Source organism: Drosophila yakuba, chromosome 3R (genome assembly GCF_016746365.2).
Source record: "Drosophila yakuba strain Tai18E2 chromosome 3R, Prin_Dyak_Tai18E2_2.1, whole genome shotgun sequence".
Lineage (NCBI taxonomy): Eukaryota > Metazoa > Arthropoda > Insecta > Diptera > Drosophilidae > Drosophila > Drosophila yakuba.
Genome location: NC_052530.2, coordinates 13,839,086 through 14,090,720, shown reverse-complemented (window position 1 = coordinate 14,090,720; position 251,635 = coordinate 13,839,086). Strand labels below are relative to the sequence as shown.

At 43.8% G+C, this 251,635-nt stretch overlaps 35 protein-coding genes and 1 long non-coding RNA gene across 74 annotated transcripts; 23 read left to right on the top strand and 13 right to left on the bottom strand.

Annotated features, from left to right (window-relative positions):
* The first annotated feature begins 6,687 nt into the window (after positions 1 to 6,687).
* On the top strand, positions 6,688 to 10,840 carry LOC6536764 (calphotin). Its single transcript, XM_002097300.3, has 2 exons — positions 6,688 to 6,773; positions 7,915 to 10,840. Exon 2 carries the CDS (start codon positions 8,038 to 8,040, stop codon positions 10,759 to 10,761), a length of 2,724 nt encoding a protein of 907 aa, XP_002097336.2. The 5' UTR covers positions 6,688 to 6,773; positions 7,915 to 8,037; the 3' UTR covers positions 10,762 to 10,840.
* A 4,639-nt stretch (positions 10,841 to 15,479) lies between these two features.
* Positions 15,480 to 36,724, top strand: LOC6536762 (mucin-5AC). Of its 6 annotated transcripts, none has more exons than XM_002097298.4 (7): positions 15,480 to 15,695; positions 17,492 to 18,034; positions 24,252 to 24,826; positions 30,034 to 30,268; positions 30,742 to 31,454; positions 31,999 to 32,104; positions 35,434 to 36,724. In XM_002097298.4, exons 2-7 carry the CDS (start codon positions 17,974 to 17,976, stop codon positions 35,742 to 35,744), a joined length of 2,001 nt encoding a protein of 666 aa, XP_002097334.1. In that variant the 5' UTR covers positions 15,480 to 15,695; positions 17,492 to 17,973; the 3' UTR covers positions 35,745 to 36,724. The 6 variants fall into 6 exon arrangements, with proteins under 6 accessions (XP_002097334.1, XP_039231581.1, XP_039231582.1 ...); XM_039375647.2 differs by having other exon boundaries at positions 17,483 to 18,034; XM_039375648.2 differs by having other exon boundaries at positions 17,476 to 18,034.
* A 10,459-nt stretch (positions 36,725 to 47,183) lies between these two features.
* LOC6536761 lies at positions 47,184 to 54,089 on the top strand. 3 transcript variants are annotated; one of them, XM_015192456.3, is made up of 6 exons: positions 47,184 to 47,513; positions 51,638 to 52,042; positions 52,134 to 52,219; positions 52,489 to 52,572; positions 53,186 to 53,436; positions 53,783 to 54,089. In XM_015192456.3, the coding sequence occupies exons 2-6, from the start codon at positions 51,646 to 51,648 to the stop codon at positions 53,907 to 53,909; spliced, it is 945 nt and encodes a 314-aa protein (XP_015047942.1). In that variant the 5' UTR covers positions 47,184 to 47,513; positions 51,638 to 51,645; the 3' UTR covers positions 53,910 to 54,089. The 3 variants fall into 3 exon arrangements, with proteins under 3 accessions (XP_015047942.1, XP_002097333.2, XP_039231946.1); XM_002097297.4 differs by having other exon boundaries at positions 51,635 to 52,042; XM_039376012.2 differs by lacking the exon at positions 52,489 to 52,572 and having other exon boundaries at positions 51,635 to 52,042.
* Positions 54,090 to 64,417: 10,328 nt separating this feature from the next.
* On the bottom strand, positions 64,418 to 82,647 carry LOC6536759. Of its 5 annotated transcripts, none has more exons than XM_015192454.2 (8): positions 81,807 to 82,647; positions 80,474 to 81,481; positions 68,042 to 69,003; positions 65,673 to 65,910; positions 65,367 to 65,581; positions 65,178 to 65,283; positions 64,829 to 65,026; positions 64,418 to 64,774 (listed from the first exon to the last, which is right to left on the bottom strand). In XM_015192454.2, exons 2-7 carry the CDS (start codon positions 80,850 to 80,852, stop codon positions 64,875 to 64,877), a joined length of 2,052 nt encoding a protein of 683 aa, XP_015047940.2. In that variant the 5' UTR covers positions 80,853 to 81,481; positions 81,807 to 82,647; the 3' UTR covers positions 64,418 to 64,774; positions 64,829 to 64,874. The 5 variants fall into 5 exon arrangements, with proteins under 5 accessions (XP_015047940.2, XP_002097331.3, XP_039231491.1 ...); XM_002097295.3 differs by having other exon boundaries at positions 64,418 to 64,758; XM_039375557.1 differs by having other exon boundaries at positions 64,418 to 65,026.
* A 4,417-nt stretch (positions 82,648 to 87,064) lies between these two features.
* Positions 87,065 to 109,731, top strand: LOC6536757 (phospholipid-transporting ATPase ID). Of its 10 annotated transcripts, none has more exons than XM_015192451.3 (20): positions 87,065 to 87,445; positions 95,020 to 95,350; positions 101,215 to 101,273; positions 101,366 to 101,578; positions 101,636 to 102,172; positions 102,242 to 102,463; positions 102,528 to 102,776; positions 103,057 to 103,743; positions 104,356 to 104,646; positions 104,704 to 104,877; positions 104,936 to 105,212; positions 105,276 to 105,428; positions 105,542 to 105,728; positions 106,487 to 106,633; positions 106,699 to 106,850; positions 106,911 to 107,134; positions 107,191 to 107,520; positions 107,612 to 107,860; positions 107,921 to 108,037; positions 108,103 to 109,731. In XM_015192451.3, exons 2-20 carry the CDS (start codon positions 95,317 to 95,319, stop codon positions 108,439 to 108,441), a joined length of 4,641 nt encoding a protein of 1,546 aa, XP_015047937.1. In that variant the 5' UTR covers positions 87,065 to 87,445; positions 95,020 to 95,316; the 3' UTR covers positions 108,442 to 109,731. The 10 variants fall into 10 exon arrangements, with proteins under 10 accessions (XP_015047937.1, XP_039231288.1, XP_039231287.1 ...); XM_039375354.2 differs by having other exon boundaries at positions 87,066 to 87,445; positions 103,057 to 103,491; XM_039375353.2 differs by having other exon boundaries at positions 87,066 to 87,445; positions 105,542 to 105,686.
* A 5,414-nt stretch (positions 109,732 to 115,145) lies between these two features.
* LOC6536756 (probable citrate synthase, mitochondrial) lies at positions 115,146 to 116,891 on the top strand. The gene is made up of 4 exons (XM_002097292.3): positions 115,146 to 115,270; positions 115,317 to 115,525; positions 115,591 to 116,362; positions 116,440 to 116,891. The coding sequence occupies exons 1-4, from the start codon at positions 115,235 to 115,237 to the stop codon at positions 116,848 to 116,850; spliced, it is 1,428 nt and encodes a 475-aa protein (XP_002097328.1). The 5' UTR covers positions 115,146 to 115,234; the 3' UTR covers positions 116,851 to 116,891.
* An 11,979-nt stretch (positions 116,892 to 128,870) lies between these two features.
* LOC6536755 (ubiquitin-conjugating enzyme E2 H) lies at positions 128,871 to 129,843 on the top strand. The gene is made up of 2 exons (XM_002097291.3): positions 128,871 to 128,977; positions 129,037 to 129,843. The coding sequence occupies exon 2, from the start codon at positions 129,135 to 129,137 to the stop codon at positions 129,756 to 129,758; it is 624 nt and encodes a 207-aa protein (XP_002097327.2). The 5' UTR covers positions 128,871 to 128,977; positions 129,037 to 129,134; the 3' UTR covers positions 129,759 to 129,843.
* Positions 129,844 to 135,227: 5,384 nt separating this feature from the next.
* Positions 135,228 to 137,550, bottom strand: LOC6536754 (band 7 protein AGAP004871). Of its 5 annotated transcripts, XM_039375887.2 has the most exons (9): positions 137,522 to 137,538; positions 137,340 to 137,460; positions 137,130 to 137,280; positions 136,708 to 137,070; positions 136,487 to 136,652; positions 135,992 to 136,427; positions 135,889 to 135,930; positions 135,665 to 135,727; positions 135,228 to 135,584 (listed from the first exon to the last, which is right to left on the bottom strand). In XM_039375887.2, exons 2-9 carry the CDS (start codon positions 137,425 to 137,427, stop codon positions 135,526 to 135,528), a joined length of 1,368 nt encoding a protein of 455 aa, XP_039231821.1. In that variant the 5' UTR covers positions 137,428 to 137,460; positions 137,522 to 137,538; the 3' UTR covers positions 135,228 to 135,525. The 5 variants fall into 5 exon arrangements, 4 of the variants coding, with proteins under 4 accessions (XP_039231821.1, XP_002097326.3, XP_039231822.1 ...); XM_002097290.4 differs by having other exon boundaries at positions 137,340 to 137,550; XM_039375888.2 differs by lacking the exons at positions 137,340 to 137,460; positions 137,522 to 137,538 and having other exon boundaries at positions 136,708 to 137,065; positions 137,130 to 137,196.
* A 3,087-nt stretch (positions 137,551 to 140,637) lies between these two features.
* LOC120321821 lies at positions 140,638 to 142,409 on the top strand. Its single transcript, XR_005561544.1, has 2 exons — positions 140,638 to 142,000; positions 142,089 to 142,409. It is a non-coding gene; the product is annotated as an uncharacterized LOC120321821 (long non-coding RNA).
* Positions 142,410 to 142,585: 176 nt separating this feature from the next.
* LOC6536753 lies at positions 142,586 to 144,973 on the bottom strand. The gene has a single exon (XM_002097289.3). The coding sequence runs from the start codon at positions 144,842 to 144,844 to the stop codon at positions 142,709 to 142,711; it is 2,136 nt and encodes a 711-aa protein (XP_002097325.1). The 5' UTR covers positions 144,845 to 144,973; the 3' UTR covers positions 142,586 to 142,708.
* Positions 144,974 to 146,074: 1,101 nt separating this feature from the next.
* On the top strand, positions 146,075 to 148,120 carry LOC6536752 (band 7 protein AGAP004871). The gene is made up of 5 exons (XM_002097288.4): positions 146,075 to 146,486; positions 146,542 to 146,686; positions 146,748 to 147,107; positions 147,163 to 147,328; positions 147,392 to 148,120. The coding sequence occupies exons 1-5, from the start codon at positions 146,423 to 146,425 to the stop codon at positions 148,067 to 148,069; spliced, it is 1,413 nt and encodes a 470-aa protein (XP_002097324.1). The 5' UTR covers positions 146,075 to 146,422; the 3' UTR covers positions 148,070 to 148,120.
* Positions 148,121 to 148,253: 133 nt separating this feature from the next.
* Positions 148,254 to 149,021, top strand: LOC6536751. The gene has a single exon (XM_002097287.4). It carries the CDS (start codon positions 148,254 to 148,256, stop codon positions 148,890 to 148,892), a length of 639 nt encoding a protein of 212 aa, XP_002097323.1. The 3' UTR covers positions 148,893 to 149,021.
* Positions 149,022 to 150,105, top strand: LOC6536750. 2 transcript variants are annotated; one of them, XM_015192446.2, is made up of 2 exons: positions 149,022 to 149,330; positions 149,408 to 150,105. In XM_015192446.2, the coding sequence occupies exons 1-2, from the start codon at positions 149,089 to 149,091 to the stop codon at positions 149,898 to 149,900; spliced, it is 735 nt and encodes a 244-aa protein (XP_015047932.1). In that variant the 5' UTR covers positions 149,022 to 149,088; the 3' UTR covers positions 149,901 to 150,105. The 2 variants fall into 2 exon arrangements, with proteins under 2 accessions (XP_015047932.1, XP_002097322.1); XM_002097286.4 differs by having other exon boundaries at positions 149,022 to 149,786.
* A 7,534-nt stretch (positions 150,106 to 157,639) lies between these two features.
* On the bottom strand, positions 157,640 to 159,031 carry LOC6536749 (transcription initiation protein SPT3 homolog). Its single transcript, XM_002097285.4, has one exon. It carries the CDS (start codon positions 158,957 to 158,959, stop codon positions 157,802 to 157,804), a length of 1,158 nt encoding a protein of 385 aa, XP_002097321.1. The 5' UTR covers positions 158,960 to 159,031; the 3' UTR covers positions 157,640 to 157,801.
* Positions 159,032 to 159,198: 167 nt separating this feature from the next.
* LOC6536748 (DDB1- and CUL4-associated factor 12) lies at positions 159,199 to 161,265 on the top strand. The gene is made up of 4 exons (XM_002097284.4): positions 159,199 to 159,653; positions 159,723 to 160,277; positions 160,334 to 160,738; positions 160,807 to 161,265. Exons 1-4 carry the CDS (start codon positions 159,387 to 159,389, stop codon positions 160,957 to 160,959), a joined length of 1,380 nt encoding a protein of 459 aa, XP_002097320.1. The 5' UTR covers positions 159,199 to 159,386; the 3' UTR covers positions 160,960 to 161,265.
* LOC6536747 (GRIP and coiled-coil domain-containing protein 2) lies at positions 161,008 to 165,435 on the bottom strand. The gene is made up of 5 exons (XM_002097283.4): positions 165,230 to 165,435; positions 165,068 to 165,167; positions 161,940 to 165,007; positions 161,759 to 161,876; positions 161,008 to 161,697 (listed from the first exon to the last, which is right to left on the bottom strand). The coding sequence occupies exons 1-5, from the start codon at positions 165,257 to 165,259 to the stop codon at positions 161,615 to 161,617; spliced, it is 3,399 nt and encodes a 1,132-aa protein (XP_002097319.1). The 5' UTR covers positions 165,260 to 165,435; the 3' UTR covers positions 161,008 to 161,614.
* A 283-nt stretch (positions 165,436 to 165,718) lies between these two features.
* On the top strand, positions 165,719 to 168,065 carry LOC6536746 (kelch-like protein 18). The gene is made up of 4 exons (XM_002097282.3): positions 165,719 to 165,918; positions 166,014 to 166,867; positions 166,930 to 167,188; positions 167,262 to 168,065. Exons 1-4 carry the CDS (start codon positions 165,787 to 165,789, stop codon positions 167,742 to 167,744), a joined length of 1,728 nt encoding a protein of 575 aa, XP_002097318.1. The 5' UTR covers positions 165,719 to 165,786; the 3' UTR covers positions 167,745 to 168,065.
* A 2,679-nt stretch (positions 168,066 to 170,744) lies between these two features.
* LOC6536744 (tachykinins) lies at positions 170,745 to 182,507 on the top strand. Of its 2 annotated transcripts, none has more exons than XM_002097280.4 (4): positions 170,745 to 170,900; positions 180,737 to 181,435; positions 181,582 to 181,792; positions 181,979 to 182,507. In XM_002097280.4, the coding sequence occupies exons 2-4, from the start codon at positions 180,794 to 180,796 to the stop codon at positions 181,990 to 181,992; spliced, it is 867 nt and encodes a 288-aa protein (XP_002097316.1). In that variant the 5' UTR covers positions 170,745 to 170,900; positions 180,737 to 180,793; the 3' UTR covers positions 181,993 to 182,507. The 2 variants fall into 2 exon arrangements, with proteins under 2 accessions (XP_002097316.1, XP_015047931.1); XM_015192445.3 differs by having other exon boundaries at positions 181,558 to 181,792.
* On the bottom strand, positions 172,719 to 177,456 carry LOC6536745 (beta-galactosidase). Of its 2 annotated transcripts, none has more exons than XM_002097281.3 (5): positions 177,296 to 177,456; positions 174,803 to 175,024; positions 174,532 to 174,746; positions 174,040 to 174,457; positions 172,719 to 173,949 (listed from the first exon to the last, which is right to left on the bottom strand). In XM_002097281.3, the coding sequence occupies exons 2-5, from the start codon at positions 175,021 to 175,023 to the stop codon at positions 172,890 to 172,892; spliced, it is 1,914 nt and encodes a 637-aa protein (XP_002097317.1). In that variant the 5' UTR covers position 175,024; positions 177,296 to 177,456; the 3' UTR covers positions 172,719 to 172,889. The 2 variants fall into 2 exon arrangements, with proteins under 2 accessions (XP_002097317.1, XP_039231376.1); XM_039375442.2 differs by having other exon boundaries at positions 177,315 to 177,381.
* Positions 182,508 to 183,368: 861 nt separating the features above from the next.
* On the top strand, positions 183,369 to 192,138 carry LOC6536743 (transforming growth factor-beta-induced protein ig-h3). Of its 9 annotated transcripts, none has more exons than XM_015192438.2 (10): positions 183,369 to 183,449; positions 183,844 to 183,955; positions 184,615 to 184,686; positions 187,393 to 187,523; positions 188,225 to 188,366; positions 189,617 to 189,808; positions 189,884 to 190,169; positions 190,232 to 190,700; positions 190,769 to 191,451; positions 191,514 to 192,138. In XM_015192438.2, exons 2-10 carry the CDS (start codon positions 183,885 to 183,887, stop codon positions 191,997 to 191,999), a joined length of 2,532 nt encoding a protein of 843 aa, XP_015047924.1. In that variant the 5' UTR covers positions 183,369 to 183,449; positions 183,844 to 183,884; the 3' UTR covers positions 192,000 to 192,138. The 9 variants fall into 9 exon arrangements, with proteins under 9 accessions (XP_015047924.1, XP_015047930.1, XP_015047926.1 ...); XM_015192435.2 differs by having other exon boundaries at positions 183,373 to 183,449; positions 183,822 to 183,955; positions 187,396 to 187,523; XM_015192437.2 differs by having other exon boundaries at positions 183,373 to 183,449; positions 183,822 to 183,955.
* A 373-nt stretch (positions 192,139 to 192,511) lies between these two features.
* Positions 192,512 to 193,962, top strand: LOC6536742 (L-galactose dehydrogenase). The gene is made up of 3 exons (XM_002097278.4): positions 192,512 to 192,979; positions 193,035 to 193,573; positions 193,775 to 193,962. Exons 1-3 carry the CDS (start codon positions 192,551 to 192,553, stop codon positions 193,833 to 193,835), a joined length of 1,029 nt encoding a protein of 342 aa, XP_002097314.2. The 5' UTR covers positions 192,512 to 192,550; the 3' UTR covers positions 193,836 to 193,962.
* A 457-nt stretch (positions 193,963 to 194,419) lies between these two features.
* Positions 194,420 to 196,272, top strand: LOC6536741 (L-galactose dehydrogenase). The gene is made up of 4 exons (XM_002097277.4): positions 194,420 to 194,633; positions 194,828 to 195,269; positions 195,326 to 195,702; positions 196,165 to 196,272. The coding sequence occupies exons 1-4, from the start codon at positions 194,488 to 194,490 to the stop codon at positions 196,235 to 196,237; spliced, it is 1,038 nt and encodes a 345-aa protein (XP_002097313.1). The 5' UTR covers positions 194,420 to 194,487; the 3' UTR covers positions 196,238 to 196,272.
* A 1,396-nt stretch (positions 196,273 to 197,668) lies between these two features.
* Positions 197,669 to 199,787, top strand: LOC6536740. 2 transcript variants are annotated; one of them, XM_002097276.4, is made up of 4 exons: positions 197,673 to 197,885; positions 198,408 to 198,804; positions 199,253 to 199,545; positions 199,659 to 199,787. In XM_002097276.4, the coding sequence occupies exons 1-3, from the start codon at positions 197,786 to 197,788 to the stop codon at positions 199,449 to 199,451; spliced, it is 696 nt and encodes a 231-aa protein (XP_002097312.1). In that variant the 5' UTR covers positions 197,673 to 197,785; the 3' UTR covers positions 199,452 to 199,545; positions 199,659 to 199,787. The 2 variants fall into 2 exon arrangements, with proteins under 2 accessions (XP_015047920.1, XP_002097312.1); XM_015192434.3 differs by lacking the exons at positions 199,253 to 199,545; positions 199,659 to 199,787 and adding an exon at positions 198,860 to 199,209 and having other exon boundaries at positions 197,669 to 197,885.
* Positions 199,788 to 200,086: 299 nt separating this feature from the next.
* On the top strand, positions 200,087 to 201,917 carry LOC6536739 (solute carrier family 35 member F6). The gene is made up of 4 exons (XM_002097275.4): positions 200,087 to 200,438; positions 200,517 to 200,664; positions 200,757 to 200,910; positions 200,972 to 201,917. Exons 1-4 carry the CDS (start codon positions 200,371 to 200,373, stop codon positions 201,745 to 201,747), a joined length of 1,146 nt encoding a protein of 381 aa, XP_002097311.1. The 5' UTR covers positions 200,087 to 200,370; the 3' UTR covers positions 201,748 to 201,917.
* Positions 201,918 to 202,008: 91 nt separating this feature from the next.
* LOC6536738 (mitochondrial glutamate carrier 1) lies at positions 202,009 to 203,261 on the bottom strand. The gene is made up of 3 exons (XM_002097274.4): positions 203,169 to 203,261; positions 202,971 to 203,105; positions 202,009 to 202,907 (listed from the first exon to the last, which is right to left on the bottom strand). The coding sequence occupies exons 1-3, from the start codon at positions 203,204 to 203,206 to the stop codon at positions 202,139 to 202,141; spliced, it is 942 nt and encodes a 313-aa protein (XP_002097310.2). The 5' UTR covers positions 203,207 to 203,261; the 3' UTR covers positions 202,009 to 202,138.
* On the bottom strand, positions 203,247 to 207,455 carry LOC6536737 (mitochondrial glutamate carrier 1). Its single transcript, XM_002097273.3, has 6 exons — positions 207,280 to 207,455; positions 205,753 to 205,812; positions 204,771 to 204,905; positions 204,225 to 204,710; positions 204,015 to 204,155; positions 203,247 to 203,957 (listed from the first exon to the last, which is right to left on the bottom strand). The coding sequence occupies exons 2-6, from the start codon at positions 205,809 to 205,811 to the stop codon at positions 203,813 to 203,815; spliced, it is 966 nt and encodes a 321-aa protein (XP_002097309.1). The 5' UTR covers position 205,812; positions 207,280 to 207,455; the 3' UTR covers positions 203,247 to 203,812.
* Positions 207,456 to 207,765: 310 nt separating this feature from the next.
* LOC6536736 lies at positions 207,766 to 210,291 on the top strand. Of its 3 annotated transcripts, none has more exons than XM_015192433.3 (5): positions 207,766 to 208,033; positions 208,096 to 208,424; positions 208,482 to 208,766; positions 208,953 to 209,694; positions 209,752 to 210,291. In XM_015192433.3, exons 1-5 carry the CDS (start codon positions 207,874 to 207,876, stop codon positions 209,808 to 209,810), a joined length of 1,575 nt encoding a protein of 524 aa, XP_015047919.1. In that variant the 5' UTR covers positions 207,766 to 207,873; the 3' UTR covers positions 209,811 to 210,291. The 3 variants fall into 3 exon arrangements, with proteins under 3 accessions (XP_015047919.1, XP_039231380.1, XP_002097308.1); XM_002097272.4 differs by having other exon boundaries at positions 207,767 to 208,033; positions 208,482 to 208,733; XM_039375446.2 differs by having other exon boundaries at positions 208,482 to 209,694.
* A 67-nt stretch (positions 210,292 to 210,358) lies between these two features.
* Positions 210,359 to 212,187, bottom strand: LOC6536735 (aurora kinase C). Its single transcript, XM_002097271.4, has 3 exons — positions 211,903 to 212,187; positions 211,525 to 211,843; positions 210,359 to 211,463 (listed from the first exon to the last, which is right to left on the bottom strand). The coding sequence occupies exons 1-3, from the start codon at positions 212,014 to 212,016 to the stop codon at positions 210,643 to 210,645; spliced, it is 1,254 nt and encodes a 417-aa protein (XP_002097307.1). The 5' UTR covers positions 212,017 to 212,187; the 3' UTR covers positions 210,359 to 210,642.
* A 300-nt stretch (positions 212,188 to 212,487) lies between these two features.
* On the top strand, positions 212,488 to 214,301 carry LOC6536734 (zinc finger protein 761). The gene is made up of 2 exons (XM_002097270.4): positions 212,488 to 212,730; positions 212,794 to 214,301. The coding sequence occupies exons 1-2, from the start codon at positions 212,575 to 212,577 to the stop codon at positions 214,255 to 214,257; spliced, it is 1,620 nt and encodes a 539-aa protein (XP_002097306.1). The 5' UTR covers positions 212,488 to 212,574; the 3' UTR covers positions 214,258 to 214,301.
* A 146-nt stretch (positions 214,302 to 214,447) lies between these two features.
* On the bottom strand, positions 214,448 to 216,819 carry LOC6536733 (major heat shock 70 kDa protein Ab). The gene has a single exon (XM_039375444.2). It carries the CDS (start codon positions 216,565 to 216,567, stop codon positions 214,639 to 214,641), a length of 1,929 nt encoding a protein of 642 aa, XP_039231378.1. The 5' UTR covers positions 216,568 to 216,819; the 3' UTR covers positions 214,448 to 214,638.
* Positions 216,820 to 219,135: 2,316 nt separating this feature from the next.
* On the top strand, positions 219,136 to 221,460 carry LOC26535865 (major heat shock 70 kDa protein Ab). Its single transcript, XM_039375443.2, has one exon. It carries the CDS (start codon positions 219,389 to 219,391, stop codon positions 221,315 to 221,317), a length of 1,929 nt encoding a protein of 642 aa, XP_039231377.1. The 5' UTR covers positions 219,136 to 219,388; the 3' UTR covers positions 221,318 to 221,460.
* Positions 221,461 to 226,759: 5,299 nt separating this feature from the next.
* LOC26536199 (major heat shock 70 kDa protein Ab) lies at positions 226,760 to 229,083 on the top strand. Its single transcript, XM_039375445.1, has one exon. The coding sequence runs from the start codon at positions 227,013 to 227,015 to the stop codon at positions 228,939 to 228,941; it is 1,929 nt and encodes a 642-aa protein (XP_039231379.1). The 5' UTR covers positions 226,760 to 227,012; the 3' UTR covers positions 228,942 to 229,083.
* Positions 229,084 to 229,585: 502 nt separating this feature from the next.
* On the top strand, positions 229,586 to 233,263 carry LOC6536731. Its single transcript, XM_002097267.3, has 6 exons — positions 229,586 to 229,783; positions 229,858 to 230,039; positions 230,127 to 231,579; positions 231,648 to 232,417; positions 232,484 to 232,680; positions 232,736 to 233,263. Exons 2-6 carry the CDS (start codon positions 229,897 to 229,899, stop codon positions 232,885 to 232,887), a joined length of 2,715 nt encoding a protein of 904 aa, XP_002097303.1. The 5' UTR covers positions 229,586 to 229,783; positions 229,858 to 229,896; the 3' UTR covers positions 232,888 to 233,263.
* Positions 233,264 to 233,668: 405 nt separating this feature from the next.
* On the bottom strand, positions 233,669 to 246,789 carry LOC6536730 (cadherin-89D). The gene is made up of 13 exons (XM_002097266.3): positions 246,772 to 246,789; positions 244,344 to 244,482; positions 241,761 to 242,080; positions 240,924 to 241,633; positions 239,897 to 240,857; positions 239,657 to 239,823; positions 236,464 to 239,574; positions 235,968 to 236,036; positions 235,625 to 235,861; positions 234,678 to 234,983; positions 234,448 to 234,603; positions 234,164 to 234,373; positions 233,669 to 234,095 (listed from the first exon to the last, which is right to left on the bottom strand). The coding sequence occupies exons 1-13, from the start codon at positions 246,787 to 246,789 to the stop codon at positions 233,771 to 233,773; spliced, it is 6,729 nt and encodes a 2,242-aa protein (XP_002097302.3). The 3' UTR covers positions 233,669 to 233,770.
* Positions 246,790 to 246,894: 105 nt separating this feature from the next.
* LOC6536729 (putative gustatory receptor 89a) lies at positions 246,895 to 248,185 on the bottom strand. Its single transcript, XM_002097265.3, has 2 exons — positions 247,249 to 248,185; positions 246,895 to 247,195 (listed from the first exon to the last, which is right to left on the bottom strand). Exons 1-2 carry the CDS (start codon positions 248,143 to 248,145, stop codon positions 247,019 to 247,021), a joined length of 1,074 nt encoding a protein of 357 aa, XP_002097301.1. The 5' UTR covers positions 248,146 to 248,185; the 3' UTR covers positions 246,895 to 247,018.
* A 71-nt stretch (positions 248,186 to 248,256) lies between these two features.
* On the bottom strand, positions 248,257 to 250,182 carry LOC6536728 (caspase-3). The gene is made up of 3 exons (XM_002097264.3): positions 249,811 to 250,182; positions 249,016 to 249,348; positions 248,257 to 248,663 (listed from the first exon to the last, which is right to left on the bottom strand). The coding sequence occupies exons 1-3, from the start codon at positions 250,139 to 250,141 to the stop codon at positions 248,401 to 248,403; spliced, it is 927 nt and encodes a 308-aa protein (XP_002097300.1). The 5' UTR covers positions 250,142 to 250,182; the 3' UTR covers positions 248,257 to 248,400.
* Between the last annotated feature and the right edge of the window lie 1,453 nt (positions 250,183 to 251,635).

Genomic DNA, 251,635 nt, shown 5'->3' with positions numbered 1-251,635 from the left:
AACGCGGCTCACATGCTCCTGGCCAGGATGAAGTCAAAGGGTGGGGTTTCGAGCCAGTCCGGTTCGCTCATTTCGCAGTTCACAGCTGGCTTTGAATCGAGATTGAATGGAATTGGAGGAAGTGCCATAGAATTCCCTTAGAATTTACACTGAATGGGGGCCTCGTTTACCACATATTCTCAAGAATCATTTGCTTCCCCGCCGCCCATTTTGGCTCGCCTCTGATTGGGTGGGCCCAGAACCTTTTGGCCCATTTGTGGCCTCTATTTATGGGCGTCAGTGGTTAGGGTCCTCAGAAGAGAGCACATTTAATCTCCCGATTGGAGATGATTCCATGGCCATATGCCAAAGTACCTTTTCCCTTATTGGGGATCCACAAGTCACTGTGGCTAACTTGTGAGGAGCGTCCAATGTAAACGTTCTCCTTACTAGACAAAATATTTGGAATTCATTAACTTCCTAACTATGCCTACAGGAATCGGAAATTTTATTCAAGTATTAAAAGTTCACCATCATAAGTCCAAGAAGAAGTCACGATTATAAGCTACTTAAATAAAAGTTAATTATTTGTTTATTCCCAAAGCGTCGACCATAACACAATCGGTTGAGTGCAAATGCAAATGCCAGCGAAGCGAAACAATTTGTGAGAGAAAGCACATAAAATGGTAAATAAAAGGAGTGCACATCAATGAATTCAATAAAAAACAAGAGAGAACGCTATAGTCGAGTTCCCCGACTATCTGATACCCGTTACTCAGCTAGTGTAAGTGCGAAGGACAGTTTTTGGCGGTTTGTGGGCGTTAGAGTGGGCGTGGCCAAAAGTTTTTTGGCAAATAGATAGAAATTTACAAGACCAATGCAAAAATGAAAAAATATCAAAACATTTTTCAAAAATGTGGGCGTGGCAGCTTTGGGCGGTTTGTGGGCGTTAGAGTGGGCGTGGCAAAAAGTTTTTTTGCAAATCGATAGAAATTTACAAGACCAATGCAAAAATGAAAAAATATCAAAACATTTTTCAAAAATGTGGGCGTGGCAGTTTTTGGCGGTTTGTGGGCGTTAGAGTGGGCGTGGCAACCTGAATCGACAAACTTGCGCTGCGTCTATGTCCCTGGAGTCTGTATACTTAATCTCAACTTTCTAGCTTTTGTAGTTCCTGAGATCTCGACGTTCATACGGACGGACAGACGGACAGACGGACAGACGGACAGACGGACGGACAGACGGACATGGCCAGATCGACTCGGCTACTGATCCTGATCAAGAATATATATACTTTATATGGTCGGAAACGCTTCCTTCTGCCTGTTACATACTTTTCAACGAATCTAGTATACCCTTTTACTCTACGAGTAACGGGTATAATAAATTGATTCGGAATAGAAAAGGCAGCAGTGAAAACGGAAGTGCAGCAGGTGAATTGGCAGTGGAGCATGGAAAATGCTTTGTGGACCCCAAAAAGAAAAGCTCCAAGGCCCGCCGAGCTTATTTACTTTGAATATTTTCACAATACATCTCCTAGATGTACATATTTTTGGAAACAACTTTTTTAAAAATATTTATGGCCAATCAATCGGAAAAATGCAGCTTAACTGAAAATATTATTGTCCAACTGACCGTAGACTTGTCTCCCATATAAAAGACAAAAATATCCAAATTATGATGTGAACAATGCGGAATTGCTGCAATAAAATTGTTTGTTGGTCGGTCAAACGAGCATTTCAGTTAAATTAAACCTCAAGCTGGATAAGAAACATGCTGCACATCCCATCTGAGTGAAAAGTTCATAAATTGTGTATGTGCGTGCTGCTAAAATACTCTGAACTTTTGTCAGAACCCTTTTGTATGGTAGGGGTAAAGGGGCAAAGGGAACATAATTCCTTGTTGCGAAAAGGACATGTGCTGAGTGCCCACAGTCGTTCTGAGTTGCGGCCTCGCCTGCTGAACAAATGTCACTAGGCGTTGAATGGAAACTCGGCTAAAACGAAGCTAAAACCCTACAGCCTCGCCCCACCCACAAAGATATTTCAAATTTCAGCAGCAACAATGCGGCAACAACTCCAGAAATGTCCACATCGACAAATGTAATTGACATTTCTTTAAGCGTTCATATGTTCACATCTAGAAAATATCCAAAAACCAGAGACAGGACAAGAAGTTCGGGCTTATCCTCGTTCTGGGCACAGGCTGTGTGAATACGTGTCCACATTTGAAGAATGTGCTAGTCCTTGCGTCATGTGTTATTGTGATATCCTTCGGACATGAACCTGAAACACGTAGCCAAGTCAATGCTACCTTATCTTGAGTAGCATTTAAATTGTGTTGTAACTCAGACAACCCTCCTCATTGGGCCATGAAAATTGGCCTGGTAAAGTGACCACTAGCCACTGGACCTAATATAAACAGAGCCTTTCCAAACATCAGCCCATAAAATCATAAAAATGATTCCAAAGATGCGAGAGAATAAAGTGGGGCCCCCTCGAAGCCAAATCGAAAAAGTTTCCGCTTAGGCCTGGCATTAAAAACTTGGCAGCTTGTTAAGAGTCGGCTGAAGACCAGATTGTAGTTCGCAGTGCTGGGGGCCAAATTAAATCCGCAAACTGTAGACAAAATGCAATAAAATAAATTGCAACAATATCCGCAAAAACCGAAGCCAAAGGCGGCAGAGTGGAGAGCGGAGAGCGAAGAGCTAAGCGAAATAAAAGTTCCTTATAAATGATGCTGCTAACCTTAGTGCCGCATTCGGAGTGAACATAATATAAATTTTCAACGGGGCTGAGCAGGAGCCAAATGAAAGGTGACAGCTGGGATGTGGGGGAATTGGGGCTGGGAGCTATGGCTAAACAATAGTTCAGCAAAAAATAAGTTGAAAACGAGTGAGAAAAACTTAAGTGCCCGTTAAATTTCCCAGCGGACTAATGATAAAAGTTACGCGACTCCTGGCCACGCCCTTCAGCCGCCTTCTTCCACCTAACGCCCTCTTCACGCGCATTCTCCTACCTTTCCTGCAGCATTTTCGCCGGCTTGTCGGATTTGTTTGCTCTTTAACCCTTTCCATTTGGCGAAGCCTTTTCATTGTTTTTTTAGCTCCTTTCGCCATACTTTTTGTTGTTTTTCCCTTGCCTCGAGTACCGGTAAATACATTGCGGCATTCAAGTTAATTTACCACAAGAAAGGAGCCAGCAAGGAGTCGCAAGAAGCAGACGCCTGCAAGGAGTGGAAAAGCAGTCTCGGGAAAAGGCTGATAAAAATGCAATGAAAATTATGTTGAACCAGGCCAGGGATCGTAATTAGTTTACTGCCATTTAACTTGCTACATTAGTTGCAATTACGTAGTAAATATTGCTCGTTTATTCCGTAGTTCATTTGAATTTTTTAAACTGTTTGCTGGGGTTTCCCGTTCCTGAAAATTTCCGAGAATTTCTGAAAGGGTGAAAATATCTCGGGTATTTAAAAAGGGCGTGAAGCATTTTCAATTGAATAGTCGATTTCATTTTTTCTCACATGGCATTTCGTTTAAAGTACGTCTTAATTTTATAAAGATCTGAAAGTTTGAGAATGAAGTACATAAATAAAAATAATTTTGAATAATTACTAACCCTGTCCCTAAATTGTAAATCTATAAAGCCAACAATTCAACAAGGAAATCCATTTACATTCCTAACCAGATTAAACACTTATCACCAAGTGCTTTAAGTGTCAAGTCCTTGGAATTTCGCCACTACGGAAATCTAGAAAAAGCATTCAAGTGGCTGGAGAATTTCTCAAAAGTTAATTGATGCAAAATGTTGTTTGGCTTTTTTTGTTCAATATTTAATATTTTACTTGCCACTGCTGTTGATACAGTGTGTGCGTGCGTGCCGTGCCATTCGATTTGTGTTTGTTATGTGCTTTGCATAATTTAGCACTTTGCCTTTAAAACAATCAAATTGTCAAGTGTCAAAAGTTCGTGTCGGCCCAGAATATTCCTCCGCTCAACTGGGCTCTGTTTGAGCTGCCATGTAAATGTAAATAAAAATGCATTAAAAATGTAGCTGTAATTTACTCACTCACACTTACCCGGGAGGTGAAAATGGGCTGAAAAGCGGAAAGGAGGTGGCGACCGAAAGTGGGTGCTTGTGTGCAATATTTTGCATTTGCCTGCCAGTTTTTCCGGTTTGCTCTGACCACAAAGTGTTGGCCATTAACCGAGTGCAGTCTGAGCCACCCGCTGGCCCATGCCACGTTTATGCCACACGCTTCGAGAATGGGAATTTTCATGAAATTAACAATGTTCAGTTGGAATGCGTCGGATAGGTTGATCGTACTTTCCATATTATATGGTTTTGCGGGATGTACCAACGAATTTGTCACCATTTCGTAATACACTTCGTAATTTGTCAATTCCTGTGAAAGTTTTTTGTCGAAATAGTTTGCGACAAGAGCTCCGCATAAACGCAGTAACAGTTAGTTTCCGAGGGAAGCGGAAAGGCAGGCTGACGCGTGTTAATTTGAATAAATTATTAAAGCACGTGATGAGCGCGACCTTTCAACCAATTGGGGCAACTACCAGCCAGCACCCACACTAACACCCACACCAATCCCAATTGGAGGGTCGGCATCACCCCACCCCCCGCACGCCAAGTGCAATTAAGCACGAAAAAACCAATCAAACTGGAAATAAATTGCGCCATAGTTGCAGCAGCCACACAGCGACCAGGGTTGCCATACGGCGCCGATTTTTGCGAATTTTTTTGCCTAGCCAGCACTTTGCACTTTGTATGCCCCTTCTGCGTGCGGGGGATGGGGTGTGGGGGGTTGGGTGTTTGGGTTTTTTGCGTTCGCCGGGGGTTTCCCTTTTTATTGTGGCCGCTGGGTGAAAATTGTTTGCATTGCATTCTCTGCTGATGCATGCGAATTGAGAAATATTTGCAATTTAGCAAAATACACCCGGAAGCGGCTCCGGATTGAAGCTTCAGCTCCTTTTGCCACATTTCGCAATTTCGATTTTCGCCCCGCATTTGTATTCATATTTGTATTTGGTTTTTCCAATCGCACTCGGACCTCGGATCCGACTTTCCACACGCTTGCAGTGCGTGCAAAATGACGGCAATTAGGTGTATGTGTTGCGCTGATTTGTGTTTTTCTTTTAGTTGATCGCCTCACCTTCGAAAATTGCCAGAAATGCTATATCCATTGTTTTTGTGCCGAGAGTTACTTTGGGTAAAATGCAGAGGCTTTGAATTATTGGTGAATGCTGGTTGTATGCCATTCTTTCTAGCAATGATAATTGGAGATCACTCATCAGTGACCCCACCCTCACAGAGAATCGAATGTATTTTATCGAGGTACGCAAACTCCTTCGCAGCTCAGATCAATTGTCGAGCTCAGTGATGCAGGAGGAGATAGAATAAAGTATAAATACAATTTGTATGCTTGATGTAATTTCATTTCCACTTATCTTGGTATTTTCTCTGCATTTCGCTTCATGCGATTGATTTATCGCACAGAAAATAATAGGCAGCCAATGTCTGTGCATCCTGTGAAAGGACTCGCTCTCGGCCTTCCAAGCATTCAATCCCTGAGCCGGGTTCAGTTTATATTCAAATGCTTACGCTTAAATGTCAATAATACGTGAAATTGAACTGCCAATTCAATCTCCACAACTACTCCGCATTGCTCCTCCTCCTCCACTGCTCCATTGCTCCAGTGAAATCATTTCCATATAAGCGTTTTCCCATCTCGTCTATTTATATATATGTATTTCTTTTCTTTTCGTTCGCAACTTTTTTATTTTCCATCCTGCGAGAAAAATTCTTCCTGTTCATATGTGGAAAAACTATTTGCAAAAGTCTCAAGTGTGCTCGGCTCCCGGCCAGCACAGTTTGCGGGCCGTGTGGAGTGGGGCGGTGGTGGAGCTGGAGGTGGAGGTGGAGGTGTTGGTGTTGGACTTTTTAAAACGACGCCTGCAAATTGTACGCAGATCACATTACACTTGCTCCAGCGGACGGCATGTGCAACTGCCGGCTGCCTCTGTGGATTGCTTTACATTTGGCTGCACTTCCTACCCGGCATTCACTCGAAAAATTGAAAGATTTATTTCTTAGTTCTTTGCGATTACATTTCCACCGAGCTAATGTGTTCCGATCCAACGGCTACGTAGTGGCAGTTTGTCAACTGTCATTGCATCAGACATTGAATGGGGCACGATAGCAAATGGATTGTGGAGGGTCGGTGCTGTGCGGAGCGGCGTGGGGAGCTGTCGCATTTTGTTGACAACTACATTGCAAATACGGCAAAGTAATCAGTATTGTGTAAATAACCAGTTATGTGTCTGCGAGTGCAGCTGACAAAGCGAGTGGTAAGCGATATGCACTGAAGCACGAATAAATTCTTGAAAGCGTTTCCCCGATCAATTCGATGCATTTGGCAAGATGCGAACGGAATCGATAATCGAATAATATGCGAATATCACTCATACGTAGTGGTGAACACCAACGCATGTAGCACACTTTTCAGCGCCAAATGTTTCCTCGTGCGAGCCGGAACAAATTTAATATGTGGCTAAGGTCAGATGGTAAGCACCTTAGACGCTAGAATCGGAAAAATGCAGAGAGCACTTGAAACTATGCGTATAGTTTGTGCACTCAATGGGCAGTTGTCGGACTTCTGAGCGAAGGTAAACCAATGAAAAGAGGTAAAAATGTCCAAGAAAACTGAGTCAACGGGCCAGTTAAACACCGTGTTTCTCATCGGCAAGTCGGTCCCTGTTAAAAAATATTCAACAAATTTAATTGGTTGGTACTATTACAAATATTCAAAAAGGATAGAGATACCTAAGAGGAAGTAAATTAAGTAGACTACAAGTAGATTACATTTTAAACGTTAGGCGGGACGTTACTTTTGTAGTTATACCCGTTACTCGTAGAGTAAAAGGGTATACTAGATTCGTTGAAAAGTATGTAACAGGCAGAAGGAAGCGTTTCCGACCATGATCAGGATCAATAGCCGAATCGATCTGGCCATGTCCGTCTGTCCGTCCGTATGAACGTCGAGATCTCAGGAACGACAAAAGCTAGAAAGTTGAGATTAAGCATACAGTCTCCAGAAACATATAAGCAGCGCAAGTTAATCATATAAACTCCGCACCCAGCACCCAGCACCCAGCACCCCGCACCCCGCACCACGCACCCCGCACCCCGGACCCCGGACCACGCACCCCGGACCACGCACCCAGCACCCTTTACCCACCCTTTAAACCATTAAAATTGATAAAAAACAATAGAGAACGCAGCACCCCGCACTCCGCACCCCGCACCACGGACCCAGGACCCCGGACCCCGGACCCCGCACCCCGCACCCCGGACACAGCACCCGCACCCCGCACCCAGCACCCCGCATAAAAATTGATAAAAAACAAGAGAGAACGCAGCACCCCGCACTCCGCACCACACATCACGCACTCCGCACCACGCACCCCGGACCACGCACCCCGCACCCCGGACCCAGCACCCGCACCCCGGACCCCGCACCCCGCACCCCACACCCCGCACCCCACACCACGGACCCCGCACCCAGCACCCCGCACCCCGGAATGTTCTAATTGAACATTTGGGTTTTTCAGGTGTTTAAACTTTCCCTTAATTCGCCAACTGCAGTATTGTAATATTAAATCATAAATCAAATATACGTCGGATCACTAGTTTTTACTTTTCATGTAGTCAAGGAAGATTTAATCTCATCTAATCCGTGTCATTTTGTTTTATAGATTTTTGAATCAGTATTTTGGCAAGGTTTTTGTTTCTTAGTCTCGTCATTCTTACCCGTTTTCTCATCGATTTTAATTTTATTTAAGGCGATGGCCTAAATCATGGTCAGAACCAGGCAAACGGCTTGTCACGTCTCATGTTTTTCTCGTTTTCATTCCTCTGTTTTCAGTTGTCTGCTGACCATGAAAATCTGGCCATGAAACATTTTTTCAACTAGGCATTGGACAAGGTTAAGCCCGCCGAAAAGGCACAAACAGATTAACTTTTATGTGAAAGTGGGCCATAGATAGACATGGAACCTGGAACGACTCCATCGCCTGTTGCAGCCCCGGTTTCTGCGCCTGTGGCGCCATCAGCAGTGGCTACCTCTGTCCAAGCTGTTAGCCCCGCTGCAGTGGCTCCCGCACCAGCGCCACCGATTGCTGTCACTCAAGTGGCTGCCCCATCCCCGGTTGCAAGTGTGCAACCGGCAACAGCTACTGTTCCTGATGCTCCTGCTCCAGCTCCAATTGCTGCCGCAGCAGTCGCTCCTGTCGCATCTGCGGCGCCTCCAGTTGTTGCAGCCCCAACTCCGCCAGCAGCAAGTCCAGTTGTAACACCACCCATTGCTGTTGTCCAGATTCCGGTTGCTGTTTCAGCACCGGTGGCACCACTCGTTGTTGCAACACCCACTCCTGTTGCCCCAACTCCTGTTGCTGCGCCTGTGATAGCAACACCACCTGTTGCTGCCGCAGCTCCTACTCCGGCTGCTATTTCGACACCCGTGGCGCCTCCAGTTGTTGCGACTCCTGTAGTTGCTCCTGTGATCGACACACCAGCCGTTGTTGCTGCTAACACCACGGTTCCCGTTGCAACACCTATTGCTGCAGCACCATCCCCGCCAGTAGCCCCAGCAGCTGTTCCTGTTGTTGATCCAGTTGATGCGCCAGCCGTTGCTGCTGCTGCTGCTCCCGTCGTAGCAGAGACTCCAGCTCCAGCGATCACCTCACGTCCTCCAGCTGAGACTCCGGTTGCAGCCGTACCAGATTCCGTTGTTCCTGTCATCCCCGAGGTTCCAGCTCCTATTGTCGCAGCACCATCCGTTGCTGTTCCAGAGACTATGGTCGCCGCAACTCCCATCGTGGCAGCGACGCCTCCAGCTACTGCTGAGCCAGTGGCCGCTCCACCAACCGCTACTGAAATCCCAGTCGCTGCTCCGACTGCAGCTTCGCCGCCTGTGCCTGTGCCTGTGCCTGTAGCACCACCTGTGGAGGCTGCAGTGGTGGCTCCTGTGAGCACTTTGACAGATGCTCCGGTTGCTGCTGCAGCTCCAGCCACTGTACCAGAAACTCCTGCCGTTGTCTCAGTCGTTGCCGAGTCTCCAGTTGCTGCGGATCCTGTTGTAGCTACACCTACTCCTACTCCTGCCTCGGAGCCCGAACCCATTGCACCACCTGCAGAAGCCCCAGAAGTTGCTCCAGTGATCGCTGCATCACCGGTTGCTGCTGCTGAAATAACTCCACCAGTTGTGCCTCCTGTGGCCGCAGAAACAATACCAGCTCCAGTCGTTGCCGCGACTCCAGCTCCTGCGGCACCAGCACCAGCTGCAACGGAGCCTGAGGTCATTGCACCTGCTGTTTCCGAAGTAGCTCCAGTGATCGCTCCACCACCCGTTGCTACTGCTGTTGCTGAAACTCCTATAGATGAAACGCCTCCTGTTGTCACTCCCGTGGCTGCCGAACCCGTACCAGCTGCAGTCGCTGTCGAGACTCCAGCTCCTGAGATCCCAGCACCAGTTGCAACAGAACCAGTGATCACTGCGGCTACAGATACACCAGAAGTTGCTCCTGTGATCGCAGCACCCGCTGATGTACCAGCTGAAGCTCCCGCTGCCGCAGCTCCCATCCCCGTGCCTACGGAATCTATCGATGTTTCTGTACCATCAGAAGCGGTCGTGGAAGCCACGCAGCCAGTTGCAACGCCTGCCGAAGTCACAACAGAAGTTACAGTTGCAGACCCTGCTGCTCCTGAGGCAGCTGCAGCATTAATTACCGAGCCAGTGGACCCAGCTGTTCCGGATTCGGTTGAACAAATTACTTCCGCGCCAACTGTTGAAGTCTCTGCAGAACCAACATCTTTAGCCGTACCAGAAATCCCATTACCACCGCCAACTGAAGCAGTCGCTTCTCCAGAAGTAGCTCTCGTTGCAGATACACCTTCAGTGCCCATACCCGAACCAAGCCCAGCGATTTCTGCAGAACCGATACCAACGCAGATTCCAGAAACTGCTGCTGCGATTCCTGAACCTGTACCGGAAAAAGTCCTGGCTCCTGTCACAGCTGACGCTCCTTCCACAACTCCGGAACCAGATGTAGTCGCCATCAATGACGCCCCTCCAGCAGCCGAAATCACCACACCCGTTGTTGAAAACGTTCCAGCGGAATCAAATGTGGAAGCAGTCATACCAGTGACTGAACCACCGGTTGCGCAAGAGATTCCTGCAGCCGAAATTCCAGAGACGGTGACAAAGCCAGTGGAGGAACAGAGCACCATCCCTATACAGGCAGCAGTCTCGGAAGAGGTTTCAAAGTCAGCTGAAGAAGAGGCTCTTCCCATTGAGCCATCTCCAGCTGCAATAGAGGAATCTCCAGCTGCTGCCGAAGCTGTTCAACCTTCTCCGGAACCAGTGATTTCCGAAACTCCAGCTGCCGAAGAACCAATTACGACAGAGGAAACCCCAGTAAATATTACTGTGGGAACGTCTGAAGATGTACCCACTATTTCGGAGATACCAGTGGAAGAGGTTTCCACTGCGGAAATCCCCGAACAGTCATCGTCACCCCCAGATTCCGTACCCGTGGCAAAGATAACTCCTTTGCTAAGAGAACTCCAGACCACCGATGTTTCGCTATTGGCCATTGCCGCCACACTGGATGCCATTGGAGAAAAGCTAAAGGACCAAAAGGCCAGAAATCAGCAAGTAATGGACAGACTCTGCGAAATCGAGAAAATTCTTGGCCCTCCCAAATCCAATTAGCTCAAGTTTGATTGTAAAAGCCTAGATCATCTAAAATAAAGCTGCTAATAAAGCGTTATTTCATCAATTTAAAAGTAAATTCAAATATGATACTAATATCTAAATGTCTACTAAAGGTATAATGGGGTTAAAAGAGCCAATGTAAGGCTAGGTTGTCCCAAATTGTTCCGTGCAAAATTAATGTAGCCAAAACAAATCTACCACTTCCACTTTTTGGACATATCAGCATGGCTGGTTCGAAAACCCCAGCCACAGAACCTAATTTGCAAGCGCGTCGAAAATTTTCACGTGGGAAATTAGCATTCCAAAAGGGAGTGGGACATAAATTCAAACGAATGCAAAAGGAGAAAATTAATGAACATTCCCCCCACTTTGTCAGCGAAAAAACAACATAAATTAGAGTTACCTCTCTGCTTTTTAACCGGGAAAGCTGGCGACTTCTGATAATTGGAAATTTATCAATGAATAATTTAATTTGTTTTCCTGCTTACACTTCCTTAAAAGCTTAAAAAAAAGACCATTCTTTCTTCATTCCATATAAAAATTTACCCATGCAATTTATTTGGATCGGTCCTGATGCAAAAGTCAATCGAGAGTCGTAAAAACGGTCAAAAGGGGCCAAATGGATACTTTTATTGCGGCAAACTGAAATTTGTGTTTATGGGCAAGTAAGTCCGGGTAAGTCAAACACCTTCGGCGATTATTCTAATCATTTGCATTGTTTTGGCTGGTTGGCTGCTTGGCTTGTTGGGTGACTGGTTCGTTGGCCTATCTCACAAAGTTTCCCTTTTTTGGGCTTGTATATGGGCAGAATTCGACAGAACCCAGTTACATGTTCGACAGTTCAATCTAAATCTATCGGCTACCCACACACATAGTACGAAAAAAAACTAAGCTAAAAGCTGAATTCCCATTTGACCATTTTGTCTGGAAACAATAAAATGACCTCCCGCACACAGATACACTAGATACAACAGATACAACCGACAGCCAGCAACATACGAAATCGCATAAATGTTGCAAATGGAGCAACAGAGTGAAGTTGTCATGCCGAGGATGCCGTGGCACAGGACCAAAACAACAGTCACAGCCACAGATACAGCTACAGCTACAGCTACCCGAAACTGGAAAAAACGAATTTCCTTTTTTAGACTTTTTGGCACATTTGAGAGGGGGGAGGGTGTGGCCCCGGAGGGGGATAGTCGGCTATTCTCATGCGACTGGGATGAAGGTTACACAGCCTAACCGCATTAATGCCAGCACAGAACAACTCGGTCCGAGTCACAGCCAAATGTGTAATTGTTGCCTGGAGGATTTGCAGAAAGATTTTCACTGTCATTTGAACTCTGTTTAAGGCTTCATTCGCTTTCCCCTCTGCATTTACTGCCATAAATGCTGTCCTCTCCCGTTAAATGAACCAAATTGAAATGGTTCTTGTTTGCGAACGATGAGAGTGCTTTCTATTCGCATCAGTTTACAACGTTCTTATATACCAACTATACACATATATGTACATACCTGTGCTTGGGCAAAATTATATTATTTATTCCAGGCATTAACTGTGGATATACATATTCCTGCTTCTCAGATATAAATGCATTCTCTTAATATCTGCATAACGCGTGCCCAATCATTATACCCTATACTCGTAGAGATATTCGTTGAAAAGTATGTAACTGGCAGAAGGAAGCGTTTCATAGAAGAACTGTTTTGTGCAGCTGATACTAACCATCCCTTTCACTTTTGAAAAGTTTTTGACAAATTAAATTTTTTAAAATTTTTTTTGCATTTTTGATAAGGGGAAACATCATCAAAATTTGCAAAAAATTTCAAAAAAATAGAATTCTTATTTATGGACACAGTTCGATTGGAAATTTGAATACGAGCTCAACGAGGAATGGCATTCCATATTCAGACAATTATTTTTAAAGAAATTCTTAGAAAACGGATTATTTTATGGCGGAAATTCGGAAGAACACCCCCCCACCCTACACCACGCACCCCATTGCATTTTTAGGAAGCTTAACATGCTATAGTAATCATCAGTGCGCTTTTCGAGTGCAGTGATCAACACTTCAGGCTGGAGCTGCTGTCGACCGCAGGAACATTGGTTGAACATTAACTTGACTCCCTCGAGCTGAGGGGCTCCAGAGTGTGCCAAATCAATCAGTCGCCAATGCATAAATGACACAGTCAGGACCGGCATACTCCTACTCATATGCGACAACGTCCAGCTGTCACACACGGCCATTGCGGCTAATGCGGTCCCTTGTTACACAGTACAGTAGCCCCTCCACCCGACATGGTCCTCTCAACAGCTAAATTGGAATTATCCCCTTAACGACCCCCTCATCCCGAGCAGAACACCGCCCATGGGTTCACATTAGCCAGACACGATGGATGTGCCGGGATGTGGACAATGATGCCTTAGTGCTTGACTGGCTATAAATTTTGAATTAATTGCTGGCTGCTGAACACTTTACCCAGAAATTTATGTTTTTCCTGCCTGATATGCCTCTTCCTGGCCAGAGATTTTCAGCAGTGATTTTAATGTAATTTTCGATATATAATAAGTGGAAGCGAGACGTTTACCTGGAGAACAGCTAATACACCGCTCAATAGAGTAAAGAAGCTTTTTAGCTTGGATCCAACCCCAAGCAAAACCCGTATTTCCATTTCTTTCAGAATCCAGTCTTATCCCGACTCTATATATGCTTTGCTCTTTGTAGAATTTTTCGAAATTGCTAAAGTTCTTTTTCCGATTTTAATTTGATTACCCATTGTAAGCGGAGCGGGCATTAATCGCATTAATTCCAGCGACCCATTTAAGATGGCTCGTTCATATCAAATTTTTTATCTGCTCCTTTGAGTAATTTTATAATTCTGCCCTCCAACCTTCCTTCAACAACTGTGATTAATGACTTGTGAGAAAAAAGTGAAAGGTGTGCAAAAGGCAGGGGAAATTCATTTCCAGGGTTCTTGCATGATTGAGTTCTATTGAGTGAACTGCAAAGCTAAGCAGAAAATTTTTCTTCATTCCAACTGGCAAGGATAATTCGCTCGATTGTTTATACATGGGAATGGAAAAGAAATGCGAGAGGTAAAGGGAACATTGGAACATTAAAGAAGAAATTTAATCAAAGTCCATGAAACATTATTAAAATGTAAAATATTTCTGTTTGAACAACTTTTGTTATGTATGCTCTATTCAGAAAAACTAATTTGGTTCCTGCATATGACAACTCTTAATGGCCAACTAGATACAAATTTGACGGGGCAAACATTTGTTCGGTCAAGCTACTAAGCCCATATAATAGCCCTATAATGAACTCTCGACATGTCCGTGTTCCGGGCAAATGTTTTTGAGTAATTCTTTTAGTTATATTGTATGAAAAACAATTAGCTGCGGGCCTTTCAATACATCTGCATAAAGCAAAACAAAGGCGTATATAGTATACGAGTATGTAAAAATCGTTTTAATTTGCCAATGATTGTGTGTGTGGCCGTGGGTGGTTCAATTATTTAACTACATAAACAATAAAAATATTCGCAATTGTGTATGTGGGCGGGGATGCATTAAAAAGTGAATGTGTCTTCTGCATATATGCAGCCTTTGTTTTACACGCCTTTGTGGGGGTTTCGGTATGGAGCTGGGATTGGATGGAAATTGGGCTTGGGCTTGGACTGGGACTGGTGTTGGTGCTGAGGTTGGAATTGGGTTTCGGGCCGACACTGGGGTGGTTCCAGATCCAAAACTGTCACTGACAGCACTACGTAAGTAATTTCGCGCATATGTTACGCCCAGGGGGCGGAGTGGGCGCGGTGGGAGCCGTGGGACCATCAGCAGGTTCGGCTTTAAGCCAGAGTTCGGCGTATTCATGGCTGCTGCACACGACAAATTGAATTTTATGCAAAAGCTTTAGTTTTTGCTGGGGTGGTATTTCCTCTTCTCGAAACCGAACTCCTGCCTCCTCCCTTCAAAGTCGCGAATGTCCTTGCAGTTCGCGGCGACATCTATGTCCTGTTCGTCTGCATTATAATTTGGTCCTTTGTTTCCCTTCCAGCCCGCCACATCCTTGGTTATCCCAGTGCTTTGCACTTTGCCACGGTATATCCGTCCAAGATGCGGTTTTCTCTGGCTGCTGCTGCTTCTGCTGCTGCTGTCCCACTTTCGTTCGTATCCGCTTTGTTTTTGCCCCTCTTTTTTTGGCCAGCACATTTTTTTGAGCATTGTGCAGGCGCCTTTGGTTCGACGTTAATGAGGAATTATGTTATCGCACTGTTAGGCTGCCATAAACGGTGCTTTGATTGCATCCTTCTCCTCTTTTTAACCTTTTTTTCCGAAATTAACTGGGCTTACGGGATAATTAAGGTCTCAGTCGGGGTTTATGCATTCACAGACTACAATTTACATAAAATCCAAATGAGTAATTTGCCTAACTGCTCAATGCATAAAACATGCCCCATAACAATAGAGCAGTTTACCCGTGTAATTGCATTTGTTTCCTTGACAGACTTTGCAAATTTAACATCACATGCTGGGCGCCATTTCTGCTGCTGTGAACGTGAACTCCCGCTAACAGCATCAGCTTCATTTCTCTTCCGCTGTTAGCGCACATTGCGTATACGCCACCGAGCCAAACTTTTCGGCTTACTTCGGGCCCGATTGACTTGGCCTGTTAAGGTGTCGTCAACTGCCAACTGGCTTAGTTTACTTTTAGCCGGTGCCAAGCGTGGTCGCCTCTCGCTTCACAGCCGCCGAACGCAGACTAAACAGCCTCCAAGGAGAGCCCTAAATGGTTAATATTGCAGGGGATCTTGACAGAATATACAGTGATCGGACCTGTGCCGTAAAATACTCCAAAATACTTATAAGTGATTCAAATTAAATAAATCGAAGGCGAAAGATAAATTACAACCAACACAAGCTATAAGTAAGGAAACCAAAACAGTTTCGTGAACTTTAACCAACCAAGGCCTAAACAAATTATTATAACTTGTAAAAAAAAAACTACTGCATAAACATTTTGGCTATATAGTCACAGAGAACGAGACTCCTAATTAAAATAAACAAAAAAAAAATACAAAATGTAACTAATTTATTTAAAGTAAACTAATAAGATGAAATCATTTCTAATCCTACTAAAAAACAGTTTACGAACTTGTCGATCTGCAATGACTGAAAGAATATACGAACATAACTCGTTCAACTATAGTAACTTCCCTTTATAAAACAGTTGAAGAAGACCTACCACGAAAATCGTTTTAAGATAACCCCATAAACAATAACGAATTAATGACCCAGTTGTGAAACTGAATGGCAATCAAAATAAACAAAATTACAAGAGATGGGAATTTCCCGCTTTCCACTCCGTCGAGCATGGGCCAAAAGTCTGAGTGTTCGAACAGCAGATGGCTCTGGCCAAAAGTAAGACGACGACCGAGACGGAGAACAGTCAAAAGTCGAGGATGCGGAATGCGAGTAGAAATAGGAATTGTGTTAAATCATTTACACTTCCGCTGCTGTTTTGTTTGTGCAATCAATTTAATATTATTTGTGTTATCCAAGCTCTGGCTCAAGGTCCAACCCAACTCGTTCCCATCCTTATGGTGGGCATACGACCCAGTCGTCCGGAACATTACATTTGTTTAACATTTGAGTTAACGCTTCATTGGGCCACCTACTCCACCGCCATTACTTATGTATGCCTGGCATTTCTCAAGCTCCGACTGCCACTCGTAGTCCGACTTCAGGCCCATCTGTTGGCAAAGACAAAACAGCATTTAAATCATTATTCTTGGCCAGACTCAGCCAGCCAGCCAGCCAGCCAGTCAGCGAGCCAGTCAGCCCGACCTACCTACATCTACACCTACACCTACACCTTGGCTAGCCATCGAGAATCCTTTCAATTCATCCTGCGCGTGTCCTGCATCCGTAAGTGGACTCGGTGGGCGTGTTCGCCCGCCCGGACGGGATGGCCATATGTACTCCTTTTACGCCCCACTAAAGACCCGCATAAATAAATTTCGTTAATGCCAAATAGTCTGGGGCGTAAAAGAAAGATGAGGTAACACAAGCAGCCGCAGTAGCTGGGTAGCTGGGAAACCGAGCAAACGACGGCAACTGAGCTTGGTCAAATGGAATGCCCCAGCTCGGGCTTACACAACATGTGTTCGGGTTCCGAAAACCAAATTCGCCAGGATATCGCCAAAGCTGCCATGGTTACTTTTTCATGCTACCCAGATGGGTCAACTCTTGTAAAGATTACATTTTATTGCTTCTACTGGAAGGTTTTTTTCATATTATTATTTAAATATTATCAGCATTCCTCTCTTCCTGTAAAAATCTTTTCTTTATCTGTTTTGTGCCACACGGGCGAAAGATTTGAGTCAGATTTCAAATTGTCCGAGAGAAATGGGAACACCTTGTTCGGGCAACTAATGCCAAGAGCACCCACATTACCCAAGCCATCCGAAAACTTACACAAACATATCAAAAACAGGACGCGGCGCAAAATGCCGGCCATAAACTGGGGCACGGGCCAGAGGAATCAGGGAAACCATAAGAGCCAGTGGGGCCATAGGAGCCAGAGAATATGGGAATACAAGACCTAAAATGTAGGATGAGACCCAGCTCGACGGGCACATTGTGGGAATATTTAAAATTGGCCACGTGTTGTTCTTGCCTCTCAGCTTTCGCTACGACATTTTCAGCTTTTAGTTATTTTAGATTGCCCCGACAAGCTTACCGTGCAAGTGCAATTTGAAAATATGTTAACCCTGCGATTTTGTGCACCGAGAAAACGCCAGCAACGCGAAGCAGAAGAATATATTGCAGCAGTCCGTGTCAAGGCGTATACGCGATATTAACAAGAGCAACAGCAGCAGCAGCAGCATCCAACAAGAGCGGATTTGGACACGGAATCCCCGCCGAGGCAGGGGATAAATTTACACAGGCTCCAGCTTCAGTTCCAGCTCCAGCTTCAGCTTCAGCGGCCCAACGCCGCCAGACAGCCAATGTGACCCAGTTAAGGCCACAGGATTTAGCTGGCCAAGGACCGCGAACCAAGGAACCGAATCGGCAACCCGGAACGAGATACGCGGCTCGAGCATCGAGATACACGATACGCGATACGCGGAGCTCGGGGCGCGAAACACGTCCAATTCCAGACTCGACACGAAGCAAGGATTATCAATTTGCTTGGCACTTTAATGGAGTTGGCCAAGATGCCGCGGCGCCTGATCTTGCTGGCCTTGCTCATCTGTTTGCCGGGTAAGCTGCGTCAAATATGAAATTATTTCGCACGATACATTTGTCGCATATTAAATGACTATCCCCCCAGCTTAGTTGCCCCCATGAATCCCTCCATGAATCTTTTTCCCATGCTGTTTTCGGGGAAAACAATTTGATATGCGCGGCTTAAAAGCATTTTGTGGGCGAATTTAGGGCATTTTCCTGCCGTACATCTTACGGTCTTTGTGCATATTTTAGCGCCGACTGTCTGAAGAAAGGTGCGCAAGGGCGCGGGGCTTTGCTGCGGAATTTTTCGACTGGCTTGTCAGGGTCAATTTAAATTATGCTGGTATTCTCGCATCGGAACACATTCTGGGAAAATCTTAAAAATTGCAGATTTTTACATTGTGAAATAATATATGTGTCTTCCTTAATAAGTTGTTTGAAATGTTTTTAACCAGTTATTGTCTAAAGTAAGAATAACCTGTCACGTAATGCTATAATTAAAATTTAATGACCTTAAATAAGATTAATGAGTAACTGAAGCACAGCCGTTTTAATCGATTATATCCGTTGAATGGTTTTCCTTGTTAATTAATGGTTTTCCCAAATTGTCCACGATTTTTACCTTTTCCTGGAAAAAGGAATTAAAAACACGTTTTGACCGAGTCCTTGTGCAACAATTTTCAGCAAATAAAAACGACGAATTGAACGGGGAAACAAGAGAGAGAAAAAGGTAATTAAAATCAAAATAGCAACATGAAAAGGCAGGAATTGCTAAACTAAAAGTGAAAACTAAAGCATAACGAAAGTGACTCTCGACATTTTCATCAATGAACCAAACTCGATCAAACGCTGCACTCCTGCCCTATCAGAATTTTGTTTTTTGTTTTTTTCGATAGAAAAGTTTTGGGTGTGTCGGAAAAAAAATGCAGCAAGGCCGAGCAATGGGCGAAATTTCCCTGGAAGTAAACTGTGGCAAGGGGGCGCCTCTGGATGCCTTAAATTGTGTTAAAAGCTCGCAACTTTGGCATCCACCCCTGGCTTAACCCCTTTTATTGTTGTTTTTTTTTTTTTTCATTTACCTCCTCTCGCAAGCTGTTCGATTCTTTTGGCCAGGAAAGTGATTGACGAAACGCTTGAGGAGACTCAGCCAATTGGACGGGAAATAACAACAATCCGGGTAGCAAGTGGGGCAGAAAGATGCTTGGGGTGGGCGCAAAGTGGAAGAGCGAAAAAAGTTAAAAACTTTTACTTTTGTTTAATCAAATTCAGCTGCCCAGTTGAGCATCATTGACTGCTTGTAGCAAAAAGCAAGGCAACTCACAAGTACCTCCACGAAAAGCGAACCCAACTCAACTGCAGGTTCTGGCCACTCCTACCACTCGAAACTCCCCTTTTGTTGGCTTTTCGGCCGTACAGCCTTGTGGTAGCGATAAGTTGCTCAAGTCTCGGGTTATTTTCCCACGGGAAGCCTTTTGGTTGGCCGCCAAAGTGGCACGCCCGACTTAAACGCTTAACAACAATTATTACACAAGGTTACGGCCTGTTTTCGCCTGTTTCCTCATCCTTCTGCCTGCCATCGCATCGGTGTTGTCATCATTATGGGCGAAAACTAGACTGGCATTTTGATGAGAGTGTCCGGCCGAGAGTCCTCCTGGCATCGAGTTAACTTGGGTTGGCGGCGGTGGGAGATTACGCCGCTCCATAACTGCGGCCGGGCGCCTTGGGGTTAAGCCAATTTCCATCATCATCATCACCATCAGCATCAGCATCAGCCTCGGTATTAGCCTCATCATTCCATCCAGGCAACATGCCCATCATAATTAGGAGAAGTGTCGAAATGTTGTCAGGCCGAGACGGACACAACGAAGGCGCGACCAGGACATCAGTCAGCCTGCAGGGGTTCACTGAGAGAAATACTGGACGCTTTACTCCTCATTAGGTACAGAAAAAATAATAATCGCATATAAAGAAAATTTAAAAAATATGTTCAATTTTAAAGAAAGGATTTTAAGTAAGGATATGGGATATGTATTTTGGGTGTAGTTATAAAACTAATGGCATTTTCTAATTTATATTAATTTTATTGATTATTAAATGAATCCGTTATTGAAGCGAGCAACGGATATAAATTAACAGTATTTGAAGGCCCATTTATATGTGGTCATTAATTAAATGGACATAATTTATAGGCCAAAGAATGTGGATAAGAACAGCAATTAAATCGATGGTTCAAACAAGAGGCAATTTAAGCGCACCCAACAAAGAGAAATAGAGTCGAAAAAGTAGAATTTTAAAGGAAAAGTATGCATAAGTTATTATTTTGAATTCGCGAACATTTTCCGCTGCTCAGTTGCGATTTTTCGCATAGTTAGTCGTTCTTGTGTTGGTGTTGTTATTACTGTTGCCATAACAATAACAGAAGCACCCAAACAAAAACAAGCAACTCCGCAACAATAACAGCGGCAGACAAACTTGGACTCCGGCAAACGCAACTCGCTTCCGGCCGATGAAAGTGTAGAGGGGCGTTTGATTAAAACACTTTCGACTAAAAATGCCCGCGGGACTTGGGAGCCTGCCTGCTCGGTTAATTTTAGTGTAAGGCGGCAGCTCAAGTTTCCGTGCAGTCCCAGCAGCTTTTCCCCCGACTGGCCCCCATTTCCCCCACTTGCCCCGTTTTCCCCAGTCAATGAAATTCTGCATGATGAAGCTCATTTTATGTGTGAGAGTTTCGTTTTCCCCATCCGCTTTGCCACCCCCCACCACCAGGCTCATTACGCAAGTTTTCCTCCATCCGCCGTCAAGTGCTCGACTTGATTTCCCCTCACATTCCCAGCATCGCTTTGTGTCTCCTTTTTATTTTTGTATTTTTGTATTTTTATCCTTGCGCACAATTTGTTTTTTCAGTGGCGTAGGGTGCAGAGGGGGCTGTGTTCGTGTCTGTTTTTACAACTTTTTAGTTTGCGACTTTTCCCTCTGCTGTGCCGCGCAAAGATTAAGCAAATTTTTTTTAGGGCTTCGCCAGTTGTCGCGTTTTCTTCCATCTTCGTTTTTTGGTCCCCAAACAACGCTAATGTCCCCATGCAGTGCTGCCCTAAATGATAATTTTTTTCGTAATAATTTGAGTTTATTATTTTGTTTTCATTTTTTCTTTTCACTCGGCCTGCGCCTCGGACTTCCCAGTAATTCGCTTGTTTTATTGCACTTTTTTATGCTCTTTTGATTTGTTTCATCGCCGCACTATGGGAAATTTGACCACTTTTTCTGGCCTAAATTAATAACTACAGAACGGGGAGAGATATTCAATTGGTGTTTTTTGTATGGGGTTACACTAGTCCATATCTTTTATGGTACCAAAAATTGTGGGCGTGGCACCGCCCTTTCTTTTTTTTTTAATTTATAACTCCAGAACGAATAAAGATATTTAATTTTTTTTTTTTGCAATAATTTTCACTAGACCATACCTAACCGTACCCCAAAAACCGGGGGCGTGGCACAGTTCCTTATATTTATATTATTAATTTTCGTAAAGGCTTTCTTTCATTTTGTATGCTTTTTCTAATCTCAGCAAAAACAACTGATTTTGTGATAGAGTTTATATACTTATTTATTTTACAGAAGTTAACAACAATAGTACTAATAAAAATAACGAAACAATTCAGCAACCGCCTTGTTTAACTCCCGTTTAGCATGAGATTACTCTGAATTTGGAAAAGTAGGGTTAAGTCTAAAATCTATAAATTCTCCAAGAATCGGTAAAAGTGGTTTTTAAAATTACAATAATCTGAACAAGAATTAAATAAGCTACAATATGAGGTATATTTTATTGATGCAATCTGCTGCAATCACTTTAAATCTCTATTCAAAGTTAGGCATTATAAAAAAAAATACTTTTGTAAAGCAACTAAGATTTTTACTAAATTACTGGGACAACACTAGTTTTTTTTTTCTATTGAATGTTGCAAACGCCTAATAGAAGGCCCACTGATTAAAATACTTTTTACAGAATGAAAATTAACGCTTTGGTTCCAAAGATATTACAACTTTTGTAACGAAAGAAAAACTTAATGTTGCAGATTGTTATTTTGTGTACGCGCAACAGCTGTTTTAAACAGCTGATTTCTTTGTTGTGGCGCCATCTATTAAAATTTCTAGTACGCAGCACTAAAGATTGGTCAATTATGAATGCGTACACTAAATATTATTGTAATATTCCGACTTTCAGAAAATGGGTTTTGGCCAGAAAAAGGGGTCAAATTTCCCATAGTGCGCCGGCCGACACGCCCATCTTTCCGCCCACTTACTGCCGCGAATGCCCCATCCTTTTTCGAGGTCCTTGAGCCGCCAGACGGCAGCTGTTGGTTTTTATATGTTTTGCGGGCAAATGAGTTGAAGCATCTGACAGTGGTCGACAAAAGTCCCGAGAAAAGAAGAAGTTCTTCATTTAATTACTGTTAATGCAAATTGCTTTATTTTAATAGCTTGCTGAATTACACATAAAGTGAAATAGTTTTAGATAGTATAGTTTTTTTCTAACTACAGTAATCAGCAATGTTTAATATTTAATATTAAAAAAGTGAAAAATAACACCATCTTGGCTACATGGACTACACTCTAGGCTACACTCTCCTTTGAAGTTTCTTGCCCACTGTGCTCGAAGGGAAATGGAATTTTTGTAACTTTATTATAATCAAGTTGGCTGCAGTGCATCATTAGTGCAGGCAATTAAAAAGTTTTTATATGCAATCGCTTTATCTTTATTGCACGTACACGAAGCATAAACATAAAACATGATAACGCACACACACTGCCGCACAGACAGGCTCTCACACACACACATAAACAAGCAGGGCCCAGAAGGACGAGGAGAGGCCACACAGACACACGCACGACTTGGCCGAAATCATTAAAAGGACTTCCAGAGTTTTGCATCTACTTTGAGCCCGGCGAAATACGCTAAACTTGATTAGATCCTGCCGGAGTCCTCGACTCCTCCCTTGGCTTTGCTCGATTCCACTCGAGATTCAATGGCTGGCGAAGGGCACTTGATGGATTCCACTTCTTCCCGTGTATCTGTGTGATCTCTGTTCATTAGCTAATTAAGACCAAGTTACACACACCACGCTCCGATGTGCATTGCAAATAATGGAGCTAATGGAAAACGAAGCATTGTGGAAAAATGTGTTGCATATTTCTAGGCGCTAAAGAACCGACTCACAAAATGTTATGCGGCAGACAAAATATGTAAACGTTTTCTCAGTATCAAAAAATTAGTATGCATGAAAAAGTTTTGCTCCTCAAGCCCAATACACACCACTTCACTAATTCCGACATTCGTTTTGTACACTTTTACCAAAATGCATTTTACACACTTGTTTAGTTGGCAAGTAAAGTGCATAAAGTTGCACAAAATTTAAATCAAAGTCCTGGCCAATCTTTGGATAACTTTCTTATAACCTACTGCCAAGTACTTTCCAGACCCCAAAGCTCACCCACACACTCAAACTTTCGCTTTCGGTGGCTGTATCTATCATTTGACTTTCGAAAAGTTTCGAGCGAAATTTATGGTGCCAATTTGGCAGAATTTACGCGCTGCAGTGTATGGAGAGCTGCAGCCAGCAATCTGCATTCGGGGAAGCCCCATAAGCTTTCGAATCGTGTGTCAAAGACATATAATTTATAGTCGATGTTCGTAAATACTTTATTGCGATTTCAGGTGGGGCGCAGTGGCCGTGAACCCGTGGTTCTTCTGCACCAACGATTGGCGCCTTATGAGTTGTCAAGGCTACCGAAAAGCAGTTTAGTACCAATTACCAGCTTTGGCCATGCCAGAGGCTCCACGAAACTTTTCTGTCGCTGAAAACTGGCACTTCACTCCACTTCTCACCAAGTACATGCAAATCAATTCAAGTCCTTAATTAGCTAATTAATTTCCCTTTCGCTGAGGCTCGACTTAAACTTTTGCCAATTCTGGTACTGAGGTAGGCAACCGAAAAATGAAGATTAATTTATTGAACGAAAACGTCGGGGGCCGTAAATCGTTTTAATTGTCGTAACGAGTATTTCAGATAAATGGGGATCATGGCATTTCAAATATATATACCGGAGCTGAGGGACAGCGATGGGATCAGGGAAAGGGAAAGGGAAATGGACAGAGGACTAAGGACAATGGACAGCGGACAGAAAACAAAACACTAAGTCATTAATTTCCACTCACAACCTATTCATTTTCCTTTTTTCTCCCATTATCCAGCCAACAGAGGGCAGGCGGAGGAGACATCAATATTAAACAGCAATGGAACAAATGGGCGAGCATTTCAAAGGACTCAATCAAGGCGCGAGGCATTAATTCCGGCGACAACGCAAATGGCCCAGACGCTGGACAAAGCCAGCGCATTTAGGCCAACAATGGCTGCAGCCCTGGATGCATCGCCTCCGAATCGCTCCCGCAACAATGTAGCCATTAATAACATTAGCAACAATGGCGATCAGCGACTGAGGCTGACCGCTGCCCTCGAAGCGAATCTGATTATGAGCAATCGGAATGTCCAGGAGCAGCACAGCTATAGAATCACGCAGGACAACGCCACATCTGCAGCTTCGATTGCCCCGAACGGAACGGCATTTGGGGATGCCCCCCCAGTCCCAGGAGCAGCAGCTGCAGCGACTACAACAACCATGGATCCTGCCACAACGACACCAACAACCACAACGAGGCGCACAACTCGCCGTCCGGTGGCGACAACAACGCTGAAGCCACCGCCAACAATAGATGATTACCAGACAATAATTAGCCAGGCGGGCACCCATGCCTATCTGCCATGCAATGTAAGTTGAGCAGCTACACTGAAAAAATTCCCTTTAACCGGGCACAGAATTGTGAACAAAACTTCTGGGCCTTATTCCAGGTTAATGGGGGATATAGGATATGAGATTTGTAAATGAAAGTGAATGCAGTTCTATTCTAAATTAAATCAAGTTCTAACTTTTATGAACAGTTTTTATTTGAGCAGGCAGATGCTTCTTTTTTGGGGCAGGCACTTAGACGAAAAACTTATAGAATGATTCCATTTGCAAATATACAGCCATGAGCAAATAAATAAAATTGTTTTTTCAAAAGTTCAGACTAAGACAAAAAGACACTTCTGCACTGAACTGAAAATCAATTATTGGTAAGTGCAATCTAAAAAAATCGCGAAAAAAGCGTATTCATTATTTTAACACATCAATGAAAAAGCGCAGGCTCATAATAAAATATTTCTTTGCATTGATAATGTATAAAAAACAATTTATTCACGACCAAATTATAACACACTTTTTTCCGTGTGAATTCCCCCATGACTCTACCTTTAATTAGTCAGTAAGCCCTGATTAGATTTCCCTGTTGAAATCAGAATCAAGAAACGAGAACGCTGCCAAACCGAAATGTGAGTTCACAGAATTCTAAAGGCATAATTGGCTGATTGGCTGAAACTCGAGCTAGAAGTGGCTGGAAAATATCCTGAAAATTCAATCAGCCACCTCAAGCAAACTCTTTCATGCTCCTTTGTTTACCAAGCAATCCATCAGAGCGAAGTTGTTCGGCAAATTGTTGGTTGTGCCAATATTTACAAGAGCATTTTTATTAATCATTGATAATTTATAATAAGCAGCTGCTACTACAGCTCGTCCCACCTTCAATCAGTTCAAAAGCCAGGCCAATTTGGAAGTCGGAGGAAGCTGAACCCAAGGGATGTGGCATCGATTGGCTCGACTTCCGCTCCGCTTTTTTCGCCATTTTAGAGCTTTGAACTAATTTACGCTGGCCGCTGTCGGAACTGAACGAAAACAAAACCGGAAATTGCCGATGCTGATGTCGATGTCGATGCCACGCCCTGGCCAAAGGGCATATATAAGCAGATGTATACACTTGAAAAAAATCTTAAGCTTCAGAAACTATTAGTAAATAGCTTAAAAAGGTCGTGTTTCAAGTTTTACCCGGATGCAGACTTGCACACTTAAATTAAAACTAAACTACTCGTGAGAAAATATGAGAAAACTTTTGAATTTTTTTCAAATATTAGAGAAAAAACTTTTTCCACATTATTTCCAAATCGCAAAGCGATTAACTGCGCTGATTGTATCCAGCAAACCTTTCACATTAACCGTTTGTTTGACACTTATGTAATAACAAAATGTATTTAAATGTAGGTTGAACTCATGTTCCCGAGTTTTCTTTTGGGATATTCGAGATACATATAAAGTTTGCAGGGAGAGCCTGAAAAGTTTTGCCTAATGATGCCAAAAAAGAATACCAAAACTTCTTTCTGAGAGCTATATCTTTTTCACTACGTTGCGTACTACTGAACAAAAAATCATAATACCCAAGCGAGGACTAGGACGCAGGAGAAGCTGAAGAAGACAAATTTTCGTTTGGAGCTCCTCAAAAACGATGACCCAAATACTTGTCACTATGTACGCTTATACATCCGCTAAGTACATAAGTGCACATTTATGTACGCAGGAATAGCGGGGAGCAGGGAGTTGGGAGTGAGGGGAAGGTCGAGTGAGCTGCCCTGGCATCCGCTAATAACTTAGTTACCCGTCGTTCCTTGGCTCTTTGCCTGCTGCTGCTGCATCCGCACATCCGCGTATCCGCGTGTTGCATCCGCACATCCGCGTTTCGCATTGCAAATTATAATTGGCGCTGCTGGATTCTATCGCTGCCACTGCCAGAGTTACTATTTACTGGTTACTGTTTGGACAGGAAATTACTGCCAAGGCGTGCAGCGGAACTTAAAGTTCCAGGGATAAATATACCGCCCAACTGACGGCTGCAGATGCGAACTTATTCTGTTCAGCATTTTTAGCGATTGTAGTGCAAAGAAAAAGTAGCCATCGCATGATGAGGTGCCGAGTTAATTAAAGGATGCACCTGAAGGGCGAGGGGTCATAATTACCCACCCTTCGATCCGATCTCCACTAACTTCTAAAAGAGAATGTTATTAAAGATACACTTTGATTAGCCGGGTGAAAACTATTGCAATCAAACTAGGCATTCGATTTTAAGCGACTAAAAGTAATTTTATTTTGGTTTTAAATTCAGCCAGGAATAAGCAATTCAGAGTTCTTTTAGTGTATTACATATTTTTACGTCCAGTGGCTAATAACGAAAATTACAATTTAGTTCCAGCTTATCCCCCCTGGAATTTTTAAATTATTGGAATCCATTTAAGCTTAAATAAGTTTGCCAACTCCCCACCGGCGAAATGCTCCCTCAACCATGAACTTTCCCCGCTCCATATCGAAAAACAATCTAGTGTAAAATATTTATCAGATAATTTAAATTCGTCCACACAATCTCGGGTATCCCATATTGCCATATTCGCTTGTGGCTGTTGGCAAAGTGCACCGCACCGAGTACATATTTATATGCCCGGAATAATCTTCAAATCTGCTTAAACCTAATCAATTAATAATACATTTTGAGACCGTGGGCGTCACAAAGAAAGCAGCTGAAGGATAACGAATCGAAGGGAGCCGAAAATCGGGGGAAAGCCACAAAAATGCTTTGCCTGCAAGCACTTGAGTATTTTTTACCCAGAATCGACAGTCCTTCCCTTCCATCGCGCTGTCATTCTTTTTCTTGGTTTTTTCGGCAACTCAGCGAAAAGTTTTCTCTCATTTTTGTATCTTGCCTTTTCTGTATTTTTTGTATTTTGTTTTATTCTGTGTTATTCTGGTGAAGAGATATGAAGGCAGGCACTTTGAGGTGTATTGTTGTGTGAAAAGAAAGAGGAAGACGCGCCAGTGAAGACAGAGGAGAATCAACAAAATAAAAGAAATTATTTGCAAACAAGTTTAGACGAAAATTCGCAATGTTATGAGCAAACTTTGCTGTCTGCTCGACTGTGATGGAAAACGATGCTCACGCGGAGTCCCAATGTGGCTGGTGGCTGGTGGACCAGGAACGGGTGTGGTGATGACGACAGCCAAGGGAACATAAAAGCCATTGAGGAGAGGATGTGGATATGGCACTTTCTAGACTTGGGACCACCCGGATCTACCGATTCGAGCAGTTGATACTGTTGATACTGTTTTGGGGCAGTTTGAGCTGCAGCTAAAACTAATTAACAATATTTAAATGGCAAACACTGGGCCATCTTGATAGCTGCCTATGGGGCATCACTTTACGGTGGAATAAAACGCCATCTCCACATCTCCACAGGCAGCGAAAATTTAAATTAGCTAATATCGGGCAGGGGGAACCTGTTCAAGCCACACAGGGATATTTGTCAGCCGCAAGGACAAAGGAGGCGGATTGGCAAAAGGCGAGTGGCGTATGGCGAATGGCGAGGGGAGACCTACTTACTCACTTGCCACGTACACGACACGAAGTCCTGACTTGGCTGCCTGCCCAAGCCCATCGGCCTCAGTGGATAAGCATCTTCACTTAATGCCGAGTATAATGTCGATGCTCAGCCCGATAATAATGTCCTTAGAGCCGGGATACTCCTGGCGGAGACTGTGGCAGAAATTTAATAAACTCTCACACCGCACAGTGGCTTCCATCGATGAGTTTGTCGATTCTTCACAGATTTGTGGCCCAATTTTGCATGTGCATGCACACACTAGGAAGTGATTAACTTAATGGATTTTTTGAAGAACGTGTCGCGTAAATGGGTAACGCGTTTAATTCTCGCCTTCCTTAAAGGTTGTAAGTTGGGTCAGGATTTTAAAGGAGTTCTTGCCAGTTTTCAGAAGGAACAAAGATTATAGCGCATAAACGGCAGTGCTTTTAAGTACTTACGTACTACTTTTCGAGGAGAAACAACGTTTTAATGAGCGATGTAAAAATGTTATACTCGAAAAAGGATGAATAAAAGATTTCTCAAACTCTTTCTGTGAAAACCGATAATGAATCAAACTTACACTGCTCAAGGGTAATAAACTGGAAAAATTTAATAAGAGAAAAAGTGTCTGCTTCTCCTAATCATTTAGTTCTGCAGTCTCAGGTGTCTGAGCACATCAGTCGAATGGTTGGATTTGCCGACCAAGCGGAGATGTTCATATTCATTTAAAGAAGATGGCTTTTGACAGCACGTGCTCAACCGACAATAACAGCTCGAATACCAGCTCGGCTGTTCGAATGGGGCTGTGGGTGTGGCTGGGGCGAATGTGGGGCATCTTCAGCGCCACTTCCTTGGCGACATCCACAACAACAATGGCGACAACAACAAGCACATAAAACGCAAATGATTATAGTATCTAATCATGACGTTGTCGTCGTCGCCGGGTCCTTGGAGTTCCTCGTTGTCTGGGCCCTGACACCGACAATGTAGTTGATGACAGTGGTTCAAAGACAGTCATTTGCCTCTGTCACGACGCCTTCGTTTCGGCCAGTTACCACAATAGTTACCCCCTCCGATAATCACACTGAGAGAAGAGATGGGGGGCATTTGGCAGTGGCAATTTCCGAGATTTCAGTTTTGGCTCGCTCAACTGGTAGGCCGTTTGTGTATTGGGTCAGTGTAATTAGGGGAAGTCAGGCCAGTTACTGTCTGTATTTAAATGTTAATAACTACCTGATTGTGGGGGAATGGTTTACGGGGCACTTCCGTATCGATGACTGGCAATTTAATGGATATTATTTTGTTTTGCTACTCGATGGCTGCCTGGGCAAATTGCTACTAAATTATTATTGGCATTATTGACACAAATGAATCGTCGTTTTGTTATCGTGATTGGGATTGTGATTGTTTACTGCCCCGCCAGGGATCCACGTGCCCCTTTTACCAAATTCTCCCCGTAAAGCTTACCAAAGTATTTCCCGCTGAGCTGAGGTAGGGCATCGCAAACAAGCCAAACTTCTGCTGACATCATCATCATCATCGCCAACATCGCCGCGCTGACCAAAGCCCCAGGGTCGGGAAGCTGGGATTTACTGTTTGAAGTGCTTTTGTGTGGGGATAATTGAATTAATTTTTAAAATTGAAACCCCCAATTCGAATGATTTGCCGATAATTGAAAGCAAACTTGCTGTGTCATTTGGGCAGGTCAAGCAGCTGGTGAAGAAGCCGATATCCTGGCTGCGGATGAGGGACGGCCACATCCTCACCGTCGACCAGACCACCTTCATCGCGGATCAGCGCTTTCAGTCCGTGTTCTCCCCAAATCCTGAACGCTGGTCGCTGCAGATCAAGTACGTGCAGCTGAAGGACGAAGGAACCTACGAGTGCCAGGTGTCCACGGAGCCGAAGGCCAGTGCCATTGTCCATCTGAGGATTGTGGGTGAGTAATCCAAAGTTAGCACATTTATTAGGGTAACTATAGTACTTAATAGTTTCAACTAATCGGGCTTATGTGACACTTTTGTTGGCTTAAATTGTAAGTCTAATGGTTTAATCGCATTTGTATAATTGTCTTATGGACCCAGATTTATCTTCAATGTTGTAGGCGCTTATTATTAGACAAATAAATATGTAAGCTACAAACTATAGTTGTGCTGGCAAAAGTCAAAGTACCACAGCACTGGCCAAGCAATCCATTATCCTTCGCCCGGCAAAACCGAAGCCAAAATCAGAATTGAAACCCAAACCCAAAATCAAATCCAACCCCTGACCACACCTATAAATCTGCAATGCCAGTGACAATAAATCAATGACCGTTGCACTTTCGAGAGCAAACTTGTGGATCCGTGTGTGTGAATCCTTGCTTTCACTGCATCCTCCCTCACTCACTAACCATCCCCTTTGTCTTTGTAGAGCCGAAAACCGAATTAATTGGCGAGTCAACGCGACATGTGAAGGCCGGAAGTCAAGTGAAATTGCGTTGCATAATTAGCCAGGCTCTGGAGCCGCCGCTTTTCATTAATTGGTTTTACAATCAGAAGCAAATCTATTTGCATAATCGTCGCGGTTGGCGTACGGAAATTGAACGAATCGATCTGCCAGCGGAAGTGCCAACCACCAGCACTAGCACCACCACTACCACCACCACCACGACAACAACAACCAGCACCACAACCACCAGCACAACGCCAGCGACACCATCGACAACGGCCGCAGGATCAACAGGAGGCGCCACATCCTCGGATACGCTTAATGGTCTGGTAACCATAACACGTTCATATATTCTAGATGCCATATCCCAGAATGATGTTTCCGATGTGGGTGCCGCTGCAGGAGTGGCAGCTGCAACCGAGACGTCAACAGCTCAGCTGGCTGCCGAGGTGGAGGCAACGCCTTCGACTTCTGGGACGTCGACGGGCGCAGGACTCCTTGCCTCCTCCACCAGTGCTGCATCCGTGGGAGGAGCTGCAGCAGCAGCCATAACTGCTGCTGCCAGAGGTGACTTCACGGCAGCAGCAGCAACAACCAGCGTCTGGCTGACAACAATGGAGGCCGAGGCGGCAACAACTGCGGCCACAACAACGACAACCATGCTGCCAAGCAGCAGTTTCATTAAGCAGATAACGGTAAGTGGCTTACCGCATTCCGCCCCCCGTATCCGGAACGCCTCCTGGCAATTTGCCCGCTGAAAACGTTCCCATTAAATGCCTTTTCATTACGCAAATGGTCGTGAGCGCGCGGTGGGTAAAATAATTTTTATTAAATTCTTATTGTCAACGTTTGTCAAATTATAATTTTTAATACGGCCCCAGCAGTCAGCGTCTGCCACACTCGATGTCGTATGACGACTGGCTCGGCGGATGAATAATATTTCCGTATGTGAATACGGACCACCACCTTAAGTGGAAATATGCATTTCCATCACTCAGTTTCAGGTTTATTTCCCTAGCTGCTTATAAAATAATAGGAAAAACACATCTGAAATCTTTGTTTTTATGCTACAACATGATATTTTTTATGCCCAGAGGTATTCATGTAACTGATCTCTATTTTGTCGTATTATTATTTAAGAACTGTCCTGCGGAATGTGTTGGGATTATCCTTGATAGTTTAAGTTTTAACGAGTCCTGACTGTGTCTCTACATGCCCGTCCTCATATTATCATTGCAGACGGCTTCTCTCATCATTCCGGCCGTAGTCAAACTGGATTCCGGCAACTACACGTGCAGCCCCTCGAACAGTGCCCCCCGCACCATTGTGCTCCACGTGCTGAACGGTAAGAAGAGGGTGGCCTGTAATGTGGGTGATTCAGTGGGTGGTGGGTTGTGGGAGGTGGGCGGCAATAAGGTGAGGTCGTTTGGCGGAGCGGCTTCAACTGTTTGTCTGTCTGTACGGCTGAGCAATTGAATTAAGTTTTCATTTAGCTTAATTGAATTTCATTCGGATGCGTTTGTGTTTGGTTTGACTTTTGATTTTCGCGAAATATCCGCACAGTGAGGCAGTCAACCAATAAGCAGGCCCGCCAATTATGAACGTAAATTGAACTTAGGCTAAACAGAAAGTTCCACAGCAAATAGACGCCGAGAGCACAGCGAATTTAACAAAATTTTGTTTGTTACCGCCTTTTGTCCCCGGACAACCACTGTTCCAGCCATTTGAGTGGTTTTTATTTTGTTTACACAATTCCTACAATGGCAAACACAATGGCAGCGAAACGAAACGAAATGAAACCGAAACCCAAACCCAAATCCAACCAAAAGAGTCGGTACCACCAGCAAAGGAACAGTTGCAGTTTTATTGTTATCTCGAAATGGCCACAATTGCGTTATTTGCTCAATGTCCGCCAGGCAACATGGACACTGCCGAGTCCGAGGACCAAGGACGCCTGCAACAATGGCAGTGATGCCGGCATCCTGCGACTGCGATGACTGACCTATAAATGTCGCTACGTAATGGTTAGCTATCTGTCCGATTTTTCATCTCACTCTGCTCTATTTGCCTCTCGTTTGGCTTACACAGCAAAAAACTTAGGAAAAACAACCAAAGCTTGAAAGTCCGCCGATTGGTTGAAAGTAACCCATGGCTTTTTCATATAATTTCAATCAATTTTTTCTGCTCTTGTGCGGGATAATTAAAGAGTTTATTAAGTGAAAAAACGAAGTATAAAGTTCTGCCACGTTTCAAACGATAACTTCCACCTCATTCGATTGTGTTTTAATTACCTTTTAATAACAAACATTTTAATTTCCGAACAACAAATAATTGTTTTCAAAGCGAAAAAAATACTATAAGGTTCAACACAATCGAATTAAATATAATAACTTTAGGCATTCCTTTGACAATTTTTTTCGGTCGACTACCGTTTGGCATCGTTTTCGACTGTGTGTTGTGGTTGCCACACATTTCCGCTTGCATTTAAATCGTTTGAATATCTCTCCCGCCGGCTGTGTTGTCCTTTCTATTCCTGATCCAGTTCCCGTTCCTGTTTGTCAACTCCGTCAACATGTCCACTTCCTCGTCCTCGTCCTCATTCTCGTCCTCATCCTGGTCGTCGGAGGAGGTCTGTGTTTGTGTTTGACTGCTATTTGTAGCCTGTCGCTCTCCGTTCGGAGCACGCTACTTAAAGGCACTTCAGCAGATGACAATATGATTCGACAGTGCCGAGTGTTAACTCACACTCGTCCCAGACCCGGCAAAACAAATGCCGAGCGATTCTGACTGATGACACCTGACGGAGGACAAGGACTCGCAGCAGGATTTTCGGGGCAGACAGGTGCCAGTTGCTGGCAGGACTGTTACGCAGCGAGTAATGGCCATAAAAACGCCGACCTGTCTGTAAAGTACCATACTTGTGTGTAGGTCACAACAGAAAGGGCAAAACAATCGTCAAAGAATTTTCCGACGCGCGCTTAAAAATAAATTCACAATTTAATTTGCTATGAAATGACCGCATTGTGGGGCGAGAGCAAACATCATTTATAACATGGAATTAATGTATTTTTAATATTCGACTAATTGACGCAGATAAAAGAAAGGCTCACAGCCCACTTGCCACGAGCTTTTTTTCCCCGTTAAGCTGGGCAAACGTGTAAAAGGATGTTAAAGCCGAAGATAATGAAAAACAATGCTCCAGAGATAATGTACACGAGTATGTGTGTGGGCGTAGGCGTGTCTGGCTGAGTATGTGTCTGTGTGTGTGTGTGTGTGTGTGTGAGAGCCTGGATGAGTGCCTGACAATAATGAAATTTCAGACAGAAGAGGCCCATACTTTGCGCTTTTTACATAATTTTAATAACATTCTCCACGAATCGTGTGCAAGTGCGAAAAGGTTAATAAACTTAATGTCATTTCTGTGGCACAATTGTTGTGGCATATTACAGTTTTTGCATTGCCGCTGGCCCGGCGTTGTGTCATGACAAATGATTATTAATAACTTAATAACATTATCATTTATTTATTCAGGGATTTTTATTTTAATTGCACTTCTCTCTCTCTGTGATTTATTAAATCAGCTAGGCTGGTGGCCCTAGACCCATCCGGTGGCATAATTAATTTGCTTACTCACTCGCCCCTCACAACTCGACCGTGCGCTTTGTGAAGTGGCAATGTCAGCGTGCGGTTGGCTTTTAAATTTATTCAAGTTTAATTATTTTAAATAAGTAATTCCATACATATTCGACAAGTTGCTCCCGCCCGCATTGAATAACTGATTCAGCAAACCACAGCTCGTTTTAGGCCCATTTTCTGATGACTCGCATGATTTTGTTGCCTTTGCCATCGCTTATATTCAGTGGTTTTGGTAATTACTATCGGAAGGATAATGGAAAGCTGGTGCTGCGAAACCCATAATTAGTTTGCAATAGTTGTGGTTAACTTCTCGACTCCTTATTGCCATGGGAACTTTGAGAGTTCTGGATTGAAATCTGTTAAGCTTATTGAACCAAAGTGAATTTCTGCAAATTTTTAACTTAATATTACCTATGAATACGAATACTTAGCCTTAATTTCATCAAAATTCATTATTCACAATCAATATATTGTACTGGTTTTATTATGCTCGGTGCACATTTAGTTCTAATGAGTGGTTCTAGAGAGCGGGTATCAGGTGCAAACTTTATTTGCTTTGAAACTTTCAGTTCATTTCGGGGCAATGCCAGCAGCATATCAATATTTGCCATGTGCGCATTTCACGCGGATGCCACAAAAATCCATCAGCTGAATTAGCCATACACGAAATTCACGCATAACCCACATGGACCACTCGTGTTTGCTGTTCAATTTTTGAATAGAAATATTTAATTACAATGGGCACTTTATTTATCCAATCGGACGTGTTCGAGTTTAGCAGAACTGTGTGGGAAGTGTCTGGATGGATTTAATTTTTAGTCAAAAATTGATTCTGATGGCTGCGGATTGGGTGAGATTTGGGCTTGCGAAATTGGGCGGATTGCAGTGTCATTATTGAATTAGTTTTTCGCAACCATGGCGGGATTTATACTGGTGCTGGTGCTGGTACTGGTACTGATGCTGGTTCAAAAACCGCAAAAAGCCACGCACTGTGCTCTCAAATAACTTGTTTCATTCTGTTTCCATTCTGATCGGCAGGTGAATATTCCGCCTCGGCCATTAAGTCGGGCAGTGTCAGCTGGAGTGCGCTAATTGGATGTCACGGCTATTTGCACTGGCGGAATGTTTCAACCCTTCTGACACTTTTGTGGATTATTAAATTTGCACTGGCCAGGGACATCTGCCAACCGAATGCCACCAGCAAAGCCACCACAAGGACATCGGCTCCACTCGTAGGAGACGGAGCCACAGCAGATGTGACAGGGGTAACAGGACCCAAATTAGGGGCCAACTTGCACAGGGTCAGCAGCTCAATTAGTGCCACCAAAGTGGCCGAGGACAAGACTTGAGTTGTCCTCAGGCAATCGCCTAGTTACTTGGATTTTACGCATTAAAGGAGGCTACGAATTAAGATTTTACTCGATTTAATTACACATAAACAGAGAGTAAGGAAGATACACCCTCGCCAAGGCAATATATACAGGACTAAGGCCATAAGCTTCATTTATAATCATACCTGATTAATGTTTGTTTCCCATCTGGGTGTAAATTGATATTGATATTCATGCCTTAGTTCCACCATATCGTATATTTTCATTGAAAAGTTGCAAGAATTGTGTAAATAGAATGCACAGAATTCGCCCTTAACAGATAAGAACATTTGCATTACGTTAATCAATTGGAATCAGCCATGGTTGTATCATATATAAGTTAAATAATCAAAAACGATTCGTTAGGCTTGAGAGCACTAACAAATTTGCAAAGGAAATTGTATGCAATGAAACCCAATGTGTAGTTCGGCTCATGTGGGGCGATTGAATGAGTATCAAATGAATTTCAAATTTCTTTGGTTTCCTTAAGCTATAAATTGTAAATATGTATGTATACCTTATGATATCTGTATGAATACTCTGATTTTTTAAGACTTAAAATCAATTTTTATGCATAAACGATAATGATAAACGAATACTGAATACAAGTGTAAATAAAAGGGTGTTACTGCGTTCTATTCAATTAAATATCCCAAGCAAGCCAAAAAACTTAATGTAAACATTAGTTAGTATATAAAAGACTTACTTAAATTTTAGACGCAGCCAAGCCACAAAAACCCAATGGGAAACCAAAACTTAATCAACTAAATAAACAGAATTGTAAGGAGTTGCTCCAACGTTGCGTATACTTGATTTGCAAAACGAAATTTTAAGACATGCAAATGAAAATTAAAATCAAATGGAAATCAATTGAAATTGAAATGAAGTGTTTGCAATAATTCTTAAGCCATAAGAAATAAGTGAAATACAAGTAAATAAAATAAAATTTCTTCAACGGACTCAAACCCATTACTTCTTGAAATCAGTTTACATACCATTAAACCTTTGGACACATGCTGACCATTTGCTAAACAAAAACATTTCCCACTGAGGTAAAATTCTGTAAAAATGCATGCCACCTTACCGTCTTGGTCTAGTCAACTCACGTATTCCAACGTCGCTTCAGAATTTCAGACAAGTTGGTTAAATATTCACCAATGGCATACAGCCCAGAAAACCACGAGGAGCGGGGGATTAAAAGGGGGACACCATTTTTTCGCACTAACAACGTATTAAAGTGATGCAAAATCCGGATGGCTGGCAAACCAACTGGATGTCAAAATATTTCCACCCGTGGCCCAGCAGGCAACTTTTGCTGAAATGAATTCAACAGTAATTTTCTGTGGTTATTGGGCGGTCAGAGGGCGTGGCCAACTGTGCGAGTTATACCCGCATGTTGTGGACTTGGCTTATTAGTTCTGAATTCGGAATTCTGAATTCGGCAGCCGATATGGCCTTTTGTGAATTTTAAACTATACTTTCCCGCATTTTATTCAAATTATTTTATTTAATGAAATTTAGCCCATTTTTACTTTTTTAAGCCTCAAAAATGCTTTTTTGTTTAATGGAATTATAAAAACCAGGCATGACTACTTATTTGATTATTCTCTTTCGAATTTGTTCGGCTAAAAAACCTATTAGTCACCTAAAAAGCTTAGTTTTGATGGCAAATTAAAAAGCCATGTCCATTTGATAATGTCAAATATGTCAGTTCTACAGCGAAATGCATGTTCCAGGGTGCTTAAAGACTCTTTAAGAAAGTTGGATTGCGTTAGCGGCGAGCAAATGAAAAATGAAAATGAGAATGAAAACCGTTTGTGGCATTTGTTTCAACAAGCGTACGCAAAAGTGGTTGCCGACTCGAGAAGATGTGACGAGCGATGTGATGCGATGCGATGCGATGCAGGTGACGACCCCTGAGCGGTGAAATGAGCAAGAATATGGCATAAATCAGGCTGTACCTGGGACAAGCCCTGCTCCTCATCCCGCATCCCGCATCCCGATCCCGCTCTTCTGGCTGCTCCTGGTTGTCAGCCAATCATAGTTTTCACACTCTAGTTAACATCATTGTCACCGAGTTTCACTCACTCCCAGCTCCTGTACTCGTACCGTAGTAGAGGGGGCAGAAAAAAATTGGTTGACGTTTGCAGTTTGTCACCATCTCTCTGCTGGCTCGTCCCCGTATTTGGTGCACAAATCCAACGAATTTCCATTGCTGCCGTCGCTGGCATTGCTGGCAGTGCTTCCATTGCTGCCGACCACGTTCGCCACCCTTTTTCGAGTGGAATTCTGCGTTTGTCGTTTTTAAAATTTTACCAACGTTGACATTTAAGTTAATTTGCATATTGCCGCACAAAATTTGCCGCCTGGCGGTTGCCAAGGCTGATGATGATTATGACAATGAGGGCGAGCAAATGGTTTGGGCCCTGAACTCCATCAATGAATGTCAAAGCCCCAGCGCACCTATCCTTTTGCTTTCCCTTCGTGAAAGTTCTATATTTGCATTGTATTCGGCGCTCCTTTATCGTGCCGAGTCAGTTTTAAAAACTAAATGTTGGCCAATTACACCGGGAATTAACATAAAGTTCCCATTCAAAGAAATTTCCGAAATTACCAGCATCTGCATATATACTCGTAGTTGGCAAGGGAAATACATTTCTGGTTTTATTAATACTGCTTAAATGGGATATTAAGGCTTTGTGCTTCTGGGAGAAGTCACTGTAATTCGCCCAAAAATTTAACGTTCAGCAAACGTTAATTTGGCACCGAACGAGTTTAAAATCTCAGCCATATGGGTGGCAGTAAACCACAGCATTCCGAACTACGTGCACGTTGCATATTAATCAAATCCGCTCCGCAGCAGCGAGTTGTTGCAATTTAGCTGGATTCAGAACGCCATAAAATATGCCAGCAGAAGCCGAAGAGTGCCCGCATCCCCATCCACATCCCCATCCCCATCCCCATCCACATCCACATCCACATCCACATACTCATCCCAGCACTCCGCTGGCATCCGCAGGGGATCACACTTGTCTATGCGCGTTTAGCACGATGGCTGCCACAAGGCTTTATGGCTGCCTTGCCACCCAGCTCGTGGCACCCAATTTCCGGTGCTTGCGTAAATACATTATGCAGCTTACAACTACTTAACTGGCGGCAAAGTGCGGGGAACTCGCGGCATAAAGTGGCAAATTCAAGGTGCAACTTTTGTCGATACAAGCTTCTGGTTTTCCCACCACCTCACCACTTCACCACCTTGCCAAGGGGACGCCCTGAAAGGATGCAATAAAAGTGCACGGGAAAACTGTGAAAAAGGTGAAGATTACGCACTGAATAAGAATACGAGGCTTTCCGAAATGGGCGTTAGTGCACAGGAAAAAATTATGGTCTTCATTTCCCATCCGCTCAGTATGATAACGAAGAAAGATACAGAAGAATACAACAGTGAAAACATTTCTAAACTTTTATAGGTGAAGGAAATGCCTTTCAGAATATGAATACAACTTTCGTTTTTTATAAGCGTTGACCATTTGATATTGTTTTTTGTAAAATTTTTGTTTTGTAAGCAGCAATTTTATTTCTAGTGCTAAAGACTTACAAGAAAGCTTGCTAATACTCGATAACTTTGTACTTGGCCACAGAAAGGCAATTTAAAACCATGTTTTTTTTCTCTGTAAATGGCTGCAAGTATGAGTGCGGTGAAAAGTTCTGCGAGAGAACTCGCACTCAACCTGAATCCAGACAGACACTTTGAGGCAGCGCCATTCACATGACAAACATGTGTGATACGCCACTTGCACCCAGCCAGCAGCCAGTGCTATCTGCATTTGCAACAACAGTTTTCCTTTGGCGCAGCCTTTTCCGCCTTTTTCCACCCTTTTCCAGCGCTTTCCCAAGCCCTGCCGCCCACTTCGTCAACACCACACCCACCAGATAGATCGTCTGTCAGCGTGGCATACTCATGAAAGTTAAGGACTTGCATAACTTCTGGCATTTATGTGCGCTTTTCACCTGCTTGCCAACAGCTTCCCCCACTTTTCACTTTTCACACCCGCCCCCCGGGCGACCGCCCACTTTTGCATGCTTCATTACGCTAATGCCGTGTTTTCAAATTATTTTACAAGCCCCCACCCGCTGGCAAGTTGCAACCTTTTCGCCATTTGTTGCATACAAAATGGAAAAGCGGTCTGATTAGCATGTGATAAACTGGCTTGGGTGCTGTGACACACGGGTAGTTGCTGGTCTGGGATCGATTCAGATGTGGGTACAGCTGGATACAGCTCAGTACATTCAGTACCTTCAGTACGGTTAAAGCTCTTCGGACGAAAGGGCCATCTAATTAAATGCATAATAATTAAGATTGGATGTCATCAAATTAATGAAAGTCAAAAGCAACTCTCTGCGGCAAAGGTGATGGCCAAGGCGGGCATATAACGACAGGTTGTTTGCTATACATAATTATTTCATTAAGTGTTTTGTGTGCGGCTTTGAGACCGAAGCTGTCTTGAGCCACCAGGCACCGGCCCTGCTGAGGGACCTTTTCACTTTTCCACTTTGGTAATTCCAGCATTTAACAAGTCGGAAAGCAGCATCAGCATCAGCATCACCAGCAGCCTCACCAGCAGCAGACATCCCGCAGCACTCGCCTTGACCTCCGGCATGGCCAAAATCGCTGGCGAACGCCAGGATGCCATAATGCCACGCTGCCAGGATACCAGGATGCGGGGAGATGTGGCATAGCTCATTAACAAACATTAGTTGCAAATGTTGTGAATTACTTAAGGAATTAATATTCCATGCTTCACACACTCACACACACACAGAGGCTCTCTTGGGAGGAGAGGAGGTGGCTGGAACTTAATCTCCCCGAGGGCTGCTGCCACTCTACGACGGCAGCCAAATGAGCGAGAGTCATAAGTCCTGCCTCACAAGCACAAACACAAGCACAGGCACAAGCACAAGCACCAGCACACTCACATCTACTTCTTAAATCCTGCTCAGCGTCTGCTGTGTACACTGCGGCGTATACTTAATGCAAACTAATTCATTTCCACGTATACACATCACTACTATCCACTCACAGTAGCACTACCAATCGGTTATCATCGTCTTCATCATTAGAACGATGCTTGTCTGCTGCTGCGCTAGTTAATGATAGTTGACCTCCCCCGTAAGCATATTGAATTAATGAAAGCTCTTTGTCTGTTGACCAAGATATATTCACCGGCTTGCCCCAGTCTCCCATGAGCGAGGGATTCCAGCTTTGTCTTGTCCTTATAGATTGACTTGAAGCCATCTAATCATCAACCGCGCTGTTGTCATTTGGAGATGAACAGTGTTAGGTGATTAATAATTTTGTGCTATTTTGGATTAACCATTTATTGTTCAGTATTGGTATGGAAAAAATATTATTTTCGCTATCCTAAATTTGTATGCATGTAAAACATTAGATCCTTAATAAAATTACATTTAGATCATATTAAATACCTATACATTTTACCATATTTGTATCACAGCAGTACATTTTTTGTATGTGCCTTGCGAGTTTGATGTTACAGGTGTGCAATACTAAGCCTTCTCCATTCATGGCACACGAAGTTTTTTCTGCATTCATTTGGTTCAATAGCCATTGTATTTTTTGTGCCCTACATCAATTTATAGTTTTTATAGAACATTACTCATTAAACGGTGTGTTCTGCCATTTTCCCCCAATTTCACGATTACAAATGACCCGTTTCATGTTTTACAAACTTGTTTGTGTAAAACTAGCTATCCATTAACAGTTTAGTTTAACCATAAATTTTTCAGTATGTATGAAACATGTTTTTTCTTATACTTTTTGCTAAATTCCCGTATAGTTCTGTTCTGTTTATTTTAGGGTCCTTTTCCTATTTGGACCAATTTTCCTTTTAGGTTCTTCAGGCTTATCGCATTACTTACCAGAAGTGGCCATTGCTTCATCTCGAAAACATTCAATTTCGTTTTTAAGCGGCTTTCAGGCCATTCTGCTACTGGCTTCCTATTTCAACTGCCATGCAGAATTTTTGCCTTCCCAATTTTTCGAAACGAACTGGTCGCAAATGCAGATTTCGCATAAACAAAGCACGCACAACAAATTAAAACGATTCATATGAGTGTGTGCTTTTTGCCAAGCACAAACGGCAAACTCTTTCACTGCCAAATGGGATCGTGGAAAATAGGAAACTGGAATATTTTGTGCGTGTCTTGAATATTCTATGGCTGTTAATTACGTAGTTGTTGTTGCTGCCAACTTCTGCCATATCTTTGTCCATGATGCAAACTTTTGAATATTTCTACGATTTATTTGGTTTCCGTAGGAAAATTAGCAAAAACGAAAAAAGGGGCAACGGCAACGATGGGAGGTGTGGCAGAGTATGAAAAATAACTTGCGCCTTTTTATGCGCAAAATATTGAAATATTAGAGGGCGGGGAAGGACCCACTCTCACTCTCGCCGACAGCGACAGCATCAGCAACAAGGCAAGGATGCGATACCCTTGGCTGGCCGGACCCAAAGGATTCATCAGCGGCAACAGCTGTTGACTGCCGGGGCTGCCGAAAATGTTAGCATTTTGCGATGATGTATCGCTGGCATCATTATAACAGCTGCCAAAAAGTGCACAGTACGATAATTTCGAGATCATTTTAAGAAAAAATTTAACAGAACCCCAATAAGGTTATTACTAATTTCTGACATTTACATCGGAATAAAGATAGAAAGTATACTTAAAAAAGAGGTATAACAATTCATTAAGTCAAGTGCTCACCTTAATATAATAGTATATTTAATTCATATTTTTTTCGTGTGCATCATCCTCTCACTGCCCCCATCCTTGGGCTCCAAGATGGGGCTTCCAAATTTGGATGCGTTTCCACCCGAGCCCCGATGGGCCCTTGTGCGTGCCTCGGGTACTTGTTGTTATATTTATCACAGAAATGTACTTTATCTTTGCCGGTGCTCAATGCGCGAAGCGTAGAACTGGAGAGCCGGAGATTTGGCGGCAGGATCGGAGGCGGGAGTCCCGTAACCCTATACCCTTGGGCCAGGGCATTCGTCAGCAGCTGTTGTGGAGGAGAGTTGCCCGGATCTGCCGGTAATATTGCCTTTGCCATCTGCCTGCCAGCGGATGTTGCGCAGATTTCCATGCAAACTAAATTATATAAAAATGCCGTCGCACACATTGTTATATGATTAAACTTGCATTATAAACCCGCATCGGACAAAAGTTGTGTCGTAAAAATCGGCCAACATGTGTTTGATTTTCATTTTTAAAGGGCCAAAGAATGTTGCCAGCGTGTATGTATTTTTAATGTTTAAGTACATTTTGATGGATGGCAATAAAAAATGCTGTTCTATGCTTTAATCCCTTTAAAGGTTAAATACAAGCAAGCCTCGGCTTTTGCATTTAAAATTCATCACGATCCGATTTTGCTCTGGCTCCCAAAATATCCTATTGCCTTCGTTAGTTTCTCCCTCCCGTTTGCATTTTCACCTGCCGTGGCCTGGTGATTTCAAGTCGCATGTATGCAAATGCCTGCAGTCTCCAGGATATTCAGTATATTGATTCAAATGCAATATTCTGTGCGCGGTATAACTCACTCATTTGCATAAGTTCATTACTGACCGAAGCTGACCTGGCCTGTATTTGACCGGCTGTTGATGGGTGGGCGTTGGTCTGGACTTATTCCCTGTCATTGATGCCCCGTGAAATATGCGAAGTGGGTGGTCCATTTAGGAATCCATTATGGCTTTAAGTTCGCATAGAGAACTTGCAATGAGGGAATTTTAAGGTAAATTCTGAAAGCAACGCAGTCTAAGAAGTATTAAATTCGCTTTCTCAGGAAATGTGAAATTTCCCAATTAGCTAAGCTCTTAATTTAATTGGATTTATCCATAAAAAATAACCCTTTCTGTTTCAGACTTTGACACGCATGTGCGAAACCTTTGTGTGAATTTCAAAGTCATAATTAATAAGAGAAACCTTGTTGCTGTGCTCAACGTCTTGTGGTCTTCCCTTTATTTCTGTTTTATTGTTCTCCACATTCAAGTCTATTTATAAACCGAACCGACTGGCAAAATGTAAGCAAAAGTCTTTCAAAAGGCGATTACCCACTTTAGAATCTCGGAAATGATGTGTGCATGCAGCACGGCCCTTAGTTCTGTTCTAAATCTCATATAATCGCTGCAATATTTTATAAACTTATTTCCCCTTTCAATTTTCGTTGCCATGGCAAAGGGCGTTTGCTGCTCGCCTTCTTATTGTTTAAGGAGCACAACTGCATAAATGTATACATGTACATGTGTATTGGGTAAGAAAGGCATATTTAATATGAGACATGACAATATTGTCTTGGCCTTTGCCCACAGAGTGACTGTTCTTTTTCATTCAGCTCCGTTCGGTTTTATTCCATTCGGCATTGTGCAGTATTCAGTTTTCAGTATTCTGTTGCCACTGCCATTGCCATTGCCTTGTTACTCGACTCCTCAGCCGGCAGACATCATTATTCCTCGAGTGGTTGTTGCGCTGATAAACTCGCAGAGCGTGGCAGATTCGCATTCGCAATCCCAGTCCCAGTCCCAGTCCCAATACCAATCCCGAACCCGGACCCGGTTCAGTTAGGACAGAAGCAGCATCATCGTCTTTGGGCGTCTTTATCCTTTATGCTAAGGAGCGGGGAGAAAACAGCCAAGTCGAGTAAATAAAAACAGAGAAGGCTTCTTCCCGGCTGGGGAGGGCAATAAAAAAAATGCTTACAATTTATTGATTTCATATTAGTAGACTCTCGCAGCGCACACACATCATGATCGAGGAAAGTCCCCTGGAGTTCTGTGCATAAATTTTCATCAGCCTAAAAGCGTGCAACTAAGTTGTTCGCTTTCTTTCCCTCGCAATTTGGATGTTGACGCACCACTTTTTCCTCTGTATTTTTTGTTAATGCCTTGATTTCGGTTTGTCTGCTCCACTCCACCGCCCGAATGTGGGTCAGCTTTTTTCTCCATTTCACTTCGGGTTGGCTTGCTAATTCGGACCCAGAATTTTGGGGCCAAAGAACTTGCTAATTGAATTAAATTGTTTCCTAATTGTTGTCGAGTTTCGATTTCTTTAAGCTCAGTTTTCGTTATAATGTTATGCTAAATACGAAGGTGGAAAAATTTCCACTTCCTCGAATTGTTCTGTAATGCTGTTAGCCAAATTAAAAATTAGAAAAATGTACTTATTTGTAAGGTTCTAATTTTCATGAATTTAGATAGGGCCATTGTATGTTTTTCGATGTCAAAGTGTAAAATATTGGCTGAATATTTATTTATGAGAATTTTGATAGGAGAAATATCGACCGCCAATGCTTTCCGCCCTCAGTACACGGAATTAAAATTTTATTTTAAACTAAATTCCCCCAAATTAGTTGTTTCCGGCCGTTTCTCCATTGGGAATTATCTGATAATACCACATCGCGAACAAACATTCACTGGCACTGGCACTCAGACTCACTCGTTGGCTAGTGCAATATTCCGCAAACAATTCATCATTTATGCCAAATATTGTGTTGCCTGTACAAATTATAAGCCAAACTACTGAATGCCGATTTGATAAGCTGATTTATGCTTCGTGTTTAGTCTGCGGCTACCCCAGTTCCATTGATTTGCACTCTCGGTTGACAGGGAAATCATTAGGCTAATGTGATTGAGGGGCGGCGAATGGATGAGAATGCCAAATGTAAACACAAATATTGGAATTGCCAAACAAAATCGAGCTGGGCACATAAATTAAGCGGGAAATCGGTAATCCCTCCGAATCGGTAATGCCGGCTACAGCTGAAAGTGCCCGATATGCAAAGTCAGCCCGCTCGGCGATAACAAATGCGGAGCAATTATGGCCGCATTAAGCATATGCCCGAGTGGTCATCCTCTCCATTGGCGTGTGTGGGGATTTTTGGAGTGCATCGCAAGGATTTGCATAAATCCCACCACATTTATTCAATAAGCAAACCACAGAGAACAGAGCAGGAGCACTTGACTCGGCTCGAAGACCACTTAATAATCCACTCGGACGGGTTAAAGGAGTCTCTCCCCAAATGCTGATTGCCCGCACAGTTGGCATTGATTTACGGTGGACTAGCCCCAAGAACTCCACCTTCCAGCTTCCCCCTCACTTGCTATCCCAATACCATTCCCAATCCCAATTCCAATCGGGTATGCAAATCGAATACAACTAAATGTAAACACATACAACTGCATTTCAAGATGGCAACCTTCGTTGGTTGTTCCATTTCCATTTCTATTTTCCGATTTGATTTCGCAAGGGTTCAAATGCCTCAGCTCCTGGGCTGGAGACGATGGGGGTTTTCGGACGACTGGATGTCTGGCAGACATTCTCAGCAAACTTTTGCCTGAACGGCTTAACTTTTTTGCACGTGTAGTTGGCCAGCAGGAGCTGGTAAAAGTGTTGGTCGCTGAACGGGAACGGGGACACACTTTTAGTTAAATTTGTACAAAAAAAAATCCAATCTTTTGTTCCTTGGCAATCCCCTGAAATGTTTTCTTTGCGCAGAAGTTTCCTAATTTACCAGTGACTCCATATTGGACCAAGCAATCGGCTTAAGCCTTGTGAATCACTCTGTTTCTGAGTCTTTCAAAACCAATTCAAGATGAGCTGTCCTAGTCAAGGTCCCAGAAGAACAATAACTCTGCACCCACATGAAGGAACATGATCGACTGTTCAGCGATGAGATGTAAATGAGATGAAAAACCTTGACGGCAGTTCAACCAGGTAGATTAACACCAACCGTTGACGCCCATTTTTCAGGCAGCAGACAACAATGGGCCATAAACGCATTAAGGTAATGGCAAACAAAACGGAGCCAACACAACAGGCAAAAGATGGATCGTGTTCAAGAAGTCACACCTGCGATCTGACTAGCCACAACATGTTCGAGCTTAAACCGCGCTTCGAACATTGTTGTCAGCTGCGCAGGCGCCACCACACGCATGGGATCAGTGATGCGTATCTGACTACTTTCAGTTTAAAAGTAAGGAGGTCTTATAAGATGGCCAGCACTGCTGACTAGAGAAGTGACCATCTATTTTATTCTAAAATAAAGTAGATCTACCTTTTTAAAAAGTCTACTTTAATTTATTTATTATTTACTATTTAATCCATTTTCTTGTGTTAAAAAGTAATATATAATATCAGTGGATTAACATATGGCATATACAGTATCTTCTTCTATACGAGTATAAGCTTGTTTCTAGAGCGCACTGACAAGTGTGAAACTATCGCCGCCTTCCAACATGTTCGCCTTCGAGCCACTGCGGCTGCATTTCTTCGGCTCGATTCCAGGCCCATCGCGAAGACGGCAAAATGGGTCAGGCTATAAAAGCAGAAGTTCAAGGCGATCGCCGTTTCAGACAACTTTAGCAGCCGTCACAGCAACAGCTCAAATCGAAGCAAGTAACCAGCAATAGCTGTAGTGCCAAGTAAAATCCGAACACTCTCGAAGATCGAAGTTAACGAAGAAAGTTGCCATCGATCCGACTGTCTCAAAAAGAGAGAGCAATTTTCGTGTGCAAAGTTTTGGGTGAATTTTTAAGTGAATTGTGTGCTTGACAATCGCGTGCTGAAGTCTGCACTTTTTCTAGTGCGACCAGCCAAACGAACTCAGCTGCAGCTGTAATTAAAATTTAAATTGCTTCGAGCTCGACAACTAACAGACTGCAGATAAATAGACAGGTAAGAGAAATGCTTCAATGATGAAAGGACATTGGAGTAACTTTAGTGGCATTGAAGTGACCGACGTTGAAGTCACTTTAGTGGCATTGAAGGGATATTAATTCAATGACCGAAAATAAATGCTTATTTTTCTTCACATGAATTCAGTCATACTAGGTCAGTCATATTAGGAACACACTCAAATGTGGAAATTGGCAAATCTTTACTACACGCTAAAAAAAAACTTATTTTTATTTGATAAGATTGTTAACATCTGGATTTTAAGGTGTCAGAATCTCTTCCCATTTTTATATACATAAAATAACTATTTAACAAATGGATAGATATTATAAAAACGCCATAAATCAATTTTAAAGCAGAAATCAACAACGTCTAATTCGAAACGCAAATACTGCAGTGCGCTCAGCTAGAATTTCGTAGTAGAAAGTTATTGACAATTGATCGACTGCCACTATTTGGCCTCGAGTCGTGTCGTGCGTTTGTTTGTCGAACAAATTGGGGCTATATGGCAAGAGCCAAATATTTGGGTCAGGCCAAAAAGAAATAACAGAACTTGGGGCATAAATCCAGCAATGAAAAAGGCAACAACCGGGAGTAGCGGAAAGAGAGGAGATTTTCTGTTAAACGAGTTAACAACTTTGCATGAAAAAGCAAACAGAAACCCATCGACTGGACGGAGGAGCATGAACATGTCAAAGCGTTCGAAACCAGGGGCTTCTCTTTCCACCCGGGACACGGGAGACGGGTGGGGCCTTCCATTTCTCTGACGAGGTGCGATGAGGTGCGTCGGGCACACACACACACACACACACACACACACACACACGGATATGTGCATTCAGCCAAGTTCTTTTCAAGCCAAACAACCAACGCGTCGTGCACCGATGATGGCCGCCCACTGACCCAAATGGGCGCCAGTTGACTGCCGCTGCAAAGAATTTCGGTTTTGAGTACCCAGGAGAAGGCAGCCACACACACACCACACACACCCCACTTTCAGGTGGAGAGGCCTTGTGGCCGTTTTGTCTGTGGCCTTGATTCGATGTGGGTATCCGACTTTGTTCCGTATCTGTCTCTGTCTCTGTCTCGGAATTGGAATATCTCGCTCCGCTGTGGATCGGCCAATTAACGCCTGCCTTTTGGCCAAGTCTCTGGCCAACTCCCATAGAAAATATATTTTTAGTTTAATTGCCTGCAAAAAGGTTGAAATTGTCTGCTATTTGTTTACCCATTCGCCTGTGTGCACTCCTGGACTCTGCTTTTTTCTGCCTTGAAGCAAGTATTTTTCGTTTTATTTTTTTGTAACTTTCATTCATTGACCGCCGTTGCTTTTGGCATTTTGCGGTTGTCGTTGTCGGTTGTCAGGCTGAGCGAGGTGAAAGTTTTTCTTTGAAGCTGTTAGGTCGTGTTTAATACAGTTTATGTTTGGTGCGATCGGATTCGAGCCAAACTGAATCTATTTTCCTTTCCATGCAGGAAAACTGCACAACTATTTGTGGATTAAACAAAGCGAGGCTCAACAATGGCAGCTGCAATTTGTCCATCAAATGCAGCTGACTAATAACCATAATGGCTGTGGAAATTGCAAGTGCAATTGGTTCTGCTTTCGTGCGGCCTTAAGTTGGTTGTCATTTTGCCCGCTGCCGACTGGGTTTCGAGGTCAGTAAAAGTTTCCAGCAGAATTTGTATCTGCAAAAAGTGGACCGCCGTATAGCTCATCCCGCCATGGGATTGCATCAGGGCTTAGGGTCTTACTCAATAATCAATCCACCAGCTCACATTAAAATGCAGCACAGTTAGTGCGCGATTTGGCCCATTGACAGCTAGGTAGCGGTTTGCTGTCAGGGGTTGCTGACCATCGAGTGGAAACGAAAGACTTAAGACACAAACTCGCTAGAAAGCCGCTGGGCATGCCAATTAAGGTTAAGCACTCGACGGCAAGCAATTGCCGCTCTTAAACACTTAATTAAATTTTTATTTAGTGTTGCTTTTCTTGGTCAATAAACCTTGGCTTGATTCTGGGCGAAAAGAAAGTGAAATGTGCATTTTTTGAGGCTGCCTGAGTTTCTCTCAGCCGGAAACCTGTCCGTGACCGTCTAGAAACCCGGCTGAGCCCGCAGAATGACTCAGGGCCCTCCAGTTCAGCCGATCCACTCCCAGAAACCCAAGACGACGACGACGAAGAGCTTGCTCACTTACCGCAAATCACGAACGTTTTGCCGCTTTCTCATCATCATCATCTTTGACTTTGACCAAGGAGCCAGTGGAGCGTGCCTTGGCACGAGACCGCAAACGAAAATGAAAATAAATATCTGAGAGACCAGCACATAAATTACTATACAATGATATTTCTCGGCAGAGAAATGGCAAAGAACTTGGTTATTGTTACACCCCCGCCTCCGTGACTCGAAAAATTGTTTCTCTTTCTGGCCGTCTCTTTCCGTTTCTGTCGGTTTCCACACTTTCTAATTTGCGACTTTTGACCAACGGCAATTGGCAAGTGTAATTGCTGCTCTCGTTTTATTTTGTTATTGAAATAGTTATATTGCCCGTTGTTTGTGAAGATGTTTAATTGCCGTTTTAAGGCAGGCCATGAAAGTAAGAGTTGCGTGCAAAGTTTCCAATTAGAGTTGCGTGTTTTCCTTTTAACAACAGATAGATAGAGAGTGAGAAAAGCCGGCCTAAGATAACGAGGGAAATAACACATGTAGCAAGCAGGCATGCCAGTAGAATTATGTCATAAAAGACCAGAGTGGCGATATCGATGTGACTAATTTGTCCATCACAATTTCCACGGCTAATTTGCCGCGATCAATAAAATTTCTCTGCCACACATTCCAGCTATTAATTACCATTATCTTAACCACTAATCGCTGAATCACGCTCAAAGCCAGAGTCTCCCGCTCGAACAGCTTTCTAAATTTACATGGCCACCATAATTTCCAACTGGGAAATGGAACTGGGTCGCATTGTGTCACAAGCCATCAAAACTCAACTCTTCAGAGCCGTAAGATGGAGTTGCCCGTTTGATCAATGGCCCCACAATTTACATCTCCGCACTGACCCATTCTGGAGAGCCTGTTCTCGGCCAGCAATCAAATGGAAATCAATGCATTCTCCCAGCCATTGACATTCCACAGCCTCGTTGGCTTTATTAATTGTAACGGGAACCTGTTGCATGACATCTGAGCGAAAAGAACCGCTAGCTGGAACTGGTTGTGTGGCAATACTGAAGACCCAGAGGTGAGGAATACCCAGCCACTCACATTCGCGATCCCATTATGATTCGCAGCCGTGGACTGACCAATTGTGAGTGGTGCTCGATGATAATATCGCTAATAAATATCTACCCGCGAGGAAGTCGCTGCTAATTGCCGGTACTTGCCACCCCACCTGTGGCGGCTTTCTACTCGTATGTTGCCCAACCTGCCACTCGGTCGGTGGATAGCCATGCCTCAAATGCTCCTCTTCACTGCGCAGATTTCCAGTGGGGAAACGGGTTCGGTTTGACCGACACCTTAATTGGGAGCAGTTTGACTCGTTTCTAGATGTTTCGGAAGCGAGTGAAGACGCCTCGCCTTTAATTACACGCCGCTACAACTTTCTTATCTAGTTTTCCATGGAAACTGTAACATATTCAAGGCCTGGGCAATGGGAAAATTTTTGACAATCACTTTGGGAAGCACTTGACATTCAAATGCAACGGAAAATAATTATAAAATATTTTATTAGTCTTGAAAACGTTAGAAAAAGAATAACAAGCCTATTATAAGAGCTTTTTGTAATATCAATAAAATAAACTCGTTTTTCTTCGTCAAGCAGGAATAGAAAATACTTTAAGGCTCCCTAGGAATCTATTTATTGAAGTCTGCAATGGTCAGCTCCTACAACGTATTTTTCAATAACATAATGTAATGCCAAATCTCAATCGGGCCAAGCATGTGCCATCCAAATGGGCCACCGCTGATTCCAATGCTCAACCCGTGCCTGAGTTCAGGAAACTCCAGCGCACTCGGTTGGGCAATGTGAAAGTGTTGTTATGCGGATGGCTTGGTGTCCGTCCCCCAATGAATTTCAAATAGGTTTAACCCATTCCCCATTCCCGTCTCGGTCTCTTCCAGCAGTCGTCGTCATGTGGAATCAACGGAAAGTACACGCCTGCCTGCTGCTCTCCATAGTGGCCAGCAATTGTCTGCTGATGACCTACGCATTCCCACAGCAGGAGGTCTATCAACGGCAGCACCAGGTGACCCAGTCACCTGTCTACCGGGATGAGAGTGTGGCCAGGAAGTTTGCGGTGAAGCCGAATGCCTCGAAGAAGGTGGCTCTGGACGACATCGAGGACGACTTGGAGACCAATCAGATCCAGGAGAGTGTGGGAGGACCCGGCGGTTTCACCTGGTCCAACATGCTGTCCACCGTGATGACCATGTTCTTCAACGGCGCCGTTAACGCACCAACCAAGTCCGACGATGTGGACACTTCCATTGGCTTGGGCGGCAGTCCCTGGGCGAATGTCATCTCCATGGGTAAGCGCCTGAGTCTGATTTAGATTTAATGGTGTCTAAGGAAAGCAAAACAAAGAATTCCCATAACTGATCCCCGTTCGTTGCCCTGCAGGTCTTCGCATCATCAACACCTTGCTGGGCGGCGGAGCCCCGAGCGATGGCATCGATAAGGTCGACAACGGTGGATCTCCCATGCAGGTAATCTATCGATCCATTAGCCCATAACATGGTATACACTCACTGATTGCTTTTGTGCCACTTTTGTTTTGCTTTATCGTAATTGTTGCTGTTCGATTGTTACCGTTTTGTTTCGTTTCGTTACGTTTTCTTTTGTTTTATGTATATCCTATATCTTATACTGATACTGATACTGATACTGATTCTGGGTGCCTGGCTCTTCTTATTCTCTTGATTATGATTGCTTCCCGCCTACCTCCTCTACCTCTACCTCGCTAATAATCGCACAGGGCATATTGGTGGCTGTGATGTCTGCCGTTTTAGGCTCCAGAGACCCCGACCAAGTCAACTCGATGGCCAAGCAAGCTGGCGAGGTAAAACATCTTTATTGCTTTCACAACACACAGAACAACACCAAGCAACAAGATTTGGGTGTGAATTAGGGCTAAGTAAATGTACGCTATTGATTGAACATCTTTTGGGGGTAAAATATCTCATTTGCAATTAATTACTGCTTGTTATTATAAGGTTTTGGAAATATTGATACAACACAATACAATAAGATGAGACACTTTTCTAGACGGCAATTGCCAAACTACTAAATCATTTGAAGCGTTTCTTTTTGTTTTGATTTCATTATGTTTTTGGCTGACCATTGAGGGCTATTTATATAGTAGTCAATGGGACCCGGATTAGTTAATTAGTTGAATAATTTACACCTGAATCTTGTTGCCCAGTGCGAAGAATGTAAATTGTTTCTATGCACAGCAACACACACTCCGAAACACACGCTCTGAAACACACACACACCACTGACACCACTCTAGTATTGGCACAGCAAATGCAAGACTAATTGACTAATGCTTCCTCTACCCCCTCTACTCCATCTACCCCGTGTTCCCCCTCCCCAAATCAACACCTGCACACACACAAACACACACACACTCCACTCCACTGAACAAAACGCTCCCCCTTCCGCATCCACAGTTCATTCAGATCGTGATGAACCTGCTGGACGCCCTGAAGACCTCCTTCTCGCACCGCTCCCTGACCGCCCGCTCCATGGGCAAGCGGGACTCGGTGAGCGACGCCGTCGTCGCCGGAATCTCGCTGATGAAGGGCTACGTCCGCACCTACCGCACCTCGGAGGACAAGTGCACGCAGCGCTACATGTGCGACGCCAACACGGAGTGCGTCCGCGAGATCGGCGGCAGCAGCATCTTCTGCCAGCTGGGATCGTAAGTACAAACTGCATTTTGGTCATTTTGGAGCATTGCTTCTACAGCAGTATATTGGCACAATGTCAAGATATAGTTCGTCACATCATGAGGAGCATAATTATGATAAAACATATAGAAAGATATTCCAGTATTTCGAAATTCGTTATATAAAAACATCTAGTGTAATTGACAACTAGGCGCTGAAACAAGTCTATGACCTATAAGCAGAAGCTTAAACCATTTATTTAAACATTTGTGCCATGATTCTATTAGTTTCTGAAAATCTTAAGAGAGCTAATCTATGACTATTCATGGAGAACGGATACCATTCTATACAAATCTAATTATTATTTTCCCACTCTAGTTATGCCACCAGCTACGTCCTTGGCCGCACCAGTGGCAGCAACTTCGAGGAGCTGTACGACGCCGGACGCAGAGGTCGCTCCGGATTCGACTGTCGCCAGATTTATCTGGAGTGCAACGAGGTCTAGACTTCGCAGTGCTCACCGACTGGATTCTCCCTAAAATAATTTAAATTAATTTATGACTTCCCTAGATGATAGCTATTTATTTTATTTATTTAAAGAATCTGTACTTATGGTCGCCGGAAAAGGCGACTGGCTTCTAGGTTGACAAAGAAAACCGTTAAAAATACATGCATTAAATGACAACACGCTATTTTAGTTATACAAAGCATCACGTTGTTTTGTTTTTTTTTTTATCAATTTTTTGCAGATGTCAATTAAATAGTCACAGATTATATTTTCAGTTAAGTTTTAATTTGATTTATTTAAAAGCTCGTACCTAAAAGCTTTCACACCATTCAAAAAGTAACTGCTGTGTGTAACTGACAGAAGCTAAATGCTATGGAACGTGTAAACTGCTTGGGTATTACTGCAAACAGCTTGACAGGAAGTCCCATAAGCAGTGTATACTCACAAGCAGTTTTCACAGCACTGCTTGCAGAACTATGCGAGTAAGTATTACGTATACGAAGTGGTGGCCTTGTTCAAAGAAATTGGAAACGGTCATCTATCTTCGGACTTGAGGCTAATTTCGCGTGTGATCAATAAGTTTAATACTATAGGGTTTAATAAGGCCATTAAGTTATTTGGATTAAATGTATGGTTTTTATGGAAAGTAGGTGCTAACAGTTTGCCAGCAATCGAACTCTCAACTTTCCTCTTTGCATTGTAAGCCAGCTGTCAAAAAGTTCCGCCCTTTCGGAGTTGCTTTGATGCAACAGTAGTCGCTGTCTCGGTTCTTATTGCATATCCGCATTCAGAAGCAGACTTAAAGTTCGAGGCGTCACAAGGGATTGTCACGTGAGTAAATCGTAACACTGAAAGTAAAATATTGCTCTTATACTGCAAGCTTTTCTGGAGTGAGTTATAAATATATTATTAAATAATTAAGAAAAACTTATACATCTATTGATAGAATATTATATTATAGAAACTATTATAGAAATGGTCTTCCCCAGAAGGGGCATTTTTGTTAGGTGCAGTGTAAAGAAAGGATAAGGGCTCCCAAGTTGACAGCACGCCCTCAGCCCTGACTGCAAAGTTTCCGGGAGGCAATTTCGGGAAAACAAACAGGCAAACTTGGGATGCCAGAGGCAGGGAACTTGTCTTGTCTCGTGCCACTGCGCAGCTGCAGCCGCTCTCAAAGTTTTTGCTATTTTGATAAATGCCACAGCACAGCTGAAATTTATTGGACAGCCGGCAACGCCGACGCAAAGAAAATTGCAGCATGCAAATGCAATGTGCGGAAACTTGACTCCAGATTCCATGCTTGAGACTTCGGGCGGCATATCTGCAGTGGGCCTAACCCACATTTAATGGGCGGGGTGCGACTGGCAACATTTTGTCCAAGATGAAGGCAATGCTCCTGCTGCAGTGGCAGTGCCTCCAAAGTTATGATTAATTTGTGCGGCCAAGTTTTGCTGCTGCTACCCACCGAAAAAGTTGCTCCAACCATCGGATTGTTTGCAGCCACTATCTGCAGGAGCAGCAGGAGCAGCATGAGCGGCCGAAGGAGCCTGCTGCCAGTAATTAAAGGCGCTTTTGGCCCAACTCGCAGCCGACAACTGGTAACTGGCAACGGGCAACCGACAACTGGCGCTCCGACCGGCTGCGATGCATCGTTTGAAATTCCATTTAATTACGTTGAGTGTTGAATATCTTTAGTGCGCTAATTAGCGCTGTGCGCAAAACTTTTCTCGGACACCAAATGCACTCCCAGGAAAATGGAGCCGATGGTGAAGAAAAGCTGCGAATGCGCTGCAAATGAAAAAATCGAATTTGGCCAACGACCTAATTTGCACCAGAAGTTCTGGCCACCGTGGCTGGTGCAGCTGCAGCCGACTGTCTGGGAATGACAATTTTGTTAGACTGCTTAAATTGTTTTACGAAGATTATAATTTACTTCTTGTTTGTCCGGTGGAATTAATCTGCTTTCCAAATTCTTTGAGCGTTCTGGTGAAAGTTTGAATTGCCGCAAATGGCTTATTGTTCTGTAACCAATTTGTGAAAACGAGCGAGATGCACAAAATGCATTACTGACTGCGAAGAAAAAAGGATATTTTACAATTTTTAAATTGTAATGATTTATTAAATGCACACATACGCATCACTTTATTGATTCATTCAATTGCATTAAACTCATATTGCACAGTCTCGTTATTCTTTTCTCTGAAGCAATTACATGATGTTTAAATGTTTTTTTTTTAGTTTTATATGCCAATTAATGAGAATCGTTCAAACAAATTCCTTCAATAAATGTGGCAGGATTTTTAATTAATATAATAATATAATGTCACCACTTGAGCACACCTTAAAGCAACTGAAATATTTGTGGAACGAAATGTATAAGGTTAATAACACTTGTAATGTTATTTAACATTGGTCAGAATCCAAAATTCATTTTAAGCCCATCATCTCAAGTTTCCTAGTTTCCGCATGAGGTGAAACATTTTCTCTGACGACCGACCGACAGAGTCATGCTGTAATAATAACTTTTTGCAAACATTTAGCCTCCGACATAAGCTCGAAACTATTTGCGCAAAACACGAAGGGAAAAGCCAACCACAATCCACACACTCTCACAAACATAGTGAGTGGCTCACGTACAAACAGGTACATAAATGTCCATCAAAGTCACTGGCAATTATTTTGATATTTGCTTCGGCATTTTTTGATTTGATCTCCTTGTTGGTTTTGTCCAAATCAATTTATTCGAATGAACAAAGTGCGAAAATCTGTTTGATAATCTCAGCTAAAGGACGACGAATGCTGCAGAAAAACCAACCGGGCGACAAACTGTAAAGTGGCTAACGAAAAAATGGAGCATGGAATTTGCTTTGCATCAAATATACATATATATATATATATATATATATATATTTTATATATATATATATATATATTTGCCATAGGCGCTGAACCAAAATTGACCTATTGAAAATTTAATGTTTGCATACAACAATTTCCTGCACAACAGAAATAACAATGACAACAACGACAAGCACGACGAGTACGTGGATGTTCTGCTGATGCTGACAACTACAACGAGCCCGAGGGCTGAACGTAAAAATACAACAAGGGCTGGAGAGCTGGAAAATGAAACCCAAAACAAACCACAGCCAGAACAGCCAGGACAGGCAGGACAACCGGAGGATCCGCCGTAGGAGGTCGCTCCACGGGAAGCCGCGCGGGCAGTTAAATCGATACACTGAGCGTATAAGCGAAACAAAACCAATACCAAGAGGCGGCACACAGCCGGAATTTGCATTTGGCTTTCACCTTGCCCTAGTCCTCACCCTCCCGCGTTCCCTCCGGCATTTCAACCCACTCTAGCCGCACCACCCACCACCATCCCCGCGGCAAGTGTGGGGCATGTCAGTGGTTGTCACCATCAGAATCACCATCAGAGTCACCAGCGCCGTCAGCGCCGGCGATATTGGCTTTTTTTCGGCTGATCCACGGGATGGGGGGGCGTTACTCTGGAAAAATCAGAAGGCGCCCTGACATCCAGTAAACGCATTCTATGTCAGCTTTGCCCGGCCCTCATACGATTCCCATTCCCATTCCTATTCCCATTCCCAATTTTGTGATGGCAGCTTTGCAAAGTTCGCGGCCACCGTGTCTTGTACCACACGAAAAGTGAGTTCCAATTTGGGTTTATGGCATTTTATATTGTTTTTATGCGAGATTATTGCCCAAGCAGTAGCGACCAAAAATCCATGCAGAAGAATGAAATTCAACTCTCAGGCATTTAAATAATTTACTCAACGCGAATTTTCATGCATGCCAGCACAGTGTGGGGCTCGCAGTTTTTGTCCATCAATTGACAAGCGATTTTCCATTCAGTTTCGGACAAGTTGGAATTGCTAAAATTTGCAGAACATTTTTCAAAATAAAAAAAAGCAAACTAACAGCCAATGGGAATTCAGCCACTTTTATCCGAACTATTTGCAGGCAACTTTGCGCATTCATTATTGAGACTTTGACGGCGTGTGAAACATAGTGAATTATTAACATTGAAAAATGTGTGAAATATTTAATTGGCAGTGCCGAATTTGGCAGGCGTCCATCTATTCGTGGTATTCACCGGCTAATTTCAGTGGTTTCCTGTTTGGGCAGGGACCGGAAAATATCACAGAGCCATTTGGCTACAAACTACATTCCGACGTGGCCCGAGGGCGGGATAAGCCAAAAAGTTGGGGGAGCGCCGTGTGGCGGCCTCTGGGCCACAAAGTCATGGGCTCCTGAATTTCCCCTTCGCCATTGATGTAAACAAGCTGTCAAAGTGCCCCGGCATCGATTCGATGGCAAAGAAATGTTTCCCTCAACTGCCCTACGCTACCCTAATTTTAGAGTCAACCGACTTGTGGTCGAAGTCTTTGGATACGCAAATATATACGTATATTAGTTAATACTTACTGAGCTGATACTTACTGGGCTGATACTTATTGAGCATATGCTGCAAAGAAAGCTCTTTGGATGTCCTCCATCAGCTTCACGCTGAGCCCATTACTCTCAGCTGAAGTTTTAATCCTCTCCCAATTTGAACAAAATCTGGCTCAAAGTTGGCCATCTGAATTGGCGCGAATCGGTTTACCCGCCCCTCATGAGCGGAATTCGATTTAGCCACTTTAATTACGACCGCGTAGGGCATAGAAAAACTTCCACTGGCCAGAGGAACATCCGCCGACCGGCGATAAGTATTTTGCCTCTCCTATCTGCGCTTCCCAATCGCAACTCCCCCCGTGCCGCCGATGGAAATTCGGGCAGAGCCATGTTAGTGATACTTTCCGATACATATATACGATATATATATATATTTGGCTGTTGTATTTCCGATGCCTCTTGCTCCCGACACAAATTGCTTAAAGTGGAAAATTGCTGGCGCTGCATTTGCTGTCTGTGGGAGGAAAAAAGGGGGAGTGGTATACATATGTGTGTGTGCGGTGCCGGGCTCACGATTTTCCTTTTGGTTTGTGCCTGCATTTATCTTTTATTGGTTTCTCCTATCTCTTCCGCACTTGGCGTTCTCCAGCGTTCTCCAGCGCCGCATCCTTCCCAATCAAATCAATATTCGATTGATGCGAGTGCTATTATCTTTTTATTATGAGCATTTATTTGCCGTTGCCTGCTCAATTTGCCAGCTAATTTTCACGCTGCCTTGCGGCAAATTAGTGCGACTCGGCTGTGATTAATTGATGGGGCTGCTGAGAGCTCTTGTCAACGCACCGATTTGCCGATTTACCGATTGGCCGATTTGCCATAATCCATCACATATAAAGCCGCCTTCGCCTGGGGTCGAAGGATAACGAGAAACCCTTTTTGGCCAAGGCCATCAACTGATTTCTTTATCGCCGTCGATATAAGCCAGAGATGTTTTATGGGAAACAAATGCGAGGCCTGCTTCACAGCCGGTCTGCATCATCAGCAGTTGCTACAAAGTACGGATCACAATCTCATAAACTCGATTCGAATATTTGCTTAAGAATGTCATAAAAAAGGCAAACGGGGATAAGCCGTAAAACCATGTCTAGAGCGATGGCTACTAAACATTTAGCTTAGATCCCGATGAGCTGACCCCTTGACCCTCACCCCACTCCCACTCCCACTCCTATCCAATAATAAATATGTTGCGACCATAAAAAAGTTGCCTCGAGTTCGTAAAGCCGGGCCTTTTCGACTTTTTTAATTGTGCTGTTGGCCAATAATTTTTTATTGCCTTCTAAACGCCGCCCGACGTGCGGAAAATTAAAACAATTGTCTGGGCCACCATTCCTTCAATACAAATACCCGTAAGCTCGAAAATAGAACGCGGGCGCGTACCACAAAATTGTAAACAACATATAATTCGATTGTTCGTTCCAGAAGGTTGGGAAAGCATTTTATAATTAAATTTTATACTGCAATTGCTTTAATTAAAGCCGCAAGGTGAGTGCCAAACTTTACGACCAGTACAAATTGAAGCCGCTTGGTGTGAGCTCGAGCTCGGGTATAATTCGAAACTTATTCCGAACAGGCAAAGTTTGCTTTCAAATTTATTGCGCTTTCTTCGGGGGCAGAGTCTAATTAGCAGTGGGCGAATAAAAGTCTCGGTCTTGTTTTGGCATCTAAATGATAACTTTAGTTTCAAACAATGTCAACAAAATCTGAAGGCGTAATGTTAAAGAAAAGTTGAATGAGCTTCTCGGAAGGGAAGGTATAATTTTACCCTTGACTGTGTGTCGTGCTGCAAGAGAAGCACTTCACTGCTCAATAATTTAAATGAACTTGCTTGTAAAGCTTGTAAAGGTAACCATATCCAAATTGAGAATGACTACTCAACAAATACCAATAAAATATAGTCTGACTTTGAATGCATCTAAGACTTGTTTATTTGTATTATTTATTATTTTAACCACCAAATAAAAACCACCCATGTCAGTCAGAACTTCGACTTGTTAGGGTGTGCAGACACGTCCTTTGTATCCTCCTGGCAACTTCTCTCCATCGACATGACGAGCGAATTTGCTGCGAAGACAAACTTGTTGTTTGTTCCCTAAGTTGGTTGGTTATCTCAAGTCGAACATCATCATCAGCAGCACATCAGCTACGTAGCACCATCATCAGCATCCCAGTATCCCAGCATCGCAGCATCAGCGCCATCATCATAATTTTCTGGCTTCGCTTATCGAACTCAAAAAAAGTTAAGAATAATGTACACTTCAACATTTGTGCCATAGTTTGTAAAGAAAAAAATCTGCAAAAGATTGCGGAAGGCACTGGATGATATGGATGGCAGTGACAGTGGAAATGGACGGGGAGACAAAGGCTGGCCCAAAAATAGCGAACATAACTCGGCAAAAGAATTTCCGTAAAATATCCAGCTGGTAAAATATCCAGCTTCTTTTTGTTAGCCCCCAGGAAGTTGGACATTGTGCGTTCACTGGGTGTGCATGTGTGTGTGTGTGTGCGAGTGGTAATGTAAATGAAATGAGCTTTTGTTTGGTGGCGGGTAATCATTAAATTCCTACGATTTTCAGGCACCCAAATTGCACTGCCTGCACTTCGACTGCGAAATGTGCAAATATTTATAGCTGCAAACTGCGCGGCAAATTCATCAGCTCTAATAGCCTGCCAGTTGGCGAAACAATGTGCGGTTGCTAGGCGCCGATAGTATACTCATTCGGAATTCTCCACAGAGCCAGACCCAGAACAAAACCCAGACCCAGACCCAGACCGAGAACCCATCCAGTTCCCCACCTTCCGTATCAGATAGCCATGCCTTCCATGGCTTCCATGCCATCCCATCATCGATGCTGCTCAATGCAAATGTTGTTGATAATGATTTGCATTTACGCGCATTACAGCAAACCCATTTCAGGAATGGTGAACTGGGCAGGGAAGTGCACACAGAAAAATTCTTAGGAGGTTTAAAAAGATACTCTTCAGATATTAAATAAAACTGCGCATAGGTAATGTCTTTTGAATGTACTATAAGTCACTAATCAAAGGCTTACGTATTATACGTACCTATAGATACGTTTTATTTTATGTTATTAAAATATTTCAACTTAAGAAGATAGGATACGTTTAGGCATTTGACAAGGAAATTGCTTTGTTTGTCTTGAAATGAATTTAAAGGTATTTTAAATGAGCTGCATAAACTCCTCCGGCATACAAACCTATTTCAGTTTGCTAATGCGAAATGAAGTGAATTCTTCGGACAGAAATTTCTGGTGCAAACGCAATTTATCTTCCTCAAATTGAACTGTTCCAGAGATACGTGTCCGATAAAAGAACTGACGTATATCAAAAGCCCAAATTCGGGAAAAATAAGGATTACCCCAACTTTTTGGGGAAATGGAAGGAGAGCTTGTGCCAACAAGAGAATAACATACTTTAATAATAATTTGTTGACTTCCACAATTCGCCAGCTATTTGGCTGGTTCAATACAATTATCTAAAGATTACTTCTCACTTATTTACTCGGGCATTATTTACTTTTTGGACAAGATTTCGGTGCTCGTGTCGTTTACTTTCGGTCTTCGGTCTTTTTTTGGCCTTGTTTACTGTTTACAGAAATGCGAAACCGCAAACACAACTACCGCGTTCGGTTCCAATAGCCAATCTAAGACAACAAAAAATACTTGCGAAACCTAAGTACTTTGAAAACAAGGAATTGCTGCAAAAAAATATGTTTAACACGGAGCAAGGAGGGGAACCAAATTCGAGCTGATGGAGCGAAGTGCAAGGTACAGCAGAAGGCCAACTTTAGACATCAAAGGATCATAAAACGCACTCGCACTCGCATTCGCACTTCCCCTTGAAAGGCGGGACTAAAAAGGGTCCTGTCTCGGAGCAAACCCAATTATCTGGTCTTGGGTCACCACCAGCAGTGGCAGCGCAAATTGTTACACGACAAAATGGTCAAGTCTGGAGCAGATGTCATTGGCTGCACTCGCCTCTGTTTCTCATGTAGTCCGCTGGTCATTATGGGGAAAGGATCAGAAAAAATTAGGACTTCTGGGAAAAAACGGACTTGTAAAACGCGGTGCAAATTGAAAGACGTCGAAGAAGAAAGAGGTCAGAGCGGAGTTGAAGTGCTTGACAAAGTAAAGGAAATCCCAGACATGTTTGAACTTTTTCCTCTTTTTTGCGGCAAAATGTTGGTAAAGAGTGCAAATAGGACATTCAATATTTTAAAAAGGGAAATATGATTCCTTGTTCAACAATTTTACCATAAACAAATTGAATGGACTAAGCTTAAACACAATATAATAATATATTATTTCCCAAACGTAAATTTAACATTCCCAGCTGAACGGCAATAGATACTAAACTTTTGTTTTAGCCCGCATTAGGCGGTGAGATACAAAAAAAGTATCATATTTTCGCCACTGGCTTTTTCACAGCAATCAAGTTTTGCCGCCTGGAAGTGTGGGACGAGTTCCGTAATTTGATTGCCATCCGCAGGACGGCTCAAGTGAAAATTCAAATAAAATGTCTTTGGAAATCCAGGCAGCGACTGGCAATGCTTTATCGGATATTGAATACAGTGCGCGGGGAGAAAGAAGTGTATAAGTGTTGGATGAGACTGTCCCTTCAAAGTGTTCACTTTACTTTCACTCTCTCCATCTCCGTTATGCAGCTTATCTTAAAGTTTTATTTTTACTTTTGGTTTTTCTCGCTGGTCTTGTTGTTCTTCGGGTCTTATTTTGCCGGGCTAAGGAGGAGCAAGGACATTTCCAACTGGCTTCATCTTGTTTGACTTTTCCTGCCTTGACGCGGGCCCTGCTGAGTTGTTGGACTTAAGCCAGCGGGGATTCCCCTTTTCCGCCGCCGGCCACCTCCTCCCAGGATCCTGGCTGTCGTCAGGCGAGTCAGTCATCAGCATCAGCAACATAGTGAAAAATATTTACTGCCTTTCGTCGGCAACCGACTTTTCCCCTTCCCCTTCCCACATCCCCCTTCTCCATTCACCCAGCCCAGTTCTCTGTGTTTCTCGAAAATTGCTTCGCTTACGTCCAACCCACTCGCTGCGAGAAAATTTTCCTACTTGACAGGACAACGACAAATTTTACGTGTTGTTTCTTATTTTTACTCCATACTTTTTGTTTGTTTTCTGCCAGCCGCCCTGTTTTTTATACCCGTCGTTCTGGGGGAAAACGGAGATGTGATTTCCGCTGCAATAAAATAGACTGGCTACCTTAAAGGCTTTATGACTCTTGGAATTCGCCAGTTTATGGCTTGTGTTATTTTTATGCACTCTACTTGGCTTTTCCCCTTGGCCAGGCGGCCATAAGTGTTGGCTCATCTTTGTTTTCCCTTCGTCACTTTGATGCCCCAAACAAGGCCGCCAGTTGGAGTCACTGCCAAATTACCATAAAATATTAAATTATTTATGCATATCCCCATCGAGGAAATTCGTTTTCTGGTTGCCCCTTTTATCGTTCACGTCAACTGAGGGTCAGCAGAAAATGGCTTGTGGCTTGACTTGACTTACTTACTTGTGGTTTTTTTCTGCTTAATGTTGTCAAATACTTTCACAAGAACTACAGCAATATCTACTCCTTTAATGTGCTTCTCTTTGGGTCTTTCAGCAATTTAAAATGTGAAAATAAACAAGCAAAAAATAATCACCTCCCAAAATAAAACTATTTTTCCTTCTGCTACTTTTTTTCCAAATAAATCTCGCTTTAAATCTTATTTACGCCAGCTGAAGATAAAACAAAATATTCTGAACGCCCACCCAGCAAATTAATTCGGGTAGCACCAGCGAAATAACTCATTCGATGCATTGGCGCATTTAGCATCGAGAGCAAATTTATGGCAACGAAATGTATTTAAATGAAAGTTTTTCCATTTTAATCAATAGCTCGCCAGAGAATACTAATACACCCAATCAATTAGTTAAGCCTGATAATATTCATAAATAGTTTACCATTTGGATGAACCAGAACCGAGCGCAGGCGAAGAAGAGAGAACACAGATTTAAATAAAGTTTCACATGATTTATTGAATGCCTGTTATTTATGATGGATTTTTATGATTCAGTTTTATTATTTTCATTTAATAATATTTCTCTCCGGCAATAATCTAATTATTGATTCGATTTCACAACTTGAAATGGGGTCTGCTTAAATTGAATTTTACATTAGATTGAATGCAGTACGGGTATCGTATGGTATGGGGATAATGTGAGACACGCAGACATGAGAGTTATGGTAACGTTTAACCTAATTACAGAACCGTCAATTCTGTTTCGACAGCGCTCCTGCTCCTGCTCCTAATCCTCTTCCTCCACCTCCTCCACATCCTGCCACTGTTGCCATCTCCGCTATTTACAAGGCCGCCTTTAATTAATCTCTAACCTAAATTACGTAACTGCAGATGGCGCAAAAGCTTACAAATAATTGGAAGCCGGACGCCACGACCAGGCGTTCAATAGGCGAGTCACGTCTGGGTCGGTGGTGTGTGCATCGCTCCCTGCATCGCCCAGAGGAGTCCAAGGATTCCCAGGAGTCCCAGCGTCGCGTGGAACGTGCTCCTTCCGCCTTTCGCCGTCCTTGCCGCCGTTGACATGATGGCCGATGCGGAATATTCACCTGTTGGCCATCGCAATTCGTCGTGGTGGCGACAGTTGCGATTAATATGAATCATTCATTTTGCACACACATTCAGGTGGATGCCATAGGATGGGATAGGATAGGATATGATGGCTCCTATCTATCCGCATCCCGGAGGCTGTTAACTTACCGCTTAGCACGTGCAGGTCCACGGACACGGAGACGCTGTTCGACGGCTGGCACGTATAATTGCCGGAATCCTCCTTCCGCACGAGCGGTATAATTAATGAGCCGATCTACAATAAATGTTTATGCTCAGTGACACTCAACTAGTCCATTAACCCCCAATAGCCGCTCCTCTCGTAAACACCCAACTAACCGTGTTCTGATTATCGCCCACGGTTCCAAATATGTTCCGATCCAGCTGCGTGTACCAACCGGTTCGCTCGTCGCTTTCGCTAATCTTCTTCTGGCCCCGGAACCAGATGATGTACTTGGGCGGATCCAAGGTGCCCCGTACGATGCAGTGCAGCGCCACCTTGCTGCCCGCCTTCACGAAGCGGCTCTGATCCCCAATCAGCTCAGTCTTGGGTTCTGTGGAGGTGGCAAATGGATGTGATAACCATAAATCCCTTAATCGTATGGAATTGCCACAAATGATTTTTGCTTATTGATAAACACTCACTGACTATCTGCAGGTGGACTTTGGCACTCAGCTTGGGCTCCGTTGCCATCTGACACTCGTACCAGCCGGCATCGCTGGGCTCCACGTACTTGATCTGCAGTGACCAGGTGTAGTCGTGATCCTCCTGGTATATCGACTGGAATCGCTCGTCCGCTATGAAGGTGGTCTCGTCCACGCTGATGATGTGGTTATCGCGCATGCGCACCCATGACACGGGCTTGTCCGACAACCGATGTATCTGAAAGTGGAGTGTATTGTTATGAAGTAAATTCAAATTTAAAAGAAAATGGTTCAGGAACAGCTTCCTGAGAATCTTTAAAACCTCAGCAGATACTAAAATTTCCTTTAAATAAATCAAAGATGCGATTTACTCAATGAACTATGAATTTTAGGGATTAATCAACATCAGACACATTCATACCCATGGCACCATTTATCCGAAAACCAGTCAACTATTAAGGCATCAAAGCTCAAGGCAGCCTGCATCTACATAACTATTATTATGTTAATCGCTGCCAATCTGCCGCTAATGAGCTTTCACATTACCCAGATTGCATTCGATGTGACTAATCCATACATGAATAATTACCCCGGCCAGGCAAAACTAATCCGGCCACGTTTGCCTGTCGTTTCGGTGTTAGCTGCACAAAAACGGAAGAGCAAAAAATCTGACGGCTCAAACGACGTCAACGGACGTTGAATCTGAGATCCAAGTGAATGTCTGAGGGCCGGAAATGGAAATGAGGTCGGATCTGAAGGCGGATTCTGGAGGTAGGGGGGCAGGGTAGGGCGCATCCTTGTGCTAAGAAATTCTCACAGTTGGCGTTTTGCTTTGGCCCATTTTCGTAGGGCTCCTGTTTTAGTCCTGTTCCTGCCCTCACTTGTGGTCCGGCACAGATCAGCATAATTTCATTTGCATATCAACAATTCATTCTGTTTACGTTTATTTTTTATGACGTACACAAGCGCCCAGACTCTGGTTTCTATTTGCCATTTACAATTCCGCACAATTTATAAATATGTAGTATAAACATACATATATATATTCACTTTTTTAGCCCAGCCTCTTTTCAGGACCTGTTCTTCGGGCTTTGTTAAATTTCATTCAGCAGATACCACCTCTGTTTATATATATACATATATATATAAAGGAAAGAAAGAAAACACCTACGAACCCATGTAAATTTGATGTCTGTTGTTGCCGTATGGAAAATACACTGTGCAATATGTATGCATGCAAATAAGTGTTTCGCTTCCTTCTATCCAGATGTATCTGTATCTGTATGTGTACGTGTATTTGTATCTGTATCTGTAGCTGCGGATGTGTGAAAGCGTGTCTGTGCGCAATATGTAAATGCTAGTTTTATCTCCGGTCCGTTGAAATTAAAAAGGAATTCTGAAGCAGCTGGGGGGACACTGAGCCAGTCAGTCTGTCGCTGGCTCGTCTTCGTTTGGTTTAAGTTTCGAGGAATTCGTAAGTCAGTCAGGGTCGTTTGCCTTGAGTGGTTAAAGTCTTAATGCTCGAATTAAATCCTTGGTGACGTGTGTGGCCTTGGGGTCTAGCTAATTTCTTAAACTTGGCTGGAGGGAATTTCATCTCTGCATAACGCCCTGATTTGCCCTGATTTCAAATTGAGGCTATAGCTCTGCAGCAGGGTTAATAACTATTTGGTAAGAAACTGGCAGACATCCTTGGATATATATTTTAAATTGATTTTCTCTAAGCTGCACAAGTCCAACCTTTTGGCCTTTGACTTAAATGTATGTTTATTCTCCTTTTTTAAAGCTCCCTAATAGGATAAACCCATAAGCCGCTTAACGGGCTGACAGCTATTTATAACACGTGACATTTAATTCAAATATAATATTCGCAATTAAACGTAATCTCGTAATAAAACCCTTTTTTCCCCAGCGAACCTTTAAGGCTTAACCGCCTTGCGTCACACGATGTTCAGCGACCTACAGGCAAACAAGTCCCACGGATTGTGCTACACACAACAAAACAATGCACTGAAAACAAATCTAACTTAAATAAACTAAAAGTATTAAAAAACTGATTTTGCAACCATTTTCTGGTCAATAAATTTTTTTTAAACTTTAAATCATTGTTAATGTTAAGAACATGAAACTTCTAGTTAGTAAAACTATATAACAAAGTAGGAAAATTAAAAGTAGAACCTTCATATGCCATACACACTAAAGAAATTCTAATCAAAGGAAAACAAAATATTTAAGCCACAAAGGTTCTTGAACTAACTTTATCTCGCACACTTTTAAACAAACAATGGTAGTATTTTGCATGATTTTCGGGTAAGTTTCATAGCACACTTATAGGGACTAGCCATTTTCCGAGTGCACTTTTCACTCACCTGGCACGGCATGTAGGCGTGGTTTCCCATCTGGGCGGTGATGTTTAGCACGGGCATTGTCAGGTTGCGCCTCCCCGCCGGCCCCGCCCCCTCGCCACCCTCGCGGTGGGCGGCCAGGTAGGAGTGCTGCTCATTATACGTTCGCCGGCGCAGCTCCTCCGGCGACATTGTCACCGCTTCCGAGGATGTTTTGGCGGCCGCTGCCTGGGCCGCCGCCTCTGCCGCCAACTTGGCCGCCTCGGCAGCATCGGCAGCGGCGCGGTAAGCTGGCAAATCCGCTGCCGCAAAAACGGGAAATGGCGGCAGGAAGGTCGGTATGGAGAAGCCCTTGGTCAATGAATCAGCGACACCCGGATGCACCGCGTTCGCCATCTTTCCCCCTCGCCCCGCCAGCCGCTCAATGGAGTTGTGCACATCCGTTTCCGTTGATGCTGGATAAATTGTTGATATGCCCATCTCTGCTGCGGTCTCAGTTGCTGCTGCTGATGCTGCTACTGATGCTGCTACTGATGCTGCTGCTACTGCTGATGTTGCTGCTGCGGCTTGTGTCGCTGCTGTCTGCGCTTCTGTTTGCCGTACTGTGGCCTGAGTAGTTAGCCCAATTTGTGCTGACTGGCTGGTTGCTATCGCCTCCCCTGTTCCATCTGCTGATGACATGCCCCGGGCTACGGCCGTGGAGCTCCATGAGCCGGTTGCCTCTGTCGGTGCTGCTGTTCCTGCTGCTGTTTCTGCTGCTGTTTGTGCCGTATCTGCTGCCTGTGAGGCTGCTGTGGCTGGCTTTTTTGCTGTCGCTAAGTTGCTGGCTGTCGTAATTAGATCGTTTTGTGTTGTCATTGGACTATCTGGCAGAGTGGATCTTGTGGCCGCCGTAAGCTGTCCCTCAGTGCTTCTCCCTCCCCGTGTCAAATCCACTGGATCTGGAGCACTTGCTCCCAGTGCCGGGTTGCTGCAGGTGACTGCTTCTGTGGAAGAGGAATAAAGCTGAGCACGTTAGTAAACAGTACACTTGGGCAGACGAACTGCTAATTAGAGTGGTTTGTAATTAAAGTTCGTTATACCCAAAAGTCCAGATTGTATTCTCACAACAAAGGAAATCAAGAAACAGTTAAATTAGGCAATTACACAAAGATAGTTAAAGGATGAGGAATGAATGAATTAAATTTAAAGTCATAATAAATGGTCATATTATTTGTTTTCTTAATTCGTTTCCACGCTTGGGCCAGATATTAAAATAATACCGAATAAGAAAGGATATGCATACGTTCGCTTGACACGCAGAAAGTCCTAAATAAATAAATGTTATTAATGTATGCGGCGAACATCAAAGCGCCGGGAAATTGGGAAAAATTATTGCAATCGGCTTATGCAAGGTGAATGAATTAAAATTCCGGTAAAACAAATGTGATTTCCCACTCTTTGGCTGTGGAAACGATGTCACCCACACTCACTCGTATTTCCTGCGGCCCATGTACATATTTCGTTTCAGTTAATTTTCAATTACGCTTTTATGCTAATTAAAATCATAAAAATTTGCCGCTTAATGTCACCGCCTGTGGCTGGTTTTATTTCATTTGGTTCTCTGTTTCCTTTTAGCTTTTAATTTTTTTATATTTTTTTGCCACACTTTTTTGCTGCTAAAAGTTGTTTGTTTTTGTAGCTTTGGCTGCCTTTTCCTTTTACCACTGCCGGTTACTGTTTCCCTTTTAAACTTTTCCTTTTTATGTTTCTGGCTTTGTGCCCTAGAGGAAAATTAAGCATACAAAATGAATGGTAACTTTAGCAACATAATCATTTCACATACACGTGCATCAAACGTCCTTGGCTAAAGTAACTCAAAGTTCCACACCTTTACTTCTGCGCCTGCCACCAAGTGGCTGCGTTTAATCAAATAAAATGCAACCAAGTGGCAAAAAGTGTTTATGTAAATATACAACATTTGCAGAGTCCTGCATTAAATTTGCTTTTATTTGTATTTATTTGTGGAAAAATCTGTTTCATTTATCGCAACTTTCGCGAAAATATTTACACAATTGATGGGCAAAACTAAAATCAATTTTGCTCTGCACAAGTGATGTAAAGCCCCATCAATTGGGGCAAAACTTTATTAAAAGATTACAAAGCAAATAGCTTCAGGCAATAAATTCCAAAAAAAAAGGAAAGAAAAGAAAAAGAGCAGCTTTTCGACTAGGCGAAGGCAACACCACCATTGATTAGCTCAACACAACCACTCAAATAAAGTTATTTTAAGCAACTTTCTGCCCCAACACGCTGGCAAGGACATGTTGCCCCAGGACACTCATCCACTAAATTGGGAGGCAGGGAGGCAGGGAGACAGGGAGCCAGTAGGATGAAGTGCAGCAGTTTGAACTTGGCACTCCAAGTCATGGAAAAAGAAAGTTTGGCAAACCGCAAAAACGGTGAACAGAAACGTTAGCATGTCCAGCTGCTGTGGAAACTGTTTGATTTCAATACGAGTACGAGTATATGCATGCCTTAAAAGTTTATTAGTACGGAAATAACTTTGGGAAAATTCCATCAATTGCAAATTTACCTTGGCAACAATATCAGCATCACAAAATAAATCACTATTATTTTTCCTGTCGTATCCCCCCCATAAAGTCGGAAATATTCGTGAGTGGAAAACGAACTCATTTGCGGTGAACCAACCAACCAACCAACTAACCAACCACCAATGGCAGCAGTTCAATGGCCAACAAAGGTGGGCCGAGATGAGCGGACTGGGATTTGGTACTGTTTTCCAGGGCTAAGATATCAGTGGGTTGATAAAATAGAATTTGCATTTTTAAATTATTTCATTTCACGTGCTTGTCAGAGCCTTGATTTAGGTTGAGCAAGAAATTTCAGCCGCACTCGTTACCTTTCGGCTACCCTGAAATTCTACGTGTCTGCTTGCACACAAAAAAGCCAAAAAAATCAGAAGAAAAGCCAAAAAAGTGGAGGTAAAAGTGAAAAAAAAGGGAGTCCACAAGGCAACCGCATAAATTTCGCCACGAAATCATTTCGAACGAATGCGTGTGATTTGGTTGTGTTGATAAGGTCCACCCAGGCCCAATTCGTTGGCCACGAAAAGGTTGCAAGCGAATTTTGGTTAAAATGCAAATTGAAAATTTCACTGCCAGAAAAATAGTAAATTTAAAATCCACTCCAGAGTGGCATACTTTTTGCCTTCTAGTTTGTGTCCTTTTTGCTTGGTGTTTCGAGATGGAATATCCCAAAGGGTTTGGAAAAAAGTAAAGCCGGCACGGGTTGCTCAAGGCAGAGTTTGCATTTTCAATTAAAACCGATTTAGCCTGCAATCAAATCGGTTTTGATTTCCCTCAAAGGAATTTGCTTAGTCAAACACAAAAGAGGGAATTTATTTTTGTGGTGCATTGGGTATTTGTAAGTCCTTGTAGAGGAGAGAGTGCAAAAAAAAAGGGAAGAGCAACTATACCCCCAAAGCCGATTAATTTACTGGGTTTTTTCCGTGTCCTCGGTTTGTGTGGTTTGCTTGGTTTGCTTGGTTTTGCCATGGAAAAGCGCCTACTCTCGGCCAAAAGTGTGATCTGGCCATTTATAGCACTTGACGACAGTCAGTAACACACACGAGGCAAAAAGAGTGAAACGTGCAGTAACACTCAAATTGTTTTCTTGTTTTCCTCAACCAGAATTGCCCGTTTCCAGGGACAGCGGCCCAAATCCGTACCCCCATAAGCGACCCACAGCTTGTGGGCCAGGCGGGACTTGGAGTTCATATTTAAGCCGGCTTGGCCTGGAACGCCAGCGGAATAGTAATGCTCACAAATTAGGCTAGTGGCAGACGCAAAAATTACTGAAATTGGCATTCATGCTACCGGTGGTACCATGCCCAGCAGTTATGTAAATTCTGGAATTGGTTTAGGCCACTACAAAATGAACAACCATTTCGGACATTAGGCCAAAGCTCATAAGCATCCCCGATGTCATCGGTAGTGGCGATAGTCAGACAATGGGCTATACTAAACAGGAAAACATTGAGACAAATAGTTTGATAACTCTTCAAATTAATACATATTTACAGGGAAATGTGCTGAAGATGTTGAGCCTAACAGATCTAACATGGCTGATGTTGACTACTTACTTTGATTCAAGAAAGTTACAGGTACTACTGCATATGAACCCTTTGTTTTTTATACCCAGCAATAACATGGCTCATAGGTATCGTTTGGCAAACTGGCACGCACCTATTTGATGTTCCTGTTCAGGACAACTCAATTAAACCTGGCCAATACCTAAAACCAATACCTATCCTTGGGCACCCGTACACAGATGTCATCAATTAATTAAAAGTATAGTGTTTATTTCGAAAAGTCTTGCTGAGCCTGCGGCGTGTGTGCGTAGGTTTTTCCCACAAAAGCCATTCGAACAACTATTCTATTTTAATGGTCTCCAAAGCGAGTAAGCCCTCCCACTGTGCCATGTGCCATGTGCCATGTTTCACTTTGTATGATGCAGCCCTGGACGGCCAATAACGCAGTCACCTGGAGGATGACGGACTTGAATGGGGATGGGATAGGGAAAGGGATAGGGGCGGGGAAACGGTCCAGACTGGCCCATATGGTGTACTCGTCCTGCCACTCTGACCCCTTAGTTAATATTTCATGGATTTTGCCTTTTATGCTGCAGGCTAAAGCGAAAGATAGAGGATGATAAAGCAAGAGCAAACAAAATGATTTGATTTTGTTGGAAGCACGAGTTTTTCCCTTCACTATTGAGTAACTTTCGAGGAGAAAAACTGAAATTTAATTATTCTTAAAATATTTATTACGCAAAAACAGCTTGAAAGTTGTTTGCATCAATTTAAAAAGTTATTGGAGAACGAAGGCAAATATTAGCGGATTTTTTCAAACATCAAAAATATAACTAATATGTTCAAACCTAATTCATGCTGAATTGTATAATGTGCTTAGCATTAACTGAGTAACCCATAATAATATATATATTATATTAATATTGACATTAATTTTCGGTCTTCATAGTACGCCAAGTAAGTACTTTGGTACCTATTTTATAATTCAAGGGACTTTCAACTTTTCGTCTCGCCAAAGGTCAAGAGGTCTTAATCTGCGCAATCTTCGTGGCACGTGCATCATTAGCGTGGCATCAGTTCACTCAGGATGCTCGGGAAACGCGCATCAGCTGCGGGTCTTCATTTTTCATGTAATTATAAAAAATATGCGTGGGCCCACGAGCCGAAAACACACGCAGTAATTACATGTCCAATAAAAAGTCATGGTTGTTTGGAAGGACAAAATGGCGGCGGCCGTAATTAAAACGCCAAGCGCTTGTGGCCAAAAGAAGACGGAGAGCCACTTGACTCGTGGCCATCTGATGCTCATCCGCACCTGTAACGCCATCCGCATCCTGCCCGCATCCGCCAACGCTGGTGTTTATGTGGAAAAGCCAGCAAACTGAGCAACTGAGCAGCAACTGAGCAGCAACTGAGCAGCAACTGAGCAGCAACGGAGCAGCAAAGCAGCGGAGCAAACAGGAGACGCCGACACACATTCTCGCATAAACCAGAAAACTTTTCACCGGGGAGCACTTTGGATTATAGCCGCCTCGAGTGCACATAAAACACGAGCCCGAGGACTCAGATTGCTGCATCTATCCAACTCATGAGGAACTTCGGTGGTGGTCGAGACTCTGGGCCTGATAGTTGTGTCGCCAGATTTGTGTTGCTCCAGCTGCGGGCTGGCAATCTTAATGAGTCCCCTTTGGGGGCCGCCAAGCAATTAAAGTTCAAATGTGCCAAATTACAAGCTGGGAGTCACATCAAATGGTGGGCCTTGGGGATGTGCATGCTTATGCGAAAAACAACTTTCGAGGAGAGGGTGAAAAAATAGGAAAGCGCACCACCTCAAAGGAGATCAAATTAGACTACATTCTAGTCTCGTAATGACTAATTGGATAACTTTGGCTTTTGCTTAAGAAACTTCTGTTACTTCCTATATACAAATGTACATAAAGAATTTCCAATACTCAATTAGTTCATTAGTTTATTTCCTTGAAACAGATTTTATACAAAAAATACAACCACTAAAGTACAGTGAGCAGTATATTTGTAAGGACGCACTGCTTAAAAGGATAACATAATTAATTACAGATGCTTTTAAAAAACTGCATTTGGCATTCACTTTGTCGCCGAGTTCACCTAAATTATATATAAATAAAAGCAATACGTAGCGTCAGCGCGGCCATTAACAACTTTACTTTAGCGAAAGGCTAACAGCACGCAACGCGCACCCGGCAACGTGCCACATACAACAGTGCGTATACGCAACACTGGGCACTGCTCCAATTTCAATTTACTGCGAAACTGAAACTGAAATGAACCTCAAAGGAAAGACAACGGGCACGATGGCTGCTTTCTTTGCTGTTTTTACTTTTCGGGCTGTTTGCTGGGAACACGTAGACCGGCGAACACGACGCCATAAAAATAAATTGAGCCAGCACAGTCACCGAGAAAACTGGGTGTGCCGACAAAGAGTGTGCCCACAGAGACAGAGCGGGGGTATTGAAAGGGGGTCTGGATGAGGCCATATTGAACACCCGAGAGCTGCAGAACCTTCTCGTTGCCCGGTTGTTGTATAATTATACCCGTTACTCGTAGAGTAAAAGGGTATACTAGATTCGTTGAAAAGTATGTAACAGGCAGAAGGAAGCGTTTCCGACCATATAAAGTATATATATTCTTGATCAGGATCAATAGCCGAGTCGATTTGGCCATGTCCGTCTGTCCGTCCGTCTGTCCGTCTGTCCGTCTGTCCGTCCGTCTGTCCGTCTGTCTGTCCGTATGAACGTCGAGATCTCAGGAACTACAAAAGCTAGAAAGTTGAGATTAAGTAAACAGATTCCAGGGACATAGACGCAGCGCAAGTTTGTCGAATCATGCTGCCACGCCCACTCTAACGCCCACAAACCGCCCAAAACTGTCACGCCCACACTTTTGAAAAATGTTTTAATATTTCTTCATTTTTGTATTGGTCTTGAAAATTTCTATCGATTTGCAAAAAAACTTTTTGCCACGCCCACTCTAACGCCCACAAACCGCCCAAAGCTGCCACGCCCACACTTTTGAAAAATGTTTTGATATTTTTTCATTTTTGTATTAGTCTTGTAAATTTCTATCTATTTGCCAAAAAACTTTTGGCCACGCCCACTCTAACGCCCACAAACCGCCAAAAACTGTCCTTCGCACTTACACTAGCTGAGTAACGGGTATCAGATAGTCGGGGAACTCGACTATAGCGTTCTCTCTTGTTTTCACTGTGACAGCCAACATATGTTTCAGTTTTGAATGAATCCTCGGAAAATGGCGGCACAGAGCCATTTCACACTAAACACAAACATTTCCCCCACCTTTGTGCCAGCGAAAGCCACTCGAATAACAAAATGCCATAGAACATGGCAGCTTTCACCCACTCAAAGCACCCACACTCATGCAAATGTATCTTTAATGCGTAGACATCGTTTCTGTGTGACAGCACACACACAGATACTTTCCATAAGATTTCATGCCTGCAATGTGCGAGAGCAATTGGTTTATTTATTTATATTATGAGCATTGGCATTCGGTAATTGTTTATTGATCGATTTGATAAATGCCACTTTAAATACAATTTTCGACCCCTCGTTTGATTTTTTACTCAAATATTTATGGGAACACCAAGCACTTGTGATCAAATGTCATCGCAATATGCATAAAAATAAATAATTTATGATACAAAAGGTTCAAGCTGATGAAGATGAATCAGTGGGGTTGTGGCGATGTTTAGTGAGCTGTGCTGGATGGCAAAATCCTTCAGGGAAATTAAAAGCAGAAAAAGGCGGATATCTCAGTTTAGTTGAATTTCAAATGGATGAAGCGGTTGCTTGGCTTTCTAGCGAAAAGGGTTGCATAACAATGTGTTCTAAAAACAAAAACGTCTAGGGTTGGGGATGTTTTAAAAATGCCGAAATCTAATTTTAGGTGAATTTAAAATGAGCTATGGCTATGGGAAAATGGCTATTTATTCTAATGAATCACAATTCGTGAATCGATAAAAATTATATATTATATTACCTATAGTATGATAGATACTCTGATACATTCATTTTTTTAATTGAATTATGAGCTTAAAGAAAAATGTTTAATAAATTACCTACAACTCTTGTTTCTTACATAATTTGCTATCATTAAAGCCATGGTTCCTACGTTGTCTACACTTTGTGCTGTTGCCTTCCATAAATCAGGGAAAATAATTATGCGAAATCTCAACATCATACAAATATAAGACTTTTGCGTTATCTAGTTGATTTTTATGGCTTTCTTGGTAAATATTTAGCTCCACCAAGTCTTACTCCAAGAGTAGGAAAGGGAAGCTGGTGGGGGCGGAGGAGCTATAAATAAGTAACCAAATGTTGACCAGAGATGAAATAATTTTTCAAGGGGCCTCCAGCCAGGATATGGTATGTATACCTCCTCTCTGGAGCCCCCATGCTGCGATTCATAAATTACCACAAAGAAGCCCCTTGGGTCCTTTGCTTTGTATATCCTTTTTTATTTCTTCGGTGGTTTGTCTTGTTCTTTTCACACTTCGGCAAGGAATAAAGACAAGGCTCGTTGACTGCCGCTGCACTTTGTCATTTGTGGGTCATTTCTCGCTGGGTCTTTGTCGCTCGTTCACTGCCCCTTTCTGCCCTTTTCCGCCCTTTTCCGCCTTTATCCCCCTTAACCTCGCCCCATTGATATTCTCTGAGCAATTAAATGGCCCATACACACACACTTGTTGTTGTCTTTGATTGCCCAAAGCGTCGACGCAGCTGCAGCCGCCTCTGACCCCTGACCCTCTGAATAATTTAAGCCCACATTTTGCGAGCCAAAAGCGCATCAAGGCCATTCGGCTTACATTGTGAGCGTGATTGTGTGTATGTGGACAGGAAATTGTTAGTTGCATGGCGGATGAGGAACAGTGGGCCGAGTTGCGAAACGAAAATCGCTTCTTTTGAAGTCAATTGTAGAAGATGGCAGAAACATCTTTGTTTACTGCATGAAATATGTTAGGTCGAAGTAAAATTATTTAAAAATGCTTTAATTCACCGAAATAAAGAAAAAGTGTTTGTAGAACACTTGTTTGTAGTTATACTGGATTTTTGGTTTTAGATTAAATAGAAACCCTAATTGTATTAAAGATAGAAAAAATTTCTAAGTCCCAACGTGATTTTGCATATGCAACAAGAGCAACTTTCAATGTAATTGTTTCAAGAACATGCAATCTTTATATGTAAGGAATTTATTCAGTGTTATTTAAATTCCGAATAAGACATTCCAAGAGAATTGCACCGCAAAACATGCGATTTCGTTGAAAGCCCGCGATGTTCCTGGGCATCTAATAAACCCATGTGACACACATTATTCCACCGTTGGACAATTTGTTGACCTGCGGCACTGTCATGTGCCTGGCCCAACTTTGCTTGTGTTACAATATTTTCCGTCATCACAGGACCTGCCGAGGCTGAGGTCAACTGACAATGTGTGTGTGTGTGTGTGTGTTTGTGTCCTGCCGCCTAAGGGATACTGCTGTTGCTGATGTTGTTGTTTGGGTCTCTCCGCAAACCCATTTATAATTTATGAAGGTAAGCAAACACTTTTGGCCCTCGCAACGACGACCGCACACACGACACTGGACGACAGACAGCAGGACATGACATCACGACCCCATAGAGCAGCCTTAAAGGATTCTGGCCATTTGGCCAGGTGTAATAGCGAGAAGACAGGGGCGATCAGGAAGGAAAGGTCGTCCCAAGTCAACCTGTAGGCCGCTTTGATTCGAGGCCCAGGGACTTTGCAGGCACATTCCCAAAATTAGCAGGGATCCGGCACTATGTAAGCAAACCGAACCAGAAAAAAAACCGAATTCCACAATCCACAGAATCCCCCAGAAATTTTGGAAAAATCTGAATGAGCATTTCGAGAGAACAAAAGCCGGCAGGGCAGCAAGACAAACTTTGGCCGCATTATAATGTTGAATGTTTCGGAGCTCGGAGTTTGAGTTGGCTTGCATCTGCTTTGTTGGTCCATTCTGCATTTTGGCATAACGAGTTGCACTCACAACTTTGCAAAAGCGCATTTTGCTGGGAGTTGTAATAAAGGGACAAAAGGGCAGCTCAGTGGGGAAATCGTATAAGGGATTTAGAAAGGGTTGAGATCGCACTGCTGCAAACGTGTTTATTAAACATTTTTTGGCATGTTTTCAATTTCGTTAATATTTTTGTGGGGCTGCAAAGCCAAAGCAGCGACGCGGAGTTGTATAAAAGAGCTATATTCAATTGTTTTATTTTTCCCTTGATTATTGGGCAGAATGAGCAGCTGCTTCTGCTAATGGAGCAATGAGGTTAAGGACCTTGCAAAACTGTTTTTCTCACAGTTTGCGGAAACGGTTGTGGGCCATTTTGAAACTTTTTCACTTTAAGAGGTGCGGGTATTTGTTTAAAAGTTTAAATGTGTATTGTATGTAAACAGTTTTGTGGTGAAAAATAACATATTTTTCATTTTCCCGATTGGGTTAAAAGAGTTTAAAGAATTCGAGGATATTATACCACAGTCTTGAAAATTGGATTCATTGGTTTGAAACTAGCAAACCATCCAAGTTATACGACACTTAAAGTTTACCTTTCTAGACTGCCGGAACTGACATCGGTCATGGATACATCTGAACAAATTTCTTCGCTTTTTATACTGCTATTTGACCTTTGTGATTCCCCCTGTTCAACTTCCATATCGTCGCCTTCGCCTGAATTACATACTTCGGACTTAGCACTGGAACTTGACGTCAGTGACATGTTCTCCGTGGTTCCTGTGTGACTAGACTCATTTGAAAGCTCTTCATTCTTCTGTTGTTTTACGACATTGAACACCATAATCTCTTCATCGTCGGAATATGTCAAAACTTCCACAAAATCTCCATCCTCATTAAGCAACGTTTCATCCTGTGGGCATACGACGATACGATCTACAAGTTTTGTTGGACATGTTGGCTCTTTGGCTTCCTTTTTCACTGATTTATTCACGTAGAATCGGTGCCCAGACTTTTGGATTAATCCGCGATTTATGCCAAGTCGCAATGCAACTACTACGCCGAGCTTTATATGCATTTTTGCCACTTTAAGCTGAAAGGCTACGTCTTCTAATATTTCCCGGAAAGTCACAGGGCACTTCTTTTCCTGAAGAGCTGACAAAATCAACGTACCAAAAGAATCACACGCCATTTTTCTAAAGGCTAACTTGAAATTTTGATCACTTATTTTTAACAAATTTTAAACTACCTTTTCGGTTAGAACTATAAATATATAAATGACAAGGTAACACATGCTTCCTTGTGGAAATAAGGTATCATAAGAAACCCAATGAAATGCTAATTGCCAGCTAAAAAATAAAGCTATGGGTTAATTGATTAAGAAACTTGTACGATCTTATGTTCTTAATTTTTTCAAGTACATATATGCAATTGGGATAATATTGCCACTTTTTGTCGAGTTTGCATTTTTGCATGTGGCCTTTAATTGAAGTCCTTTCTACGGATCAGGATAAATTATATTAACAAGTCCTTGTGTACAACACAGTTTTGATAATTACTTGACAGAATCGAATTACATTATTTATGAGAGACAAATACCACAAGAATATATAAGCAAACACTGCGCAATGCCGCACTACTTTTTGTCAACTTTTATGGGCTATTGTTTTCCTATTTCGCTAGCCCCGTGGCTGCTTCTAATCTAATTTCTGCAAATCAAATGAAACAATGGGAAGTTTGGCCCCCAGCTCCGCAATTCTCCATCCTCCGCAATTTCCAAGGACGACGATTGTCTTGTTGCCACTCCTCCTGTTTCCCCTGCTGATCCAGAACTACTAAAACAATTTGCCAGCAGCTATGTCGCGTCTTGGGATCCTCTTACGAGTACAATTATCCCTGTGTGTGTTGCCAAGTGCGCATACCATTTTTCACCCGGTACCCGAATAAACAAGGAAGCAAGGAGTTGGAGATACTTATGCATCCTGTTAATCTGGCAAACAGCAGGACAGCCTTAAGCACTGAAAGCTGTCACTGTTTTTCTAGTACTGAAAGGCATGATTAAAGACTTGAATAAAATAATGCATTTAAAAAAGAATTATGTATAAAATATTTTATTTATTCTAATTTTTCTGATTTGATACATTTGTCGAGAGAGAGATTTCTGGCTTAACACACAGAAGTATCACTTTTAAGGGGTATCCCACCCGTTCTTAGCATTTCATCTTCTTTTTACTGCGTGTTAGATGTGCGACGTGAATGCGTTAAATTAAATCAAAAATGTATGAAAGTCACACGCACACGCAAGGAGTGAGGGAAACCCCCCAGCTGTACTTACGTATCCCAAAGCCCAAAGCCGGCAGGACCAAAAGGACGAAGCTGATGCGGAGCCAAGACACTGGTGCGAGTGTCAGGAAAAATCGGCGACACCGCGGCGCTCCTGCTCCCGTTCGTCCTGCTTGTCCTGCTCGTCCTGCGCGTCCTGCTCTTCCTGCCAATGTCATCTCGGTTGTCAACGTGGCTGGCCGGGTCCTGGTTGTGCTGACTGAGGTTCTGGTTCCTATGGTTCGACTGGTGCTGCTCCAGCTACTGCTGCTCTTCGGGCTCCAGTCCTGCGTGGCAGTCCCAGTGGCCCAGTTCCTGGCTGCAATGACACTTACAGCGCCTTTTGTGCGCTCATTGTCCGCCTGCCTCCAATTGGGACTCGTTTGCGGCATCGAATCTGGCTTCTCATGCTCCTTAGGACCAGTTCCTGTACCAGGACCAGGACGAGGACGAGGACGGACAGGATCTGCTGATTGCACTGCGCCGTCTTGGCTGGCAAACTTTGTCGCATTCTCTGCGCCGTTCTCGAAATCCCAGTCGAAGTCTCAGATAAATAGGTTTATTGAATTAATACACTTGGGGTTGGTTTGGGCTTGGGTTCTTGGTTGCCTGCAATTGGGTTCTATCTAACCTTTCCCCTGTTTTATTTTATTTTATTTCATTTTATTTCTAGCATTCAGCAAAAAATTGCAACTCTTCTTTATGGGTCGGCCACAAGTCTTTCGATGCGTTTTCTCAAGCGATTTTCCTGCAAACCCATTGTTGGCTTACTCGGTCTCTGAACTCGTTTTGCACAATTTTTGTGTTGCTTGATTTATATATTTGTTTAAGTGTTTTCGCCTTTGTTGAGTGGCAAACTTTTATTGGCGATGCAGTGGCACCAGCACAGACAAATAAACTGGCATCGGAACTGGACTTTATTCCATGGTAATCCAATTTGTTTATTTAGCTTTCTGGTCTCTTTCAAAACTTATTTTGTTGAACAGCACAAATCCGTTTAATCCCTAATAAATACATTTACCTAAATAAGTTGTTTATTATACTATTTTGTTGTGATTAAAGTGGTTTTGGAACAACTTTATAATAGAGTAGTAAAAGCTCAAGAAAGAAAATATTTATTTAAAATTAAACAGAGGCAAGAAAAACATAAAGTTTAACATTTAAAATGGTATTTAATAATAAATGTATATAAAACTTATGCTGCTTGTTAACACAACTTTTTTCTACATCTTGAACTTTTACTTCAACAGCTCCATCAATGGAAGAGTCAAGTGCTTGAACTTGCCAAGAAATATAAATCAACTTATTTCCACTTAAACTTTCATAATCGTTTTGCAATTAATTACATAGAATTTCCTTTTCCTTGGTTGCCGGCTCACTTTCTTAAAAGTTAATAACTTGCACGGTTTTCATGCAGAACTATCACACAATGTTCTCGATGACTAATGGGCAAAAGTTTCGCACAAAAAACGTTAAAAACTTTGACCATTTATAGTGGTTAACAAGTTTCACATTGCCTTTCGATGGGCTTTCTCTAAGTTTTGGGTTGCCGGTACTCGTAAAAGGTAACAATGGCCATATGGCCGGGCTCTAAACCGATTGTGTGCAGCTTGGATGGCTTATATTTAATGATTTAACACGTGAGAAAACATTTACACTTCAGTAACATTTTATCGCATAATCCGACTTGAGAATATTTTTTATTGCGCCCTCCTTCGCATTTTCCTTGCTGCCCAAAATGATGCACAATAATCCCCTTTTTACGCTACGCGTCCTTCGAGAAATCCTCTGTTTTCTTCGGTCCTGTTTTTTCACCTCGGTTGCTCAGTTCAGCGCGACATTCTAATATCCATTTGCATAAGGCGGGAGCAAACAAATTTTAAAAGTGATTTCGGCAAAAGACACTCGACAGGCGGCACTGCAGGACACGGGACACGGAACACAGGACACCCAAGAGGACATCAAGTGGTTTAACTTTGTCTTAATTCTTCTTTTCTTTGTTTGCCACTTTCCATTAACTTTTTTCTTCGTTTCTGTTGTCACATTTTCTGCTCCTGACTCCCGCTTCAGCACAAGTCCTTCTCAGACATCGCGTAAAATTGACTTCTGGTTGCGGTTTCGTTATCAGTTTGGGTTATGGCTTTCCTTCCACCATCCGAGTCACGTCCGCGCGAACCGGATTCAAATTTTCGACTGAGTCGCGTTCGCGCGATGCCATCCCACTTCCCACCGAGTTCTTAACATTCCGAGCCGGATAGTGCCGATTCAGAGCCATTCCGTCGAGCGTTCCACATCGGATTCTCCTCCGTTTCATGTGGGATACCGGTTCGTTTCCCACTTCCCCAGCTTTGTGCCGTTCGCATCCCTCTGGTTGCACTGAATTTTCGGAATCGAACCGTCGGTTTGTTTGCCGGCTGTTTGTTCGCGCCTGCGCACTGATAAGACTTTGGCAACAGAAGATTGAAGACTTATTTTTTATTCATCGGATGCCATTTGTAGATGACCAACAAAACACTTGTTTCCGCCGGACAAATGCCGCTTTTTGTCGCATATGAATATCAATTGGTTTGCTTACCGCCGCCAACAATCGACAATGCTGCGAAATATGACTCCTAACTGCTCTTGAAAAATCGCATGAAGTTTGATACATGAAATATTTAGATCCCTTAGCTACAAAGGAGTTTAGAAGTTTGCCTTTTAAAACAAACTCAATATAATGTAGATTTCAAGCTAATAGTATTTCCTGCTCCCTCTTAAACAGAGTTTTGACATTAATCTAAGGTGAAATATACTCATCCGTTCTTCTCTACTTTCCTCTAAGGTTAAAGTCACGACGCAACCAACAAATAATTGGAGTCGTACAAATGGTGACCCCGTAAATCACGGCGGTGACCGCGTTGGCATTCGGTCACTAAATTAGCTCTGTGTCTGTTGAAAAATCATCGCCTTTAGTGGCCGGAATTTAGTGCCCCGGAGAAGACATATCTGTGGTCTCGGCTATTGTGTGATAATACGCAATTATGTTGGTGGGAGTGGGCCAATATGCGCGACTTGATGCACGAGGCCTAGGACTAAGTATAATCTGGTGTGCTTCGTTGTCAAAGAGCAAGTAACAAATAAATATTATTGAACTTTTAAATCCCCAGGGGGCGGTGGCCAACTGGCAATTGACGCTCCAGTGCGATAACAGTGCCAGCGGGCAGATAGGGTGCTGAACATCCTCGCACAGGACCAACATAAATTCCTGCTCAGTTCAATTTATTGTGTATTGACACAGCTTACGGAGAAACAAATAAAAATGTTTTCGAAAGTGCGGGTGCCTGGTACTTGGTGCCAAAGTCCTTCAAAGTCCTCATCCGCCCCACGCGCTGCGTAGAGAAGTCCTCTCAAAGGCTCCAGGAATGCGGACGAGTTCCCCTCGACTACTTCGTCGCCCTGCCATTGGTCCTCGAAGTCAGGGACCTCGTTGGCATCCATTGTTATTACCTCTTTGTTGTGTTTACACGCCATTTGTGGTATTTCACTCACTTCCATGTGGCTCACCTCGTCTCGCCCGCAGCAAAAGATCCTGCGGCGGAAGGTGTCGGTCGGGATGCGGGTCAAAGGCTAAGGGGCAGGCTGGCTGGCTGTCGTAAAAGTATATTTGAAATGCAAATGCCGGCGGGCCTTAAAATGCTCCACTTCTGGCTCACAAAATAATCAAAATATACTTTATGTCGCCTTTGAGCCAGTGAAAACAGTGAACAGTTGCGCCAGTTATCGCAGCCAAAAGCCAGGCAACAAAAACCAAAAGCTGCTAAAAGCCCATCAATCGAGTTGTGAAATAAAACAAAAGATCCAAATTGTAACATAAAGAACAGCGACTGCATTGTACTCTTATAAAACGATTTCTAGCACACATAATGTCTGTCTATCAAGAAACTGTATATCTTCTTTCAAACATTGAATTCTGTAATGGTGGTTTTCTTATAACATACTATTTTATAACGTGCACTAGCACATGTTGTCCCCTTTTCACTACAAATCATTGTTTAACAAAGTTGAATATATATACATATATATATTCATTATTCAGTACATTTTTGAAGGTCAGTGAGAAGTTCTATTTCTAAATACCTTAAACAGAATGTTTTCTATTATCTCAATCTGCTGGCTTTGCATTAGCCAAACATTGCGCAGCTGTTAATTTAAGCATTTTTACAAAAGTCGTAAATAAATTAATACGTGTTGTTGGAGGCAATCGCAGCTGGGTGAAGAAATAAATTTAAACAAACATCATTTCTCTTGGGGCAGGAAGTTGAAGTCAAATATTGGGATGCTCATTTTGGGAAGTAACCCTCGAACTCGCACGCCTGTCAATATATTTCAATATCTACATTATGATTGCTTTTCTCAATTTTTTCAGATTTCTTCAGACTTCAATTTTCCCTGCGAATGCATACGAGTATAAATATATATTCTCCTTTGTCCATATCCTTGTTCGTTTTGGAAGGGTGCCCAACTCTGCTCCCCGAATCTGCGAGTTTTCTTATGAGAGTTTTCGATGACATGCTAGACAAATTTCTGATAGACGTACATAGAAGCACACTCGCATACACATATGGGAAAATCTGGATTGATTTTGTCCTGCGAGTACAACGGAAAATGCATCTACGATATTAAATATTTGTCAAGGATAAGTATTGAAGAGCCAAGGAGATGGTCTGGAAAATACCAATATGCATAATGTTGTGACAATTTATTAGCAATTTATGCACTTAGCCTAAACAGGAAATAGCTTGTCCTGTTAACCGGCACCTAAACGATAATGCAAATTATAATTTTGTAATTATTGAAACTGGTGATGTGACAGCTTAAAGCTAGCAAGTGTTAATCCTGTTAGAGATTTCAATGTAAATTTAAGGACTTAAGGAACTGAACGACAAATAGCAATTGAAGAAAAATAAAACCAATATACAGGAACAGGTAAACAACTGCAGGTCAACTGCAACCCAAAGAACCAAAGTTCAGTATTCACCTGCGGTTGCAGCAAGTAGAGCAGTGTTTATTGCCAGAACGAACCAGTAAAAGTCCGGGAATCAATGGGGTTTGAGTGCTACCAGCAGCTTACAATCTACCGCACTTGATTTCAGTGTTCAGGCAATCGAGCCAAACGCACTTTAAGCTTCACGCTTTTCATTTCAAATGCCATAGAGAAAGGACGGCCATAGAAATCGAAACGCAAAGTAAATTGCACTTAATCGAATACTATGTAAATGAACCGCAGATGGAATCGAGTGGAAGTCGAATAGTCGATCGTGGGATACCCGGTACTAAGTTTGATTTCTGTAAGGTCTTGCATTAAATTTTTAGGAATAATTCGGTATCTTTTTGATTCCTTAATAATCCTGAAAAGCCACATTTCTTTCCGTAAGCAATTATTTTTTCCCTGGTGTCGGGCAACGTTTAGTTGACTAAGTTAAAAATGATAGATAAAACGTGTGCGTGGGTTTTCGAGTTCATTAAGGTTGATTGTAACCGCTGTAACCCGCTTTTAGCACCAACAACATTCGCGCTACTAACGCTCTTTGTTGCATTTTTTTCCTATTCAGGCGGTCACCCTTTGCCCTTCGCGTCGTTATCCTTTTGTGGTGAATCAGGATTAACGGTAAATATAATTACTGCACCCTTTATCCTGCGTTGGGAAAAGGTGAAGGCGACTCTGGCGAAAGCGAAGTGACGTTAATGACATTGTTGGTTGGGGTTGCGAACGGTGGGGTCCAGTGGAGTCCCCCCCCAGCCAACTGGATGCGAACCCTTGGCTAATTTGTTCTATGTTCGACTTGCGTCTAATTAATGAAGATTGTCTCGCATAATCGTAACGCTTTAATTTATATTAATTGTTGTGGGCTTGCCAGACCTCTTAAGTGGTAAGCTGGGCATTTTTCTTGCACAACGAACCCTAAATGGGAATTTTAAGATACTTAGTCCCTAGTCCCTTGTGTTTGGTAATTGGTCCTTTAAGTGTTTATGAAAACTTCTTTTTTTGTAGCTAATTAAGTTGGCACTAGTAGGTAACGCAGTTAGGAAATGGAATGTTAAGAAGTTTTCTCTCTATTTTCAGTTTCCCTTTAACCGCCACATTAAAACTTATTTTAAGATTTAAACTATTATAGTACCATCCCTAAATTAAGTATTATTGGTAAAGAAAAAGATGTTTTGGGTTCAGTACCATCTCTGAATAAATAGTGTTTGGTAAAAAAAAGATGTATCGTGCTCATTATACCATTAAACAGATCGTAATATATTCAATGGACTTCATTCTGTACTGTTAAATGGTCGTCACTCATGGGAAATTCCCCCGTGAGCTTGTTAGCCCGATGCGAAATTATAGGTTTACCTGCACCGATAGTTCCAATTAGCTTTAGCTTTGCAGCTTTAGCTTTTTCCCAAGACCCCCGGCAGTTGGCAACGCGGGTTGGCAACACCAATTAACGTTTATCAGTTGGTAAGAAGAGTACAAAGCTCTCTTTTCGAGCGAGCGAACAGCTATAGTGCTCAATTGGAGGTACTACGTCGCCGAGAATTCGCCGCTTCAGTTGTAATCCAAGTTTTTAACGAAACGGTCGTGTGCTCGGTGAAAAAAACACCATTCCGTCGGCCGGAAATATCGCAGTTCTTGGGGAAGAAGCGGGTCTAGTGTCGAAGTTCTTTTCAGTTCTAAGTTTCGTTCTCATTATTTGGTTCGTCACAAAATTCGAAATCCCCTCGAAAAGTTATGTCAAGTGCAATGAAACGAGTTAAACACAATAAATCACAATAGAGCGCATGCAACAGCTGCAGCATTAGCAACAACAAAACCAACAAACGCTAACAACTTCAAACAACAGCGGCAAATTCAAAAGCTCCGCAAACTCGACGCCGGCTTCAAAGTCTCAAGCTCGGCTTTAACTCTCTGCTCTGCCGTAACTCCCGATTTTCCCTTCCCATCGGGCCAATTTGCCGGGTGAGTTTTATTGTTCAGAGCTGCCAACAGTTTCAAGAACCAAGTGTATTAAATTTTAAAAATTGAGAGGTTAAGTAAATCAGCTCTTTAGAGCTGCCTATATTTTTAGCACAAAATTCTATTGATTTTCATAAAGTCAATTGTAGGGAAATTGGTTTATCTCATAATTTATGAACAACAATCAGTTGTTCAGTGCTGCCAACATACTCTTAAATTTTTAAAACATTTTTTAAAAATAGTGGATAGTCTTGGACTTCTAAGAAGAGTTATAAGTATATAGACACACCTAATAAATCGGTGTCTTTGTTGACCATAGCCAGAATTGAAAGCATATACAAACGCAAATGAAAAATAAAAAGAAAAGCGGAGCCAAAGGTGCCAGCACTGATGCTGCACTTTTGTTTTTCCAATTATTTTGAGTGACTTATAAACAGCTGGTGCAATGTGCGCAATCTTACCCCCTCACCCCTTCCTCTACGCCTGCTCTCCACTTAAATTTTGCCACAGCTTCTCCCAGAAAATTTGCAACTCGGCTGAACTCGGGGATCGAGGTAATCTGTTGCAATCTCCGTTTCTATGTTAAACACACTGGCTGACACCTCGTCACTCAGGTGGGTAGTTGGGTTTATAGGGGTATATAAGGGAATTTTCCGATTTCTGCCCCTATGGGGTGGTCAGCTTTTCCGCAAAGTCATGTTTATAGTGACTGGCATTATCTGTCGATCTTGGTCATTGACTTTAGCCAGGCGTGCGGCACTGGTAGTTATTAAAAACATTGAAGGGCTTAGATAAATAACCCATAACGTGTGTGCCCTAAATAAGTTCTTCTTTATTAATAGGCTATTAAGATCGAAACGCTTGAATTTACAGATTACACGGTATGAAGATAGGAGTTTTAAATCAAATTCAAAAATTGAATGCTTTTGGAAACACAAATGGCTATAAGTTGGCCTCCTAAAATAGATATTTTCCTAAGAATTTTTGAATGGCAAACAGATGACATCGTTGCTTGGTAGATATACGAAAATAGTTTTGATACTGGGGATTCCCAGTCTTGTAATATTTCTTTTATACGTCGGTCGGCTGGATGTAGCTTAATTAGGCCTTGGAGAAATAATAAATGTGTGTATCTGTGGGCTGTTGAAAAGAAAAGATTTCAGAAAAACAAAGTGAAGATCGAGCCAAGGCAGACACGTGTCTCAATTCTGCTTCACTTCTTGATCTTTCAGCGGCGGTGTTCACGTAGTGATGTCATCTTCGAGTAAAAAGATTCGTTTGAAAGAAATCACCAAAGGAAAGACAAAAACTAATTTCAGGCATTTCCCATTCCGCTTACTTTTTCTCCATTCCCTGGCGATGTTTCTAATTGTTTTTTTTTACCTATTTGCCGGCAGTTAACCCTCGACTTTTAATAATAATTACTAAAGAATGTGGCTGTTTCAAAACTGTAGATATTATGAACAAGGCAATTCTCTGGTTACTTCATACAATTTGTTTGTGTTTGCCAAAGTTGAGATAATAGAGGCAAAAACGAATCAAAGATAAAAAAGCATCTAGTTCAGTAGAACTTAAACACATTAGTAAGTCATGGGGCAACGCACTCTGCAATCTGAAATGCGAATAATTACAATTCAAATCTAAGACCTGGACAATTTTTGTAACTTTAAGATATTTAAGAAAATTAATGAGACACCTAAAGTATCTTCCTCTCTGACTCATGCGAAAGATTGAAATATTTAGTGTCCACACAACTGAGACAAAGATAAGGCATTGAGAGATACAAATTGCTTCTACCCACATGTGAGATAAGTAAGGTGAACAATGAAAGCAAAGACTGCTAAGGCAAAAAATAAAAAAAATTATGTTATACTCGTACATCAGAAAAGCAGGAAAAACAGCATTAAACAAGGTATATGTACGTCATTTAAAATAAAAATCCATATTTTACAATTAAAGCTATTAACAGGGGGCTGCAGGCGCTGCATAAATATTTGATAAATGCAAATTTGGTTGTTTTGACCGCTGCTGTTTTGTTTGTTGACAGTGGCGAGTTAAAATGCAATGGCAAAATATTTGTAATTTGCTTCAACTACCTATAATCACATCTACCAAATCGAAAAATATATAAATAAATAATACTAAATAATCTAAAAATTCTGCACAATTTGTTTATTCAGATATAAATCGCCAGCTATTTAAGAGATAGTTTGGTGCAAAAATGAGATGCTTATAAATAGAAAAACATTAATACTGCATAAAATGCATAAAAAAGGTGTGCCAGTGAAATATTTGCCGCAATTGATTCACTTTTTGTACACCTAACGAGAAAATAGCTCCACTGCAACCTTGAGGATATTTCTGCCACTTGCTATCTTCCCCGGTATCGATACACATTGGAGACACTTGTGGCACTTCTGATTGACACACTTGGGACTACAACTCAATTTTTTGAGAGAGCTTCTGTGCAAGAGTCCTTTCCGCGACTATCTCCGAATTTGTACAGCCACGGCCGAGTCCGGGTGGCCCAGCACTTATTTGTGCCCCAAATCCCCCTCTTTGCCCCTGCGGACCTGCAGAGCGAACAATGGACAATCGGTCAGCACGGCCATAAGTGCTCGCCACACGCCAACCAGTGACCACCAGCACCACGACAAGCCAACAACCACGACGACCACGACGACGGTCACTGTCAAAGGCAATAGACGGACACGCAAAGGACGAGGACGAGGGCAAGGGCGAGGGCGAGGACCGTGGGCAGGTGAAAGTGGCATAAAAAATAGTAGTAGTTAGTAGTTAGGGTGGAAGCAATCTCGTGGCCAGATAAGAGTCGAATAATCGGTTTAGTCGCTTTCACTGACCCAGGTTTACCGGGCAACCTGAAAACAGCGCAAAATATTTGCCGCCCATGACCACGGATCTCAATAAAAAATGCCGTCGGTCATTATATTATAATTATTTCGCAAACAGTAAATACAGAAGGCCTTTTGATTAATGCTGTCGACATAAATATCAATTATTATACGATTATTATTTTCCAAATAAATAATGCGTCCTCTTACAAGATCAGTATCGTTTGCCAAAAATCGGAAAACTAAACTCTATATTCTCGGCAAAAGTAAGCAATCATAGAAGAAAATTAAAATCTGTAGAGGAATTTTTCCACTCATCGAACTATGAATGAAAATTGAACGCCACAACTTGCACAAAGCTTAATACACTTGGCACCCGCAAAATGTCCAACCAAATTATAGTTGGCATATTCCTATATGTACAATAAATATATACACTCACTCGTATACGACTGGATATGCCGAAGCACTTTAAGGGAATTGTTGGGCACTGAATTGATTTACCTCAGCTCCAACTGCATTTCATATGGGTCCCCCGAAAGGCCAAAGAGTGATAGACAACTGGTCAAAAAGGAAAGCTAGGAAGCAAGAGTTAGCTGGGCTATATACGTAGAAAGGGAAAGGTAGTGCCAATATACCCAATGGGGCATGTAGCCCCAATAACATTGCCACAAATTAGCTGGACAAGGTCCGGCATGAACTTGGCTAGTTTGGTAAAAAAGTGTGGGTTGATGTGGTTAGAGTTCTTTACGGCGGTCTTTGCTAATGGATTGTTTTAAGTTATAGTTACAGTTAGCTGAGAGTGGACTGATTTCAAAAAATCATTGAATTATTAATAAATTTGGTGGCACTAGCCACCATTATCAAATATTATGTAATGTTTTTACTTAAACCATTTAAGTTTTTTACAAAATCACTTTAATTGCGTAATTTATAGCAAAAATGCGATGTAATTTAATCAATGAATTCCCATTTGAACACATAGTATCTATACCGACAAAAAGTTCCAAAGCTGTCCTGAATTCCATTAGATTCGCCTAACTAGCAATATCTTTATTCGTTTTTTCTTTGCGCATTCCAATATCCCGCTCAAACTATCTACCAAACTACGACCCCAACCCGCATTTCATTTTGCATTCCTAGCGGCAATTTGGCTTTAAGCTATAGCGTTTGCCACAGACGGCCCACATCTCCTCTTCTGGCCGCATTGGGTACATAATTTCGCTATCTACCGATGGAATCGTGCGAGTTGGAACGGCGATAGGACGGGATGAGGTGTTCCCATCACGCAATTGCTGGCACACGCACAGCCCACCTGAGGTAACCGAAACTCACCGTTCGTCGCTCCCAGTGAGGTGACAACTTGGCCCAAAGACAAACCGCCGTATCCGCGCACAATGGCTTCGGGAAATCGACAGACAGATGTTGCCACATGAAATGTCTCATTGCGGCGTTTGGTTCAACAAGTCTGAGGAGGATTTCCAAAGGGAGCTGTGCGGTAAAACGGGAACCTGCTCATTTCCCACACCTTGCCAGGTCTTCCAATTGTGGGCCACGTGTCACCAAGACCGAGTTTTCAGTAGCAAATACATTTTTAATGCAACACACGGAGCACGCACTCCCACGAGTCCCGGGATTAGTGGCCACTGCATGGTAATTATCTGCGATGAGTCCTTTCTCGACCACGAAGACGGCTAAATTATTGATTGTCAATCTAAGGTTGGGGAAAGTCCTGCGAGGGATTATAGTTCAACTTAAGATGTCCCCCTGACACCTATGTGTGTGCCAGCTAATGGATTTTCCTGGGCTGTCAGAGTGTTAGAAGCAAACAAGTGCAGCGAGTATCTGTATCTATTGGATATACTCGTACGTACTTTTTAAGTGTATATCTGTGTTCAACATGTTAGCACATAATTTTCTTCAACTAATTCAACTTCAATCAACTAACTGCACAAACTTCCATTGTAAATTTAAGATTTTTCATACACATTTTGCTAATACTGGTTGAATATATTTCCCCTACTTATTCATCAGCCGTTTAGCGTGTTGAATTTTCCACGCAACTTAAGAATTCCAATGTTATAATAGATGGCTCCACCCCGGTGCAGCAGGAATTTTGCACGGACTTTACCCCTCCAGCTTACGGCTTACGGCGATGAATAGGTACTTCACGGAATTTGCAGGGAGTTTTGCAGGCGGTGGGGGCGAAAAACTGGTAATGTGGGAAGCATTGACCTTGGTTGCACATTTCCATTCTGAACCGCTCGCTTCCGCGGCGGTCGCGTCATTTAGGGACTATGAATGCGGGCTAAATAATTTATGCGCCTATTATGGTGGGGCTCAAGCGGCTCTTGGAGCCCGATTCTCCACCTCACCACCGCAGTAGAATCTGACCCAGTCTCTATTGAATTTGCACGTGGGTGATTCTATGGCCCTCATCACAGTCCCTTTCTTTGTAGTTCTTGCTGCTGGTGCTCTAATTGCGCCAAATCAATTGAAATTGATGCTCCAACATTCAATTGCATTGATTGCCTTTCATTTGCAGTTGCCGGAGTCTCTGAGCAAGTATCTCGGGCAATATTGTATCTGCTATTGCGAGCGCCTAATGGAGGGCACTCTTATTTGAAAAACATTTTTTTGTATTTTTTCAAACTTGCATATCATGGATCTTGCATGGGCTGTCTTATTAATCAATCCAAAGTGATGGATTTTCTTTTAGATAACAGACTATCAGATCGTTAAACTGACAGCCGTGAAATTCCAGACATTTTTTATTTGTATAATAACTGTTGCATTTCTAATTCTTGTATACATGCAGCATTACATTTATTCTTTGTAAAATTAGACATTAACACTATTTATTTTTATTAAATTCATTTAAAATGGAATTTATTTGGGATTACTTTTCCCATTATATTTAGAACACATGACTGGCATATTACACTTTGAAGACCCAAACTCACACCGCTCTTGTGTAAGCTGTTAACTAGTTCAAGGTTTATTAACTAAAAATGTTCTGGGGTGTGACCAGTCCGATTTTTACAAGGATTGTTGTAATTATCCAAAAATAGATAAGAAACAATTATATGTCTATCCATGTAAGGGTGAACATGGGGAATAATCGAAAATAATACGGATGAATGTAATTATGGATAATTCATATATCGCTCGTCCATTAGAAGTGCTTGAAGTCGGTTTAATGTTTTTGGGAATGTTGATTTATTAATGGATGATTTGAGCAGTTTGGAAAATGGTTTGACTATTTGTGCAGAGAAGAACGTAACTGGGTCATAGATTACAATCGAAAAATGTTCTAAGCTTTGAAAAATTAGGTTTCCTTAGAGGAAACCAAAAACCATAAAATCTGGACTAATTGCTGATAAATGATGTTTGGTTTTGGTCACAGCGATTAAAAGTTCCGGCACAAAACTAATTGCCACATCTGGATGTCCAGCTGCAATGTAATTCAAGCCACACACAGCCGTACATGTGGTGGTCATAAACAACTTTGTTGGGTTTTTTGCCACTTAGTCACTTACTCTTGAGCCCCTAAGGCAAGGGGAAGATATTCGAAAAGCAAACGATCAACAAGAGCTTTCGATTGAGTGACCTATAGGGGTTTGCGATCGGCACACAAATCGGTCGTTTGTTTATTATTCATGAATGGACTCTTATTATTCGCAATTAGCATACAGTTGAACTGCTGCAAAGGGGTACATGTACATTAATGATCTTCAGCTTGGGGCTTTCCAGGAAAAGCAATTAGTTTTGAAAATATTAAATGATTAGATAATTATTACACTCATACGGTATTTGTTCAGAAGTTTTTAAGTGATGTTTGTATATGAACTAACCTGATTAATATAGTAAACATATGTATTATGTATAAATATTTACAGGGGTCTTTCTGGAAATGTATCTTATCACTACAGAGTGTATCGGAAGGGCGTTCAGAATTCGCATTAGTATCCACTTTGTTTGATTTCGGCCGGGTTCATGTGCACTCGCAACGTTTTTCATCTGCTTTTGTACTTCGTTTTCTGTTTTGTTTACGAGTCGCGCCGAATGGAGTGAGTCACGTTAGGTAAATCGTTTCTTTGTATTTAATTTGGCACTGTTTTGTTTGCTCGGGCCTGTAATAGCTTTTATTAATTTTCGATCATTACTTTGACTTGGTTTGTGCATCCGGTCGCAAATGAATTACGAAATATTACGCCAGCATTTTGACGAAACCCCACCCAAATGCAATTAATGCATTTCACATTACGTATCCGCCGGGTGACAAACCTTGCGAGCTCCTATAACCGCCAAGGACATGATCCTGCGAGGGCGTATTTGTTTTTTAATAGCGGTTACACCACAATGGACAGCTGTTAATGGATACATCGGACCCCCAGCCCCTGTAAATCAGCTCATTCGTGTGACAATTAGCATGTGAACACATCAAAGTTTAAATAGACCAGTCCAAGACCATGCCCAAGCCCAAGTTTATTTGTTTGGGGAAACTTTTGCTCCAGCTGGGCGGCGGACAATCCTTTCCCACATCCAACCGTGAATAGTGACCAATGGATCGACCTTCTGGGTCACCAGCTGACACCATTTAAAAAGCTTTACGAGTGCCATTAAAAATTCAACAGAGAAATCTAGAAAAAGCAAAACTTTTCCCCTGATGACGAATCATTTGAATGCTTACTGAATCCACACATTCCCATTCCCCTCTTCCAGGCAGCCTTCGGCGGCTCGACAAGGCCGCCATATGGAGGAGGTTGGCGTCCGCTCGGTCCAATCAGTCCGCTCAGCCACGACGACCATCGAAACCGAGCTGTTGGCCAACTGGTCCCAGTCGCAGTCCCAATCGCAGTCCCACTCGCAGTCACAGTCCCATTCGCAGTCGGATCCGGAACCGCTGTCGGAACCGGAGTCAAGCAGCCCCGGATGCCGCCAGCCGCGTGAGTCCTGCTGGCCTTATCAGATCAGATAGAAACCCGCCGAGGACACACATCCCCGAGAGACACCCTCATAATGGGCACAAAAACCCAACCACAATTGGCCAAAGGTGAGTGGAAGTGAGAAAGTTAAGTAGGTCTGCAATGCCATCAAGTGGTCACTTTCCATGGCGATGAATATGATGCTAAAATTGATATGAGAAATAAGCGTTCAATGAAATAGTTTAGAATGGCACACATTAGCGAAATATCTACTCTAAAATAACTGGAATGGAAAATATTTCAAATTAAATCTAAGCAGTCAATTTGATAGTGCAAAGTAGAGTAGTGGAGCTATCAATATTTTATATTTTTTTAATAACGTTTTCAGAAATATGTAACACTAATGAACGTTTAAATATACATCTGTACACACACATATAATAAAATAAATATTGATAAAAGTTTTGGTAGGTCAGGTTCTGTTATTCTCTTGGCTTGCTGCAACTGTATCTACTACGATACGGACTAACAATTAAAATAAAATTAGTGCATTCACCAATAGAACAAAACTCGACTTACGAATCAATAACCAGCATAAGCCCGATGCCCGATGCCCGATGCCCGCTACAAATTGATTTTGCTCAAAGCCTTTGGCGTTTCAGATTGGGAAATCTCGCTGCCTCGGGGAGGCAAAAAGTTGAACAGTTGTTACTGATTTCGGCCAGATAGTGACCCAGTTCTTTGGCGTTACTAAACCAATTGCAGGGAGAGTCGCGGCAACTCCGACCAAAAGCCGCCCGTTGCTCGATTTTGGCCATGACACTATTCCGCAAAGGTACTGTTAGCCACTGCCCCAATCCGTGTGTGTGTGTGTGTGTGTGTGTGCGCGGGGGAGTCGAGGTGTATGTGTGTATAAGTGCGTGAGTGCCTTGAGCCTGGTCAAAACGGCACTTCGATTTATTAGGCGCCTTGTGTCGGCCGCTCAATGAATGAAGTGAATGAATGCGAATTATTCCGATTCATGAGTAAGGGTGAGTACTTGTTGACTTGTAAGTGTGTACACAATACACTAGTCTGCAAAATTGAGCCAAAAATAAAGTGCTTTCTATTTGCCGAATGCGATTTGATGGGATTTTGAAAGATTTTAAATAATAAGTAAATTAATTAAAAGAATTTGAACAAATATAATTTAAATAGTTTAAATAAGCTGTCCCATTTTTTATGCAGAAAATAATTTTTATTCTAATTTTTAAATACATAAATCAACGAAACAAACTGACCTTTTGCTGTGAAACTAATGAACGCTTATCCAAGAGTGTCGAATCAGGAAAACTTATACAATTTTTTTATTGACTTGAGACAAGTATCTTGACGACCCAGCTTTGAAGTTGCCAAGTGAAGTTTGTGACCCTTAAACTCAATTTTGTTAAAGTTGTTTTATAAATAACACAAATTGAGAAACTACAAGACGCATCAACTTTTTTCCTAACGAAAACGAGAGTTGGGAATTTTCGTAGCAAAGTAATATTGAACTAAGGGAAACTATTTTCTTAAATGCCATTTTCGTGGTTTTCCCATTTGCTTTTGATAATGGAGCCCTTCCTTTAAATATAGTATGTATGCGCACCTGCTAAAATCTTCAAAGGAATTCCGGGAATGTAAGTCTGTGGCCACAAAAACCGCACAATAATTTTACATAATCTATCTTTTCGAAATTTATTATTCAGTAGGAACTCTATTCATATGTATGTACATTCAGCGTTTGGCGCTTCGCTGATTAAGTTTGCTTGTTCCGAAAGGAAAAAAAACATAATGCAGTGTACGGGGTGTGATTACCATTTTCCCGCCCCCCGGCAATCATTCATTAGCCCATATGCGCCACTTCTTCAAGCGCCAATAATGTTTTTTTTTGTGTTTTGACATTGACATTGCTGCCCATTTGAATGAAAAGAGAGTGAGAGAGAGCCCGCATTCTCTTGCTTGTTCAATTCACGTGCCAGCGCCAGAGCACCTCCAATTTCAATTTGTTTGTCGACTCACTCGTCCGTTCTCTTTCGAATTTGTTCCCTTGTTTTTTTCTTGGGGTGACTTACGAAATTTGCTCATTTTTATGCTTGACAAACTTGGGAAATTGTTGACCGACTTTTTGCCGCAACGAACGGGGAAATACCCTTTTAAATATCAACAATAAGTTATCAAGTAATAATATTTCTTTAAGTTTTCCAAAATTATTATAAATAAATTAAATAGTAAATCATAAAATACATTTAAGCATATAGATTAAAATTTTCTCTTTGGGGTGGACCATGGTAGCATCATGATTTCTGTAAATATTCCACATACGACCCATAGGCCCATTGAAATAGTTCAGCGCTTGCTGATATGGCAATCAATCAAGTCAGCTCAGATCGCATTATTAAAGCTCTTCCAACGATTTCTTCGCTCCAAGTAGAACCACTTTTCTTCAAGCCAAATCTGAGAGTGGAATTTATCACCGCTTGTGCTTTGAACCTTTGAACCACAGATCACTTTAGTCCGCTAAAATACATAGTTGGAATATTCAAGCTTTTCCATAGCTCTCTTTTGAGTCAAGCTGGTTTTAACCGTTTGCCACCGCTTTTAACCGTTTCGACTTTGAAGGTGTGCGTGAATCGGTTGCCAAGATATAGCTTTATGGCCCGCCCGGTTGCCTTGGCAGCGCTGTCGGCAATTTGTTGTCATCGTTTTGCTCGCATTTCGCTCAGCTGACGGCGTCGCAGTCGCCGTCTCAGCCGCAGTCGCCGTCGCCCATTTTGGCCGCAGTTTGCGCGCGGCAGTTGGCCATTTGGCTTTGGCGTTAGCCGTTTTTGTTTATCGCGCTGCGGACCGACTTGCATTTCGCGTTGCCTTGGGCCACTTAAATAGAATATAACTCCCTGCTTCGCGAAAAACTCGAGTTGCAGTTTTAAATTAAGGTGTTTCCGCGTTTCCACAAAAACTTCCGAGGAAAACTAAACTAAACTAAAAGGCAAAAAAAGGCAAAAAACGGAAAAACGAAACGCAAGCGGTGCAAAATAAGTGCAAGAAATGTGCTAAAAATGTACGAAGCTGGGTGGGGGGAGAAGGAGGAGGAGGAGCAGAGAAATAGGGGTAGAAGACGAAGGGCCGAAGAGAGGCAGATGATGATGATGCATTTGGCACCTGGCACCGAAAACATGTTCCCCATTTGCCCCTGCTTTGTTGTGTTTTCTTAGCTCCCAGCATAATTATTGAGCCTTCATCGATTCTTTTGGCCTTTTCTTGTAGTTAATTTGTTTCCACCACCTCACACCGCCCCGCCCCTTGCCGACCCACCAAAGGTGACGCATGCGAGCGAAGGAAAAGCGAACAGCAAAAACAACTCAAGAAAGCGAAACAAATTGAGAGCAAGGAGCAAATTTACATTCACATGCATGACTCATGTTCGCAGCAGGATATCGTTAAGGAGAGCGGAAGAGTGCATGGGAAAGCGGGGGGCGAGAGAGCGCGTCAGAGCTTAGCCGGCATTGTTGTTGCTACACAGGGAAAAAAGCATACTATATTACACTTTTAATGGTTACAAAAGAGGCCTGGAGAGACATAGATACCTAGATAAATATATATTAAATACGTATTTTATGGGGCTTAGATAAAACTAGCCCAGAATAACTTACGCATTCAAAGTGCATTTCCTCAGTGTAGTTGAGAGAGTCCTACAAACAGAGAGGCATACAAAATAATGGAAGAGCACCAATCAGCTGTAATTCGAAATCGGGCGGATGTGTGGGCAAACTTTTGTCGATTCCCTTTATTATCCTTAGCAAAGAGACACAAACTTTTGGCTCAACCTTTAGTCTCAGATTCAATTTCCGTTCTCCCTTACCGTTATGCCTTTCATACCCACCTTTTGCCTGCATTCGCCGTGGCCTTGACAACGGTTTTGACATTGACACCCGCCCGCTTTTCCGCATTTATGAAAGGAAAGAGAGAGTAGGAAGAGAGAACTTTATTTCGCTGCAGCTTCCTTTTCTTTGTTGCCCAAATAAAGACCACCTGTTGAATGCGGAATGCTCACTCACACGCACGCACACACTCTCTGTGGCAGCTTAGTGACGTCAGAGCGACTTGCTTACTGCAGATTTGCTCAATCGGGCATAAGGCAGTAAAGTAAACATAAGGAGGTACACATGTCTTCCTATATGTACATATATGTATGTACGTAGTCGAGTGCTCAGCCATAATGCACCCAGATGTACTCGCATAAAAATTCCGAGAAAATTCCAGGAAAGCAAGGTGAAAATGTTTGAAATGGATACTGACAGTAAATACAGTGCTTGCCTTACTAAATGAGCCACTAAAACACAAAGGCAAAGGAACGAGAAAAGCGATTCTTGAAAAATATTTTTTGCAATTTAATATCACGCAAAAAATAATATCAAGGCCAAGAAAGAGTTTACTTTTAGAACATAGCTCAAATATGTACGTGTGTAGGTACTTAAACCAAAATTATTCTTTAATATTATACAACTCTTCCATACACCAGACCAAACAGTAACCAGTATAATTAAAAACCACTGAAAAGCAATTCCAAATTAATTACCAGTTTTTGTTACAATCGGTTTGTTTGATTTTCATATTAAAATCTCACGCAATAAATAATTATTGAACGAACTTTTAATTGAACTGCACCATAGCTATTAAACTCTATTTGCCTTGTGGAGAACGGAGAACAGAAAAGGTATGATGAGGCATCCCCCAGTTTGAAACAACGTGTAATGTTTTATGCGAGCCAATCAAAAGCTTTATTGATAATTATCTGGAATACAGAAACGCTAGTAAATGTTCCTAAATTACTTTAAAATGTGGGAGTACATTTCGTGACGCATTTAGCTACGAAATCAGACCCAGTTCGAGAGTCTCAACAAGTATTTGATATACCCTTTGAAGACGATTCCCCCTGGGTATCCAAAAATCAAAGCAGAAATTTGTTTATTTATTTATTGCCCAGACATATGCGTGCAAACACTCACTGTGTGATGAGAATCGTTTCCAGCTGTCTGGGGCTCTTTGTCAGTGGGAGGGGTAGCAGTCTATCAAAATGATGGATGGAACAGTCTTATTGAGCCAGCCCCCCAGGGAAGTTTGTTCGGTGCCGATGGGTTTTCAATTGCATTTTAATCTTTCGGGAGTTAGCAACACGTTAAACTTTCGCTTTTCCTCGTAGAATGAAGTGTAATGTGGACGCCTCATATCGATACTGTTCCACCTATAGCCTAAGCTGGTCATGATCGGGGGCAGGAGATGCAGCGAGGCCGCCCGGCGGCTAAGAAGGCGTCCTGACACGCTGGAACTATCAGTCCTGGATGGCCAACCTATGGAAACGGAACTCCAGGAGGACAATGAGCGGACCCCAACAACGGGAGCCGGAAATGGGAATGAATCCGGCACAGAAGCTGTCGAAGCATCGTGCTCGGCGTCCAGCAAAAGAACACGCTGGTTTCAATTCGCCAGGAGCTCCAAAAATCGAAGGAAACGATTGCGCTGTGATGAAGATGAGGAAGTTGTGCAGCAGGACAGAAGGAATTCCGATGTGGAGGGCAGTCGGAGGGCCTGCCTTGCCCAACCTGAGGGCATGAATATAGGCAGCTCCACTCAAACCATCGCCACACCCCTGATGGTGGGTGATAGTTTCTACAGCCTGGCGCCGGGAGGAGGAAATCCATCAGCCCACAAATCCGATGACCAGGAGCTGTACAAGCAGAGAGATCCTTCGGTGGCCTCGGAGTCAAAGTCGGTGCCCAGTATGAGACGTCTTTCCCAGATTAGAAGGCGCCGCAGCTCGTACTACTTTTCGGGTAAAAAGGGATAAAGATGGAAAATTATCTTAGATTATTACACAAATATCTTAGTCTAATGTACTTAGTGATTAAATATCATCTACATTATAATGTTAGTTATAGAGACAAAGCTTAGATCCTCTTATTTCTTTTCACAGAAAACGAACGTAGAATTCGAGCCAACGACAAGGAGTTCAATGCCCAGTTCAAATATCACGTAAGTATATATTTACCCTCCTTCTTGAATGCATACAGAATTTAATTATTCTGTTTGATGAGCTATAAACTATAATCCCCATTAATTTACAGAACAACTACATCAAGACCTCCAAGTATTCGCTGTTCACGTTTCTGCCTTTCAATCTGCTGGAGCAATTCCAGCGGTTGGCCAACTTCTATTTCCTTTGTCTGTTGGTCCTCCAGCTGATACCCGCGATATCCTCTCTCACTCCGGTGACCACAGCGATTCCTCTGATAGGAGTACTTACTCTGACGGCTGTTAAGGATGCCTATGATGATATTGTGAGTACGAGACACTACTAGTATCTTCTTAATTGCCAATCTGTGTTTCCTTTTCAGCAACGGCATATTTCTGACTCGCAGGTGAACAATCGCAAGTCGAAAACGCTGCGCAATGGCAAGTTGGTGGAGGCCAAGTGGTCTGAGGTACAGGTGGGCGATGTCATTCGGCTGGACAACAATCAGTTCGTGGCCGCCGACACCCTGTTGCTGTCCACATCCGAGCCAAATGGTCTGTGTTTCATCGAGACAGCTGAACTGGATGGGGAGACGAATCTCAAGGCAAAGCAATGCCTGACGGAAACCATCGAGCTGGGTGATCGCCACGATCTGCTCTGGAACTTCAACGGCGAGATCATCTGCGAGCGGCCCAACAATCTGCTGAACAAATTCGATGGCACCTTGATCTGGCGGGGTCAGAGGTTCGCCCTGGACAACGAGAAGATCCTGCTGAGAGGCTGTGTCCTACGGAACACGCAGTGGTGCTATGGCGTGGTGGTCTTTGCCGGAGTGGACACCAAGTTGATGCAGAATTCCGGAAAGACGCAGTTCAAGAGCACTGGTGTGGATCGCCTGCTCAACTTTATTATTATTGGGGTAGAGTCATGTTCACTTGAGTGCATAAAACCTTTTTATAATTAACGTATTATGTATCACTCCCTTCAGATCGTCCTCTTTCTGGTGTCGATTTGTGCCCTTTTCGCGATAGGCTGTGCCATCTGGGAGGGCCTGATTGGCCAGCACTTCCAGTTGTATCTGCCTTGGGAGCACATCATACCCAAAGATTACATACCCACGGGAGCAACAGTCATTGGATTGCTGGTCTTCTTCTCGTATGCCATAGTCTTAAACACAGTTGTGCCAATCTCACTCTACGTTTCAGTAGAGGTATGTATCAATGTTAACGAGGCAGTTACGTGGCATTCAATGGAACGTGAATAATCCTGCACAGGTTATACGCTTCGTACAGTCGTTTCTCATCAACTGGGATGAGGAGATGTACTACCCGACCACCAATACCTATGCCAAAGCCCGCACCACCACGCTCAACGAGGAGCTGGGCCAGATCCAGTACATATTCTCGGATAAGACGGGCACCCTCACCCAGAACATCATGACGTTCAACAAGTGCAGCATCAATGGGCGCAGTTATGGCGATGTGATTGACCTGCGCACCGGCGAGCTGGTCGAGATTACGGAGGTGAGTGGCGGATTGTCGGGGTGTCGGGTGCAAAAGGCCAATTTAACCTCTAACTTGGTTGAGGGAATGTTGTGTTGTGTGTGTCGGTGTCCGTTTCTTGCACAGTCTGCCCAAAGAAAGTTCAGTCTCGGCAGAGGCTGTGTCTTCAAATCAAACTTAAACTTTGACATTCCCCCTTGACCCCAACCGTGTGCGTCCCTGTTTAATTGTGCGTCTGACAATGTAAAAAAAAAAGAAAAGAACAAAGAGAAGAAACAACAACTCACATTACTCGTTATAGCAGCAAACAATTTTCCAAAATAGCAACACCAACAACCGACCCAGTCCCACATGTGGAGCTATCGTAGCACCACCTGCAGCACCACCCCCCATCATCCTAGTGCACAAGGCCGAGGTCCATGCGAAGAAAAGTTCTCTGTTGGTGTCATCCTCCGGGGAGGCGCAAGTGGTGCCAGAAAGACCCAAATCGGATGACGAGCGCCCTGCTCCGCCGTTGGAGGCCGGTGAAAAGCGGCCAGGACTCAAGCATGTGCGCTACTCGGCGCCCAGTAGAAGTCAGGACGAAGACTCTGGTCGCTTGTCGCCCAGAGTGAGTGGAAGTCGAGGACTTAGTCCACCCATTGGCAATGAGGAGCGACGAAGCAGTGGAGGCTTCAAAAGGATTGGAGCCGGATGTATGCAGCGCCAATTGTCCCGCACTAGCAGTTGCGACAAAGTAAAGATTTTGCATGACAGCCAACAGACAGAAACACACAACATGCACCATTCAAGTCACAATCGCAAGCGATTAGTCAAGATCCGGTTTAAAAAAGCGCCATCAACAGCCACGCTGGGTGTTGTCTTCTCTCAGCTCGAGCACCACCTCGAAGAGGAGCCACAATCCACATCCGCACTTAGCACCACCAAGCACCACCATCGTCACAAGGCATTCGCCACCAATTGGAGTTCGTCGCCTCACAGAGTGCACGTATGCATGTTGCATGTCCTTCAATTCACACCCACAATTGCCATTTAGTGTCTTGTTATTTGTTGTTTATGTGTTTAAATCGTGTATTTATGCCGCTTTTACCCAACCAGTTAACTATATTTTTTGTCTTCAACATGATAAAAGTATTTATTATTTTGAAAGTATGCTGCACACAACCTTTATTCTGATACCCACAATATACCTAGAGTTCTGCTGTTCGTGGATTCGTTATTGTGTAAATAAAGTGTAAAAATATTTATTTTTTAAGAAACGCTTTTATGTTTATTATGTAAATAGTACCGCTTATTACTTGTTTACACCTTTAACATGAGGTGGTATTTTTCATCACATCGTCAATATTAATGGAAAATAATACACAATTTAATGCGTTTGAACGTTAAAGCCATCTAGGACCCGCTTTTAATGGAGAATTAAACGCTCTGGCATAGAAAATACTTCCATTGTATCACCACAAAAATTAACAAAGCATTATATACTTTGGGACACTATGCTAACCTGGCTTAAAATTGTATACAGCCTAGCTTTTCGTACAGTAACTCAGAACAGCCTCCAGCCTGGCAGCTTCTAAGGCAAACTATTTGTTTTTCGCAGGCCCTTCAAAGTGTTGACTTTTCGGCCAATCCGCATCACGAGAGTGACTTCCGATGGTACGATAGATCGTTGCTGGATGCCGTCCGGTCGGATGAGGAGCACTCCCACGTGTTTTTCCGCCTCCTGGCCCTCTGCCACACGGTCATGGCCGAAACGGTGGACGGTAAGTTGGAGTACCAGGCCCAAAGTCCCGATGAGGCTGCCCTCGTTTCGGCCGCTCGCAATTTTGGCTTTGTCTTTCGCACACGAACACCGAATAGTATTACCATCGAGGTGATGGGACAAACGGAGGTGAGTAATTGTTATACATTAAAAAATGTGAATAATTTAAATAGTGAAATATTACAGGAATACGAGCTCCTGAATATCCTCGACTTCAACAACGTCCGCAAGCGGATGTCTGTGATTCTCCGGCGCGGTGACTCCATGGTGCTCTACTGCAAAGGAGCGGACAATGTGATATATGATCGTCTGCATGGCGGACAGGAGGACCTAAAGGCGCGCACCCAGGACCACCTTAATGTGAGTAAAATGTTAGATTTCCATGACCTCTATTTGATTTGTGAGTATCCCCCCATAGAAATTTGCCGGGGAGGGTCTACGCACTTTAGCTCTGGCTGAACGGCGTTTAACGGAGCAGTACTACAACGACTGGAGGAGTCGGCAGCAGGAGGCAGCCCTTTCGATGGACTCGAGGGAGCAGAAGCTGAACGCCATTTACGAGGAGATCGAGAGCGAGATGCAGCTGGTTGGGGTGACGGCAATTGAGGACAAGTTGCAGGACGGCGTGCCCAAGTCAATTGCTAATTTGCAGAATGCAGGGATAAAGATATGGGTCCTAACCGGTGACAAGCAGGGTAAGCCAGCATGGAAAAATTCTCGTCGGTTCCACTAAAATATTTTTGCTATTTTACCAACAGAAACTGCCATCAACATCGGCTACTCCTGCCAACTGCTTACGGATGAACTTGCGGACGTCTTCATCGTAGACGGCAATTCGGTGGAGGAAGTGGAAAAGCAGCTGAGGCAGTTCAAGGAATCTATAAAGATATACAATCGGTTTCGACCAGGAGGTAAGTTTTTTAAAAGGCCGATAAAAGTACTAAAAGCAATTATTTAAAATAGATAAAATTGTATAACATTTGACTAATTATTAATTTGATTTTGGTTTATTCGTATTTTCCAGGATTTGATGCATTTGACCGCCTAAACAGCGACAGCAACATGGATCCGCTGAGCGTGACCATGACACAAACATCCGCCTTCATGCAGGAGACGAACCTCCCACCCACGCCGCCTCCACCGCCTGCCATCTCGGTGGTTACCTTTAGGTGGGATGAGAAAAATAAGGATAATAAGGGCGGACCGGACAGGTAGAGGGCAATCCTTAAAAATATCCCAAGTAGATTAGCTTTTAAAATTGAATGATTTTCCAAATATATTTCTAGCTGAAGTGAAAACTAATCTCCTTCTAAGTGCTAGAATATCTTTCTTATATCAAAATCTATTTTAGCCAAATGTCTACTACTTTTCTATGTATTATTCGTTGTATCTAAAAGGTTTTTATTTATATGTTTAACTTTATTTAATTCTATCTATCTTACAAATCTTCATTTTGAATCCCTTACTCAGATTCGTATTAGTTTTAGTCTTAGACGACTGTTTGACTTTAAAAGCAAAGTATCCTTTTCGTTTCAAATTACTTACAAGAAAATAGATACCTTAGAAAGGGAACAATTTAGTTGTACCCACCAAAGGATGTAACCCTCTATTGGTGCTTGTTCCGCCCGTCAAGTAAACTATATATAAACATTTTTCAAACTAAATACTTTTTACAAATTTAAAACACCCAGCATTTGTTTACGTTCTGTCTGTTCCTCATTGCTTGTACAAATACCAATCTTAAGAATTAATTTCAAACAAATACCAGTTCCAGAACCACGAAAACAAACAGTCACTGTCCAGTCTTGTTCATTACCTAAATAGATTCTCCCAAGGAAGTTGCTTAACTCAATCTCTGTACATATAACTCATTAAGCTTTACCACTCTGTACACTGACATTTCCATTTTAATTGTTCAAAATCATGTCATTCTGTGGTACTAATCAAGGGGTTTGTTTATTAAAAACAGTGCTGAGTGCAATGACTTGTTCGGCGATGAGAAGGGGAGCGACGATGGAGGCACTGCCTCCATTGTGGTGGATGAAAATACAGGATTTGCTCTGGTGGTCAATGGTCATTCCCTGGTGCACTGCCTTTCGCCGGAATTGGAGAACAAGTGTGTGGCCCGCTCATAATTTTCAAATCCCAATTATTAATGGAGTAATTTGACCTAATCTACAGATTCCTAGACATCGCCTCGCAGTGCAAGGCGGTCATCTGTTGTCGGGTAACGCCACTTCAGAAGGCGCTGGTCGTCGAGCTAATAAAGCGTGCCAAAAACGCGGTCACTCTGGCTATTGGTGATGGCGCCAACGATGTGTCCATGATTAAAGGTTAGTGATAATGCCCTAACAATTATTAAAATGTAATACTTGAAAACCTTTTCCGTAAAGCTGCTCACATAGGCGTTGGAATCTCAGGACAGGAGGGTCTTCAGGCTGTCCTCTCCAGTGACTACTCCATAGCCCAGTTTCGATACCTGGAGCGATTGCTGCTTGTACATGGTCGATGGTCCTACTACCGCATGTGCAAGTTCCTAAGATACTTTTTCTACAAGAACTTTGCATTTACACTGTGCCACTGCTGGTACTCGCTCTTCTGCGGCTTCAGCGCTCAGGTGCGTTGAACTACAAGAGTTTTTCACTGTCACAACTAATTTCAATCCCTCCACAGACGGTTTTCGACCCGATGTTCATATCGGTGTATAATCTATTTTACACGTCGCTACCCGTTTTGGCGTTGGGCGTCTTCGAACAGGATGTCTCGGACAAGAACAGTCTGGAGTTTCCGCGTCTCTACACTCCGGGTCTAAAGAGCGAGTTGTTCAACATTCGGGAGTTCATCTATAGTGTGTTACACGGTGCCTTCACCTCGCTGGTCCTGTTCCTGATTCCATATGGCGTCTACAAGGATGGCGTCTCGGCGAACGGATTTATTGTGAGCGATCACATGACACTCGGCGCCGTTGTGGCTACCATACTCATAGTGGATAATACAGCTCAGGCAAGTAGAGCTTTAAATTATTCTCGTTACTTTAGAATTACATTATTGCTTTGCAAATAATTCAAATTTAATTTTTTCAAATTTCTTGTAGATATCTTTGTACACCTCCTACTGGACGGTTGTCAATCATGTGACCATTTGGGGCAGTTTGGTTTGGTACTTTGTGCTGGACTACTTCTACAACTATGTTATTGGTGGCCCTTATGTGGGCTCCTTGACGCAAGCCATGAAGGACCTGACCTTTTGGGTCACCATGTTGATCACAGTGATGGCGTTGGTGGCTCCAGTCTTGGCCTACAAGTTCTATTTGCTCGATGTACATCCGAGTCTGTCTGATAAGGTAAACATAATTTAAATATTCCAAGGACTATAAGACTAATCAGGAACTTTCCGATCAAAGATCCGACAAAAGTCTCTAAAGAAGATCCACTCCAGAGCTTCAAGTGATGTCAGGCGAACGGCCTCATCACGTCGTGGTCGTCGCTCCGTACGATCGGGATATGCCTTTGCCCATCAGGTAATAGCAACTTAACTATTTATTGTTGAACCCAATTAGCCTATACTGTATCTTTCACCTTCCAGGAGGGCTTTGGTCGCCTGATAACCTCCGGCAAGATTATGCACAAGCTGCCGCAGGACTTTGCGTTTCCCCTGGGCTTGGGCACCAAGAAAACACAGGTGCTGCACAACAACCTGAACTCGGCCGATGGACCGAACTCTAAGACCAACAATGTGACTGGCCAGCATATGGTCAACAACAACACAAATATGCGACAGAATCAGAACCAGAACCACTCGTCCATGGCGGATATAACGGCTGATGGGCGGGGCCATGGGGGAGATGATGGCAGAGGTAGTGGGGGCTCGGATGATATGAGTCCTCGTGCTCCCTGCCAGGACTTGGATACGATTAATCTCTAAGCTTTAGATGCAGGTGCTGGATCGGTAGCGGGTTTAGTAACAAACACCAAAAATTTTAATGAATTTAAGTTAGCGGAAGGTAGGATAATAATTTAAGTTTTATTTAAAAACGTTATCAGTAGTTTTAGAATTTAGTAAGGGTATAGTTAATTTAGGTCTGTGTGAGTGTAAGACAAAAAAATTGAACAAGTATTATGACGAACGCATGTTCAATCTCCGTGTTTCTGCTTCTTAAGTAAGTGCATCATATGTTTTCTAAATTGATTTTATCAGTAATTATGTTAAAAGTATTTTCACTAGAAACCAGTAAATCGTCGTACAATGTCATAAGAAGCCTATTTATTATTACCCATAATCTCCCCATTGAAACTCACTAACTGAATAAGAATTTCATCGACATTGCATCTACACTATTATAACAAGGTCCTATCCTTTCCTATGACAATCCAGTACTATTATACACAAACTCCTCGGAAGAGCACAAAATCCCTTTTCACGTATTTATATCATCGTTGACTGCATTTAAGAGAGTGAGCCCCCTGAATGATTGATTGAGTGCTTGGCTTTAAGGATGTAGCATAGGTTATACTAGATTTATATTGTCATTGGGAAACTGAAAGTGTACTTAATTGCTTAAAGATGTGCTGTGTGCTTAGCCAATATAACAGCGGTGCTTACCACCGCTCAGAGTAGCTTATCTACAAATAGCTGAACGAACTCTCGTCTCAAAGTCCAATATGCTATATAGTACTAACCCCAACAAAGACACAACCACACATAGAAAAGTCCACACGTCTGTGTTCCTAAATAGAGTTTTAGAATCAAAGCCTAAATTTGCCTTAGAATGTCCCTAGGGTTAAGTCCTTTAAGCAGTATCGGGTTTTCTAATTAGGATTCCCATTATTTTTCGGTTGTTAAAGATGGGCATTCGATAAGTGGGCTGTGGGTTAAGGCAGCAACAGAGATCTAAAGTGATTTAATATTAATGAGCACGGGAAAGTACTTTAAAGGCGCTTTTTATATAGCAAGGGGATGAAGTCATCAATAATACAGCGGAGTGTATTGGGGTTAATCATATTGCATAATAAGAAAAATGGCTATTGCAAATTTAATAGATTAAACTTACCTTTAATGTGCAATTTGTTGCTATACAAGACGAAAAGTGGAAGAAAATAATTAAACCAAATAAAGAGAAAAATTTTTATTTTTATCTACAATTTTAGCCAATGAAAATACGCATTAAGTACATTTTTAAATGATATAATAAATGCGAATTATTTATAAAATGCATAAGCCAAAGTTTATTTTTCCTATTTCCAGCATATTGATTTTATTTTTATTTATAACACACCCAACAATATTATTTTTATTTCGTTGTGAGACACAACATTAATGTGCATTTCCGTTTGTTGAAATAATTAACATTATTTTAATCCACCATTTTTAAACGAATTTAGCTTCACATCATCGCGTTTGTATATCTGCTCTTTTTCAGATTGTGCTCAATTTGCGTAACAAATTACATTTAATTTGTTAAAAGAAAAGTTGAAAGCACGCTGGCCCAAACCCGTGACTTGTTTACGCCTCATTAGCTGGACATTAAGATTATGCATTTTTATGAACTTTTCGGTCAAATTTAACACACGACTTGGTCGGAACTTTGTAATTAAATCTGTTACAATCAAATTGCTTGACCTTTTCGCTGGCCACACTTCCTGGCAAATTTTTTTCTTTTATTATCTTGCCCTATACAAATAGAAACTGAAACTGATGCTGGGTAAATTTAAGGCGTTGGAATTAAGTCAACTTAATGTCGTTTAAAAATCCACTTTGAAGGGGAGGAAAACAGATAAAAGCGATGGAGCACAACAGCAGAAATCTGGAGAAAAAAATGTGATGCCATTTATTTTAATTTGCGAGTCAAAATGTCGAGACTTAAAGTGAGGAATGAATGCGGCCGAAATGCGCCACAAGCTGAAGGAAAGTGAAGATTGAAAGAGAAATGGCCAGAAGCTGCCGCAATGACGCAATTCGTTGGCCCAAAATTGGCCTTTTGCTGGTCTTAGGGTCAAACAATTTAATTGACTGAATTATACTCAATACGAAATTCGTAGAAAAACCATCATAAAATTGGCCATTTTATTAAGGTAACCAAAACTTGGCTACACATTATCAAGGAAAATCGTTCTGCAAGTTGTTCAAAATCTTAACACGCATATAAATAACTTCAAATGCCAAAAGGGATCAGCGAAAATGGGACCCTTGGGCCAAGTAGAATATGTAAGATATGGCCATAAAATTAAATTGATGTGTATCTGTGGTATTCAAAGCAAAGGGTACATAAAATGAAGAAAAAACGCTAAATCAGAAAAGTTATTTGATGAGTTGTTACACTGGTCAACAGAGACCAAGTCCCACTTAGCTATGATTTCATTGTATTACTTTTGCAATTGGGCATTGTTTAATTGACAAAAGAACTTTTTTATGTTTATGTAACAATAAACTTAAGCCTAAGTCTAACATGTTTAAACTAGAATCTCAATTATTTCATTTTGAAGTAAATTTATATTTTTCAGCGCTTTCAGCCAAAGTCTCCAAAAACTGGTTTGGTGGTGAAGTAGTAATCAGTCTGAAAGTTGGACTGCGCCACTTCTGCTACGTTGAGTAATGTGAGTGCTTCCGCTTCCGTATGTCTATATGCGAGTTTGTGTGGCCACTTCCTGCTGCTTCATCCGCATCCGCATCAGCATCCTCATTCTCGTTTCAACGTTGCTTTTTTATATTATTTCATTTTACTGAAAATTTTTCAAAATACTTAATACACAATTTGGCCGAGAGACCCACAGACAGAGTGGGTCTGAAATGCTATGCCAGACGAGTGCCAGAGGGTTTAAAGTGGGTGAAAAAGTGGGTCGATGTGGGTTGAAGCGCATGTGTGTTGTGTTAACTGCTTCCCACTTGGTCGCATTTCCTTCTGGGCTCCGTCTGTGCGGCAAAAGCGAGATAAAAGCGTCTTTAGCCAGCTGAATAACTTGTTGGATCCTGCCGCACTGCCACTGCTCTGGTACTGCAACAAACACTTGCCGACCAAATGGTGCTTGAATGTATTTCACTTTGATTTGCTTTTATTTTAAAGAAATCCATTCAGAGCTGCGGAGTGCGGTATGCGGACTGCGCTTGGCATAAACCTATAGAGACTGGAAAGCTTTAGGCTTTTATGAGTGCCACTTAACCGCTTAATTACTCATTATGCTCGAGTTTATCCAGCCATTTAATCAGGCACTCAATGCAAGCAGGCAAGGTAGCAGTGGCGCTGTTAAATGTATAATTGAGCCAAACGGCAATAAAACATTAATTAAAAATCTCTACTTACAATCAACGTGCTGCCAGGGCCCTCGAGTGAATTTTTACAATCGTCAGCCGTCTGTTTGCCTCTGCGTGTACAAATATGAAAAATTCATGGCCATATTTCCCGTGTAAAAACATATTCTTATCATATGCACATGTGCACCGGTGTTCAATGCACTTTGCATTTATGATCAAGAGCTGAGGTCGATAGTAAAATAATAATGCATTTTATACTGTAAACGCTCAAGTAGTTGCTGATTCATACCTTCCACCTACAGAGTACATATATTAATTGGCTCCACTGCCAAGAAGACACAGACACAGGCACTTGTTTGCATACCCAAAAGGCAGTTAAAATTAATATTGAACAAGGTTTATGCCTAAAATAAGATTAATCAAGGGCATTTACTATGATGCATTGACATTAATCGAAGGAGTCACATAGGACACTTGACTCCTTTTAACGTAAATACATTTTTCAGCTTTAACTATTTGGTAAAAACAAGATTCAAGAGTAGCTTTAATTTAGCCATCTGTTGTTCCCTAGTCAATAAGACTTTCGTTGCCTGCGGTGAAGGCAAATTGAGATATTTGGTTTTGCCGACGTCTTTTTACGAACCAGAATATGTTCTGACCTTTTGGGGTGGCCACGTCCTTGTTACCGATTTGTCAAAATCATCGACTCACCGTGACCTCAGACACGTGAAGTTCGGGCTGCAACGAAAAAATAGGGAAAATCCAACTGACACTCGTAACAGGTTCGACGTGATGTCAACAAAAGCCAAGCAATATCCACCTAAACGAAAACTCCTTGACACTTCCACCCATACACACACCAACACTCCAACACATCTTTTTACACACACACAACCACGCACGTATTTGGACGAACTTTCATTAGTGGAAACGTCAAAGTTCGTGGGTAAAAGGAAAAAGGATCCCCATAGAACGCTCCATCTCCGTCAAGTGGCGAAATGCAGAGCCATCGATTGGGTGGCACAGAGAAAATAAGAAAGCGCTGCTGAAACTACTGTAATTGCATTTGCATATGACATTCCGTTCAAGTTTAAGAAATCTTAGCCACCCTGCCAGAACTTAAATGGCACTTTCGTCAGGAAATACTTATTGCCGTAGTTTCTCAAAATAAATCCGAAATATATACACTGAAATGAGCTCGTGGGATAGGTCCAAAACTTAAATACAGTCCGGTAGGAACAACTTTCCCCTTAGCTGCTGTGACTCTCAGTGCTTTCACTTTTGTGTATGTTTTGGTCCGCAACAAAGTTAAGTTAATAAAATCATTTTAAAGTTTGGCTGTCATGGATACGACACTTTCTATTATGCATTAAGGCAACCAAATTGCTGCCAACCTTTCGCTACTATGTTTCCAGCTTGCAACTTGTCCACTGATGCAAGTTCCGGGACACAGCAAATAAAAAACAAAACGAAACAAAAATGGGTGGGAGTCGAGTGGTCGGCTGGGTGGGGTTTGGGCCAAGATAGATACCGTTGCTGACAGCTGCTTAAGTGCGAAATTCGATTTCGCATTCAAGGGCGTTGTCCACTTTAAGCTTCTGCTTTTCCTCTATATCTGGCCAAAACGGCCAGCAAAAGGCGAAAATGGGTGGGAGAAAGGGGAGATTATTTAAACTTGTAATGAACCGAGCAGCAAGGCGAAGCGGAAAAAATATCGGAGTGGGCAATTTATGGAGAGCGAAATGGACATAGAAAAGGCAGTGCTGAGTCTCGACACTTAAAAAAGAATCTCTGAAATGTTATAGAAATTACGTGAAAAATTGAGTTATATAAAAAAGGTTCTTTCAACTTGTTACCAAGTTTATTACTTACTTACAAGTCATAAAGTTAAAACTGTAATTGTTAGACTGACTTAAGACTGTAGAAATGTGGTTGATTTGCATTAAAACTTAAGTGCTATAAATATGATGTATACTGTTAAATGAGTTAAAAGTTTTTTCCATTTGTTTTAAACAAATATTTAAATATTTAATGCGATTGCATTAATTAAATTGTAATTTTCAGTGTCGAGGCAAAAAACGATAAAGTGCTGCTAACTAAAAGCAGCAAAGGAGATAAAACTAAAACAGCAAGAAAAAAAGGTGAATCGTATTTTAACGGAAATTTTAGAATTGGGTACCATTTGAATATCTGAATGGCCGGCTCGAAAATTTGTGAAAGGCTTAAACGCCACTTGAATGCGGCAAGGCCACAATCGCATTCGCTAATTGAATGTTAATTAATAAAAAGCAAAACTAGATGGCACAAAAAATAGGGGAATAATGAGTGGATAAAGTCAGAGTGGAATACTTGTTGACTGAATGCCCATTTACGAAGAATTGAAGCCGGAAAAAGGTGCACAAAAAGCGTGGCGAGATCTACCGCACGATAAAGTTTTAATTTCCATTTGATGGCTGTTAGTGAAGCAGAGCAAAAATATTTGTATATTTATACGTTTTATTTGCAAATTTTTTATGATTTTTGTTTCCGTTGTATGTGTATGTAAAATATGTTTTAATTAAAAGAAAAGTTTTATATAGTTTTTTTTTCTCGCCCGGCCCCTTTGAGCGCTGATTGCCCCAAAGCTGGACAAAATCAGAACGGCAAACAAACAAATATAAATTTGCTGGGCAGCAGCAGCAATTGCCATGGTGGCAAAAACCAAAAAAAATTCCCCAAAGTGCAGCGCAGTGGGCAATGGCAGATGAAAAACGCTACCAAAGTACCAATTCCACTCACTCATACTCGCATTCCCCACAACTCCACATCTCCACACAAAAGCCCTCTGTTTCTGGCAGATGAGCCAAAGTAACGTGAAATTCCCCAATTCTCCAATGCCCCAAAACTACAAATAGATATTTAATTTTTTGCCATTTCATACACAGTTTTCCCAGTCGAGAGCGAAAGTGTGTGTATGCCAGTGGGTGGGCTGGGCTTCTGGTGCCACACAAATGACCCAGAAATTTCGTTAAGCGACAAACAAACAGGAATTAATTTTGGTTGTAGCTTAAAGTTGGTCCCTGGAAACACTCGACAAATTGCGGACAACTATTTAGCCTTTTTGGCCTCAGACGAGCACATTGAAATGCCATGGAATGATAATGGAATAATATTGCACTTAAATCAGGGAATCCCTGGTGATTGAAACAAGAAAATCATTTGTTTTTGAAGAGAAAGCTGAAGCTATGAACAATGGAATCTAAGGCTTAAATAGTATGGGTTGATATCATTGAAATTATAGATTTGAAAATGGAAGAGAATTATACGACTAAAAAAAATATTTTGTTATTCCACTCTGAGCTACCATTTTAATCCATTAAAAAAATTTGAACATCATAAAGTAGCCTGTGTTTAAAATATCTGCCTATTTATGTGTGTTTCTCAAATTCGGTTTTATCCATAAATTCTAAATTTAATTTTTCCTTTCACTATGCAAAAAACTAATAACTACAAAAGCGTCTTCAAGGTAATTTATATAAATGGTCTAGAATCTGCACTAACTTTCTTTTTAGGCCGTTTCATTTCGTTCTTATGCCGATTGCAAAAATGGTAAAAGTGGCAAAGGCTTAAAGGCCAAGTTGGCGAAGAAAATTCCAATAGAACGGGAAAAGTTTTTGGGTATCAGGTGTCTGCACGGCAAAAAGATTATTGGCCAGATAAGTGTTAGTAGCGTGATGGGAGGAATGCGAGGACTTCCGCTTCTGTTTTGCGAGACTTCCAGGTATGTTTGGCATGAAGTTCAATGGTCTTGAAATTTGGCCTATTTCCACTTTTTTCTCTTACCAGTTTGGACAAAAACAAGGGTATTTATTACCGCGGGAAACTGCTTAAGGATGTGTGTGCCAAACTGCCACGGGTGCAAGAGGGCACGAATGAAGGCACTCCCGAGGGATGCTTCTACCTGCTGGCGAGCGGATCGATGCCCACGAAGAAAGATGCGAAGCAAATCACCAAGGAGTGGCTGAAGCGTGGCACAGTTCCGCGCTATTGCCTCCGGCTGATTGACTCCATGGACAAGCGGGTGCATCCGATGGCCCAGTTGTGCGCCGCCAGCGCCTGTCTCAATCCGCAGAGCAAGTTCGTCGAGGCTTACTCCAAAGGGGCCAAACGTGCAGACTACTGGAAATACACCTATGAGGATTCAATGAACCTAATCGCCATGCTGCCCACCGTGGCGGCTGCCATCTATAATAACGTGTTCAAGGATGGTGCAGGTTCCCGGGAGGTCAACGATGAGGAGGACTGGTCCGGCAACTTCTGCCGCATGCTTGGACTACCGGAGAAGGATTTCGTCGATCTCATGCGACTATATATGATCCTGCATGCGGATCACGAGAGCGGCAATGTGTCCGCACATGCTTGCCACCTGGTTGGAACCGCGCTCAGCGATCCTTTCCTGTCTTTCTCGGCCAGCATGTGCGGCCTGGCTGGACCACTGCATGGATTGGCCAACCAGGAGGTGCTGGTTTGGCTGACAAAGCTTAGGAAGGCTATTGGCGATGACCCCTCAGATGAAGAGCTGAAGAAGTTCATCGACGATACGCTGAAAGGAGGCCAGGTGGGATTGACTTTGGAATATATACTCTTACGAGCAGTAAGATCCTATTGGTTTATTCAAACTAACTAATATTCCAGGTTGTTCCCGGCTATGGACATGCCGTACTCCGAGATACCGATCCTCGGTTCGTCCTGCAAAACGAGTTTGCCATGAAGCACTGCAAGGATGATCCTGGCGTAAAGTTGGTCACTCGCATGTGGAAGATCGTGCCGGAGGTGCTCAAGAAGCTCAACAAGGTGGCAAATCCCTATCCAAATGTCGATGCCCATTCAGGCGTCCTGCTGCAACACTACTGTCTGAAGGAGCTGAAGTTCTACACCGTCCTCTTTGGAGTTTCTCGAGCGCTGGGAGTACTCTCCCAGCTTATATGGTCCCGGGCCTTGGGAGCACCAATTGAAAGACCAAAGTCATTTTCCTCTGCGGAGATCTGCAATTTCATCAAGGTCGCTGACAAAAAAGCAGCAAAAAAGAACAATAAGAAAAAGTGATAAAATAAACTGAGGTGAATGTTTACTTTTACTATGAAAAACTTTTCATTTTATATTGTTTTTTTTTGTGCTTAAATGGATAACAACCCATGTTAATGGTTCTTAAGTGAAATCTGTTCTATTAGTTTTCTTAAAAATACTTGAAAAACATACTCCTTTCTTTCGTTAAGTGTTGAAGTCATAAGTAATATGTCATTACCATATGAATGCTTTTGACATGCTGTAATTGGCTTGTAGGACTCACATTTGGCATTTTATTTCAGAGATATGAGATAATTTTGGGGGTTGGAATGTCTTATTTTGGTCTAGAGTTGTAATTATGGCGTTGGTCTGAGTAAACCGCATTTCCATTGCTTTGATGTTGGGTTCTTCCTAAAACGTGTCTAATATCCATTTCCCCCGCAGCCTTTATTTTTCACCCAAAAGTGGATCATAAATCAGTCGTGTAATCCAAGCTTTGCACAAGCACAATTAAAATGATTAAATGTAAGCGATTTTAATTACAGTTGAGCGAAGACTTCAATGAGTAGAAGAAGTCTCAATAGTTTGGCCACAAATTAATTGAAATTGTTGAGGTACCGCTAGCTGTGAATTGAATTCTACGCAAACACTCACCAGAGACTGCGATAATCTGGACAAATCAAGGATACAATCGTGTGCATCGAATTCCCCTGTAGTCATTCTCCATGCCAACCATTTCAAATTTGAACGTACATTAAACGTACTCATGATTATTGTAATTTTTATAAAAGCATTCCATCAACTGATTGATTTCTGTTCAATTTCTCCCATTGTGTGGCTTGCCCCTTCCCACCTCCATTGTATTCCCCCTTTTTAGTTTCATTGAAACGGTCCGTTGTTTTTATAACTGATATTTTATTGTTATTTTCATTATACCACTCTCTCGGTGGGTGTAAGTCCCTGGGGATTATAAAGCCAGGTCCCTAGAGACCACTCTCTTGGATTTAATATTCAGTTTTTAATGGGTATGTATTTGGCCTACATAACAAGTGACCTACTGCGAACTAGAATCCTGAGTTGTGCTAGTTTGGAAGAGATATTTTCAGGAAAATAACGTTATCTGTACTAAAACCATACCTTTTTAATTACTGCACTTATGCTCTGGAGTAAGTAACACTTAACGTTTTATTCTTATATGGACATGAAGAATCCCACGAAATAACCGACAATTATCGAATTTTAATTTTCCATCTCTCCTCACACATGAATATTTTTCCGCTCCTTTTCGAAACCATAATAATATGATCATGAACTACTTTTTCCCGTCCGGTCCTTAACTTATTATTAATTGCTTTGGGCGTGGGAGGTTACTCGCCTGAATTGGGGAATGAGGAAGCGATGAGGGGACCAGAATGTAAATGATAAAAGTTGAAATATGTTTACCCGCGCTGGTGGGAAAAATAAGCTGCAAAACGTTTTAATAAAAGTATTTACTATTTTCCCGCACAGTTATTTTATTGTTGAGGGAAATCACTAAAAACTTTTCCATTGCGCAGCTACACGCCGCTCTTTTTTCTTTTTTCGCTTTTTTTGTATAATTTTTTCAAACATAATTTGAAACTGTTTTCGGGGGGCCAAAATGCAGAATCACGCTTCTGCCCTTATACTCGTATGCGCTGCCCCAGTGGCCTTGGACGCCAGAAAAGGAAAGCGAATCCCGCCCAAACACACACACACACACACACACAGGCGTAAATTCACCCACTTGAGCACGCACACACCCAAAGTGATGGGCAGGAAGGGAACAATACACATCCGCATCAGCCATGTTCCTGTCCATGTGGCCGCTGCTGTCCCGCCGCTTGGCCAGACCCAAAAATAAAACCATGGTCGACTTCCATCTGGATGTGGGACGCGTTGGACTCGTCGGACGCGTGTGTGGCAGTAGTAGTCATATAAAATGTTCGCACATATGCCAACTTGCTTTCCGCCATTTGCTGCAATATTAAAACAAAAGTAATGCGAAAGTGCTTTCCAACCCATCGCCCTCGTTGCCGCCCACAGAACGCCCCCTCTTCTCGCTCGTCTAGAAAGAAAACAAAACCGTAGATTAAAAATTTTTCGAAATTGTGTCTGGCATGCAACTATGTGGGGATATTTTAAAAACTGACCAGAGCATGGCATCATTCGCATTACTGACAACAACGTTGAACGGGTATGATGGAATTGCACAGCAAAAATGGACAAAAATTTGAAACAAAAAATAATAAAACTATGCTCAACATACTTTTATAAAGTATATACTTCTACTGCTAACTTGGTATCTAAACTTAAGGTACCATGCGACCGACTACACTTGTGGCTTAAAAAAATCAGTTTTTCTTGCCAAATACATAAACGAATTAACGATAATGGGCTTTTTCGCAGTTTATCTTGAAAGGGAATAGCAACCATGCGGTTCTTATAACTATAACTTGCTCTGGGGCACAAAAAATGACAAAAATGTGGCGAAATAAAACACTTTCGGCTGCATTCTGAAAACTTTCACTTAAAGCTGCGCTTTTGTCTTGCAGTTTGCCAGCGGTCGCATTTCATTAACTTCCGTTCAACTTTACGAAGACATTTCGAGTGACTCCTTGCAAGGACTGCTTTGTGCTTCGCATATCTCCATAATCACTTTCATTGCCGGAGAGAGAAAGAGCAATAAGAGCTTCTTAAATTGTGTCTTTTTAAATGTAAGCAAAATGTGGCTCAAAAAGGAAGCGGAGTAGGAAGGCAGTGGGGGCAATGCAATAACTTCCTTATAGACCGAAAACTTTATGGCTGCGCCAGCAGCTGCACTCGAGTCGCTATCAAATCCGAGTATTAAGCCCCTCCGGCTTTCAGTTCCTTTCCCCGTCGCAATGTTATTGTATTATAATGGTCTCCAGCGCGGACCAAGGCTGCATGGGGATGGGATCTGCGTATGTTCTATTTTTTAAGATATGCAAAATAAGTTGCAGTTGCTTTCGACAAAGGCGACTTGCAGACAAACACATCAGACATTGTGAAAAATAACTATGTGTGTATGTATATATGTACATATATGCTCTGTGCTATGTGTTATATTCTACATGCTATATGCTATATATGCGTATGCTTGTTGTGTTGGTCTGAGTGAAAAGTTTGCCGGGTACGCAGGAAAATTATAATTCTTCCTCTCTAAACAACGACTGGCCAAAGCAGGAAAGGACATGCTGAAAGAGCAGCAGTAGCAACTGACTGAGTGCCAGTAACTGTTGGCTTCTATGTGGCAGTTTTCCGGAAGTTTTCCAAATAAATTGCCCTAGATTCTGCTCGCCTTTAATATTTTATACATATTAAATGTACTTTCCTAATGACTTTTATAAATTGCTAAGGTCTTCGAGTGGAGGTTATTTAAAATGGATATCATTGAAATGCTCATTTAGTTATTTATGAAACATGTGCCCCGATAAACGTTCCTTGTATTAATTAATTGTTTAATTATTTCGATGTTCCTTTCATATTTATTTTGCATTTAATTAAATCATTTTTAATTACAGGGTTAATGAAAACAATGCGTTTTACATTGTTATTTAAATAAATAGCTATTAATATGGATTTGGTCGCTAATGAGCTATGCATTACTGCGTTATTTGTCTGAAATTAATGATTGTTTAATGTGCCTTTCGTGCATTTTAGTCCTTTTTGATATCGGATTTTTTGACTAATTGCTTTTGTTTATTTATAAGGGACAACAAATTTTTATGTTTATATTCTATACTATGTTACTTTCTAAATTTGGATAAGATCATACGAAAATGAACAGCGCAACAGCTTTAACTGTTTTCCAAGCAGAACTTATAATTGTTCTACCTTTTATATTGCACCCATTTTAAAGCCAGCCCCCTTTCCTGGTTTTCTCTGTGGCGTTTACTATTTCATTTTCCAGTCGAAGAAGTATTCGCACATAGTTTTGCCCGGCGGAATGTGCTAAAAGTGCCGGCAGGTAAAAATAATTGCGATTATACTCGCTATTTCTCCGCACACCAACACTAAAAGGAGTGGAGCTGGGAATTGCGGAGTAGGATGGGGAATTTACCTTTTCCGGACAGGCAGAAGATGGAGTGAATGTGTCCTGATGGCATTCTGGTTTCAGCAAAGGATCTTCCAGCTTAGCCCGCTTTTACACCCGTTTCCCATAGGAAAACACTATGTACTTTAACATTTTTGAAGTTTAATGAGCTTAAATATTTGTGACGCTTAAAAAGTTCCCAAGCTAATTAACTGTTTTAAAATTAAAGATTAAATGGTACATAAGTAATACATTTAATCAGTGAAGATTAATTATATTTACATTCATTGCCCTGAATGAAGCAAAACATTTAATAAAAGAATGCACCAATGCTTTTCAATAATATGTAAAAGTGTTTAACAGAAACAACCAGCTTTTCACCGATTTATATTTATTTTCCGCTTATTGAAAACTTTCATTTGACTTTTACAGTGCTTTTTTTATTTGTGTAAGCATATAGATAAACAAAGCCCGGCCCAATTAAGTTGATAGCCATTTAAGACAGTGATTAACAGACTGATAGGCAATAAGCGGCTGCACATGGGGCGTATGCGCGATTCGCGTACCAATTGGCGCATCTAAGTACCCTTTTCTTCGGTTTGCTACCTTCTCTGATTGCTTGCAGCTTAATTAGGAATAGGAAAAGTTTGCCGCATTGTTTGCCATTCGGTATTCCATTTTTGCCATCGTCAACATCATCAGCATCTTTCCCATCTGCTTGGGCTCTGTGCCATTGTTCCTTGAATTAGGTTTTGGTGAATGGACTGCAGTTGTCGCTTATCCTTATCTGCTTGTCCTTGTAATTATCAACCGAGGACCAAGGACGAAGGACCAAGGTGTCCTCTGCCCCCGCTCCCTGGGCCATTGTTTTCGAGTACTCAAATCGCGAATAATGCTTTCCACTCGGCTGATTCTGGCCAACTGGCAGATAAGATATGCCCAAGTCGAGATGGCGGCTTTAAGAATGCAGCCGCTTTAATTAGTGATTACGCATTTGCAGCACGTGCTACTTACTACTTGGCTCTTTTGCTGTGACGCAAGTTAATTAATTAATTATTGTTCTGGCATTCGTTTGGTAACAAATTTTGACACAATACAACTGCCAGCCCTCCATAAATTTACTCCAGCACTGACCTCCCGTTGCTCCTGTTGCGGGGTTTCATTAATAATTCAGCTCATATGAAACTGGGAGAAACTGCTGAATTGAGCAAGTGAAAGCGGGATAAATTAAGTTAATATCACATCAGCAGCAGTAACGGCAGTAGCAGCATCTGTTGCTGTGAAGTTCCCAATCCAGTAATCCATCCATGGCCAAAAATCAATACCCTTGGCATTTGACTGAAATATCTCTAGCTATTCGTTTCAATTTGTCAATCAAGATGACACAACAGGCCTGAAAAACAAAGCGAAAATTGAAATTAAAAACATCCAGACAGCATTGATCAAGAAAAATGTCCCGCCAAGTTTGAGGAGAAAATTCAGCTAACTTTACACGCACTGTGGCAAAATAATCCTTGCTTTGTTTTATGGCTTATAGCAATGTATATAAATGAGTTTTGAGCTGGCTTTGTGTTTTGCGGTAAAGTTCAATAAACTTTGCTTTGTTTATTTACAGAATTTTCTGGTTCCGTACTCCTGCGGTCGAGTTGAATTTTTATTTGATTTCGGTTGGATTTGTGTGAAGGGATTTTAAATTCGATTTGAAGAATTTCGGCCTTTTGGGAATTTTCACCGAAAATAGTCAGTTTAAGATTTTAATTGAAATGCCCTAACTTTTCGTTCACAAAGGATAATTGATTTAAATTGAACAAATATGCTTTAACTGAAACAAAAAGATTGAATTTAAACAGCTGCACATTTTTTTCCATTCAAAGAAGCTTTTAGTTTTGTTTAACCCCTAATCATATTTGAATAGCAAAACTCATTTAATTTTCCTGCTCAATTTGATACGTTTTAATTGCAAAATTATAGCTGCTGGCAAATTAGAGGAACATGTGTGTAAACTTACCGACATTAACTAAACACAATTTTTGCTCATATTCTGGATGAAAACTAAGAGCTTTTCCGACCTTCACTTGGTAGTTTTAATATTTTACTTCTAACTTTTTATCCGCTCTAATTGCATGTTGCACTCAGGCAAAAGGTTTATATACACACTTGTTTGAATATATGTATATTTTTCTAAAAATAAAATAACTGCAGTCCGACTGTCATATGCCCGTCAACACAGACAATGTTTTGCACACATATCGCATTCAACTATTTGAACAGCTTCCGAAATGCGCATAAAAAACTTTTACAATAAATCAGAAAATTTGTAAAACATTACACACGCTGCCATAAACTTACTTTACATTGATGTCGGTCTCGGGCAGATTTGTTGCAAAATGTTCGGCACCAAATGGAAATTTGTTTACCAAGCTGTTCATGCAGCAGGCTTTTGTATTTTATCTGGCCTGTCGCAAGAGTTTGCATTATTTGGCGAGAGTAATTTCCAAATTTAGTCACTCTTTCTATGGCGCTAAAAATGTACCTAGAATAACGAATAAAAGCTCATTAACAATGGTATACATTTGTGCATCTTTAAAAGTTTGTTTTAACTATTATATAAAGATTGAATGGTAGGTTTTTTTAGATTTTTTTGTATATTTTAAAGGAAAATAGCAGGGATTTACAATGAACATACGTTAGCCTATGAGGGTGTTTTAGATTTTAGGTTTATTATACGAACCACTCCATAAGTAAGAGCAAAAGAATTACTGAATAATCACTAATCCATATGTGATTGTTGGGAGTCATGCAATTATATTGGTATATTATAATTGATTAGTTACGTAACAAGTAGCTCAAGTTCCTGTTTCTCTACTAAAGCTTTTCTACTTGTTTCTTTCCATATTGTTAAATATGGCTCGAACAATGTTTTATTAAAGTCTTAGCTGAACTGGACTTCATTGTTGGCTGGCGGGGGCAATCAATGTCCGTGACGAGTGAACGATTTAACGATTATGGCGATAAAGAGATTTATCGGCGAACGAGTCAACTGAAGCTATTCAAACACACGCCCACTTCAGACAATCCACTTCCTTTTTGAGGAAGCCAAGGACCAAGGATATGGCGCGTAAGGACTCGCGTGTGTTTTATTGAGCACTAGACTGCACTCGCATTTGGGAGCGATTAAAATCGATTTAATCCATTGCCGGCATAAATCAACCAGCCAAAATCATCTGCTGGCGAAGGTCAAAACGTCACCACCCCGTTTTTTCGCCCCAAATGATGAACGGGATTACATGTAGGCATATAAACATTACTGCAAGAGTATATTCATCTACGAGTGGTCTTTGGTTGACAGCATTTATCGGTATTGTCATAGAGGGAAATCGTCATTCATCATCTGTGCTTGCTATCCTTGTAGGAAAAAATATTATTTACAAACTCCCTTGCTGAGCGATCGATGTGAAGCCTTTAAAATGCAAATGTTTTATTTATATTGCGGAAAAAGAGACGATGAAAAACGTATTATTGATGTTCCCTATTGTTGGGTTTACTTGAAAAAACTGCAACATTTCGGAACAACAAAGTGCAAACAAAGGCCCTTTCATACCAGCATACCAATGTTTCCAGCTATATCTCTCAATATCGCTGCAAGAAATCCTTGTTTTTACTGGCAAGCGACATGCATAGCTTGGATCTTAAAGAGAAAACAAGTTGCGACACTTTAAGAATATGAAAGTAGTTTTCTAAATGGCTGACCCCGGTCACATCTTGGAAATATTATTATGACCCCACTGAGTGGAAAATTACTTCGCTTGTTGCATTCCATTCAGCTTCACTCCAATTTCCAGCTGCATCTCCATTCGAGCTCCGTTCGCATCGCGTTCATCCATAAATATTCATGTGTCCTAATCGGTTTATGACTGCCATAATCGCCAGCACTTTGCACGTCTTTTGGTCATGAAGTTGGCTTTACTTTCCTCGCTATTTTTTCACTCTTCCATTTCAGTATTCAGCGTCGACATATGTCAGAAATGGAACATGGGTTAATCTTAAGCCCTGTTTTTAAACAGATCGAAGGTTCTATTTAGGTCGTTCTTTTAACTGTTCCATCCATAAAAATCTATTAATCTCGCTGAGAGGTTTACTGCATTAAGATTGTGAAATACCAGCCGCTCAAGTATAGCTACATATATAGGTGTAGAACTTTCCTGCTAATACAAATAGTTATTTTGTAGCGTTACTCGGGCGTATACGCAATATTTACTTAAAGACAGTATTTTTCGATTTTTCTGGGTTGCTCATCCCAAAATGTATGCTTAAGTCCTCTGCTGACATTTTAAAATATACCCAAAGCATACGAGCTCCTTGGGATTTAGTGCACGCAATCACAAATCTCATTCGAAACGAAAAAAATATTCAATAAAAATGGAATTCGACTTACATACGAGTATGTGTGCGTTACAGCCAAATGTCATCAAAGAAAAAGCGCGTATATTTACGCGACATATTTACGGCGTTTTAAATGAAAGCACGTGTTTAGCAAGGCAAGCGATGGCGCTTATGCCCCAAATATCGCACCTAACTCGCGACACAAAAAATAAACAGCGAAGGTACAAGCAAATGTTGCACGAGCATCGGCATCAGCATCGGCCAAACCAGGCAACCTGAAACGAGACCGTAAAATGGCGAACGTTGGCAATAAAAACTAGAACAACTGCCAGTGGGCCAAAAGCTGGGGCAATTGGGCAGGCTGGGAGTGGGTGTGGGTTGTTCTAAGCGCGGGCAGGTGGAGCGCATTACTTTGAAAGTACATTGAGCTTGAAAATGACTTTGTAAATGGCGCTCGACAAATATTTTATTACTGGGGAACAGCAACAATTTACTTTGTTTCCCCCCCACCAGTTTTCCCTGAGTTTGGCTGCCACTTTTCTCTGGTCCACAGTTTTTTCACACCGTGTTTCACTTTAATTTTAAATCAAACAATTATTAGCACCACTGCTTTCCCCCTTGAGTTTCGTCGTTCTTGTTAAAATAATTGGCTTGTAGTTCTCGGGTTTCTTGCTACTTTTTGATTTATTAGTAAAGAAACCTTCTTTTTATTTATTCATTTATACCACAAAATATAATTCATTTTAGATTTCTAACTTATTTTAAAATATACTATAGAATTTAAGAGTGAAAAGTCAGAGGAAAGAATTAATTAGAATATATGCATTGGCACAAATTGCCAAAATGCTTTTATCATTAGAAATTGAGACCAAAAAGCCACGGAAATCAAAAAACACTGATCCCTGCTAATCCAAAATCATGCATAAATCAACGGATATTATATTCGTTTTAATGCAAGCTTTATAATCGATGACAACGAAAATCCCATTTAATTCCTTCTTTATTGGCTAAAATTTGTTGTTCATTTTAGCGCCTGCTGCGAAATTTAATTAAAAATTATCAAGTTAATTTCACAAATTTGTGTGTATTTCACTACCTCCACGGGGAGTGTCCACCAGTTCCGGCGAAGAATGCCTCCAGGGGCGGCACAAAGGGGCGACAACGGGTTGGCGCTGGGCTGAGTTATGGAATGTTGCCAAAATGCCAGCGGGTTAGACCTGCGGTTGCGGTTTGCCCTGTTCTGGCCCGAACGAGTCCGGATTCCTGGACTGGTGCTGGCGATGGCGATGGCTATGGCGCTCTGGTACTCCACGTTTCTGGCTTTTGAGTTATCCTTTTCGCGGTTACCTTTTGTCGCTTGCCATTGTGTTAGCTGGTCCATTGTTTGAAAATTCGTGGATTGGGCGGGGCTCGAGTAAAGAGTGGTTGTGCTCACAACTGTTTGAGCCTGGCCATTGTTTTGGTGCCTAGTAAAGGATTTTTTTTTCCCTGGTTTCGCTGCTTTCACTTGTTGAAGTGTTGACTTTGACGTGGTCAATGCTTGGGCGCCATAACAGCTTCATTACGGTGCCCGTTCCCAGTACCCAGTTGATTACAATTCACGAAATTAACGCCCATGCTGAGATTACTCCTTAATGCCTCTGCCAAAGAGATAACCCACCCATCTTCACCCCGGGCAGCAATTTCTGAGAGTCATCCTTGGGCTGCCGCGCGTAGTTTGCATTAATTTCGCGTTAATTTTCCGCGATAATCGTATTTCTTCCTATAATAGTCTGAAACTGGTTCTCGGGGCGGAGACTCGCATATTGCTTTAATGGCGGCTAAAAAGCTTTTAATGTCATCTATTTGAGATTTTATTTATGCACTCGAAAATCACATTGAAGCCTGGCTACTTTCCTTTTTGTTTGCTGGCCTGCGGATTCAATGCGAAAGTTCGTTTATATATATCTACTTAAAAGACAGCGCTGGCAGGCAAACTAGTCTGGAATTTTAATGGCGCGCGTATATATATTGCAATTACTTTTCTGTAGATAAAGGAATTGAAACTTTCTATATTGATTTGTATAGCTAACTTTGTGATGAGCGTAAAGCTGTTTTTTTATTGATTCCTGTAATTAAGTTTGCTTTCCGTACTCTATGTCAGATTAGCAAAGGATATAGTCATTTAAAGGTGTACCCCTTTTGGGGTACCTACCTAAATAAATTATATTATTACCGTAGCCATTATAAATAAATTCAAGCATATAAAACAGATATAGGATATTGACGTTTTTGTTCTTCGATGTCCAACTCCAATTTTCGGTATTTCAAGCGAGTTTCAAAGCGTTTTTTCATTGTAATCCCAAATCGGTTTTGTTTGATTTGCTGTCCATGGCTGGCAAATTAAAAGTCGCATGAATTGGCCCTAGCAAACAGTGGTGGGGCTTATTCCATGGATTTTGTTACAGGGGGTTAGAGGATTGGGGGGTTGGGGAAATGAGCAATGGACCTTCAACAAAATTCTAATTATTCATTGTCGACGCGCCGCTCGCTGACAGCGAAAACAATGAGCGCACTCAACTGTGAAAACTGCAACAAAGCGCATTCCAAACCCAGACTGAAAAAAAGAAAGGGGAACGGCGCCGAGGGGGGTTAAAAATGCGGGGGGAGTGACGCATTTACTGTCGCACTAAAAATAAAGCTTCGGGCCAAAGGATTCGCCAGCCATGAGAAACATTGTCAACATTTTTTACAATTTTCTAGTCGTTATTTACCATTGTTTCAGCTCCGACCATTGTAGGAGATGCACAAACACAGATTCAGATACAGATACAGATGGAGATGGAGATACAAATATAGATGCGCAGATACAGATGCATTCCCTTAGATACGGGTGCTTGTATCCATGACTGTTGGCTATGGCAGCAATTTGCAGCATTTAGTACGAGTCCATTTAACTTTAATGCACTCTCACTCTGGGGTTTCATTGGAGTTATCACAGCTTCCTTTATGGAAACGCCAGCAGACGATCTTTGATTTATTGCCAGCAGTCGGAAAAGCATTCAACTTGCAATGTCCACTTATAGAAGTGGGTGATTTCGGTTGCAAGGACGCAGCTCATCCTTCTTGTGCTCACTTGTCATTGCCTTGGGTCATTCGGCTGGATCCCCGGTGCCCAATTGCAAACAGTTGGCATTACGGCCAAAATACTTTGCCCAACTATCTGACCCACGCCCAATTAATGAATACTCGGCCCAGAGCCAAAATCCGCTTAGACGCAATGCGACACGTCCGAAAAAAACAAAAACCTGGCAAAACTAGGGAGACCAGAAATAAAAAGCTCTATAAATTCTCACTTTCACGGGCTATCGATTTGGGTTAGGCTTTCGAAATTGGCAGCAGAACAAAATCAAAAAAGTAAGGATTGAAATAAACAAATATTTAAATTTCACATACGAGTATGGTACTCTTTACTAAAATTGTAATACTGACACAAGTTAGAATAAGTCTATATAGAAACGAATTATAATGTCCTGAAATTCATTTTTCTTTATTTCGAATATTCAATTTTATTTTTAACATAAACTCAAATTAGATTTAAATCAAGCAAGCCAAGCATTTTTGAATTTGTTACCTGGCTTTGTTTGGCAGGCTAGAGTAGGCGGTAGTTTTATACATATTTGTAATAAATTTCAATGAAAAAGGAGCAAAATTCTGGATTGATTTTATGTGAGTACAAAATCGCATACACAACTCCACCAATGGAGATTAACCAACCCAAACGCCAGCTGCATAGTTTTGAAGGTACCTCTGTGTAGCAGACGTGTGCACTCAAAATCCCAGTAGATCCATTTCGGAGGCGGCACAGGACAGAGCGCCAGAATACATGATGGCTGAGCAAATGGTGGTGAACACAACGTTGCCAATGGCGGGGCGGCGCCTGGACCGGGATGTTAACCGGCTGCTGGCCTCGGGCTACCGGACCACCGTGGATGACAACATGGCCAATCTGGATGTTTGCCTCGAGGGGCCACTGGGCAGCGCCTACGAGGGCGGCGTTTGGACAGTCAATGTGACTATGCCGCAGGAGTATCCGCTGAAGGCGCCGCGCATTCGCTTTGTCACCAAGATCCTGCACCCAAACATCGAGTTCATCACGGGCCTGGTCTGCATGAATGTCTTGAAGCAGGCCTGGTCATCCAGCTATGACCTGGTCAACATATTCGAAACCTTTCTGCCACAGCTGCTGCGTCACCCGAATCCGCACGACTCACTGAATCACCGGGCCGCCGCCATCATGAAGCACTCGGAAAAACTATTCCGTGAGCACGTCATCCTTTGCATGAAGACGTACGCCATGCCCGCCATCCTTCCGACACGACAACTGGTGGAGGAGGGACTCGAGAAACGTTCCTCGGATCTCAGCCTATCCGACCTGCTGACGGACTCGGATGATGACGAGGATGGAAACGGGAACAACGCCCACATCGCCCTGCCAGGATCAAGCTAACTATTGAGTATTTGGAAGGTCTTTTTTGTGTCTGTGTATGAGAATAGTTTGTATATGGACAAATATATCGAAATTTGAAGTATGATTGGCCATGGTCTTCATCTCAAGTTTTTGGGGGACCACACCCTATTCTAATTCAAGATATTCCTCAATACGAGTTCATGGCAATTAACAATTTTATGGCTTGTCCAATGTCTTGAAGAAATGTTTGACATTAAATTGTGCGCCCTAATTGTGTCAAGTGAGATCAAACCAGATTGCTGTAATGTTCCGATAAGAAATTAATTTCGCTCCATTAAGGTCAATTACAAATTCAAGGGCCATCATTAAAGCTGATGCCAACTTCATTCAACACAGACGAAAGGGCTACGAACAGGTGATTTCTGATTAATTTGTCTGATTAGGCAAAATGCCAGAAAGGTTTTGGTAATCCCATTATGTGGCTCAATTCAAAAGTGCAGTCATGTGAATACAACGATTTAATTGTGATAATTATTTAAACAATTGTTTTTGAAAGCCCAAGAGGCTACACTTTGCTGATGACAGTTAAAGGTTTGAAAGCCATAACAATGGTGTTAAATGGTGGATGAATTGTATTTGATAGGTTTGACTGTGGAATGGGTGAAACGGTTGCCAATTTAAGCTGAACTTAAAGGCTGGCAAACAATCGGTAATTGGTTGGTTTTCGAAAGGAGTATCCATTGTCTGTACAACTTTTCTGCTGCCTTTCTAGTTAAGACTCTAAAGGGGGTGGCAAACCAATCTATATCTCTGGGAAAAAAATTCGATAAGTGATGATTCCCAAAACTGACGAAATGAATTCGTCTGCCTGTCCCCAAAACTGGTCGAACACGATGATGATGTGGTGATGGGAGATGGGGGATGGAGACCATCTAGACGTGAATTTGGCTTTATTGACGCCTGCTACTTGGCCTGGTCTGAATGTCTGACTGAATGGCTGGCCACCTACCTTCCCGCCTGAACGCCCTCCCGCCCATCAGTCCCAGAAACCATGGCCAATGTGAGTGCAGTGTTCCAGACAGTTGGCAGGCAATTCTGGCTAGGATGAGGGACTGCAGGGGTTTTGGCCAGGTCGAATGCCTGCCTGTCTGGGTGTTCTGCCATCGAATTAGAATACGATGTGGCCCACTCTCTTCGTTTGACCGGGAACGAATTTATGCAATAGTCTTTGCCATTTTCGAACCTAAATGACTTTATCTTCACATTTCCACAGCGAGATGATGTCTTTAGTGAGACATTCGATTGAAAATGATGTGGTCTGATAAACGAAATGCAGTTGGAATGATATCGTTTTTTCTCTTTGAGGTACAATCACGTGGCTTTCTTTAAATTTTGCGTATACTTCGATATTCTGGCAAGTATACAAGCCATTAATCACATAGACACAAATAATCAGAACATAATTTTTTATCTTTTATAACATTTAATCAACAAATTCAATGCCTCTTCAGCATTATTGCAATTTTCATTTTCAACCACCATCTTGGCTTTTGATTTAATTTTTTGCCTGAAGCATTTTCTCAATTAAATTTCCGAAAAATTCGCTCGGATCAAACAAGTTTCATTCGCCTGCCAACTGCAGGTAAATGTTTACTTCCAAAATCCTGGTATCAAAAGGAACAGTCTACATGGGCTTGACATTTAATAAAATGTATATCAATCATTTAATCAAACAGCTTCCATAAAACATTTTGGGCTAGACATCTGTGAGCCCCCCCTGACTTAAACGGAAAATCCTTGAGCAAGACGCTGAATTTACTTTTCAATGGCCAACTGAATGGGTCAATAGACGGTTAAAGCCAACTGTCCTGGAATCGAGCATGCATCCGCTAGCGCTAATTTATTCAAGTCAATTGACTCGCAGCGAGGCGAGTCGAGTTTAGTTGACCCTGCACGGTAATGCCACGCGGAGGCTAGCCTCATTAGCATATTCTAATTAATTTATATTATTCCAGAATGCACAGAACTTAATTGGTATGGACCACTTAGTTAATGAAATTGAAGCTGCCGACAGGCTGGGACTGTCTCCAGCCCTTTGGAAGAGTCGTCCTCTCCTTTAATTCCGGTATTCATGCCAAATTCTTAGCTTCTGACAATTTGGCGTGACTGGGAATGAAAACCAGGCACTTCGCTTGTACTTGATGGAAAGTTTGCAGTGGTACAGGGTTGACAACATTCCACAACAATCTTTGCGAATCCGCCCTCTTTGGACACATTCTCATTAAGGAGCAGCTCCTTTCACGAGAGTTCCCGAGTTGTTGGCAAACAAAATTCGGTCTCCGTCTTCGCCGAGTTAGTTATGACTGCCAACTTTGCGACACACAATTTGCATTTGGGTTTCCCTCCACCTGGCCAAGGAGTTCCACTGCTTGCAAGTTATTTCTTTCGCCCTGTTTGACAACCAAAGGACATGTGTTCCAGTTCCTCGAAGGACCTTATTCCTCTCTCTCTCTCGCTTTCTCACTCGGCTAATTTATGCCAAGACAGTAGTTTGTTGATGATGAACAAGATGGGGATACGATTGTCGAAGACACACCTTTGTGTGTGTCCCCGCATAAATGTCTTGTTAATTTCTGAAAACCCAGGCAATCGTTGCCTCCACTCAAAGGTACTCAACATTCCGTAGGACTAACCACACTTTGAGACCCTTGAGAGTTCTCCGGCACGGCGGTTTGGCTTACCGGGTTTTCCCCTCCCCCAACATGACCATTGTTTGCCTACACAATTGGATCCCTACCGCCACCTTAGAGCCCAACTGGTGGCTGGGAATGTGCAATGTCAGGGATTGAAGCCGTGTCTTTGGACATACGCCAAACAATGCAGCTTCAATTACCAGGCAGCTTACAGCTTCTTTAGCTAGGAATGTTTTTGTTCCAAGCCTTGGTGGTTAGGCTCGAGGAAGGAACCCGATTCCGACTGGAATGATTGTTTGCGAACACACACCTTCCGTGGCAACCCAAAGTTTTCTTAATCATGCAGACACTGTGGAGCATCTCAATTAGGAGTTTTACCTGAAATAGAAGAGGGTTTCGTACGCTATTGGCATATGCTTAGACAGCTTAAGATTGAATTGCTTAGTAATTTTATTAAACATAATAATGTTAGCCGATTGCTCGTAACCGAATAATTCATCAAAAGAAAAGATTTCCCTGCAATTCTCGATAAAGACAGTAATCATCCATCTGCCCTTAAGATAAATCTAAGCGGATGTAAGAAAACTCCAAACACTTCCGAGAAAATCACATCCAACCTTGAACTGGAATGCGAATGATAGAGTAAGGCAGTGAATGCCACTCAGGTCTGCCCCATTCAAATTGCTGGACATTAAACGGATGTCGATAAATGAGATTGACAATGACAAACACGAAAGCGAAAAAGTAGCCAGAAAGGAGAGCGAGCTCCCCCAGCTCCGCAGAGTCAATAAAATCCCCAAAAAGCAAAATCCCCACAGTGAGGTCACTGGGATAAGCTAAAAAAGGGAAATGTTAAACCAAAGCGGAGAGATCTGAGTGACAGCTGAACCTCTGCGCCCCGCTTCCTTTTAGCCCCTTTACCCCCTTCTCGTTCATGGGCCCGTCTCCGGGTTAACAGATGGCAGAACATATACGGTCACAGTGCCACATATGTCAACCGGAGCCAGTCCGGATGATTGCAGGCCAGTGGTGGTACACTCACAAAAGCCAACTCTACTTTACTTTACTTTAGTATCTGCTATCCAAAGTCCATAAACTAGTTTACTCCAGGATACTCCATTGAACCTAAAACAAGATATGGATTCTAGAATATATTAACCCATATACTATTTCTGATAAGAAGCATTAAAGATTTGCATAAATAGGTATTTCATTTCCTCTCTTTGGCTAGCAAAAACCAAATTAATTTTTTAAGTGCTGCAACGGGTTAGGAAGGCACAGGAGATGGTCAACTGAAATGAGCAAATGTCAAGTGCACGCCCGAAGAAGGAAGGCGAAAACAAATCAAAGCCAATGGCATAGTCGGCATTTGTCAGCGTTTTGTTTAAACGTAAATTAAAGAATCTACGTTCCGGGGGGAACAGGGACTTTGTAATCCACACATTTTCATGTGGTAGATTGCTTATTTGGCTGTTGGCCACTTGGCGAGAGTGGCAAGTGCAAACATGGGTTCCCGGCATCTGAGCGCCACTTTCTGCTGCTGGTGCTGCTGCTGCTGTTGCTACTGCTGCATGTGCCATTTGCATAAATCAAATTTGAATTTGCATTGCTACCTGCAACGAGCAGCTGCAGTGGGTGAGAAAGAGCCACCGCAGCTGCAGCTGCTGCTCCTACCTCCTGTCGCAAAACTCAAAGCTCCGTTCTCCGCAGGCACACACTCATGCTGCCAGGTATTCCAGCTGGATAAACACGTTCACACAAAGAAGGATGAGTGCGGAAGGATCCACCTGTGAGTGTGAGTGTGAGAGTGTGTGCTCGAACACGCACAGGGCAATGAGCACGCAGCCAAACTTACGCACGCTCGTCTGCCACACAGCCACGCAAAAACAAATGAGAATGCAAACACACACAGGCACAGGCGCAAACAGCGACAAAGCACTGCCAAAAACTCACTTCCGACAAAAGAAGCCCAAACGATGTGCCATTAAATGCTAAAAAGCCAGTCAAAACTCCAGAGTCAAATGCCTCGAGGTAAAACTTTCCGCACTCTCTGTTTATAGCATACTTTTCTGCGCTCGTGGGAGCTCAGCTATAGAAATCATTCTATAACCTTTGCTATTTCCACAAGTGAAAATACTATTAACCCAATGAAGGATCTAATTAATTTTTAATCTTCTACTATAGATCCAAGCTTAAGGGTTTAGCAGTGGTTGTGAAAAGCGTTCTCCTACAAAATATTACTTATACATCATATAACATACATTTTATTAAAAAAAATGGTAAAATGTAATAGTTTAGATCTGCAGTTCTTAATCTTTTTAGCTTCTGACACTTTGGTAGGTTGTAGCTATTGTTGTCAAGCTCACATTTCCTTTGATTTCTTTGCAATTTCTTGCACATTAGCTGAAGAACTTTTGTGGCTACGTTACGATGCACACACACACGCTCGAAATTCGTGCCCACACATACAGAAAGTGCATTAACATCCTACCACGCCCACAGCCCACTTTGTGGCAACTTTTTGCCTTGTCCAAATTAAATAATGCGCAAAGTTGGGCCAATTTATAATGTTACTCCGAAATTGTTGAGTGACTTTTGAGTATATTTTTTGCTGTCTGAGATAATTGCGAGATAATTGGTTCGCTTGATAATTTCAGATTTATGACAGTAAGAAATGCAAAGAACTTGGAAAGTAGCAGAATAGAATTGTCATTTCAAGATTCATGGTTTAGTTTATAGTTGAAGATGAAAGACCTAAGGCCTTTAATAATATTGTCGGGATAGAGGCTTAACTGTATTTTATCCCACATTGAAGTATGGACTCGAAAACTCTCAATTTATTAACAGAGATAAATTGCCACCCGAGATTCATTCTCACCGCGAGTGAAAAATACCCAGTGTTCGGCTATTTTTTATCGTGTCCCAAAAAAACCGCTTGGAGGCCATTCAATGGCAGTGTCAATGTCGCTCCGGTGGAAAGGGGAGCAGGGATAATGCCCTTCAATCAAGTTTGTGGTGCCATTGGCTGACGTGACTGTTGCTCATTTCACGCTTGGCCTTCCCATTGTCCTGCTGCCAGGAGGCTGTCAGGAGGCTGCCAGCCCGCCGGCTGATTACCAACGAGTTTGCAGGAAGTCCCGATAAGATTGCAGGTCCATAAACGCCAGCCCTCCTGTTGGAGAAGAAATTTCGAAACAGGAGGTGGTTAGAGGAGGTGGGACCACAAATCACTTCGTATTTCATATCACTCGCCTGGTCGCCGTGGAGCAGTGCGCTTCTGATTCGCCTCGGCAGTGTCAACGTCATCGGCAAATTCTAAAAACAAGAATAATAAAAAGCGTTAATACAAGTATATCTTATGGTGCAGAAAGCTTTAATAGTAACATTCAAATAATTAAGCACATGCCAGCATTAGCTGTGACTACTTAATCTATTAAATTATTTGAGTGTAGAAAATTTTAAATTATAGGCCATACTCGCAGGACTTCGTTTGACAGATTCCATTTCATAGGCGACGTCTAGAAAATATGATAATCAATATCACATTAAACTTTCTTTAGCAAACGGTGTTTTATATACATGTGGGTCTCCGATTTCCTTCATCTATCCTTTCTTCTTGGCCTTCGTGGGTTTTTTGATTTAATGCTAGGACTTCACCAGTTCCGTCCAAGACACTCTTTGAGAAGCAGGGTTCATTTGGGTCACTTGATTTGTCACCAGCTGTAGAAGTCTGTTGCTTCTCGTCCTTACCAGCAAAGATAAATTTGGACAAAATTCCTCCACTACTTCCGTCAGTGAAACGAACAGGACCACCACCTTCCTTTCGGGTTTCCGTGCTACCTCCGGCATCATCGTCCTTCTTAGTTTCCTTGCCACCACCACTTCCACCATCACCGTCTTTTTTCTGCCCTTCCTTGCCAGTCATAAAGGGTTCCATAATCTCCAGGGGAATAGGGTAAATTATCCTAACTCTTCGCTCCGAGGCGATCGATGACAGGATCTGCAGATGCCTCAGCTAAACCAGAAAATAAAAAAGAGTGTATTAATTTCAGAAGCTAGAGCCCTTACTCTTACCTGAAGTGTAATCTTGTTCTCTGACATCACATCGGAGGCCTCCTTCAGCGCCTTTGAAGCCTTAAGCTCACCTTCGGCCAGAATAATCTTGGCACGCGCTTCCCTCACAGCTTCAGCCTCGCTGGCCAAGGATCTTTCGAGACTAGTTGGCAATGTGATGTCCATTCTATTTTTGATACATATATTAACTAATTGATTTTTGTAAGATAGCATTTGCATACACATCCACCCGCTCAACGCGAACTCCCCAGCGATATGTGATTCCTGACACTGCCTGCTGGATTTCCTTGGAGAGTTGCTGCCTGGAGGTCAAGAGGACATTGAGCGTTTTTGTTCCCACCACATTACGCAGCGTGACCTGGGAAATCAGCTCGGTGGCCTGTTTTGCATCGTCCACTTGGATAATCGAGTCGATGGGACTGTAAATGGAATAGTACACGACGGCATTTACGGTAATCGTCACCGAGTCCTTTGTAAGCACATCCTGCGGGCGAACATTGGCCACATCGGTGCGCATATCTACTTGGTGAATTTCATCGATGCACGGAAGGATAAACACCAAGCCCGGACCTCGAAGACCTTTCCTGGGTGAGATAGAGGTCGTATTAGACATCAGAAGCTGGTAAACGACGGAAAAGTCCACCTAAGACGACCTAGCCGAAGTATAATCATTCTAGAGTACTCGGGAACTGTGGTTAGGCAAACCAGTATGGAAAGGGGGAACATTAAGATCACAAGGAACCAGCAAATTATCACTAGAACCGTCTCGGACGTGGAATCCTTAACGTCCTCAGCTGGAAAATAGGCAGGCTTATTAGAAAAGAACCGGTAGATTTGGCTTAATTGCTCATACAGGTTTGAATGTATCGACTTGGCGGAGGCTTAGCACCACCATCAGCTGAAGGTCGTCTAAATTCCTTCGTTTGGTCAGGTTTACTCATCCCCCCATTAGATGCCGCATCTTTCTTGTCATTCTGCTCGTTCATAACGCCGAATTTAATAATAGATTTTAGTATACAAAAAATATTTCGTTACTTGTGGTGTGTATGATGTTTCATTCAAAGCTAACACTACGAAATAAAATATTTGACCCAGGAAGACTCCGGATATACCCCTATGAATATTCCCATTTATTTTTGCCATGCAAGTGTGGAAAATTCGAGCAAATAAGAGGGTGTTGAATTGCACATAACCCGCAAGAGCTCATAAATTTCCCTTTTTTCCAGCTAGAAGAGCTCAAATGCAACCCATTCACTGTCGACCCACAAAAACACCAAAAGTGCACATTACTCTGCTTATAAGCAAGCCACATTTTCCCAGGGAACTCGTCGGTGACAGCAGGGGAAAATGTTCAGCATGTGAGATGAGGGATCGGAAGCTAATGGAAATACATATTGGGCAAAGATGTAACCGGCGGCTTTGGTGCCATAAGAATATTCGCGATTCTGGTGTTCATTTGAAAAATGGCACTAATTAGCAGATACCAAATTAGGTGGACAATACGCCAAACAGTGTAAAATATCAAATGAGAGTAGAGTACTTGGAATAATTTATTAATGGAAACTTCTTTTGCTATCGCAGGTTATTCATTCTAAACTTTTCCAACTTTAAAAGTAGCAGCGTTATTGAAAACTTATTCTATATGAAGTGTCCTGCCGACATATCGCTCTCGAAGTTATTAAGTATTTCCCTATTGCTGTTAAAACTTTGAAACGCACTGTACCGTAGGCCAGAGGTGCCGCGCTAAAAGTGTCAAAATCTGACATGGAAAAATGAACCCAACAAGAAGAGCTCCTAATTTTAGTAACAAAAGCCGTTTGGCGGGCTTCTTGCCAGCACCCTTTGTGACGCGGAAAACCCAAAGCACTGTGCAAAGTTGGAAAAGTGGCCGGAAGAAGAAGACTGGATGGCGAGAAGGCTTCTCCGATGAATACACCTGGCGGCGTGAACGTGACGATGACTGGCACGATAGCATTGAAATATTAACTTGGCCAACTCAGCGTTGCCCCGCGAAAAGATTCCCGGATGATGGGGCTGCCCAATTTTGCCGGCTCCCATCGCGGGCAATTATAATTAGATGTGACTGACGGTGGGAGCTCAATTAAAAGCCACGTGGCTGGGCGAGCACCCAAAATTGGGTTAAAACGTGCAGCGACAAATGCGCGTGTGGAAATGCAGCGGCCAAAAAACCGCTCGAAAATTGTTTCTATTTCAATTTGCCAGCTTGGTTTTCGGGTTTGGGGTTTCGAGTTTCGAGTTTCGGGGTGCGGAAGCGTGACATTTGGACTATGCCGATATTTATGCTTTCCCGGGCTCAAATACCCACATTTACACAACTTTCGGTTGTGGTAGGCAAGGGCCTCTACAGCGGGTGGACCCACAGGGGGTGGGTGTGGTGGAAAAGTTTTCGTTTTCGTTTCGTTTCCATTTTCATTTTCATGCCAAATTTCGACACACACATCCGCGTCTGCGGTCAACGCCGGATTCGGTTCCGGATCCGCCCGCCCAACCGGAAGCCTTCGGCAATGCGACGATAGGAAATTGGTTTATTTTATTCCCATCGACGGTTTTCTGCGGCCTTGCGTGGGGGGTGGGTGTCCGTTTTTGGGGGAATTTCCAAATTAACATGAAAAGCGATTTAACGATTTCGCTCTGAAAAATCTAATTAAGAAAAAAACAATTGCCGATTTCATTGCGCACTTTTTTTGGGGAGGCTGAATAACGAAATAATTAGAGCACCATTAGTTGAATACTTGATGTTTGTTTTTCAGTGAGCTGCGCCAGCTTTAAGCCAACAAATTGACTGGTTCAGCCCCGGTTTTTGGTGGCTGGTGGGCCTCTCTGGTTTTGCCCTCAGTCTGGCCACGTTCTAATGAATACGAGTCCCAAATGAAGTTAGAGTCAACAGCAATAGCGGATGGTAATAACTAGGCCAAAATAAGCAGATGGGCAGGATATGGTTAGGCATTCCTATTGAAGCCGACGTTCCGGTGCACTTTGCGATCCCTATAATATTTTAAAAAATATTAAATAGAATTGAATTGAATGTAATAGGCAAACTGTTAAGAAGCTATAAGTTCAAGTTTACAATTAAGTATAAAGACTCTTTACAAAATTTCCTCCTATGACACCTTTCTACTTAAGCAGTTTTCACCCAAACTTTCTGCAATTAAAAAAAATCAATAGGAAATGTTCCTAAATATGAAAAGATATAATACAAGTCTTTCAAAGTGTGAAAAATCAGAGAAATTCAGTTTCTCTTTAAAGTCAAGGACTGTGTTTCCAAGTTTACCTTTTATCTGTATATAAACACGAGAACACTCTCCACTCCAAAACAAATAGAGATAGCTCTCAGCCAGGGTATAAGGGTCGTTGACCTCATATCCACTGGCCACCAGCCACCAGGCACCACCATTTTTGGCCACCCATCGTCCCAGTCACATGCAGCTGAAACTGCACTTGGAGTGTGTGACCGCAGTACCGCAGGAGCACCGAAAGCCGAAAATTGGAGCGCCCTGGAGCTTAAGAATGAATGAAGTGGAAGACATGAATGGGAATACGCGAAACAGGATCACACTCATAAGGCCGAAAAAAAATGTTGAAAGCGGTGGAAAAAATACAGGCTAAATGTGCTCGTTAGTGGGTTTCTGGCTGAGTTTTCCATGTCGATTGTCTATTGGGCCCCCGCTCGTTTATGTGAATACCCCAGATTCGTTTCCGTATCGCATAATTTCCATCTTTAGCCGCTTCTTTTAGCCAGTTCCTCTGGTGTTTCCCGGAATTTGGAGTTGCCGAATGTTTGACTTTTAAGCAAAGTCAACACGCAATTTAAATAACAATTGGCCCTTCTTTTGTGGGTGTTTTTGTGCGTGTGTGAATGGATGGATGTGTGTTTGGATGAGTGTCATTAGCAAGACATTTATACGCCTCAGTTGAGCACCCAACACATGTTTATGCATATCATCAACCTTTTGCCGAGCATAAATTAAGTCAAGGCCAGGATTTTGCTGACAAGGACAAACATTTTGCCAAACATGTGCGGCTCAATGTTCAACAAGAGCTTTCTAAGAACTCAGGACTTACGGCGTCACAGCGTTACTTACACAAAGGGATAAGAAACGTAAGTAGCGGAAAATCGGCTCAGTGTGCTAGTGGAAGTTCTGGGAAAGCAGTCTAGATCGTAGTATATCGAATTCATTGAATACTTACTTAACCCTATACCAATTTCTATATTTTATATGCTTCAAAATTGTAACATTTGTCAAGGATAAAATTCAAAGTAGTAAATAAATTCAAATAGTAAAGTGTAAGCCACAACTAAAGTTAAAGGAAAAATTGAATGAGGTGAAGCTAATAACACTGTTATAAAGATTTGTCTTGGAGTGCTTGCTATTTGTTTATTTTAACTGAACTCCCACACACACATAGTGATTGAAAGCATCCATAGGCTAAGTGAATGCTTCTACAGCCACATCCAGGTGCAGCTGGTGGTATTAGATGGCCTAAGCAGACCGACTTACTGGTCACCTGCACATCCTTATCCTGCGCCACTCTCTTCCGTCTTTCCACTTTTCTTCGGTCGTTCTTATTCTCTTTGCCTTGCCGTTTTATCTAAGCTCAGCTTTGGCATTGTTAATACCAACACATTTTCACATTTTTACCCGCTTGGAAAATTTACGTATTTCCCAGCCCACCGATGTCTCGATGCCCCCACCCTGCTGCTGATGCCACGGCATTTGGACTTTCCTGCACTTTAGTAAGCGCACAAATCCGCACGAGAAACGGATGAAAAAAAAAGGGATTTTATCTTTTAGACGCTTGTTGCTTTTGGCTCCTTGAAGTCGCCGTCCGGACATTTCCGGCTAAAGGAATACGTATGCTCGTGTGCTGACGTGGAATTATCGCTGGTCCAGATTTATACCGGTGCCAACAATGCTACTGGCTGATTGTGGGAATTAACAGCTCCGTTTCTCGGCAACATTAATTTATGGCTTAAGCGGCTAGCGAAAACAGTTAGGGCAATATTGAATTCAGTCGAAACATTGGTGGCCACAAATGCTGCACGCTCATTGAATGTCCTTTTCTAGGTTTCTTGGGACCTTCCACAATTTCCACCGAACACCATCGTTGCCCAGTCATCTGTGCTGATTTCCATGGCAAATTTCTCCTTTCGCACCATTCATTTGCAGCGCCGAACAATGGATTCCAAAAAAAAGAAACCGAAAGTGGGAAAAAGTGTCTGCTGCATTGAGACAAATTTAATGAAATTTCAAATTGCCATTCGCCTTCTGTCTAGATCTCAGGATGCTTTCGACTCCACTTCGTTGTGTCAAAGCAAAAGGGGGTCGTTCCGGTTTTCTATTCCAAAATTTTTACCATACCTCTAAAGAGTTTTACATGTAGTGGGTTCTTCGGGGGCTCTTAGACAATTGATTCTTTCTAGAGGGTCCCATTCAACAACTTTTACTGAATATACTGATGTAGCCACAAAACAAAAACAAACAAAACAATTTGGTAAATGCAAAATCCGTCATAGTGATTTTCATCATTGCTCACTCTTTAGTTAAGGTTTTTAAAATAAGAAATTCCGTCACTTTGGCAGCAACTTGTGGCAGATTCCAATACATAATCAAAAAAAAACGTTAATTCCCGGAAATAAACGAGAAACCAGAATTGGCGAGTGTGAATATCGGAATCTCTCTTCTCCGCCTTCATCGTGGGCTTTGCATGTCGGTCAGGAGTCGACTCAAGTCGCCTCGTTCAGGATGTCCTTTGTGCCGCTGTGACAGCTGCTCATTTCACGCTTGGTAATTTCAATGAATTTTGCGAAGATTCCGCAGAACATGCCATGCCACGGCACGCTATCCACTTATTTGTATGCCGGTCATTAATTAAATTTTCTCATTTATATTGGATACGTCTAGTTTGAATAGTTTTCTTAGGTGAAAGTGGGGCCTGTTTATTTTTACACAATTATCTAAAATTTGTAAGCAAGTTACTTCTTGCCTTTAAAATAACTACTACTTACTATATACGAGCAAAGACATTATAATAATGTCTTTGATACGAGTACATACGAATAAAAACACCATCAATCCGTCGGCTTAAACAAATCCGAATATATTACATGCATCAATATACATTCAAACTGGACACTACAAATAATTTAACAACAAACAATTTAGCAACAAATAATTTCCTATCCGAACTATGATCCTCATCCTATTTCAGCATGTCAGCGTAACGAACTGGCAGATAGGCGAAGAAGGTTTTGAGCATGGAGGAACTTCTGGCCAAGTGGGGACTCAGTGCACTCCAGCATATCCTTGTCAGGTTCAGGATCTTGTCGTTGAACGGCATTCGGTACTCGGCTTTTATTTTATTGGCCAGCGCCTGCAGACGTTTAAAGTCATCGAAGGTGTCCTTTGCCGAGAAGCCTTCGCGCTTTGCACTGGGTGCTTCGTTCAGTTGGTTCTCCACTTTCATAAAGGTGGTCAGTCCCTTTTCAATCTGATCGACAATCTCCTCGTGGCAATAGGTTTTCCCATACCGACGCTTAATCCACTCGAGCATCACAAAGGACTTGTGCGAGTCGGGAAAAGCGGCAAAGACGCAGCGCGGATCCTTTCTCAGTACGGATAATCCATCCCGCAGCAGGCGCTCCATTAGATGTTGGTTGTTGGGGTCAAACTTTTTTATGTTCTTTGTCCAATCCATGGCCTCCTGTGTTTTGCAGATTTGCTCCGGCTCATTCTTGGCTGGCTCTTGAAAAGTGATTGGGTTCTCGGATTGGCCAGCTGACTGGCGCCGTTGGTGAGCCTCCAAGGAACCAAACCACATGTTTTGGGCGCACTCAACGATGGCCGCCACCAGCTGGTCTCGGGGATTGATCCGTCCGTTGTAGCCATCCTCGCTGGAGGGGCAGCTCTGCTCCTTTAGGGAGCGGATGGCCTGCGCACGCATCACATCCCTGGGAACTGGACTCTGATCCTGCGGTGCAATTGCATGGTAGTTGAACACGAAGGGACCGTGCTGCTGAGGACCCACGAAAAAGCGTCCTGGCTTCGAAGATTTCTTGCAGGTGGATTGCTTTTCTTCGCCGAATTTCGATTGCGTGATGGACACCTTGCGCGGACGTTTGATGTGACCTAGTATAGAGGGTGGACATTTGGAAAGCTTCCCCTCCTCGGGCAGCGTGGGGCATGTGATTTCATCATCGGGATCCGAGACCCGCACTTTGCTCAGCCGACTCACGTTGCCCCTGCCGGTAATCACATGGACACCCAAGGTGGGCTTGGCACTCAGACGCCCGATGTCCGCCTCCTGGGACAGGTACTTCACCTTGATCTCCTGCACAGCCGTTGGCACCTTGCCCACCGAACAGATCTGATCGTGATCCTCCACCAACATGACGTCCGTGTGGTGGCGCTCACGAAGTCGTTTCCATCGCAGCGTGAACTCCTCAATATCCCTTTCCAACTGAGCCACAATACGCTTCCTAAGGAGGGCATCCTGGCGTGAAGTGATATCCACGAGAGCCAAACACTGTTTATGTGCCTTGACCACAGCTGCATCCTTCACCAGCTGCTCCTGACGCCGTGCCTCCTTGTGGAACTCGCATATGGGCATATCCTCGTTCTCCGCCGGCTGAGCGCCCTCTATCTTTGCCCAGTAGTCGGTCATGATGTCGCCCACCATCTTGAAGAGCATCCGCTTTACCGGTTGAAACCTGTACGCGGCGAACCAGCGGTTCTCCTCGTTCACCTTGTAGTTGGGCCTCTCGCCGGCGGGCCAAAATGGAAAGGAGACAACGTGGCAGGGTCGCTTGGCAGTGAACTTGTCGCCACCCTTGGGAATCTTCGGTTTGGGCAACGAGGTGAAGTAGGGGGAGCGGACTTTTTGGGGATCCGATGACCGTCTGGTCGATGAAGGCGTTGGAATCGAGATGGAGCGATATTCCACTGCAGGAGCAATAGACTCTTTCTTATTCAGCCGTTCCACTCCCGGCGGCAGGATCTTGTCCAATTCCCTCATGGTCATCTCCAGATCCAAGTAGGTGATGGCCGACATCAGAATCTGTTCGCTGTAGACAGCTCCTGCGCCCTTATAGCACGCCTCCAGCAGGAAGTAGAGGAAGGCCAAGTCGCTGCCGCGACAAATCCCGATTAGCTTACGCAGCATTCGCGTCTTCACCATGGGAGTGACTCCCAAGCGACTGAGACAGAACTGGGTGCGGTACACGGTTCCTTCGGCGTGGTCATCGCGGATGGAGAAGGCCAGTGCCTCGACGGCCTGCACCTGGAAGTCGGACAGATTGGTGTACCATGAGGCCCCCACTGGTGCTGGCTTGTCCCGCATGGTTTACTCCAACAATTTATTTGGTGCCGCGAAAGAAAAAAAAATAGGCTAAATAAAATTACTTAAAATTTTGTTGATGCTAGGCTAGGTATGCAAAGGCTTGAAGCTAAGTATAAACTGAACTAAGTCATTTTTGCTTTAAGTTAAAACGCACACTTTTCGTCATAAGGGGTTCAGTAGTTTTAGCAAAAATAATACCTCCCAATTGAATACGAAAGTGTAGACTTCGTTTTCCTGCATTAAGCTGCACACCCGTTTGTACTTAAATCGCAACTGGCTGACAGTGGTGCTACATAAAAACCGTGCCACTGATAAATACCTTTTCGCATGCATCGTTCAACCCATCCGAGCTCCATTCACACGCCAACACACTTATCGGCGATGATTGAGGCAATTGCATCGGTATCTGAGACTGCACTGAAAAGCCATTAATTTGCCACCTTCCATCAGGCAACAGGTGGATTCCCGTATCCCGTATTGTTTTCCTCCGCAGTTCGCTCGTACGTATGCTCCATGCGAGGAAGCCCCATTTCCCGTACCGACAACTGACATCTGACAATGACGGATTAGTTTATCAGAGCGGGTCAGGACATTCATTTGCTCTTTGTTTCGCAGTTCATCGCAGAACACACACCCTCACCCTCACCCACACCCACAAGCCACACACTCGCCCCCTTGGGGACTAATAACTTTATCCATCATCAGAGCAAAATATAATAGAGTAATTTTCTATGTGACGCGCCAGGATAATTGGCTGGACTCGAGCTCGAACTCAAACTCGGACTCGGACTCGGACTTGACCATATGTCGCTGCACTTGCAATCAGATACATTGTGGCAGGAGGTGTGGATCTGGATAGCCGCCGGACCAGGGTCACCAGAAGAATGGGCAAATCACATAAATTACTTTATGATGGCGTTTGGGCCATGAATCTGGTGAGAGAAGGAAAACTTTCTTTCAGCCTGGCACATGTGGTCACGGAAAGGCAGAAACAAAAATATATATAAGAGTTGTATAAAAAAGAGTGGCAACTTCCAGACTGCCACAAGGAAGCAACAAAAGTCATTTCGAAGTTATTACCCCGCTCCCCAAACCATTCTGCAGTATTAAAGCCTGGTCAGTCAGTTTCCATTTGTTTGTCGCTTCATGAAAATGAAAAAAAAATGAACATAGAGCAAAGAAGGCGAGAAAACAAAAGTTTTCCTCCTTTTGCCCTGTGAACTTTTGCCAGCTTCTCTCTGCGATAAAGTTTCTGCCTTCTATTTTATTTTGTGGACAATTTTTATTTGTAACTCACCATCCTGAGAATTTTTGCCTGCTTCCGTTTTTGCTGCCGAAAACAAAGTTTTCCATTCGAGGGGGAAACGTAATTTCAAAAATTTCATAAAAAATTGTAGTTTGTTCAGTTACCCCTGCGAGCGCAATATGCAAATGATTAAATTGGAAATGATTTAACCCTGGGAAAGTGCACGGCAATAAGTGGATTGGGGTGTTTAATAAATACCCAAAATAACATACATTTGAAATAACATTCAATGAAATCTATCTACCTTAATTGTCGTACAAAAATTTCTTGTAATGAGTGAGCGATATGAAGTCCAGTTTGAGAAGCAAGCTAATGTGGAACCCAGCCCAGAAGATGGTAAGAATTGAGGGACCTTAATAACTAACATTTTCTGAATTTATTATCCTCATAGATAACAACAATTACATTTTCGAAAAAATAGCAGTGATCGTTTCATGGATTTTTGTGGTAATTTTCCTTCCTTTTTCGCTGTGTTTTTGTTTCAGTATAGCCTATGAGTACCATAGACTTGTGGTATTCCGATTGGGTCGTATTAGGTAAACCTGTTCCCCACTTAAAAGTATAATCTATAGAGTATAACAATACTTATATTTTCAGGAGTTGCTTGGGACCAGGTCTAGTTTTTCAGCTGCCCTGCATCGATTCGTTTAATACCGTAGACATTCGCACCGATGTAGTTAGTGTGCATCCCCAGGAGATGCTCACCAACGACTCGGTGACGATCACGGTCAACGCCGTCGTGTTCTACTGCATCTACCATCCAATCAACTCGATCATCAAGGTGGACGACGCCAAGGATGCCACCGAAAGGATCTCCCAGGTCACCCTGCGCAACATTGTGAGTTCGAAGAAACTCCACGAACTTCTGGCATCCAGGCAGCAGCTTTCACGGGAAATCCAGCTGGCAGTCGCAAAGATCACAGAACAATGGGGCGTGCGCGTGGAACGAGTGGACATGTAAGATAATCCTTGACATTTGAGTGATCTCTACTTTCTGGTACCCCTTCCGCAGGATGGAGATAGCTTTGCCAAGCAGTCTGGCGCGATCATTGGCCACCGAAGCGGAGGCGACAAGGGAGGCCAGGGCCAAGATCATTTTGGCCGAAGGAGAAGCCAAAGCCTCGAAGGCTTTGAAAGAATGCTCTGATGTGATGTCGGATAACCAAATTACCCTACAAGTAATCGCTAAAACTAATCAAGTTTTCAAAAATCACAGTCTTGACTCTTTCTGTCCAACTTAGCTAAGGCATCTGCAGATTCTCGGCTCTATAGCAAAGGAACATCGGATTAATGTGCTTTTCCCTGTCCCTTTGGAAATTATGGAACCGTTTATGGATGGAAAGGACTCGTCGGAAACACCACAAGTTGATGATGACAGGAGGGATAGTGATGACGAATATGATTATTTACATTTATTTTCACCAAAAGTTTATATCAATGACTCTCCCCCGGATTTCCTTAAAGATGCCCAAGCAGATGGCACACCTAAAACCAAGGAGAACCCGGACGAAGCCAAACCGCCGCGTTCTTGGCTGTGGCCTCCATTCTTCAGACCCTCGCGCGCTGCCAATGATGGCGAACAACCATCTAGCAGTCGACGAGTCCGACCGGAAAGTGGTCTGTCGTCGCCTAGATCCAATCGCACAGATGATGCAGTCGAACCCTATCCACTTCTGACCAAGCCACCACCCCGTTCCAGTTCTCCTGCTACTAAGCCCTCCTCCATTCCCATTCCCCCGCGTCCTGATCCTCCCTCACTGCCTCCGGTGCCGTCCCACCCGAAGCTGCCTCCCATTCCTCCACATCCGACTCTACCGCCCATTCCGGAACGTCCCATTCCGCCGCCCAAGGACACTTCTCCTCCACCTCCAGAAAAGGATCCAAAAGTGCCAAAGGCCGACAAAAATTATTACTTTTAAGATTGCGATTCACGAAGCTGTTATATTAAACTGTATAAATGGATAAATATATCCTTCAAGTGAAGAGGATTTTTCAGGGCTAATCAAAAACTTCAACAGAATTAACGCGTCATGAATTTTATTTCATTGTGAAACCCACCAATTTTTCAACTCCCCAATACATAAAGTACATTAATTTGTTAAAATGTCAATCCTTAAAGAAGCATCCGATGGCCCTGAGCCCAAATGGAAGTCAGAAGAGGGCATCCACAAGCTACCGGAACGTAAACTGATCACATCCCAGGAATGCATGCAACTGAAGCGTGAGCTGGAATCCGAGGGTCAGGATGAGTTCGAGGTTAGTCCCATGATCCTGTGCCTCATGCTGACCTTTTTGCTGTTCCTGATCGGGTTCTGGATCTGGTTAATTTCGAGAAGCTGCCTCTTTTCGCAACCCGAGCAGGTTAGGAAAAACAGCAAGGATGAAAGCCGAGTTTCAGGAGGTTCAACTCCGAGATACAAAAGCCACAAAGTTCGTTGCTTTGATGAAGTGGCGAACTGGGATGGTAATCCCCTGAACTACAGCGCTTCCAAGCAGGGTATTTTAAGGGCTAACTACTGTCATCTAATGGATTTGAACCGAAGGTCGCCTGTTTCCGCATCTACAGGCATAGGAACGGAGTTCGAATCATCACAAGGAGCTACCGAATCTCTTTCTACCAGTCAGCCTTTGGCTGGATCACCACTATCCTTCTGCACTCCAAAAAGAAAATACAGGATCAAGTGGTCTAAACTTATTAAGCGCAATCGAAAAAATCAGTCCGAAACTGAAAGTCCGCAATGACCAGTTATTGAAAAAATTAGTTTACCTTGGTTATATTTCAATTAAAATTTACATTTACAGAAATTCCTCTGCTTTCGACTAAAACCTTGCATTGATTAATATAAATCTTTATTAAAGTAAGAACAGCAAGCTTGGGAAAAAATGATTTGTAAAGATATAAATATATGTACATTTCGAATGTATTCGAGTAATAAGAATGAATCCAGCGTGCAGATTGAACCTGGAGAGTAAGGAATGCCAGGAGTGGATGAACGAGGTCTGTGCCCACTGCGCCCACCTGCTGCCCGGTGTGGAGGAGGCGGATCTCTGGGACAAGTGGTGGTCGGACGAGCTGCCCACTCCTTTCAAGCCCCGAGTCGATCTAATGTCCGCCTACGACTGCCACAAGCTGCGCAAAGAGGTTGCCCGCCAGGTGACGGCTAGAGCAGATCGGGAATGGTATGAGGACGAAGGCAATCCGGTCACGTGGACCCTCTACCAGCTGATCATACTAATCATGGTGATGGTTTCCACAGTGATTGCCATGCTGTGTGCCCTGAAAATGCTCTGCGATGGAATACGTCGTTGGTCGGGCAGCAGGAATTGCGTTCCCACAAAAAAGAAGAAAGCCGAAGAGAAACCTCCGCCACCGCCTCCTCCTGCAGATGTGGAGACCCCGCCACCCCGCCAAAAGGACGCCTGCAAGCCAGCCAAGCAGCCCAAGGCGTTCATCTCCTTCGGCCGGACCACCGACCCACGCACACGTTTCGGTCCCTACAAGCACCAGAAGCTGCTCCAAACCGCCACCATCCCGGAATGCCAGCCGCCGGAGTCCTAGCGGAGTCCGGAGTCCGCCAGGTCGCCATCGATATCGACATCGCCATCGACATCACCCAAAGCGATGGAGCGGCACGTCGAGCGGCAATCGGCGAAAAACAAATCGGCCACAAAATAAGCGGCGAGGGAGCGCTGGCCAAAAAATCGAAAACAAATTCGAAGGCTGCCGGAGCTGTGCTCAATCGCGGATAAGATTTATGAAATGTGTTCCGCCCCGATTTGTTCTCTTTTTCCCGGTTCGCCTTTAGTCCTTTTCGGTTTCCTTTTTTATGTTGCCGCGCTGCACGAAACACAAAAACAAATAAATATTCAGACGTTGCCACAGTGGCTCTGAAAACGGCTAAAATGTTTATAAATATTTCGACTTGTGAGATATTAAAGTATTTTACTCACTAAAGCTTTTACTTCATGACTGTGCAAGCATTGATTATACGAATATTTATATAGCTATATAATTTAAGAACACAATATTTTCTATTGCCTTGGATGGAATAAACATTCAAATATTGAATCCAAGAATATATAAATGAACAGTTTCTCATATCCCGATCAACTTATAATTGAAAATCAGTTTTTTTTCGCCCCCGAGCCCACTGTGGATAAGCGGGATCGGGATCGGGATACGGACCCGAAACATGCATGCCCCTACATTTGGCCGGAATGACCCCGGAGAAGTGGCTGGCCAAGTGTTGTTCCTGGCAGCGTATCAACATTTTGCCTATAAATACGGCGGATGTCGTTAATCTCAAATACAAGCAATTTTTAAAAATGCATGGGGTATTGTTTATCTCACGGATGGGTGGCTGTAACGAAGGATAGAGGTGGAAGTTTCGAGCTGAGTGAGTGAGTGTCGGAGTGCATGGGATTGGCCATAAAAAGACAATTGAATTTAATTTCAATTGAATGCACACTCAAATCGAAATTGTAGCAAGCAATTTAGACAAACTGCACTTGTGTATACGTTATGTCTAAATGATTGCTCAAATTATGGCTGCCAGTTGAAATTTATATGCCATTTTCCGCCGCCGTCGCAACGGCATTTGTATTTTTTTTCTTTATATATATTTAATGAATTTATTTGCGGATTGGGGATATGGAACTCGAATTTCGAATCGTATATATTCCGAACTGGTGTGTCACAGCAGGCGTGGCACTTAAATCACGGCCGCAACTGTAGCAAAATTGAAAACTTTTACTATACTGAATGTTTGTTTGGCCATTCGTTGGATTGTTTGTTTGTATGTTTGTTGGTCGGCACTTTTAATTCATTCGGTGCAGCTGCCGACCCAGAGGGGAAAAGTAAAAAAAAGGGAAAATAAAAAATAAATAGGGACGGCGACCCCCGGGTGACTTTGATTTATTTGTTGCTCCCATCCCGCTATCCCGCCATCCAATCGGAATTAAAAGTTTAACAGCTTTGCAATGCGCTTTAGTGCTTTAAAAACGCATTGATTGCTATTGACAAATTGATTTTCTTTCCTGCCCCACTGCCAATTTCAGAGCAACGCCATCTGATTCGACTCCACTCCATTCGATTCAATTCGACTGGATGCGATTCGATTTGGGTGCATTAACAAAGGCCACTGCGACATTATGACAGACTGTCGTCGTAAATCACCAGCCGCAGACCGCAAACGAGTTGAGGCTTCTGTTTCTGGTCGTGTCAACCCTTTGGAGCTTTTAATATAACCAAACAATTTAAAAGGTGTGCGTGTGTGTGTTTGCGATAATTAAACGTAAAACGTTGAAGGGCAAGCAATCCAATCGAGTGCAATATTTGCAACATCTTAAGTCAAATTAGAATTCAATTTGCAGCCGCTTGTCTACGAAATTTATTTATCGAATCAATCGAAAGGCCATTGATTGAGGCTCGTTCACAAATTATTTACCCACATTGATTTGTCCCTTTGGGTTTGCTTTGAAACATTGCCACATTGTTTGGAACCAAACTGAGCTGAAATTGATGAAGCAATGTTCTAGATCTCCTGCTGCATACTTTGTGGCTCTGACCAAAGTCCAAAGTCCAATGTCCAGTGTGGCTCCACTTCCTCCGCCATGTGGCATTCGTAAGCAGGAAGGCACATATCCATTTCACAGAGCGTCGACAGCTGGCGGTTTTGGAGGTCGGGTCCTTGGTGGGTCGAATGCCTGGGCAGGCATATTAGAATTTGATAAATGTGCAGCACGGATACAGGACGAAATGCAGCTGGCTTTGCGTTGCACTGGAAGAATATCCCGTGGCTGAAACCACATTGTTTGACTATGGTTTTGTCTACAACTTGATTGCTTTCTGCCAGAAAAGCAGAACTTGTTTGCTAAATTAAACAAAAATAATGAAGGAATTTATTTGCTCGCTGAGGGAGCAAAAAAATGTGGTAACCAAAGGGCTAGGGATTCGTAATTGAAGCACAGACTATCGAAAAAAATTTTAAATTTAGGGCTTAGGGTCTTAATTTATTTCATGTATCTAGCTATCTGATATGAACCTGTTATTTATCTGTTTTTACAAAATTACCATATTTAACAAAATGCATATTTATAGAATCCAAACGTGATTTCGGCTGGTGTAGTGCAGCCTGCTTTCCGGGTTCAACTTCATTCTTTACACGATTTAACTCGTTGATTTTGTGGCTTACACTCATTAAGCCAGCCTGGCCCTCCTATGGCATTGGCATTGTTTGTATATGAGTTGAAAGGAGCGTAGGATGGAAAAAGCTGCTAACCGAGCCTGGACAATCACGAGAGCCTGATCCCTCATACTTTGGCCATTTAAGCAAGCTGCACAACAACGGCTCTTTGTTTGATTGAGACTCGCACCGAGTTGGACTCGCATGTTGGGGTTGCTCATACGCCCCATAAGCCAACGCCATCAGAGACCGCACAACCAAACCCCTTCATCTCTAAAGATGTGGCCTGCATCTCGACGCTGATTTTTATTCTCGGTCTAGGGAGTCACAAGGGCTCGTGGACACCAGGACGCCAGAGCGCCAGGACCCGCCCTCTTGATTTATTTCAATGCCCTTGCGCCAGCTGCAATCCGCAGCAGGCCATTGTGCTGCGAAACTCACTTTTCAAGAACTCAAACATGGCATTAAAGGCGATATGGAAAATATTAATATTATGGCCTGGTCAATAACCAGCGATTCCTTGGCAACAGTTTCGAAATTTATGATACTCAGCCATTGCTGATTTATTCCGCCCACGGTTTGACCTCAATACACATTCAGGGGTCAGCCGCGCTGTTTTTAAAGCTTACGTTTTTGTGGGACTTCGGATTTGTACTAATTTTCGTTCAAGTTATTCTCTGTTTGCCATAAATGCTGCATAATTCATCGGCAAAGCTGCGCAGTATAAATTCAGATCGCATATTGTGCCAATCGAACAAGCGAACAATCGGTGAATTTGAATTTAAGACTTGATTGAATTTGAATTACATTTATCCAGCCACTGAGGGCTTATGTGCGCACTTGAGCATAAGGTTCCAATTTAGCAAGACTCAATTTACATCACACCAATAATACAAATAAATTCGTTTCTGTTTTATTTATGACTTGCTTTAAACTAATGAACACTTGAAATACGGTGACTAGTTTTAGGAGGTTTAACTCGGGTGTTAAATGTAATTAAACTAATCCCTAACAAACAACATCGAGCTAATCCGCAACTTAAAATTGACTCCTTAATTGATTTACAGCATTTTAAATTGCACTCGAAGATGTCAACGAACCGACAAGTCCAAAGCAAAGGTGGCTTTGTGCAGTGCCAATTATTTGAACCGTTGATTGAATGAACTCACTTAAAATAATTGTTAATTAAATGGATATTATGCAAAGTCATGCGGCTTTTGTAAACTTTAGGCTGTCATTATAAATCCATGACAAACGCCAGCAGAGATGCGACCAGAGAGAATAATTAAACAATTTAATGATGGTTAATAACAAGTCTATGTGACAGCCTTAACCTCAATTGTGAGCTTCGGGGGAGACAACCTTTTTGATTATGTGCAAATCAGTTTTCACAGCAAATTAGGCAGCCACACATTATAACTTTGACAGTCAGGTTCAACCCCCAAGGACGACCTCGACCGCAGATCCTGCGCCACCTCCTCGTCGTCGGGCGAACCCTTCTACCTTCTGCCTTCCGCCTTCTACCGTAGAATTTCGTAGACAGTGGAAAGTTTGCCCCGAGCCTCTTAAAAGTACACATGTAGCATATGTATGAGAAGCATCAAAAGTTTTAAAGCATCTGCCGACGAAGGAGAACGGGGTAATCCTCAACCACCCACAACCCACCCACAACCCACCCACTCAACCACACAACGCCCCTCACAAAAGTCACACAGAGGCCATTGTGATGGGAAAAAAAGCGAAAAAAAAAATACTTTCGCGGCCACGGGAGCATGAAAGAGCCAAGAAAATTCAAACAAAAGTGCAACCAACTTTTTGGGGGCAAAGGTTGTGGCTCACTTTTATTTCTGCTCAGCCCGTAGAAAAAGTTTCCCGTTTTTGTCATTACTTTTCCCATTTGAAAGACACTTAAACACTTGCCATGTAATTTATCTGATGTCAAAGGGTGGGTAATCAATAATAAAAGGATAAGCAATAGCAAAAAATCACAAAAAATGGAATTGAATTTCCAAACAAGCTACATTGATAACGTTTACATCAAATAAATTTCTAAATTGGTTTTAATCATTTCGCTTTACATTAAAATTTCACTCAACATGTGTTTGTAAACTGGAGCCTCATGTTATTCAAATTTCTAAATTTATATTTTCAATAAAATGCATTCTTTGTAATCATTGAAATGTATGCTTCTGTTTGTTTTTAACGATGCGGCGAGTAATGTAAGCAATGATAGCAAATATTGTGGTCAAATATTTGTATATATAATATTTCATGCTGCATTAAGTATAAGCATAATATGTTTACCCCATGTATGTTTCCCATTAAACACATATTTATTTGGCAAATAAGGAACTTTATATTTTTTTTTGACACTTGGTAATGTTTGGTCTTTCAAAAGTAACATTCTCGCAAGTTGAGGTCCTCCTTTCCTTTCCCTGCGCAAATCCTCCGGTCTCGTCTTACCCTGTGTCTTATGATGTAACCAGCATCCTTCGAATGGGAATGGTTCGTTTCGAATTGCGCTTTTGCAACCGAGGACTCGGTAGAATTACGTTTCTATCCCTTCATTTCCATTCCCAAAATGGTACATTTGAGGGGATTTTCGGGTCGACAAACTGTTGCATGCTGTTCCCACTGCGGATAGCGCATGACTGTTCCTCATTTCCGTTCACTGTTAACCGCTTGGAACTGCCAGAACTGTTCCCAGTGTTTAGAATCGAAAACTTGAATGGTTGAGACATCGAAGACTTATTAGTTTATTCATTTTAAATAAAGTTAATTACATTTAATTAAATATTTATTGTTACGAAATTTTATTTAGAAATTTAAAAAACTTGTTATCATTTTTATATTATTGTTAAATACATATATAATTGCAAAAATAATTTGCCTAATTAGACCCCATTAAATTTAAGAGTATACTTTAAGCTGAAATATTTTGCTGACTTTAAGATATGTAGATTTAGATTAAGATTCTTAGATTTTCAACATACTTACGTTTCGACTTTCAATTAGAACTCTTAATTCTTATATGCATAACTTGTTTTCATCACACATCCTTGCGTTCCGAATTCAAGATGCAAATATGTGGCTGCTTTGAAGAAGTTGAAATCGCCGTTGAGTAAGTAGGTCAAGCATTGTGATCATATAATACATATATACATATAATTGCCCCTGCCACTTAACTAATTAAATAAAGACAGTTTTCTATGTGCGCTCACCTCAGCCCACCTGCCACCCATCTGCTCCCACCTGGGCCACCAAACGCACTCGGTGGCAGTGTCAATCGCACTCGGGGGTGGAGTAGCATGACCATGAATGCTGTGCCACCAATGACAATGAGATGAGAATGCCCTTGGGCTGTGCTCATAGGACAGATAGGTGGACGGAGTGGTGGCGATGACTATGAGATGGCGATGGCGTTGGCGGGATCTTTCCGTTGGAGGCGTTTAATCTCATTCATTTTGAATAAGACCGGCTCCAGCGTATTTAGCCTGAGTACTTGTGTCAACACATTTCAAGACGGTTTCAAATTAAAAGGCCGTGTAATATGCTCCTCAGTAGGACTGTTTTTGTTTTGGTTTCCTTTTATTTTTTTGCTAGGTTCTAATGGTTTATGCCTAGACAACTGTCAATGGTCCCAAAGGCTGGGAATCCGGAGAAATTGCCTCCGGCTGACGTCAGCAGCTTTTCGAAAAAGAGAAAGTAATTAAAAAAGTTTAGCTCAACGGATTTTCAAAAATATCCAATTGCTTGGCCAGAGTAAATTCATGTTTACCAAATGCAGACAATCTAATGTTAATTAGAGAATTTAAGAGTTTTACTTTATTAGCATCTCATCCTACATGTTCTTAAAAATTACTCAATTTGTTCTATATTTTGCATATTTTGTAACTTCCATACTGATAGTTTTGTTGTTCTTTGTACATAGTGCGCATGCAAATATATAAATAATAATAATAACTAAACATTTTGTCATTGATTGAATAAATAAAACCTTAGCATACCAAAGCCATACAAAAAGCTAATTTTATTTTATTCAAATGTATAGAAAGACCTAAGATCATTTGAACAAGAAGCTTTCGAAGGAATAATAATCCTGGTTATGAAATTATTCTAAAAATACAACCTAATGACTATAAGGTATAATATATTTGCATATATTATGTAGCGCCTCTCCTTTAAGAGATATTAAAGGCGACTCCGCTACAAGGGATTGGGGCATATTGACTTTACGCCGCCTGGAAATTGGCTACGTGACTTGACAATACGAAGAAATGACGACGACGAGCTCCACGGAGCTGATGATGATGGTCCTGATGGGGACGACGGGGACGATGGAAACGATGGGAACGATGCGAAGAGCCGCATGAAATGCAAATTTGGAAACATTAACAGTGAGAGTGGAGAAGTGGGGAAGGCAGTACGGGGTCAAGGAAAAAAATCCCAAGGACGACGCAGGAAAGAAACAAGTTGTTGGCTTAATTTCGTCACAGCCAGCTTGTTTTCATTAACTGGCCATCGAGGAGCCTTCGACTTGGTTCTGCCGCTCGTTAGGCGTATGAGCAATCGATTAAGAATGATGGGCCGAGGGATTTACATCTGCGGCAGAGAGCAATCAACATTAAGCGTTTAGTCAGATCCGATGATACTATGGTATCTCACTGAAGAAAATAGCAAGACAACACCTTGCTTTAAAGGTACATCAGATTTGGACCTCATGTCACCAGATAAACAAACCAATAATACGAATTAGAAAGGGCTTTTTAAAGTATTTTCAAATGGTTTTTGGAAAAGACTATGAAATGCATAACCATAATTGCAAATTAATAAATGATTCATTTGATATTGAACAATTATTCTTAATCCTTTTCAATTCACTGGTAAAGGGGCACTGCAACCCCAACCATTACTGCAGTACGAACCTCACCCTTTATCCTTCGTCGCTATGCATGCCACACACATTTATATGCACAACAGGAAGTTGATTATTAAGTGCGTTCGCGAGTTGCTTCTCTTAATGCCTCTTGCTGCAGCTTCGCACTCCTGCGGCATCCTTGCTGGTCCTTCTCCTTGGCCCGTCTCTGTGCCACACGTGTGAGTGCGCCTGTCGGCAAATTTCTTTATTGCGCTTTTATTTATCTGTCGGTGCCAGTTTCAACTTCGTTTACCGCTTCAATTTATCGGCTCCATGAGAGGAAAATTCACTGTTGGGTAATTGGAGTGCGTTTTTCTGTCTTTTAGTCGCAGCCTCAAAAGCCAGGATATATGCCACCGGCAAAATTAAATAATGAATATGCCTAGTAGTTTTCGACCTCTCTGGATTAAACATTTTTAACGAGCCAATTACGAGCCAGCTTTATTTTATAATTTGTATAATTTATATGTACGGCGGATTAATAATGAAAAGTTGGATTAATATAAATGAATAGTACAGTCTACTTATGTGTGAGTAAAGTGAAAAACTTAAATAGCTAGAAAACTGCGCCGGAAATCGATGTCGCAAGAGTTGCGATACCGCCCAATCTTCCGGCTGCTCATTTGCCGGAAACGGCGCATGGCCTCGTGGATCTCCGGGACACTGATTGGCTTCACCACCTCCATGCCGCGACCCTGGGTGACTTCCGGACAGACGTGCATCATAGCCGGACTGCCGCCGGCAGAGGTCACTCGGCTGTAGGGCTCGGTCGCACGGTTGTCCGAGTTCAGGCGCGTCAGGATGGAATAGTCGACAATGGCGGCAATGGTCTCATGGGCCAAATAGGCCAGAATGTTCATTGTGGGCGTGGGGATGCGAAGGTCAGCGGGCAGGTCCAGAAAGCGGCGGAACTTGTTCTTGATCTTCTCCCCATGACGGCAGTAGAAGGAAGTCTTGCGCGCCTCATTGAACTCCAGGTACTGCTGACCCGTAAGGATCTGCGAGATACGATCTGCGCGGAATAATCTTCGCATGCGGTCCTCGTCGTGTAGCTCGTGCACATCGATTGCCAGCTCCTCGTCCTCCTCCTGCTGCTCTAAGTCGTCCATGAAGTCCTGCGGCCTTCCCGTGCGTATACTAAGGAACCTTTTGAGTATGCGCATATCTTTAAGGTGCTTTCGCATTCGCGCTATCTTCACCGGATGGTTGCGCATCAGAAACTCAAAGTCCGCCTGCGAAGGGCAGGGATTCTGCTTCCGCCGCATGGCCACCAGCGAAGCCTCATTGAAGATGCCGCGCAGCTGCTGCTGCAGGATCTGTTCAACCAACTTTACACTTCCTGTTCTGGGCTGGTCGCTGTCGCCAAAGCTACGCATGATATCCGCAATCTCTGTCAGCAGTGAGACAGGTGCATCATCCGGAATCAGGACGTTGGCAGCGTTGCTGCCGCTGGCGCCGCCGGCTATATTCTGTCCAGCTAGGTTGACCTGCTGCGGCGAGGGATTCGTCGGTATGGTTCCACTTTGCAGCAGGATCACCTGGCGCTGCTGCACATGCAGCGGCTTGATGTCCTCGGTGGTCTGCAGTTGCGGCGTGCTGGGCGCCGAGGGCGGGGCAGGTCCAATCATTATCGGCGACGCTGCCATGTCGTTGGACCCCACGCAAACCGAGTTCTGGCGCATTACTCGCTTGGCGTTGTAGTTCATCTTATTTACAAACAAAGTCAACACTCCAATCGCAACAGCTGATGTCGGGAGAATAGAGAAAACCCTTCGTGAAAGAGATGGCCAGATGGGCAATCGTAAGGGATGAACGATAGTAACGATATGTTGCGACGTTCGATTGAACTGAAGTAATATGTTAAATTAATGAACTAGGAAACTAGAGCGAATCACGTCTACGATATTTGTAAGTAAGATCAAGTTATTTGTAAGTAAGATTGCATGCCACGTCAACACCACACTCGTATTATTTCCATTTCTTAACTAACTGCATTGCACTGCAAAACAATCGGTTCAGCAAAATTCAGTTCGGAACCAGTAGTTCCACTCTAGTCTACGCACCACCATTTTTGTTTGCGGATGATAACCAGTAAAGAAAAGACAACAAATCGGATTAAACAATTGCCTTAAGATGTACAACGGGATGGTGAGAACCATCCGCGAAAGCGTAGTGGGCACCTATCCGTCCTGCCACGTGACCTCGCGGCTGGAGGAGCGCAGGGCCAAGCAGAGGGCGATGCGCCAGGAGCGCAGAAGGAAACCGGACAAGCCAGACGACTTTGTCACCTACGAGGATTCCGGCAGCGACGAGGAGACGCCCCAGCAGCAGGAGGAGGTCCTGAACACATCATACAACCTGTGCGACTACCTCCGCAGCCGGGAGAGTGGACTCCGGGATGTGGGTATATGTTGTGCAGTCGCACCACTTGCATTGCTAACATGAACTTTGTCCCATCTTCTTCTGCAGCGTCGCAGCGTCAATGTGGAGTACACCAGCCGCTACGTGCTAACCCACGACATGCTGCGCGAGACGCAGATCAGTCTCGGCTACATCAACAAGGTCTTCTGCTCCAAGTGGCTGAGCAGTCGACAAGTGGTTTTCGGGACCAAGTGCAACAAACTGCTCGTCTACGATGTCAACATGCGCCGCGTGGACGCCATACCCACACTCTCCAATAGCCGGGCAAACCATCCTGAGGTCCAGGGTGGGTTGCACGCCATCGAGCTGTCGCCCAGCCGATCCTTCCTAGCCACCGGAGCGCGCAACTCCTCCGACATTGCTGTGTACCGACTGCCTACACTAGATCCCGTGTGCGTAGGCGAGGGTGGGCACCGCGACCTTATAATGGGCATGTGCTGGCTGGATGACCAGTTTCTGGTGTCCGGATCGAAGGACTCGCGCATGGCTCTTTGGCGGATCAACGAGGACCACATGGAGTTCCCGGATGGTGGGGAGGAAGCGTGTCCCACCTTTGCCACGATTCACCCCCTTAGTGTCAAGGAAGTTCGTACTGCCCAGAGGGTGAGTGCATTAAAGCAAATCGATTGGAACCATTTTATCAATATGATCCTTTACAGATTCGCTCCCTTTGCTTCAACAAGGAGTTTAAGGAGATTGCCGCCCTCTCGCTGAACGGATACATTCACATCTTTAATGCGGAGACATTCAAGCAGACGCTCTCCCGAAAGCTGCCAAACTGCCAGGACAACGTAAGCATCGCCTACCACAGCGACGGCCTTTACGCCGTGGGATGCCGTTCCTATACCATCCTTTTGGACGCCCGAACCCTTCAAACCATTAAGAAGATCACATCTCGATACAGTGGCTGCGGCATACGGGCCACCTCTTTCGAGGGTAACCTGCTCACCGTTGGCACAGGTCTGGGCATGCTCTTGTTCTACGACATTCGCGCCGGAAAGTATTTGGAGAGCAGTGTAAATGCCTCGCGCACAGTCGCATTAAAGTGTAGCAAGGGAATTGTGGTAAGTGGTTGGTGCTTTTCAGTTTTTTATTAGTATACCAATTCACTTAACTATTCTGAACATTACAGTATCCGGAGGACGAGATGGATGGCTTCCAGCAGGTGAAGTATGTGCCCGCCATCTACACCCACTGCTATGATAGCACTCGGATGCGCCTGTTCGCTGCAGGAGGACCACTACCGGCGACTTTGGTGGGCAACTATGCGGGCGTTTGGCAATAGATTAGCATAGGATGCGATCCCAGCTCACAATACTGATTAGTATTTAAGTAGTTATTCGACTTGTGATCTTTAATCTTTTGGCGCATTTCGATTCAAATCGTTCACCTGCATATGTATTCCGCCAAGACAGATTTTTTATTTAACTTGATTACTCACTTTTGGTTTTAATAAAATTTATGTTAGTTTTATGTTAATAATATTTTATATTGTGTGTAAACAATATACACCGTTTATAAGTGTAAATGTATGCATAAATACCGATCCTATTTATATATAGTACATACAATACAAATAATGGAATACTAATTTATAGACAATGCAGCTGATTTATAGTCTGATCTATATGGTAATAGAATTTCAAATTAAACAAACCATTGAAAAACATTGTTTTTATATATATGCAAAGGATTTCAATCTACAACTCGCATATTGACGATGGTGCTGTATAGGGCACTCAACACAACGGGTGTGGACAAATATAAGAGTGTACAAAGTACGATGTGCCAAACAGCAACGAGCAATTTTAAAATACATTAGTATATAAAAGAAAAATTGTACAAGATTTACAGAATGAATGCTATGCAACTGCCCAGTGACTGCTGACCATCCACATTCAACGATACCAATAATTGTGTTATAGATTCTATGATGTTAGCTAGTTGTTGTTATTGGGACTGCCTCCTCCACTCCACGCAGTCAGGAATCCCGTCCAGCTGCGACTACTGCCATCTGTAGAAACTAAAAGAAACATACAGATATAAGAAGAGTCGTACCTTTTAACTTTTCAGCTAGTTGTTACCTTTCTGCCCCTTGGCCACACAGTTCAGCATATCCATTTCGTTGCGACTCAGGCGGAGAATGGTATTTAGCACGGGAACCAATCGCTGACGCTCGTCAACATTATTTAGAGTAAGGAACTGCAAGTTAATAAAATTAATAACGAATTACAGAGGAACAAGTTAATGCTTTCTTGATCTCACCTTTAAGAAGACGTTCTTCAAGTACTCGGAGTTGTGCATGTGTTGTTCACGTTCCTCAGAGCGCTCTTGGCGGCGCAATTCTTCCTTGAGCATGTCGTTCATTTGGGTCAGTTTAGCCAAATCCTGTTCGTTTTCGGCCAACAGGGAGGTAAGATGCTTGACGCGACTTTCCTGGATGCTTAGGCGTTCCTTTGTGGCCTGAAGCTGGGCACTTTGGACGGAAAAATCTCCTCGTGCGGCCATTTCCGCTTCCTCGTCCTCCTGCTGCGAAACGCTGCGTCCGAAATTAGAAATGGTAGTTACGGTATCGCTGGTTATTTGGTTCATTGATGTGTTGAGCAGCTCGTCAAGCGGCATAAAGTCGTGGGAGCGTCTCGAGGCAGTAGAGATCTTCCGCTGAGCAGCCAGTTGCGCCAGAGAGACCTCGCCAACATGGCCATCCAAGCCTGTTTCGTGGTCCATAAGCAAGTAATCGATCTTTGCCTGCTCTGGACTGGGGTCCACGCTCGCGGCGGATGCAGTGCTATGCTGTGAAACGTTTGCTTGCAGCTTCTGCGCTTCGTCCAGCTGTAGCTGCACCTGCTTTAATTGCAACTGGTGCGCGGCGTCTAGTTCATCTACTTGTTGGCGATGCTGCTGCATCAGGTCGTGTTGGAATTGCAACTGGCGTTGGTTTTCTAGCGTCAGCAGGTCATTTTGCTGACGCAGTTCGTCAACTAATGAAAGAAGCTCTTTGCTACGCTTTTGCAGATCAGTGTTATCCTGTCGCAATTCTTCTATTTGACTATCCAACTGGGCCAAGCGGGCAGCTCTTCCATCGTTGCTAGCTCGCAGGTTGCGTTCACTCTCTCGAAGCGCAACTAACTCTTCCTCCAACTCCTGTTCCCGGTTGGAGCCCTTACTTTGGTTTTTGCGCAACACGGACTGTGCCTTCAATTTGTATTCAGTGTACTCGACTCGAAGATCTTCCTGAGCTCGTTCCGAGTTTCGAAGCGCCGTCTCCAATCGCTTTTGCTCTGCCAATTGCACTTCCAGCTCCTCGGTTCGGCTAAGTAGTTGTTGGGTGGACGTGCTTAGCCTGGATTCGTATTGTTGAGCGCTTTCCGCCAGCTGGAGACGCAATTGCTCCGCCTCAAGTTTGGTCTGCTCAATCCCCTGTTCCAAATCCTTTTTCTGAGTGAGCGCCTGTTGCTTGCTGTGAACAGCGTCCTTGACCTGGACCTGCATGCGATCAATCTGCTCCTTTAGCTGTAGGGAGTGGGCCGCCTCTCCGTTTTTGGCCTCCTCCAGGATGGCGATCTCCTTGCGCAGCTGGACTATGGTGTTTTCTTTGCTGGCCAGTGATTCCCTAACGGCATCTAATTCGCTAGATTTAGCTGCCAGTTTCGCGCTAACTTCGGTTAGGGATTTTTCGGCTGCTTCGATCTCTAAATTAAGGACACTGGAGTGCTTTATTTTCTCCTTCGACTTCAGCTTCTGGTTCTCAGCTCGAGCAGCATTAAGATCCTGTTGCAGTTGGACCTGTGCCAACTTGACCGCCTCCAACTCCTCTTTTAAGGCTCCGCTCTGTTCCATTTCATTCAGCTGTTGCGTCTGCTCCTGGAGTTTCTTTTTCAGCTTGGCAGCTATGACTCTAAGCTTGTGGTACTTCTCCTCGTAGCCCTCGTCCAATTCACGCAGGCGGCTTAGTTCCTCTGCTCGTGATATTGTGGATGTCGATAGAACATCACTCTGGGCATCAGCATTAGATTGTTCCAATTCCTCAACACGACTTTGGAGTTGTTTGATCTTCTGTAACTTCTCCTGCGCCGCCTGCTGACTGTTAGACAGTTGATCCTCCAAGTCTCGTTGTCGCTTAACCTCCGCCTCGTGCTGCTCTTGAAGGCGTGAAATGGCATCACCGCGTCCCTTCAGCGCTTCGTTCAATTCCCTCATCTCCGTCAGCAACTCCCCGTGCTCTTGCTCCTTGAGGTGGTATCGCGTAAGCAAATCTTCGTTGTGTTGACGCAGTTCTATACAGATAGCTTCTAAATCCTGCAACTTCTTCTGCTGATTATCGCGCTCCTGTTCGATGAGTTTGACCAGATTTTGCATCTGATTAAGCTTGGTCTGGAAAAAGCTTACATCGAGGTTCCTGGAGTGATTTTCGGTCTTGTCCTGCTCCCTCGTAACCCCTATTAAATGTTCCTTATCAATTCTTTGCTGCTCCTTTAATATGGCTGCCAGCTCTTCGAGAGCGGTTATCTTCTTGAGTAGATGCTCCACATTCAAATTGCTCTTTTGGTCCTTCTGTGTCTGCCTCACTATTTTGGCTAGTTGATCCAGTTCCTGAACTCTTTGCAGCAATCGTTTGCGATCAATTCCTGTGTCAATTGTGTGATGATTATTGTCTGATTTTGCCTTAAGTTTTTCGTTCTCGGCCTGTAGGGACGCCATCTTTGCGCATAATAGCTGGGATGCTTTGATGATCTCCACCTGCCATTTGGATACGGATGCGGCGTACTCGTGCTGCGTTTCCAGCAGCACGCACTTGCACTCCTTGAGGTTCTTCAGCTTGCGATGTACGTCAATGAAGCGGTCCTTAAGAGAATTGAACTTTTTGCGCTGCTCAGAGTTTAGTTCCTTGATGCTCTGGTACTTTTGCTGCAGCAGCCTCGACTCTTCTTCGATCGTGACCACTTGCTGGCGAAGATTTGCGTTTTCCGCCTCCGCTTCCTTAATTTTGGCAATGTCCACTTCCAATAGTTCCAGATTCTTGCGTTGCTCGTTACCCAGAGCATTGACCTGTTGCATAGCCTTCTCCATGCGATCCACATCGGCAAGGAGGGCATCGTTTTCATCACTCAGTCGTCCAAGCTGGCGCTTTAGACTCTCGTTCTCGATCTCCAATTGCGTCAGCCGGTCGGCATCCTCCTTGGTCTTCCGTTTTAGGGTATTCACTTGTTCCGTGAGGATGAGGTTCTTATCGGTAAAGTCCTGGACCATTTCCTGCATGGCTGGCAGGGTGCTCTGCTTCTCCGCCGCCCGTTTTAGGGCCTCCTTGAGTCGGTGATTTTCCTCGGTGAGTTCTGATAGAGAGTGGGTAACATTATTCTGGAAGATTCCCTGAAGCTTTCCATCTAACTTACCATCTTTCGCCTGTTTGGCTTTCTTTGCAATGTTGAGCAGGCCTTTATATTTGCTGATGATTTCATCTTTGCTCAGCGCCTCGATCGGATTCGGGTTCTTCTGCAAATGCAAATAACAAGATGAGACGTCATCAACAATTCTAGTGACACCATTTCACTGACCTGGGCTTCTCTCGGTGATGCGGTTTCCATGTTACTTGCTATTTGCGTATCCTTGCATTTAACAGCGGTCCATGCATTAACTTCTTAGTTCAGATCTGGGGCTTTCCTATAAGCGAGCGACCCAGATAATTCGGAAATGTTTTTGGACCCTTAATCCAATCCGAGTGAAGAAAACACTCCAGCCACATTAACAGCTGATATGGCTGTCATCGTCGCAAAATTAGTGATGCGCGCCTTTTTGTGAGGTGACGCAAAAACAGAAATATGAAAACTAATAATAAATAATAATATAAAATAAAAAAATTATGAGAATTAAAAAAATTAAATTGTTTTTTTAAAAAGATTATTACAGTTTTGAAAGTCCACAAAACTTATTTAACTTAACTTTAACAATTAATTTAATATCTTATGTTTCATTACCAGTTATTCTTTTTTTTACCTATCAAATCGCGCTCAACTATCGATTACGGTATCGCTGGCCACTCACCACTAGCACTGCAGTGCAAACAACATTTGGCATCTCTACTGTTTATCATTTTTCTTCATCCGTTGAAGTGATGGATTTGAGTGATAATAGCCAACTGGAGGATCAGTACTTTGTTTACAAACATGATCAGCTATTCGGCGAGAGTTTTCCACTGTTCAAGGAGATCCGCAGGATGGGCAAGCTGTGCGATGTCACCCTAAAGGTTGGTGGTCAGTCAGGGGCAATCAATCACCCGCAGCTCAGAGATACGTTCATTATCTAGCGTCTAAATATAAAACGCCATCCGAATTATTGCAGGTTGAAGATCAGACCTTCTCCGCGCACCGCGTTGTGCTGGCCGCCACCATCCCGTACTTCTATGCGATGTTCACCAACAACATGGCAGAGAGCCGGATCAAGGAGATCACCATGAAGGAGAGCGCCATAGAGCCAAGTGCCCTGGAGAGTCTCATCAACTATGTTTACAGCGGCCAAGTGCGCATTGACAACCAGAATGTGCAGAGCCTGATGGTGGGCGCCAGCTTCCTGCAATTGTCCAACGTCCGGGACGCCTGTGCCAGTTTCCTGATCTCTCGCTTCCATCCGCACAATGTTCTGGGAATCCGCACCTTTGCCGACTCCATGATCTGCCGTCAGCTAATCGATGCTGCCGACAAGTACATTGATCAAAACTTTGCCAAAGTCTCGCAGTCGGAGGAGTTTCTCGCTCTGGACTGCGAACAACTGCTGGAGCTCATGCGCCGGGACGAACTCAACGTGCGCACCGAGGAGGTCATCTTCGAGGCCTGCATGAAGTGGGTCAAGTACTCAGAAGACAAGCGCTCTGAGCTGTTTCCCCAGGTCCTGGCTGCAGTGCGCTTGCCATTGCTCTCGCCGCAATTCCTGGCGGATCGTGTGGCACGCGAGGAGCTCATCCGATCCTCGCACCAATGTCGTGATCTCCTAGACGAGGCCAAGGACTTTCACCTCATGCCCGAACGCAGGGGTCTGCTGCAGAGTTTTCGCACGCGCCAGAGGTCCGGTGAGTTCTTTACTGGACAAATATACGCCGTGGGTGGACTGGCCAGCACCGGGGAATCTGTGAGCACGGTGGAGATTTACGATCCGCTCACCAAAAAATGGAAAATGGGCGAGCAAATGTCCATGATGAGGTGGGTGTGCGAGGAACGTTTATTTTTATTCTGTCCCATACTAATTGCGAAATTTTCGACAGATCTCGCGTGGGTGTGGCCGTTCTGAATGGCAAGCTGTACGCCTTTGGCGGATTCAATGGCACCGAACGTCTGTCCACCGTTGAGGTATACGACCCGCGCAAAAACAAGTGGTCCCAGGGCTGTGCCATGCTCTGCAAACGCAGCGCCGTGGGCGTGGCCGCATTGGATGACTGTATCTATGTGTGTGGCGGCTACGACGGCGTCACCTCGCTCAATACCGTTGAAGTTTACTATCCCAAGTCTAATACTTGGAAGACTGTGAGTCAATACATATTCAATTTTACCCAGAAGGGAACGAAAACTAATCCAACTTCTATTTCACTACCCGAAGGTTGCTCAAATGATGAAATATCGTTCAGCTGGTGGAGTTACCCAATTGAACGGCTACGTCTACGCTCTTGGCGGTCATGATGGGTTGTCTATATTCGATTCGGTGGAGCGGTACGACCAGAACGAAGATGTCTGGGTAAAGATGTCGCCCATGCTGAATCGTCGCTGTAGACTGGGCGTGGCCACGTTGAACGGCAAGATTTACGTGTGCGGCGGCTACTGTGGCAACTCATTCCTTCGATCCGTAGAATGCTACGACCCCCAGACGGACACCTGGAAGCTGGTGACACCCATGAATTGCAAGCGCTCGCGGGTGGCTTTGGCCGCCAACATGGGCAAACTGTGGGCCATCGGCGGCTATGATGGCGAGTCAAATTTGTCCACAGTCGAGGTGTACGATCCGGAGACCGATAAATGGACTTTCATGCCGCCCATGTGCGCACACAGTGGAGGCGTCGGTGCCGGAGTCATAAGGATCGAGTAACCCGCTGGGTTGGCCTGCCAAATCTGTTTCTCTAGCCACTCTCGTCTTAGGTAATTTATGCGAATTGAAGCGATATAGTGTAGCCTAGATATGATTGTTGAGTGTAACTAAGCTTTAGCGGCACCTCGTGCGGCCGCCTCGTGTGCAACTCAGCTCAGCTCCTCCAGCTCTATCAAAATTGATCATGTATTACTCACGGTTCTTTAGTGTTTGTCATTCCAGTTATGTAATTGTTTAGTTTCTACGCCTAGCCTTAAATACTCACTACAATTGTAATCCTCCAAATAAAAACATGTAAAATGCATGTTATGTGAAAATTTATGAATGCTTTGTCTATTGCTGCAAAACGGGTCAGTTAGTAAAAACTTAGGATGCTACTAATTATATATTTTGTAAAATATTTTGCGGCAATTTCAATGGAAATGGAAAATTACCGAATGACCTATCCTTACTATTCATTTTTGGACATCACCCTCGTCTTTTGCAAGCTTCAAATGGTTTAGAAGGTTATTAAAGTTCAGTAATTGGTTCACAGTAAAGGGACTGTCAACCTTTTGCACATCGTATAAATCAATTGTGTTTCGACGATCCATATGGGCGGCGGATACGTTTTATTTGCACAATAATAAATGGTTGACAAATAACAAAGCAATCTGAGCGACAAAAAAGGCGAATATGGCGAGGGCAGTGCCAAAAGTTGATGGTCACAAAACAGACTTTCGAGGTAATGCGATTGTTTATTGTCTACAAAACATTTGCCATTTTAATTGAAAGTGATTAAATATAATTATACAAATTTCAATGTATGAAAGAATAATTATATTAGTCAATGATAGTTTCCACTCTTATATGACCAAACTGTTTTTTAGTTGTTTTTTAAGACGGAGTTTATGTTTTTTTTATAAGAACATAGTTATGGTGATAAATTAATAAATAAAACTGCCTCTATTTGCTACATATTTTTTAGCGAACATATGTATATACCTCCCCTCGTTGAGTCTCAGTTGGACGTGGGGAGTATCTCTTCCCTTAATATTTGTAAACCTCCCACGCGCGGAATGCAATTTTAAATTCAATTTGCACCACCTGCTCAAAGTGCAGCGGCAACAGAACCAATTCGGAGCAACAGGTGGCCATAGAGGCAAACGAAACCGAAAACAAAATCAATTTGCCGTCTATCACTGACCCATAAAATGCCATAGGCAATGCAACGGGCCAATCAATCGCATACTTAACGTCCATATTCCGCAGTTATCAGCTGGTTCCGGTGATGGAGTGCTTATCTCAGATCCACAACGATCCGCTACAGTCCTGTTCCCAATTGTTAATTGCCAATGGCAATATATGTATGTTTGTATGTATGGCACGGCTATTTGCACAAGCGAAAGGGCTTTGGTGGCGGCGGCCTTATTTGATTTTGATAATCAAATCACAAATTGCTTGTCTATCGATGGGCAATTTTATTTTAATTAAATGCTAATTATGTTTATCAAATGGTTGGAGTAAATATTTGTTGCGTCACCGGGACAATTGGACAATTGGAGTCGCAGTGGGTGTTTACCATCGAAAACGAGTTCGTTTAGTTGGAAATGCTTCTAATTGTTTGGGGGTGAGGAATTGGCTATTTTTTGCCCCGAAATCTGTTGCAATTTAAATGCAAATTTTTCAGCGGGCTCTGTACACTGTAACTTTTACGACTCAATTGAGCGAAAAGGCGGAAGGCAGTCCTGCAAGAAGGATGCGCAGATAAGATGCCAGCAGGAAGCGGCGGCGGTGCTTCCACGTTTAATTTTAGACCGAAAAACTGGCAAACTTGCGTTGTAGTGGCTGCATGTTGCAACGAGCTGGCCCCCGGATGTGTGTGGCATCCACTTGGCCTTTCCGAGTGGCGTGTGAGGGGTGCGGGTGATGCGGGTGATCCGGGTGTTGTCTTATCTTAAATGCCGCGACCTCGGCTCAAGTGCATTGTTGACGGTCGCGACCCGTTGAAATCTGGCTGCAACTACTTTTCCGGCTCGGCTTGTGACGCATTTGAGACGAATCCGCTTGGCCGCCTTAAATTTGATTTATTTCAAAATGATTGAGCTGCGACTCATAAGTCAAAATGAGACACACATCTTAACGTAGCATTTATATCCATTGGATTGGGGTTCAATATGAAACTTAATAATAATAAGAATCAGAACAATGTTGGTTGAGTTTCCCTAAAAGGCTCATGAAGATCTTAAAACATTATTTTAAATTTAACTCTTTTCCATAAAATGTTCTCTATTTTCATTGCATATTTCGTTTGTAGCCAATAATGGTTTTGAATACCAGCTTACATTTTTTTAAACACCCAACATAGTTTAAAAAGGTCATTGTTTTGTTTGCTTTATAGGCGGCACATGGGAATAATTTTAATTACAAATTTTTTGGACAAACAGCCAGGGAAAAATCAACAAAGTGCATAATTTTTATTTGTCCATTTCGCAGGCGTAAGGTAAATCATAAATATTAAAATAAACCAAAAACAGCAACGAGTACGGTTACCAACTGAAATCGAAATTAATATTTCCTTCTACGCGGAACTTTCCCATTTGGCCAGTTTGGATGCCGTTGCTCCATTCTCATTTCGCTCCTCGTATCTCCAGCTCCTTTTGTGCGCTTTGCCTTTTTCGCATTTTGCCTACTTTTTGCATATGTTTTATTCACATATGCAAACAGAATTTCCGTTCAATTCAATTGCTCCGGCGAGGAGGCAATTTTTTATTCCACGCTCAAGTGGCGGCCGCATAAAAGAGCACACACACCGCATCGCCACACTCGCTCACTCACACACACAGTCACACCTCGTATCGCTTCAGATTCTATTCGACCAATTGTTGATATGCACGAGCACTCCCACACATACACACCGACACTCACACTCACACACACACACCAGCCGAGGCAGCTCGTGTTCCGCTGAACTTCGTGTCCTGCCGGTCGGGCTTCCTGTTTCGGCCTTATCCTTCTGCCTTCTGCCGCTTTTATAAAGGTCCGTTGTCGCTTCGATCTGTCGCTCAGTTGTTGCATACTTCTCGGCGCGTTCGGTACGCGAGCAGTTGGCATTGAAACAAACAGTCAGATAGAACTGAAAGTGAAAGATATTTCCAAAGCGAATTGGCTCTATTTGTAAGTGAACTTCTGCATTAACATTTCATTGGCTTGGTGCACTTTCTGCTCAATATTTAATATGATATTTAGTCATTTCATTTGGGCAGTGATTCCACCTAAACAAAATCATCTTCCAAATAGATAGAAACTTTGTAATCAACCGTGATAATTAGTGCGATCGTAGAGAATTTATTTTCTAAAATGTACAATTTATTGTAAGTTAGCATTAACATTTCTTTTAAAATAAATGGACATACAATTTATATTATTATGTCTTGAAGACAAATAGCACCTGGGATAATAATACATTTGTCAAAAATTGGCTGTAAAACAACACATTCAAAATTTTATGCTTCGGCTTGTTAAGAGTAATGTTTGAGCACTGTTATCAGGTTTTATTTCCTATTTGATCTCCGGGGTCTGCTTAATATCATCAACAAGTTTTTACGACAGCACATTTGTCCAGTCTCACCATTAAACTTCATGGGTGGCTTCCACCCAATTTAAGGAGAAGAAAACGAGATGTTTTCACGTAATCCTGACAAATTCAGCACATTAAAACTGCAGATTTTAAAGGATAGGGTGTTTAGAAATAAAATGTGTTAACTCAGTAATAATTAATGTGTTAACTGGCCTTATTAGCTGGCAAGAAACTTCTGACAATTGCGTGATGAAAGAAGCTAGTGGACCAGGTTCGTCAGAAATTCGGAGTCAAGTTGGTTGTGTTTTTACATATTTGGGTCCAGCGGGAGCAGGAACATTGTTTATGGAGGATGGCCGTCATCAATTGACAGCCGGCGGCCAAAGCTAATAAAAAGCAACATCAATGCAGGGCACCAGATTCCGGGATTGAGATTGGGATGGCGATGGCACACATCCGGTGGCAGCACGCAATGCCATCCCATTTGGGAAGCACTCTTCCAAAAAGCCACTATGCACGAACTGGGTGGCCACGGGTGACATGAGGCGGCGCTTTAAAACTGCCCCTGGGTCTTAACTTGTTTTATGTCAACTTGGACAACGAGAACAGGGCAATTACAGCATGTGTAGCCAGCAAAAAAATACACAAATACTTGAGCTGCAGCTGCGCCTAAAAGGAAGATCCTTTAAAGTGTAAGCCAGTGCATGGGAATGTGTGTGAGCCAGGACTAATTAACCCGGCCAACAACTGTAGCTGCCGCACTCATTACGGCAACAAGAGATGGTCAAGTAGGGAGTCATTCTCCGGGCCAGGAGCACTCCGTGTAATGTAAACGTGGCCAGGTACACAATTTGTGTAAATATTTCATTACAGTTCGAGGACAGTTTGGGAAAACTGAAGGGCGATGAAACTATTAGCTCATTAACTAAGCATAAATATTAATAGAGAAAAGTATATAGAGTGCGAGAAACTAAACAACAGAATTTCGAAATGTGTGAACATCTTTCTATAAACAATTTTAAGAATCCAAACAGTCTTAGTTCCTGTAAATAAAATATAGTTCACTGGAAAACGCCATCCTGAAATATCACAAAACTCTAAAACATGTACACATTTCAAAATCAACAGCAGTAATATAACATGTCTTAAGAAACCCAAATGCCAGCGGGAACAAATGGAGTGAGATTGTCATAAAAAACTTTTGGGAGCCTAAAAAATCAACGAACCAAGACGCGACTCACTTTTCGACTCGCCTTTGACTTACGGGCTCATCATCAGCGCATTTCTGTGGATTTCAATTTCAATCATTAGGGATTAATTTGGCCAAGGCACAAAGGTCACACATGGCAGGCCTGTCACTCCACCACCTCCAACCCCACCATGGCCATGCCATGCCCCCACAGCTTTAATGAGTCTTTTACAAAAGGGATAACGAGGCAGACAGGACGCGTCCGTCTCGGAGTTGCTTTAATGTCTCGCAAAGAACTTAAACCGCATAAATTTACATCTAGATCTACATAAACGGATGATGCATGATGTATGGCTACAGCGATGGATGCAAGTCGCACAGGTGCTTGGGCCGACGACTAAACGGTTCTCGCGTTCAGGATGGGGTTGTCCCGGAAGTGCAGCTCCTGTGAGGTGGGTGTCTGCTGGTACTCCACCACCACCAGTTGGTTTGAGCCCACCTTGAGCACGGGTGCCGGAACATACAGGGTGACTTGAGGTCCCACCAGTGGCCAGTACCTGCCGAGATTTTCGCCGTTTAGGAAGACAATGCCCTTGCCCCAGCCGGACATGTCCAGATAGGTGTCCGCCAGTTCCGACTTCTTCTGGATGTCCAGTTGTCCGTGGTAGATGGCGGGACCAGTGCGCAGCATTGTGCGCAGGTTCTTCAGCTCCTGGAAGCCCTGACGAACTGCCTCATCCGACTGCGAAATCAGCTGCTCCAGGCTGTCGTAAGACTCGAGAGGGAATTGGGTCATGTTCCAGTTGCTCAGCACCTGCTTGTCCAGTCGCACATCCCGCAGAATGCCCTTAAAGTCGTTCAGCTGACGACCGTAGTTGATGCGACCCTGGTTCTCAACGATGATCTGCAGTCTCCGTCCGGCACTTGCACTAATGGGCAATTCGAATACGGGTGTCTCCCTGGCCAAAATACCCACAAACTCTCCATCCACATAAACGTAACCTCGATCCGCGAGGCCGGGTACGCTCAGGATGCTGGGATCCCGTTGGAAACTGGGCAACCAGGTCTCGTAGAGCACCAGGCCGGAATACTGTCCCAAAGCCTCGAAGCTCTTCGGCTTGGCGGACTGCACAAAGCCAGTGGAGAGACGAGTTCGCGCCTCCGGCGAAAGCAGACTACAGCAGGTGGTCAGACGCACAGTTCCGTAGGATCGCTTGGGAACGGGTCCGGGCACGGGTTGCTTTGGTAGCGGGAGATAGCGACCAGTGATACGTCGCAGGGCCTGGTATTTGGAAGTGGGATCCCCCGCCTCCGTCATGGGTGCATCGTAATCGTAGCTGGTGATGTCCGCCATGTAGTTTCCGGGTCCAATCTCATTGGCTCCAGCTGTAAATCCGAAATTAGTGCCGCCGTAGAACATGTAGAAGTTTACGCTAGCACCATGATCCAGCATGTTTCTGGAAGGCAAATCATAATTATTTCATTATTTCTCTAGATAACAACTGCATGTATTTGTAATTATTGTTGCAAACTAATGTGAAACTTACATGAAAGTGGAAGTAATCGATTGGGTGCTGACATTGGCCATCGGCTCCGTCCAGTGGGTTAGCCAGCCGGGATAGTATTCCGCATTGACCAGCGGACCCTTCGGCTGGTACCTTCTAAGCTTGGCCCAAATGGGCTTGAGATCGTTCGTGGCTCCAAAGTCCATGGTCGCTAGGACGCCCTGGATTTTTCCACAGCGCAGCACACTGGGTCCATCGTTGGTGAAGAGCACCGCGTGACCTTTGACATGACTCTCGGTCTCATCGCGAAGCCAATTCCGATAGTTGAGATCGCAGGCATAGAAGGAGCCATACTCGTTCTCCACCTGAACCATGATAATTGGCCCGCCATTTCCATACAGATATTTGTTCACCTTGGCAAAAAGTTGGGTATACCAAATGCGAACTTCGCTAAGATAATCTGGGACATAAAGGGAATTCAGCAGTTAAACATATGAAATATTTAAAACTAACAAAAGCGGAAGCAATACTTACTGACATCTGCTGTCCGGAGTTGAATGCCAGGATACTTATTGAGTAGCCAGTAGGGAAAGCCGCCCATGTCACGCTCCGCACAAATATACGGACCCGGACGGAGGATGACCAGCAGATCCTCGCCCACGGCCAGGCGTATGAAGTGCTCTAGATCGGCAATGCCACTCCAGGCATAAACGCCATCCCGTGGATTGTGCAACGACCACTCCACATAGCTTTTAGTTAATTGAAACATGACTATCGAACCATTAAAACCCTAGAAGTAACTCACGTTGTCACTGCATTCAGACCCGCGGCTCTCATTGTCCTCAGGTGCCTCTGCCAGGTGGCTGGATGAGCACGGAAGTAGTGGAAGGAGCCGGCAATAAATCGGAATGGTTCTCCATCCTTTAGGAACTGATCGTTCTCGTAGTCCACTACGAAAGTGCGATTCGCTGAAACAGCTCCCAGCAGCGGAAGTAGACCCACCAGGACCACCGCACTAAGCTTCATTCTAAAGGATTACAGGGATTTTTAAATCAATCAAGGTTCTAGGAATCAAGACATTGCATAGCAATTATTATTATAGAAAAGAAAATAACTAGTTTTATTAGTACAAAAAAGTAACCTTTTCAGTCGCGATAAAAAGCAGTGGCAAAAATATATGACATGCTGTGATAATATTATTCGCAAAAAAACAGCAAATCGATTTTCGTCCCAATTTCAATATTTACGATTAGTATTTTCGGAATAACTTGGCTAAAAATGGTCAGAAAGCTAAAAGAATAACACTTTTTTACTCCTAATTACCAATACTAACCAATCAAATCACTTATTAATCGACTTTGTTAAAATAATTTTTGCCCAAATCATCATCAATAACATCATCAAAATTTGCAAAAAATTTGAAAAAAATAGAATCTCCATCTTTAATTACTTAACGAGGTATCCCATTTCATATTTGGACCAATATTTCGAATGCTGTAATCAAAATACTGATAATAATATTCGCAAAAAACAGGAAATCGATTTTTGGCAAAATATTAATATTTACGATTGCTATTTTTGGTATAACTTGGCTTAAAAAGGACAAAAATAATTATATATTTTTACACCTAATTAGCAATACTAACTAACTATATCACTTTTTGACCGACATTGTTAAAATGATTTTTGGCCAAATTTTCGTACCGTTTTTTGTTACCCCTTTATTAAAAAATTAAAATTTGCAAGAAATGAGAAAAAAATATGACCAACGTAAAAGTAATTGAAAATGACAAAAAGGTCCACCGCAAAATGATTGACTATTAATAGTTTATCTTATCTATATATATGTCCCATATTTAGCATTTTTTGATAGATTATTGAATTTCTTTAAGTCCAGCCAACGTTTATCTTCCGGATAGTCTAAAGACGCAACCCGTTCCGCTTCCTAGTGAATCAATCTAAATCAGCGCAGTTGAGTTCATCGCAGTGCAAAGCGTGTCTCGTTTCAGCTGAAATGTTTCAATTGAAGTTCACGGCTCAATTGCTTAGTGACAACAAAACGATAAAATCTTTTGTTTGTTTTGCTTATGAATTGTTTGAAATTAATTCCATTTACTCAATTCCATTTACCCCCCTGAACTTCTTGGCTTTCTGGTTTCCCTCTGCTGTTTCACATTTCCTTTGGGTCTCATTAATTAATGCAAGCTCAGCCTAAGTCAATTATTTAATCTGGCTTCTTCGCGCAGAGTAGTGTTTCACATAAAACTTTTTTTTCCACAGCAGCTGTTCCACAATAATAATGGATTGTTATTTCTGTATTCGGACACTTTGTTATGAATTCATTCTTATCGGCACAATTTGTTGCTCTTCACTTTCTTCGTTTTATGCGATTTGACAAGTGTATGCTACGTGTGTTTGTGTTCTATTTTATTTTTAATTCTCGACGCGGATTATTTTGATTTCGCTGAACTATGAATATTGTTCAAGGCATTATTACGTTTATAAAAAATCATTTCTGTGATTCATTGTCCTCTGAGGCTTGTCGCCACCAGTTTATAAATTTTTTTCCGCTTGAAAGACTTTATAAATTCATATTATGATTCATTTAGCCATTTTAAAGTGCTATAATTGACCAATTTTGGCAGGAGGTTATTTGATTTAATGTTTGCCCCAATGAACTTAGAATGTTCTACAGCGAATCAATATAAAATCCATTAGTTTAGGGAATCTTTGCTGTTTGCCCAACACAAATACTGAATTCAGCAGCTTAAATTGTGAAAAGCCAGTTTCATACATGCTTTATTGACATGAAATAAACAGTTTAATTGAATTAATATGAATATTTAAAATACATAAATGCTTACACTCGATTGTGATTCCCTGACTCTTATCACTAAATGACTCTTAAACCGATAAGGAAAATTCCCCTCTAACCAAATGATCTGTGAATTAGCCTGTAATAAATACAATCCATCAAAAACTCCCCGTACATGGGTACCTAAACTACGAATTCGAATATATTCAGCTTTGCCCAAGGGAAAATCAGAACGGGAAACCAAACGTGAGCTCAAGCCCAGTAAATTTTAGGCATCTGACCTAAATAGATTATTTTGCATGCCAGTTACCGACTTTACAAGCTGGATCCCCACTGCGTGTGCCGCTTCACTTTACTGGCAATTAGACGAGAAAGTTGTCGATCGCCCCTTTTTTCTTTCGAAAGGAATCCAGGTGTTTTTTTTTTATTCTTTGAAAAAATAAAGCCAGCCAAACTATCTCCAATTATTCATGTGACACTCACCTCGCTGATTGCAGCTCACCCAGTGAAAGAAGTATTTGACTTATGTGTTGAATTAGAGCACAGACAAAACAAAAACACAGAATGCGATCGTGATGGGTGCAATTACTCGGTGGAAAGTGCGCCAACTGTTCCGCTTCAAATCCAAATTCAAACTGATCGTGCGGTGACCAGAAACCGCGATTAAGTGCAGAACAGAACGAAGACGCGGCTGGCAACATGAGGCTAGCGCAATTGCAGCCAGCGGCAACATTGTTGGGCAACATTTGGTGGAACAATGGAGCACACAGAATAACTAAAGAAATCAAAACAAAACGAAAGCGTTTTCTTAATAACGAACAAAATCACTGCACATGATCTCCATTTACATGAAGATAATTATACAGATTCAAAATAACTTGCCATATGTGGGTCTATCAAAATATTTATTCTTTTTATTTGGGAATATATTAAGTAAAAATAAACTGTCTAAAAAAATATACATTAAAAGGACTTATAGTCATAAAAAAAGTGTTATAATGATACAACCCATATGTTAAAACCCTTGGGGATGGGCTTCACATGAAATGATCCCTGACTTTTAACCTACAATATTGATGCTGCCCCTCTATGTGTCGATTGAGTGCCGTTTAATATTCCGTGCCCCTGGAGCAGGTTCAAGTCGTTTTCCTAAAAAATTAATGTAAATTTATTTAAAATCCACACGCATGCCGGTGGAAATTCGGAATTGGGCTGCAGCTGCTAGTAGGAAAAAAAGGAGTCGATTTCAAATTATGGTCACGCCTCATTTTTTATGCATTAACTGTGTGTATTTGCTTTGGCCTGAACTCTGGCCTCCTTTTCGCATGCAAAATAGGGTGACATGGAAATGCAGCCGCGGGCAATTGGCCGAAAAGTGAGTTTTCCATGTTGTTTTATTATTAATATCATACATTTCTGCTGCCCCTCTTTGATTGCGTCCGTCTGTTGTTGGGTCACATTGCGTAGTCCTTTCTTACAACTGGGCTAATGGGCCCATATTACCCACCCACGAAAAAAAATGAACACACACACACGCAAAGCAAAGGCCAAGCACACAATGTGTTGGCCAACATGTAAATCTAGACGTAGGACGACTTGGCACGTCTTTAATCTCGCACGCCTGTCGGCAGTTTAAAGTGTCCTTTGGGATGCACACACACCCCGAGGCTCACACACACACACACTCGCACGTTCTGGGACAGAGAGTGTCCTACATAGACAATTAGACAACAGACATGGCCAAGTTAACAGCTTATCCGCATTAAGGCGGCGGTGGGAGTTGAGTTTTCCTGGTGCTGCTCCATTGTCCAACTGCCGCCTGTCAGCCCGATGTCCTAGCGTCCTCACGTCCCTATGTCCTCGTGTCCTGCCAGGACGTGGCTTGACGGGCCGGGCCAGGTAGCCCGAAAACCGGAAGTTCGCCACATTTGCACACTGTTAATTTTGCAGCAGCAAACTGTGTTGAATTAGTTGGGCACAGTGCACGGTGGGATGAGATGGCTAATTACGGGGTATCAGTTTGTCAAAAATAATTTCAATAGAAAAAAAATCGAGAATAATAACAGCAATACAATTTAATTATAACCTGCCTAATCAAATTTTTTCGTTCCATATAGAAATTAATTTGATAGGATTTTCATGTCTAAGCAACTATTTTTTCAGGCTGCCAGGTTGTAATTGAAAAATGAAATCTGGCACTTATGCCCACCGTTAGTTTAAAGTACAACCGGCATGTTCTGATGCTTTGACATTTGAGGACCTCTCCTCTAGTCCCAAATATTCCATTTTTACCCTTAGAAAAACATAAACTTTAGGGCCTTTTAGCACTTTGGCTCCAATCCAACTCCAAGCAAACAGAGGCGTCGTTATAATAACAGCGATGAGTCCAAAGTACCTAACAACCTGTTGATTGTGGCAGACTCGACATCAATTGAATTCAAATGCATTTCGCTAAGTTCAATTGAATTGCTTCTGCACTTTTCAGCCCCAAGCTGCAATGTTTGCTTGTTTGCGGTTGTCGCCGCCGGTGGCAATCAATTGAATTACATGTTTGTTGTTTCCTGTGCGCATCGCATCGTTAGACGTCGCCACAGTTTTTACATCTATTGCTCCTGTTGCAGCTGCCACTGCGACACCATTTCCCCCTTTCCCCCCCCTGGTTTTAGCCATCAGGACGGGGGTTTATTTGCATGGCAATTTTACTTTACCAGGCGTGGCATAATCATGCGTGGCGTCAACTCGTTAGAGATACTCGCACTTGGGATGTTGCACTCGAAACTACGAAAAAATCTAGTTGTAAAAAGGCAGGAAAAAAAGGTTTTTGAAATAGAATTGTTATACGATCTATATATGTAAATATTGGTATTATATTTAATCTTAAGTTTATTATAAGCAAAATCACTGTCGACATCAATATAGTTGAATCATTTTTGAAACTTAAATGAATAAATGGTTTTTATATTGAATAAATCTAAATTCATTACTGACTGCACATAAATATTTATAATAGTATTATAATAGCATAGATTTACAAAGCTGTAGCTTTAAATCCTAATACATTTATGTGTCGATAAGGTGTATGCGATTTTCATTCTTGAGTGTACCCCGCCCCTTCGTCCTGGGTGTTTGCACTTGGGACTAAAGTTGCAGCATCAGCCGCCGTTGCACTTGCACTCGATTGCATCTTGCCTAAAGGCCAGCACTCATGAGCATCCAAATGTGTTTGGTTATTTCCGCAGAAACTTGCGCCACTAAAAATAGCGGATTGCAGTGGTTACGATCTATCGTAATTGAATTTTAATATATTTTTCCCTGTTAAAAATCCGATCTATCCTATCTATTTAATATTTTTTTATGTTACATAGCTTGTATTAATTTTTTTTATATACTATGTTGCATGAATGTGTGCTGGAAAGCATTCTATTTCCCCCAAGCTCCTTAACCTGCTGAACACCCGCCTCTAATCCCAGAACACGAATGCAAAAAGGTCAAGTAGACGCCGCCGCGGGGAATTTGCGAGTCTAAGTGCACTAAAGCAAGTATATGCGAAAAGCAAAACAAAAAAAAAGAAGGAAAATCAAAACAAACAGAGCAGGAAATGAAATGGAAAACATTTTTAAAGGGTTACTCTTCATACGGCTTTTCTTTTTAATACCTCTAGTAATTATTTTAATTGTATACGGGAGTGAGAATATAATACTAAGTATTTATAAACAGATATGCAGCTAAACTCATTCACATTTTTAGAAAGCAAATGAGAGGCAAATTTCGAAACATAGGATGGTGATTATATTTAAAAATCTAATTTCAATTTAAAATTTATCCACATTTGCATGTGATATTATGTAATAATATATCTATATATTTTTTTGTAATAAACATAATAATAAGTGCATCCGAGTAAATCATAGATTTTTTCCCAAGTCCGCTTTTCCAGCAGCGCATCCAATTTCACGCCCGCCTAAAAGCTCGCCACGTCCAATGCGCCCTCTGAGCGGTTTGCTAGCGGTGACGCTGCTGCTGCTGCTCCTGCTGACGGCACCGTCGAGTGCGGCGGACACGGAGACGGAGGTCTCCGGCAGCCCACTGACGCCGGGAGCCGATGAGACGCGCAGGGTGGTGAAGCGGGCGCCCACGTCCAGCTTCATTGGGATGCGTGGCAAGAAGGACGAAGAGCGCGACACCTCGGAGGGCAACTGGCTGGGTAACTCGGGGCCCGATCCGCTGGATTACGCCGACGAGGAGGCGGACAGCAGCTACTCCGAGAACGGGCGGCGACTGAAGAAGGCACCGCTTGCCTTTGTGGGCATGCGAGGCAAGAAGTTCATCCCGATCAACACCCGCCTCTCCGAGGTGCTGCAGAGCCTGGAGGAGGAGCGGCTGCGGGAGAGCCTGCTGCAGGACTACTTCGACCGCTTGGGCTCGGCGGTGGGCAAGAGGGCGCCCACAGGATTCACGGGCATGCGAGGCAAGCGGCCCGCTCTGCTGGCCGGCGACGATGATGCGGATGCGGACGAGGCCACCGAGCTGCACGAGAAGCGGGCGCCGGTCAACTCGTTTGTGGGGATGCGCGGCAAGAAGGACGTCTCCCACCAGCACTACAAGCGGGCAGCTCTCTCCGATGTAAGTGGACTTGCCAAGCAGTTGGTGGCACGTACAGTGGTCTCTCTTGATGAATAACACATAAAAGAGACCATTGAGATGCGTAATATAGTCATTCTATGTGAAGCTCTAATCGACCCCAGTTCTGGCACACTTTCTTTAAAAAGTCCTATGACTTAAGGGGAAAGCAGCAGCGTTTCGCGGACTTCAACAGCAAGTTTGTGGCGGTGCGTGGCAAGAAGAGCGATCTGGAGGGAAACGGCATCGGAACTGGCATTGGGGAGGATCATGAGCAATCTCTGGTTCATCCATGGCTCTACCTCTGGGGAGAGAAGCGGGCGCCCAACGGATTCCTGGGAATGCGAGGCAAACGACCAGGTAATTCGAGCTCTTTCAACCAAAATCAATAGGTGAAAAGATATCTCAAACCTAAACTGGCTATTGCTCGCTGAGTCAAGTATTCAATTAATACATTTATTATTTATTGATCGTCAACCGGGGAAGCCCACCTATATACTCCATTAATTATGGATTTCGATTATTTTTCTCCCCCCATCCACACAGCACTTTTCGAGTAGGCGGTGTTGAGCGATTTGAATGATATCGATGGAAGTTCCTCTTAGAGCTACAAAACTAGAAAATGCGAAAATAGATGGACGCAGGGGACCGGGAGAGCAGATTTGGAAACAGAATGGATCACAAGAGTGTTTCAAATAATCACTGGGCTGGAGATTATTTCAAACACGGACACACAAAATTTCAGCTTATTGTATAACGAGACTTGCAAATAATTTATTGTGAATTTATTTGAAATCGAATGATGCTTCAAAGATTGTGTGGGTGCAATTGTACTATTTGCATATCTAAGTGTAAACTTTTAATCAAAATTACGATGAACATTTAACTAGAAGACGTTTAACTGCACAAGATAAACTGAAAAATGGGAAAGTATTTATTAATTTAAAAAAAATATATTTAAAGATACATTTCAGTTGTGGTACATCTACGTATACAAGATATACATATATACACCTACATTAATAGCACAAATAAATATTGTAAATAATGAATAAATATTTATTTCAGAAACTGATGTAAACGATTTTTACAGGGGTGTCAACTTAATGGGCGTTTCAACTTACTCAGGTTGACTTCCATATACATACATATATATATTTAGGAATATCATCATTTGATATTGACTGAAATCAAACAATGAGCAATTAAATACAAGAAAACATTAAAAAGTCTTCTCACAGTTCCGAGAAATTCAATTTCAACTACACATGTAGCTACAAGCTGACATCTTGTTTAAACAAAACAATAAAAAGCGATCGGAACAGTTTCAAAATATGAGGAAACTCCTAATAAGGCGGAACAGACCAGAAGCCGCAGTGATTGATGGGTGTTAGAGGTTACGGGAATATCCGAAATTCCGAGTGCGCACTAGACCTGGCCAACAAATTTAGGTAGGACATGGCCAGAAACGCTCTAGGTGCAGTTTTACCTGCAAACTATTCTAGGAACTGTTATGAACCTATTACAGCTGTATTCATGTGAAAGTATTCGAAATAAACTAGAAATGAATAAGTTTATGAAAATGAATGCTTCTAAATTACATGTTTCAAATGATCTAGTGCAAAAGGTTCTATATTAATATTCAGATCCGTTAAGTTTTAGTTTTGAATCCCGAATGCTGCTATGATTAATTCGTTTCACTCACTTTTCCATGAAGTGTTAATAGTTGGCACTTTCACAATTTGTTCGATCCTCCTGCCACCCGCACTATTTGCATATATACATACATACCTATGTATATACCCATATATATACCAGATTTCAAAGCGTCCCCAAAAGTTCTCTCCGTTCTCCCAAAGCTCCCATGATCACTACATGCGGCAGAGGAATCGACTGCGACGGCGACTGCGGCAGAGCAGCTTATAAATACCAGATGCTCGACGTTCTTGGGCAGTTAGTTTTAAACTGCGACTTGAAGCGGCCACATCGTCGGAGCAAGCAACCTATAACCACTTTCGTGAGTGCCACAAGTGCCTGTTTTTGCGATTAGTAGCTAAAGCCAAAGGAGCCAGAGACATTTGATAATTGAGTGTGTGCCAATTTTTGTAAAACAAGACAATTGACAATAATTACACGGGAGTGACAGGCAGCACATGTCGTCTGTCCGTATATTCACAATTAATGCGTGAAGACAGTGGAAAATTTTCTTCTTCGACCGTCGCTCTCACTCCCAAAATCAGTCACCTACATACGCGAGTGCAGCGCTGCGTGGAAAACCTGTATTTCTTCGGTTTCCCAGCTGTTTTTCCATCCATCGCAGTGAAATTTCTCAAATCCAACCAGCCATTCAGGCAGCTTCAGCCATTCCCTTGATTACAGCAACTTTCAGCTTGTCTCGTTCATTTACTTAGCTCACAAACCGAGGCTCCAGATTAAGATTGTGATACCAAACATGCTACGGCTGTGGGCCTGCCTGCTCCTCCTGGGATCAATCCAGATCCAGGCGGTTCCATTCTACGGCGAGTGAGTATTAATCCAAACATTTTTTTCCTTATTTTCGTGCTGTGTAGCGTTCGTTTCATGCACATTTCACGTAGTTTGAGTGGTTTGAGTTGCTGGCTTAATGGTTAACATACATCGACATCTTCTGATAAGGCATGAACTAAGTGTTTGATGTTATCGGAACAAAATTGAGATGCCAGAAATGCCTGGGACCCACAAAAATTCAAACTATTCGAGCCCACCAAAATCGAAATACTTGTCTAATTTAACATATACAATTTCATAGAACCATTGGTACCAAATTTTACCTAACAAGTGGATCCGAAATATTTGAAAACCCTTTTCGGAACCATCTCAAAAACACTTCAAACCAGATACAAGATCAAACTGATGACTAACTAAATCCCTAAACTGATACGTTTGATACCATTAATAATGTTCATAACAATTTTAATGTAAGGCACGAGTTTAATACCAATAAATTTTAAAATCACGTTTTCAAAAAAATTGTTAAAGTGGTTGTTTACTGGTTTTTTACCAGTTAGGCTAATTGCCAAGCTAATTGCGAACAATAATCGTTAATATTAAGTGCTTAAGTCCCATAGAACTACCCCAAGTAGATTTTTCCCCAGCGCCCGACCTTTTGAACCTGTCCCAATAAATAAAATGTTGAATTCCAGTTCAAGTTCTGATGAGGTTGCCGAATTCGATGACTCTTCGGGTTCCTCACACGAGTCCTCAGATAAGTCCAGGTGAACTATGAGTAAACTGTTGAGTCCCCTCATTCCCCAGTAGATTTGCTCATTCACAACTACTTACCAAAGCAAACATACAGACGAGGTTTACATGTGAAACAACTTCAAAATGCTTTAACAGTTTTAATATTTTTTCACTCACGGATTCCGCCGGAGGGCCCAGTGACACCACATAAAAGTTGGCTAATACCGGGTTCAGTGCTTTTTATGACATTTTAAAGCCCACAGAGCACCAAGCACCAAGCCCTGTTTGTTCTTGGAGAAATTTTTCGCCCGCTAAACGAAACTGCAAATAAAGTTGACCGAAATGTTTATGGTAGCGAAGGCGCTGAAAGAGCGAAAAGTTCCCCCAGAAAGAAAGTCCAAAGCCCGGCGAGTATTGACCTCAATTGATAAACCTTAAACTGAAACTGTTGAGTCGCAGAGATTGTCTGCCAATAAATCCGCATCGAACCGGGTTGGTGTTCTTGCCGCAATTGGGAATGTACAAAGGCCACGACTTGAGTCTTCCATTTGTCTTATTTATTTTGTTTTTTTTTTGCGAAAGATACTGCATCGCAAGAGAACAATGTGCAACCAAAGTGGGGCAACACCGCGGGACTTGGGCAACCAACAGCACAACATCCATCCACATCTTCATCCTCCGATCTTCGCCGGTCGCTCCACACTTGGCTGACTTTGCCACCTTTGGGGTTCAATCCGCCGCAGGGCTGGCTCATCTTTGACACACAAATCTCGAACGGTTTTGGCCCTGAAAGCAATTGACATTTGACACGGCATAGTGTGGGAAGGGGTAATGCGCCGGCTAAAGAATGCCCCCGCCAACTCTATAATCTGCCCTCGAATTGGGTCACCCACAATTTGGTTTGTTTTTGTCGTATTTCCCCCTTTAACGCTCTCCAAATGTTTTTTATTCTGCCTGCCACGGCTGCGCTTTAATTAAATCAGGCAGCCATTTGGTTGGATCCATCTCTGCCCTCGCCGTAAACATTTCCCTGGAAATTTCTGTGGCCAATGACTTTCGCTCTGGCTTCAACCGGACAGAATTTAGTTTGCTTGCAAATTGTATTCGATTCACGGATTGGATATGCATTCTACAGATATTCAGCGTGGGCTGAAATACCTCGCTCCCAAAACAAACACTTCAAATATTCATTAATCTTTCACAAATTATCAAGTCATTGATTTACTGCTAAATGGATATATTTGAAATCTCATGAGTTGATTTTTTAAATCATTACATACAAAATTTCTCGTAAAATGTGACAAGATTATATGTTCCTAGGTTTAAAAATGCACTGGTTCCATTGTTAGATTTTTTTATTATTTCAAATTTATTCATGAATATATTTCTAAAATATTCCTTTCATTGAATAATCAACGTACAATAGTTAATATAATGGAAAACACAATAGTTTTTGACTTACTTTTAAGTAATTTAAAATTGTCATGATAACTTTGTAACGTATTTTATTAATGCGAATAATTTAAGCATTAATTTTTATTGAATATTATGGTGATTGATGGACATTCAATTGATTCAAGCTGCGTGGTTTCCCGTGAATCTGACAGGGTAGAAGTAGAAAAAAGGAACAAAATCATCTGGCAACTGGCCAAGCCTCTACATCGTAATGTCGGCTTAAATCGTCTGTATCACTATCAAAGCCACTCTGAGCCCTGCCGATCACGTCCCGCCTGGATGAGTCATCTTGGGCAGAGGCAGAACTCCAACCAGAAGTGAATCGGATACACAGAAGTACCTCAGAGTCAGCAGCCAACAAATTGTTTACGTTTCGCCTTTTCGGGCATTATTGTTTTATTGTTTATTACCAGCTAGTTTCGTTTTGTTTTTCTTTTATTTTTCATTTAGCTCTTATTATGAGCTTTTTTTAATTAGCTCCCGCGAAGCGAATTTTAATGAGCCGCAGCGAAGGAAAAAAGATTTGAAGTTGGCTAACGCGTATGTCTTCATAGAAAGTATCTGAGTCAGTTTCCAGATTTCGAATGCATTGGGAGACGCAGAAAAACTGAAACCGAAATCCGTTGACATAAATCTCAGTTGATGGATGACAAGTGCAGGAACATTCCCCAAGTTTTGTTCGCCTTTTTCAGCGATTGTTTCGGCACTTAAAAAGTTATTTTCATTTGATTCTAAATAGGAGTTCCACTGAGAGGGGCGCTTAGTATGCGGCACAGGTAAATGCTGCGCAAAAAACCTAAACAATGAGCACGATCAGCATATATACTACGTACAGATAGATACATGTATTTAGTTTTGTGGGGGTAGAGTTGAGCTTCTTTTTATGCGAGGGAACAATGAAGGCATATGAATTATTGGGTCCCGGTTCCGTTTCGATTCGTTCCGCTCAGCATTGGAATTTGCATGAAGGGAACTCACACACCAGCCAGCATTTACTGTATACACTAACCACACCACTCTACACCACCCTACACCACCAAACATCACCCACCATGCCCACTCCCACCCCCTATCCCATCGATCTGCAGCTTTATGCCACACTTAACCCACCCATTGCCGGCGCATCGCAACCTGTTCGCGCCCCTGCCCTTCGCACCACTCGCACCGCTCGAGCCCCACGATCCACTGCATGCCCAGGCGTCGCAGCGGATGGCGAGCGTCTGGAACGGACCCGCCCCGCTGGCCCCGCAGCTCCACTCATCTCACCTGTTGCCCCTATTCAGCAGCGGATTCGACACGGAGTTCGTGCCCCTGGAGCACCAACAGCAGCACCAGCAGCAGCCGCAGGGTCGCCAGGAGACGGCGGCCACCGTTCCCGCCCAAACTCCCAGCGGTGTGGAGCAGAAGCCATTCAGTAAGTGCGCCAATCTATTCTATATGTTTTATACTCACTTATACTTAGAAATTGGTTTGAAATAAATTGGAATGGAAGCGCGAAACTCTTCTAATTATTTATGTTGCAATTATTTCCTAGTCGAATTCGAATCAATCTGGAATTAAATCTGAAATTAAATCGAAACTTAAATCTAAAATTGAATCTAGGACGCGACTAATTCCACAAAACATAAACTACCCTGCAATAGCAAGAGGTAGCCAACCTTGATTAGCAATCAATTGCTTAATTATAGTGACAGTATGCCATTAAAAATGCACTTGCTAAATTAGTACTTTAAAGAATATTATGTGCAAGCATAAGCTCAAAGTAGTTATTGTTACTAATGTATATTCTAAATGTGTTAACAGGTAGCAATACTTTAGTTTGAAGTACAGCAATAAATTTTAGATGTATTTTTAATTAAAATGGTTACTAAAGTATATTCTAAATGTGTTAAAAAGGGAAATACTTTAGTTTAAAGCACAGCAATAATTTTTAGACGCAGTTTTAATTAAAATTGTCACTAAAGTATATTCTAAATGTGTTAAACAAAGGAAATACTTTAGTTTGAAGCAATAAATTTTGAGTGTAGTTTTAATTAAAATAGTTACTAAATATATATAAAATAGCACAGCAGTAAATTTGAAGTGTGGTTTTAATTGCGCTTCCTTACTTCGCAGATGTGGACACCATCACCACGGACGTGAATGCACCAAATCCGGCCATCTTCTTCCAGCAGTCGTTCCCCTTCTTTGGCAATGAGTTCTTCAACTCGTTCGGAGGCTTCGGCTTTGGAGCTGCCCAGGAGCCCTGGTGGAAGGGGTAAGTGGCATCGATCAAGGGCACTTGACTGAGACATGATTGCTGAAAAGTCCCCCAGTTATGGTCAGTAATTTGGCGTCTTTCCTAATCGCCGCACTCGAGTGATTCTGCGTCCAACTTCGCTGTTCTTGGCATTTGGCAATTAAGAGAGCACAATGTCAAGTTCATGCGGCCCATTAAATATATGATTGTACATACGGGGTATGGTGTCTTCCAAAGTAATCTGTAATTGTATAAACTTGGATGGGTTATCGCCATTATAGAGGCAATCGAGCATATCAATTAACTAGTAAATACCTACTTAAATAATTTTCCATCCAAGATTACCCGCAGCTGAGGCTGCTTAATATTTTTCCAGGGATCGATTGCTGCTTTTTGATTAATTGCCCAACCAGATGGGCACTGTATGAGTATATAGGGAAAAGTGAATGAATATATAGAGATATAGTGATGTAGTGACTATATTGGATAAGTGCACAACTACACGGTTTCTACAGCCGAGCTTGCACTTTTATAAATTGTGAAATCCACTTGTCGTCTTTTTTGCAGTGTGCGATGAACTCGTTGCTGCGGACATAGTGAAATGAAAGTCACAGATGTGGCAAATTGAAAAATTAGCTGCATTACAAACTACATATAAATGTATATTGTATGTATATACATATGCGACTGTGTATCTATGGTTCAGTGAGAAATTTCTAAAATCTACGCACACAATGAGTTCGCATTCAGAAACCAAAATGCGAGGAGTCTCATCGCTGCCATAATTGAATTGATGGACTGGCAAAGCTGTTAAGCCAACACACGAACGCTTTTACATAAAATTCAGTTTGTATAGTATAACTATGCTTTCTATGCCGACTCATTGTGCAAATCCATTGGGCAAACACTCGGTTAGCGAGTGCTGATCAACCAGCTAAGTTGGATTGGATTCAGAGTTGCGGGTATATAGCAATTTGGGTTTGAATCAGAATTATACTGTAGGCTGTACGATATAGTGCATTGACATTTCGATTTGCACGTCTGATATATGAGCAACTCATTAGCAGATAATTTGTAGGTTTGGCTAAAACTTGTCTAAAGGAATTTGTAGAACACCTAACAGGAGAATGATAATGGCTTAAATATAGCAAATGATTATTAGTAACAAGTTATAAGCACAATATAGTGATCCCATTTACCTCGTCGAACGATTACTTCATCACATATATCACATAGTTAACCAACAACCAATTTTTCGCTCCATTCAGCCCCAATGTGTGCACCGAAAAGGAGGAAGACGAGACCGTGGCCAGCGAAACGGAGGCTGAAGAAACCGTGGACACCTTTGGCCAGGAACGTGATGGCGTTACCAACGTGGTGCGATCCCCACTCTTTGGCCAGTTCCAATTCAGCGTGAACTCCTGCGCGGAGAAGCCCAACAAGCACGTCTGCACCAAGATGTAAGCAGATTACCCCAGGATTACACAATACGAGTATATAGTAATCCAATTGATTGAACACTTTATCCCCCCCAGCGTGAATCAAAATGGCAAGAAGAAAACGCTGACGATGACCCGCCAGTGCTGCTATGGCTATGGACGCCCCAGGAACGCCGACTTCACGACGCCCTGCGAGAAGATCGACATCAAGGACGTGGAGGCCACGGCCAGTGACATGGGTGCCAAGCAGTTCCTGGAGAGCGCTCGCACCGCCGGCGAGCTGGCCGATATGCTTGGCGCAGGCAGTGGCAAGAAGGTGACCCTCTTCGTGCCCAACGACGCCGCCTTCATGGAGTACCGTGGTCACCATCAGCAGGAGAATGTGAGCATGCCTTTGGTTACTGAGAGTAATCTAAATAAAAGAGACTTCTTTACAAAACGCAGAATGTTGAAGATGCCAAGGCCGAGGCTTCAAAGCCATCCATCTACAAGCTGCACGCTGTGCTCGGCGAGGTTCAGCTGGAGGACGTGCCCAATGAGAAGCTTCTGCAGACGGAGCTGCCTGACCAGAAGATCCGCATCAACAGCTACCAGCTGCCGGCGGCTTTGGGCTTGGAACCCTACCGCTTTGCCGCCAACTGTGTGCCCATCGAGAAGCACGACAAGCTCTCGGAGCAGGCCCTTGTCCACACTCTGGGTGGAGTGCTGAAGCCGCTGACCAAGAACCTTATGGACATCATCAGGGAGCGTGCGGATATGTCCATTATGCGCACTGTCCTGGAGAAGACCAACCTGAGCGCCATGCTGGAGGATGACAAGCCGGTGACCATCTTTGTGCCCACCGACGCCGCCTTCGACAAGCTGGAACCTCATCTGCGTCGTGCTCTCAAGGAGGGTCGTGGTTGTGCCTCAAGTGAGTTGGCCTGGAAACGTACCCACAACCAGTTGACTAATCCAATATGATTTCCATTCATTCTGCAGACATCCTGAAGAACCACTTGCTGGACCTCACCTTCTGCTCGCTGGCCACTGTTCCCGGAGCCAAGACGACCGCCTACAATCTGCTGGGAGAACCCCTGCTCCTCAACCGCACCCAACGCGCTGCGAATCAGACTGGGCCGAATCCCATCTACATCAATAACTTGGCCCAAATCATTGAAGCCGATATCATGGGCACCAATGGTGTCCTGCACGTGATCGACACCATCCTGCCCACCGAGTCGGCTCTGCCCATGACCTCGTTGATGTCGCAAAAGAACCTGACCATCTTCCAGCGATTGCTGGAGGCCTCTGGCTACGATGATCAGTTCGACGATCTGGACAACGTGACCATCTTTGCGCCAACCGACAAGGCTCTGCAGAGCACGGAGTGGGCTCGCATGCTCAAGGAACAGCCGGAACTGCTGAATCACAACTTGGATCTGCTCGAGTTCCTTAACTACCATGTGGTCAAGCCCATGATCAAGACTTGTGACCTGTCGGAAAAATCCCTGCCCACGGTTGCTGGATCCAGTGTGCGTCTGAATCTCTACTCCACACATGCCCTCTTCTCGGACGTGATGAACCGGGCAACGGTCAACTGCGCCCGCCTGGTGCACTTCGATGATGAGAGCTGCGGATCCGTCCTCCACCAGGTGGATCGTGCCTTGGCACCACCCAAGAATGTGAGTTCCTAGTGGTATTCATGGAATATATTGCTCAATTTTGTTTGTAAATTTTCCCGCAGAACATGCTTAAGCTGCTGGAGGCTAATCCCAACTACAGCAAGTTCCTGGAGCTGGTTCGCAAGGCTAATCTCACCCAGCTGCTGTCCAACGACTCAAGGAGTCTCACCCTGCTGGTGCCCAAGAACGATGTCTTCGAGGAGCTGAACGAGTCCGGTGAGGGCTCAAAGCCCGCCGATCCCCTGGCCTTGGTCAAGACCCATATCGTTGAGGATGTTGTCTGCTGTGCCGGCATCATCCCAACCAACTGGCCATTTGTCCGCTCCATTGAGTCCATCTCTGGCCAGCATCTGCGCATCACCCGCGATCGCCGTCCCAAGATCGAGAACGCCGGCGTCACCAAGTGCGATGTCGTGGCCACCAATGGCATTCTCCACGAGATCAACGACATCATCGTGCCACGCCCACAGCGCCAGCAGCAGCGACCCCAGCTGATCCCGCCCGGAGCTGGCTATCAGCCACAGGGCGACTTCGATGTCTTCTTCTGAGCGCTGCTCGTCCCCATCTCATGCATATTGATATATAAAGCAGATATTTATATTTACTCTTACGATTTGTCAATTGATTGGAAGCCACAAAAAGCTCAGAATCTTCGCTGATAAATAAAATAAATAGTATTAAAACAAACATGAACTGTTTACTGTTGGTATCAAAAAGTATAATATTATCTTTTGTAGTTGCTGTAAACCTGTAGTGAAAATGCGTTTTCTCTTTTAAAAAAAAGGGGGTTTGTATATACTATTATGATTTTTAAATCACTCTTTCAGAGAGCTACATTAATAATGCGAGATAATTTATTAACACATACATATATATATGCATAAAGAACTAAGAGCGTGAATTCTCTTCCACAGCTTTTCACGAAGAGAAGCTTGCTAAGGGAGGCAAATCCATTTCGAATATCACTCATACATAGTGAGAAATAACTTTTACCCCCACAGTTCTTATCTGTGGCTAAAAACCCGGACCTCGGATCATATAAAAGTGCACTTTTTCAAGGCGTTCCTTTCATTGGAGCTTGTTAATTGAACGGAATAGGATGTCGGGATCGCTGCCAGCTACGTTCGTCAAGGGCTTCCACGATGAGGAGCAGGTGCGTCGCATGGAGTACCGCCAACTGGGATCCACTGGCCTGCGAGTGTCCAAAATAGCTCTAGGTGGTGCCACCCTCTCCAAGCTCTTCTCCGATGACTTTGATCGGGAGGAGGGCATCCGCACAGTGCAGGAGGCCATTAGATCCGGCATCAACTACATAGACACCGCCCCCTTCTATGGCCAAGGCAAATCGGAGGAGCTGCTCGGCCAGGCGCTGAAGGATGTGCCCCGGGAGGCCTATTACATAGCCACTAAGGTGGCACGCTACGAGTTGGATCCCAAGAAGATGTTCGACTATACGGCTGCCAAAGCTCGGGAGAGTGTGAGGCGGAGTCTGGAGCTCCTCCAGTTGGACAGGCTGGACGTACTGCAGGTGGGATTGGTAGATTCGCCTATAGGCTGACGAACTAATGTGATCCTATTGACAGGTTCATGACGTGGACGCCGCACCCAGTCTGGACATGGTGCTGAACGAGACCATACCCGTCCTCGAAGAGTACGTCCAGGCGGGAAAGGCTCGATTCATCGGCATCACCGCCTACGATGTGGACGTGCTGAAGGAGTGCGCCGAGCGGGGCAAAGGGCGCATCCAGGTGGTGCTTAACTACGCCCGCTACACCCTGTTGGACAACACTCTGCTGCGCCACATGAAGGCCTTCCGGGAGCTGGGCGTGGGCGTTGTCTGTGCGGCCGCCCACTCGCTGGGACTCCTGAGCAACGCTGGCCCCCAGTCCTGGCATCCCGGTAGTCCGGAACTCCTGGCCGTGGGCAAACGGGGAGCGGAAATCTGCCAGCAGAGGAACGTGGAGCTGGGAAAGCTGGCCATGTACTATACCATGCAACTGGATGACGCGGCCACCTTCCTCATCGGCATCCCCAACCGAAAGCTGCTGCGGATCAACTTGGACGCGGTCGTCGACGGACTTACTCCCCACGAACAGGAAGTGCTGCAGTATCTGCGCGAAAAGTAAGTTGGCCAACAACTGGTTGCGCCGATCGGGGAACTGGGCAAGTCGGATTTGGTGCTAGCAATTGCATCACGGGCACGAACTTGGCCTCGGCCTGGCCAAACTGGTTGCTGGTCACTCGATCCAGTGCAGACTGTTCCAGTCCAATCTCCACTCCAATCGCCACAATACACTGGTTTCCTTTTCTGTCTTCGTTTCAGCGTCTTTACCAAGTCCTACAGCTGGGGCTCCACTTTGTCCACGGTTAACATGTTCAAGTGAGCGAACTTGAGCTCCAACAGCGGGAAAATCTTTGGAAATGCAGGAAGAACGGATTTTAAATGAACTTTAAATTATAATATTCACTGAAATAAAATGTTATCTGTAACAAGTACATTTTCAAACGAAACCCTAAAGTTGACTTAAGGAAAGCTTTATGCAAATGTTTTATTAAGTTATTCCAAGATAAGACTAATTATTAAGGCGAGGCACAGATCAGATTTCACATTACAGAATGCAGGAGAAGTGTTTGTTTTTTCAATTGTTGTAGATTTGTTTTTACAAACAAACAGCGGATTGATTTAGTTTGTTGTGTTTTTTTGCTGAGAGAAGAAAGCTCTTACCGATTACCGCATGTTGCAAAACAGAATTATTCTGGAGAATCTCTTTGTTGAAAACTGTTTTCCCTTAAAAGAAATGCAATTCCTCTCTTGACTTCAACCCGAGAAGAGAAAACTTTAAAAGGTTTGTTCAATCAATTGAAAACCGCTTCCAATGCAGAACGTACATGGGCACTCACTTCGACTCGCTCTTTGATAAGAGGCAACCTGTGATGTTCAGAATATAAGCTAAAGATATGAAGTTAAACCGCCAGTACTTCTCTGACTGCCGATCGAATTTCAACAGACAGCGCAATATATTTGGATTATCGAAAATGTCTCGAACTTTGCCGGCTACCTACGTGAAGGGATTCCACGACGAGGCGAAGGTGCGCCGGATGGAATATCGCAATCTCGGAAAGACCGGCCTGCAGATCTCGACAGTCTCTTTCGGAGGCGGCGCCCTCTGCGCGAACTACGGGTAAGAGAACTATGGCAAAAGTAATTGGCACAAATTCAATTACTCTCGTACACAGAACGTAAATCTTTTGGCTTTTATTAAGAACCAAATTATTAGTACTTTATAGAAAGTTTACAGAGTTTTGCTGAAAATACTAATTTTTACTTTAAAGTTACATTTATCTTTAATTTCACATATTCCCTTTTCCCTTTTAGCTTCGATTTGGAGGAGGGTATTGAGACGGTGCACGAGGCCCTGAAATCAGGCATCAACTACATCGACACTGCTCCGTGGTACGGACAGGGTCGCTCCGAGGAGGTCCTTGGACAGGCGCTGAAGGATGTGCCGAGGGAATCCTACTACATCGCCACGAAAGTGGCTCGCTATGAACTGGACTACGAGAACATGTTCGACTTCAGTGCCAAGAAGACGCGCGAGAGCGTGGAGAAGAGTTTGAAGCTCCTGGGCCTGGACTACGTTGATGTCATCCAGATTCACGACATCGAGTTCGCCAAAGATCTGGACATTGTGATCAACGAGACACTGCCCACGTTGGAGCAGCTGGTCAAGGAGGGCAAGGCCAGGTTCATTGGAGTGTCCGCCTACCCGATTTCCGTGCTCAAGGAGTTCCTAACCCGTACAGCTGGAAGACTCGATGTGAGTTCATGGCATACACTGAGAACATTACATTTTACTTTTATATCACCTGCCAGACGGTCCTCACCTATGCCAGATACACTTTGGCCGATGAAACGCTCCTGGAGTACCTGGAGTTCTTCAAGTCCCAGAACCTGGGTGTCATCTGTGCCGCCGCCCATGCCCTCGGACTGCTGACCAATGCCGGACCCCAGCCATGGCATCCGGCCAGCGATGAGCAGAAGGCCATTGCCCGGAAGGCATCGGAGGTGTGCAAGGAACGCGGCGTGGAGCTGGGAAAGCTGGCCATGTACTACACGATGAGCGGTCTGCCCGAGGTGAGCACCTTCCTCACGGGCATGCAGACGCGCCAGTTGCTGCGAATCAACCTGGATGCCTTCGAAGTGGGCCTCAGCGATAAGGAGCAGGAAGTGCTGCGGTACCTGAAACAAAAGTGAGTGTCCGACTCGGAAGTTGGCCAAAAGCGGCACAGCGAAAATTGTGCAACTCGGATACAATGTTACCATTACATCACATCCCACTTCCCACTTCCCTGCCTGCCATCGTGGGCAGGGGGTCCACTGCTCGGTTAGTTGTCCATACACGGCCGTGTGTGTGAGTGTGTGTGTGTGTGTGCATGATCATTGTCAATCTTGGCCATCGGTGCAGTAGGCACCAGACAACCTCTTCCCCGCTCCCCACTCCCCGGCAATTACTGACCACTTCCCCAAGTGCGCGGTATCTGCGACTCCCGCCGACTGGAGGTTCAACTTGTTGGGTCTCTCCACTGCGGCGTTTCGTGCTCCACAAGCATTATCCACACACATCAGCGATGCTTTTACTCCTTTTGCTTTGGCCAATTGCACTACCCTCGCTATGCAGGCATTATGTAAATTTGATATTTTCCTATTTTCAGTGTTTTGACCAAGCCTTTCCACTGGGAGGGCAACGAACTGCAGCTGTATTGGGCAGGCCTGAAGAAGAAATAATCCTGAATGATAAATATGCGGTTATGAACGGGAAATGATTTGTGTTTTCTTTGGGTGACCTTTTAAGTGCCTTTACAGTGACCTAGAAATGAACTTCAGATGGTTTGGGATGGAAAAATCAATTCAATTGCAAACAAAAGTTGATAAGCGTTTAATCAGGGAGTGATAATTCTCACAGATAGCATTTAACAATAAGTAATTGTCGATAAGAGCTAAGCTCTTCAGCCAAAATCACATATATTTGACATAATTTATAGCGAAGGTAAGTCCCCCGCAAGCTTTATGATGTCAAATAATACAAAAGCTCGGTTTATTTGCTTAAATATGATCAAAATTAATTATACTAGCTCGTTAATCTGAACAAATGCAGCAATCCTCTCCAAAATCCACAGCTTTGAAAACCAGCAATCACAAGGAGGCATAACAACTTAATCATCTGCAGCAGAGCTTCCACAAATCTCCCGAAGTAAATGCATTTTGGCCAATATTGAACCACGCCACTTCCACCTTTCGCTGGATTGGCATGGCCAAGCCGAATCGTTAACTAATTACACTTTAATTAACGCAATCAACGAAAAACAAAGACGTATGTAAGCAACAACAAAGGCAGGTGGCAAACTAGCGAGGAAAATAAAAACCAACCTCAAGATGAAAACCGCTGCTCAAATGATTAAATTCGTTGCATGAAGGAGAACCAAAGTCGCAAAAAACGGGGAAGTTTAATAACATTTTGAATAATGAACGGCAACCAAAAAATCGCTTGAATGCAGCGCTAAAAATGCGAAACGAATGCACCGCAGCAGAAATCCACATGCCACACGCGAAAAGCGGAAATGTCTTTGGAGCGATGCCGCATTTTGTTTTCCTTAAACTGCCGCTTTAAATAAATATTGATACCCTGGAAGAGGGTGTTTTGTGTCGCTTTAAAGCTAAGTTACCCATAGGTATAGTTCAAAAACCTCTCAAATTACTTTTTTATTATTATATACAAGTATTCAAAGTTCTTTAAAACAAACAATTCCAAGCTTCACTTTTGCTATCTATTTAAGCCTAATTCTACCGTTAGAACATTTCAAAGCTCTCTGAAAGAGAAATTTTCGAATAGAAATCTGAACTTATTTATAGCTGTATTTTGTCAAATCGCTTGTGATGTAGAATTTTCCAATTATTACTTATAGAACATTTTGATGGGTATTCAGTCTGTCTTCCTTGTGGATTCATTTCGGTTTTCCAATCGGCGCTGCCAATAAATTTTCGCCTTATCAAAAGCGCAGTGCAATCAACTGTTTTCATGCTCTGCTATTGACCAAATTCTCACCGACTCTCTGTGGAAGCGTCTCTTTCTCTCTTAAGTCGAGTCTGCATTCCAGTTTTTTTTCTCGTTTGCGGTGAGCCGAGCTTTTGAGTCGCGCTTATATGCGCTGCGCAGGCGCAATTGCTTCGTCAGTTCGAATCTTGGATTGCAGCTGTGAAGACATCTTCGAGAGTCAGGAAACTTCGCGATAGCTTTACATCGTTTTGTGTTAAATAATAATAAAGTGCAATACTATGTCGGGATTAATGAATGGCTTTCTGCTTTTGTTCGCCTGCAATTTGCTGTCGGCGGTGCACGTCTCTGCCAATAAGCAGCAGAAAAATCAAAACCAAGGTAAGATCGTCGACTTGGGTCAACAAAAGAACAACTCGACTGAATCATCCAGGTTGGGCGGAGAAATTCTTTCGCTGCGCGCTGTTCTAGCCAGACCAAAATAAGCCGAAACCGGTTATCAACAATGCCGCCTGTCTGAGAGATGAGTGAACTTCAACGGTTCGGTGGATAAGTTGCCTAGAAACGGTAGGCTCAGGTGGTTCTAACGGTTACTTCCGAGAGGAAAGCACTTGAAAGTGGCTTAGAAAAGAAATGGAGAGTTATAGTTTCAAAAACTGAAAGAAAGTGTAAAAAACTCTAAAATAATACAAGAGGTTATTTTTGTAGCTCTTAAGTATTAAATTTTATTTTTTTTTTTATTTACTTCTTTTACGAATAGAAAAGAAAATTGTTTTAGTTGCAAAGTCGGATTGGCATGCGTTTAGGAGAAAAGTAAAAAAGATATTTGAAGTTAAAAGCATAAAAATGTCTTACATAAACAACCTTTAATGTCACCCATGAAATTACTTCGCCCTTTTGCAGAAATCTGGGAACAAGACCTTTCCGACACCTTTAAAATCGAGGGCAGCGACCAGGGCATCCAAAAGGTGAACCTCAAGTGCGGAGCGGACTCCATGAACGTGGTGCTGGAGACGGAAAAGCCCTTCACGGGCGTCATGTACACTCGTGGAAGCTTCTACAAGCAGTCTGCGCCGTGCTTCATGAAGCCCACTTCCAGCCAGGGATCCCGCACCATGGAGATGAACTTCCAGCTGGACCAGTGCCAAACGATCCGCGATGGTGACCTCTACACCAACATCGTGGTGATCCAGAACGATCCCGAGCTGATCACACCCGGAGATTCGGCCTTCTCGCTGGAGTGCGACTTCCGGCAACCTCGCAGCCTGGACGTGGAGGCCAGCATGCAGGCCAGGGACAGGTAAGGTGGCGGATCTGAGTCTGAAGCTCTGATTACGATCTCTGATCTGCATTAGAAACCCACAAAAATTGCGCGGAGCACGCGGTGGAGCCCGCCAGCGCCAATAGATCTTTTCAGCCACTCTAGATCTTTCCTCTTCGACTACAATCACCTCCAAAAGCTGTACATAAGGTACAAGAGAGATGCCCCTTTTTTTACTACATCCCCAAAAAACTAATACCGGCCAAGTAGCGCTATACTAACTATACACATTACTGGCACACAATCAGTTTTGGGTTAGATTAAATGCCCAGAACCACACATCTATTTGAGTACAATGTACCTCATCCTTTACCTCAGTGATTTTTAGAAGCTTAACTGTTTTGTTTCCAAGGATTTAGGGCTCTTGTTTTAAGCTCAGCCTTCGATCACACTACCAGTACAATACCCACATACATGCATTCCACAGAGTGGCCACTGGCTCCAAAATCACACTCACAAGTCCTGATCCCGCGGCACCCACGGAACACCTACACAACTCGGTGGTTAGCAACAGCGACTCGGTCGCATACATACCAAAGTTCAGCCGACCAAACAGAACCATACACCTGGGCTCCGTGGAGGAGGTGACGCTGCCATCGTCCTCCCAGGCGCGAGATGAGCTCTAGGAACACCTACACTGCACGAAACGATACTAATGTAGAAAACCAGATACTCAGAGACATTAGCACAACACTTATAAAAAAAAACCACAGCGTACAGGTGAGACGACAGGACACGCTTTTGTTTGCCAACTGTGTTTTTGCTTGCTTATGTTTGTTAAATATATAATTATTTCGATTGTGTGCTATACAAAACTATTGAATTATTTACAGGAAACTAGCACAGAATGCGACGCAAGCGCCAATGGGAGCAAATTGATGGCAACTGTGCGGCAAATGCACTAACACCACTTCATGTATTTTCATTTAAATGGTTTTTCATATCCTGTGATATTTTTTAAGTTTGTGTTTAATAAAAACTTGGTAAAAATAATTGCAAACAGTTTGTTTTTTTATCTAATAATCAAATTATAGAATTTGTAAAGATTTTTTAAATATTGATATCTCAGAAATCTTGTAAGATGGTTAATACAATATTCTCCATATCTCACTACCCCAAAATCCGATTTAAATTCAAAAAGCCCGCCTTTTTTAAAAATTCACCAGTTGCTTTGTAGTATGACCATTTTACTTGCCGACCGTTCTGTACATTTTGCGTAGTAATTGAGCTTTCCTGTGGGGTCACACTGGTGGCGATAGAAGAAAATAAACAAAAGTCCCGTTAAAACAAGCTAATTCGCAGTACTTGCAAAAATAAATTACTAGTTACTTTGTTTTTTGACCTTGAAAACGGTAGAGTTGCTGGTTTATGGTCACAACCACTTAAGTAGATTATATAGGCCTGTGGAAGGGCAGTCAGTTAACCGTCTGGCCGCACTTTTTTGCACTTATCACTGCGCAGTCACAATTGCGAATTGCACAAAGAACGTCAATATTTATAAATCGAATTAACGCTGCACCCAAAAAGTGAATCCTCCGCCGACGAATGGATCATCGGGTTTTTCTGTCGCTGATCTTTGTGCTCAGCGGCACCTTCAACGTTCTGGTGGTGAAGTGAGTAGCGAAATATCGCTTAATAATAGTAAGTAATGGATCTAACTAAATGTGCACTCGCTGCTGTGCGAATTGCAGGTGGGCCAATCAACAACAGGTAATCGGCAGCGATGGCAAACTCCATGGATTCCAGCACCCTGTGGTGTTCACACTGCTCATGTTCCTGGGCGAGTTCTTGTGCTTTGTGGTCTTTAAGGTGATCCGCCTGATCTCCAGTCGTCGTGGAGTAAGTTCTTATGCCGGTTCCAATGTTGGATCGTGACCGGCGAAACTTTCGCGATTTTGGAAGTTCAATTGTAATCGTCTGGCAATCCGCAGGTCATATCCGATCTGGATAGCATCTTGTCGCAGGACAGCAGTGAGTTCCGCCCTGTGAGCATGCTACTGCCCACCTTGCTGGATGCAATAGCCTCCATTTTGCTGTTCACCGGACTTTACTTGACTTATGCCACCAGCTTTCAGATGATAAGGGGTACTTCTATCAGCGAGTGGCCCTGCTTATCTATACTTACGTTGCCCCATCTCTCCCGCAGGTGCCGCTCTGATCTTTGTGGGCATCTTCAGCACCATGTTTCTGAACCACACGCTGACCGGGCGGCATTGGCTGGCCATCTTTACGATTTCCTGCGGCCTGCTGGACATTATCAGTCTGGACGTCCAGCGCGTTGAGTACGACGTGGTCACGTTGCCGTACACGGACAAAAAACCCATTCTGACCGGCGACTTACTCATCATCATTGCTGAGATTCTGCACGGACTGCAGTATGTTTACGAGGAGAAACAGCTCAAAACCTCGAATGTTGCCCCACTGCAAGCTGCCGGCTGGCAGGGAATCTTCGGCTTGGGCATCACCTCGCTGCTGGCCATTTGTATGAACTTCCTGCCGAGCATAGATCCATTTAACCACAGTTCGCGTGCAGTTTTCGACGATTGGGGTGATCTCTTTGCGGCTTTGCAAGGGAATATTTCGTTGATAATGGTTCTGATTGCCTTCACTATCTCATGTGCCATGTACAACTTCATTGGGCTCTTCATTGCGATGTACTCGTCCAGTGCCAACCGACTTCTGGCCGATGGTCTACGCGTATACTTCATCTGGGTGTTTGTGATTGTCATGGAGTGGGAGTACATGAATCTGGTCACGATCATGGGCTTCATCATCCTGCAAATGGGTATCATTCTATATCGACAGGCCCTGTTCCTCGACTGGTATCGAGCTGCTGTGGCCCGCTGGTATCGCGCTCGCTACGTGGATTTGGGTTCTGAGAATGCAGCTGTTCCGAACAGCCGGCCAGCGGATGTGATCTAAGGCAACTGAGGAATAGCTGAAGTGAAAGGATTGTGATGAGAGAGATGGGCTGCAAATCAACCCTGGGCTGATTCTTGAAAATTACTTATCGATTATATGTATAGATGCAATAAGAAAATACACACAATAAATGTTAATTGAGCTCCTAGAAGGCAACTCATTTTGTTAAATTCAAATTAGTGATCCTTGTAAAAACCGAAATGTTGCTATGGCAGCTATATTATATAGTGCATCCGGCAATCAAAGAAACACACTTCTATATAAGTTTCAGTCAGATAGCTTTAAAACTGCGAAAATAGTTTGCGCAATACCGGGCGGTACCATTTTACATTGATTTGTCAACATGATAAATGATGGAACTCAATGTGGGCAGAGAGTTCTTCACTTAAATTTAAACAGATTTCTTTTGCTCAATGCCAAGAATCATTTCGCCCACACCCAAAAAGTAAAACATTTGCGCGATCCCAAATAGTGGCGCCAGCACCATCACCCGACATAGACCGCCCTTAAAGAATGCCTTTACGCCCTCTTCCTTAAGGGTCTTATTCACACAGTCCACGATGCCCTTGAACTTCTTCTCACTATCGCCCTGCAGACGAGTCTTGACCACATCAATAGGGGTGACCATGAAAGCAGAAGTCATTCCGGACAACAGGCCCGCTACCAGCGACCAGTAGAAGACCGCTTCCCCAGAACCGTCCGACTTGCGTGGCCCTTGGTCATTTATGTAGGCCATTAGCGGGAAGTACACACACGAGAAGGTGACGTCCCGCACTCCTGTGGCGCCCACACCCTTGTACAAGCCGAAGATGCCACGCTCACGAATTAGGGTCTTGGTCAGTCCCCAGGCCGTAAGCTTTTTCACCTCTCGTCCTGCCGCTCGATCGTCCGCAGCCACACGCCCCGCGTCCTGCATTTGTATCTTGAGGAGCTCCATTGGAGTGGTGACCACGATCTGGAAGAGACCGGCCAGGCCGCCGGCTAACGCTGCCAGGGACAACGGAAGAACGCCTTCATCGGTAGCCAGGTGGTGTCGAAAGTAGTCGTTGGCGGTCAACTTGATGGCTTTTTCGGGCGTAATCAGCAGGATGTTCACCGCTGAGCCCCTATACATCCCGAAGTATCCTTCGGCGGCTATAGTCTTCCGAAAACAGTCGGCGCTATGGCAGTAGAGTAACCCATTAGGCGGATAATGGAGCAACCCAACCCGAAAACCCACTCACATGCTGGTGTACATGCGCTCTCCATTGGGACCTATTGTTTGGTTTTGTAGTCGCGTCTTCACCAAATCCAGTGGGAAGACACATGTCACCCCAACAATACCGGCAACACCGCCATTTATAATTTTCGGAAAAACGCTGTGATTTGTTAGCCATTCAATAAAAGTTGTAGTATTAAACAGATGGTAGCACTTTACTTACTTAAATTGTTTCGCTTTCTTGTTTTCAACTTGTTCCATTTTCTTCTACAGCGAAGACAAATTTAATATTCTACCAAAATTTGGAATTTTTCATTATTGTATATTCGTTCGTTTAATTCTGACGGTTTTTATAAAGCATACAATTGCTCTAGTCATGTTATCGAATGCTACTAGAAGTAAATTTAGCCTGACAGCAAAGGAAAATGCATTACTAATACAACTTGATGCAAAATGTTCATGGCTAGCTGCGGATTGCTCGGTAAACAAAGACTAAATAGAGAGTATTCAAACACAACAGTTATAGACTATGATATTAACCAAAAATGTACATAATTTTAGCCATTATTTTGCTTTATCTTATTGTCATTGGAGCATCAGTTATCTTCTGCTATGCATGGTGTAAATACATAGTACATCGTTCGAGTGGTTTTATAAGACTGGGGAAAACTTTAACAACTTGACTGGCAAGCGCAGCGCTTGATTACTTTAGCTTACTATAGAGACTTCACGATTGCATTCATGGACAGCTTTAACAACATTTAAACACGATATACATATACATACACATTCAATATTCAGAGAGAGTACATTTAAAATGCTTTCGGTCTTGTCAATCCGCCTTGGCGCGTACCCATACGAAACCCCCTACTTCTTCTGATAGCCCAGCAGGCCCTCAGCCACGCCCAGATAGTAGACCGTTTGAGCGATTCCGAACAGAGGAGCAATCACAATCATTCGGCACAGGCCGCCCTTGAAGAAGGCGGTGGGTCCTTCGTGCTTCAGGGTCTTACTATTGGAGAATGAATATTAGTGGAAGGATAATTTGGAGTAAATTTCGGGAACTCACGTAATACAATCGGATATGCCCTTGAACTCCTTCTCGCCGTCGGCCTTCTTAATCGCCTGCAGGCGCGTCTTGACCACGTCGAACGGATTAACTGCGAGGGCAGCGGTGGAACCGGCCGCCAAGCCCGCCAGGAAGGAACACCTTTTGAAAGTGTATAAAATAAATATAAAAATGCTACGCTTACAATTGACAGAACTATGCTCTACTTACCAGAACACAGCCTCACCAGATCCATCGTTTCTCCGTGGACCCAGGTCATTGAGAGTGGCGAACAGGGGGAAGTAAATGATGGAGAAGGTGACATCTCGCAGTCCTGTGGCTCCAATACCCTTGTACAGGCCAAAGATGCCCTTCTCCTTGATAAGCTGCGAAGCCAACTGGGTGGCAGACACCTTCTCCACCGTTTTGCCAGCCAATTTGGCCGCCGCCGCCACGCGTCCCGCATCCTGCATTTGGATTTTGAGAAGCTCCATGGGCGTGGTGACGATAATCTGGAATGCACCTGCGAGACCGCCGGCAACCATCTGACTGGTCAGCGGAAGTTTGCCATCCTTGGTGGTCAGCTTGTGGCGGAAGTAGTCGTTGGCGGTCAACTTGATGGCCTTCTCAGGTGTGATCAGCAGGATGTTCACGCCAGAGCCGCGGTACATGCCAAAGTATCCTTCGGCCTTGTACGTCTTGCGGAAGCAATCGAACCTATGAATCGTATTCAATATGGAAATGACATCTATATAGAAATATATCCGTCTTACTCACATGCTGTTGTACATGCGTTCGCCATTGGGTCCGATCTGCTGGTTCTGCAGCCTCGTCTTGACCAAATCCAGTGGGAAGACACATGTCACTCCGATGATGCCCGCGATGCCACCGTTAATGATCTTCGGCAGCAGCCTGCAATTAAAGGGCATGAAATCAGGGCATTCTATAGACGCTATCTCATTATACGCTTGGCTAATTGACAAACATTTGCACTGCGCTAACTTTGCATTCGCGTCGCTTGTGTCGCTGCACAACAACAAAATGTAAACAATAGACTTATTGGCATTGAACTTGGCCCACATATACCATCACCGCTCCTTAGATACCACTATCGAACACACAATTAAAGCAGAGAAAGGTCAAATGGGTTGATCATTAATAAGGAAGAAATATTTGGCGCACTGCCAAGGAAACATACATACTATTTGTATGATTGGATACAGTAGTATCTAGTCTTAGCTTGGGTCTATTTTCGGCTTGCATTTCTTTTTCAGCAATGGCGAGAACAAAAACAAAGTGCAAAATGCAATCATATTATGTCATAGTACTGCTATCCTTCTCATCCGATTTGTCCCAGTTTTATTGAAACTATACGAAAGAAATGCGGGGTGAATGGGAAAACTGTCTGTTGGCTGAGGGCAAAGCACTTGAAAATGAAATGTGTATAAATGTCTATTCATGTGACGAGTCTTTAACGATGATACATTCAAATACAGTAGACAATGGCTAAGAGTATCGAATTTTAAAATCTAATATATAAGACTATATATTTTGCAGTTAAATGACTATATCACAATCTACATACTAATCAGATGAATCCTTTGATTTCAATTTTAAGTTGAAGTGCGCTACCTTTGTTATTATAATTCACAAGTGACTTTGTTTGGCGGTGCAAAAATACATTTTGTAAAGCAAACATGTTTGTTTGTCTTTGAGATTATATTACGCGGGCTAATTGAAATGTTTATTGATAACTTACGCGAATTGCTGGTGCTGTGGCTGTGGCAGCGGTGTTGCGTTGGATCCACTGCTCGACATTCTGTGAAATACACACAACCATATAAGATATATGCTATATATAATGAGCAAACAAAGAATTGGTACAAACTGGTTTGTTTATAATTTGTAACAACGGCACAAATATAGATAGTACTATAAGAATGTATATATAATATTATATGGTTTATGATTCTCACTACATTTGTATAATAGGTATTTATTTGTTTATAATTTGTAACAGAAGTACAAAAATAGATAGAACTATAAGAGCTTTATTGTATATATTTTATTATTCGCACAAACAATTCAAACAATAAGTATCATTCTTTATCCCAAGCAACTGATATATCTGTTGGATAAATTTAATATGCGTACATATCAGATATATTTAAATATATATCTAAAACGATGCTTTTTAATACAAATCGGTGGAATGTATCAAACAAACAAACTTCTTGGTTGTCGGTGGTATAGAGATACCCCATAAAGATTGGGAATATACATACATACATATGTATGTACATATCTATATAATTTATAAGCAATGTTGTGATTGCTTACTGAAATGAACGAACAATAACCGAACCATAAATGTTTACACTCATGTAAGTTAAGCAACTGATAATGCGGTTGGCTGAGTGCTGTGTGCCAAATGGGGGGAATACTTAATATAGGTTGGCGATAAGCAGCGAATGTGGGATCCAAAGTTTATTGACATGATCGGCGGACCCCACGGAGATTAGCATTAAATCATCGATGGGCGCCATTAGTCCCTACTCGCGAATAAATGTTAAAATGGCTTAGTTAGCACAATTACACACAGGTGCGAATCGAAAAAGTTTATCATACATATTTCGGTGGCTATCTGCTCAGCTTTCAAGGCCGAATAACGGGTTATCCACGCTGCGCAGACGATAAGAGTGTCTGAACTTGTTATCATTTCTGGTTTTTGGGAGGGTATCTCATACATAAAGATATCAAGTTGAAGGAATACCGCAAGCATAAAGATATCAGGCCGAAGGAAACCGATTGGGTTAAATAATAGTTAACAATTGAAGTTATAAACTTCCGATGATAAAAATAAGTGTAGATTGCGGCAACGAACGTTAAATGGCAGGCCAGTTATTGATTATTGCCCAAATGTTTGGCAACTCGAAGGCGAAGGGCGGGAGGCGGAGGGCTCGCCGTTTTATGGCGACGTTTTCTTTCGTGCGCTCCGCATGGTTCACCTGTCGACCAGGTGAGATACACCGTCTCGATACGGGACTACGATAACAGTTATTGGAGGCACACTTATTCCGGAGTGGATGCACTGGAGCAGCAACCACTTGTGCGGACTTTACGTAATGCGTGGTGTTTACCGCTGACATCGAGCACCTTTATTAAATTAATTTGATTGCCGCACTCTCTCGCTGCGAACCTCTCGCAAATGTTTAAATAAATTCCACCCCCCGAGCCCCGCACAAAAATGCGAGCGAATCAATCGTAGTCGCGATATTGAACTCACTTTTCACTAGTTGCTGAGAAGCTCGATTAATTGACTTTGGTTACTTTGAACTTAACGGCTGCTGCGGACCAGCAACACTTATTTGCGGCTAATTAAGCTAAATTAAAACTATTTATTGATATTCTCTTCGCGCGTCGCCGTCGCTTGTGGTCAGCGGAGTGACCGTTTCGGCACCTTTGAAATATATGTTCGGCTCAAATCGGCTATCGCCAATCGCCAAGCCGAATGTCCGCTGGTCACACTTATCAGCAATTTACGCTTCCCCCCTAAAATTGGTTAAAAAATATTTAAGCTCATAAAATTAAATCAAAAAAGATTTTCAAGATTTTTTGTTAGCAAATAAAGAACATACTTTTAGGAATCTTGACATAATATAAGCTCGCTTTATATGAAAAGAACATTTAAAACCTTTAAAAATAAATTAGAATGAAAAGAACATCGTTAACTATCGAAACTAAATTCATCGATTGGTTTTCGGATTATCTGGCATACCATAGTACCAGCTCTAAAGCAAAACAAGAAGAAAAAACCATTCTTTTTCTGCAAAGGAAATAGGTGCAATTTGGTCGTTTACTAGCTTAAATCTAGTGTAAAATGAGTTCGGCCCGCTTTGCGCGCTCCGGGCGCGTCCGCATCTGCATCCTGATGAGCATGTTCATCGTGCTCATCATGATGATAGTGATCTACCAAATGTCTCAACACCAATTGGACGAGAGCCGCGCCTTCCAAGAGGGCCTCAGTGTCCAGATGCAATGTGGGTCTATTGTTATTATCTTGTTTTACCCTTAAACTCACTGATAATGACTATATTGACAGCTCTAAATGCCGAGAAACTGACCGCCGAGAAGAGAATGAGTGTGCTGCGCTCGGAAAAGATGAGCCTGCAGGAGCAGTACGAGGGCCAGTTGGCGGAGGCAGTGCAAAAGCAGCAGGATACGGAGCACGCACTTCAGGAGAAGTTCGACGCCCAGGTAGAGAAGTACAAGCTGCTGGAGGTGAAGTACTCGGATCTGGAGGCCGAGTGCCTTAAGAGCAAGAAGAAACACATCGAGGACACAAATGCGTTCGACCAAAAGCTGCAAAAGGTCCTCGCTGACCTCCATAAGGACAAGGCCAGCAAGGAGCGCGAAGTGTCTGCCTGGAAGGTAAACTTTTCTATTGCATCCTATTGAATTTCTCAACTATACGCACTTATCCTCCAGGAAAAGCTGGTCAAGTTGCAGCGTGATGGGGAGCACAAGATTCACGCCCTGGAGGCCACAATTGCAGAATTCAAGACAAACTGCAACTATGTACCTAAAGTTCAGCCTGCCGAGGCGCCGGCCCATGGCCACCAGCAGCAACTAAATAAGCCCGCCGAGCAGATGCCCACAACGCACCACTCCAATCCCGCCCAGCTGGCGCACAGCATTGAAAAGCCACGCAACGAGAAGTCCTTCGATGCCCAAGTGCAAGTGAGTGACGGCCTCTACAGGATTGGCGGCGGGGTAAATCTGCTAGCAACTAACCCAAAGCAAAACCTAACCAAACTAAACTTAACAACCGCGTCTACTAATTCCACAATTAAGAGTAATGGTGACGGAACCCAGGAGCAGCCGCAGCACCTGCCTCTGCTGCCCTATGCCGTGCGCAACAACCACAGCCTCATACTAACCTCTGTTGAAAACTTTCAGATTGTTCCCAAATCGGTCAGTGAGAAGCAGCAGCAGGAGGAGCCGCAACTGTCCGGCGGTCCAGTTTCCCCGCTGAGTGCTCCCCGCAAGAGCAGCACCCAAGCCTCAGTGGGCAGTGCGTCCGACAAGAAAGCCGGCGACGCCCCAAACGCATCTGTAGCTCCAAAGGTCAGTAGCAGCGGCCTTCCACCGCTTGCAGTGCCACCAGCCAAGCCAGAGCGCAAACTACCCGAAAACGTAGCTCCCATTCCCGAGAACTTTGAAGACAAAACGGATACTAAGGGCGACGCAGTCGATGTGGACACCGCCGCCGAGGAACTGCCGAAGAACGAAAACAACAATCGTTACGCCAATGCCGTAAATGATATGGAGGGCAACAAAAATGTAGGTGTGGCACCCAAACCTCTTGAGGATTCGGGTGCACACGAAGTTAAGGACGCGTTGAACGAGCTCAGCTTTAATTTGCCTGCCGCTGGTGGCGGTCAGAATTTCTTCGACGGCGAATTGCCGGCTCCTGGTCCCGGTCCCGTTCCCGATGAAACGGCCAAACAGATGGCTGAGGCAGCCGGGGTCGGCGGAGGAGGCGATGGAGATGACGACGACGATGTAGGTGATGTGGCCGTGAAACAGCCACAACATCTGCTCGATACAGACAATCTAAACAACGAAATCGTGGCCGACCAGGGCAAGGAGTTCGCCGAAGGCATCCACCTGGAAGACGGCATGGATGAAGATCAAGATGGTATGTAGTAATACCTTAAAAACGGAATAAATGCCTAACACTTAACTCAAATTGTAGAAGACGACTACTCCCACGGTGCAGCACGCAAGAAGGGAGGCGAGGTTATTAGAGATTAAGTAAGATAATTTTCTTATAATATTGAGCGGCATGTGTGCAAAGGCTTAGAAAACCCTTTATATTAAAGCCGTGCTCGGTAAGCCATAGATTTGTGGGTTAATCATAACGAAATTCCGCAAACCGATCATTGAATTTGTACGTTAATTTGCGATTATAAATCGACATCTATTCTGGCTTGAGCACGCCCTAAGCTACTTAGTTTGTAAGTTAAGTTCGACGTCATTTCGTTAATAGTAAATGAAAAACAAGAAATTTAAACTCGCAGGAAATACAATACTCTGAGATGGAGCTACGAACAAAGGCAGACAGTTTACTGTCCGAGCTAAGGTCGATTTAAAATGAAGTCTGTTTCGGATCAGCCTTACAAATTATGTGTCGCAAACTAACAACAATCGATGTTGTTGCTAAATCCTCAACCATTTCATTAACGAAGGAGACCATCTTAAAAATATAATGTAGCTACATATTTGCATCTGCGTACAATATGTCTTTGTACTTGGTTTTCTGTGATAAGAATAACTCGCTGCACTGCATTTGGGCATTGTTGCCTGTTTTTTTGTCGCCGCCTCCACGTTTCACTTCTGCATTTGCAACTGCGTCAACTCATTTCACTAGAGATTAGGTAGCCACATAAGATAGGAATGTACACTAGCATTCGAAAACACACACACAAACTTTATTGGTAATGATAATAATAAACTTAATTGCTAAATGTTAATTTCTCGAATCTCTATAAATGAAAATTTATGATGCCATAATTAAATTACGCGGCGCGCCCTAATTAAAAATGTAATTAAAAGGAATTAACTCAAAATGAAACAAGCATGGGGTTCACTGCGTGTGCGCCAGGATCCATGGGTGCACCATCACCTGATCCAGCGGTAGGCGGTGCTGCGGATTAAGGACCAGCAGCTTGGAAATGAGATGTGAAGCTGCCTTGGAAATGTGCTCCGGCAGTTTGTAGTCCACCTTGAGAATCTTCTTGTAGGTCTCGTCGTAGTTCTTCGAGTAGAAGGGAGCATGGCCCACCAACAACTCAAAGCAGAGCACACCGAGGCTCCACAAATCTACGTTTTTCGTGTGCGGCTTGCCCTGAACCATTTCAGGTGGCAAATAGTCGACGGTGCCGCACAGTGTCATGCGCATGGAGTTCGGCTCGTGCACGGACCAGCCAAAGTCTGCAATCTTCAGGACGCCCTTGTGCCCGAGCAGCAAGTTCTCCGGCTTGATATCCCTGTGGATGATGTCCCGCTCATGCAGATAGAGCAGCGCCGAGCACAACGCCTGAATATAGGTGGCCGACTGACGCTCATCAAAACGCTTCATGGGCTGTGCCTGCAAGGCATTGAACAGCGTTCCTTGTGGGGCATACTCCAAGATCAGATATATGCGCACGTCGTCGTGAAAGTAGGCGTACAGACGCAGGATATGCGGATGACGCAGGTGCGATTGTATCTCGATCTCCCGGCGCACCTGGTGCTCCACATTGGACTCGCCAATCTGACGCTTGAACAGCACTTTTAGGGCCACCACGAACTGTGATTCCTTTTCGCGCGCCAAATAAACGTTGCCAAACTTGCCGCGCCCCAGCAGGCGACCAATATCGAAGTTGTTGAGCTCCCAGGTCTTCTTGGGCTTCTGTGGCTGGGTTTCTGCAGAAAATTGCAACTTAGTTACTATTTGCGAAAGATTATTTCAGAATCAGTTACCCACCAGTCTTGGGTTTCTCTTTGTCTGTGCTGCTGCTGGCCGCACCAGATCCCTTTGCGGATTCTGAGCTCTCGGCAGCGGTCTTCTGCTTGGAAATGGATTCGGGCTTCTTGATCGGTGCTACTGGAGCTGGAGCAACGAAGTTGGTTCCTTCGGATGGAGGTATGGATGACCCACCTAGGCCTGGCTTTGTCGCCGGACGCACGGTGGTCGCCGGACGCACGGTGGTCGCCGGACGCACGGTGGTCGCCGCACTCCTGATCACAGCGCCAGTAGATCCTGGCAGGGGTTTGCTGGTTGGCGCCACGTTCTCGCTGTTGGGCTGCATCATAATGAGACCATTTCAGTATTTCAGCTGCACTCCAGAGATTTCGCCCTTACCTTCTTTCCCAATAGCAAGTTCTTCTGCGTATTGAGCACGGCAGTTGATTTTTCCGGCATCCTGACTGGAGCATTTTCCTTGGGGCGCAGCACATGGTCGGACGGATGGGACATGGCGACACAGGCACTTGACAACTAACAGAACAGATTGAAATTTTGGTCAGATAGCACTGAACGTTGATATTGGGTAAAACATTCACGACTCCCGAGATCCTGAGAAAATAAAATGCCGTTCGTTTGAATTGTGAAGCGGGCGTGTGCGTGATGTGGAGAATGGCAAGAGTGCGATAGTATCGGGTGGCGGCAAACTATCGTGAGTTTTCAATGCTGCAAGACAGTTACACAGTTTAATATTTGTTAGCAATTTATGTTCAAATCAAGAGCATTATTTAATTAGCCCTAAAACTTTGGTCATTTAACCTTAAAGTCTATCCATTTCCAAATGCGTCTATTAAAGCGGCCAAATTTTAAAAACTAATTAATCCGTCACTCTTTTTTCTCGATTAATCAAAAGAGTGACTATCGGAAAAGTTTTACAAACTTCGTTAAATTTTAAACAACGGTGACTGTGACCCGGAACAGCTGTGATTTAGCGGGCATCTCTGAGAGTCAGCTGTTGTCAACAAACAAAGTTTCTTTTGCAATTCCGCGTTTATGATATGATGCCATATCATGGACACCGCGGAGATTCACGTAAATATAAACAGCCAGACTTGCCGCGTCTGCCTGGAGACCCACGAGACCAATCTGTACCTCCACGATAAGATCGAATACAATGACCTTAAGTTGGAGCTCTGGCAGTTGTTGGAAGCCGTTTGCAAATTGAAGGTAAATACCCACAATAATCAACAATAGCAAGGATCTTCGATAAATCAGCTTAACGCTTTTCAGTGGACGTGGGCAGACCCAAATCTACCGATGCATTTGTGCCAGAATTGCGCCCGCCGGATGATCAGCGCCTACGAGTTTATGGTCGAAGTGGAGAACGCCCATGAAACTTTACAGAATCTCTTCGAGCAACAGGAAGTTGCTGTCAAGCCCGATGAAGTTCATGTGGATGTAGTGGAGCTTCTAGACCAGGAGGATGTGGTTAATATGGAACAATACCTGCCAACATCTTTCGCGGAGCAGCCCGTGGATATGGAGGAGAAGTATGGAGACCAAGACTGTCCTGCATTTAATTCAGATGTGGGAGAAGAGCCACTATATGCGAACGAGGATAATGATGATGAGCCTGAAGACCCTACTCAGTTGAACCCTCTGCTAGATGAACCAGAAAACAGAGAATTGACGCGACCTTCCCAACTGGGTAGTCGTTTGAACCATTCGGCAAACTTCATCTACAAATGCGCTGTCTGTCCGCGTGTCTTTGCCAAAAGTGAATCCCTGACCCGGCATTTTGCCCATGCCCACAGACTGACGGCGGACGTGGCCGCTATGAAGCTGGCCAACGAGAGCTGCGGCACCGGTCTGCTGACCTGTGAGCACTGTCCGCGGACATTCAAGCGTCAGGACACCCTCCGGCGTCATATGCAGGCATTCCATCCCGACGCAGTCCACTTGGAGACCGAAGAAACGACGGAAAACACCGCCCGGAAACGCATAACTAAGCGGCGAGACTGTCCGCACTGTGGCCTGAGCTTTCCCGTATCTAGCCTCACCATCCACATTCGGCGACATACGGGCGACAACCCGTACAAGTGCGATCAGTGCGAGAAGGCCTTTCCGCGCAGCCAAGATCTCAGCCTTCACATGCGTCACCACACCGGGGAACGTCCCAGTGAGTGCAAGATCTGCTCCAAGAAGTTTATTTCGCAAAACAAGCTGGCCCGGCACATGCGGTTGCACACGGGTCAAAGGCCGTACTCCTGCGACCTGTGCAGCAAGAGCTTTGTGCAATCCAACGACCTAAAGATCCACATGCGGCGACACACGGGCGAGCGGCCGTATCAGTGTGGAGTGTGCGGAGAGAGGTTCGTCTGCGGGTCGCACCTGAATATCCACCGTAACCGAAAGGGACATCTGGATGCAGTGATTCCTGGCAATGAAGTCGAGGCAAACATTGCTGCTGATCCTTATGTAAATGCCAGGGTCAACAAGCGTCGCTCGGAGGATATTGAGCGTATGCGCCTAAAACGCATTCCCGAGGACCAACTGCAGCAGCAGCAGCTGGAAATGCTCCCCAACCCAGATGTCTCTGCTATGGCCTACAAATGCGGTGTCTGCGAACAGAAATTCAAGAGCGGAGCTCTCCTGACCGTCCATCGCAATAAAATGAGCCATTATGAGATCGAAAGGGTATACGAAGATCCTTTCGGAAAAAATCAGAAAATGCTCAAAGCTGAATATAATTAAATCAAGTATCTCAAGCAAAGATCTATCGCTCCCATTATCCAATACATTATTTGGATTTGTATTTAAAGAAGGTTTCAAGTGCATCCACAAATTATTATACGTGCTTCAAACAGCGAGCACCAATATAATATAAGATACTTTTTGTATCTTAGGCTTTAAATTGTCTGCAATACATTAAATGAAATACAAGTTTTTAAATTTCAAATAAATAATTTATTTTTTCTATATAAATAATACCATTTTGCTACTTAAGAATGGGGTATTTACGTAATACTATTCTTTCCCTATGGAATATTCGATCCAAATATTCTGATCAGTCTCACAAACTTAAAACCAACTTAGAATTAACCCATTGATGAACAAAAACTAGTCTCTTTGGCCTTAGTCCACCTCCTCGACCGTGGGTCCAGAGTAGCCTCCAAATCCTCCTGCCTGCTGGCCGCAGTTTGCTCCCGGACCACCAGCTCCCGCGCCCGCTCCCTGCTGATGCATTTTGGTCATGATGGGGGAACAGTGGCGGGTGAGCTCCTGCAGCTTGTGGTCGAACTCATCCTTCTCGGCCGTGGTGTTGCTGTCCAGCCACCGGATAGTGTCGTTGCACTTGTCCAGCACAGAGTTCTTGTCGGCCTCGTCCAGTTTGCCAGCAGGTGCCTGCTCAACAGCCTGCTTCACATTGAAGACGTAGCTCTCCAGGGCATTTCGAGAGGTTATGCACTGGCGCTGTTTCTCGTCCTCGTCGGCGTACTTCTCTGCCTCGTTCACCATGCGATCAATCTCGGCCTGCGAGAGGCGTCCCTTGTCGTTCTTGATCGTGATGTTCTTGGCCTTGCCCGTGCTCATCTCCTTCGCACTAACGTTCAGGATTCCATTCGCGTCCATGTCGAAGGTGACTTCTATCTGGGGCACACCCCTTGGTGCAGGTGGAATGCCGGACAAATCGAAGGTTCCCAATGCATTGTTGTCCTTCGTCATCGCACGTTCGCCCTCATACACCTGGATGGAGACTCCGGGCTGATTGTCCGAGTACGTGGAGAACGTTTTGGTCTGCTTGCACGGAATGCGGCAGTTGCGCTCGATCAGTTTGGTCATAACACCTCCAGCGGTCTCTATTCCCAATGAGAGTGGGGCCACGTCCACCAGCAGCACGTCCTGGATCTTGCCGCTCTGGTCTCCGCTGAGGATAGCGGCCTGCACAGCGGCTCCATATGCCACTGCCTCGTCTGGGTTGATGGATAGGTTGAGGTTCTTGCCGTGGAAGAACTGCTGCAGCAGACTCTGCACCTTGGGAATACGCGTTGATCCACCGACCAGCACGATATCATGAATCTGACCCTTATCCATCTTGGCATCGGTAAGGGCCTTCTCTACAGGCAGCAGGGTGTTGCGGAAGAGATCCGCGCACAGCTCCTCGAACCTGGCGCGGCTTACTTTAGTATAGAAGTCCTGGCCCTCAAACAATGCGTCGATCTCGATGGTGGCCTCCGTGCTGGAGGAGAGCGTGCGCTTTGCCCGTTCAGCCGCTGTTCTGAGGCGTCGTAGGGCGCGAGGGTTGGAGCGCAGATCCTTCTTGTACTTGCGCTTGAACTCCTCCGCCAGGAGGGTGACTAGCCGGTTGTCAAAGTCCTCGCCGCCCAAGTGGGTATCTCCGGCGGTAGAGCGCACTTCGAACAGTGATCCCTCGTCGATGGTCAGGATGGACACATCGAAGGTGCCGCCGCCCAAGTCGAAGATAAGCACATTGCGCTCACCCTTAAGGTTCTTGTCCAGTCCGTAGGCCAGTGCCGCTGCCGTGGGCTCGTTGATGATGCGGAGCACATTCAGGCCGGCAATGTGACCGGCGTCCTTGGTAGCCTGGCGCTGGGAGTCGTTAAAGTAGGCTGGAACTGTGATGACTGCATCTGTAATGCTCTCGCCTAGATACGCCTCCGCCGTCTCCTTCATCTTGGCCAGCACCATTGAGCTGATCTCCTCGGGGGCAAATCTCTTCGACTCGCCCTTATACTCCACCCCGATCTTGGGCTTTCCGCCGTCGCTTACCACCTTGAAAGGCCAGTGCTTCATGTCCTCTGCAATCTTGGGGTCGTCGTATTTACGGCCGATGAGTCGCTTGGCGTCGAACACCGTGTTCCTGGGATTCATGGCCACCTGGTTCTTGGCCGGATCGCCGATGAGGCGTTCCGAATCTGTGAAAGCCACGTAGGACGGCGTTGTGCGGTTGCCCTGGTCGTTGGCGATGATCTCCACCTTGCCATGTTGGTAGACACCCACGCAGGAGTAGGTGGTGCCCAGATCGATTCCAATAGCAGGCATTGTGTGTGAGTTCTTCTTTCTCGGTAACGAACTTTTGAAAGTATTCAGTGTTCTTTTCTTAGCTTTAATATTAACTTCTTGGTTGAGTTCAGTTGTTGTTGTTGTTATACTTGGTTGCTAGTTACTTTTACTTGATTCACTTTAACTTGCACTTTACTGCAGATTGTTTAGCTTGTTCTGCTGCGCTTGTTTGTTTGCTTAGCTTTCGCTTAGCGATGTTTTCAGTTTGCTTGTTTGAATTGAATTGACGCTAAGAGAACCAAGCGGCCCTATTTATACTCCGGCGCTCTTTTCGCGAACATTCGAGGCGTGCTCTCTCGAAGCAACGAGAACAGCACGCTGTTTAGTATGTGCCAGAATGAGAAGGCATTTGTTTCCAGGGATTGAGAGCCGCACAATTAAGAGAGAAATAACGGAAAAGAAATTTCTCGAGTTTTCTTTCTGCCAAACAAAAGACCTACCACAACAACTAGATTGTTTTTCGCATTCTAGAATGTTTGCGGTATTTTGAAAAGGCCCTATATAAACGGCAGCGTAACTAACTTTTTCTTAAAGATAATCGCAGCGCTTTGATAATTCTATTAACTCTATGAATATAGCCTTGTCCTGCTAGACGTCCCGCAATATTAATATAAGATGTTCAAAAAGTTAAATATATTTAACTGGGGTGTGGGGTTATGGGTGCGGGGTGCCTCCATATAAAGAATATATTCTTGATCAGGATCAATATCAGAGTCGATATGGCCATGTCCGTCTGTCCGTCCGTCTGTCTGTCCGTCTGTCCGTCTGTCCGTATGAACGTCGAGATCTCAGGAACTACAAAAGCTAGAAAGTTGAGATTAAGCATACAGACTCCAGGGACATAGACGCAGCGCAAGTTTGTCGAATCATGCTGCCACGCCCACTCTAACGCCCTCAAACCGCCCAAAGGTGCTACGCCCACACTTTTGAAAAATGTTTTGAAATTTTTTCATTTTTGTATTAGTCTTGTAATTTTCTATCGATTTACCAAAAAACTTTTTGCCACGCCCACTCTAACGCCCTCAAACCGCCCAAAGCTGATACGCCCACACTTTTAAAAAATGTTTTGATATTTTTTCATTTTTGTATTGGTGTTGTAAATTTCTATCGATTTGTCAAAAAACTTTTTGCCACGCCCACTCTAACGCCCACAAACCGCCACACAAACTGTCAGTGTTGAAGACCTCCTTCGCACTAGCTGAGTAACGGGCTTCAGATAGTCGGGGAACTCGACTATAGCGTTCTCTCTTGTTATACCCGTTACTCGTAGAGTAAAAGGGTATACTAGATTCGTTGAAAAGTATGTAACAGGCAGAAGGAAGCGTTTCCGACCATATAAAGTATATATATTCTTGATCAGGATCAATAGCGGAGTCGATTTGGCCATGTCCGTCTGTCCGTCCGTCTGTCCGTCTGTCTGTCCGTATGAACGTCGAGATCTCAGAAACTACAAAAGCTAGAAAGTTGAGATTAGGCATACAGACTCCAGGGACATAGACGCAGCGCAAGTTTGTCGAATCATGCTGCCACGCCCACTCTAACGCCCTCAAACCGCCCAAAGGTGCTACGCCCACACTTTTGAAAAATGTTTTGAAATTTTTTCATTTTTGTATTGGTTTTGTAAATTTCTATCGATTTGCCAAAAAACTTTCTGCCACGCCCACTATAACGCCTACAAACCGCCAAAAACTGTGTTTAAGACTCTCCTTCTCCCTTCCACTAGCTGAGTAACGGGTATCAGATAGTCGGGGAACTCGACTATAGCGTTCTTTCTTGTTTTTTTATAAAGCCGAGGCTTTTATGGAAAATAATGTCATAGATCCTGAGGAAATAGTTTGTGTACTAATCTTTTCGGTCTATTTCCATTGAAAATAGGATATGAATCTATGTATATAATAAATATACATATATGCATGTGTTAACGTATGTTAATATATGTACGTATATGTACATATGCCCAGGTCATCCACCTGGGTAAGAACATATGTATATTCGGTTCTACCTCTTGCAGATCACAAAATAATGCAAAACCCCATTTGCTTAAATATCTATAACTTGTTAAACATTTTATATAAACATTGCGGGATGTCTAACAGGACATGGCTATATTGATAGAGTTAAAGGAAAGACATTGGAATCATTATTATTCCATTCTAATATCTTTGGTTTTGCGGTATATAGCAACTTCGAATTTTGTGTATTGGGACTGGGTGGGGTCCATCCGCATATTAAAGCGCTGCGATTTTCTTTAAAAAAAAGTTAGTTACGCCGCCGTTTATATAAAGCTTTTCCAAAATACCGCAAACATTCTAGAATGCGAAAAACAATCTAGTTGTTATGGTAGGTCTTTTGTTTGGCAGAAAGAAAACTCGAGAAATTTCTTTTCCGTTATTTCTCTCTTAATTTTGCGGCTCTCACTCCCTGAAACCAATGCCATCTCATTCTGGCACATACTAAACAGCGTGCTGTTCTCGTTGCTTCGAGAGAGCACGCCTCGAATGTTCGCGAAAAGAGCGCCGGAGTATAAATAGGGCCGCTTGGTTCTCTTAGCGTCAATTCAATTCAAACAAGCAAACTGAAAACATCGCTAAGCGAAAGCGAAGCAAACAAACAAGCGCAGCTGAACAAGCTAAACAACCTGCAGTAAAGTGCAAGTTAAAGTGAATGAAGTAAAAGTAACTAGCAACCAAGTATAACAACAACAACAACTGAACTCAACCAAGAAGTTAATATTAAAGCTAAGAAGAGAACACTGAATACTTTCAAAAGTTCGTTACCGAGAAAGAAGAACTCACACACAATGCCTGCTATTGGAATCGATCTGGGCACCACCTACTCTTGCGTGGGTGTCTACCAACATGGCAAGGTGGAGATCATCGCCAACGACCAGGGCAACCGCACAACGCCGTCCTACGTGGCTTTCACAGATTCGGAACGCCTCATCGGCGATCCGGCCAAGAACCAGGTGGCCATGAATCCCAGGAACACGGTGTTCGACGCCAAGCGACTCATCGGCCGTAAATACGACGACCCCAAGATTGCAGAGGACATGAAGCACTGGCCTTTCAAGGTGGTAAGCGACGGCGGAAAGCCCAAGATCGGGGTGGAGTATAAGGGCGAGTCGAAGAGATTTGCCCCCGAGGAGATCAGCTCAATGGTGCTGGCCAAGATGAAGGAGACGGCGGAGGCGTATCTAGGCGAGAGCATTACAGATGCAGTCATCACAGTTCCAGCCTACTTTAACGACTCCCAGCGCCAGGCTACCAAGGACGCCGGTCACATTGCCGGCCTGAATGTGCTCCGCATCATCAACGAGCCCACGGCAGCGGCACTGGCGTACGGACTGGACAAGAACCTTAAGGGTGAGCGCAATGTGCTTATCTTCGACTTGGGCGGCGGCACCTTCGATGTGTCCATCCTGACCATCGACGAGGGATCACTGTTCGAAGTGCGCTCTACCGCCGGAGACACCCACTTGGGCGGCGAGGACTTTGACAACCGGCTAGTCACCCTCCTGGCGGAGGAGTTCAAGCGCAAGTACAAGAAGGATCTGCGCTCCAACCCTCGCGCCCTACGACGCCTCAGAACAGCGGCTGAACGGGCAAAGCGCACGCTCTCCTCCAGCACGGAGGCCACCATCGAGATCGACGCATTGTTTGAGGGCCAGGACTTCTATACTAAAGTAAGCCGCGCCAGGTTCGAGGAGCTGTGCGCGGATCTCTTCCGCAACACCCTGCAGCCTGTAGAGAAGGCCCTTACCGATGCCAAGATGGATAAGGGTCAGATTCATGATATCGTGCTGGTCGGTGGATCAACGCGTATTCCCAAGGTGCAGAGTCTGCTGCAGCAGTTCTTCCACGGCAAGAACCTCAACCTATCCATCAACCCAGACGAGGCAGTGGCATATGGAGCCGCTGTGCAGGCCGCTATCCTCAGCGGAGACCAGAGCGGCAAGATCCAGGACGTGCTGCTGGTGGACGTGGCCCCACTCTCATTGGGAATAGAGACCGCTGGAGGTGTTATGACCAAACTGATCGAGCGCAACTGCCGCATTCCGTGCAAGCAGACCAAAACGTTCTCCACGTACTCGGACAATCAGCCCGGAGTCTCCATCCAGGTGTATGAGGGCGAACGTGCGATGACGAAGGACAACAATGCATTGGGAACCTTCGATTTGTCCGGCATTCCACCTGCACCAAGGGGTGTGCCCCAGATAGAAGTCACCTTCGACATGGACGCGAATGGAATCCTGAACGTTAGTGCGAAGGAGATGAGCACGGGCAAGGCCAAGAACATCACGATCAAGAACGACAAGGGACGCCTCTCGCAGGCCGAGATTGATCGCATGGTGAACGAGGCAGAGAAGTACGCCGACGAGGACGAGAAACAGCGCCAGTGCATAACCTCTCGAAATGCCCTGGAGAGCTACGTCTTCAATGTGAAGCAGGCTGTTGAGCAGGCACCTGCTGGCAAACTGGACGAGGCCGACAAGAACTCTGTGCTGGACAAGTGCAACGACACTATCCGGTGGCTGGACAGCAACACCACGGCCGAGAAGGATGAGTTCGACCACAAGCTGCAGGAGCTCACCCGCCACTGTTCCCCCATCATGACCAAAATGCATCAGCAGGGAGCGGGCGCGGGAGCTGGTGGTCCGGGAGCAAACTGCGGCCAGCAGGCAGGAGGATTTGGAGGCTACTCTGGACCCACGGTCGAGGAGGTGGACTAAGGCCAAAGAGACTAGTTTTTGTTCATCAATGGGTTAATTCTAAGTTGTTTTTAAGTTTGTGAGACTGATCAGAATATTTGGATCGAATATTCCATAGGGAAAGAATAGTATTACGTAAATACCCCATTCTTAAGTAGCAAAAATGTTATTATTTATATAGAAAAAAATAAATTATTTATTTGAAATTTAAAAAAGTCAAACTTGTTTTTCATTTGATGTATTGCATTTAAAAGCACAAATTGGTGCACAAATGGCTGTTGTTATTTGTCTTTGGTAGAACTCATATGAAGGCCATATATCTACATAAATACACAATTATAATAAGCTGAACAAATTCAAAGTGAAGGCCGAACACGCCTATTTACACCGTCCGCATCAGGACGTTGAAAGTATCTTATATTACCGAAGTAATAAATATGGAAGACGCGATTACTCGGAGTTTTTGGATTCGTTGTATCTTGGCAAAAAACGTGGCACTTGAAAACAAAAGGATCGTATAGCCTACGTTTTCGCATTGTACTACATCTCTTGTTGTAAGTTTCGTTAGCCGCCATTTTGCCTCGTTTTTATACCCGTTACTCGTAGAGTAAAAGGGTATACTAGATTCGTTGAAAAGTATGTAACAGGCAGAAGGAAGGGTTTCCGACCATATAAAGTATATATATTCTTGATCAGGACCAATAGCCGAGTCGATGTGACCATGGCCGTCTGTCCGTCTGTCCGTCTGTCTGTCCGTCCGTATGAACGCTGTGATCTCAGGAACTACAAAAGCTACAAAGTTGAGATTAAGCATACAGACTCCAGAGACATAGACGCAGCGCAAGTTTGTCGATTCATGCTGCCACGCCCACTCTAACGCCCACAAACCGCCCAAAACTGCCACGCCCACACTTTTGAAAAATGTTTTGATATTTTTTCATTTTTATATTGGTCTTGTAAATTTCTATCGATTTGCCAAAAAACTTTTTGCCACGCCCACTCTAACGCCCACAAAGCTGCTACACCCACACTTTTGAAAAATGTTTTGAAATTTTTTCATTTTTGTATTGGTCTTGTAAATTTCTATCGATTTGCCAAAAAACTTTTTGCCACGCCCACTCTAACGCCCACAAACCGCCAAAAACTGTGTTTAAGACTCTCCTTCTCCCTTCCACTAACTGAGTAACGGGTATCAGATAGTCGGGGAACTCGACTATAGCGTTCTCTCTTGTTTTTACTAGCCATTCTCCCATTCATACATTATTGCGTAGTGCGCTGTCTTTTCTAGACTTTTTCTGAAATTCAGGGAAGTGGAAAAATCCGTCCGAATGAACGTCGAGCTCGAGCAGAACCTATAAAAGCTAGAAAGTTGAGATTCAACATGCAGACTCCAGTGACCAGTGTTGCCAACTTTCCAAGACCTGAAATAGATAAATCACGGTTCACATTTTATAAATTCCCAACGGGGACTTAAAAAAGCCTAAATTCCCGCTAGCCGTGTAACGTATCACATCCAAGAATAAAGTCAGGCATGGTGTTCGATGGGTATCGAGCGCACGCGAGCGATGGTCCGGCTGCTGCTTGTCGGTAAAAGGGGGTGGTGGTCTTGCTGCGATCCCATATTTGCCTATTTCTGATTATAATACTTATTTTCGCGTGCTAGACAAACTAAGCTGATCCGGAAGTAGGAGGACTCACATTACAGACAACTAGAAGAGGAAAACATGTTCAAATGGTTCACGCCAAACCGATCTCGGCCAGCCTCCGGTGTTGTTGGAGGCCTTCGCTGACCCGCCCTGCCAATGGCCATCTCATCATCATAATTTTCCCTAAAGGCCCTTTCTGAAACCTAACTTATTCGCAAGGGCCTCATGCTAGCTGCGGCAAAAACTTAGAGAATTACCACATTTTAAATTGGATTTTATTAATAGTACATATAAACATTCTTAAAACTAGGCATATAAGATAAATAGGAACGAAAGTGTAAAAAGATGGATTTTTGCATATAATTAAATTATTGGTTTTGGAATGTACGAAAAGTGAGGATTAAAAATATATAAAAAAAATTGACAAGAAAACTACAAGATAATAATATGCGTGAATTAAAATAGCGTCTGTTTCGGATTTCGCTCAGTGTAATTATGTTTATTTCTTTTGCATTTCCTTTATGATTCTTTACGTTAGTATTTATTTGAGCGTTTCAAGGGATAAAAACAAACAATATGCACATCTAGTTAATGCCTTTAGGGCTGAACTCACTTTGATTTGGCCAATATAATCAATATGGTTTTTTTTGGTGACTCACCCTTTTCTCTTGTAACTTCCATCGGAGAAAGCGCTTTCGGCGACGGGAGCTATTTCTTTGGGAGTAAAGTTTTTCTTTTTGATTATAAATATAAAAATATTGATTACTTCGCACACATTCTTATGAGGTATCCCTGTTATTTTTTTCTTTCCTCTCCTGTTAAAGTTGGGACATTTTTTTCCGTGTGGCTTACAAACATAAAACACAAAGCAGAGAAATCAGACACTCCTCCTCGCATTAATTTGCGAATTACTTTTCCACAATAATAACAATTCTTAACCTAATTTACAAAAACATAATTATCTTTTTTTTCCCCGTAGTTAGGTTTTTTTTTTTTTTTTATATTAGTTATTAGTTTTAAATCGCGTTCAGCGCATTCGCGAGCGGATCGGTCTTTTTCTTTCGATTTTCAATCTTTACAAATACATGCTGCTGGCGAAGCGCGCGAGCCAACTGACAAAAATTCACTAATCGGCGGCTACTTCTTCCGCGGTCCATTGGCCTTCCTTGGTCGCAGATTTTGCCCGGCTCTTGTTGAGTAGCTGCAGCCGAAGATTCGTTGTCCGCTTTGCCTTTCTTTTCCTTTTCAACACTGACAAAAAAACAACAATTGCTAGCGCTGCCTTGCTGCAGCGCTTCTTCCTTCCGGATCAGTATGCTGGTTATATTTTGTTCTTTTAAAACCCTGCACGAGAGTTAGGCGATAAAAGTCTGGGTATCTTAGCCCTTTTCCATCCACTTAAACCAGCTCTCCGCCGGTTCAAACTATTTGCCAATCTGGTTCGCTTTTGGGACTTGCACTTATTTGGCTTAAATTGCCCACAAACACCAAACGAACTTTACCCGCCGATCTTAAACTTGAGAATGGCTGCAATGGAGAAGAGAATGGAGAATAAGACGGCAACCTAACATCTGCCAGATTTGTAGAGATTTTTCTCTCTCAGGGAAATCTGACAATTAGCCCTGTACGACCCGTGACCCTGCCGCTAATCCCTTCACGCGTTATGCAGGTGGCGCACGCCTCGCAATATGACACCTAGATGGCGTTGCAGTTTTAGCTCTGCCGCTAGATTGCAATTTTTCCCGCATTTTGCAATTGAAAAACGCCAGAACTGAACACAACAGTGGCAGTGACATAGACGTAGCGCAAGTTTGATTCCAAATGTTACCACTCCCACTCCTACGCCCACAAGCCACCCAAAAATGCCACGCTCACAATTTAGAAAAATGTTTTGATGTTTCTTCATATTGTATTAGCCTTGTAAATTTATAACGATTTGCAAGAAAAATGATTTTGGAACTCGACTATAATAGCGTTCTCTTGTTATACCCGTTACTCGTCCGTCTGTTCGTCCGTCTGTCTGTCCGTATGAACGTCGAGATCTCAAAAACAACAAAAGCTAGAAAGTTGAGATTAAGCATACAGACTCCAGGGAGATATACGCATCGCAAGTTTGTCGAATCATGTTGCCACGCCCACTCTAACGCCCACAAACCGCCAAAAACTGTCAGTGTTGAAGACCTCCTTCGCACTTTCACTAGCTGAGTAACGGGCATCAGATAGTCGGGGAACTCGACTATAGCGTTCTCTCTTGTTTTTATACCCGTTACTCGTAGAGTAAAAGGGTATACTAGATTCGTTGAAAAGTATGTAACAGGCAGAAGGAAGCGTTTCCGACCATATAAAGTATATATATTCTTGATCAGGATCAGTAGCCGAGTCGATCTGGCCATGTCCGTCTGTCCGTCCGTCTGTCTGTCCGTCTGTCCGTCTGTCCGTATGAACGTCGAGATCTCAGGAACTACAAAAGCTAGAAAGTTGAGATTAAGCATACAGACTCCAGGGACATAGACGCAGCGCAAGTTTGTCGATTTAGGTTGCCACGCCCACTCTAACGCCCACAAACCGCCCAAAACTGCCACGCCCACATTTTTGAAAAATGTTCTAATATTTTTTCATTTTTGTATTGGTCTTGTAAATTTCTATCGATTTGCAAAAAAACTTTTTGCCACGCCCACTCTAACGCCCACAAACCACCCAAAGCTGTCACGCCCACACTTTTGAAAAATGTTTTGATATTTTTTCATTTTTGTATTGGTCTTGTAAATTTCTATCGATTTGCCAACAAACTTTTTGCCACACCCACTCTAACGCCCACAAACCGCCCAAAGGTGCTACGCCCACACTTTTGAAAAATGTTTTGATATTTTTTCATTTTTGTATTGGTCTTGTAAACTTCTATCGATTTGCCAAAAAACTTTCTGCCACGCCCACTATAACGCCTACAAACCGGCAAAAACTGTGTTTAAGACTCTCCTTCTCCCTTCCACTAGCTGAGTAGCGGGTATCAGATAGTCGGGGAACTCGACTATAGCGTTCTTTCTTGTTTTTTTATAAAGCCGAGGCTTTTATGGAAAATAATGTCATAGATCCTGAGGAAATAGTTTGTGTACTAATCTTTTCGGTCTATTTCCATTGAAAATAGGATATGAATCTATGTATATAATAAATATACATATATGCATGTGTTAACGTATGTTAATATATGTACGTATATGTACATATGCCCAGGTCATCCACCTGGGTAAGAACATATGTATATTCGGTTCTACCTCTTGCAGATCACAAAATAATGCAAAACCCCATTTGCTTAAATATCTATAACTTGTTAAACATTTTATATAAACATTGCGGGATGTCTAACAGGACATGGCTATATTGATAGAGTTAAAGGAAAGACATTGGAATCATTATTATTCCATTCTAATATCTTTGGTTTTGCGGTATATAGCAACTTCGAATTTTGTGTATTGGGACTGGGTGGGGTCCATCCGCATATTAAAGCGCTGCGATTTTCTTTAAAAAAAAGTTAGTTACGCCGCCGTTTATATAAAGCTTTTCCAAAATACCGCAAACATTCTAGAATGCGAAAAACAATCTAGTTGTTATGGTAGGTCTTTTGTTTGGCAGAAAGAAAACTCGAGAAATTTCTTTTCCGTTATTTCTCTCTTAATTTTGCGGCTCTCACTCCCTGAAACCAATGCCATCTCATTCTGGCACATACTAAACAGCGTGCTGTTCTCGTTGCTTCGAGAGAGCACGCCTCGAATGTTCGCGAAAAGAGCGCCGGAGTATAAATAGGGCCGCTTGGTTCTCTTAGCGTCAATTCAATTCAAACAAGCAAACTGAAAACATCGCTAAGCGAAAGCGAAGCAAACAAACAAGCGCAGCTGAACAAGCTAAACAACCTGCAGTAAAGTGCAAGTTAAAGTGAATGAAGTAAAAGTAACTAGCAACCAAGTATAACAACAACAACAACTGAACTCAACCAAGAAGTTAATATTAAAGCTAAGAAGAGAACACTGAATACTTTCAAAAGTTCGTTACCGAGAAAGAAGAACTCACACACAATGCCTGCTATTGGAATCGATCTGGGCACCACCTACTCTTGCGTGGGTGTCTACCAACATGGCAAGGTGGAGATCATCGCCAACGACCAGGGCAACCGCACAACGCCGTCCTACGTGGCTTTCACAGATTCGGAACGCCTCATCGGCGATCCGGCCAAGAACCAGGTGGCCATGAATCCCAGGAACACGGTGTTCGACGCCAAGCGACTCATCGGCCGTAAATACGACGACCCCAAGATTGCAGAGGACATGAAGCACTGGCCTTTCAAGGTGGTAAGCGACGGCGGAAAGCCCAAGATCGGGGTGGAGTATAAGGGCGAGTCGAAGAGATTTGCCCCCGAGGAGATCAGCTCAATGGTGCTGGCCAAGATGAAGGAGACGGCGGAGGCGTATCTAGGCGAGAGCATTACAGATGCAGTCATCACAGTTCCAGCCTACTTTAACGACTCCCAGCGCCAGGCTACCAAGGACGCCGGTCACATTGCCGGCCTGAATGTGCTCCGCATCATCAACGAGCCCACGGCAGCGGCACTGGCGTACGGACTGGACAAGAACCTTAAGGGTGAGCGCAATGTGCTTATCTTCGACTTGGGCGGCGGCACCTTCGATGTGTCCATCCTGACCATCGACGAGGGATCACTGTTCGAAGTGCGCTCTACCGCCGGAGACACCCACTTGGGCGGCGAGGACTTTGACAACCGGCTAGTCACCCTCCTGGCGGAGGAGTTCAAGCGCAAGTACAAGAAGGATCTGCGCTCCAACCCTCGCGCCCTACGACGCCTCAGAACAGCGGCTGAACGGGCAAAGCGCACGCTCTCCTCCAGCACGGAGGCCACCATCGAGATCGACGCATTGTTTGAGGGCCAGGACTTCTATACTAAAGTAAGCCGCGCCAGGTTCGAGGAGCTGTGCGCGGATCTCTTCCGCAACACCCTGCAGCCTGTAGAGAAGGCCCTTACCGATGCCAAGATGGATAAGGGTCAGATTCATGATATCGTGCTGGTCGGTGGATCAACGCGTATTCCCAAGGTGCAGAGTCTGCTGCAGCAGTTCTTCCACGGCAAGAACCTCAACCTATCCATCAACCCAGACGAGGCAGTGGCATATGGAGCCGCTGTGCAGGCCGCTATCCTCAGCGGAGACCAGAGCGGCAAGATCCAGGACGTGCTGCTGGTGGACGTGGCCCCACTCTCATTGGGAATAGAGACCGCTGGAGGTGTTATGACCAAACTGATCGAGCGCAACTGCCGCATTCCGTGCAAGCAGACCAAAACGTTCTCCACGTACTCGGACAATCAGCCCGGAGTCTCCATCCAGGTGTATGAGGGCGAACGTGCGATGACGAAGGACAACAATGCATTGGGAACCTTCGATTTGTCCGGCATTCCACCTGCACCAAGGGGTGTGCCCCAGATAGAAGTCACCTTCGACATGGACGCGAATGGAATCCTGAACGTTAGTGCGAAGGAGATGAGCACGGGCAAGGCCAAGAACATCACGATCAAGAACGACAAGGGACGCCTCTCGCAGGCCGAGATTGATCGCATGGTGAACGAGGCAGAGAAGTACGCCGACGAGGACGAGAAACAGCGCCAGTGCATAACCTCTCGAAATGCCCTGGAGAGCTACGTCTTCAATGTGAAGCAGGCTGTTGAGCAGGCACCTGCTGGCAAACTGGACGAGGCCGACAAGAACTTTGTGCTGGACAAGTGCAACGACACTATCCGGTGGCTGGACAGCAACACTACGGCCGAGAAGGATGAGTTCGACCACAAGCTGCAGGAGCTCACCCGCCACTGCTCCCCCATCATGACCAAAATGCATCAGCAGGGAGCGGGCGCGGGAGCTGGTGGTCCGGGAGCAAACTGCGGCCAGCAGGCAGGAGGATTTGGAGGCTACTCTGGACCCACGGTCGAGGAGGTGGACTAAGGCCAAAGAGACTAGTTCTGTTCATCAATGGGTTAATTCTAAGTTGGTTTTAAGTTTTTGAGACTGATCAGAATATTTGGATCGAATATTCAATAGGAAAAGAATAGTATTACGTAAATACCCCATTCTTAAGTAGCAAAAATGTTATTATTTATATAGAAAAAATAAATTATTTATTTGAAATTTAAAAAAGTCAAACTTGTTTTTCATTTGATGTATTGCAGTCTTTAAAAGCACAAATTGGTGCACAAATGGCTGTTGTTATTTGTCTTTGGTAGAACTCATATGAATGCCATATATCTACATAAATATACAATTATAATAAGCTGAACAAATTCAAAGTGAAGGCCGAACACGCCTATTTACATCGTCCGCATCAGGACGATAAAAGTATCTTATATTACCGAAGTATTAAATATGGAAGACGCTATTACTCGGAGTTTTTGGATTCGTTGTATCTTGGCAAGAAACGTGGCATACGCAGTAAAATTCCTACTCCAAATAGAATTTGGGTTCATAGGTTAATTTTTAAATGAATTCTTCTTTTCCTAGAAAGCTAACTTTGAAATTGTTTAAAGTGCTGGAAATCTCGCTGAAACTTGACTTCCATCAGTGCTGTAAAACACAGGCAGCTATCGATATCAGTCTTCCCTCTCTTCACAATTTCGTTCGCAATGCTAAAGCGCGTGTCCAGCAGGCTTGGAATTTAGGCGCGTTAAGTTAATTTAACGTGGCTTTGTGAAGCAAGCACTTAAAAACAAAAGGATTCCCTATTTTTCAAACCGAAAGCATAGAAAGTGCTCGTATAGCCTACGTTTTCGCATTGTACTACATCTCTTGTTGTAAGTTCCGTTAGCCGCCATTTTGCCTTGTTTCCTTTTACGAGCCATTCTCCCATTCATCCAATATTGCGTAGTGCGCTGTCTTTTCTAGACTTTTTCTGAAATTCAGGGAAATGGAAAAATCCGAGGAAACGGCATGCGTCGTCTGCGGTATTCCGGCCGGATTGATGTGCCAGCGGTGTGGAGAACCGTACTGCCAGGTTAAGTGTCAGAGTTTGGACTGGCAGAGGCACAAGCACGTCTGCATCATTATGCCGTAAGTTGGATCAGTAAATCATTGGAATAGAAATGCGATAAGTTAGGATATTTACTTATTCAAATACTTATACAAATTCCCTTACAGACCACTGGTGGCTTACAGGTCTCTTCAACAGTCGTTGCATCCAATCCAGAGCGTAAAGACGGCTGTATCCCAAGAGACAGAGTCTCTACAGCTCGCTACAACTCGCATTGCCAATAAAAAGCCAGTTTCCTTTGTGGAGCGCACTGCTGCTGTGCCGAAGAATCTCTCCGAGAACTGGCGCGATCACTTGCTGCCGTCGGGCGAGGAGTTCTTCGAGTGCCGCGTGACCTTCATGGAGAACGACGGACCCATCTGGGTGGTGCACGTGGCCAGTGTGGAGGGCATGGAGCGTTTGACGGACAACATGCAGCGCTGCATGCAGAGCCAGAAGCTGATTCGTATGCAGAACGTACAAGAGGACACCCTGGTGGCTATCAATGTGGACAAGAAGATCCACCGCGGTCATGTCTTGACGGTCTGCCGTCAGAAGCAAGAGGCCGATGTCCGGATGATTGACTACGGTCCGATAGTGGGTACACCGTTTCTGGATATTTACACTGTTGTGCCCAAGATGTCCGAATACAAGGCATTCGCATTCCGGGTCAAATTGCCCACAAACACTGGAGTTCAGGTCAATAAGAATTTGACACTCCGCCTGCTGGGAACCAAAACCCGCGACGGCGTTTACCACGTCCACCTAAAGCCCAAAATGACAATACCACTAAGTTTGCCCTTGGAGATGCTGCAGCTGAATCCCGAGGTGAAGGTGATCCGCGTGTTAAAGGCAAATCCAGCGCACAAGGAGCCGCAGGTGGCCCTCCTGCAGATTAAGGTGATGGACCATGTCAACACAGACTTGAACGACAGCCTAGCCGGAAAGCCAGGACAGCCGTTTACGGGGCCTTTCCCCGACGAGAAGTGCACCTTTTTTGTGGCCGCCCGCACCAAGAATGGTTATCGGCGAGCCTTCCTATTGGATCATATCGTAAAGCCGACGCCTATGTTCTTGGTTTACGAAATGGACGAGGGTCGAGTGTCTATAACCACCGAGTTAAGTCGTATTCCCAGCGAACTACTTGGCCTCCCCATTCGAGTGTTTGCCGTTCAGCTGAAAGACTCCGTGCCTGAGGAGCTTGAGACTCAAGGTGCAGATCTGACGGTCAAGTTTAAACTCGATAACCCGCCGCCCAAGGAAAAGTTACGCGCGGCAAATGCCGCCCTGAATTCAAAGGGCAAGCAAATTTGTGTGGCCCGACTAAGCTCCTTCTTGGGTCAGATTTCAGATTTAGGCCACAAATACTGGCGTGAACCCATAGCGCAAGACTCCATTGTGTTCATTACCCACGTCGTCAGCTTTAAGGAGGTATACATAAGCTCCCCAAATGCCAAGCAGTATGTGGAAATTTTCAAGCGTCTGGAGTACAAGTGCGCTCCAATCCACGATTCTAGTGACGTGTCTGTTGGGTGCATCGTGCTGGTTGTCTCCAAAAAGATGGGCCACTTCCGGGGCGAGGTTCGTGGATATATATGTTGAAGCCATTCTTGGAAATCTAAGAACTCTTTCTTTTTTTTTTTTTACAGATATTGAGTAGTGCAAACGAAATATTTGATGTGAAGAACGTTGATACTGGTGCAACCCAAAAGGTGGAGTTGGCGGCGATACGCAAGTCTTGTCGCTTTCTGGAGAATTTGCCCGTGTGTCTAATGCGTGTGCAGTTAAAGAATGTCTGCAATATTCCGGATGCAGCAGTGCCAGTCAACAATGGGGCCATTCAACTGCTAAACAAAGTCTGCGCCCAAGAAGAAATGCTAAGCCTGGGAATGGTAGATGCTACTACATCGACCGTGGATCTTCTGTCCAGCTCCAGCTCCCCGTGCTCCTTGGTGCTCCGAATGCTGCCTCTTATGTTTACACCGGTACAAGATAAGCCGGAAGTTGTTCCACCAAAGGTTGCTCTTACTCCAAGTCCATCGCCAGTTGTCTCTCCGGAAAAACAGGAGGTGCCGTCCCCAAATGTGCTGGAGGCGGCCAAAGACCTACCTCCACTGCCGCCCTCTCCACCGCAGTCACCTGTTCCTGTCGAACCGACTAAAAAGTCTGCTTCCCAAATTGTGTCCCATCAAAAGCCCATTGAACGCTTCTTTTTTAACGATTTGCCCAAGAATCTAGCTCCTTTGGGCGACAAGGTCAACCTAATCCTTCTGAACGCTGACGGAATGTCACAGACTGGCTACATTACCGTCGCCTACTTCAAGGATGGAAAGGTGGCCGATGAATTTAAGAACATGCTCAACTTGGTTGCCCAACAGGGAGCGTGTGATCACAATGCCGTTCCGGGTTACGTGCCAAGGTAAATTGGTTATTATATTTGTATTATGTATTTGTATTATTTTTATGCACTTTACGCCAATTGCAGCGTTGGTGAACTGTGCTTGGCGCTCTTCAGCGAGGACAAAAGCTGGTATCGCGGAGTCTGCCAGGAGGTCAATGACAATATGGCCAAAATTCTGTACTGCGATTTTGGAAACTCTGAACTTGTGCCCGTGGAACATCTGAAACCGATGGCCCAGGATTTGCTATATGTGGTCTATGCCACGAAGTGCTATATAGATGGTACGTTATCCCGTTCAATTTCCACCCAGCCTTATTAATATTCACCTCATTGCAGGCTTCGACAAATCAAAGAATTTTGCAGCTCTGGAGCACTATCTCGTACATAAGGTCCGATTCTTTTGTGGCGTTAAGGTTGGCCCTGAACCCGATACTCGTCTCATTACGATTCCAAACCTGCAGAATATTCTGGACGCACCAAGTGTATAATTTTACGTTGGTTTCGACTTCAACTTACCGACAACATGGATCGCATTCCTTCATATGGTTCTAGGATTAAGGTTTTGATAACATGATTTTGATAATCATTCACTTACATTTATTTAAGCACATTAGAATGAGTCGACTAAGAGACATCACCTTAGTTATCGCATTTGGAAAGATGTTGATCATTCAAGCAGAATTTCTTTAATTTTTTCATTGTTTTTACCACATAGAAACTCCAATAAGTAGTCTACACTTAAATCCACATTATGTCGATTAAAGAAAACGAACAATTCTAATTTTATTTACAAATCAAACGCGTAATTCGAGTGGCAATTTAATATTTTGTAATTAAACAGCCATGTATTTTGTTGTAAAAAAACGTGTTTTAATGGGCGTTTTTACACGTTCGACTTACAAAATCATTACAGATATAAGATCATGATTGCCCAGTTTGGTCAGCAGCTCCTCCACAGCATCTACTTGGCGCACACAAACCCAGGAGTTCCTGGTTGAAGACCTCGCCGCTCATCCAGTTCCAGTTTCCACACTTTTATAACTTTTCCTCCTTCTCCAGCTTTGAATTTGGCGGGCATCTCTGCCGCAGTATGTTTTTCCCTTCGAATGGCAAAACTATAAAACCAAATACTAGAAAGCTCTCAGCTGGCCACACTTCCTGAAATACTAAATACTAAAAATGGAAATACTAAACTAAAGCGCGTAATTCAAATAAATGAAGTTACATTTTCGATTTTATGATTACCCTTTTTTTAAGTACAACTTTTAATTAGTCTCTCAAATTTATTGCACTTGTTTCTTAACATCTAATTTCTATTCTAGGTGGACTAAACTAAAAATTGCACTGCGTTTTGTCTAGCTAAAAAATGAACTAAAACAATGAATTCGATTTGCTAAATTCGAGCGGGCGGCGAAAGGACTGCTCCAGGTTGTGCAACCTCTGCTCCAGGTCGTTCATCGAGTTGCGGAGGGCGTGGCCCCGGGGGCGCAGCGAGATCTGCGGCGACTGCTGCATGAGGTCGTCCTTGACCCCGGAGAACGAGTGGCGCACGCAGGAGCGCTTCTCGAACCGCGTGTTCTGGTAGTGGGGATGGTGGTTGGGGTGCTGCTGATGCTGGCGGTGCTCGCAGTTGGCACTGCGACAGTTGTGAGCCACCAGTGGCTCATCCGTCTTCAGCGAGTCCTCGTAGGTGTCACTGTTGGTATTACAGGCAATTACAAATTTCTAAGAGAATCCCAGATGAAGGTTACTCTGGAAACTCACCTGCTGTCCGTATTTGGATGCGGCTGGCGCAGCTCCAAGTGCGCTTTCGCATGTCTGGGACAAAGAACCTCCGTGTTGCTGCCGCGCTTGGAGCCTCCGTGCTGGAAGGAGTCCGGCGAGGTCTCGTACAGCTCGCGGCTGCTCAGGAACTCCACCCCAGAGTCCTGACCCGTTGAGTGGAGTGAGAATAGCGAGGTTTCATAATTGTTCCTGTTGGGATGATAGATTTTTTTATTTAGATAAATTCCAAACACGACTTATTAATATATATTATATAGACTTACAGATTGTTGACGGGCTGACAGGCATTGTACTTGAGCACGAACGGAGTGCTCCCGATGCCCACAGCTCCATCGGCCCCACTGGTCGCCGCCGCTGCCTTGGCAATGGATTTGGGAAGAGGAACGTCTATGTACTCGCGCTGCTGCTGTCGCTGTTGTCTGTTCGGGGATGATGGCAATTAGTGTCCAGAATGGATGGGAAACACGTTTAACTGGACTAGGCGGTCACTCACTCGTTCAGGTACTGGTGGTGCTGCTGCTGCGTGGCCATCGCCTGCTGCTGGTGGTGGTGGTGCAGCTGCTGCTCCAGTTTCTCCGTGGCGGTGGCCGTCGACTGCGTCTGGGCGGAGGAGCAGACCGACTCGGGCATGAAGGCACTGGTGGGTCGTTGGCTGCCGGTGCTGCCCTTGCTGCAGCGCTGTGTGTGCCGCTGCTGCCGCTGGCGGCGCTGTTTCTGACCACGAGGGGATCCGATGCCGGCGATGGTATAGGTGAGACCGGCATCGGAGGCGGAGAAGTCGCGCTGAGACCAGAGACGTCTGCAATTGGGACATGGGAAAAAGTGGTAGTAGTTTGGCGTGTCTCATAAAAGTAGCCTAAACTATCATAAGAGCTATTTGTTTAAAGGTTTCACAGGTAAACTTATTGGTAAAATTATAGATCTTAAACCTGATCTTAGTTTCTTTCATTGTAAGTCAAAGTAGTATTTATTTTTCTCTGTGCAGGATGAGCTGAGCATCCCATTTGATTGGCTTTCCCATTTGGGATGAGTTGCAGCGATGTCACAAGATCGTCGTCTAATTGCCTCGTGTTGCTATTGCTGCATTGTTGCATTTGATGTTGTGTTTGTTGCCTTTTACCGTTATAATTTAATCGGACAGGAAAGGCCCAATGCCAGCCGGTTTATGCAGGGGCTCAGATGCATCAAGCGACTTGGCCACGATCATGGCCATTAGCAGCAGCAGCATCAGCAACAGCAGCAGCTACAAATACACCAACAGCAGCAGCAGCAACAACAACACTTGCAATTGACTTAAGATTTATTATCGGGCCTTTAGCTTAAGCTAACACTATGGCTAACATGAAATGCATCTATGAGCTACATTAGAGCGCCCAGTAAGCAGTCTTTCGGTTGCAGTTGCAGTTGCACTTGCATGACACTCGTGCACCTCATTCATACCGTTTTTGGCGCATGCACACGTAGCAGCAGGCGGCTATCAGTGCACCCAGGCTGATCAGCGCCAGCAGAACCAGCGTCACAAACTCCAATCCTCCCATGAAACTGGACGCGGAGGCGTGCGTGGGCCGGGCCAACTGACCGAACTCGGCCAGCTCGAGGATGCGGGGCATGGGCTTGCCGCCGTCGAGCTTCTGCTGCTGCAGCTGCAGTGCGTCCAGTTGGAGGCCAGCCAGGGCGCTGAAAGTAGCAATTCAAGGCCATTATTTCGCATGACAGTTCTGGGTCAATCGATTTTCGCTGCAGCCAGGAGTGGATGTGGCGGGGGAAATGGGGGAAAACTTACTCCTGCAGTTGCTCCATTTCCATAATGGAATTCGTGTGCGGATCGACGGCGTAGATGTAGGCATTGGTGCTGCAAGTGGAGAAGTCAGAGAACCTGTTAGATGATGACACTGCTACTAATGGCCAATTATGTTATGCAATGCGGTCAGAAACTGCATTAATCGTATGTATTAAGAGAGTATGAGGCTAAAATGTAGCCGAATACCTATAACTTGAATCTTTGTCAGACACTCAAAATAATTGGTTAGAAAGCATGAGTAGATTATTGGCAAGTTATCGAGCCATTAATCTTTGCCTAGCTGTCTTGATATACTGTCATTTAAAGTGCTGCTATTACACAGACTTCGATTTTAAAATGCATTAAATGAATGTTTTAATGGTCTAGCATCATGTCTAAATAGTAGTTTTATACTGACACATAATAATAAATTGGAGTATTGTATTATTGGGACTGTACAATAAGAAATTGGGACTACAATGAGTACATGGTTACTTACGCAGGCTCAAGCCCCCCAGAGTATGGCTCCAATAGTCGGACACGAACATCCTTGCCAATGGCGTCGCTCAGCGCCTCCATGAGTCCCTCAATGCGACGCTCCACCTCGACGGGCATTCCGGCGACGACCAGACGCACCTGCTTGGCCTCATCGATGATGTAGACGAATACGTTGACGATGCCACTCCTGCCGTCATCCGCACCCATGCGATCCGTGGCCTTCACATCGAATCCGTAGATGCGTTCGGTGCGGGAGAGGTCGCCGAGCAGGCGAATGTTGCCCGATAGCTCATCGATGCCGAAAAGTCGAGAGGGCTCGTTTAGCAGTCGATAGCGTATCTCGGCGTTCAGGCCTTCATCCAAATCGTTGGCCACCACTCGGGTCACAGGGTATCCAAAGCTGGCACTCAGCGGTAGAACCGCCACAATCGGTTGCCCGTTGCCTCGGAACTTGGGTGCGTTGTCGTTCTCATCCGCAATGTGCACCAGAATGCGACACTCGTTCAGCGACAGACCCTCTATTCGCTCATCGACCACTGGATACGAGACGCGGGCATAGTTCCTGGCTTCGCGACTCAATCGATCCGCTCGAATCCTCAGTTGGTAGCGGGATATGTGCTCCCTGTCGAAGGGCTTGAGGGCGTACAACAGCATGTTCTTGGCATCGTACTCGAATGGCGGATGGGCATCCGTTTCATCCAAGCCCTCCTCCAGCCACAGCGACCAGCGGTAGTTCTCGGGATTGAGGCCAGCGCTCAGGTTCAAGCGCATCACCTCAATGGGCGCTTCGTTGTTCTCCGTGAGCTTCACCTCATAGTAGGCGTGCTGGAATACGGTTACGTTCGCAGGAGGTTCTGGCTTGGGAGTCGACTTCGGAGGATCCGTAACTGCCTGCCCCTGGAGGTTGACGATCACCACGGCAGTGGCGGATAGAGCTGGACTGCCCACATCGGAGGCTATCACAGACACATTCAGATGCTCGTAGTCATTGTAGCCACTTATGCGGGATATGGTGGAGATGGTGCCATCGCGGGAGTCGATTTGGAAGAGTGGTGCCTGCATTTCCTGATGGCGAATGGAGTACAAGACCAGGCCGTTGCCATTGCCCACATTATCCTTGTCAATGGCCGTGAGCTGCCTCACAAATGTGCCCGGCTGAGTGCTGCGATCCAGATAGGCCTTGTACACCGGCAGCATCAAGGTGCGATCTGCCACACTCGGAATGAACTTCACCGCCTTTGTCTGGTCGTCGTAGCCAATGAACTCCGGCCGATTGTCGTTCACGTCTAGGACATTCACTTCCACGTCCACGCTGCTGGACATGCGCTGCATCACAGGCGCATTGTCCGTGGCTATCACCTGGAAGCTGTACTTGTCCTTCAGCTCCCGATCCAGCTGCCCGCTGATCTTCAGAACTCCCGAGGCGGGCTTGATGCTAAACGGCAGGTGGGAATCACTGAGCGTATACGTTACATTGGCATTCTCCCCAAAGTCCATGTCTATGGCGGTCAGTTGGCCCAGCACACTGTCCTTATACTCCCCTTCCGGGGTATCAAAGCTGTACCAAGACTTCTTGAACGTCGGCGCATGGTTGTTGACATCCATCACAGTGAATCGCAGGCACGTGGAGTCCCGCAGACCATCGATATCGGTCACGGTTAGATTTAGCATGATCTCGATGTTGGCCGACAATGGATAGTTGGCCGATAGCTCTCCGCTGAGCTTGTCTATGGCAAAGTACTTCACGCCCTGAACCCGCAGCATGGGCATTCCGGGTGTCCGCTCCACTTGCTCTCCCTGGAGCTCGTAGTGCAGCTGGGCATTCTTTCCGAAGTCCTCGTCACTGGCGCTCAGTTGGAGGACCTTTGTGCCCACTGGAGTATCTTCGTAAATGGCGAACAGCGGACATTTGGTGGCCAAGGCGCGAACCATTCGCCGCCGGGACTTGGCTCTAGCTACCACTCCCAAACCTGCACCCACGGATCGCTCGCGGTCTATGTTGAATCTCGGTGAACCGGGAATGTGATATGGAGGTGGGGCCAGCATCATGGCTGCCGTGGCCTGAGGAGCTGCCAGTCCGCTCGAACTCTCTACGAAGTAGATCTCCATATCGGTGGTGTACTCACGGATCTCCAAGCGCGAGTCCTTGAACACGGAGATGCGTTCGAACATCGGCGCATTGTCATTGACATCTGCCACCAGGACAGTGAGATGGGCGTATCCCGAGAGGCCACCAGTGTCGCTGGCTATGATCTTCAGGTTGTACAGCTGCTGCTTCTCACGGTCCAAGCCCCGCTTTCCCGTATAGGAGATGCGGAAATACGGACCCGAACTGAGCTTAAAGTTCGTCTGCATAAAGGTGGTGTGCAGCTCCTGGTACTTGAACTCATCGTTCCACTGATCCGTGAGGTTGAAGATATTGAATGCCCCCGTTGTGGGTGGCATTTTGTGATGAGTAGAGTTTTCAGTGGAAGTTCCATTTATATACTCTATGCTGAACTCGTCGCTGTAGTCGCCCTGGAGTTGAACCCTGAACTCAGCATTGGGTCCCTCATCCGCATCCTGGATGAGTATGGCATGATTCATGGACAGTTCCGTGCCCACGGCACAGTTCTCGTTGATCAGGCCCACATAGGTGAGAGCATTAAACTTCGGCGCATTGTCGTTGACATCGTCCACCTTGATGTTCACCTGGTAGATCCCAGCTCCACTCACCAGTCCCGTGCTGTACTCCACGATCACAGTCAGCTCGTAGCTGGGCTGCTGCTCGCGATCCAGTCCGGTCAAGGTGAGCAGGGTGCCATCCTCCGTGATGGAGATCTTGTTGACCACCTCCTGCTGGTTGGCGATGATGTAGCGAAGCTTTATGTTCGCATCGCCCACCAGACGTCTTGGCAATCGACGCTTGGACTTGGAGCTGCGACTCCTGTTTCGGCTGCGGAACCTGCTGCCCATGGTGAGATTGCGACCCGTTGGCTCCGATGGCATTTCCCGGAAAGTGCCCAGCTCGTTGTTGACCAGATTGATGCCGTTCTTGTACAGCAGCTGCCCTATAATGCCGCCCACAACGTTCTCCTCCACGTGGAAGTTGATGACATTCATATTGATCTCTCTGAAATTGATGCAAATATTTAAGTATATTAAGTTGTTGAATCCATTGTTTATTATGATGGGCGAGTAAAAACAATACTTACTCTATGACAGGTCTTAAGGGCACCTTTTGCTCCGGCCTGTTGACTATGTGGATGGTGAGATTGGTGATGAGTACACCTTCGTCGCTGAGTTCAGCGGGCGAGGCTATTGTGGTCAGTGGGGATGAACTTCGCGACATGACCAGCGATTGGGAGGAGTTGGCAAAGAGCTGAAAGCGGCAGACAAACCATTGTTGAAACTCAAAGAGATCACAGATTTCAATGGTAATGAGGTGAACTTACATAATTGGCCACCGCCTCGAATTGGTAGACTTTCCTCTTAAAATCAGATAGCTCCCGAATGACAGTGATAATGCCGGATCGCTCCTCGATGGCGAATGGAACCCCTTCCGAGTAAGTGTGCAGCAGATCGTACATTATCTCATCTCCGCCGTCGTAGATCAGCGTGGTTCGCACTTGACCCACTGAGGTGCCCAAAGGGGTGTTCGCCCCCACCCAAAACTCGTAGGGAGCACCCACGAAATCAATGGCCTGGTCATCAATGGTGGCATACACTTCGATGGTGATCACTGCCAAGGAGAAGCGCCGCTCCGAGGGATTGGTCGGCTGATCGGTGGCCTCCACAAAGACTGCAATGCGTCCCCTTCGAAGTGGCCCACCCACATAGATGGTGCCATTCTTGTTGTCCAGTCGGAATGGGATGTACCCACTGCCCTTGGGTCGTTGCAGCTCGTATAGCAGATGGCCATTCGGACCCTCATCCGGATCGTGGGCGACCACCTGACCAATCACGTAGCCCGTGGGCGCGTTGATGGGCACCTTGAATTCGTACAGATTTCCGTGCTCGAACTTTGGCGTGTTGTCGTTCGTGTCCAGCAGCGTGATTTCCACTTGCACCTTACTGGGTCCCGGTTTCTTCAGATGCTTGTCGTCCAGGTACGAGGGATTCCGCTCCAGGGCCTCCACATTCAGCTGAATGGATCTGCGCTGTTCGCGGTCTAGTAGGCGATCGTCACGCACGGTAATCCAACCAGTTCGCGAGTCAATGCGAAAGGCACCTGCAGCATCCTTGGTCTCAACCAGGTTGTACAGGAACTCCGAGTTCTCGCCCTGGTCCCGGTCGACGGCGTTAACCTGTAGGACACTGAAGCCGGTGGGTAGATTTTCCACTATGGAAATATTGTAAAAGTCAGCCTCGAACTCGGGAACGTTGTCATTCAGATCCAACACCTCCACTTCGATGCTGTGGACACAATTCAAGATGAGTAAATAAAGTTTTTCTTTGTGCTTATATTACTGCTTTACTTACCGTGCCAGAGCTTTCTTGAGGGGATTGTCCTTTTGTCGCGCCTCCAGCTGCAGCACAAAAGTGTTGCCCGGCAGACTCTCCTCCTCTAGGTCGATCTCCTTCTGCAGATACATGACTCCGTTGTGGGGATTCACCCGGAAAAGCTGTCGCTCATTACCGGAAATGATGTCGTAAACGAGCGAAGCGTTAAGCGAATCCTGATCGAAGGCCATGATGGGTGGGGCGAAGTATAGGGGTATCCTTATGGGCACCCCCGTCATCGGATAGAACTCGTTGATCCTGGTGCGATAGACGCCCTCGGTGAATTTCGGCGGCAGATCGTCCACATCCCGCACGTTTATCGTGATCGTGGTGTTGGCCTGGTTGGCTGGCGTGCCGCGATCCCATGCGAATATGGGCAGCTTGAATTGCCTGATGCCATTATCGAAGTCTAGTTCCCGCTTCAGAATCAGCAGTGGCCGATGGGGACTCTTGAGGGCAAAGTACGGACTTCCGTCGGCCGAAAGTTGCTCCGGCACAGTGGACATGCTGAAGTGCACCTCGGAGTTCGGTGTGTTGGGCTTGTCGCGATCGAAGGCCTGCACTCCCTCGAAGATGATGCTCTCAATGGAGGTGTTCTCATCCACGTCCACTACGTAGGGCACGTTGAGGAACTCCGGGGCATTGTCGTTGACGTCCTCGATGTACACAGTGATGGACAGATAGCTACCCTGGAAGGAGCAAGTTCGGCACAGGCGTTAGCTTAGTTCTCTAACTAAATATCCATCTTAAGCATTAAAGGTGCACTGTGTCAATGGAAGATTAATATAGTTAATACACCCCATTTAAGCCACCCACCTCCTCGAGTTTCTCCTGCTTGCCGGCGCAGAGGATCCGGAACTTAAGCAGGTTCCGCGGCACATCCCGGTCCACCAGTCGCTCCAGGGAGCGCGCCAGGCTGACCACCAGCGTGGTGGCATTGTGCTCCGTGAGGTTGAAGTACTTGTGGTCGCCGCTGGGATCGGCGCCTTTGAGGGCGACCGTGGAGCGCGGATAGGCCTGCAGCCGGAGGATCTCCTTGCCCACCTGGGCGTCTTCGCGCAGTCGGATGAAGCGCACACCTTCGCTTTCCGCGGCGACGCCGTCGAGCGTGTGAAACGCACAGCTGCCGGAGTTGGCTGAAAAGTGGGGCACCAGATTACAGATTACTATATATGGTATACTCGTACTAGTATAAGTAGAGGCATGTAGAAGAAAAGTAAAACTTTGACAAATTGTCGCTGTTGTGTTTTATTTGGGCATGCAAATTTGTTCGCACGCTCTGAGAACCGAAAACCGAAAACGGAAAAGTGCCAGGGAAACACAATTGGAAAATCACCGCACAGCGACGTGCGGACCATAGGGGCGGCTTTTGTGGCACTCAAGCACTCAAGGGGGCGTGGCAGAACTGGCGCCAGCTAACCAAAAACTTTCTACGTTTGTCGCGTGGCCCATTCAGCTGCGGTTTTCATGTGCAGTTGCAACACTTTTCCACATGCTTTTCCATTCAGCTGTCTGCCTGTCGCGGATTCTCCCCCATCGCAGATGGCTTAGATGGAGGGCTCCATGTTGCTCATGGCCTGGCTGCAATCAGCCTTTGCAAATTATTTTCTGCTGCCTCGGTTCCCACCCTCATGACATAATTAAGCATTTTTCGCTTGCCCACGGCTCGACTCGCTTTTGGCCCAAAAGGCATCCCAGCCAAATGCGTTCCGAGTGACAAGAAGACAGCATAGCATACCATACCACATCGTCGTCCGACTCGCTGACATTTCTCCGGGCTTCGTTTTCTTTCTTGTATTTTTTTTATTTTTGTATCATTAGTTTTCGGAAGATCTTCTGCAGCGCGAAATTATTGTTGTTGCTTTCAGATGCAGATGCAGATGCAGTGAAATCTTGGCCATCGCCAAGTATCTTCTACTGCTGCCAGCGCCTTTGTCGCTGTTTTCTTGTCGTCGTTGGCTTGGCTGGCTTATTGTTTTATTTGTGGCTTAGTTTAATTCCATTTCGCTGTGGCTGCTTCTTGTTATTGCCGCAGTTGTAGTTTGAGCTGCCATTTCTATTATTTACTTGCAGTTTCTGGCTCACTTCGGTGTGAACTGTTGGCGTTGCAGGGTTTCCCTTTGGTTGCCATGAAAATATACGCCCACCCACCGGATTGGTAGATATGTGCAGCAGAAACAGCACGATTGACTATGAAATTATCAATCAGTGAATTTGGGATATTTATGCAATCATTAACGAGTGGGATTCACAAAAAATAAAACAAAATAAATAGGATAGTTTCTTAAAGGCAAGCAAGGTAAACCACAAATGTTATAAAGTTGCTATTTAAGTTTATTTGAGCTCCCAAAATAATTTACAATTTCCACGTCGGATCCAAATAAATTCAGTAATTAAAGCCAAACCTTGTTTCATCCAATAAATGATTTATTAACAATATATTCCGAAATAGTGCCATTAATTGCTTCTCTGCATCCATTTGCTGTCTGTTCTTGCAATACTCCAGTTGAATGTAAATCGCATTCTATTAATTATGCAGTTCTGTTCCGATTGCACTTAACACTTTCAAGATTGAAGACTGCTCGTAACGGTTCTTCAACTCATTTCCCACAACATAAATGTCATTCTCATTGTTCTCATAAAACAGAAATTATATGTAATTCATATCCACCATTCACATGCGGCCCGAACGCTTTAGCACTTGTTGACTAGCAGCAATTTACCCATTCATACTTGGCTTCGGGTTTAGCCATCGTCTAGAACATTAAGCTCAGGCGGTCATTCCAAGTAACACAAACAAATTAAGTTTTAATTAGAACATTGCCACACACTCACTACTCCACCAGCACCACTTGGGTTCCCAACTCGGGTTATTGAGTTCACTGTGGGGCGGTCGCGGTCGGAATTTTACTAACTTGGTTTCTGGCTAGTGGAAGGTGCAGGAGCAGGTTACCGATATGGGTCAGTACGGGAGTAGATGGATGAGTGGATGGTGAAGTGGGTCAGCTGTCGGCCATTGCATAAACCAATTGACAGGTTGCCGCATGGAGATGAAAGCCTTAAAAAAAACAAATCGATTTCCTTGCACATTATTCGCCAGCGCCTGAGGAAAGCTGTCGCACCAGCATTTAAATTCGAAATTTGGGTTATTTAACGGTCTGCAAACGAGCCAAACAAGTTGCACGCGGGGGGAAAAGGGGAAGGGGCAAACGAGCAAACGAAAGACTTAGGCGACAAACTGCGTGCAGCACTTGATTTACGCAAACCAACACATTAGCACTCGGGCAGAGAGATTGAGAGCTGCAGACACACACATTAGCCGGGAGATTTATGAACACATCCCGCCAACTTAAGCAGCCTTTAAAAGGCCATAACGGCTCTTGGCCACTTGTAACTTGCCTTGCACTTGTCCCGTTTTCGCAGCTTGGCCCATTGCGATTAGGCCACAAACCGCTAAGGGCATAGCCCAAATACACATGACTGCCATATCCTGACTGGCCTTCTTTTGCGAAATTTTCACCGAACTTTTGAACTTTTCCTGGGATATGTCTCATTAGCCACCTATCCACACGCTCGCATCGCGCTTGCAACCGAAGCAACCGACAACGCTAACACCTCGCGACCAACTGAAGCTATCTTCCCAACTGCAGGCCGAAAGGCGAGCGCGATGAGACTAGTTTTTCACACACAAGAAAACGAGAAAAGCCACGACAAGTGGCTGAGGAAAAGCGCTGCCAGTGAAATGGGCCAGGGGTATGCTACTCCATACTGCTGACTACTGACTACTGACAACTGAATACTGAACACTGGGTCTGCGTATCCTTGGCTCTGTGTAGACTGGCTCAGAAACCGTTGCTGGTAGCGCTGCTATGTGCTATTATTTGTAACTTCAGTGCGTTGCGTGCTGGCTGAAAGACAAAAGCCAAAAGCCAGGCCCAGTGGATGAATGAAAGCCAGGCAGAAAGCGAGAAACAAGGAAGGAAGGTCCAATAGCTCAAGAGCCAGTCGTAAAAGTATAAACAACAAAAGTGATTAACATAAAGCATAAACATGCAGTTCGCTGGGGCCGGGCGCCCTAGGCACTTTTGATGCTGATGATTCCCCCTGATGTGATGGTGATGTTGCTCTTGACCAAGGTGCCGCAATGGAAAGCCAGAGTGAGCAAGTCAAAAATCAGACAATATAGACAATACAGCGATAATCCGCAGTGGATCCAATATGAATCGAATGGGAACCGCTGCAGTTGCAATAAAGGCCTCTTAACGGTTCTATCCTATATCTAAAAGTTTCAGCTGATGCGCTGCTGCCAAGAACAAAAGAACCAAGGGAGAGCCCATGGGTAGTGGAAAAATGCTAACGAGCCCGCCGCAAAGAAATGCCGAAGAAGACACAGAGGCTGAAAGTCTGAAAGACTGAAACACCGAGCAGCGTTTGCATTATGCGGTTTAATAGCTTTACATAACACCTGAGTGGAGACGAAGTCGGAGCAAAAGCACCAGCTGCGACTGACCGACGGCCCACAACAACCTACGCAGGCCCATGCACTGCCAAAAAAGAAGTGGCCCAGGAGGTACGAACAATATGTAATCAATTCAATTGAAGCGGTGAATGTGCTGCGATCGTCAGCATTCTTAGAGTGCTATTAAAAAGTGCATAAAGTGTTTACTACAAATAGTAATAGATAACTGTTAAGAGAAGTCGATCCAATTTGTTGTAAGTGTGAAAATAAAACGAGGTGATAGAAAATAGATTAATGTAAATGCCTACAAGACTGACTACAGTATATCTCGCAGTGTACCGCTGGCGTCTTAAAGAGCCAAACCGATCGAGTCAGCGGCTTGGAAAATTGGCGCGTGCGAATGCTCCTGGCTTCTGGGCTCACTGGTGGTTGGCCACAGCTCTTCGAGGGGAGAATCAATGCTAATCAGCGAGGGCTGGTCGAGAAGTCGGCGAGTGAAAGCAGGAAGACAGGCGTATGAAAGCAGTATGTCGATATGCTAATCGTTCAACTAGCCTGCCATATCAGATTGCACATTAGTCATTGGATTCGCAGTGAGGCGCAGTGAGCAGCAAATTGGGCATGCATCGCTGGGTGGAAGGGATTTCCAAACGTAAGAAATTAAATTGAACATTTGCATTTAACATTCCTTCTTTGCCTTTTAAGCCGCTGCCTTACAATATATGTACATGTTGTGCAACTTTCTGTTTTTCGGCCCAAGCCAATGGCAATTAATGATCAATTATAAACATCATAATCTGCAGTTTGGTGGCAGAGATAAACGATTTCGTGTTTTTCGTCTGCAAATCTATTTCAACTAGTTTTTGGGCTTTGCTGGCTCCCACTTTCATTTCCAGTTTACGCAATGGCTACTCAAGTGACAAAGGCATTTCACAAATATCATATCAAAATTCACAAATGCGGCTGATCGCGCAAGCAAAAGCGACGAAAATGTATTGAATGGAGTTTGTGTCCATCAATCTTTGTCCCATAAAATCAAGATTACACCGAGTGCTTAGTCAAGACCACCTGCTCTACTTAAATTTATTATTAATTTATTTATTTATTGTTTAAAACGTATGAAAATGGCAACAAAATAATCCACACGCAATTTCAACAAATTTCGGCGCTTTGATTTATTTCGTCTTTGATTCATGCTATTGCCAAAACTACAAAAGGTAATATAATTTATTCATTTAATGTAAATATCAGTATGGACAAAAGACACATTTCAAACTGCGCGCTTAAAATTAGTGTCAAGTGCTGCTTTTCCGTTGCGTTGGCTGTTTTTGGAACTACGAAAGCGCCACCTAGCAAAATAAAAGTTACTTCCAGAAACCGCCGCATGTTCCATTGTTGCCTTTTGGCGCTACTCTAAAGTACACTGAGAATTCTAATAAAAATCATTTATATATATAATATAAATAAAAATAATAGAAAAACTCTTTAAAATGAGAAAAATAAATTATTTGTTTCTATTCGGCAAGCAATAATGGTATACAAGCGTATTAAATTACATAATATATGCTATAGGAACTGTAGATGAGCAATAAGGTGAGATCCCAGAATTTCGCTCTCAGATTTCGCCATGATTTATGTGCTCAAAGCTGGTCTGCAGAATAACCACAATGAAGTTCATGGCATACGAGACCAAGAAAAGCCAGAACGAGTTGTCCAAGATGAAGACGCCCAAAATGCGAAACTTGGCATTGCCAGTAGGCGAGAGCAAGGGAAACGGAGTCGAAGCCATGGCCTGGGAAGACATCAACGAAATTAGATCCCTTACATTTCATTAGTCCAACCCACCTGCTCCTGGGTCAATCCTTCGGGCACATATTGCAGTTGCAAACAGGTGGTTCTCAATGTGGCCGACTTCAGCTGGCAGAAATGAGCGGCTAAAATGACTGCAAATAGTTGGATAGCCAGGACGAGGCAGTTGTTGGATATGGTCAGGGGAACGCCGTGCAGCGATACGTAGTAGGACATGAATGCGTAGATGTTGACCATGATGTTGACGAAGCTGCCGAGGACCAGCAGGAATATGCCCAGCTGAAAGACCTTCACGAATCTGCGGGTGAGTCTCCACCAACTGGCTTCCTTCTTCAAAAGCCCAGCCAGGTTGGGCTCCTCGCGCTCCAAGTGGGCGTAGCACTCCAGCATTAGAAGTGTTCCGCCGAATACTCCGTTGCCATAGACACTGGCCACGTGCTGAAAGTAGAGCTGCACTCCATAGGCCACCAGTTGGGACCAGGGCAGACGAGCACCTGCTCCTTTGAGGAACGGCACGCTGCACAGGAGATCGTAGGTGGAAAGCAGCAGCTTTAGCCAGAGGAACAAAGTGGACCACCAGCTCAGCCTAGTCCGGCGATGCAATCTGGCCAAGTCATTTACCAAATGGCCCAACTCCCGGCGATGCAAAAGGTGGCTGGCCAAGAGAGCTAGGGCAATGCAGACATCACCCGTCATGGTGGCCAGAGCTATAATCTTAAAGGCCGTCGAGTGGCGCACATTAGTGGCCTCGTACATGGCGGCACTTTTCCACAGCACCAAGGGGGCCAATGCTGTGAGTAGGAGCAATCTGAGGAGCGCAATCAAGGTCACCCATCGCTGACCAGTTCCACCCAGACGGAATGGGGCCAAGGCCAAAAGCTGCCAAAATCTCAGCAGCAAGCAGAGACCGCAGACATGCGGCAATCGCGACATTTTCAGGGCAACTGACCTCCTGGCAACGCGACTGGCGACTTCAATCTATTTACTTGTCAGCCATTAGCCAGTTTGCTATCGCAGCCCCAAAGGCACTAAGCCAATTCCAGATAAGTGCCATCGATATGTATTTCTATTAACAAATGGCAAACATTACGATTAAATGAAAGAGTTGTGGTGTCCCTCGCTGCTGACCCACCACCACCACCGACTGACTCACAGTCACAATCCGACTTGCAATTCCGTGACCGGAACTCAGGTCTTGGGCTTAACACGCAGCTGGAATGTTTTGGTCAGCGTCGACATAAAGTTGGGCATTTCCTTCATCTGGTTGAGGGCCTCGTTCTTCGTATTCGACTGGTACTCGTAGGCCACCTTGCGGTTCACGGCGGTCAGCAGGCGGAGCAGCTCGGCGCCCTCCGGCGTTCCAGCTTCGTTGGCGGCGGCCTGGTCGAGGACGCGGCACAGGCTCTGGATGAACCAGGAGCCGTCGTCAACGTTCCGGAATGAGAAGAATTCTAAACGGAAAAGGAGGAGAAGGAGAGAAGATGTAATCAGAGAATACTTGACATTTTTATAAAGGCAAAGAAATTATGAGTTTGTATACATTGGGGTTAATTTGCCAACTATTTCTAGCATTTGGACGAAGAACAAGATACTTGTTCTTCACAATATCGAGTTAATTCGAGTTTTGAGTATGCCTACTTCATTTCGTGAGGGGAACACCATCGTTTTTAATCCTTTTAAGTACACAATTTTAAGTAAACCCCGAATTGATTGACGCCCAAAGCTTTCGAAGCACGGACAAGTTTCAATTAGTTGTGAAACTAAAAACGATAAATACTTTATAAACTCATTATAAACACTCACTGTCGAAGGTGGAGTAGAAGACGAGCATGTCCGCCGTGCTGGGAATGGCGTAGGTGATGGGCTGGACGGCGGCCGCGGGTTCCGGGACCAGTTCCCTGGTCATCACCGCGAAGCTGGAGAACTCGACGGCCTTCTCCAGGTTGGCTCCGCGACAGGCCTGGATGAAGAAGAGCTTGGGCTTGTTCTTGAGCGTCTTGCAGTTGTCGCCGAGGAAGGGGTTCCACAGGCGCTCCACAGGATACGACATGTCCTTCGCGTAGACCTTTCCTTCTGTGCCGTGCGACATCACCGCCAGCACAAAGCAGTCGTTTTGGCTGTGATCCTCGCGGGCAACTGAAATGAATTAAAGTCACATATTTAGTAGAGTAGATACTAGCTTCCAACTCTTTTCTCTTTAAAGCAAATTATACAAATAGATAATTGAATTAGATTTGTTATTTCCTCAAAACAAAGAATAGTTTTTCGCTGTCTTTAGATTGATCAAAAAACCGATTACTGTCTTTATCTCATAATTGTTGCACTCGTAAAAATAGCGACTTTGTTTTGATACTGATAAGATATATGTGTTTGAAATATGTCGCCAGTGTCGATGGACAAGATTCAGTGAAGCTAGAAGTTAATAACTACTTATATAGTTGCATATTAAATGTTTTCTTTTTGTTTAGCACTTCTAAGGGAGTTAATATATTTTCCTACTCATAGAGCAATGCTTTAACCCCAATAGATAAAGTAATTTAGGTGATTCTGAGTCTCAACTTCCCATTGTTACAGCATTGGAATTTGTGGAAAACTCACCCTCTTTGAGCTTGTCGTTGATCTCGGAGAAGGTCAGGTCGTCGAAGGTGCGTACATCGAATCCGAACCCCTGGAGAGTGGCCTCCATGTCATCGCGATCCCGCTCCGTGCCCACCCGCTGCTTCTGCCCCTTGACGTCCTTGTGGTTCAGGATGAGCGCAATGCCCGCCCGGGCGCAGTTCTCGTATGTGTCCTCGTTGGTGGGGCGCGAGATGATGATCCTCTTGAGGTCCAGCTCCGAGGTGGGCGTCTTGGCGATCTGGGTGGCATCCGCCTTGTCCTTCTTGTGCTTGTTCTTCTGCCCGAACAGCGAGAAGTCGGTGTCGTCCATTTCTGACCGTTCGCGCTCTGTGGCAACCTGTGACTAAGCGCGATTAGAAGTTTCCACCTATCAAACGGCAAAAAAAGCTCCCACTCCCGCTTATCTAATCAATGCAGCCGTCTTATCAGCCCGAACTTGCTGGGGCGGCTTCTTCTCTCTGCTCGCTCTCCGCGGCATTTTTGGGGCTCTTGCCCAACGTTGATTAGCCTGCTCGAGGGGAAGTTGGCGAAATACAATTCCCTTTGCCATTGCACCAGACAATTTGATTTCCCCGACGGGTCACGCCCACAAAAGGGGGCGCTCGCCGGGGAAATTGGCAACTTCCGGCGAAAGTGTCGCCGCTACTGGGGACTTCTTAATGTGTTTTCAATAAAATTCAAATGCGCAAAAACTCAATGGGCGGCAAACTGTGCAAACTGTGCAAACACGCAATTCCAATTCAAAATTTCACGCACACAAAGTAACGGAAACCGGAAATGAGTATGGCGTCCTGAAGTCGAAGCAGTGCCTTACAACATGTGCCGCACTGTACCGCAGACTGAGAGAAAGTGCTGTGCTGTGATTTATAGAAGAGATTTATGCTCTGCAACGGTTTATAAGAGAGAGCTGAAACTTGTGGCGCACAACAACAATTGCGGCTAATTAATAAAGCGGCGCCCACGACCCCCGATTGGTTGCCAATTATAATTGATATGTAATTACAATTAGCGACATCCATATTTCTGTCAGCTGAAGAGCAAAAAAAGCAGTGGGAGCAAAGTTGTTTAGCCGGCTTTTCAGAGCCAGAACAATCGCCTGCATTCTCGAGGGGCCTTGGCCACCGAAAGCAGCTGTTGCCCCTCCAGTGACCCCAAATCCGCTCTTATCTCGCAGCTCCGAAGGCGCGGAGAAAGGAGAGATTTATTGAGTCCAACTGGAATTGCGATTCACTTGCTGAATGCTCAAGGTGAAATGATTTATCAGACGCACTTTTTGGAATAACAATGCCAGGTTTCACCTGCAATTTATATTTATGTGTTCCCTGTTTCTTATCTTTTAAAGCTGCACGTTCTCGTGCATAAAGACACCAAAAGGGTCAAATATTTTCACTTCAATCTTTCTTTACTTTAAACAACTTTGCTTTGAGATTTTTGTTTTTTAAATAATTAAAAATAGGTAAGTAAAACCACCCTTTTTGAAATATTTGCATGTGGATACAGAAACCTTACCATTTAATTTAACTTTTGTAGTAATTAAGAAATTTAAATATCATAATTAAATAATACTGAGGCGATTTCTGTGAGTGCAGTGTACTAACTCCCACCGGTTGATCGTGTTTTCCTTGCTGCTTTCTCCGTCATTCGAGCTGTTTTGCCTTGCAACAATAATTATTTGCAACAAATTCAGTAGTTATTTCACGGATTGACAAATTCCTTTCTCTAATTGGTTTAATCAATTGGTGCAATTCGGTTTCCAATTAGACATATAACACACCTAAACAAAAGTGCCTTAAAACTCTTACTT

Coding starts and splice junctions, on each gene's coding strand:
- LOC6536764 (XM_002097300.3), top strand. CDS start 8,038: ATGGAACCTGGAACGACTCCATCGCCTGTTGCAGCCCCGGTTTCTGCG.
- LOC6536762 (XM_002097298.4), top strand. CDS start 17,974: ATGGAGTTGGCCAAGATGCCGCGGCGCCTGATCTTGCTGGCCTTGCTC. Junction 18,035..24,251: donor CTTGCTCATCTGTTTGCCGG/GTAAGCTGCGTC, acceptor CCCATTATCCAG/CCAACAGAGGGCAGGCGGAG. Junction 32,105..35,433: donor TGTGCTCCACGTGCTGAACG/GTAAGAAGAGGG, acceptor TCTGATCGGCAG/GTGAATATTCCGCCTCGGCC.
- LOC6536761 (XM_015192456.3), top strand. CDS start 51,646: ATGTGGAATCAACGGAAAGTACACGCCTGCCTGCTGCTCTCCATAGTG. Junction 52,573..53,185: donor TGGCCAAGCAAGCTGGCGAG/GTAAAACATCTT, acceptor CCGCATCCACAG/TTCATTCAGATCGTGATGAA. Junction 53,437..53,782: donor ATCTTCTGCCAGCTGGGATC/GTAAGTACAAAC, acceptor TTCCCACTCTAG/TTATGCCACCAGCTACGTCC.
- LOC6536759 (XM_039375557.1), bottom strand. CDS start 80,852: ATGCCGCAAACGAGTCCCAATTGGAGGCAGGCGGACAATGAGCGCACA. Junction 65,911..68,041: donor ACGCCTACATGCCGTGCCAG/GTGAGTGAAAAG, acceptor CTCCACTTTCAG/ATACATCGGTTGTCGGACAA. Junction 65,284..65,366: donor TGGGCGATAATCAGAACACG/GTTAGTTGGGTG, acceptor CATTTATTGTAG/ATCGGCTCATTAATTATACC.
- LOC6536757 (XM_002097293.4), top strand. CDS start 100,504: ATGATCGGGGGCAGGAGATGCAGCGAGGCCGCCCGGCGGCTAAGAAGG. Junction 106,634..106,698: donor TCGCCGGAATTGGAGAACAA/GTGTGTGGCCCG, acceptor CCTAATCTACAG/ATTCCTAGACATCGCCTCGC. Junction 107,861..107,920: donor ATCCGAGTCTGTCTGATAAG/GTAAACATAATT, acceptor TTCCGATCAAAG/ATCCGACAAAAGTCTCTAAA.
- LOC6536756 (XM_002097292.3), top strand. CDS start 115,235: ATGCAAAAAACTAATAACTACAAAAGCGTCTTCAAG. Junction 115,271..115,316: donor ACTACAAAAGCGTCTTCAAG/GTAATTTATATA, acceptor CTTTCTTTTTAG/GCCGTTTCATTTCGTTCTTA. Junction 115,526..115,590: donor CTGTTTTGCGAGACTTCCAG/GTATGTTTGGCA, acceptor TTCTCTTACCAG/TTTGGACAAAAACAAGGGTA.
- LOC6536755 (XM_002097291.3), top strand. CDS start 129,135: ATGATGGCTGAGCAAATGGTGGTGAACACAACGTTGCCAATGGCGGGG.
- LOC6536754 (XM_002097290.4), bottom strand. CDS start 137,472: ATGAACGAGCAGAATGACAAGAAAGATGCGGCATCTAATGGGGGGATG. Junction 135,728..135,888: donor TGTCAAACGAAGTCCTGCGA/GTATGGCCTATA, acceptor TCTTGTTTTTAG/AATTTGCCGATGACGTTGAC. Junction 135,585..135,664: donor CACTGCTCCACGGCGACCAG/GCGAGTGATATG, acceptor CTTCTCCAACAG/GAGGGCTGGCGTTTATGGAC.
- LOC6536753 (XM_002097289.3), bottom strand. CDS start 144,844: ATGCGGGACAAGCCAGCACCAGTGGGGGCCTCATGGTACACCAATCTG.
- LOC6536752 (XM_002097288.4), top strand. CDS start 146,423: ATGAGTGAGCGATATGAAGTCCAGTTTGAGAAGCAAGCTAATGTGGAA. Junction 146,687..146,747: donor TTCCGATTGGGTCGTATTAG/GTAAACCTGTTC, acceptor TTATATTTTCAG/GAGTTGCTTGGGACCAGGTC. Junction 147,329..147,391: donor ATAACCAAATTACCCTACAA/GTAATCGCTAAA, acceptor TGTCCAACTTAG/CTAAGGCATCTGCAGATTCT.
- LOC6536751 (XM_002097287.4), top strand. CDS start 148,254: ATGTCAATCCTTAAAGAAGCATCCGATGGCCCTGAGCCCAAATGGAAG.
- LOC6536750 (XM_015192446.2), top strand. CDS start 149,089: ATGAATCCAGCGTGCAGATTGAACCTGGAGAGTAAGGAATGCCAGGAG. Junction 149,331..149,407: donor GCTAGAGCAGATCGGGAATG/GTATGAGGACGA, acceptor TGGTTTCCACAG/TGATTGCCATGCTGTGTGCC.
- LOC6536749 (XM_002097285.4), bottom strand. CDS start 158,959: ATGAACTACAACGCCAAGCGAGTAATGCGCCAGAACTCGGTTTGCGTG.
- LOC6536748 (XM_002097284.4), top strand. CDS start 159,387: ATGTACAACGGGATGGTGAGAACCATCCGCGAAAGCGTAGTGGGCACC. Junction 159,654..159,722: donor GGGAGAGTGGACTCCGGGAT/GTGGGTATATGT, acceptor CTTCTTCTGCAG/CGTCGCAGCGTCAATGTGGA. Junction 160,278..160,333: donor AAGTTCGTACTGCCCAGAGG/GTGAGTGCATTA, acceptor GATCCTTTACAG/ATTCGCTCCCTTTGCTTCAA.
- LOC6536747 (XM_002097283.4), bottom strand. CDS start 165,259: ATGGAAACCGCATCACCGAGAGAAGCCCAG. Junction 165,168..165,229: donor CATCACCGAGAGAAGCCCAG/GTCAGTGAAATG, acceptor TTGCATTTGCAG/AAGAACCCGAATCCGATCGA. Junction 161,877..161,939: donor TGAAGAACGTCTTCTTAAAG/GTGAGATCAAGA, acceptor ATTAACTTGCAG/TTCCTTACTCTAAATAATGT.
- LOC6536746 (XM_002097282.3), top strand. CDS start 165,787: ATGGATTTGAGTGATAATAGCCAACTGGAGGATCAGTACTTTGTTTAC. Junction 166,868..166,929: donor GAGCAAATGTCCATGATGAG/GTGGGTGTGCGA, acceptor AATTTTCGACAG/ATCTCGCGTGGGTGTGGCCG. Junction 167,189..167,261: donor AGTCTAATACTTGGAAGACT/GTGAGTCAATAC, acceptor CACTACCCGAAG/GTTGCTCAAATGATGAAATA.
- LOC6536745 (XM_002097281.3), bottom strand. CDS start 175,023: ATGAAGCTTAGTGCGGTGGTCCTGGTGGGTCTACTTCCGCTGCTGGGA. Junction 174,747..174,802: donor GGTCTGAATGCAGTGACAAC/GTGAGTTACTTC, acceptor ATTAACTAAAAG/CTATGTGGAGTGGTCGTTGC. Junction 173,950..174,039: donor TCGATTACTTCCACTTTCAT/GTAAGTTTCACA, acceptor TTTGCCTTCCAG/AAACATGCTGGATCATGGTG.
- LOC6536744 (XM_015192445.3), top strand. CDS start 180,794: ATGCGCCCTCTGAGCGGTTTGCTAGCGGTGACGCTGCTGCTGCTGCTC. Junction 181,436..181,557: donor AGCGGGCAGCTCTCTCCGAT/GTAAGTGGACTT, acceptor AATCGACCCCAG/TTCTGGCACACTTTCTTTAA.
- LOC6536743 (XM_015192439.2), top strand. CDS start 183,885: ATGCTACGGCTGTGGGCCTGCCTGCTCCTCCTGGGATCAATCCAGATC. Junction 183,956..187,197: donor GCGGTTCCATTCTACGGCGA/GTGAGTATTAAT, acceptor ATCGATCTGCAG/CTTTATGCCACACTTAACCC. Junction 190,701..190,768: donor GGGTCGTGGTTGTGCCTCAA/GTGAGTTGGCCT, acceptor TTCATTCTGCAG/ACATCCTGAAGAACCACTTG.
- LOC6536742 (XM_002097278.4), top strand. CDS start 192,551: ATGTCGGGATCGCTGCCAGCTACGTTCGTCAAGGGCTTCCACGATGAG. Junction 192,980..193,034: donor ACAGGCTGGACGTACTGCAG/GTGGGATTGGTA, acceptor TCCTATTGACAG/GTTCATGACGTGGACGCCGC. Junction 193,574..193,774: donor CTGCAGTATCTGCGCGAAAA/GTAAGTTGGCCA, acceptor TCTTCGTTTCAG/CGTCTTTACCAAGTCCTACA.
- LOC6536741 (XM_002097277.4), top strand. CDS start 194,488: ATGTCTCGAACTTTGCCGGCTACCTACGTGAAGGGATTCCACGACGAG. Junction 195,270..195,325: donor GTACAGCTGGAAGACTCGAT/GTGAGTTCATGG, acceptor ATCACCTGCCAG/ACGGTCCTCACCTATGCCAG. Junction 195,703..196,164: donor CTGCGGTACCTGAAACAAAA/GTGAGTGTCCGA, acceptor TCCTATTTTCAG/TGTTTTGACCAAGCCTTTCC.
- LOC6536740 (XM_002097276.4), top strand. CDS start 197,786: ATGTCGGGATTAATGAATGGCTTTCTGCTTTTGTTCGCCTGCAATTTG. Junction 197,886..198,407: donor GCAGAAAAATCAAAACCAAG/GTAAGATCGTCG, acceptor GCCCTTTTGCAG/AAATCTGGGAACAAGACCTT. Junction 198,805..199,252: donor AGCATGCAGGCCAGGGACAG/GTAAGGTGGCGG, acceptor TGCATTCCACAG/AGTGGCCACTGGCTCCAAAA.
- LOC6536739 (XM_002097275.4), top strand. CDS start 200,371: ATGGATCATCGGGTTTTTCTGTCGCTGATCTTTGTGCTCAGCGGCACC. Junction 200,439..200,516: donor TTCAACGTTCTGGTGGTGAA/GTGAGTAGCGAA, acceptor TGCGAATTGCAG/GTGGGCCAATCAACAACAGG. Junction 200,911..200,971: donor CAGCTTTCAGATGATAAGGG/GTACTTCTATCA, acceptor TCTCTCCCGCAG/GTGCCGCTCTGATCTTTGTG.
- LOC6536738 (XM_002097274.4), bottom strand. CDS start 203,206: ATGGAACAAGTTGAAAACAAGAAAGCGAAACAATTTAA. Junction 203,106..203,168: donor AAGAAAGCGAAACAATTTAA/GTAAGTAAAGTG, acceptor AACAAATCACAG/CGTTTTTCCGAAAATTATAA. Junction 202,908..202,970: donor GAGCGCATGTACACCAGCAT/GTGAGTGGGTTT, acceptor CTACTGCCATAG/CGCCGACTGTTTTCGGAAGA.
- LOC6536737 (XM_002097273.3), bottom strand. CDS start 205,811: ATGTCGAGCAGTGGATCCAACGCAACACCGCTGCCACAGCCACAGCAC. Junction 204,711..204,770: donor GAACGCATGTACAACAGCAT/GTGAGTAAGACG, acceptor TACGATTCATAG/GTTCGATTGCTTCCGCAAGA. Junction 204,156..204,224: donor TCTGGTGAGGCTGTGTTCTG/GTAAGTAGAGCA, acceptor CACTTTCAAAAG/GTGTTCCTTCCTGGCGGGCT.
- LOC6536736 (XM_039375446.2), top strand. CDS start 207,874: ATGAGTTCGGCCCGCTTTGCGCGCTCCGGGCGCGTCCGCATCTGCATC. Junction 208,034..208,095: donor CCTCAGTGTCCAGATGCAAT/GTGGGTCTATTG, acceptor CTATATTGACAG/CTCTAAATGCCGAGAAACTG. Junction 209,695..209,751: donor CATGGATGAAGATCAAGATG/GTATGTAGTAAT, acceptor CTCAAATTGTAG/AAGACGACTACTCCCACGGT.
- LOC6536735 (XM_002097271.4), bottom strand. CDS start 212,016: ATGTCCCATCCGTCCGACCATGTGCTGCGCCCCAAGGAAAATGCTCCA. Junction 211,844..211,902: donor ACTTGCTATTGGGAAAGAAG/GTAAGGGCGAAA, acceptor ATTATGATGCAG/CCCAACAGCGAGAACGTGGC. Junction 211,464..211,524: donor CAAAGAGAAACCCAAGACTG/GTGGGTAACTGA, acceptor AATTTTCTGCAG/AAACCCAGCCACAGAAGCCC.
- LOC6536734 (XM_002097270.4), top strand. CDS start 212,575: ATGGACACCGCGGAGATTCACGTAAATATAAACAGCCAGACTTGCCGC. Junction 212,731..212,793: donor AAGCCGTTTGCAAATTGAAG/GTAAATACCCAC, acceptor AACGCTTTTCAG/TGGACGTGGGCAGACCCAAA.
- LOC6536733 (XM_039375444.2), bottom strand. CDS start 216,567: ATGCCTGCTATTGGAATCGATCTGGGCACCACCTACTCCTGCGTGGGT.
- LOC26535865 (XM_039375443.2), top strand. CDS start 219,389: ATGCCTGCTATTGGAATCGATCTGGGCACCACCTACTCTTGCGTGGGT.
- LOC26536199 (XM_039375445.1), top strand. CDS start 227,013: ATGCCTGCTATTGGAATCGATCTGGGCACCACCTACTCTTGCGTGGGT.
- LOC6536731 (XM_002097267.3), top strand. CDS start 229,897: ATGGAAAAATCCGAGGAAACGGCATGCGTCGTCTGCGGTATTCCGGCC. Junction 230,040..230,126: donor CACGTCTGCATCATTATGCC/GTAAGTTGGATC, acceptor ATTCCCTTACAG/ACCACTGGTGGCTTACAGGT. Junction 232,418..232,483: donor GTTCCGGGTTACGTGCCAAG/GTAAATTGGTTA, acceptor CGCCAATTGCAG/CGTTGGTGAACTGTGCTTGG.
- LOC6536730 (XM_002097266.3), bottom strand. Junction 236,037..236,463: donor TCTGGGGGGCTTGAGCCTGC/GTAAGTAACCAT, acceptor CTCCACTTGCAG/CACCAATGCCTACATCTACG. Junction 235,862..235,967: donor GAAATGGAGCAACTGCAGGA/GTAAGTTTTCCC, acceptor TGCTACTTTCAG/CGCCCTGGCTGGCCTCCAAC.
- LOC6536729 (XM_002097265.3), bottom strand. CDS start 248,145: ATGTCGCGATTGCCGCATGTCTGCGGTCTCTGCTTGCTGCTGAGATTT. Junction 247,196..247,248: donor AAGGATTGACCCAGGAGCAG/GTGGGTTGGACT, acceptor ATGTCTTCCCAG/GCCATGGCTTCGACTCCGTT.
- LOC6536728 (XM_002097264.3), bottom strand. CDS start 250,141: ATGGACGACACCGACTTCTCGCTGTTCGGGCAGAAGAACAAGCACAAG. Junction 249,349..249,810: donor CAACGACAAGCTCAAAGAGG/GTGAGTTTTCCA, acceptor AATTCATTTCAG/TTGCCCGCGAGGATCACAGC. Junction 248,664..249,015: donor CTTCTACTCCACCTTCGACA/GTGAGTGTTTAT, acceptor TTTTCCGTTTAG/AATTCTTCTCATTCCGGAAC.